This window comes from Sphaerodactylus townsendi, linkage group LG12 (genome assembly GCF_021028975.2).
Source record: "Sphaerodactylus townsendi isolate TG3544 linkage group LG12, MPM_Stown_v2.3, whole genome shotgun sequence".
Classification (NCBI taxonomy): Eukaryota; Metazoa; Chordata; class Lepidosauria; order Squamata; family Sphaerodactylidae; genus Sphaerodactylus; species Sphaerodactylus townsendi.
Genome location: NC_059436.1, coordinates 51,301,213 through 51,518,722, shown reverse-complemented (window position 1 = coordinate 51,518,722; position 217,510 = coordinate 51,301,213). Strand labels below are relative to the sequence as shown.

The 217,510-nt window shown below is 57.9% G+C and overlaps 3 protein-coding genes and 1 long non-coding RNA gene across 4 annotated transcripts; 2 read left to right on the top strand and 2 right to left on the bottom strand.

The window, feature by feature from the left end:
- Positions 1 to 5,698: 5,698 nt before the first annotated feature.
- On the top strand, positions 5,699 to 103,876 carry SH3GLB2 (SH3 domain containing GRB2 like, endophilin B2). The gene is made up of 17 exons (XM_048512177.1): positions 5,699 to 5,996; positions 44,870 to 45,011; positions 49,019 to 49,147; positions 61,994 to 62,127; positions 67,105 to 67,197; positions 70,367 to 70,382; positions 75,826 to 76,010; positions 76,214 to 76,334; positions 78,194 to 78,388; positions 78,865 to 79,136; positions 80,245 to 80,331; positions 88,378 to 88,447; positions 89,555 to 89,598; positions 91,056 to 91,156; positions 92,617 to 92,631; positions 96,124 to 96,391; positions 101,759 to 103,876. The coding sequence occupies exons 1-17, from the start codon at positions 5,934 to 5,936 to the stop codon at positions 101,864 to 101,866; spliced, it is 2,043 nt and encodes a 680-aa protein (XP_048368134.1). The 5' UTR covers positions 5,699 to 5,933; the 3' UTR covers positions 101,867 to 103,876.
- A 1,397-nt stretch (positions 103,877 to 105,273) lies between these two features.
- NUP188 (nucleoporin 188) lies at positions 105,274 to 179,879 on the bottom strand. The gene is made up of 31 exons (XM_048512176.1): positions 179,757 to 179,879; positions 177,715 to 177,769; positions 174,863 to 174,936; positions 173,698 to 173,782; positions 172,512 to 172,592; positions 171,586 to 171,630; positions 169,046 to 169,138; positions 168,809 to 168,928; positions 166,464 to 166,675; positions 164,484 to 164,598; positions 163,662 to 163,862; positions 162,239 to 162,328; positions 140,177 to 140,404; positions 137,054 to 137,223; positions 135,800 to 135,869; positions 135,333 to 135,400; positions 133,193 to 133,388; positions 132,418 to 132,492; positions 131,616 to 131,701; positions 129,475 to 129,620; positions 127,502 to 127,683; positions 118,837 to 119,037; positions 115,789 to 115,881; positions 115,328 to 115,486; positions 114,280 to 114,417; positions 113,508 to 113,582; positions 109,767 to 109,976; positions 109,407 to 109,538; positions 107,304 to 107,377; positions 106,819 to 106,948; positions 105,274 to 105,937 (listed from the first exon to the last, which is right to left on the bottom strand). Exons 1-31 carry the CDS (start codon positions 179,780 to 179,782, stop codon positions 105,767 to 105,769), a joined length of 3,801 nt encoding a protein of 1,266 aa, XP_048368133.1. The 5' UTR covers positions 179,783 to 179,879; the 3' UTR covers positions 105,274 to 105,766.
- A 77-nt stretch (positions 179,880 to 179,956) lies between these two features.
- Positions 179,957 to 182,748, top strand: DOLK (dolichol kinase). Its single transcript, XM_048512737.1, has 2 exons — positions 179,957 to 180,070; positions 181,034 to 182,748. Exon 2 carries the CDS (start codon positions 181,116 to 181,118, stop codon positions 182,703 to 182,705), a length of 1,590 nt encoding a protein of 529 aa, XP_048368694.1. The 5' UTR covers positions 179,957 to 180,070; positions 181,034 to 181,115; the 3' UTR covers positions 182,706 to 182,748.
- Positions 182,749 to 187,716: 4,968 nt separating this feature from the next.
- LOC125441824 lies at positions 187,717 to 190,873 on the bottom strand. The gene is made up of 2 exons (XR_007245911.1): positions 190,640 to 190,873; positions 187,717 to 187,974 (listed from the first exon to the last, which is right to left on the bottom strand). It is a non-coding gene; the product is annotated as an uncharacterized LOC125441824 (long non-coding RNA).
- Positions 190,874 to 217,510: the final 26,637 nt, after the last annotated feature.

Here is a 217,510-nt window from a genome sequence, read left to right as displayed (position 1 = left end):
AAAGGGCAACGTTCCGCTTGCTTGATGAGGGGGGAAGCACATTTCTCTTTGGTTATCAATCAGATTGTCTGTAGCTCGGGAGTCGGGAGAAGTTGTTGCTCCCAAGCAATCCTCCATCACGGAACTGGGCTCAAATCCCCACTCTGCCAAGGAAGCTTGCTGGGTGACTTTGGTCCAATTACACTCTTTGAGCCTAACCTACCTCACAGGGATGTTGTTGTAAGGCTGAAATGGAGGAGGGGAGAAGCATGTAAGCCACTTCCGGACCCCACTGTGGGGAAATGTGGAGTATAAATGAAGCACAGAAATAAAATTAGGCTCAGATCGTCCTCTAGCTGAGAAAACCTTTTCCTGTCCAACACTATTTTAACTGGTTCTGTATCACAGAGGGAAGTGACACACCTCTGAAGATGCCAACCACAGATGCAGGTGAAACGTTAGGCACAAGATCCACCAGACACCTGTGCCATAGGTTCGCCACCACTGTCCTATACCAAACCTCCAGGAATTTCCCAATCCAGCTGCTGGCACCCCTTGACTTGAGCACATATTTGCCTGCTAAAGCTCAGAACAATTTCCGAGTATCTCGAATTTAAAAAAAAACAACAATAAAGGATTTCAGGTTTTTGGAGCAGCATATGTTAACTATTTTTGTTTTTATTCATTTTAAAGCAATTTTTAAAATGCACACATCCTGCTTTTTGTCCTTTAGTCTTATTTAATATAAATCCAACTTCATAATGGATTTGAGTGGTACTTCTCAAAGGACTAGCTGCGTCTCAAACATACAGCAACATGTTCGTGACTCTCAAGCAAGCGACGTTCTGTTTCCATGTGGCTTGCTAACGTCTGTTGCTACTAACTATCTGGTTTGTAATTGCTCTACTCCACAGGTGTCAAACTCGGGGCCCTCCAGATGTTATGAACTACAGTTCCCATCATCCCCTGCCAGCATGGTGCTGGCAGGGGATGATGGGAACAGTAGTCCATAACATCTGGAGAGCCGTAAGCTTGACACCTATGCTCTACTACTCTTTGCTGGCTTGTTAGCTGCATTACCAATTCAGTTTCTATTTTTAATTGTTTACACTTTTATGGCTGCTTAGCAGCCTTGAAAGGTTTTTGTAGGAAGATGGGCTAGAGATGTGTAATCATCCGCATATAAGGGTTTGATACAATCTGATACCACCATCCAGCAGGTACTCCGTTTTATTTGTCAATTCAAAACCAGACCAGTTATGCACACACACAAGCACGAACCTATACACATGCCCTAATAGTGCAATCTTATCCAGTTTAAACTTACTGATTCCAGTAACCTGACACTGGAGTAACTTTACATAAGATACCCACCAAACCCTACAAGGGCATTCATTATAGCTAATAGTAAAACAGCTACCCTTGAAGAAGGTGGGGATTTGTATATACTTGGGCAAGCCCAGGTATACAGAAAAATATGACTTTGTAAATTAAACATCACTTCTCCCCAATCAGCCTGATGAGGACTGAGCATGCTCCAAGAGACACAGAAAGGTGAGAGCGCCCGAGGGTCAAATAAAGACAACAAAGGAGGGGCAGGAAATCTCTGCTGGAAGTCCCTGGTTTTGGGCTCAGGTGGGTGCAATTTCCGCATTGTTCTCTCTTTCTTCCTTGTGGGCCATCAGTGGGTGTTTAATTTGCTTCCAGCCTAGTTGCTTATGAAAATGTTCCAGTTATGAAAATTTGTCTTTCACATGTCATCTCAAGATCCCTCCTGTGTCTATTTCTGTTACTTCACGCTTTCGTGCTTTGCAAATAAGTTTAATAAATCATGGCAAATTTTAAAAAAATGAGTATCTGTTTCCCTGATGCTTTACAGAGTTTCACAGGGAAAAGAAGACCAAGTTCTCTGCCCCCAAGGGTCTTCCAATTTAAAACAGGCCATCGGGAATGCTACAGAAGGATGGATTAATTTAGTCAAATATTACCTGGATAGGCCATTATGAGGGTAAAGCAGGGTTGCCAATTCTGGGTTGGAAAATTACTTGAGATTTGGGGGCAGAGTCTGGGAAGGACTGACTTGAGGGGGAGGGGACTCAGCAAATATGGGATGTCACATATTTGCCAAAGCTGCCATTTTCATCAGGGGTCTTAATCGCTGTAATTTCCAGAGAACTTTAGGTGCCCCTCTCCAAAGTTGGGAACTTCAAATGAAGCATAAGAATGTATACACACCAAACATTATTTTTGAAATTGCAAAAGGTGACCTGCTAGGGCAAAGTAGCAGAAAACCATGCTAGCGACCTACAGTGTAATGATGGGATTTATATAGAGCCCCATCCCAATGGCGTACCGCCCATTGGGCAAAATGGGCAGTTGCCCAAGGTGCAGAAATTGTTAGTCATGTGGGGGAGCCTGATTTCTAAGCCCCGCCCACTCTGTACGGTGGCCCCCAAGTCATTTTAGTAATAGGTTCCCATGGTGGTGGGATTCAAACTGTGGCGTAGCGCCAATGGGGCTTGGCGGGGCATGACGGGGGTGTGGCCGGGCATTCTGGGGGCAGGGCATTCCTGGGTGGGGCTGTGGCAAGGATGCTACCGCTGCACCGGTCCTTGGGCGGGAAACGAATGCACGCAGGCGCAGGCTGCCACGCACGCCGGTGCACCTCCTGCTAGACTGCTTCAAGTTCTGCGCGCTACTGCTGAGAGGAGGGGCGTAACTAAGGCAAAAATCTCATGGCAAAATCACCAATTAGTAACCTCCTCTCGGCACACACAAATAATTAGTAACCTACTCTCGGGAACCTGTGAGAACCTGCTGGATCCCACCTCTGCTTATGCTGTAGCAACTCTACTAGTTTCTACTCCATCCAAGCCAGCACAGGAAATGACCCCAGTGTCTTAGGACAACAACAGGTTGTGGATTCCCAGGATTGTATTTGAGATGAGGGAAGGAGGAGGAAACACCTAAGAACACAAGGAAGAGCCAGCTGGATCAGACCAGAGTGCATCTAGTCCAGCACTCTGCTACTCGCAGTGGCCCACCAGGTGCCTTTGGGAGCTCATGTGCAGGATGTGAAAGCAAGGGCCTTAAGAACATAAGAACGAGCCTGCTGGATCAGACCAGAGTCCATCTAGTCCAGCACTCTGCTCCTCACAGTGGCCCACCAGGTGCCTTCGGGAGCTCACATGCAGGAGGTGAAAGCAAGGGCCTTAAGAACGTAAGAACGAGCCTGCTGGATCAGACCAGAGTCCATCTAGTCCAGCACTCTGCTCCTCACAGTGGCCCACCAGGTGCCTCGAGCTCTGAGCTCACATGCAGGGGAGGTGAAAAAAGCAAGGCCTTAAGAACGCAAGAAAGAGCCTGCTGGATCAGACCAGAGTCCATCTAGTCCACAGCACTCTGCTCCTCACAGTGGTCCCACCAGGTGCTCTCTGGGAGCTCTCACATGCAGGGAGGTGGAAAGCAAGTGGGCCTTGGGTAAGAACATAAGAACGAAGCCTGCTGGATCAGACCAGAGTCCATCTAGTCCAGCACTCTGCTCCTCAAGCAGTGGCCCACCTCAGGTGCTCTTTGGGAGCCTCAAGCATGCAGGAGGTGTAAGTAAAGCAAGGCGGGCTCTTAAGAACATAAGTAAGAATCCAGCCTGCTGGATCAGTGACCAGAGTCCATCTTAGTCCAGCACTCTGCTCCTCAAGCAGTGGGCTCCACCAGGTGCCTTCGGGAGCTCACATGCAGGAGGTGAAAGCAAGGGCCTTAAGAACGTAAGAACGAGCCTGCTGGATCAGACCAGAGTCCATCTAGTCCAGCACTCTGCTCCTCACAGTGGCCCACCAGGTGCCTTCGAGCTCTTACATGCAGTAGTGTGAAAGCAAGGGCTCTTAAGAACGTAAGAACGAAAGCCTGCTGGATCAGGACCAGAGTCCATCTAGTCCAGCACTCTGCTACTCGCAGTGGCCCACCAGGTGCCTTCGGGAGCTCACATGCAGGAGGTGGTGCAAGGGCCTTTAAGAACATCATAAGAATCCAGCCTGCTGGATCTGCACTAGAGTCCATCTAGTTCAGCACTCTTGCTCCTCTACAGTGGCCCACCAGGTGCCTCTCGAGCCTCACATGCAGGAGGTGAAGGCAAGGGCCTTAAGAACATAAGTAAACGCAGCCTGCTGTATCAGACCAGAGTCCATCTAGTCCAGCACTCTGCTCCCTCACAGTGGCTCACTCAGGTGCCTTTCTGGAGCTCACATGCAGGAGGTGAAAGCAAGGCCTTTAAGAACGCAAGAACTAGCCTGCTGGATCAGACCAGAGTCCATCTAGTCCAGCACTCTGCTCCTCGCAGTGGGCTCCACCAGGTGCCTGTCTTTGGGAGCCTACGTGCAGGATGTGAAAGCAAGGGCCTTTAAGAACATAAGAACGAAGCCTGCTGGATCAGACCAATAGAGTCCATCTAGTCCAGCACTCTGCTCCTCACAGTGGCCCACCAGGTGCCTTTGGGAGCTCACATGCAGGAGGTGAAAGCAAGGGCCTTAAGAACATAAGAACGAGCCTGCTGGATCAGACCAGAGTCCATCTAGTCCAGCACTCCCCTGCCTCCCTCACAGTGGCTCACCAGGTGCCTTCGGAGCTCACAGGCAGGAGGTGAAAGCAAGGGCCTTAATGCACGGTAAGAAAGAGCCTGCTGGATCAGACCAGAGTCCATCTAGTCCAGGGCACTCTGCTCCTCACAGTGGCTCCACCAGGTGCCTCTTCGGGAGCCTACATGCAGTGGGAGGCAGGTGAAAGCAAGGGCCTTAAGAACGTAAGAACGAGCCTGCTGGATCAGACCAGAGTCCATCTAGTCCAGCACTCTGCTCCTCGCAGTGGCCCACCAGGTGCCTTGGGGAGCTCACCTGCAGGATGTGAAAGCAAGGGCCTTAAGAACATCAGAAAGAGCCTGCTGGATCAGACCAGAGTCCATCTAGTCCAGCTCTCTGCTCCTCGCAGTGGCCCACCAGGTGCCTTTGGGAGCTCACCTGCAGGAGGTGAAAGCAAGGGCCTTAAGAACATCAGAAAGAGCCTGCTGGATCAGACCAGAGTCCATCTAGTCCAGCTCTCTGCTACTCGCAGTGGCCCACCAGGTGCCTTGGGGATCTCACGGGTAGGATGTGAAAGCAAGGGCCTTAAGAACATCAGAAAGAGCCTGCTGGATCAGACCAGAGTCCATCTAGTCCAGCTCTCTGCTCCTCGCAGTGGCCCACCAGGTGCCTTTGGGAGCTCACCCGCAGGTGGTGAAAGCAAGGGCCTTAAGAACATCAGAAAGAGCCTGCTGGATCAGACCAGAGTCCATCTAGTCCAGCTCTCTGCTCCTCGCAGTGGCCCACCAGGTGCCTTTGGGAGCTCACCTGCAGGAGGTGAAAGCAAGGGCCTTAAGAACATCAGAACGAGCCTGCTGGATCAGACCAGAGTCCATCTAGTCCAGCTCTCTGCTACTCGCAGTGGCCCACCAGGTGCCTTGGGGAGCTCACCTGCAGGAGGTGAAAGCAAGGGCCTTCTACTGCTGCTGCTCCTGAGCACCTGGTCTGCTAAGGCCTTTGCAACCTCAGATCAAGGAGGATCAAGGTTGGGAGCCAGAGATCGACTCCTCCTCCATAAGTCTGCCCACCTCCCGCCAGCAGGGGAATGAGGGTCGGGCCCGGCCGGCGTCTGGCTGCTTTGCTTTGCAGCCCTGGCGCTTTAAGAGGCCGCCGGGCGGGTGCCAGAGGGCGGGGATGGGCGCGGGCATAAGATGCGCTCCGGCCTCCCGCGACTCCCCGCCTCCCCTCCCGGCAGAGCAGGTGGGCGGAAGGGCTCCGGGGATGCGCGCGGGGAGCGGCGATGACTGATGCCCTGCTGGGTCTCTGCTAGCTCAGGCCGCCGCCGCCGCCGCTGTTGTCTCTCCTGCCGCCGCTCCCCTCCCCGGCTTCTGCTGTTGCACCATCATGGACTTCAACATGAAGAAGCTGGCGTCGGACGCGGGCGTCTTCTTCACGCGGGCCGTGCAGGTGAGAGCCCCCACCCCACCCCCCACCTGCACCGAAAAGGAGTTCCCTTTGTAGTTCTCTTTCAACCCGCCCCCCCACCAGTCTTTCTGCAGCAAGCCGGAGGGCCGGCGGCCGCTCTCCGCGTTTGCAATTGCAATTGCGTTTGCAATTTGCATTGCCACCATCGTTTACCTTTCCGCCTCGCTTGCAACCCTGCAGGCTCTTTTGCAACTGGACGGAATTTCTGCATTTCCTCCGGGCTTCGGTCTGTCGCGTTGCCCGTCGGGACCGCCGGCTTTCCCAAGCGGCGTTGCATTTCTCGCAGGAGCCCTCCTCTCCACGTATCTCTCCCCCCCCCCACCCCGCCCCATGCTTGCATTTTAATCCTGCCTTGCATTTCTCTTCTGTGCATATGTAGACGAGCACATTTTGTCTTCTCCTCTCCCCCCACCCCCACCCCCCCCACTTGCGGTGCTCAGTCTGTAGGCTGACTCTCCGCAAAGCTGCCCCTTTTACGGCTTGCCGTATGGCGTGACGGGGTTTGTGGACTCCCGTGGCCTGCGATGATGGGGAGGGGGGGCGGGGGGTGTCTTGAGCCTTGCCCGGTGGAGCTGACCGCCCAGCCCGTTAGCAGCAGCAGCAGCAGGCCTGCGGAGATGGATCAGGGCCGTGCCCACCTCTGCAAAGAGGAAGGGTCACATTGATTTTCTGATTTGCTTCTGCAGAGCCGGTTGATTTTTTTTTGGGGGGGGGGGTGAAGCAGAGAGTCTGGAAGGTGCTTAATTTTGGAGGGGAGCTCGGATGAGAATTGAAGGGCGACCCCTTTGGGGTGTGCAGTGTTAGTGGTGCTCCTTGGTGCAGAAGTAGTGCAATAGGATTTCTGGATGGCCCTTGAGCAGAGGTGGGATCCAGCAGGTTCTCACCAGTTCCCGAGAGGGGGTTGCTAATTCTTTGTGTGTGCGGAGAGGGGGTGACCAATTGGGTCTGCTTTTCCATTAGAAATTCCATTAGGTCCAAAAATCCTAAAGTCCTGATGTTTCCTATGTGGCTGGTTAGCGAAGGCAGAAAACGGGATCATTCTCCCTGTTGGGCTGTTTTAAAAACAGGTTTTAGTAATATGGTAAAGTTCCTTGTTTCAGGAAAGCATCCTTCTTTTGATTTCTAGAAACAAAATTAAGTATTTGGAAGTATGAAGTATTTGACCGGCAGTCAATTCGAGGAGAAGTCGTTGTTTCTGTTGGCAGTCGACGATAGGACTTGCTGTAATGAGTTTAAATGATGGACAGAAAGATACCAGCTGGAAATTAGGAACTTTTTTTTACAGTAAGAGTTTTTTACAGTAACAAAGAAATTATTAATGCCCCGCCCCCGGAATGCCCGGCCACGCCCCTGTCGTGCCCCGCCCAGCCCCATTGGTCCTACGCCACTGTTTGAGTCCCACCACCATGGGAACCTGTTACTAAAATTTTTGGATCCCACCACTGCCCTTGAGGCCAGAAAAATCCAGGAAAATGTAATCTCAGTTGCAACTGAAGTGAAACCCTAGTATGTGTGGTTCCTATCCCTTTATAAACTCCCCGGGGCAGAGACTTGCCTCTCTCGCTTAGCTTTGCAAAGCGCTGCATGCATTTGTGCTATGAGAATACTGTTCTTCAGAGGGCTGTTTCCTCTCTGTGCAATTGATGATCCGATAGAATTGGGCAGGTTTTCCTGCTAGAAACCCATCCGAGGGTATCTGTCAAACCCAAGACGGGACAGGGCCTTCTAGTCTGGGCAGAACGTCATTCTTCTGGTTTGTAACGAGCACGTCCTGCTTTCAGCTTGCAGAGATGTTGCTAAAAACAGTGTAGATTGTCTAATAAAAGCTGGTAAATATTGTCCAATCTATTCTAAAGCAAAGGCTTAAAGTAAGTAGGGTTCTGCTCCTGCCCTGTTTCCCCGAATATAAGACATCCCCTGAAAATAAGACGTAGTGGAGGTTTTGCTGAAGTGCGAAATATAAGGCATCCCCCCAAAGTAAGACGTAGCAAAGTTTTTGTTTGGAAGCACGCCCGACGAACAGAACACAGAAAAATAAGACATCCCCCGAAAATAAGACATAGCGCGTCTTTGGGAGCAAAAATTAATATAAGACACTGTCTTATTTTTGGGGAAACATGGTAGTAGTGAGTAAAAAACACCTGCTGCTTTCAAGCTCTATTCAGACTTGACAGTAGACTGTGGTTTGGAGGCATTTGGTAAAATTAATCTTAGTTGTGACATGTGATAGGCCGACAAATAGGAGGAATGGGTTGATTGTTACCAGATAGGGATTTCAAACTGTTTCTTAATTTGTGTTGTCTGAATCCATATAACCACAGCTTGTTTAGAATTACTTTTTTGGGCTGTCTGGCCACGTCATGAAGTATAGGGAAGACAGAGAGAGGCAAGAAGCAAGCCAATCAGGGGATACACAGAAATTGCGATTGCTGCTTGGGTCTGGTAGTTTGTTGCACGAACCACAGTTTGTTTTGATATCCCAGCCCAGCCTTACTGCATCACAGAGAAAAGCAGTCCCATTTGTTAGTGAGCTCCCAAGTTTTGCAGCTTTGTGCACTACGCTGTGAAGGACGATGGTGAAGGAGAGCGTCACGCCAAATTCCTGCCTTCAGAAGTCTGAAATAATTAAAAGGCTGAGGTGGAAAACATGTGACAAGAGACGATTGTTAACTTTACACAGTTTGGCTTGGCAAGTCAATACAGTCAAGGTTGAAAGGAACGGGTGAATGTCTTTTTTTGAAACGTCAACCTACAGTGTGCCCATATTGCCTTGTTGGTTGCAGGTGAAACTGCTGCTTGCTATTTCAGATGAACTTGCACTAAAGTGATTTAACAGTATTTCACTTTTTTGCATGGAATCCTGGGAATTATGTCCTGAAAAGAAGGCCCAAGGGATCCCTGCCTAGGCTAGCCTGGTCTTGTCAGCTAAGCAGGGTCTGTCCTGAAAAATATTTGGATGGCGGACCACTAAGAAGTCCCAGGTTCCTACACGGAGGCAGGCAGTGGCAAACCAACTCTGAACATCTCTTGCCTACAGGGTTCAGTTACTACTTGACTGCAAAGAAGGCTCATTCCGCACATGCAGAATAATGCACTTTCAAACTGCTTTCAGTGCTCTTTGAAGCTGTGCAGAAGAGCAAAATCCACTTGCAAACAGTTGTGAAAGTGGTTTGAAAACGCATTATTTTGCATGTGCGGAAGGGGCCAAAGTGGGGTTAATCCTTGGTGTGCTTTCTAAACTCTGAACATGGCATGATGGGAAATTTCAACTCAGATTGAGAGAAAAGTACCCATATGAAGCCAATATAGATTATATCTACAACCTGTGAGGCTGATGAAGCCATCGAAAAACGCGGATTAGGCGCAGTGCTTTTCCTCCTTGTGTTTAAAATAATTTGGACTTATGCCTGTGCACAATTTTGGACTTATTATTGAATACGTACAAAATACTTACCTGAGTGGATTTATATAAAATGTTGATGAATCAAGATGGACTGAATATATATTTATGTGTATATATGTTTTCTCATTGATTGAATACTTACCTTGAATACTAAATACTTACCTGAACTAATATGGATGACCCTGAATCTATTTGTTATAATTGTTAAAAAATTAGTTGAACTTACCTGTTGGATGGTGTTGATTGTATTTATAGCTAATGAAATATAAAAAAAAAAGAACAATGATATAAACTCATGTATATAGATATACGCATTTGAAAAATTAGTTATAGCCAGAGTGCAACAGTAGTTGTGGTCCTATTATTTATATTTACTGCTGCACTCCTTTTCTTACGTGAGTGCTTGCTAAACTGCCTTCCAGGATTCTTTGAGAGAAACTGCATCAATGAAACTGCCATAAAGCTGATGTATGTTGAGGAATGTTCTTTGCTTTCTTATGAAGTTATCTGCTTTGGGGTTTTTTTCCCTTGCTTTGCTGTGATCTTACCCAAGCCTGGATTGGTACCATCTTTTTGTGGCACCTTTGGACACCACAGGGTTGGGAAAGCATGCAGTGTGGTCCCACCCATATTGATATCATTTTTGTTGCCGCACCCCCCTTCCTTATTTCTTACCATTTTTCTCCCACCCCCCTTCCTTATTTCTGCTATTTCGCCCTCCCAAACCACTGGAAGGCTTGTGGGTGGGATTTCAAAGGAAACTGGAAATTGTTAGGTTAATATAGTGTGTCAGTGTTACAACAATCTATAAGTGCCCCATGTCCCCAGTTTCCATTAGCAAAATAAGTCTCTAACCCTGTTTGTTAGGAACTTAGAACATGAAAGCTATGCCTCCTCACATCTGAAATGGAAACGGCTGGAGGTTTTAGTGCCCAAATTGCAACCCAAAACCCACTTATTTATCGCAAAGTGCCAACATGGCAATTTAACCCAAATACTGAGGTTTTAGTTTAGAAAAAATGGTTGGCTCCGAGGCACACATCACTTGGGAGTAAGCTTGGTAAAGCAACTGTGCAACGCTTCAAATGGGTGAATCACGATCCTAGGAGGGTTTACTCAGAAGCAAGCCCCATTGCCAGCAACCGAGCTTACTCCCAGGTAAAGGATCGTGCCCAGGCCAACCTAGAGGGGTGTGTGTGGGGGGGTGATTTTCCACCCCCCTCCCACATGATGAACTCTGTGCGCGAGTGCCCGCAGAGAGGACTCTGAGTGCCACCTCTGGCACCCGTGCCATAGGTTCCCCACCACTGGTTTAGTAGATTGCTGTAATGCAGTGATTGGAGATTTTTTAAGAAGCTTGGAAAAACTGTCAAAGGCTTTCACAAGCGGACTCAACTGGTCGTTGTGGGCTTTCTGGGCTGTGTGGCCGTGGTCTGGTTGATCAGATGCAGGCAAAACGTTAGGAGCAAGATCTACCAGACCATGGCCACACAGCCCGGGAAGCCCACGACAACCGCATGGAAAAGCTCTTCGGTGATATGGGGGGGTGGGGGGATGACAACTTTAACCGACTGAGGCAAGGTAAATGTGTGTGGTGGGGCGACCTCTGAAGAAATAAGACACCTGCAGCACCAAGAGCTACACAGAGAACCCGTCTTTGCGGTGCAGAAGGAGCTATGCAGACCCTGAGGCAAAAAGCAACTTCTCTCGGAGGGGGTCAACCTGTACTTGGGTTTCAGGTGGCAGGTGAGGGTGTCGCCTGATTGATTATTCAAAAAAGCTCCCTGCTCATGGAAATCTACTGTGGCAGGGGAAGGATTCTAATCGCCGGCATGATCGGGGCTGCTGGAAAGTTCTGCTGACATCACAGCTGTGGCTGTGTGCTATATTGTGCATCCCTGCGTAGAGACGTGTGCTAATCTCGATTTTTTGTTTTGCCTTCAGGTTGTCACTGGGTAATGGCTACCCTGTAGGCAGAGGTGGGATCCAGCAGGTTCTCACCAGTTCCCGAGAGTGGGTTACTAATGATTTGGGTGTGCCGAGAGGGGGTTACTAATTGGGTCTGCTTTTCCGTTAGAAATTCCATTAGGTCCAAAAATCATCAAGTCCTGTTGTTTCCTATGTGGCTGGTGAGCAAAGGTAGTAAACGGGATAATTCTCCCTGTTGGGCTGTTTTAAAAACATGTTTTAGAAATATGGTAAAGTTCCTTGTTTAAGGAAAGTCTCCTTCTTTTGATTTCTAGAAACCAAATTAAGTATCTGAAAGTATTAAGTATTTGACAGGCAGTCAATTAGAGGAGAAGTAGTTGTTTCTGTTGGCAGTAGACGATAGGACTTGCTATAATGAGTTTAAATTACGGACAGAAAGATACCAGCTGGAAATTAGGAACTTTTTTTTTACAGTAAGAGTTTTTTACAGTAACAGAGAAATTATTAATGCCCCGCCCCTGGAATGCCCGGCCACGCCCCCGTCATGCCCCGCCCAGCCCCATTGGCGCTGCGCCACTGTTTGAATCCCACCACCGTGGGAACCTGTTACTAACATTTTTGGATCCCACCACTGCCTGTAGGGTCTTTAGGGCAAGAGATGTTCAGAGGTTTTCTGCCATCGCCAGCCTTTGCGCTGTGATCCTGGGCCTCCTTGGTGATCTCCCATCCAAATCCTGAATAGGGCGGGCCATGCTCAGTTTCTGAGATCTGACCAAATCAGGCTAGCCTGGGCTGTCCAGGTCAGGGCTGGTTATATTTAGGGTCTCCTACAAATCCTCAAGCTGCAGATCCATAAAAAACATAGTAGCTGATCAAAGCCAGGCTTAAATTAAAACCCCGTCATGCACAGAAACAATCGGCCCAGCTCCCTGGGCAAGAAGCTGTTTTCTAAACCTGCTGTAAAAGATTCATGAGAGAGGGTCTTCTTGGTTCTGCACCTCAAATTTGTCAGATCAGCAGCTTCCCATACAAACGTGTTGTGGCTCCCACTTGATGGAATGGCCTCTCTGACGTCAGGAAGCCTCGCACACCACTGGCGTTCTGCAAGCTATATGAAACAGGAGGGAATTTTTATAAAAGTGATTGGGCCGTAAGGTAAGAACATAAGAACGAGCCTGCTGGATCAGACCGGAGTCCATCTAGTCCAGCACTCTGCTACTCGCAGTGGCCCACCAGGTGCCTTGGGGAGCTCACCTGCAGGAGGTGAAAGCAAGGGCCTGCTGCTGCTGCTCCCGAGCACCTGCTCTGCTAATGCATTTGCAATCTCAGATCAAGGAGGATTAATAGAGGTAATGGAACTGTTCATAACGATGTTTTTATAAAGAGGCCTGTGCCACTTGGTATGGTAGGGGTTATCTTTGTTTACGTTCTCCTGCTCTTACCACTTCCTTCTCTGCTTTTTGTAGTTCTAATTTCTCTTATCGCTTGACATATCGCTGATGCTTTTTTGTATTTCTAATTGTGTGCAATCCTAGTCCCGTTGCCCTTATTAGATGTTTGATTCTGTTGGCTTGCATTGATTTATACCTGAGTTCTCCAACATGGCACCTGTGGGCACCAGGGCACCTACCAGCACCTCTCTGACACCGACCAGTGGGGTGGGGGCAAGCAGAGCTCCTTTCCAGCCGGGCCATTAGAGAGCTGATTGGCTGTGCAGGTTAAAATGATGTTGTTTTAGCAGAAGTTGCCCCTGGTGTTGGTTGTATTCTCTTTCCCACTCCTCTGCATGTATTCTTTAAAAGTATTCTTCATGTCCCTGATACTTGGGCTTTCTTAGGGAGCAGCAGTGGCATAGTGGTTAAGAGAGGGTGCATTCTAATCTGGAGGAACTGGGTTTGATTCCCTGCTCTGCCACTTGAGCTGTGAAGGGTTTATCTGGAGAATTCAGATTAGCCTGTGCACTCCCACAAACGCCAGCTGGGTGACCTGGGGCTAGTCACAGTTCTTCTGAGCTCTCAACCCCACCTACCTGACAGGGTGTTTGTTGTGAGGGGGGAAGGCAAAGGAGTTTGTAAGCCCCTTTGAGTCTCCTACAGGAGAGAAAGGGGGGATATACCCTGTTTCCCCGAAAATAAGAGTGTCTTATATTAATTTTTGCTCCCAAAGATGTGGTATGTCTTATTTTCAGGGGATGTCTTATTTTTCTGTGTTCTGTTCGTCGGGCATGCTTACAAACAAAAACTTTGCTATGTCTTAGTTTTGGGGATTCCTTATGTTTCGCACTACATCAAAACCTCTACTACGTCTTATTTTCAGGGGATGTCTTATATTCGGGAAAACAGGATAAATCCAACTCTTCTTCTTCTTCGGGGGGGGGGGGCGGGGGGAGATTTTTGTGGTGACCAGTTTGTGGTTGCGCCCACCATGTTGTATCAGAATTCCAAAGATGCCCACAGGCTCAGAAAGATTGGGTACTTCTGATTTACACTATGCAGTCTGCCTTCCATCTTCATTGGAAAGTAATAAAATATATAACAGTTGGTGCGTTCGCCTGCAGCCCCAGGACTTACTTCACTTTGAATCCCCAGTTAACTGGGATCCTGGCTGGATCTTGGTCTGGTCATACCTCTGCGCAGGGTTGTTGTAGGATAAAATGGGAAGACCTGACATGTAGTTTCACAGGTCCTGCAAGATGGTTCTATTCTGCTAAGCCTGTGGTTGAGGCCTGCAACTGTGCCCAATCTGACTTGGCGCTCCCCCCCCCCTTTGTTTTCTTGTCACTGATTCTATATTTTGATTATTAATTCATTCCCTCTCTGGTTGCTTTGTTATTTTTAGGATTGTGGTGCTGTGACCTAGCATTGTAATTGTTGATTTCAGTCTTGTAGCTATCGATGCCCATCCAGCAGGGAAGCACAGCTATAAATCAGATAAATAAAGATTTTTAAATGCAATGACTAATCAGTGGGGAGAATTCATTAATTTCTGTTGGTTGGGTCTAAGTTTAAGCGGTATAGTCCACACATGCAGGAGAATGAGGTGACAGAGCCCCGAAACTCCTTTGGACTGCAGGGCGTGGGGTTCAGTTTACATTAAAAATGAAACCCTGCAAAGAGGGAGAGGAAGACTGTATTGTCGAAGGCTTTTCTCGGCTGTTAGTGATTAACTCCACTAGGGACAAGGGGGTAATCTCTGTCCCTGGGTACAACAAATCTCGTCAAGTGGGAAATGCAAAATCGTCCCCCAGGGCCCCCTGCGCCCCCCCTTCCCCCCATGGCACCCCACTCCTACCCCTCACCCCACGGCGTCCACCCCCCCCACACACACTTACCTTCATTTCAGAGCAAGATGGGAATTGGCAGACAATCCCTAACTTGTCTCTTTTCTGCAGCCATAGCTTTTGCCCTTAACAAAAATGGCTACAGTAATAGCCAAGTAAAAAGGAACTGCACCTGGGACGCACCTGCCCTGCGTCCTTGCCACAGCCCCGTCCAGGAATGCCCCGCCCCCGGAATGCCTGGCCATGCCCCCGTCGTGCCCCACCCAGCCCCGTTGGCGCTACGCCACTGTTTGAATCCCACCACCATCGGAACCTGTTATTAAAATTTTTGGATCCCACCACTGCTTTCATGGCCAGAATGAACTGGCTGACTTGGGTTTTCCGAGCTTTGGCTGTATGCTGGTAGTTTTCCTACCAGTCCACGGCCACTCAACCTGGAAAACCCACAGAAGTCAGGAAAAGTGTCCGCAGCTTGTTCTCCTGCATTTAGAAATTCAGCCTCTCTATTAAAAAATCTCTGCAGTCAGAAAACCGGCACAGACACAGAGAGGGACTGTAAAAACCCCTTTGTCCCTGCTGCACTGGCATCTAATGGCAGGGAGTACATTCCAAAACATGGCCCTCCCCATCCACAACCTGCAGTCAAGTGGTCTGCTCTAATGCATTGGGGGGTGGGGGTTGCTGCCTCATTTGCCTGCATGTATGAACCAGACCTTGGCAGGTGGTGTCATGGGTAGAGCAAGGATACTGAAGTCCCTCCAGCACACCCTAAAGCAGTGGTGGCGAACCTATGGCACAGGTGCCAGAGGTGGCACTCAGAGCCCTCTGTGTGGGCATGCACAAACAGAGTCCCCCCCACCCCATATCTATTCGGTTTGGCTGTTAAGCCGATATAAAGCAGTGTAGGTAACCCTGTTAAGTGCCGTTAAACAGGGTTACCTACACTGCTTCCCCAAAACTAGCTCTTAGGTTTAATGCTAATAATCGAGCCCGGCAGCCCAGGTGCTTAACAGGGTTAAACCCCACTGATTTTCATGCAAAGAACTAAAGCATGATCCTTTACCTGGGAGTAAGCTCAGTTGCTGGCAATGTGGCTTGCTTCTGAGAAAACCCTCCTAGGGTCGTGATTCACCCATTGGAAGAGGTGCACGGTTGCTTCAAAGCAAAGCCAACGGCTACCACCAAGCTTACTCCTGAGTAACACACGCCTCAGAGCCAACCGTTTTTTCTAAACTAAAACCTCAGCATTCAGGTTAAATTGTCGGGTTGGCCCTTTGCAATAAATAAGTGGGGTTTGGGTTGCAGTTTGGGCACTCGGTCTCGAAAAGGTTCGCCATCACTGGTATAATGTCTCCCATGTGTTGCTGGAGCGGTGGTAGCACAAAAGGTTGGGAGGCGTCACCCCCTCGGGATCCAGGAGGGTTGCAGAAGCTTGCCATTCCAAAGGCTTTCTTTCAGGCGTAGATTGGAGGCAGCCCAGACATCAGAGGGGGGGAGAGGCATTTTTATAAATAGCAGTTTGTGTTACGACGCCCACATCACATTAGCTTGCAGAGGAATATGTCATGCTGCTTTATGCGAGGTGTAACTGTTTTGCTTCCCCTTTTAAAAAGCCCCGGAGCGCAAGTTAGTCCCTTGGGCGATTTGCTTGGGGCTCTTGCAAGAGGGGTGTGGAGATGAGCCCACACGATCAGAACGCAACCCTCTTAACGTGGCACGTGACACTGAAAGGTTTTCCTTGCAGCCACAGCCAGATGATAACTTTTTGCACGTATGTTTTCCCAAGCGGACTCTGCTCCTCCCGTGCACCAGATGGCAGCTGCTGGAAACTACGATCCCAACCATGCTGTGGCCCAAATTGGATGGGACCTGCAGTGTAGGAAGGGATAAAGATCCAGCTGCACCCCCCCACCCCCCATGCCTTTTCGCCATTCATGCAGATCCAGAGGTGGGATCCAGCAGGTTCTCACCAGTTCCCGAGAGTGGGTTACTAATTATTAGTGTGTGCCGAGAGGGGGTTACTAATTGGGTCCGCTCCGCTAGGAAATTCCATTAGGTCCAAAAATCATAAAGTCCTGTTTCCTATGTGGCTGGTTAGCGAAGGTAGAAAACGGGATCATTCTCCCTGTTGGGCTGTTTTAAAAACATGTTTTAGAAATATGGTAAAGTTCCTTGTTTAAGGAAAGTCTCCCTTCTTTGATTTCTAGAAACAAAATTAAGTATTTGAAAGTATGAAGTATTTGACAGGCAGTCAATTCGAGGAGAAGTCGTTGTTTCTGTTGGCAGTAGACGATAGGACTTGCTATGATGAGTTTAAATGATGGACAGAAAGAGACCAGCTGAAAATTAGGAACTTTTTTTTACAGTAAGAGTTTTTTACAGTAACAGAGAAATTATTAATGCCCGCCCCCAGAATGCCCGGCCACACCCCCATCGTGCCCTGCCCAGCCCCATTGGCGCTACGCCACTGTTTGAATCCCACAACCATGGGAACCTGTTACTAAATTTTTTGGATCCCACCACTGTGCAGATCCCTCTAGGCACCTATTGGCTAGTGCCAGAGACGTCTTCATGGGGAATAATTGCAATCCCCAGTCCCCATCATGAATGGGGGTTCAACAGATTACCTGCAGCTTTTAAAAGGTAGGTACATAGCAGCTGTCATGTGCCTTTTTGAAAAATAAATGTGAACTTGCCTACTTCCCACAGCAATGGCCATATGTCCCTAGAACATTTTTAATTAATGTCCTTGTTTTGCAACATCTGGGTTCTTCAAAGGCAGCCTTATTGCTGGACAGCTGGAAGGGAGAGATTCTTCTCCTGTTCTCGGAAGTCTCTAACAACTCCCATCTTCAACTTGAAAGTACATTTCAGTCAAATATGATTGAACTGGTTGATCCAGACCGCTCGCTGTGTGTGGCACTGTGTAGCATCTCCTGCAGCTACTTACCAAAGTTAATGTGAGTTCCTGGAATTGCATCTCATGAACAAGGCGGCGGGGAAAGGAAAATTGAAGCTGCTGGAGTAGGCACTTAACTGCGGCTCAGTCCAAGCTTGACTATTGCAAACAATTGTCTGGAGAGTCTGTGCCTGTACGTGTCTGTGTGCATTCGCCTTTGCTCTTCGCAGATGCAAAAACAAAGTTATTCCAGCTCGGCATGGTAGCAAAGGGTGGATTCCACCTCTAGAATCATTGCTATTCTCTCCCCCATCCCATAGTTGCATTCTCTTAATAGTTCAGAAAAACTGTACCCTCCTCATAGCTTCTAAAGCACAGTGGGAGTATTTTACTATCCTTCCAAATAAGGCTGGAGGCCAACTTTAAGAAAACCAACAAAATGTGGTTCTTGGTAAATAAATTCAGCCCAAGAGCCTCTGGGCGATTCCGCACACGAGTAAAATAGGTTCGACCCAGTTCCCTGAGAAGGGTACTAACCTAGGTCGAAGGCATTGTTGTACCCCACTGCAACCAGCTTGATCCCAGCTCGAGGGCGGATCATCCTGTGCCGCTGCTCCATTCGACATTACTGTTCCCACGGCCTTGTTCCGCCTATCCCCACACACGTTATTAAAAAAACTGCCACAGGAATGGAGGGACGAAGGTGGCGTTTTTTGATTGGCCAGCTGTACGCATGCCCGAAACACTAAGCTGTGATTGGCTGAATGGGAGACTCCTGGCACCAGAGATTCCACACTTTACTGGAATCGAGCTGAGTTTGAGCGGGGTTCCCTGAAAAAGTAGTACTGGAGTCGAAAATTTGACCGTTACCCGGGGCGAAGCTGGTACAAAACCACGCCGATCCCAGTGGTTGTGCGGAGCACTTAGGTCTAACGCAGTTTTAACTTAGGTCGAGCAACTAAAGTGCGCGAATCGGAATTCTGACAGTCATTCTGAGAAGGCTGCAGTCCAGGAGTCCACAACATGGTGCTTGTGGATAACCTCCAACATCCTCTGACATATTTTCTGGTGCCCGCTAAACGTTTTTAGGAAGTGGGTGGGGACAGGTAGGGCTTTTGGCCAGCTGGGCTACTGACTAACTATTGGAGATTTGATCGGGTGCTCCGCTTTTAAAATATTGCTTTGGGGGCAGCTGCCATCCCAAGGCAAAGATCTATGCGGTGTTACTGAAGTCAAGCGATGGCAACTGTTTTTTGGTTGGCTCCACCTCCTGAAGCAGCCATTTTGTTGTGGCGCTGTTTTGGAATTCCAAATGTGCCTGCCATGTCAAAAGGTTGGAGATGCCTGCTCTAGTCCCTGGGAATGCACAGAGAGTATCAGGAGCCGGGAAGGGGACTTCCAGGGAAGACGACGCTTTGAATGGATGAGCCGTTGGAACTCTCTGCCGCATGTTACTGAAAGGAACTGTTGCTGGCATTAGGGCAGACAAGATCTGGTCCTTGCCCATCCAACGACGTCTGGAGACCTTGAATTCGACAGGTGAACTGGGCTGGGTCTACTTTTTGACCCACCAGCTCTGATACAGCCCAGGATCAGTAATGTGTGCGTCAGCTTCCCTGTGCTTCTACCCCTCTTTGTTTAGATTTTTACTTTTTTATATATATATACTTAATTTTTATTGATTAAAATAAAACAGGAGCAGCAGTGGCGTAGGAGGTGAAGAGCTCGTGTATCTAATCTGGAGGAACCGGGTTTGATTCCCCGGCCCTTCTGTCAGCTCTGAGCTGTGGGAGGCTTATCTGGGGAATTCAGGATTAGTCTGTGCACATCTCCCACTGACACGCCAGCTGGGTGACCTTTGGGCTAGTCACAGCTTCTCGGAGTTCTTCTCCTTCAGCCTCCACCCACCTCACATGGTGTTTGTTGTGAGGGGGGAAGGGCAAGGAGATTGTCAGCCCCTTTGAGTCTCCTGCAGGAGAGAAAGGGGAGATATAAATCCAAACTCTTCTATATAGAGATATACAATCTAATTTACTACAAGATACAAATACAGGAGAATCTTGTTACTTATTTCCCCATGTATTAAAACTTATATAATATTGTATATCCAAAGAAGAAAGGGAAAGAAAGAAAAAAAGAAGAAAGAAAACAATGAATGGTGAGAACAGTGGTGGCGAATTTTACATCTCCAGATGTTATGGGATCATACTATCAGGCCCCTTCCAGCATGGCTAATTGGCTATGCTGGCAGGGGCTGATGGGAACTGTAGTCCATAACATCTGGAGTGCCAAAGGTTTGCCACCACTGGATAAACAATACCAAGGACAAAAGGTTGACTTCTCCTTCAAAAGACTGTCAACATTCTGTGAATCTATTAATGTCTCTAGCCGGTTTCCATACCCTGAACAAATTGTTCAGTCATTATTGTAATACTAAATTTCTTTGAAGTAAACTATAAATATTAACTAATCTTTTTTTTTTCTTCTTTACTTTAACTACTTCTGGGTGTTTTCCTTTATTTTTTCAACCTTTTGGGGCGCTTTTTAAATTTTTTTTTTAATCTCCTGGTTCTGCAGCAGGGATATTTAATGCTGATCCATCTTTTATGCATTTGGATACTGTTGTTCTCTTTCTATGTTCTTTTTTTCTGCTGTTATGTTTTGTAAAAAATAAAAAGCTGGGAAGGGGACCGACCGTCAGCGGTTGCTGAGTTGAGGCTCACTGTAGTGTAGAGACAAATGCTAGTTTTGTTGGCTTGATTCTCTGTGTGGGGAAAGTGTGTGGCAGTTTGTTTGGGGTGTCTCATCGAGGGCTGGGATGACGCACAGGCTGGCGATGGCTCTCCTTTGCATGAGTCAGAAAGAGGGCTTTCCTGGGACCTGAGATTTTAAAGATCGAACAGGGGACCTTCTTTGTATTGTCGAAGGCTTTCACGGCCAGATTCAACGGGTTCTGGTGGGTTTTCCAGGCTGTATGGCCCGTGATCTGGTGGATCTTGCTCCTAACGTTTTGCCTGCCTCTGTGGCTGGCATCTTCAGAGGTGTATCACAGAGGGAAGTCTGTTACACACCAGTGGCATAATGTCCACTGGGCAATGTGGGCAGCTGCCCAGGGCTCAGGAATTTTGCAGGGCATTTTCCTGCGTTTTTATTTTTTGGTGTTTTTTTTTTCACATTGTGGCCTGCAAGGGGGGGGGGGGGCACATTTTTAGAGATATCGGCACCAAAATTTCAGGGTACCATAAGGAGACTGTCCTGATGATTCCTCCCAAGTTTGGTGCTGTTTGGTTCAGCAAACGGGTTGCCCCTATTCCTTACTGTTTCCAATGGGAGCTAAAGAGGTGGGGGCTGCATCTTTGGGACGGGGTGGCAGGACTAGCAGTCACGGGTGCATGTGCACCTGGCCAACCCACGGATCGCGCTAAGCTTTCCCTGATGCTATCGCTGCTCGGGCCACCGCCAACGCCTCTGCATCTCATGCCTCCTTTGCTGGTAAGTAAAATTCCTGTTCAGCCGGCAGGAGGTACTGGCACAAGCCACCAGGGGAGGAGGACGGGGGAGCTCTGCCTCCTTCTGCCACCCATGGGGGGGGCATCAAACTCAGGTTTTGCCCAGGGCTCCAGTTTTCCTCCTTACGCCCCTGTTACACACACAGACTTCCCTCTGTGATACACCTCTGAAGATGCCAGCCACAGAGGCAGCTGAAAGGTTAGGAGCAAGATCCCCCAGACCACGGGCCATACAGCCCGGAAAACCCGCCAGAACCAATGGGACGTTCTGCTTGTAAAGCATGGGAGGGGCTTCCTTACCCCAGTACTGCTTTGGACCACCATCTCGCCATCTGATTTAGTGCTGCTATCTGTTAATTTTAACTTTTTAAATATAGTTTAATTGTTTTTACGTTATGGAACAATTATGTATTGTAAACCACCCAGAGCCCTTCGGGGGTGGGCGGTATGAGAAATCAAATAAATAAATAAATAAAGTAATGCCTACTGTCAGCATCTCTCCATTTTCCCTGCATTTGCTGCTGGAGATGCCAGACACTGAGAAGAAGAGTTTGGACTTATACCCCCGCCCTCCTGTAAGGAGACTCAAGGTGGCTTACAAGCTCCTTTCCCTTCTTCTCCCCACAACAGACACCTTGTGAGGTAGGTGGGGCTGAGAGAGTTCTGACAGAGAACTGTGACTAGCCCAAGGTCACCCAGCAGAAATGTAGGATTGGGGAAACACATCTGGTTCACCAGATAAGCCTCCGCTACTCAGGTGGAGACTGGGGAATCAAACCTGGTTCTCCAGGTTAGAATCCACCTGCTCTTAACCACTACACCACACGGAGTGGGGATTCTCTGCTTTTCAAAGCAAGTTCTCTACCACTGTGACACAGCTATGGGACATTTCCCTTTTGAATGCTTTTCCTTGCATATAGGAGAAAGTAAGCACATCAGGGAGAAAGGTGGTGGGTTGAACGTAGTCTGCTCTGCTACTTTTCTATATGCAAGGAGGTTTTTACTGTATTTTCTTACTGTTTTTTTTTTAAACTGTACACTTATACCACCGTGGAATTCTTGTGCAGGGTGAGTGGTATTCTTGCTGGGGTGTCTTGAGAGCCAGTGTTGTATAATGGTTAGAGCTGGAGGCCCTGATCTTTTTGACCCTGCAGGCACCTTTGAAAATCTAGCACAGTTTAGTGCACAGGTGTCAAACTCGCGGCCCTCCAGATGTTATGAACTACAGTTCCCATCATCCCCTGCCAGCATCACAGTGGGCACAGCCACAAAATGGCTACTGCAAGAGATGGAATCAGCGACATCGTTGCCCCAGCTTACCTTCAGTCGCACAGTGAAGATCTTGGTGCTGGGCTGGTCACGGCGGCCAAAGAAATCAATTAAAAAATTCTTCACGGTGTATCTGATAGGGGGGGCCAACCTATGGCGCTCCAGATGTTCATGGACTACAATTCCCATCAGCCCCTGCCAGGCCACCTCTGGTCATAAGCCTTGCTGGGTAAAAGCCGCACCCATTTTCTTTAAAAAAGCTGTCTGGTGCCAGAGAAGATGTTGGTGGATACCATGGCACTCGCATGCACCATGTTGGGGGCCTGTGGGTTAGAGGGTTGGACGGGGGTCGTGCCGTGGAAACTTGCTGGGTGCCCTTGGGTCAGTCACACACGCTCGGCCTAACCCGCCCCTCAGAGTTGTCTGCGTGAGGATAAAACAGGAGAGGGAAGGATGATGCAAGCCACTTTGTAGGCAAGACAGCTGGGTATAAACGAAGCAACTAGGTTTTGTGGTTATTTAAAACAAAGGTGGTTTGTATGCTGGGGACTTGCATCAGAGTCACAACTTCCTTTGGAGCAGCAGTGGCGTAGTGGTGAAGAGCAGGTGCACTGTAATCTGGAGGAACGGAGTTTGATTCCCCGCTCTGCCGCTTGAGCTGTGGAGGCTTACCTGGTGAACTAGATTAGCCTGTGCACTCCCACACACGCCAGCTGGGTGACCTTGGGCTAGTCACAGTTCTTCGGAGCTCTCTCAGCCCCACCTACCTCACAGGGTGTTTGTTGTGAGGGGGGGAAGGGAAAGGAGATTGTCAGCCCCTTTGAGTCTCCTTACAGGAGAGAAAGGGGGATAGAAATCCAACTCTTCTCCTCCTCCTCCTCCCTTCGAAACAGCGCTCCTTCTTACCTAAACGAGGTGAGTCAGGTGCTGTCTTCACAACGCGTTTGCGAGGCTGGAAACCGAGCCCATTTGCCTGTGCTCTTCTCCAGTGAGGTAACACCGGAGGAAGACTTCATTTGTCTCGGCAGAATAAAAGAGGACTCGCTTATTGTGGGAATGAGATCTCCTGGGGTTGATCTGTGAGCCATCTCTGTTACCATGGCAATCCCGATCTCTCCCTTTAAAGAGGGATTTCTCTCTGAGCACAGAAGTAGCAGCTGTCCCAGCATCCCAGGAGGATAACCGGTTTAGTTGCTTCATCGTGAGATGGGGAGGTGGTTGACCTGGACAGTTTTTCTTGCAAGACTTTTGCCTGAGGATTGCTAGTATGTTTTATGCTCTGCGAAATTTGGAATGACTTGTGATTTGTTTTAATTACGTTTTATTTTTCTAAGCCGCTCTGAACCGCAGGTGGTCCAGCAAGGGAGTACAAAAATTTTCTGAATAAATCACTAGGCAGATTTGTGCTTCTAGTTTCCCAGTGCCCAAACCTTTCTCCTTGAATCCAGATGTTGCCCAAACTCTGATACTTTAGTACCATGTTTCCCCGAAAATAAGATAGTGTCTCATATTAATTTTTGCTCCCAAAGATGCGCTATGTCGTTGTTGTTGTTGTTGTTGTTGTTGTTGTTGTTAGTAGTAGTATTTTAATTAATTTATTATTATTATTTATTATATTTATAAACCGCCCTCCCCCGGAGGGCTCAGGGCGGTGAACAGGCAAATAGATAGAGCACAAATAAAATCCATAGTATCAAGGTTTAAATAATCATTAGATATGGCTCTATATGTTAAAATCAACCCCATTAAAATGCAGCATTTTATTATTAAAATGCAGCATTTTCGGGTGATGTCTTACTTTTCAACTCCACAGCTGCATGCTCTGGTGTTCTGTTTGACGGACATGCTTCCAAACAAAAACCTTTCTCCTTGAATCCAGATGTTGCCCCAAACTCTGATACTTTAGTACCGTGTTTCCCCGAAAATAAGACAGTGTCTTATATTAATTTTTGCTCCCAAAGATGCGCTATGTCTTTGTTGTTGTTGTTGTTGTTATTATTAGTAGTATTTTAATTAATTAATTATTATTATTTATTATATTTATAAACCACCCTCCCCCGGAGGGCTCAGGGCGGTGAACAGGCAAATAGATAGAGCACAAATAAAATCCATAATATCAAGGTTTAAATAATCATTAGATATGGCTCTATATGTTAAAATCAACCCCATTAAAATGCAGCATTTTATTATTAAAATGCAGCGCCCATTAAAATGCAGCAGTTTCAGGGGATGTCTTACTTTTCCACTCCACAGCTGCATGCTCTGGTGTTCTGTTCGACGGGCATGCTTCCAAACAAAAACTTTGCTACCTCTTACTTTCGGGGCATGCCTTCTATTTCGCACTTCAGCAAAACCTCTACTACGTCTTATTTTCAGAGGATGTCTTACATTTGGGGAAACAGGGTAGCATTTTTAATAGCCAGATGAACTGTGTGGATCAAAACATCTGCAAGTGGGGAGCCGTCAAGAAGAAAACGAAAATACTTGCATTTTATTGGCCACTTTTCTCTACTTTTCAGGCGACTCAAAGTGCCTTACAAACTCCTTCCTCTACCCACAGTAGACACCTTGGGGGGTAGGTGGGCTGAGAGTAAACCTGAAGCAAAAAATTGGTTCCTCGAATAAGAGTCCACCAATCTTTGTGGAGGAGGCGGAGTCAACTTGGTTCTCCAGATTAGAGTTCCTTGGTCTTAATATCATGCTGGCTCTTACACAAGATAGTGCGAAGGCTTGGCTGGTGAGGGTCGTGGACTTCAAAATGGGAAAGGCTGTTGTGCCTCAATCCGTGGCAAACGACCACCAGATAGACTGGCAGGCTGGTCACTCGATGTGCTCTGCACATTTTCCTATTTATTTAGAAGAAGAGGAAGAAGAAGAAGAGGAAGAAGAAGAAGAGGAAGAAGAAGAGGAGTTGGGTTTATATCCCCCCTTTCTTTCCTGCCAGGAGACTCAAAGGGGCTTACAAACTCTTTCTCCTCCCTCACAACAAAACACCCTGTGAGGTAGGTGGGGCTGAGAGAGCTCAAAAGAACTGGGACTAGCCCAAGGTCACCCAGCTGGCGTGTGTTGGAGTGCCCAGGCTAATCTGAATTCCACAGCTCAAGCGGCAGAGCGGGGAATCAAACCCAGTTCCTCCAGATTAGAGTGCACCAGCTCTTAACCACTGCGCCACTGCTGCTCCTTTAGCTATTTAGCTATTTATATGAGGTTATTTCAAATCTCCACACTGCTGCAGATTTCACTGAGGTGTCTTTGACTAGTGAGGTGTGATTTCTCCATACTGGGCATGCGAAGGATGCCTATGGACCCTTCTAGGTTAGGCCTCAAATGTTGCCAAGGTGAGAGCAGGCCAGGCCAAACGGATGCACCTTTTGCGTATCGCTTTGCTCAAGAGTTCAGCCGCTGGGGGAGAAAGCTGGAGGGACATGTTTAAAGATTTCGCCTCGATGCAGATAAGGCGGCAAAATATGTGTAGGGGATCCTTTAAAAGCACTACGGAATGCATTTTCATTTTCTCAACTACACTGCTGTCATTTGGCCTTGCTTTCTTTCATCTTTGGCCCCTTCCGCACACACAAAATAATGCATTTTCAAACCGCTTTCACAACTGTTTGCAAGTGGATTTTGCCATTCTGCACAGCTTCAAAAAGAGCACTGAAAGCAGTTTGAAAGGTGCATTATTCTACGTAATAGCATAATGAGCTACTTTAGCAGACTGGTATAGCCCTTTTGTTTTCCTGTTTGCCTCAGAATGTCACACCAAAACTTAATTATATTCCGCCCCCACCCTTCAAGTAGCTCAGGATAGCACATAATGGTTTCCCTTTCTTCAACTGCGGAACAACCCTGTAATGTAGGTCAAGACTGAATTAGCCTCTCGGCAGCATGAGGTTTTGCTCCCCTGCTAACCTTCCAAAGCTGGGGGCAGCCGGTGTCTTTCCTACCCTTGTGGCGTCTGCCCTTGCTACGGAGCAGGGATCCCCAACCTTTCTGAGTCTGTGACACAGGGTACAACGCATGTAACGCTGCAGCGTTGGACAAGCAGGTGGAGCCAATTAACGGAATGCCAGGAAGCAGATTTATGCATACATCTTATATTTAAGTCTTCAATATTTCAAAAAAGGGTGCTTTTTAACATTCACAACCGATCAGAAGGGTGTGTGTGCACAAGTGTGTGTGTGTGGGGGGCATCCTGGTGCCTTCTCACAGCATGTCGGAGACCCTTGCTATATATGCGCCGGTAGCGTGGTGGAAAATCCTTGGCATATAGATGTTATGGACTACAGTTCCCATCAGCCCCATGCCAGCATGGCCATTCATTCATTCATGCTGGCATTCATGCTGGCCATTCATTCATTCATGCTGGCAGGGGCTGATGGGAATTGTAGTCCATAACATCTGGAGCGCCAAAGGTTCGCCACCACTGCTATAGAGCATGCTGCAAAAGCAGACCTTGGCTGAGTGGGGCCAAGCATCTCAAAAAGGATATCGGGCGAGAGAGAAAAGTGCAAGAGAAGGGCAACCTTGAGGATGATTGAGAAGGATTGGAGCACCTTCTTTATGAGGAGAGGGCTGCAGCGCTTGGGACTCTTTAGTTTGGAGAGGAGAGGTCTGAGGGGGGGATATGATTGAAGTCTATAAAATTATGCATGGGGTAGAAAAATGTTGACAGAGAGAAATTTTTTCTCTTCTTTCCACAATACTCGGGAACCAGGGGGGGCATCCATTGAAAATGCTGGGGGGAAGAATTAGGACTAATAAAAGGAAACTCTTCTTCACGCAACGTGTGATTGGTGTTTGGAATATGCTGCCATAGGAGGTGGTGATGGCCGCTAACCTGGATAGCTTCTGGGAAAAGCCGCGTTTGGACAGATTTATGGAGGAGAAGTCGATCTATGGCTACCAATCTTGATCCTCCTTGATCTGAGATTGCAAATGCCTTAGCAGACCAGGTGTCAGGAGTGCTCGGGAGCAGCAGCAGCAGAAGGCCCTTGCTTTCACATCCTGCCTGTGAGCTCCCAAAGGCACCTGGTGGGCCACTGCGAGTAGCAGAGAGCTGGACTAGATGGACTCTGGTCTGATCCAGCAGGCTAGTTCTTATGTCCTTATGTAGTGTTTTCACTCCTGAGTAGCTCTTGCTCCCTTCTGCAGAGACTGGTACTCGGATGACAGGGAAGGCGGAACTATTGACGTGTCGGTCAGATGGAAGGTTTTCTTCTTCGTTCCCCTTCCCCCCCCACAAGGAAATCTAACTCCTGCATGAAATATTGATGCCCTGGACTGCAGCCTCTCCCCTCCCCCTCGCCAATGTGGGCGAGAAGCTTTTGGTGAAAGGCCCCGCTGCATTATTCATCGACATGACCAGCATCGCCCAGGCTTTCCTGTACTGGAAGCGAAGGCGGATGTTTAAGTCTGGGTCAGAAAGTGATGGGAAGGGACCGGGTTTGGGTGCTGGTTCTTCTTCTAGGTGCCAGCTGGCGACAATCGGGTGTGTGATCCCCGGGAAAAGGTTGGCACCAAAATTGTGCCATAGGAGCTATTGAAGTGAAAGGAATTGAGCTAAAGGTGGAAGCTTCTGAAGGGCAGACAGCTGAATGTTTAGGGCTGTGGATCTTCTTGGCCATATACTGGATCACTTTGAGTATTAAACAGATCAGCAAATATATACAGTCAAACCAATACTAAAAAATCTGAGGCCAGCCCAGCTTAGGAAACATGGACTGTATATATAGTGTGACATTAAGGCAATAATGAACTAAGGTTGGTATACTTAAATTAGTGGTTGAGCATAAAGTCAATAGAAAATTCATACAATCGCTCATAAAGATTTATTCATACAAGCATATATATTGTGATTATGTTATAAGTAATATTCAACTGGATATAAAGGTAATAACCGAAATATACAATGAGGGTACTTAGGCAACCTAAGAAACGTAATGGGACTGTACTTAGTAACACTTAGTAATACTTTGAGTATTGCAAGCCCCGTTATAATTTGCTCATAGAGAAAGTTTGCCACGAAGGGTCTGTTCGGGACTCGGAGGCAGTCCTGGAGAAGGGAGGCTTTGTGGGTTGGGGTTGCCAAATGGTTATCCCCTCCACATGATTATTTGTGATCCCAAAGCCACCCTTCCTGGCAAGACAAAGCGGGCTTGACATTTGATTAGCATGCATTACACCCTCGGTGATGAATTGAATTGGAATATGGAGACTTCCAGGAAAACAGTAATTATGTCAATTTAGTCCTGGATCGAAAACCTAAGCAAAACCCCCGACCCTCTGGTATAAGTACAGGCTGGCGTACCTTATCTCATTATTAATTTAGTTAACCTGTTTACCTAAGTATCTGGTGCGGCTTACAGAATCAGTAAACATCTCAATAGGTTTTTATGTAAAACAGTAATGGATGAACAGCAGCCGAAGGATAAAACAGGCAAATTCAACAGATCGTTAAAAATGCCATAACAGCTTCATCAAGAGCCGTCCAAAATCTCCAGCAGAAGGCCCAGGCGAATAAATGTTGTTATTTGGAATCTATCCATGCGATTCAGTGTCTGTGGAGGTGGGCATTCTACAATTACGGAGCCACCACTGAAACGTGGTCGTTGCCTGTATGAATTCTGGCTTTGGTACATGGAAATGAGCTTTCTTGAGCCATTGTCAGAGGTGTCACGGAATGTTTATGCTCAATCCGTAGAGATACTGGCACGGATGGGGACCGTTGGTACAAAAGGATTTGGACAAGAAGAAAGTAGGCAACATGGTCAAAAACATTTATAAGAATGTATGTGAGTATTGTAAATGAGAGCCATGTCTGAGTGGAACAGAAGTGGGGCAGATAAGTTGCTCGCAGACAATAGAGATGTAAAATTTTGAAGCTGTGGCAAATGGAAATCGTGGGGGAAATGGAAATATCTGCAATATTTTCTTTCCTATCAAATCTCAACTGCTTAATTTAACAACATTAAATGCTTAGTTTATGATTTGATTAGCTCACACAATTACACTGTTCAGATTATATATGGAAACTTAAAGTATAAATATTTTTGTTATGAATAAGAAATAAGAAAAAATGGCAAGTATACCCAGTCCTGAGAAACAGATTCAAACTGTTGCATCCTATGTTACCCTAGAGCGCAGGTGTCAAACTCGCGCCCCTCCAGATGTTATGGACTACAGTTCCCATCATCCCCTGCCAGCATCATGCTGGCAGGGGATGATGGGAACTGTAGTCCATAACATCTGGAGGGGCGCGAGTTTGACACCTGTGCCCTAGAGCAAGCACCTTTAATTTTTGCCATCTGAAAGGTTAGGGGGAAAATAACAGTAAGAAAAGATGGAGCGAGCAAAAGAAAGTGTATTTTTTGAGCAGAAACTCTTACAATCTGAATGGCTCTCCATATTTTTCCAGGCCTTGACATCGGTATGTGTGATGGAACCAAGGAAACAAGTGGCACAGAGGGAAATGAATTCTTTAATAATTTTTGTAACCCCTGGTGTCCGGAAGCGAGCCCCAGCGCGGCGCCTGGACCTGTTCTGGTGCCGCGCGAGTCCGCGGCCAGAGAAGGGATGACGCGCTGCTGGGCCGATCCACCGCCTCCCTGCTCCGACACGGACGCCCGCCTCCCCTCGGACCACGGGCGATTCACCGGCACCCGGACTGACCAGCTGCAGTCGAGTACATCGCACCTACCGTAATCGCCTTCAGCTGGGCGATCCGCCGATCTGCCGCTACAAACGCGCCAGGCCGAGGGACCGTGGGGGCAGGGCTCTGAGCCCGGCCGCCTTGCCCAGTCTCAGCTGAGCCTGATCAGGGGGGACGACAGCTGGGATGAGGCAGGGAGATGAGAGGAGAAAGGGTATATAAGGAGGTGGGAAAGAAAGCTCAGGGGCGTTGTCTGAAGGAAGAGGGTGGAGGAGAGAGCTGTGTGAAGGCAGGGAAAGGGGACAGTGTAGCCCAGGAGGCCGGGACTGGGAGGGTCCTGCAGGCCAGCTGCGCGGGGGAACAAGCTGTGGGACTTCTGTTGGGTCCCGACCCTGTGAAGGTGCAACAGGGGAGGGAGAGTGGGGAGCCCAGTAGGCGGGCTAACCCTCCCTCCGTGAGGCAACGGGGCAGGGGGAAAAGGTGCAGGAAGGGTGTCAGGGTACGCCTAGAGTTGAGGCACCCTGTGGGCGAGGTTATTTAAGATCTCGGCTGGGGAGGAAAACCCCCAGGTAAAGGGAGGAGGGACGGCACACTTGCCCCAGGGGGACGGGCGGTCAGGGGAGGCGCCACACCTGGGTGCTTTGCTTTGAGTCATTCATGGGGCGGGGGGGGGGGGGTTACTAAAAAGAATCTGAAAGAATGCTGAAGGCTTTCATGACCAGAATCAACTAGCTGTTGTGGTTTTCCAGACTGGGTGGCTGTGATCTGGTAGTCGTTTAGTGGTTAAGAATGGGTGGACTCTAATCTGGAGAACCAGGTTTGATTCCCGCTCCTCTACATGAGCCTCAGACTCTTATCTGGTGAACCGGGTTTGCTTCCCTGCTCCTGCGCACGAAGTCTGCTGACCTTGGGTCAGTCACAGTTCTCTTGGAACTCTCTCAGCCCCACTTACCTCACAAGGTGTCTGTTGGGGTGAGGTAAAGGGAAGGTGATTGTCAGCCACTTTGAGTCTCCTTAAAGGAAGATGTAGGCTGGGTGACCTTGGGCTAGTCACAGTTTCTCGGAGCGCTCTCATCCCCACCCACCTTACAGGGTGTTTGTTGTGAGGGGGGAAGGGCAAGGAGTTTGTAAGCCCCTTTGAGTCTCCTGCAGGAGAGAAAGGGGGGATATAAATCCAAACTCTTCTTCTTCTTCCTTCTCCTCCTCCCGCATCCGCGGGCAAAAGATTAGGAGCAAAAATTACCAGACTGTGGCTACACAGCCCAGAAAAGCCACAACTGCCAGTCTGAAAGATCCCCTCTCCCCCCGATAAAGCTTCATGCAAAACATGCAGGAATTGCAAAAATTATTAAAGTATCAAAGAATTATTAAAGGATTTATTTCTTTCTGCACCATTTGTTTCCTTGCCTTGGTGTGGCCCCCTTCTTTCTCTCTCTGCATGAACCTGTCATGCCAGCTTAATTATTGGCCTTATGGCTGAGTAGCATTTATATTCCAGATGTTATGGATTACAATTACCAGCATTCTGCCAGCATGGCCAATTGGCCATGCTGGCAGGGGCTGATGGGAATTGTAGTCCATAACATCTGGAGTGCCAAAGGTTCGCCACCACTGGTTTAATTCATGATTTAACTTTTATTAAACTGCCTCAGGAACCAATCAAATGATATGAATCTTTTCAAAAAAGGCAACAAAGTGAGAGACGCAAACCCCCAACTCCAGTTCATTTTCAAAGTGGCGTATTAGGCCCCGGGACAGTGCAGGGTCAGTATTTGCCAAACCTGCTGGGTCGTTTCAGAGTGAGAGCTGCCAGAGCCTTCCCAGGAACAATCAAATGCTGCCAAATCCAAACAAGTGAACCATTTGGAGAAGAGGGTGCTGTTGGTCCTGCCTGAAAGATCAATGTGGAGCACATCCAGAGGTGGGATCCAGCAGGTTCTCACCCGTTCCCGAGAGTGGGTTACTAATTATTTGTGTGTGCCGAGAGGGGGTTACTCATTGGGTCTGCTTTTCCGTTAGAAATTCCATTAGGTCCCAAAATCATAAAGTCCTGTTGTTTCCTATGTGGCTGGTTAGCAAAGGTAGAAAACGGGATCATTCTCCCTGTTGGGCTGCTTTAAAAACATGTTTTAGAAATATGGTAAAGTTCCTGGTTTAAGGAAAGTCTCCTTCTTTTGATTTCTAGAAACAAAATCAAGTATTTGAAAGTATTAAGTATTTGACAGGCAGTCAATTAGAGGAGAAGTTGTCGTTTCTGTTGGCAGTAGACGATAGGACTTGCTAGAATGAGTTTAAATTATGGACAGAAAGATACCAGCTGGAAATTAGGAACTTTTTTTTAACGGTAAGAGTTTTTTACAGTAACAGAGAAATTATTAATGCCCCGCCCCCAGAATGCCCGGCCATGCCCCCGCCGTGCCCCGCCCAGCCCCATTGGCGCTACGCCACTGTTTGAATCCCACCACCATGGGAACCTGTTACTAAAATTTTTGGATCCCACCACTGAGCACATCTCATGTGGAGTCAGGTCACTGGTCCAACTGACTCAAAGCTGCTATAAGGGTGACTATCCCAGATCTCAAGGGGAGGTCACCCCCAGTGGTCATCCTTTCAGCTGCAGATGTAGAGGACTCCATCTTGGGACTTCTTGCCTTCAAACCCACTGCTCCATCTCACAGCTATGATCCATTCATTTATTTTCTGTAGATTTATTTCCTGCCCTTCACCAGAGTCCCTAGGCAGGGTATAATAATAAAAAACTCATTAAAAACACAATAATATAAAGCCATCCTAAAACCCCTTAATCAGCCATCCCTAGCCCCCACCCCCTTAAAAAGACATAACCACTTAGCCCTCGTGGAGCCCATCCCAACAAATTTCTGTGTTTGGGCTGGGGCTAAACTAGCATAGAGTTGGTAACGAAAATAAAAGGATGAGGGCCTTGTACTGTCTGTACCCTCTCCAGACGCAGCTCTCCCCAATTTCACAGGCCCACTTCTACTGGAGGCGGGGGATATCTTGATATCTTGATAGGGTGTCTTCTTCACCAATTGCAAGGAGGCAGGAACTAATTAACGAAGTAACGCCTTCTTCCTGTGAGGTCACGACTCCTTCTAGCCTCAGTATTCTTTCCTGCCTGCAAGGAGTGCATGCGTTTGTGCTTAGCTCCTTAAGGATCTAGCACGTAGGAGCCTTGTGTTGAGTTTGTGTGTGTACTTGTTTCTTGGTGTTTTGTGTCACTTCCCTCCCCCGCTTAGTGTGTGAAACGTTTAGGGAAAAGAGGAGTGATTAGGTTAGACACATTCGCGCCTAAAGCGCCAGGAGCGAGAAGCTCACTACGATCCTCGCCGCACACGCGGTTCCCGCCAAGATGTCGACCGGCTCTTTCACACCCCCCAGGGAGGGATTCGGCCGCTCCGCTGCGGAGGGGACCAGATCGAGCAGGGCAAAAACCATCGCCTTCACGGAGGCTCCAGCAGAGGACCTCCGTAAGAAGAAGAAAGCAGCCGGCAAGGACGGGACCGCGCCCGCGAGTAAGCGGCCGCGCGGACCTGCAACAGTTGGGAGCTTGGCGCCTTCCGAGGGCGCAGCCGTTAGCGGCGGCTCCGACACCGGTTCCTCCTACCCCATGCGGGATTCGGAGTCCCCGGTGCTCCCCCCCGGCCAAGAAGAACCTGAAGCCCCAGTCCAGGCAACGACCTCATCGACAAGGCAAGAGCCGGGGCCCCGGGGGGAGGGGGCGGAGTCCACAGGCCCCAGTTCTCAGCCAGCAACCGCGGCAACGGCAGTCGCGGCCTGGCACAACGCGCCGCCAGAAGAGTTCGCGCGCTTTTTGGCCGAACAAATAGACAAGGCCCTGGAGGCCAGGGAGAGGCGCGCCGCCCCGGCACAGGCAGGCCGCAGTAAAACGGCAGCCACGACCAGCCAAAGAGAGGCGGAGGGAAGGCGCCAGTACAGGAATCCCATTGAGTTCCCGGAGGAGGAGGAGAACTCCTCCGAGGACGAAGTAGGGACAGGGGAGGAAAGGTTCTCTGACGCAGAGGAAACGGCCATAGAGGCTACAGAGCAGTCCCCAAAATTCTTTAAATTAGAGGACCTCCAACTACTGATCACGAAGTCCATATCAGCTTTGGACCTGCAAGATCAGGAGGGGGCAGAAGACCCCCCAGCAGACCCTGACTCTGACATTGTTCCAGCAAAGCCCATTAAGGGCTTCCCAAAAGGCAAACTAGACTACTTCCCTCCAGACCAGGAAGGGGCAAAGTTTTTTCCGATCCCGGAATACTTTGTGGGGCGCATTAGAAGAGAATGGCTTAAACCAGCAGCACACAAAACGCTCCCACCGTCGTACAAAAAGACATACCTGGTCCCTCCCCAATTCCATACAATGTTACAGGCACCAGCCATAGACGAGCCGGTGGCAGCTCTCCACTCAGGGGACCTGGTCGTCAAGGAAGGAGAGGGAAATATTAGAGATTCGCTAGATAGAAGGTCGGAGGCAGCCCTCCGAAAGGCACATGAGTGGATGGCCGCAGCCATTAAGGCCCTCACTCCGGCCTCCACGGTCTCCAGAGCCAGCATGGCGTGGCTCAAGAGGATCCTGGAAAGGATCCCTGCTATGGACTCTGCCACCAGAGAGGGAGTGGAGCGAGTGCTCCTGGCTTCTGCCTTCATAGCGGATGCCACGCTGGATGCCATCGCTCTTATAGCCAGGGCCATGGCGTCCACCATGATCGCCAGGCGAAACGCGTGGCTCCGCCCCTGGCAAGCGGATGCTCGGTCAAAAAACGTGGTGGCGGCCTACTCCTATTTTGGAGAGGCTTTATTTGGCAAACATCTAGACCGGGTACTAGTCGAAACTAAGGACAAAAAGAAGGCAATGCCCAAATCGGTGAGACAGGAGAAAAGCAACACCAACTCCAGAACCACGTTTCGCTCCAACAGAGTGCTCCCCAGATACTCCGGAGAGTCCTCAAAACCAAGCTGGCAGCAGCAGCAACGCCAACAGAGCTCCTTTCGGAACAAAAACTTCCAAAAACAACATAACAAACAGGGAAAACCATTCAAGCCAGACTTCAAAAAACAATGACTACCTAGACCCCCCAATCGGGGGACGTCTATCCAGGTTCAAGTCAGCCTGGCAGGGCCCCCATATAGACAGGTGGGCCAGGGAGGTAGTTCAAGAAGGCTATGTGATAGAGTTCGCAAAGTTTCCAAAACCACAGTTCATACCATCTCCGTTGGCGCCACGGCCGGCCAAGGCCCTCCTAACCCTCCAGGCAGTGGATCACCTTGTAAACATCCAGGCAATAGAGCCAGTGCCACTGCAGGAGAGGTTCTTAGGCACATATTCACACTTTTTTACAGTCCCCAAACGAAATGGGGACTGCAGAGCAGTGCTGAATCTAAGGACAGTCAACAAATCAATTCGATTGCCGAGGTTCCGTATGGAAACTCTCCGAACTATATCTGCGGCCCTGCAGCACAACGAATTCTTGACCTCCCTAGACCTACGGGAAGCGTACTTGCACATCCCGATCCACCAGGCCCATCGAAAGTTCCTGAGATTTGCGGTGGGCCTGCAACACTTCCAATACAAAGCGCTCCCATTTGGACTGGCCACGGCCCCCAGAACGTTCTCAAAGATACTTCTAGGCCCGATAATTCGTCTGAGAGAGGAGGGAATCCACATCCATCCCTACTTAGACGACCTGTTAATCAGGTCCAGCTCCAGACAACAAGGCGTAATCGATGTCACCAGAGTGCAGAACACACTGCAAGCGCACGGGTTCATGGTCAACCTCGAAAAGAGCTCAATCGAACCAAAAAGAAGGATCGAGCACCTGGGAGCCATCCTGGACACGGCAAAGGACTCACTGTTCATTCCCGAAGAAAAGATCCAGAGAATCCAGCAAGCAACCTCAGCCTTGTTAACCGCCAGGCAACCGTCGCTGCTCAAGGCAGCCAGCCTCCTGGGACTTTTCATATCAGTGATGGACCTGAACCAGTGGGCCCGATTCCACGCCAGGCCACTGCAACACCTCCTGCGCAGATTTCAATGGGACATAATCCAAAAGCGGGACAAAAATATCGTCATCCCGAACTCAGTCCGCAACAGTCTCCGATGGTGGCTAATCAAGAGGAACCTACAGAAGGGCAAGCGCTACCTACACGGGGAGCGTCCCCAGGTCTTCACAGATGCCAGCCTGCAGGGATGGGGAGCCACCCTCGGCCAAAAATACGTACAGGGAAGATGGGAGGAAAAAGAGACAAAACTCGCCATCAACATACTGGAAACCAGAGCCATAGCTCTGGCCTTAAGACACTTCCAAAAGGATCTACAACGACAACACGTCATTATCAGGACCGACAACGTGACGGCCAAAATGTATGTCAACAACCAGGGGGGCTCAAGGTCCCCGAGGTTGCATCAAGAAGCGGAAAAGATCTTGTCCTGGGCAGAGGAAAACCTGCTGTCGCTGGAAGCGCAACACATCAAGGGAAAGCTAAACAACCAAGCAGACTGGTTGAGCAGACAGCAGATACAAGAAGGAGAATGGCAGCTGAACCCACGAGTATTCCGCCTGATCTGCAAAACCTTCGGAACTCCAGAAGTGGACCTCCTAGCCTCGCCGGAGAATGCCCAGACAGCCAGGTTCTTTTCGAGGTTCTTCCAGCCGACGGCGGAGGAAACAGATGCGATGACGGTGAAGTGGCCGCCGGGCCTGCTATACGCATTCCCACCATTCCCATTAATCCCACGCCTCCTGAGGAAGATCATCTTGGAGCAGGCAACAGTCATCCTGGTGGCACCAAGATGGCCACGGAGGCCATGGTTTTCCACCATCCAGGGGCTAGCCAGCGGACAGCCTCTGACACTACCAACAGCCCCAGACTTGCTAATACAAGGTCCGCTATTTCACCCCGATCCAACGTGGCTTTGCTTGACCGCGTGGCGTGTGAAAGGAAAAGACTAGTGCAAAAAGGCTACTCCGAAAGGGTCACCAACACCATCATGGGCGCACGGAAGAAATCCACTATTAACATTTACAATGCCTCGTGGAGAACCTTCGCCCGCTGGGCCGAAATCAGAGACATAGACCCGGAGAAACCGGCAATCAAAGACATCCTAGAGTTCCTACAGAAAGGATTTGATCTGGGCCTGCGAAGCGCTACGTTGAGACGGCAACTGGCAGCACTTTCCACGGTGTGCGCGCCTATCAAGGGCAACACCATTGCCAAACACCCTGACGTGAGGCGGTTCCTTAGAGGAGTGTCTCTCAAGCAACCTCCGGTAATTCACAGGTTCCCCACCTGGCGATTACATGCAGTCTTGGTCGCACTAACGAAGCCACCTTTCGAACCCATTCAATCGATACCGCTGCGCTGGGTGAGAATGAAAACTCTGTTCCTACTGGCCATCACATCAGCCAGACGCGTATCGGAACTGCAAGCTCTGTCGTCCAACAGAAAATTCTGTATTTTCCACTCAGACAGGGTGACCCTTAGACTGGACCCGACGTTCAGCCCAAAAATTCATTCGACATTTCATTTAAAACAGGAAATATCAGTCCCGTCATTTCTGCCTAACCCAAACCATCCCAAGGAGAAGCTCTGGCACACCCTGGATGTGCGGCGGGCACTCAAAGCCTTTCTGATCAGATCAGAGCCCCTTAGGAAAACGGAAGCGCTGTTCATCAATGTAAGCCCTCCCAACGTGGGCTTACCTATGTCAAAAGCAGCCATCAGCACCACGCTCAAGGCTACGATTATTGAGGCATACAAAGCTCAAGCACTACCCGTTCCGTCAGGGGTGACAGCCCATTCCATTAGGAGCGCGGCCGCCAACGCGGCCTTCCGAAATTACGCGACAGTGGAGGAGATCTGCAAAGCCGCCACCTGGTCGTCAATCTCATCGTTTGTAAGACATTACGAACTGAACTCCATGGCCGCCTCCGCAGTAGCCTTCGGAAGAAGGGTATTGGAGAATGTCATTGGGGACTGATGCTTCCCACCCTACTTTTGGGGACACTGCTCGGGGAGGTCCCTATCAAGATGTCCCCCGCCTCCAGTAGAAGGGTCCATTGAATACTTACTGTGAAGGGCCTTTCTACTGGACGGCAGGGGGATATCTTGGCCCTCCCTGGGGGGCTATCAGTCCCCAATGTTAATGCTCCAGTTTAGGTCAGGTTACCGGGGAGCAACTGTTAGTTTATTGTTGATCTGTTCGATGTTCTTGTTTGTCTTCCTGTGGTCCCTGTCATGTGACTGCTTGGCCAAAAAATGGATACTGAGGCTAGAAGGAGTCGTGACCTCACAGGAAGAAGGCGTTACTTCGTTAATTAGTTCCTGCCTCCTTGCAATTGGTGAAGAAGACACCCTATCAAGATATCAAGATATCCCCCTGCCGTCCAGTAGAAAGGCCCTTCACAGTAAGTATTCAATGGACCCTTCTCTTTCCGAGCCAAGGAGTTTTTAATCAGGAATTCACTAAAAAACATCGTGACCCACATCTGAGTCAAGTTTTGTTCTCAACTGTGGGTTTTTGTGTCACCAGGTTTCATGGGGCATATCTAACCCTTTCATATAGAGGGCTATTTACAAGCCATTTCCACCTTAACCAACCTATTGTGGAGGTAGGTCACAGAAACAATGACTAGCTCAACAGAGATCTAGCAAGGTGACACCGCTCCACAGGGTTTTGTACTTGCATTATCTACAGTAAAATCCAGCGCTGTAATAATTGCCCCTTGATCTATAGCTGTTTTCGTCCTTGTTTGGACACTCAGAACCTGAGCATATGTTATGAAAACTTGAACGAGACGCACCAATCCAAGACTGTGGCCTAGTGGTAGACCATGTGAGTGATGTGCACATTCTACAGATCATCAGTCTGCTTAAATCAGTGGTGGCAAACCTTTGGCACTCCAGGTGTTATGGACTACAATTCCCATCAGCCCCTGCCAGCATGGCCAATTGGGGCTGATGGGAATTGTAGTCCATAACATCTGGAATGCCGATTTTACCCTATGAACTTAAATCATCTCCAGAACTAGGTGCTGGGAAATACCTTTCTCTATTGAAGTCCTGGAGAGCTGGTTGGGCCAAAAGTCTGTTGCAGCAGCACCGAAATAGCCTGCTTCAAAGTCGATCAGATTATTATTTACTTATTGGCAGATGAGGAAGTGAACGATTGGATATGAGGACAGATCTTGGTTGGTTGCAGGCCCCGGTTGAAGACTGTCTTTGGGCAAGACAAGGTTTGCCTCCCATTGATTGTGAGAAGAGTATCATTTTCCAGCACGGGTCGCTGCTTGATGATGATGTGTTTAGCCCGTTTGAGCGGAGAGCCATATTTTAATGTTCTAAGCTCGTTGTAACCTGCCAAGAGCCCTTCGGGGATTGAGCGAGATAGAAATCCAAAAATAAATTAAAATTAAATTAAATTATTGGAGGTTGATCCCTGTAACCAAAATTGAGTAAACCGTATCAAACAAACTCCACAATCCCCTCTCCCATGCATGCAGCCCAACTAAGAGAAAGGTGGAGTGGAGAAAAGCCTTTGCTAGGTGCCAGAGGACTAGTTGAAGAAGAGGAGGAGGAAGAGGAGGAGGAGGAGGAGTAGTTTTGGATTATATCCCCCCTTTCTCTCCTGCAGGAGACTCAAAGGGGCTTACAATCTCCTTGCCCTTCCCCCCTCACAACAAGCACCCTGTGAGGTGGGTGGGGCTGAGAGAGCTCCGGAAAGCTGTGACTAGCCCAAGGTCACCCAGCTGGCGTGTGTGGGAGTGCCCAGGCTAATCTGGATTCCCCAGATAAGCCTCCACAGCTCAAGCGGCAGAGCTGGGAATCAAACCCGGTTCCTCCAGATCAGAGTGCACCTGCTCTTGGCCACTGCTCTTAGCCACTACGCCACTGCTGTTCTGAAGTTGAGGAGCCACTGTATAAAGGGCCCCGTCTTTAATGTATGCCCACCTCAACTCTGAAGCGGGTGGGGAGACGGGGATGGCCTCTGCGGAACATAAGACTTGCTTGGCTGTAAGTCTACTGCTGTTCATTGATGCTGATTCGCAAGAATGTTCCTTGAGGCTGGTGACCTTAGGCAATTAAATGAAGATGTTTTCAATCTAATCCGCTAAAAATTGCCCTTCGCTGCTGTTTCTTGTACAAACATTGCTAAAGACGTGCCCCGTCTCTCTTTCTCAGGAAGGAATTCCCTCTTCCAAGGCGATGCCTACCGAAAGCAATCCTCTAAAACCGTGGTGGCGAACCTTTGGCACTCCATATGTTATGGACTACAATTCCCATCAGCCCCTGCCAGCATGGTCAATTGGCCAGGCTGGCGGGGACTGATGGGAATTGTAGTCCATAACATCTGGAGGGCCGCGAGTTTGACACCTGTGCTCTAAAAATATCAGATGTGCTTTGTTCCAGAAGGGTTGTTCATAGTGCAGTTTTGATCAATTGAGCAATTAAAGCAATTACATTTAATTAAGTTGCAGTTGCTCGGGCTGGATCGGTGCAACGGGAGAGAGATCGTGCAGAGACAATGCCCTTTTGACACTCATAGATGTGTGTCCCTTGCAGGAAATGGGGATCTGTCCCAATCTATCTAACTCGATGCCACGTGAATAAACTGGTTTGGAGTAACGTATCCTTCTTTTATTTTGCTTTTCTCGGGGATGCTTGTATGTGGTGTAGTAGGCAGCCATCGGAAGAGTTGTTCCTTGAAGGAAGGGGAAAGGCTTCTAAGATGATATCATGTACAGGTTTTTTGTGTCTTGCCTGATTTTAAATGGGGAACTGCTTTGTTGATTGAGCCTCTAATCGGCTGAGCGTTGCGGCCTGATGCGGAACTGTACATCCCATTCTCTCCTGCCTTGTCCCTTTGCTTAAGTCTCAATGTGTTGTTAGCCATACACTGTGCAAGATCGTGTCGTGCCAACCTCTAGTCCTGGGCAATCATTACTTGGCAGGGCTGCCAAGAGGAGGTTTTCTATCAAAGTGGGCATCCAGCCGTGGCCTCCACACAATCCATATTTTGTGCCTTAAAGTTAAAGCCAAAACTTTCTGTATACAGATGGGTTGAGTTCGGAATAGGTACTTTGCAATCAGGGCAGACCACGAAAGTGTGGCGGCCGCAGGGCAGACGTTCACTATTTGCTAGCTGTTGATTACAACTGTAGTGTGTGGGATTGGTTAGTTTTCCATGGCATGGTGGTAGGCATTTGAGAGGGGAATCATTAAGTGGTGGTGTTTTGCTGAGATAATTGCATAAATACCTGAACACGGTCATGTTTTGACTCCCGGGCCTGCAAATCCAGGTATACAAAAGTCTAGGGCAGGGGTAGGGAACCTTTAACACTCGAAGAGCCATTTGGACCCATTTTCCACGGGAAAAGAAAACACTTGGAGCCGCAAATAATTTTTGACATTTAAAATAAAGATAACACTATATATATAGGGTTTTTTAACCTTTTACTCCGCTCATTCTGAGAAGCGCATGGATGCGCCCACCCTGCTGCTTGCAGAGGCGGGCAGAGAGATAAACCAGCGGCCGCGAGCCTTGCCGGCCGCTGAAGCGTCCACCCGCTCAGCGGGGCAGGCTGAGAGGAAGCCTGTGACCCAACCGACTGTATGGGCAGTTGATGCGCCATCTCTGCCTGCAGGGCGAGGAGCAGAAGATAAGATTGGCCAGTGGCGACTCGTCAGAGCCACAGGGCAAGGAGCAGAAAGAGCAGCATCGCGACTCTCGAGGCATGAGTTCTACCCTGGTCTAGCAGGTTCCCTACCCCTGGTCTAGGGCCCTTCACTAGGCTCCCGAATTTGTCTCTGGTACTTGGATTGTAAAAGGTGGCTAAACTCTGTTCTTGGACATGCTGGATCCCGTTTCCTTTCACACAAGGCAGCCTTATAGTGCATTGGATCTGTGGTTCATCTTGCTATTAACTACCGTATATGCTCGTGTATAAGTCGAGTTTTTCAGCGCATTTTTTGTTCTGAAAAAGCCCCCCTCGACTTATACATGAGTCAGCTGTATTTTAAAAAATATTTTAGGGTTTTTACTTTGTCAGCCACCAGGGGGCGCATTTTTAGGCTAGCGGCACCAAATTTTCAGGATATCATCAGGTGACACTCCTGATGATACCAGCGAAGTTTGGTAAAGTTTGGTTGAGGGGGTCCAAAGTTATGGATCCACAAGGCGGTGCCCCATCCCCCATTGTTTCCAATGGGAGCTAATAGTAGATGGGGCTACATTTTGAGGGTCCATAACTTTGGACCCCTTGAACCAAACTTTACTAAACCTGGGTGGTATCATCAGAATAATCTCTTGCTGATACCAGCCAGGTTTGGTGATGTTTGGTTCAGGGGGTCCAAAGTTATGGATCCCCAAAGTGCGTGCTCCCATCCCCCATTGTTTCCAATGGAAGCTAATAGTAGATGGGGCTACCCTTTTGAGGGTCCATAACTTTGGACCCCCTGAACCAAACTTCACCAAACCTGGCTGGTATCATCAGGAGGGTCTCCTAAAGATACTCTGAAATGTTGGTACTGCTAACATAAACATTCCTCCCCTGACAGGTTGTGTGAATGGCCCTTCTAAAATGACACCAGCCATGTGCAATTTTAAAAATATGTAAACTAAAAATAATGAACTATTCTTTTAAAAAGCAGGGTAGTTTTAAGTCACAGTGAACAGGCATGTTCATTACAGTTTTTATTGTAAGATCCATTGTTTAAAATACTTCCTGACAAAAAAGCTAAGGTTTTTGTACTTTTAAAATTATTGTTGATACCATATTGTTCTTGTTGACCCGCTTTTCCACTTACTGTTTGCTGTTTTTCTTTGAAATAAATATTCGAAAACATTTAACCTACCGATGCCTCAATTAATGTAATTTTATTGGCATCTATTTTTGTTTTTGAAATTTACCAGTAGCTGCTGCATTTCCCACCCTCAACTTATACGCGAGTCAGTAAGTTTTCCCAGTTTTTTGTGGTAAAATTAGATGCCTCAACTTATATGCGGGTCGACTTATACATGAGTATATACGGTACTTTAGTTGTTGGATTGACTTATACACGAGTATATACGGTACTTTAGTACTTTACTCCAGGGATTTCTGCCAAAGGAGTCTTGCTGAACACCTGCTTCCTGAGATTGTTAAAACTGCACATTCTCAGAACTTGGGACCTGCGTTCAAAGTAGATCCTGTAACATAGACCCTGTGACCGTTCCAGCCTTCCCTCCCGCCGCCTTAAATCCCCAGAGTAATTTCACAATATTTTTTAAAAGATGTGGTTTTAATAAGGGAGAAGATTTTATGTTTTATAAGGTGGGAACGTTTTATTTTTGGATTTTAACTGAAAATGTTTTCAATATTGTAAGGTACTTTGAACCACGAGGAAAGGCGAGATATAAATGTTTCAATAAATTAATAATCCTTGTGAAGTATTAATGGAGCCTCTGACAGCCAAACGTGTGTTTGATATTCTGGCACACAAGATGGTTTGAAGACCAGATTGCATTGTTTTGGAAGTTATAACTAACCACCCAATTGGCCATGCTGACAGAGGCTGATGGGAATTGTAGTTCCTGAACATCTGGAGAGCCGCAGGTTCCCTACCCCTGCTATAGTGCAATGATGGCGAACCTTTTCGAGACCGAGTGTCCAAATAGCAACCCCAAACCCGCTTATTTATCGCAAAGTGCCAACACGGCAATTTAACCTGAATACTGAGGTTTTAGTTTAGGAAAAACGGTTGGCTCCAAGGCATGCATTACTCGGGAGTAAGCTTGGTGGTAGTTGGTGGCTTGGCTTTGAAGCAACCGTGCAACTCTTCCAATGGGTGAATCACGACCCTAGGAGGGTTTACTCAGAAGCAAGCCCCATTGCCAGCAACCGAGCTTACTCCCAGATAAAGGATTGCGCTTTAGTTCTTCCCATGAAAATCAGTGGGGTTTAACAGCACTTAACAGGGTTACTTACACTGCTTCCCCCAAATTAGGTCTTAGGTTTAATGCTAATAATGGAGCCCAGCGGCCCAGGCCAGCCTAGATGTGTGTGGGGGCCCTCTGTGCGTGCCCACAGAGAGGGCTCTGAGTGCCGCCTCTGGCACCCATGTCATAGGTTTGCCACCACTGCTATAGTGGCTAGAATTCATAGCCAGCCTCCTTTTTATACACCAATGAGCAATTAATGAGCAATCAATATCCCAGGATGTGTTTAAGAACAGTGAGGTCTAGAAACATCACTCCTTGAAGAGAAGTCTCAGGATGCCAAGTCCTGTGCTTGTCAAAGACCTCGGCAGTGCCCAAAATACACTCAGGCCTGCTCCTGGAATACGTGCCTGGTCCTTCTGAACCATGGTTTTATGACCCCGTTAAAGGCCAGTCAAGTTGATTCTCAGTTTGCTTTGTTTCTATTCTGGTTGGGTTTTTTCGCTTATGCTTGATGCTGCTGCTTCGATGGCTTCGCTGCGTTTGGACATTGATTCCCGTAGATTTTACTGGATGGTGACTTGAGGGCCATGGTGGCGAACCTTTGTTATGGACTACAATTCCCATCAGCCCCTGCCAGTATGGCCAACTCCCTTGCCAGTTTAGTGTTGTTTTCCAGTTCTCTTCCTTGCCAGTTGGAAGAATCCAGTAGCATGCTGTGCCATAGGTCCCCTGTCATATAGCTCTACTGTGAATGCCTCTATGACAGTGGTGGTGAACCTGTGGCACTCCAATTGGCCCTGCTGGCAGGGGCTGATGGGAATGGTAGTCCATAACATCTGGAGTGCCAAAGGTTCGCCACCACTGCTCTAGGGCCTGTCTGGACCAAAAGGGCAGCCTATAAAATTATGGGGCAGCGGAAAGGTCAGCTGCCTGTTGGTCAATCCTGATGAGTGTTTTCGTTGTTTCTCTGCAGTTCACAGAGGAGAAGTTTGGCCAGGCTGAGAAGACCGAATTGGATGCCCACTTTGAAAACCTCCTGGCCCGGGCTGACAGCACCAAGAACTGGACGGAGAAGATTTTGCGTCAGACAGAAGTCTTGTTGCAGCCAAACCCTAGTAAGCATTTATTTGATTTTGGAACAGTTAATTAATTGCGTTTGGGAAACGCCGGGTTTAAATGCTGTCCGGGCCCTGCGGGACCTTAATGAGTTCCGCAGGGCTTGTAAGACTGAGCTATTCCTCCGGGCTTTTGGGGAGGCCGGCCGCTGATACCCCCTCCCCGCTCCCTGTTCCCCTTCTTTGAACAGCTGGGACCCTGCTGTCCCCCTCTCAGAGGAGTTTTAGCCATTGGACGCCATCTGTTTGATACTTTGAAATTTTGTATTATGATTTAAATATTATGTTTTAAATTGTATCGGTACTTATGTGCCGCCGTATTACTTGTTTTGTTGTTGTAAACTGTCCTGAGCCCTCCGGGGGAGGGTGGTCTATAAGTTTAACGATGGATGGATGGATGGATGGATGGATGGATGGATGGATGGATGGATGGATGGATGGATGGATGGATGGATGGATGGATGGATGGATGGATGGATGGATGGATGGATGGATGGATGGATGATGGATGGATGGATGGATGGATGGATGGATGGATGGATGGATGGATGGATGGATGATGGATGGATGGATGGATGATGGATGGATGGATGGATGGATGGATGGATGGATGGATGGATGGATGATGGATGGATGGATGGATGGATGGATGGGAACAAGCAGTGTAATGTTTTCCTCTGCAGCCCAGAAAGCTTGACTATTTCTGTTCTGGGGTACCCCAGATTTTGTGCTGTTCTGGGATTCCCCAGATGTGTTTATTTTAGAGAACTCTCCAAATAGCAAAAATTCTGTTTGTTTTTTTCCAATGCCAGCACTGCGCAGTGAGCAAAGGAGGCTTCCAAGCATCTGTTTCCTCCAGCGCAAACAGGAAAGAGAGAAAAGCATTTTTGTACAGACATTCCTGGCATTTTTTCCCCTCTGTAACAGTGAGGGCTTTCCTATTCATTTTGATGGTTCATGAGGACTAGTAGCCAATCAAATCAGCAGAGGCACGGCCCTGTGTTTGTTTCAGGGAGATAGGCCTAGTGGTTTTTAATATATATTCTGTGCAAGGCCTTCCAAGCTCCAGAGAGGGGAAGCCGTGGGGTCCCCGTAGGAAACCGTTGCTGCATTTGAATTTCAGTGCTGGAGCAATGAACGAAGTGGGAGGCAGGGTTGGTAGCAGTGGTGGGATCCAAACATTTTAGTAACAGGTTCCCATGGTGGTGGGATTCAAACAGTGGCGTAGCACCAATGGGGATGAGCGGGGCACGACAGGGGCATGGCCGGGCATTCGGGGGTGGGGCATTCCTGGGCGGGGCTGTGGCAAGGACGCAGCCACTGCGCCGGTCCTTGGGCGGGAAACGAATGCACGCAGGCTCAGGCTGCCGCGCACGCCGGTGCACCTCCTGCTAGACTGCACTACCGCTGAGAGGAGGGGCGTAGCTAAGGCAAAAATCACATGGCAAAATCACCAATTAGTAACCCCCTCTCGGCACACACAAATAATTAGTAACCTACTCTCGGGAACCTGTGAGAACCTGCTGGGTCCCACCTCTGGTTGGTAGTGAACAGGCCAGGGTGAGCGTCTCTGTTCCCACTTGCTGCTTCTTCCACAGTATATGTGTTTGTGCTTTTTATGCCGGAGTGGAAGCAGCTGATGTGAGTTTATCCACTGAAGGTTAACAAGTCTTTTCCTTTTCATCAAACAAAGTCCATCTTTTGAGCCTTTAAGCCCAAACAAAAAATTTAGCGACAGCAAGATTTTAATCATGAAATCTTTTCAGATGAAAGGAATAAGATGAATATATTGTCAAAACGGTACATTAAAATTGATTCCTGGGCAAAAACGTACAAGAAACATTCCAACGAAAGAAACCAAGCGACTAGCCTTCCCTGAAGAGTCATCGCACAAACATTCAGAAATAAGGGACATCATTAATCTGTCTGGTGCTCATAACAGGGGGGGGACCACACATTTAATCTAATCAATTAAAAAAGCTGTAAAATAATTCTGGACCGGCAGATGGAAGGAGTAAAAAGACAGTGATCTCAGTGGAATGATTTTCAAAAATAAGGAAGAGCAGACTTTGCAGGCTGGGGGTTAGCAGTTAGTTTTTTGCATCAGTAGCTTGATGCTCTAAAGTAAGATGTTGGAAAAGCCACGCTCGGTTCCATAACCAGACTGGAAAATGAAATTGCTGCAGTTCACTGGGGAGGGAAGGGGGGATGAAGGAAATAGCAGTCAAAGGTTTTTATGGAACAAAAGTCCTTCTTAGGGATGCTGTACAGAAAGGATAAAGTGATAGAGATGAGCAGTTGCCAGTAATCCCAAGTGCAAACCACACTAAAACAATCGTACAGGTATTTTTGATGGGGAGGAGGCTGTTCTGACCTTGAAGGCCTTAGCAGACCAGGTGCTCGGGAGCAGCAGCAGCAGAAGGCCATTGCTTTCACATCCTGCACGTGAGCTCCCAAAGGCACCTGGTGGGCCACTGCGAGTAGCAGAGTGCTGGACTAGATGGACTCTGGTCTGATCCAGCAGGCTCTTTCTGATGTTCTTAAGGCCATTGCTTTCACATCCTGCATGTGAGTTCCCAAAGGCACCTGGTGGGCCACAGCAAGTAGCAGAGTGCTGGACTACATGGACTCTGGTCTGATCCAGCAGGCTAGTTCTTATGTTAAGGGAAAACCAGCCACTCAGATGAGCCCCCAGGGGTTCTGCTCCAGCATCCAATCACCTTTGAGGAGGGCAGAGTGCGCCCCATAGTGCGTTCTCCACCCTCACCCCTGTGGCGCCCCACCCCACTACACACGCATACCTTAGTTCAGCTTGAAAGTGTAGGCTGGAAAAAGCGGCCTGTTCACTTGAGGCTGAAAACGGCCTGGTGAGAACTACACTTCACAGGAGACCTTGGGGCTCGCAAGGTTTCATGGGAAGTGTAGTTCCCACCAGGCCGTTTTCAGCCTCAAGTGAACAGGCCGCTTTTCCAGCCTCGATTTCAGGCTGAACTAAGGTAAGTGTGTGGGGGGGCGGGGAGGGGGGACGATGCAGGAAGGGGGGCAGGGGCGATTTCCCGCCTCCCCAGGTGCGTGCCTGGTGCAATGAGCACCCCGCCCCCTGGTAGCTCCGCCTCTGGAGGAGTGGAGGAATGGAGTTCTGGCTCAGGAAAAAGAGCAGACAGAGTGAAGGAGAGTGCTGCCTGGTAGCATGGCATAACAGTTTAACTCTGTCTCTGGGAGAGAAGAGAGTGCTTGATTGTTCGGCCTGTCTCTGGTGATGAGCAGACCTGGTACCATTGAGTCAGATTCTGGGGGAAGGGGCAAACTGATGTGGGTAGAATCCTGTGTGTGAGAGAGGATCCGACTGACTGCTCAATAAAAGTCTGTTTGTGCCTGAAAGCATGGTAGAAACGCCTGACTACTCTCTGAATTCGTAACGAGTTTAAATTTTTGTGCCTCCACCAGGTTTATACGTTGTCTACCCGAAGACTCGTGCTGCTCCCTTCACCACCAGGCACAGTGGCGTACCGGGTTTAAATGGCGCCCGGAGACTAAAAACCCTCTGGGTGCCCCCCCGGTGGAGCCCCACTTTATTATTATTATAGTCTGTCTCAACAAAATTGCAACAGAAAACTCTAAATTAAAAGAAAATGCCAAATACTAAGAGATAAAACTACAAAGGGTAGGAGAAATTTAAAACTTATCTTTAAAAGGTGGAGGAGCTCAACGAAGAGCAACCGCTCGGCACCAACTCCCCTGGAGCCCCACTTACTTGCGAGTAAGCCCCACGGCACTCACTATTTACTTTCCCTGCAGGCTCTGAGGCTCAGCTTCAGGGAAGCTGCTGCTCGGGCAGCCTGTCTCTATGATTTCTTAAAAGGGTAATGCTCCAAAGATTGCCCAGGCGTGGGTACGATTGCTAGCCGAGGACAACGCTTCATGCATTGGGCAAAGTGGGTGCTTGTTCTTGAAAGTGTGCTACCCTCAGTTCACGTGTTAGTGTTGAGGTCTCTCTGGTCTTCCAGGTGCCAGAGTTGAAGAGTTCCTGTACGAAAAGCTGGACCGGAAAGTGCCCTCTCGAGTGACCAACGGCGAACTCCTGGCGCAGTACATGATCGAGGCAGCCAACGACTTTGGCCCGGGGACTCCCTATGGTGAGTCACAAGCAGGCAGACTCTTGCTACATATTGCATGGTGCTTTGCAAAAAAAAAAACAGGTAATCTCTCCTCGGTATTACCTGTGGGGGGAAGGTTGTTTGGTACATTCACAGGAAATCAGGAGGGGGGTGTAGGAAGAGCAGACAGAATTTCTGTAAGTAAATAACTGGAATGTCCAGGACATTGTTGTTAAAGGCTCCCATCTTTTATCTTGCATCCGAATTGTCTTTTGGGCCAGCCTCCTCCTGCATTGTCGAGATGAAATGCAGCCGCTGTTCCTAAAAAACAGCAGATATCTTGCTGGGTTGCAGTACTGAAGACTATCTTGTAAGCTGCAAAGGGCTGACCTGAAAGACGGTGCTGCGGAATACACTGCTGAATGAAGCAGAAAGTAGCAAGGGATGGTGATCACAAATTGCATCTGAACTTGTGGCTTTGATGGGGAGATTTTTACCGATGGCCTTGTGTTTGATAACGATTTCTTCTTTTTAATTCTTACCCAATTTGGCACTCTGTTATACACTATATTTTAAGCAATTGTACGCTATCCTGAAGACCTAATTGCTCAGGCCCGTCTGCACAAACCATTTAGGGGACCGGTAAAAATGCCGGTGTGGGGGAGACGTTTGCGCTGCTGCTGCTGGAGCGGCGAATACCCCCCACACTGGCATTTTCTCAACGAGTGAGTCGTTTGCAAAACGCTGCCTTCCACCCGTGGTGTTTTCCCCGCACTGCTTTTTTCCACCTCTTACCTCCTCTCGGCTGCCATCATTCTACAGCACAGGTGTCAAACTCACGGCCCTCCAGATGTTACGGACTGCAGTTCCCATCATCCCCTGCCAGCATGATGCTGGCAGGGGGAGATGGGAACTGTAGTCCATAACATCTGGAGGGCTGCGAATTTGACACCTATGCTCTACAGAGGCCAGGAGGCATGGCTCCTGGCCTCTGTCCCCGAGGCGTTGCCATGGCTACAGGGGCGTGTCCCCTGGCCTCTGCTGAACAACGGCAGCTGAGTGGAGGTAAGAGAAGGAAGAAAGCGGCGGGCCCCATGTGAAGGTGGCCCTGCAGGCCGCTGGGGCATCGGGGCCGTTCTCAGGACAACGTGCGAACGGCCCCTGGGGGTGCACCGGCTGGAAGTGTGCCGGTGCACCTCCGCTCACAAGGCCTGTGCAGAAAGGGCCTCAGAAAGCATTTGGTATCGGGTTTTTTTAAAAAATGAGGCAAAATTGGTATGCTGAGTACCTACTGTGGAGATAGTTATTAATGTCAGGCCTGAGGGACCCAGGTTTGAATTGTCATTAAGAACATAAGAAGAAAAGAAGAAGAGTTTGGATTTATATCCCCCCTTTTTCTCCTGCAGGAGACTCAAAGGGGCTGAAAATTTCCTTGCCCTTCCCCCCTCACAACAAACACCCTGTGAGGTAGGTGGGGCTGAGAGAGCTCAGAAGAACTGTGACTAGCCCAAGGTCACCCAGCTGGCGTGTGTGGGAGTGCACAGGCTAATCTGAATTCCCCAGATAAGCCTCCACAGCTCAGAGTGGGTGGGGGGGGATGAGTGCGGGGGGGGGGGGCGATTGCAAAAGTTAGGGGTGAACAGATCCTTTTGGCCGTATTTGTCAACAATTGGAATTCCCAATCAAGAAGTTTTGCTTTTAAAGTGTTATAGGCCTCATTAGAGGTAAGCATACAAAGCAAATCCAATGAGAGGCCAATAGTTTCAACTTTTTGGTATTGCACCAGTTCATAGATTTGCTGTCTTTTGGAATAATCATAACATAGTAAGCAACCTACGGTTCAATTCCCGACATCTCCAGTTAAAAGAATCAGGCAGCAGGTGAGGTGGAAGATCTCTGTCTGAGGCTCTGGAGAGCAGCTGCCAGCCAGAGTAGACAAGATTGACACTGATGGACCCCACGGGTGGGGGCAGTGGTGGGATCCAAAAATTTTTAGTAACAGGTTCCCATGGTGGTGGGATTCAAACAGTGGCGTAGCGCCAATGGGGCTGGGCGGGGCACAACAGGGGCGTGGCCGGGCATTCCGGGGCGGGGCATTAATAATTTATCTGTTGCTGTAAAAAACTCTTACTGTAAAAAAAGTTCCTAATTTCCAGCTCGTCTCTTTCTGTCCATAATTTAAACTCATTACAGCAAGTCCTATCGTCTACGGCCAACAGAAACAACTTCTCCTCTAATTGACTGCCTGTCAAATACATAATACTTTCAAATACTTAATTTTGTTTCTAGAAATCAAAAGAAGGAGACTTTCCTTAAACCAGGAACTTTACCATATTTCTAAAACATGTTTTGAAAACAGCCCAACGGGGAGAATTATCCTGTTTTCTGCCTTCGCTAACCAGCCACATAGGAAACGACAGGACTTGATGGTTTTTGGGCCTAATGGAATTTCTAACGGAAAAGCGGACCCAATTAGTAACCCCTTCTCGGCACACACAAATAATTAGTAACCCACTCTCGGGAACTGGTGAGAACCTGCTGGATCCCACCTCTGGGTGGGGGGACTGATTTACTATAAGGCAGATTCATGTATTCTTGTTCTGTTCGGCTGCTTGTGTGGGTGGTGGCCTGATCTGAATAACAACTTCCTTCTCCCCTCCTTTTCTTGCACATGACGGAGTAGCAAGAGCTTGCCTTCCTTTTCCCAACACCTGGCAGACCTGCCCCTTTCCCAAGGCTTCTTTCTTTTTATTAATAATTTTTTTTAATTTTCCCAATGCGCAAAAGGGGGGAAACCCTAAATTACATGTACTGCTATACACCTCCCACACCCACAGTTACAGTAATACGAAATAGAAATTATGACGAAATCAAGTCTGGGAGGGCCACTCTTGTTTCCAAAACACGTGGGTTCTTTTCTCCAATAACTCCAAACCAGCTGAGCTCTCGAGGATTTTATTGTAAATTGAAAACGAAGAAATGAAATAAAACTTCGGTTACAGAGATTTCTCAGCTAAACACGTTCCTTTTGGATCCCTTTGGATCCCTTTGTCCTTATCTCGGGAGCCCATGGCGCAGAGATGGTTCTCTGGCCAAGTCATAAGAACATAAGAACCAGCCTGCTGGATCAGACCAGAGTCCATCTAGTCCAGCACTCTGCTACTCGCAGTGGCCCTCCAGGTGCCTTTGGGAGCTCACATGCAGGAGGTGAAAGCAATGGCCTGCTGCTGCTGCTGCTGCTCCTGAGCACCTGGTCTGCTAAGGCATTTGCAATCTGAGATCAAGGAGGATCAAGATTGGTAGCCATAGATCAACTTCTCCTCCATAAATCTGTCCAAGCCCTTTTTAAAGCTAGGAAGTGGAATCTCTCAGCCTTTGTCTGTCATGGTTCAGGAAAACTCTATTCCGGCCACGCGGAGGCTTTCCCGTTCTCCATCTGGAAATGAAAGCTACCCTTTTCACAGGCAGGTATGATTTTGATACAGCAACAGAACCACTTCATCACAGAAATAAAGAATACAGAAATCACAGGAAAGAATGAAACACAAATCGGACAATATCTAAACACAGCCAATTATAACTAGCTAAATTAAACGCCATCTACCCATAAAGTGACTTCCTGCTATCTCGTTGTTGAGTTCTAATCCATTTGTTCAGGCACATATTTAAAACAAAACAATTTTGTCAAATGCACTCTGTATCATTACTAATATTCTAATTCATTCTGCTGTTTTCTTTTAGATCTCAAATCCTGCAATTATTTCTCTACTACCGCATGTTTTCAGTAGATAGTCTGTAAAAGGTTTCCAGTTTCCACGGCTTCTTGATACCGATTGATGGTGTAATCCTCTCATGAGTGTGCTTATGCGTGAAATCTAATGCACCATAATTCAATTTGTGCTATCAATTCCTAGCGCCCCCCCCCCTCCGGCCCCTCCCCCTGATATGAGTTTTGCCTTTCCAACCTGCTCATTTTGGTTTCTATGCTTATCCAAGTATTGTGCCCACGTGTGGCCATCTGGTGGCTTCATATGGGGGTGGGCAGAGGAAACACACTCTGTGTGTGACAAGAGATCAAAACCGTTGTCCAAACTGAATCCTACACCTTTGGTTTGTAGAATGCCATGAAATGGTGGAGCTTCAAAGAATAGAATAGAATCTTTATTGGCCAAGTGTGATTGGACACACAAGGAATTTGTCTCCGGTGCATATGCTCTCAGTGTACATAAAAGAAAATACATTTGTCAAGAATCATAAGGTACAGCACTTAATGATTGTCATATAGGTCTAGTAAGCAATCAGGAAACAATCAATAGTAATAAAAACATAAAATGTAAAATCATAAAATAAAATGAAATGTCAGTAAAGTAAAAACAACTCTTTACACCAGTCTTAGAGTAACACGTCTCATAATGCTGCTGGGTCTAATTAGAGTGTCTCTCTGGGCTTCCTGGTTACATGGGTGGCTTGGTTTTAATGCAACACAATCCACCCCAGCTGAAGTGCGACTGTGCCCTTTCAGAAACTTGAGACAAGGGTGCTGTTTTGTAATGCATTCGGCAGCAGACTTGCGGTGCTGCGGAGTCCATTCGCTTAATGCATAGGAAACATAACCCTTCCACGGAAGAAGAGGGCCTCTCTAAACTGAGCAATATGGGATTGTGTGGCCAGCCTCAGACTGAGGTTTGTGGAATGACTCCTGCGCTGAGGGCTGTGTTGCGTTGGAACTGCTCAAGCTGAATGTAGCTTCCAAAACCGATTGCTTTTTAAAAAAGAAAACAAAGTGGATTTAGTCGTCGTGCTTATGAAGGTATTCTTAGTGCCGTGGTGGCGAACCTTTGGCACTCCAGATGTCATGGACTACAATTCCCATCAGCCCCTGCCAGCAGGGCCAATTGGCCATGCTGGAAGGGGCTGGTGGGAATTGTGGTCCATAACATCTGGAGTGCCAAAGGGTCGCTTGAAGATGCCCAACAGTTGGGAGTGGATGAGAGTTCATCTCATTTCATTGTTGCTCCCTAATTCTATTTTCATACTGTACGTAGGGGTGATTCAGCAGACTCCAGCAGAACTGTAGATAGAAGCTTCTGGAATGCCGGGTGCCAGCTACTGACCTCCTGTTAATAATGCAGCTCCTCAACCCAGCTCCCCGGTGAGTCCACGCGGGTCATGAACTGCTCGACTCGTCACTGGTCTGGGTGCCCTGCACAAAGTGGACAAAAGGGGCCCCTTGTATGATTAGACCCAGACAGCCGATGCTTCCCTCCTGCACGAAGCAGCCCGGATTAGATCATACATCACATGATGATCTCCCGACCTCCCCGCTTCCGCTACTTGTCCGAATCTCATTAACGCCCCTAGTGAAACCCTAATACAAAGGTGCAAGTGGACGAAAGACACGCAGCAAGTTGCTACAGGATCATCGATCCCGGCGGCTCTGCTACTGGCTCTCTCCACCAGATGATATCTCCGCTCGCTTCCTTTCCCTTTATATGCCGCCGGGCAATACTAGCACAGGATGTAGGGGTGAGCCCTTGAGCCCAGCCAGAACCCGTGAATGAAGCCTGGAATGCCGGTGCCAGCTAAAGCCCTTCTGGTGCCTGCAGCTCCCAACCCCAGCTCCCATTGAGTCAGGGTCATGAACCTGCCTGACTCCTTGGTCACTGGGTGCCCCAGACAAAGGGACAAGGGGCCCCTCAGGTGAGAATTGAACCCAATTGTGAGGATGCTTCCTCCTGCATGCTTGTGATTAGATCATACATCATGATGATCTCCCGACCTCCAGCTCTCCCGCTGTCCGACCCTTTTGCGCCCTAGTGAAACCCTAATAAAAGGTGCAAAGGGGCGAGCACCGCGGCAAGTTACCAGGATCACGGGATCCAGCTTCCTGCTACTAGCTCTCTCACCAAAGATGATATCTCCAGCGTCACCGTCTCTTCCTTGCAGTGGCAGTGCGACTTCACAGAAGAAGCAGCAGTTGGGCAAAATGAAATTATACATACATACATAAGCCTTTATTGGCATAGTCAGAAAAAAGTTACATGAATCGGGAACAATTGCTTGAATACATGATAGATAAAAGGCCCCACGGGGAGCACAACAAATACGTCCTACTGGGAACTCTCAACTATCTCCGCAATGAAATTGGCGATCTCTTCACAAAGACCGGGGTCCGAGTTGTTTAACAATAGAGATAACCTAGTCAGATCAGGCATCCCAGATTGGAAGAAAAAATGTAGGTTGGTATATTTAGATCTGATGTTATCAAATCTGGTGAAATTATACAAATATGCTATAATGTCGCAGAATTTAGGTCTAGTTTACGGTGCATGGGGGGAAATGGCGCCAGAGGACGACAACTCCTCTGCCCGGTGGTGTGGCTCAGTGGGGCTGTACCCCCGTGCTTAGGGTGGGGCTCAGCACCCCTGACCCATGCCCCCAAGCATGGGGGGGTTCGGCTTAGCAGCCACCCTGGAGACAGCAGGAGATGGCCTGCAGGGAGGTGAGGGTGGGGCTCGGCGGTGTGTGGGTAGGGCGCATGCCTTTTGTCTAATACAGGAGTGCACGGCGCCCCCCACATGACCAAAGGCATACACCCAGGGACATGGGTATCCCCAGAGGCGTTAGGGGGGGAAATGGCACCCAGAGACAGCTGTTCTCCGGGCGCCCCCCACTACACCTGGGGGCGAGGCTCAGGGGGAGTGGGCTCCGAGCCCCACCCCCCCAGGCCTCACCCACATGGCTCTCAGCTGACAGTCCCTTCTGCCCTCCCCTCTGGGGAGAACAGATGCAAGGCTCTGTTCTCATCTCCTTTGGGGCTTGGGGGCGGGAGGAGATAGAGCAAAGGTGACGAGGATAGAGAGATGGCAGAGGGGAGGGCAGAAGGGACTGCCGGCTGCCAGCTGAGAGGGGGGGGCGAGGCAAGGCTTGGGGGGGCAGTGTCCTCTGGCTTCCTTGGCCCCGCCCACGTCAATGATGACATTGGCGGAGCCGAGGGCACCCGAAGACAACGAGGCAGCAGGAAGCCATCTTCCTGGTCACATTGGGAGGGGGCGATTTTGCTCACCCCACATGACCACATTCGTGGCGCCAAGGGATAGAGGGTACCCCCCAGAGGTGGGATCCAGCAGGTTCTCACAGGTTCCCGAGAGTAGGTTACTAATTATTGGTGTGTGCCGAGAGGGGGTTACTCATGGGTGATTTTGCCACGTGATTTTTGCCTTAGTTACGCCCCTCCTCTCAGCAGTAGCGCACAAAACTTGAAGCAGTCTAGCAGGAGGTGCACTGGCGTGCGTGGCAGCCCTAAGCGCTCGCGCAAGCATTAGTTTCCCTGCCCGCTGAGCCGTAGCGCCCAGCAGCTAGCGCTCCCGTTGCCACCACAGCCCCGCCCAGGAATGCCCCGCCCCTGGAATGTCTGGCCACGCTCCCGTCGTGCCCCGCCCAGTCCCATTGGCGCTACACCACAGTTTGAATCCCACCACCATGGGAACCTGTTACTAAAATGTTTGGATCCCACCACTGGTCCCCCCCTCCCCAGCCCCAGGCAGATACGCCACTAGGTGACCTCATGTCCCTAGGGTGGTACTACACTTCTATTTTAGCATCTGCTTTTTTTTCGGCTACAATGGAGAACTTTAACTTCACCAACAAGAGACAGAAAACAGTGTATAGGGGAAAACAGAACAAATTGACAGAATTGAACAGATTATGGAATATCAAATCTGTTCCTAACTATTCAGCAATGCTAGACAGACGACAGAGGGAGGGGTCAAGGTGTCCTCCTGTGTTCCAGAAGGAGACTGCTTCAGTGGCTCATTCTCCTCGAAGGGCAGGAGGACATCCTTATTGGGACCTCTTGTCCTCCAAGGAGAAGAACCCTTCACGGTAAAATACTCAGTGGATCGTTCTGGATCGGGTAGGGAACCTGCGGCTCTCCAGATGTTCAGGAACTACAATTCCCATCAGCCTCTGTCAGCATGGCCAATTGGCCATGCTGGTAGGGGCTGATGGGAGTGGGCTGTTCCTGGAGATCTGGAGCCGCAGATTCCTACTCCTGGATCTGGATAACCCTTTCCTGCCTGACAACGTCTGGGTGCCGTGCCCACCTTCTCAAAATGAGTTGTAGACCACCTGCTAATGTTAACAGAGCAGGAGGTTCTATAGGTCTATCAAGGAGAGACTTTTTGATAGAGAGTTTCAACAGATGCTAGAGGGAAGCTAATAAAACCTGTTCCCTGAGTCTCTCTGGGAATACCTGTGGATAGATTAATTGTGTAGCCCGGGTACCTTTTATCTCTTCTGGTTTGAGGCCCAGTGGACGAGAGAGCAATCACCTTTAAGCTAGGTGTAATGCACTGCCTTCTTCCCTTATTTAGCCTTGGGCTACGTCACCTTGGAGATCCCACATAAAAAAAAGCGAAATGGGTTCTGTGGAAACAATTATCTCATATGCTGTTGAATTGTCCTTTTTATAGAGATAGGTAGGAAGAAGCAGTCTATAATCCCCTTCCTGCGATAGGTTCAAATTGCCTGACCTTGAATAAACAGAAGGGTTATGTATCTTTTTTAAACCATGCCACTAACTTCTGAGCTGTTGGACAGCGGTCTGGCTAAATTTTTAAATGGTGTTATTTTAACTCGTCAGAAGTTGTAAAGGCTGTTATGATCTTGCAATGTTAATGTTAAACTATTTATATGCCATTAAAGGTATTCGGAATCGAATGGAGTTGTAGACCCAATTGCAGGCCATGGACTCTGCAATTGTTGCTTGCAGACGCACCTGTGCTGTGTTAGGTGGACACCAGTTTGCTTGTTTTCTCTGCTCTCGATGCTAAACTGGTGGATTATCCAACGAGGGTCTTACAAATCTATTGCCCCAGTCCTCCCAGGCTCAGCAAGTTACTCTCTGTCTGTCCTGTAATTGTTTCATGATCAGAAGTTGCCTGGGGCACCGGTTTTGTCCTTTTGCCTGATAAAAATCCACTGCAGGTGGAAATCTGTGGAAGCAGGAGGGGATAGAAATGTGAGAGCTTCTAGCGAATTGTAGAAGGTAGGCCCCATGTCGTGGGACAAGATTATTAGAAGTAATCCTGGAAAGTGGACTAAGTTAAACGTAGCAAAAGACAAGTTATTGCTTTTGCCAGGGATGACTACTGTCTACAGAAACTAAGCAGGGTTCCAAGATACAAACAAGCTTCTCCCTCAAATGGTCATGACTGGCCTCCCACAGGTCGGGCCAGGGGCCTTTAAGCTCTGGCCCCGGCCTGGTGGAACACTCTTCCTCCAGCTGTCCAGGCCCTGCAGGACCTTTAGTGTGAGTTCCTCGCAGGGCCTGTAAAGGCTGAGTTGTTCCTTGAGACTTCTAGGAGAGGACCAACCAGCAGCTGAAGGTGCTCCCTCCCCCCCCCTCCCCGTTACAGCTCTTCAAGCATTTGGGCCCTTTCCATCTAATGGGACTACACGCATCCCTTCCCTCCTTGGGGAGTATTTTTTTAAAAAATGGGGTTTTGTTGGACGCTTCTCTGTATTCTGCTAACATAAGCTGTTTTAAAGGTTTTAGCAACTTTATTTATCACTGTATTTTTATGTTGTAATAATCACCGAGTCTCCTTAAGGGATGGAGGAGGTATAAAAATCTAAATAATAAACAAACAAAAACAAACAAACAAACAGACCTGGGGGGTTGACTTAGGGAGCAGAAGTGATGTAGTGGTGAAGAGCAGGTGTACTCTAATCTGGAGGAACCAGGTTTGATTCCCTGGCTTCTGTCAGCCCTGAGGCTATGGAGGCTTATCTGGGGATTCAGATTAGCCCTGTGCACTCCAACACTCACCAGCTGGGTGACCTTGGGCTAGTCACAGTTCTTTGGAGCTCTCTCAGCCCCACCTACCTCACAGGGTGTTTGTTGTGGGAGGAGGGGAAGGGCAAGCAGAGATTATCCAGCTTTGAGTCTCCTTGCAGGAGAAAAAGGGGGGATATAAATCCAACTCTTCTTCTTCTTTCTTCTTCAAACTATTGCTATATGCGTGGGATGGTATCTTGCCTGGCAAAGATGAATCTCGCAACTGTAATCAAATTCAGTAATGCTAATAGAAGTTGAAAGCAACAGGAAAAACGGAAGACCTGAGATGGACGCACTCAATAAAGGAAGCCATGGCTCTCCTTTTGCAAAAGAGCTGAAGCTGGCGAGAGGCTTCGATGAGCCTTAACGGACGTTTTGGAGGTTATTAATTCATAGGGTTGCCATAAATCAGAAGTGACTTAATGGCACTTAAAACGTACACGGTCAAAGTCAAAACGGTAAGTCTAAAGTTTCCAGGAATTGTTTATTTTATTTTATTTATTTATTATGCTTAATAGACCGCCCTATCCCCAAAGGACAATTACTGGGATCTATTATAACAACATCACTTTCTAGTTTAAGTAGATCCTCAACCTCCATTCCTTTTTGGTTACCACCCGCTTTTCTCTTTCCAATTTTTTGGACTGTTCGTGGATCCCCACCACATTTGGAGAAAATCAGCCTTTGGTGATTTCGAGCACCACCTGACTCCATATCAAGTGTTGTAAATTTTGGCTGCCCTCCTTGGAGATAGATGCCACTGGTACATCATTCCATGATACTTTCTTTATAAAGCAAGCATACTGAAAAGGTTTCGGAGGGTAGCTCTGTTAGTCTGCAGTGGAGCAGCTATATTTAAATCCAGGAGCACTTCAGAGACAAACAAGATTTTCGGGCTTGGCCTTTTAAGAGTCAAAACTCTGTGTCACCTTCTTTAGGTTGTTCTGCGCAATACCTCCAGACATCATTCGGTACCTCATAACTGAAGCCTATACTCCACTTCATTTGGAATTTTTCATTACACCTTCCATACCCAACTTAATAGGAGTTAACTCCTAGTGGTGGAATGTAACCTATAGCCGCAGGGTATGACAGAAGGTGGCACTCATGAATCCCTCTCTGTAGGCACGCAGTGCACCTGTAATAAAGTTTGTGTCGTGATGGGAAGAATCCCCCCCACACACACACACACATACACATCTAGGCTGGCGTGGGTCAGCCGCTGCGCACGATGTGTAGGTAACCCTGTTAAGTGCTGTTAAACCCCACTGATTTTCATGGGAAGAACTAAAGCGCAATCCTTTACATTTTATTTATATATTTATTCGATTGTGGCAAACCACCTTTACCCCCCAAGTGCTGGGCTCAGAGTGATTGCACAACAACAACAACAATACAATAAAACAAATGAATAACCCCAGTCAAAATACAAAGCCATAAAACTATAAAAACTATAAACTACAGCAGCAGTAATACTTGCAATAAATAATTGAATAATAAATAATACATGGGAATAAGCTCAGTTGCTGGCAATGGGGCTTGCTTCTGAGTAAACCCTCCTAGGGTCGTGATTCATCCATTCGAAGTGTTGCACGCGATTTGCTTCAAGGCAAAGCCACCGTTACTACCATAACTTACTGCGCTTGGAATGACCCGTTTTCTAAACTAAAACCTCAGTATTCAGGTTAAATTGCCATGTTGGCACTTTGCGATAAATAACTGGGTTTTGGGATGCAGTTTGGGCACCCGGTCTTGAAAAGATTCACCATCAGTGGGTTAACTAGATATCTTCGATGCACATTCTTGTCGTCTTGTATCTTTTCAAAGCTCAGCACATATACAGACACAGCTTTGTTACTTTGGACTGAGGTCATGGTGCTGCTAGATTTTTCTGGTGAAGAGTGCTCATAGGGTGTTAGGACCCCCCCCCCCCCGCCCCCCATGCACACATACCTGAGTTCTGCTTAGAACCAAATGTGAAAAAGAGATCCTTCAGCCATGCAGTGGTGGTGAACTTGTGGCACCCCAGATGTTCATGGACTACAATTCCCATCAGCCCCTGCCAGCATGGCCAATTGGCCATGCTGGCGAAACTGTCCATGAGCATCTGAGGTCTCCTCCCTGCTAATCATAGAGGCATTCACAGTACAGCTATATGCCAGGGGGCCTATGGCACAGCATGCTACTGGATTCTTCCAAATGGCATGGAAGAGAACTGGTAAACAACACTAAACTGGCAAGGGAGTTTGCAAGGGAGGGAAGGGGAGGGGCCCCAGCATCTGGACCTGCCCCACCCACCCTAACGGAGGGAGGGGTAGGGGAGTGAGGGGTGGCATGCAAGGGAGAGAAGGGGAGGGGGCCCGACATCTGGACATGGCCCACTCACCCTAGTGGGAATTTTTGTCAAATACAGGGGTGCTCAGCGCCCCCCCCCCCACATGATCAAAGGCATGCGCCCGAGGACATGGGTGACCCCAGAGGCGTAAGGGCAGGGGGAAATGGCACCCCTAATAGCCAATAGCAGCAGTGGCGTAGGAGGTTAAGAGCTTGTGTATGTAATCTGGAGGAACCGGGTTTGATTCCCAAGCTCTACTTACGCCCTGAGCTGTGGATGGAGGATTCTCTGGGGAATTCAGATTGGCCTGTGCACTCCCACCACCGCCATGGCTGGGTTACCTTGGGCTAGTCCACAGCTTCACCGAGACTCTCTCAGCCCACCACCCTCACTGGGTGTTTGTTGTGAGGGGAAGGGGGGGGGGGGCAAAGGGAGATTGTAAGAAAGCCTTGTGGCAGGTCTCCTGCGAGAAAGAGGGGATATAAAATCAAAACCACTTCTTCTTCTTCTTCTTCTTCCAATAGGGAGGGCTATTTTGGCCCCCTCCCTGGGAGAATTAATAAGCTTGATGTCACACAAAGGCGTGTTTGAGTTCTATAACTTTAATAGGCAGGCCTGCAGTAGGCAGATCTGTCCCGCCCTGGGTTGGGGGTGGGGCAGGGCTTCTGTTCATCTACCTGATGCTGAGACCTGATGTTGTATCTTCTAGGGAAGACCCTCATCAAAGTGGGGGAAACGGAGAGGCGCCTAGGAGGAGCCGAGCGGGATTTCATCCACTCTTCTTCCATCAACTTCCTGAGTCCTTTGCGCAATTTCCTGGAAGGAGACTGGAGAACCATTTCTGTAAGTAGAGTTACAGGAGCTCCTACATCCTTTGGTGTGGCTGGACGGGAGGTCAATCGCTGGGCAGTTTTTCACCGGGACACCTGCTGCAGTTTCTGACAAGAATGGCCAAATTAGGTGGACCTTTGCACTGATCCTGTAAGGCCGTGGTGGCGAGCCTTTGGCACTCCAGATGTTATGGACTACAATTCCCATCAGCCCCTTCCAGCATGGCCCAATTGGCCATGCTGGAAGAGGCTTTGATGAAAGTGAATCCATAACATCTGGAGATATAAGGACCGCCCACCACTACTATAAAGCGATGCGCTGATTCTCAGGCAAGAAGCATTCCAGGATTGATCAGCTAGTATCTGAGACCAAGAGAACGAACGGTCATCTGGGAGTTCCCTGGTACTAACCTCATTTTTGCCCCGAATGCTGAAAATGGTCTTGGGTGAGCTTCTATCTCTGCCTCCATTTCCATCCGCAACATTCGAATAATAATCCAGGCCGAACACACTAGGTGGCTTTAAGGATTGCAGCAAGATAACAATGCTTAGAATACCAGTAGAACTTAATAAGCAGGAAGCATTAATCAGGGTTATTTAACAGTGGTAAATTAAGATGCTGTAGTCGCGCCCTCTTGCTTTGCTGTTTAATAACACTGGTGGACTATGAGGCTTGTAAGATGCCAAGATAAACCTTTGCTTATCAACCAGCACTTGATCAAACTGTGGTTAATAACCATGCCTGAAGACAGGTGGTCCAACCAACTGGGGATTGTTGGTTGGCACCAAGCCAGGATCTCAAAGAAGTTTGTAGTTCGTTTGCACTAAGTGGGGGTGCTACACGGGCATTCACAAACATTCACGGGCATTTTTGAGTAGCAGTGCCCCCTTCCTGCTAAAAGATGGAGCGGAGGCAAGAAGCATACAAATCAGGCCTTGTTGCATGGAATATGCTGCCGCAGGAAATGGCGATGGCCACTAACCTGGATAGCTCTAAAAGGGGCTTGGGTTGATCTCTGGCTACCAATCTTGATCCTCCTTGATGCGAGATTGCAAATGCCTTAGCAGACCAGGTGCTCGGGAGCAGCAGCAGCAGCAGAAGGCCCTTGCTTTCACATCCTACATGTGAGCTCCCAAAGGCATCTGGTGGGCCACTGCGAGTAGCAGAGTGCTGGACTAGATGGACTCTGGTCTGATCCAGCAGGCTCTTTCTTATGTTCATGCGTCTGTCAAACTAAACAGAGTTTTCTGCACAGCGTAACCAATCTAGAATTTACTGATGGAACGCGTGTTGTCTTAGTAGACATATTGTAGAGAATCAAATTCACAATTCCCATCAGGCAAAGAAGCCACAAGACTTGTCGAAGGCTTTCACGGCCGGAATCACTGGGGTGCTGTGTGGTTTCCAGGCTGTATGGCCGTCTTCTAGCAGCATTCTCTCCCTGACGTTTCGCTTGCATCTGTGGCTGGCATCTTCAGAGGATCTGATGGTAGGAATGGAAAGCGAGTATATATACTGTGAGGTCAAAAGGTGAGGCCATCTGAATAGAGTAGCCTGGCACTGAGTCACAGAGAAGTTTGTAGCATGGGAGTAACAATGTAGATAGCAAGGTCAATAGGTGAATGGATCTGAATAGAAGTATCCTGGTCTTTGTTCCCTTTGATTGCTATAGTCTATAGTTGTCCTGTGTTTGTGTGGAGCTGATTAGATTTTGACCTCACAGTATATATACTCCACTTGCTTTCCATTCCTACCATCAGATCCTCTGAAGATGCCAGCCACAGATGCAGGGCTGAGAACTATCAGGAAACAATACTGCTAGAACAACAGCCATACAACCGGAAACCACATAGCTCCTGCTGGCTAAACCTAAGAACTGTTTTATTCCCAGTTCACCAACATAAACACACATATCATATAGCTATGGTATACCTTTTTATTTACAAGTGTACCTCAGACTGTGTGAACCCACTGCTGTTGGTTTACCTGAGCCATCCAGAGAAGGGCTAAATTAAACGTAGTCCAGTCTTGGGCTCATAGTTGTAATGAAACTATCTCGATTTCTGAAGAAGCCAGCCGGTTTGCCAGAACATGGGAACAAGTTCTATGGGGCCCAGTGTTCAGAAGATGGACCGTGGCTCTTGAGCTGCTGTGTGTGGCAACTGTGCACCTGGAATTAATGAAAACGCATCACAAAAGAGCTTGTTGGGATTCTCTTAGTAGGCAGGCCTGCAAAACCATGAATAGTTCCCCGGGGGAAACGGGGGATACTCTCATGTGTTTGCGATTCCCGTCCTCACACTGTCCCCTGCCTTCCCTTCCCTTGCATGCCACCCCTCCCTCCCCTCCCTCTGCTAGGGTGGGTGGGCCATGTCCAGATGCTGGCCCCCTCCCTCCCCTCCCTTGCATGCCACTCCTCACTCCCCTCCCTGAGTCTGGGTAGTGCCTCATAGCAGAAGTGGGGCACAGGGAGCCTAGTGAGGGGTGACACAGGGAAAAGAGTCCCCGCCAGGGGTGTAACGAGGCAAACTGAAGCCCTGGGCAAAACCTGAGTTGGATGCCCCCCCCCCCCCAATGGGCGGCCATCCCACCACGACCAAAAAAATCTTTTTGCACCAGGTCATTGGTGCCTGCAGGGGGTGCATTTTTAGACATATTGCCACCAAAATTTCAGCATATCACCAGGACACTGTCTTTATGCTACCCCCCAAAGTTTGGTGCAGTTGGGTTCAGTGGGGACAAAGTTATGGACCCTCAAATGTGTAGCCCCCATCTCCTATTAACTCCCATTGGAAACAATGGGGGATGGGGGCACCCCCTTTGGGAGTCCATAACTTTAAACTCCCTGAACCAAACTTGGGGGGTTGCATAAGGACAGTCTCCTGATGATACACTGAAATTATGGTGCCGCTAGCCCAGGGGTAGGGAACCTGTGGCTCGAGAGCCGCATGCGGTTCTTCTGCCCTTGCACTGCGGCTCCACGAGCTGAGCCGCCGGCCCCATCCTTGCCCGCCCTGCAGGCAGCAGGGTGGGCGCACCTACTGCCTGCGGTCGGCTGGGCCGCGCTGCGGGCTTCCCCTCTCGCCCGCCCCGTTCGAGCGGGACGGGCGCTTTCCCGGCGGCCAGCAAGGCCGAGCCACTGGCCCCATCCTTGCCCACTCTGCAGGCAGCAGGACGGACGCATCCATGCGCTTCTCAGACTGAGCGGAGTAAAAGGTTAAAAAAAACCCAATATATATAGTGTTATCTTTATTTTAAATGTCAAAAAAAAAAATTGGCCCCAAAGCTCCCAAGTGTTTTCTTTTCCGGTGGAAAAGCAGCGTCCAAATGGCGTGCAGGTGTTGGGTTCCCCTACCCTAAGCCCTAGCCTAAAAACTGCGCCCCCTGCAGGCCAAAAACGGAAAACCACAAAAAATACCCCAAAACGAACCCTGCATTTTTGGTGCCCCCCACAAGGTGATGCCCTGGGCAGCTGCCCACCTTGCCCAATGGGCATTACGCCCCTGGTTCCCGTTACTGTTGCCAAAGACTGAAAGAAATCTGACGAGCTGGCAAGCCTGCACAGGCGCAGTCAGTCCCCATCATGGAGCTGCCCTAAGCCACCCTTCTCTTCATTCTCTGCTGTTGTCCATGGTCGAAGGCTGCTGCACCCGGTCCTAATTTACTGCATAGGAGCTGGCACCACACGGGCTCCTGAAACAGATGTGATGCAGGAAGTCCTATAATCAGATCTTGGGTGTCTGCTGGTGTTGGCTCGATACTTTCAGACCGTCCTGAGGCTGTTTGTGTATCTGATCTTTTTCATTGGAGCAAGCAAGCTGTTCTTGTCTCTCTAAATCTCCCCCAATCTACTAAACAGTGTGGTGTTTGTGTAGGGAGGTGGGGGAAGATAGGCTTCTATAAAAGACTGAACACTCTTCCCCCTGGCACGGCTGCTCCAATAGAAATGGAAGCCCACCCTCTCCACATGGTCTGAGGCGGGGGGGGGGGTTGGGGGGGGAAACATGACGGTCTATCAGTCCTAGATCTTCTGCATCCCATTGGGTTTTGCCCCGAGTAACTGGGCTGTGACAGCTTCCTCTCTGCCTTTTAACGGAAGAACGTCCAATAAAGCATCCTTAATGAGTGGTCTGGTTTAGAATATTGGATCTGGTTCTACTTATTATGGAATTATCGCAACTCAGACACATGGAGCTGTTTACTGTCTGTGTGATGGGGAGTGAGAATGGCACTCTGGTGCTCTTCAGTCTGCTCCCGTTCCTTGTGGTGCCTGTGCGGCCTAGGCACGTGCGCAGCCAGATGCGTCCAAGTTCAACTGTTTAACTTCTAAATATGAGGGGGAAGGAATTTCCTTGGCGTGTGTGCATACTGGAAATGTCAAAGCCGTCGCTTTCCTCCTTCACCCCCAAGGTCAAAAGGGGGTTCAGACATCGGGCCATCTATTCAAAACCATGCAGTCTGATGACCCAGCGCTTGCCAAAGATTCTTGGCCTAGCCCAGGGGTCTGCAACCTGCGGCTCTCCAGATGTTCGTGGACTACAATTCCCATCAGCCCCTGCCAGCATGGCCAATTGGATCTGGCCATGCTGGCAGGGCTGATGGGAATTGTAGTCCATGAACATTGTAGTCCATAAACATTGAATTGTAGTCCATGAACATGGCCAATTGGCCATGCTGGCAGGGGCTGATGGGAATTGTAGTCCATGAACATCTGGAGAGCCGCAGGTTGCAGACCCCTGGCTTAGCCATTTGTGAGAGGAATGGTAGAATGCCCCCAAGGTCTCTCAGACTTCTTGCCCAGGGCCTCCTAAATCATGGACTAGACAGGAAGCTGCCAACGGGGGCTGTTTTCAATAAATGGGGACAGCTGGAGCCTGTTCCCACTCATCCATTTCTTCTGCCAAAAAAAAGTAGTTTTACTGTTGTTGTTTTCCCCTGAGGCTTAGCTGCTCTCTCGGGCTGTTGACGGGTGTCTGTGTTTTCCCTCAGAAAGAGAGACGGATCCTGCAGAACCGCCGGCTGGATCTAGATGCTTGCAAAGCCAGGTTGAAGAAAGCAAAGGCTGCCGAAGCCAAAGCAGCGGTAATTTTTATTTTTTTGCACCCATATCCCCCCCCCCTTCCTGCCACCCACCTGGCCTCGACCCACGTGCATGTGACCCTCTTCGATTATGTGTGTGCTCTGACTTTCTCCCTCTCTCTCTTGTGGACCGTAGTCTGTTCGTACTGCATGCCGGGCATCTGGTGAGCGGGCAGGATGACTGTCAGTCTGTCTGTCTCTCCCCGAGCCCCCAGCAGGGGGGAAGTGTCGTCCTTGGCAAGAGTGGGGAAATGGACCGTAGACAGAGCTAGATGCAGAGTTCTTTCAACGCAATCCTGTTGCTCTTGAGTTATTAGAACAGATGCTCCTCTTTGGGTGGGGGGGGAGACACTAAATAAGTCACTTCTCCCAGCCGGGTTTCGGGCGAAGTCGTGTCCACAGAATTAGTTCTCTCTGACGAGGTAAAATAAAAGGGTGAAATTCAACCTATGGGGAGTTCTGGCTTAATGTCAGAATCCCCAAAACACACACAAACTCTTGTTGAAGAACAGTAGTTTTAATGGTGTGGGATCTTCCCTGGCTAAAGCCAGAACTGAGAAATACCTGCGCAAAGTCCACTAGTTAAAACAACTGGCAGCCCCCCCCGCCCCCCCACAGCCTGGGAAAGCCTGGGAAAAGTGCGCCTAAAAGTAAGTGTTAGGAAGATAACATAAGATGGGCAAGCAGTGACCTTGAACACCACCTGGTACTGCTCCACATTCTATAGCAACAGTGAAAAGACAGTTAGAAATGCATTTAACCCATTCCATCCTCTCCCCACCCCCCACCCCCCCGGGGAATTGAAACAGCAGCATAAGCAATCCCCAAATACAGGCCTCCTGACATCCTGGGTGTCCCAGATCAAGCTGTTGGGAGCTGCTTCATGATGGTGTAACCCCCTTGATGGAGTGGCCAGCTGGAGATGTTTGGGTGGCTATGCTGTAGAATGCAAAAAGTAGCTCTTGTTTCCTGCAATTAAAGGGTTATCAAATGCTTCATCCTATTATCATATTTTTTTTCTCTCCCATGGGGGATGCTGCGTGGACTAGGATTGTTACTCTTTCCCCCAAACAGCTTCTTCCCACACAGCTGTATCCTAACCCCCCCCCCACCCCAATAAAGTAAGTGGGAGAAAGTAGCTGGTTCATGGTCATGACAGAGTAGGGAGTTCAAGGGTGGGGTGCAGCTGCGAGGGAGGGGGCGTGGCCCGGCAATGGGCAACCCCCACGACACTCCCAAGTGGCGTGCAGAGCTCCAGCCTCCCCACACACACCCCTCGCGACACCTCTGCTCCCTCCGTTCATCTGCGACACAATTCAGATGCTTCCAGCTCAGAGATAAAAAGACCTTATAGACCAGTGATGGCGAACCTTTTTGAGACCGAGTGCCCAAATTGCAACCCAAACCCCACTTATTTATCACAAAGTGCCAACCCAGCAATTTAACCTGAATGCTGAGGTTTTAGTTTAGAAAAAAACGTTTGGCTCCTCCTTTTTCCGTCCCACCCGCTCGAGCAGGGGCTAGCCTGCCCTAGCCTCCAGCAAGTCCCACGCGCACCGCTCTGTGCCTCTCTAGCATCTCTGCCTCCTCTGCACCCCCCCTCCCCAGTCAGCAGCCACCCGGAGCACAGGCACCAGGCCCGCTAGCTGAGTCCTCCCTGCTCACCCATGATTATACACATGTTTTACTCAGTGACCCAGGTCAGTCTAGATGTGTGTGTGGGTGTGATTTTCCACCCCCCACTGTGTGCGCGTGCCCACAGAGAGGGCTCCAAGTGCCACCTCTGGCACCCGTGCCATAGGTTCGCCATCACTGTTATAGACTCAAAATGAAGACTGGCCCTGCTTGCCGCCAAAGCTTCCAGAGTCTGTTGGAAAGAAGAAGGGCCAACTCAGTTGCTTAAAGATGAGGGCCTCTTGTGTAATTAACTGTGCCCCCTCCCCCAAGGGGAGTTGCCATCTCTTTTTCATCCATTATTGCCCTAGAAAAAAGCTTCTGAGGGTTAAAACTTTCTGAGGGTTCTGAGGAGCAGCAGTGGCGCAGTGGTTAAGAGCAGGTGTGCTCTAATCTGGAGGAACCGGGTTTGATTCCCCGCTCTGCCTCTTGAGCTGTGGAGGCTTATCTGGGGAATTCAGATTAGTCTGTGCACTCCCACACACGCCAGCTGGGTGACCTTGGGCTAGTCACAGCTTCTCGGAGCTCTCTCAGCCCCACCTACCTCACAGGGTGTTGGTTGTGAGGGGGGAAGGGCAAGGAGATTGTCAGCCCCTTTGCGTCTCCTGCAGGAGAGAAAGGGGGGATATAAATCCAAACTCTTCTTCTTCATCATCTGGAGCTCTCACACCGTTGCTTATGGGTGGCAAAATAAAGGCCCAAGTCGCGGTGGGGGAAAGGTGGTTTCAGATACTCAGCATTCCAAGTCACACTCTGCACCAGTCGCTTGATGTGGTCCTTATAAATACCATTTAAATGCCACAATGTGTGAAGAGGCCTGAAGGAGCAACAGCTTGATAAGAAAGGGGTTCGGTGACCAGAGGGCGCGGTCCCTTTTCTCTGGCCTCTTCAGGCCTTCTATGGTTGCCGCAGCACCTTACAAAACGCGTCTCGCGTGTTCAAACCATCCCCCACCAGTCTGGAATTTCCATTCCGACCATCCAGTCCTCTCAACAGTCTGGAATTTCCATTCCGACCATCCAGTCCTCTCTCAGACCAACCAAAACTAACTGGAACGGTGGGATGTGTGGGGGATGCTGATACTCTGCAGGGGCTCAGCCGGCTGTCAGTGGCACGGGAGGTGGCTGGCATCCCCTCGTGACCCCGTGGCACTGCCAGCCAGGCCCAAGTGTCGCCATAGGGCTTGGTTTGAGCCTGGCTGGCGGCAGAGCCAACCACAGAGGTGAGTGTCTTTTGCTCGGGGCGACAAAATGCCTCAAACTGGCCCCGGCCTGCGGCTCTCCCAGCCCCAGTCTCTTTCCTGCCCGTTCCAGAATTGCAGCCTCGGTTCAATGAGGATCGATGCCGGCATTGAAGGATCGGCTTTCCCCTCTTGGATTCATTTGTTGCATCCCCACCCCCACCCCCTTTCTCTCTCTAACCTTGTGATCTTTCACGGGGCTGCTGTTTTGTCCACTAACCTTTGTTTTGTTCTGTCTTTTTTGTTCGTTTTGCTCAGTGTGAGGGAGAAGTGAGTATTACCCGTGTTCTTAGTGCTGTGATTTTTTTTTAAAACCTTTGAAATGCTTGTAATGTGCTGCTTCCATTCCGAAATTTATTTTGTTTGAAAAAAACCCAACAGCTCTCTCGTTTGATCCGCAGGGCCCTTTTCCCGGCGCGTTCATGTTCACATGCAAATGGGGGAGGGGGGTCATTGCCGAAGATGGCCACAGCAGGCTGACTGCACGTCTTGGGCGTGTGGGGCTGTTTCCATCTCTCGCAAGGGGAGCGTCAGGGGCGGTGTTTGGGTGAGCGGCTGGCAAGCAGCGGGGCCGTGTGTATGGCCAGGCGGGGAGCCCGCACGACGCGTGGGCTGCCAGAATTCAGCTTCACGAATTGCAGCTTTCTTTTTGTTACAATGGCAAAGATCATACGTTTGACAAAAACGCCCAAGTGGAATCTCACAAAGACCACTGGGTAGCTTTTCTAGCGGTAAAAGGGCGGAGCCTTGATCTGGGTCTCGGGAGTCGGTGCTGGGCCTTCTCGTGCCAGCAGAAGCGGAATAAGTGGGGCAAATTACGGAGCACGTTTGCAAAGCTGGAGGCCGGTGTTTGGTTTTGTTCGACGGCAGTGTGCCCGCAGCCCTGGTCGCAAAGGATTTTCCGAGCTTCCTTTCACGGTTGAGATGGTCGATCTCCAACTCTAAGGCAGAACGATGGATTTGGGGATCAAGGCTCGGTCCTTTATGAAAGAGGAGGTGTACAATGCTGCTTACTGAAGTGCTTACAATGCTCCCCAACACCACCTGGGACTCCACCTTCCTTTTCCCCTGGTCTGTGCATTGTAGTGTTAAAAGAAACAGCCTTCACTACCTGACTCTGATCACTGCTTGCAGTTTCCAGCGCGGGAGTGTCCAGCCTCTTCTGCAGAAGAGACAAGCAACTCTCGTGCCTTTTACTGATGTGTGTTGGCGATTTGCGAGCTGCGTGCTTGAGGGCGTGTCAGCCGAGCATCGTTGCAGCCTTTCAGATAAAGGGGAGGGATGCTACTCGTGGGCATCTCAGTCAGTACTGAAGTCCCAGACAGTGGTAACGCTGGTATAAGTGTGCAACCCTAAGTTGCTAATCAAGCTGGTGACAGCATACCATGAGGTGGGGCATCTGGCAGGGCCCACTGGTGCCCACTCGTTTGCTAGCTCTCCACCACCCATCTCTCTGCCTGGCATCCCTGGATACCTGGGACTGGTGCAGGCATCAATGGCACTTGAGGGTTCCTAACCTGGGTAGCTTTAAAAGGGGCTTGGACAGATTTATGGAGGAGTCGATCTCTGGCTACCAATCTTGATCCTCCTTGATCTGAGATTGCAAAGGCCTTAGCAGACCAGGTGCTCGGGAGCAACAGCAGCAGCAGAAGGCCATTGCTTTCACATCCTGCAGGTGAGCTCCCAAAGGCACCTGGTGGGCCACTGCAAGTAGCAGAGTGCTGGACTAGATGGACTCTGGTCTGATCCAGCAGGCTTGTTCTTATGTTCTTATGTTCTTAGCTTTAAAGGGGGCTTGGACAGATTTCTGGAGGAGGAGTCGATCTCTGGCTACCAATCTTGATCCTCCTTGATCTGAGATTGCAAAGGCCTTAGCAGACCAGGTGCTCGGGAGCAACAGCAGCAGCAGAAGGCCCTTGCTTTCACATCCTGCATGTGAGCTCCCAAAGGCACCTGGTGGGCCACTGCAAGTAGCAGAGTGCTGGACTAGATGGACTCTGGTCTGATCCAGCAGGCTTGTTCTTATGTTCTTAGCTTTAAAGGGGGCTTGGACAGATTTCTGGAGGAGGAGTCGATCTCTGGCTACCAATCTTGATCCTCCTTGATCTGAGATTGCAAAGGCCTTAGCAGACCAGGTGCTCGGGAGCAGCAGCAGCAGCAGAAGGCCATTGCTTTCACGTCCTGCACGTGAGCTCCCAAAGGCACCTGGTGGGCCACTGCAAGTAGCAGAGTGCTGGACTAGATGGACTCTGGTCTGATCCAGCAGGCTCTTTCTTAAGTTCCTACTCCAGGGGAGTCTCAAGTATCAGTACAGCCTCCTGCTGGAAGAAAACTTTCTTCGCTTACCACTCAGTGCTAACTGAACTGATACCCTGAGGTTAATAAGCCCCTTTTCCATAAAACTATCTGATGTGGGGGTTTTTTTCCTTAACAGTTTTATATCTAACAGACTTGGTTGCGTATGGGTTCTGTTTAGAAGTCCAAACTGTTGGAGAATATAGATCCCAAAATCTCGGTGTTCATTTTCTTATAAAAAGTTTTTGGCTTTGGGTAAATAGGCTTCACAATATGTGAGCAAACGAGTGGTTTCCTGTAAATGGGGGTTAACCTCCCAGGTTTTGCCGGTGAAATCAACCAGGACAGTTGCTTGACTCTTTCAGTCCCCTCCCTTAAGGTTACTGTGTTGATGCAGAATTTGGGCTGCTTTGGCTCAGGATTCTGTTTTAATTGAAACTTGTTTCAGAGGGTAGCCGGGTTTGGTCGGCAGGAGAACAGCTGGATTCATGTCCAGTAGCACCTTAGAGACCAACAAGGTTTTTGGAATCTGACAATGAGAACATTGGCTCTCAAAATCTTATATCCCCAAAATATTATTTGTCTCTAAGGTGCTACAGGTTTGAATCTAGCTTTTGTGGCCTGAGGATTGCATTCTTCTTCCCGTCTTGGCCTCATTCATCTGTTTCTAATGTAGGAGCGGGTTCAACCTTTGGGGTGCATTTCCAATTGAAAATGCTGGGGGGAAGAATTAGGACTAATAAAAGGAAACACTTCTTCACGTAACGCGTGATTGGTGTTTGGAATCTGCTGCCACAGGAGGTGGTGATGGCCACTAACCTGGATAGCTTTAAAAAGGGCTTGGACAGATTTATGGAGGAGAAGTCGATTTATGGCTACCAATCTTGATCCTCCTTGATCTGAGATTGCAAATGCCTTAGCAGAGCAGGTGCTCAGGAGCAGCAGCAGCAGAAGGCCCTTGCTTTCACATCCTGCACGTGAGCTCCCAAAGGCACCTGGTGGGCCACTGCGAGTAGCAGAGTGCTGGACAAGATGGACTCTGGTCTGAGCTTGTTCTTATGTTCTTATGACTTGTTCTCTGGGCTTGTTCTTATGTTCTTATGACTATGATTCCCATCAGCTCTATTGACCATGCTGGCAGGGGCTGATGGGAATTGTAGTTCATGGACATCTGGGATGCCAGAGTTGGACACCCCTGGTTTAAGGCAGGGGCTGATGGGAATCATAGTCTATGAACATCTGGGGCGCCAGAGTTGGACCCCCCTGGTTTAATGCACCCCTGATTTAATGTGGATCAAGTTGTATGGTGGAAAATAGACCCAAGTTTCAGAGTGGGGTCAGACCTGGAAGAAGTCATGATGTGATGCAATAGATCACTATGTAGCCAGAAGTTCTTGGGGACTGGTCAGTTGCTGTCACTAATGTGTAAGAGCAAATAGCTGTATTGATTGCACTGGGGCACTAGATATATTCCAAGAAGCCTACACAAGACAGGGGCCGGGATTCTCTTGTACTTAAGGTGATGCTTTCGTAGGGCAAATGGAACACCCAGAGGGGGTAAAAGTAGACAATTGCTACCTGCCGCACTTGAAATGCCCAAGACAGAGGAATCCCCCACAGTCAACCCACCGTACCCCAAAGATTTTGCAGTGTGTCTTGCAGTATGTCTGCAGCAGTCCGCTTTGCTCGAAATAGGTCGCATTTGCAGAAATGAGGAATCCAATAAGGAATGGAAGAAAGTCAAAGAGCAGTAGGAGTTATCTTTCCACATCAGGTGCCAAAACCAATAGAAGAGGCACGCTGGGGCAGTCTGGCCCTTTAACTGACAGGCAACTCCCGTGTGGGCTTCAGCCATGCAGGGCTACTGGTGACTCGCAGTGGGCACGCATGCGCCTCCTGTCGTCATCGCTTCAGCCAGGATCTGAGCCCCCTAGCCCAGATCCCCCCCCCCCAGAAGAGCTCCCCTTAGGCTGAATCCATCCCTTTGTCCTTGCAGTTCAGTACTGCCTGTTACGATTGTCAGCGACTCTTAAACGCCCCGATCTCTCTGGGAATACCTGTGGATAGATTAATTGTAGCCCGGTACCTTTATCTCCTGGTTGAGGCCCGGTGGCGAAGAGCAATCACCTTAGCTAGGTGTAATGCCCTGCCTTCTTCCTTTAGCTTTGGACGCCACCTTGGAATCCCACATAAAGAAAGGAAATGCCCGTGTGGCATGGGTTCTGTGGAAACAGTATCTCATATGCTGTTGGATTGTCCTTTTTATGAGATAGGTAGGAAGAAACGCATAATCCCCTTCCTGCATGGAAGTGAAGCCATTACAGATAAACAGAAGGTTATAGATCTTTTAAACAGCCACAACCACGAGCTGTTGGAAGCGGTGGCTAAATTGTGTTATTTTAACTCGTCAGAAGTTGTAAAGGCTGTTATGATCTTGCAATGTTAATCTTAAACTATTTATATGCCATTAAAGGTATTCGAAATCGACTCTTAAACGTCTTGGGCAAACGAAGGCCTTTTTATAGCACCTGCTACTTGAGATCCTTTACCTGGGGAGGGCCAGAATCAAACCTGCGATTTCCCAGATGTGAAGCAAATTGGCTCCTACTGAATCGCAGGTCCTTCATTAAGGTCCCCTTTAGCCGTCTGGAGGGCCTTCAAGGAACAAGCTTGACCTTGGGGGAAGAAGGCAGGAATCAGAAACTGGGCCCCGCTGGCAGGGCTCGTGATGTCATCTTCTTTGATGAAGACTAGCAGGGCAGGGCAGGATGAAGAGAGCAGCAGTGTAGTGGTTACGAGCAGGTGTACTCGAATCTAGAGGAACCGGGTTTGATTCCCCACTCTGCCACCTGAGCTGTGGAGGCTTCTCTGGGGAATTCAGATTAGCCTGTGCACTCCAGCACACGCCAGCTGGGTGACCTTGGGCTAGTCACAGTTCTTTGGAGCTCTCTCAGCTCCACTTACCTCACAGGGTGTTTGTTGTGAGGGAGGAAGGGAAAGGAGTTTGTAAGCCCCTTTGAGTCTCCTACAGGAGAGAAAGGGGGGGGGGATATAAATCCAACTCTTCTCCTCCTTCCTTTCTTTCTTAGTGTCTGGATGGGAGATCCTCTTGGAACACCATCTAAACCACCTTGGGATCCGCGATGAAGGAAATGGATGGCCCAGGCTTGTCAGATTTTGGAAATAAGCAGGGTCGAGTGGGTAGCCCAGCGTTGCTACACGGAGGCAGGCAAACCGCCTCTGCTCCTCTCTTGCGTTGAAAACCCTACGGCCGTGGTGGTGAACCTTTGGCACTCCAGATGTTATGGACTACAATTCCCATCAGCCCCTGCCAATTGGCCACGCTGGCAGGGGCTGATGGGAATTGTAGTCCATAACATCTGGAGAGCCACAGGTTGCAGACCCCTGCCTCTTACGAACAGGTTCGTTTGCCTGCAAACCACCTGGCCAACCAAGCCGAGTCGTCTTCAGCCACACAGACCAGGAGACTTCCAACTGGGTCTGGATCCTGCTGATCCGCGCTGTCCCCACGATGTCCGGCCAGGACCAGTCCGTGTGTTCGGCACGCATGCGCAGCTTCCCGTTTTCCCCACAGCCAGTTGATGGAGTGAGCTTTCTGGGGGCTGTTTCCCAAGAACTGTGATCCCAGAACCAGTGATCGGTCATCTGGGAGCTCTTGGCCTAACAGTGCTCGGCTGAAGCCTTTCAGATCCAGACAGCTCCTTTGGGGGGATGCTCATGTCTTGCCAAGTTGTACATGTTTTGCAAGTTTCTCTCTGTTCTTTTATTTTGTTTTTTCGAAACTTCCAGCGCTCACCTAGCGCTGGGACATCTGGGAAGGGCCTCCTCTGCCTGTGTTCATGTCTGTCCACCGTGTCCTTTGTTTCTTGCTGTTCGCGTGCAGCCCAGTCCCGCGAATTCTCGCTCAGAAGTTAGTCCCTAGATTGAAAAACCTTCCCTTTTTCTCCTGCTCTTCCTCCAAGCAGTTGAGGGTGGTTGAGGGTGGTACACTCCCTCCCTGCTACCAATTCTGGTAGGTTGCACTGTGTGAGGGAGATACAAGGGGATTCCAGAAAGCTTCATCCTTATGGAGGGACTTGAACGCAGATCTTCCTCTTTAGTCTGGGCATTATACGGCCCGCGGGCCACATCCGGCCCGCTGGATGACCCTGACTGGCCCCCCTGACTTGCTGGGGAGTTTAGTGCTTGAGCTCCCATGAAGCCGGGTTGCCTTGGCTGCCGGGTTTCATGGGCTTTCAAAAGCACCTCTCAAAAGTGCCTCGTGGCCCCTTGTTGGGAGGCTGGCGCTTTAAAGCTCAAGAAGCCGGCAGCCAAGGCAACCGCTTCAGGGCTTCAAAAAGCACCAGTCGATGAAAAAGTAGGTCAAGGGGACTGCCCCCCCCCACCTGTTTGATTGTCACAGGACAACCATGGTAGGTTAAGCTCGTGATTCTTTGTTAAATAGTGTTGAAGTGCAGAACTGTTGCCACTGATTCCAAGTTGATTCAGGCACCTTGTCTGTCAATTTATCAGCCCCATTGTGCAGAATTGAGTTCAGCCTGGGCCCGGCCCCGCCAATAAGGTTCTGTTTCTTATGGCCCTATTGGAAAAAAAAATAATTGCCCACCCCTGGTCTACTGTATGAGACTCAATCCATCCCCTACCCCTTTCCAGGTTTGGGGGCGGGGGGAGGGAGATGAATTTGCTATCTTGTTCCTGGTAGCAAAGATTTGGATCCCCCTTGGCACCCAAACAGCTGTGCCTAGACGTATCCTTCTCTCTCCGCACATACAAATGTGACAGTTTGGCCGCAGAAAAGCGTTTATCACATCCTGGACGGAATCCCTTTGGCTTAGACTGCAGGGGTGGCCAACCGATGGTCCTCCAGAAGTTCATGGACTACAATTCCCATCAGCCCCTGCCAGCATGGCCAATTGGGGCTGATGGGAATTGTAGTCCATGCACATCTGGAGCACCATTGGTTGGCCACTCCTGGCTTAGAGGGTCTGGGACAAAGAGCTAGCAAGAGCTTGGGAAGCGAACCTGTCAGCTAACGCAGGTCGTACTCCAAGCTGGTCCCCAGGTGGGTTCAATTCTGTGGTCAGCCAGCTTACCTGGGATCCCGCCTCGATCCCACCTCCCAAAGCAGGCGGGCAGAATAAACTCTAGCGGCTTCCTCCAGATCAGGCCCTCAAACCTTCTGCACGCATCTCTTTGCAAACTCTATTCTCCTAGGGCTGTGGCCTGACTTTAACGTAGACTAGACCAATGTAATTACATTCTCTCCGGCCAGCCATCAGCCGTAAGACCTGGACTTCCTCACTTCAAGACGCTTCTCCTTAGAGCCTTAATATCCCCCCCCCCACCGTCCTGGTCAAGACAATGCTGTTTTCAAATATCTTAACGCGGAAAGCCCATGGCCTGAACCCAATTACACTACTTTGGTTGCATAGACCTCGTGAGGTGGGCCGCAGGCTGGGGAGGGGGGGTCCAGCGGCAGTGTTTTACAGACCAAGGGAAAACTGGTGGCCAGGAAGGACATCCCTTGTGATTCCTGCTTCATGGTTTTCCTTAAGTCCCTGACCATTAGGGCAGGAGCTACATAAAATGGTCAGCCTGGCCCTTGCTCCCAAACATGGTGGCTCCAGCGATCCCCTTGCCCCATCAGTAACCCAGTGCAGTGCTTGAAATAGGGTGGCAGGAGCTGTGCTCTGATCTCTATTCCAGGCATTCCCATGCCTTGCAGGCTGTTTTATATGGTGATCTCTTGTTCGCTTTTCTGGCTATGAGGGATACCTGGGGCCGGGATAGTAGGGAAACAGGTGCCCGTCCACCTGGCCCTTTTGTTGGTTGAGATCAGCACGAGAGGCCTGCCCCAGCAGCTTGAAATTGGATCGTCCTCCCATCGGGTCTCTCTCTCTGTCTGCATGTCTCCAGTGGCCCCCATGCAGACGGGTAGAGGGCAGAGCACTTTCCAGGGGCCAAGTAGGCCTCCCAGAATCGCCACCACCGCTGGGGAAGCTGGCAAAGAAGGCTAGCCTGTCCCTAAAGAGAGCCCAGCCGGGTAGCTCCAGATTGCACCTGTTTGACTTTCAGGTGGATGAGCAGGTAAATGCCCTCCCCGGATCGGTTCTTCTGGGCTACATCACCTGAGCAACTGCTGGGGCACAGCAAGGGAGTGGGACCTGATTCAGCAGGCTAGTGCAGAGTCTTATGGGGCTGGGGCGCCCCTTCAGAGGCAGAAGGTCCCACCGGGCTCACTGGCCCATCTTCTCATGTCGCTTTGAGTGTGTCCAACTGCCCTCACAACTGGTTGTGCTTGTGCCTCCGGGACTGGTACGGCATGCCCCACCTCCAAAATAAGTTGAAATGCTTTTGTCCGTGCCCTATGGACCGGGCTGGTGGGATGACACCTGATGCCTCTGGGCTGGTCTTTTTCTATTGGTATTCCCATGCCGGAGGGAAGGGAAAAGGAGGGGGCGGAGAAATCTGGGTTGGTAATTTGGGTGTGGGCAGGAGGAGGGATGGCATCAGTGTTGGCTTGGCAGGGGACGTGTGCAGACTCTTTTGGATGGCGGTGCTGGTTATTGCATCTAAAACCGAGCCCCAGCTAGCAGAGAGACTGCTCTGCAATTCTTCCCCAGAGAGGCACTTCCACAACGGCCCTCCTTGTGTTCGTGGGCAGAGGCAAGATTTGTTGTGGGGTTCGGGGTCCGGGACTGCTCTTCTTCCGGTACATTCTAGGAAGAGTCTTGATTCCAAACCTAGATATCTTCTCAACCAGACTCTGTAAGTCACGGAGGGGCGGGGATTTGCTACCTCCTTTTTTGTGTTAGTGAGTCAGAATGCTTTGTTGTTAGCTACGGTTTTCTTGCAGGGAAATCGTGAGTTATTCTGGGGTAAGACGTAGAGGAAAAGAGAAGAGAGGAAGAGAAGAGGCCAGTAGGAACAGGCTCTCCTGTCCTTTGCCTATTGAAAATGCCTCCATCTGTTTTTCTTGCCCTATACCAGCAGTGGGAAGTCCTTCCATGCCTGGCAGCACAGGACTCCCAACGGTAGTCCTGGAGTCCACCATGATCTGTGCATTCCAGCCCTGCACAAGTCCCAATTCCCTTAGCGCAGGCATGAGTGCCCTGGAGATAGGGTGGGGCTGAGATTTATTGGGTGCAGGCATGGAGCGCAATTCTAGAATCGGCTCCAGGCCCCAGGTTATTTTGAACTGCTCTGAATGAACCAAAAAATGCTGTCACCGGCACTAAAGTCCCATCTGGAATGCAGTGAATCTCAGCCTAGGCAGCACCATGCAGACCCGGCCCAGTCCACCATCTCCAACATGCCCACTGCCTCGCCATTCTCTCAGCCACCTTCCCAGCCCAGCTGCCCAGGAGTTCCCAGCCCTAGCCTGCCTCAGCAAGAAAATAGCAGTCCATCTGCTCCTGTCTCCCAAATGTCCCTGAACACCTAGGCCTGTCTTTCCCAAAATGTCCTGTCCTGTTGGTGCTTACCACTGCCTGTGGCAAGTGGGATTGTGGGAGGATGTTGCCCTAAGCTGAGGCTGAGGCCCTGAATTTTGCCAAAAGCTTGGTGGAGGGTTATCCTGATGCGGGGCTGTTTCCCCCAGCGGTGGACGGTGTCAGTCCACCAAGTGTCTCTGCTAATTTCTGTCTCTCTTCCTCTCAGGCTTGCTAGGACGGGAGGTGGTCCTTTGCATTAGCCAAACTCTTGGGCACTCTTGACTGTGGGTGAGGGCAAATGCCGGAACAAGCTGGCACCACTGCTGTGTCAGCCCCCCCCCCCCCCCATCAGATCCGTCAAAGGCTGCCTTCTAGTTTTGCCCTCAGTGGTCTCTGGTCCCCCAAATTGTGCATCCCAATAAATTTGTGGCTCCTGAACATTCCAGCGGCCCCCCTAATGACCCCAAGCATCAGGTCAGGGTCTGATGCAGTCCTGTGCTGGGATGGATGCTGTTAGTTAGCTAGATCCTGGCTTGGCATCCCCCTCCCCGGCAATGCTGTTTTCTCTCTTTGCAAAGCTGTAGATGCTAGTCTGGGTTTCTTTCTGCTTCTCCCTGCCTTTGCTCCAAGATGCTTGAGCACAGCCAACTAGCGGAGGACATTTCCCCCCATGCTAGAAACACCAGCACCAGAACCTTGCAGATGGAAGGGTGCCCTCCAGAGTTCTGTTACCTGCATCTCCGCAATTAGAAACTGACTCCCCACCCCCCCACGTAGCCTCACATCCCTCAAGAGGATTGAAACCAGCAGATCCTTCTGTCCTCTCCCTTTTTCTGGGGGGGGGGGGTGTGTGTGTTTATTGTTGGGAGTGCTGGATTTTACTTCCTATAAACGCTGTAAGATTATTCTCCCCACCTCTCCATATCTCGAATCCTTCATGCAGCTGCTGCCAGTCTCCTGTCCACTGTGCTGTTCCTTTGCTGCACTGGAGTCCCTGTCCCAAGCATGAGAACGGGTCCAGTGGTTGGAGCTAGAGATTGTCTTTTCCCCCCAAACTAATTCCTGATCAAAGCAGCGAGAATCCAGAACGGCCGGCTGCTTCTTGCTGAGAAGAAGAGTTAGTTGCAAGAATTTGCTGGGTCCTCACTAGGGTAGACTTAGGTGGCATCAGAGAGAGCATCAGGTGGCATCAGGAGAGCAGCAGTGGCGTAGGAGGTTAAGAGCTCGTGTCTCTAATCTGGAGGAACCGGGTTTGATTCCCCCGCTTCTGTCAGCTTCTGAGCTGTGGAGGCTTCTCTGGGGAATCTAGATTAGCCTGGGCACTCCCACACACGCCAGCTGGGTGACCTTGGGCTAGTCACAGCTTTGTGAGCTCTCTCAGCTCCCACCCACTTGCTACAGGGTGTTTTGCTGTGAGGGGGGAAGGCATGAGACAGGCCCTTTGGAGTCTCCTGCAGGAGAGAAAGGGGGGATATAAACCAAACCTCCTTCTTTCTTCATCTTCTGGGGCACACTTGTTGGCACAAAAGCCAGCTGGATTCTGCCCCTCAGCCCCCATCCCGAGAGCTAGCTGTGGACAGACTGACCTGGTTCCAAACCCTGTGAAATCTGGCTTGCAGAGATTTCAGAACATTCACCGCTCTCATAGCATAACAGCACAGGGAACCATGACCTTATTTTCCCACTAGCTCAAATCCTTAACAGTAAATCTCTTGAGTGGTTGCATCCCGCGTGCTCTCCAGATACCGTGGACTGCAATTACCGCTGGTAAGGGGTTGAGGGGGAAACTGTGGTCCATGCACATCTGAGAGTCAGCAGGTTGCAGACCCTTGCGAACTGGACAGCCCCGGGCTTTGCATTAGTGGGGGCTGACTAATCTCTAAAATCCTGCCATGTTTGTGAGAAGGCCGTCGTTTTTTGTCCCAGCCAAGGAAGTGATCTTTGTGGAAACACTTCGTAAGGCCTCTGGTCAAATTAGCTCTGTCTCTGCAGCCCGAAATTGGTTTTTACTGAGTATCATTTTTTCCACGAGACAGTTAAGCTTGGATGTGTCGACTAAAGCAGGAGTCCCCAACATCGTGCCCACAGGCATCAGGGGTCCAGAGGCACCTCCCAGCACCCAGAATGGAAGGGGCCGGGCGGTGCTTTTGCCCAGCAAAGCTTCTGATTGGCCACTGGAAATGTTATTGTCTGTGCAGATTTTTCACAATGTCGCTTTGGCAGTAACTTCCAAAAAAGCCAAATTGTGTGTAACGTATATGACGGAGGAACAAGACAGCGCGTCACACACTGAAGACGGAGGATCAACATTTTCAATAAATGTATTGATATGTTGTTGTTGTTGTTGTTGTTGTTGTTGTTGTTGTTGTTGTTGTTGTTGTCGTCCAGTTACTGAATCCTATGATTGTACATCCAATTTTTTTGAAAAACAAGTAAAATATTTTTTCAACAAGTTCATTTTTGAGATATATAATCCATATCTTCAATATCTACTAAACGAAAATAGTTCTTTTTTTCAATATCTTTAGGATGATTATATTCCATCATCTTTAGGATGATTATGTTCCGAAAGATATTGAAGAAAGGAACTATTTTCGGTCAGTAGATATTGAAGATATGGATTATATATCTCAAAAATTAAGAATATGGAACGTTCTAAAAGAGTTTGTTCCTGTGATAATGCCACGGGTTGAAAAGTCAATTTTGACCATCCCCGTTTCATGCCCCAAATACAATAAGATACGCATGAAATACATGGAATTTCCATTTTCTGTAATGTCTTATAAGTACAGAGTGTTATAAGATACCCAATTCCGAACAGCTCTGATGTGCTCTTTTGTGAAACTGTGGCAAACTTTATAATTGAAATTAGTAGTCGAACTGTATTTCTTAAACCTTGTTTGTTTTAAAATTTTGTCCCGTTTTATACGCCAATAAAGGCTCTGTGTTGCGTTGTTGTATATCTCAAAAAAACTAACTCTGTTGTTGGAAAAATATTTTACTTTGTTTTTTCAAAAAAAATTTGACGCATAAATCATTGGATCTGTAACTGGACAATTATAATAATAATAATACACATATAAATGGCATTATTGAAAATATTGATTCCTCCACTTAAAAAAGCGGACGTTGTCTTGTTCCTCCGCCATATAATGCTACACACAATTTTGTCGCTTTGGCAGTAACTGCCACTCACAGCACACGGATCTTCAGCATCCGCAGGTCAAGCTCCAGCCGCCATTTTGTGACTAGGTGAGCTCCTCTTTGTGAGCCACGTCGTGCCGCCGAATTGTGTGAAGTACCTACAGGTATAAAAGGTTGGGGACTCCTTGTTCCAGAGAAGTGGATTGTCCCCAGAATCCTCACAAGTGGGGTTACAAGCAACATTCATTCAGTAGTGTTCAAAATATTTAAGCCAAAAAGCTCAAGCTGACAACGAATAAAATCAAAGAAATATTGTATTCAGGCCAACAAAAGGGCAAGCTAGCATCAGAGGAGCCACACTCAAATGGCTGCGGTCACCTACTTTTATAGGATTAAGGCAGGTGACATCAAAATGGCAGAAAAAGAATACACCCCAAAGTACCATCGTCGTCATCAATCAATCACTCAAGAAGGGGGAGATCATCCCCTCACCCATCAGAAAAAGGACAGACATGGTGCCAGCAAGCATTACGAGGCCCAAATGAACACATAATTTAATATCTCCCAAATTCCACTCAAAAGCTAGCAGCGGCGGTCTATCATATTGTAACTACTAATAGAAAAAAGAAAAGTAAAGTGTGTGAGGCTGCATGATTCTTGTTCAGCAGCTTTATGGTTGCCAACACCCCATTATAAGGAAAAGAATAATGGTGGGGGATAGTCTATCCAATCCAAAGCCTCGACAGGCATTTATAAATTATAGAGTTAGTGTAAGTGCATTTATCTACCTGAGATTAAAATATTAAAATACATTAAAACAGCTGCTGGAACATTCACAACATTCACTTATCAATACAAAATAATCAGTCAAGTACTACTATGTAGGTACCGATTGCTTCTGCCCAAATAGTTCTCAAAAAACTTGCAACATTCTCACATAATGAGATCACAGGAACCGCTTTGAGTAGTAGCACCATGAACAGATGGTAGCCCAACATCATTTGAGCTCTCTATCAATGGATAGATGTATATAGAGCGTGAACGGTTCGTGGCATTGACATTCCAATAGTACATGTTGAACAGTCCAACAACCGCCATATTACTAAGTGCATAACTCTGTTCTCGTGAGTGGAGTGTTGCACCTCGTGCCAAGAGTCATGAAGCAAGTAGGGCAGAGCGCCAAACAGCCAGCGGCACAGCCGTTGTTTGGGGTTGTACAAAATGTACAAATAGTTGGCACAATGGTCTGATCGGACAATTCTGCTGGGTCCGTGGAGAGCAGCTTCTCTCCGCACCATTTCCAGCTTCTCTTTCACTAAAAAAACAGATTTAATTTCATTTTGAATTCTGATGGTAGACATAGTTTGAAGGATAGCCCCGGCAGGCTACTTAGTGGGATTAGTTTAAAACCCTTTAACAGGGCTATCTTGCCTAAAGTAGGTAGAAGGCTGCTGTATCGCCTTCCAGTTGGCCCCAGCCTCCTTCCAACCACTGGATTCTCTTGCCTCGCGGTAATCCTCCAGGGCAGCTCAGAAGGCCGGGACTCTTTGCACCTTCCTGAGATCTGTCTGCTGCATGAAACCACCTGTGTTGGACTATCTTGGAGAACACAGGTTCCTCTGGGAAATGTCGATACGGTTTTTCTCCTGCCTATTGGTTGTCTCCTGTTCATGTACTCATGTGTTGCATTTGTGTGTCTGTTCCATTCTGAGTCGGACCCCAGGATTACAGCGGTGACTTTACAGCCCCAGACGGAGTCTGCATATTCAGTGAGAGGGAGACGACCCAGCTGTTTCCAGGGCCAGGGAGGTCTTCTTTCTGGCAATCTAGCAGATTGGGACAAAGGGAGCATTGCTGGGAGGGAGGCAGACATTCGTGGATAATAGCTGTAGCTAGGCTTCACGGGCAGCAGGGCGAGGGAGGCTAGAGCTCGTGCACTCCCAATCTGAGAACCGGGAGTTTGATTCCCCGCCTGTCAGCCTGGAACTGTGGAGGCTGGATCTGGGGAATTCAGGATTAGCCTGTACACTCCCACACACGCCAGTTGGGTGACCTTGGCTAATACAGCTCGGAGCTTCCTCTTAGCCCCAACCTACCCCACAGGTGTTTGTTGTGAGGGGGAAGGGCGATTTGTCAGCTCCCTTTGAGTCTCCCGCAGGAGAGGCGGGGAGATAACCAAACTCTTCTCTTCTTTCCTACGAAAAGACTTAAATCTAGCCGAAATGCACGGAAAAGACTCCAAACGGGAACGAAAAAATAATGGTATCTTCAGGTCAGTAGGTTGAGCACAACCATCTCTGACACGGGTACTGCAGCGTGTTGCTGGAAAAACGTCCTCGGTGGCGCTTGGCTGCCTTGAGGCTTGAGAGAGGACAAACCCGGGCTTCTCAGGAAGGGGCCGATGTCTGGGGGAAGCAACCCACTCTGCTGCCGTCTGGGGGGGACGGCCGGCTTGTTCCTGGATGAACCTAACTGTGTTTGTGATGTGTCCCCGCAACGGCTGGCCGTTTTGTTGTGGAATGCTCTTCTTCGATGTCTTCCGACGCTGACCTCCTCCTTCTCCTGTTGCTCTGTGGGCCCTAAGCAGCTGTGGGGAGCACCAAGTGTTGCATTCTGACTCCAGTTCCTTTGTGCATCATGATAGAGAGGCAAGGTATCTAGGGAAACGTGAACAAAACAAGAGAAATTAAGGTCAGTTGTTCCTTGCAACACATTCGTGGTTGCCTTCCACTGGTGTTTGTGTTTTTTCCTGAAGGCTTTTGGTGACACTGAATAACGTGCCCTGCTTTTGCAACCAGTTGAGTGTGCATTGTACTGTACCTGTTGCATTGGTACCTGTTTCCGGTCAGACATCCCCGAAAATAGCATCTTAGGTAGAGGTTCTGCCTAAGTGCTTAAATATAAGGTATCCCCAAAGCAGACGAGTAGTGCTTGTCAAAGGTCCAACAACAGAACATGGGAATGCCTCACTGCAGCCAACACTGAAATATCTACAGACCTGACTGCCTGCAACTCTGCACATCTCCACATGCCAGATGCAGGCTGAACAGTCAGGAGAGAATGTTGTTAGAACACGGCCACAGCCTGAAACCACAGCACCCAAAAAAAAAGAACACAGAAAAATAAGACATCCTGAAAATCAGACATAGCGATCTTGGGAGCAAAATTAATATAAGACACTGTCTTATATTCGGGGAAACACGGTAGCTGTTAGCTTTCCAGTAAATGTGCTTTGGTTTATAATTTTAATTCCTCTTTTAGGCACATTTGCCCACCAATGCCGACATATCCCTCTGTGCTGCATCTGGAAAGTTTTGTATCGGGCCCCTACTAGACTCTCTTAAGGACTAAGAGCTGCAATCTGAATTTCCAGTGTCTCTTTAACATCACTATAGTGAAGGGAGAGCTGGCAACTCCATTAGTACCTCCTGCCTCGGGTGATCTCAAATCTTCCATCCACTGGGCTTATTCCCTGAGAGCTAATAATCTTCTCTAGGGTGACACTGGAGAGCTAATAATCTTACTCTAGGGCAGTGGTGGCGAACCTTTGGCACTCCAGATGTTATGGACTACAATTCCCATTCAACCATCCTAGAACTACTCAACAGGAACAATTAACTGGGAGGGATCACATGACCCTTGGATTGGGCCATGCTGGCAGGGGCTGATGGGAATTGTAGTCCATAACATCTGAGTGCCAAAAGGTCTCACACCACGCTCCAGGGGTAACACTGGTCCCCTGGAGAGCTACAATCTTCCTAGGTGACACTCACTATAGGTAAGACCACAGGACTAGAAACCCCTGGGATGGGACATGCCCCTGAGTTGACGCCACAATCCCCCCCTACATTGTGCAGCACCTCAAGGGTAAGGAGGACACCCTGATAGTTGAGATTTTGAAACTCTGTATGGACGTGCATCCACTTGGAATAATCCCCTAATGCAAAGCACTGAATCTTTAAAAGAAAAAAATCCTGACTGGCTTCTAAGATGGGAAGGTGTGTTGTTGCTGATAAATATAAATATATTTTTAACATGTATGTGTGTCTAGAAGAATCACTTACCTCCTTTCTAACCGTTGCCACATTTAAAACCTTCAAAATACTGGTTGCATTCAGACTAAATTGGCAACTTCCACTTTTCCCCACTTCCTGATGCAGATTTCCCTAAATAGATTCCCCCACCCCCTGGAGTGGCATTTCACAGGGATCGGGAGATTGCTTTGGAAGCAGGTAGGCAGGACAGGTTGTTTCTCTCCTTGGAAATGGAGTCTGGACCCAGCCCAGTGTGTGTGAACAGATTCTTGTCCTCTAGCTAGAATTGTTGCTGAAGGTGACCTGCGTAGTCACGGCCAGTCCCCACTCCCCACCCATTATTGCGTAAGATATTCTTCTGTGGTCGGAAGGCACCCAGCTAGATTACTCCAGTCCAGTGTTGTCAAATTCAGGAATTCAAAGCTTTTTTCATGCATCATTTTTCTCAGAAGCATATGCTAATGGCAGTACCATTCCTCTCCAAGAAGAAAATGCCTTAAGAACAAGCATAAAGCCTGCTTGGCAGTCCTTAACATGTGTATATGCAGTGGGGGAGTGGCAGAGACAGGTAAATTTAATCTAGAGGAACTGGTTTGATTCCCTTCCACCGGGCTTGAGCTGTGAGGCTTATCTGGGAATTCCAGATTAGCCTGGGCTCTCCAGCACATGCCAGCTGGGTGACCTTGGGCTAGTCACAGTTCTTCTGAGCTCTCTCAGCCTCACCTACCTCGCAGGGTGTTTGTTGTGAGGGAGGAAGGGAAAGGAGTTTGTCAGCCCCTTTGAGTCTCCTTGCAGGAGAGAAAGGGGGGGATATAAATCCAAACTCTTCTTCTTCTAATCCAGACTATAAATGAACCTGACAAGTGCTCAGGGCCACGCACAGTGTTTTGCCAGCAAGTTGTGAATGAGGCGGCCTGAACTGGCAAAGGTGTCCAGCGTGCCTTCAAAGCCACTCTGTTCTTTTGCCCATCTAATTCTCTCTGAACCAGCTGGCAGTGCCAGAATGAGTCTTCACTTGAGGGGGGGTCTAGGCTTGCACCCTTAATACTCTGCTAGGAGGCCTACGAATGAATAAGCCGGTCCATGTTAATTCCTTCTAGAACTCTGTATGTAGGAAATTCGGGACGCTAAGCAGAAGAGGAGATGGGGAACTAACCCACCTAACATCTTTGAGAGAACATAACCTGAGGAGAGATTCTCAAACCTTTTCTCTCCTCCCCCCTTCTAATGGATGATTCCTTCTGCCCCCCTGTGGTTGCAGTAATCGTAAGATCTTCAGGGCCTGAGTGCAGTTAGATGACAGCTTCACATTTATGCTTATGTATGGAATGTCTCCGTTCAGTCCCCCGGTAACGAAGCAGAGGGTTCAGGGCGGGACAGAGATCCTCATATCACCCCCCGCTACCACGCTGGTAGGGATGATGGGAACTGTAGTCCATAAACACCCCGAGGGTCGCTGAAGCGGACACCTGTGCGTAGGTGAAGAGAAAGACCTTTCTTGGCCCAAGACCCTACACCTCCACTGGCAGTCTGAGAAGATAGCAGTGACGTTCGTGGTCTGGTTTAATACAAGGCAGCTTCATATGTACGCTGGCAAATTTGCTCAGGGAAAGTTTCCGCAGAGTCTCCCTCTTTGGCTAAAAGCCGGGCCGGGCGCTTGGGGCCAGTGAATCAATGGTGAAGGTAGAATTTTCTCTCGAGTCCTTTTGCCTTGATGCACTGCTCATCATTCAGCTCATTCGCGACACGAATAATGCACCCTTCAAACGCTTTCAGTGCTCTTTTGAGCCAAAGCGGAATAAAATCCACTTTGCAAAACAGTTGTGGAAAGTGGTTTGAAACGATTATTTTGCGCGGAAGGGGCCACTGTTCCCCGGAAGTGTTGAATTCACGTCTTTTCATTCCAAAGGGATCTTGTTGATGCTCCGCTGTCCCGTTACAGCTCTGTTCTTCAGAGTGAAGGTAGCCACTTGGGGAAATAAAGAGTTAAAGGCAGAGGTGGGATCCAGCAGGTTCCTCGCCAGGTTCCCCGGTGAGTAGCTACTAACTTGTGTGCGCCGAGAGGGGTTACTAATTGCGATTTTGCCACGGATTTTTTTTGCCTTAGTTCCTCTCAAAGCAATAGCACACAGAACTTGAAGTAGTTTATATAGGTGCACTGGCATGCATGGCAGCCTGCTTCGTACGCATTCGCTTCACCAAGGATCCCATGCAGGCCGGGCCAACCTCCATCCACAGCTCCCGTGAAATGCTCCTGCCCCTCTAGAATGCCCCACGCCCCCCCCCCTTGGCCGTGGCCCCCTTTTCCCAGCCCCATTGGGTACCACCACAGTTTGAATCCCACCACCATGGGAACCTGTTACTAAAATGTTTGATCCCACCACTGGTTAAAGGAGCACTGCCCGCTGTTTTTGTACTGTATCCTCAAGGTCTTCCTGAACCCCACAGCATCCCTCCACCTGTCACTTTTTCTATTCTAGGAAGTGGAGCACGAGTCTGATGGCCCACGGAGTTCACAGGTGGCAGAAGTAACTCGCCCTGGAAGGGATCAGCAGTGGGCCACGTAAGAAGAGCGGGGGAGGGGGGGGTCTGGCTGCTTTTTGGCATCGGTGAAGTGATGTGGCTAGAAGTGATATGTTTGAAAAAGCAATTCCTCCAAACATGAAGTGGGACCCATAGCCTATGTTGGCTGCCAGTTGTCATGAAAGACGTATGAAAACCTTGGGGGAGCGGGGGAGGCAGAACTTGCCATTGCCCATTTAAGCAGCAAGTATGGCAGAGGTGGTCCAAGCAGGTTCTCACATATTCCCCGAGAGGGCTACTACTCATTTGTAGCCGAGGGGGGTTACCACGGGCATTTTTGCTCAGCTCTTTAAGCCTCCTATGGCTAAGGAGTCTTCGGCTGAGCAGACTGGTAGAGAGCACAATCCTCTACTCTGGTGGTCAGAGGAGAAAGTTCTTCACCATGTAGCTTTCTCTAGGCTTTCCTCTCCCTTTCTCTCTTCATATGTTATCTCTGAACCTGTAGTATTAAATAGCACAGCTTATAAAGAAGTAGCAGTAAGCAGTTGCTATTCGTAAGTGCTTTGAAGCATTGTTCCTGTTTTCATGAAGTCACACAAACCCCAAAGGCTTCTTAAAGGCCTTTTTGTGCCCATGTCTGCACACACACAAATCCTACTATTTATGGAAGGACCAGGAATCTGAGGTACTTTAGGCTCCCTGACGGCTCAAGTGTATGTCCTATTGAGTTTTTGGCGTGGTGTTTTAAATAAATGGTAGCCACCACTGTATTAGAAACCACCTCTGAATGTCTTCCTTGATGTTTGCCACAGGACACAATGGACTAGCTGTGGCTTCAGGGGAGAACCACTACTCCACGGTGTGGTGTAATGGTTAAGAGCGTTTTGGATCTCTTATCTGGAGAACCAGGTCTTCGAGCCCCCTCAGCTTCTCCACATGAGTGGTGGACTCTATCTGGTGAAGTGGGATTTGTTCTGTTCTATACATGAAGCCTGCTCTACACATGAAGCCCGCTAGTTGTAGTTCTATAAACAGGGAGTTCACTATGCTCTCCAGGATGTTCATGACTACAGCCAAGCTCCTCTGCCAGCCAGCATGGCCAGTTGGCCATGCTGGCAGGGGCTGATGGGAATTGTAGTCCACGAGCATCTGGAGAGCCGCCGGTTGCAGATCCCTGGTCTAAACTGTCTCAGCCCCACCTAACTCACTAGGGAGAGGAAGGAAAGGAGTTTGTAAGCCACTTTGAGACTCCTTACTGGAGAGAAAGGTGGGGTATAACTCCTCCTCCTCCTCCTCACCCCCCCTTGGGTGCCTGGAGCTGACTGCACCCTTCTGTGCAAACTGGCCTGGGGTGAGCATTTCAAGAAACCTCTTACAGTGGTCAAATCCCTGGCAGGGTCTCGACTCCTGGTAACTGCTGCAAGACACTGTCGTTGAGAATCTCCACTCACTGCAGCCGTACCTGATGGATTCCTCTTCTTTGTTCTCTCTTTTCAGGTCAATCACCTGCGTTGTCTCCATGAGTTTGCGGAAGCTCAGGCTACATACTATGCGCAATGCTACCAGTACATGTTGGACCTCCAGAAACAGCTGGGCAGGTAGAGAAACAGAGGGTCCTACAGCAAAGATCCCACCTGGAGAAAGACCCTCTTTGTATCTCTAGGTGCCATTCTTTGAAAGAACAGGCTTCCTTGGCTAGTGCTGGTCCCTTGTCCGCCAAGATCCCTCTTCCTCGTCGTGCAGGTTAGATCCTTCAGATCTGTTCTGTTAGTGGAGGGGCTTTCCATCAACAGAAGCAGCGCTCTTCTAGCAAAACAGATCTATGGGATCCCACCCTGTCTCCCAGAACTAGGACAGAAATAGACTTGGACTAAAAGCAGAGAAAAGTCCTCTACTGGAATAAGGACTACTTTTTTTGTAGTTCATAGGAAAAGGTTCTCCATGAGTTCCACAGATCTTGGCAGATCTTTGCCACAAGCTCCTCATTTGAACTCCACTGCCCATACTGGTAACTTGGACAAGACTGAGAGAGCGGTCCAGGTATTCTAAAGGACCCAGCTCACCCCACCTGTTAATTATTTGTATTTATATCTCACTTTTCTCCCTAGTGGGGAGTTGGGTTGCCCTCTCTGGGCTGGGAGATTTGGGAAATGGAGCCTGAGGAGAGCAGGTTTTGGGGAGGGGAAGGACTTCAGTGGAGTGTAATGGCATAGGGCCTCCTGAAATGACCGTTTGCTCCAGGCGAATCGATTTCTATTGTCCAGAGATTGATTGTAATAGCAGAAGATCTCCAGCCATGACCAGATAGTTGGCGGCCGTAATGAAGACCCAAAATAGTTGGGGTGGCCAACCTATTATTATTATTATTATTATTATTATTATTATTATTATTATTATTATTATTATTATTATTACTACTACTACTACTACTACTACTACTACTACTACTATTATTACTACTATTACTATATTAATTAATTAATTATTAATTATATTATATTATATTATTTATTTATTTATTTAATATACCGCCCCATCCCCGAAGGTCTCTGGGCGGTGTACAACATAAAACAGTATATAAAATAATCATAAATACAAATTCCGTAAATACACTTAAAAACAGCAGTTGTTTCCAAAGAGAGGCGTCTCACAAAAACTTATTTAAACTTAAACTTCAACTTAACCCTCCTAGGAAGAGGGATGGGTGGGGGGGAGATAATGGGTCCTGATGACATTGGGGACCCATGAAATAAAGGGCCCCAGATGTTCACGGACTACAATTCCCATCAGCCCCTGCCAGTTGGCCATGGTGGCAGGGCCTGATGGGAATAGTAGTCCATGAACATCTGGAGCGCCATAGGTTGACCACCCCTGGTAGAATTTCTGGTACCTTTGGGAGAGATGGAACATGGAAGCAGCCTGCCCCACATGGGCCCCTGAACCTGGCTTGTTGCTTGGGTGGCTGTCAGGGAAGGAAGCAGAGGGGGTGCTGGAAGTCTGGCTGCTGCCGAACAGCTGCTCACGTTTGCTTTGTTTGCCTTTTCTTCCATGCTTGCAGCTCCAGAGGAGAAATGTAAGTAGGATGAAGGCAGTTGTGTGGAGAAACCAGGGAACATCCTTCACTTTTCCTGTTGTTTGTCCCCCCTCTACAGTATTAAACGCGCAACACACACCAGAGTCTGAAATAGGATGGCCAGAGATTGTGTCAACTCGGGGATGGTTTGCTGGCCGTTTGCTGGGGATAATTAGGAAAGGAGTTGATAATAAAACTGCAAGGATTGTCATGCCCTTATATAAAGCCGTGGTGCGACCGCACTTGGAGTACTGCGTTCAGTTCTGGTCGCCACATCTCAAAAAGGATATCGAAGAGATAGAAAAAGTGCAGAGAAGGGCAACAAGGATGATTGAGGGACTTTAGCACCTTCCTTATGAGGAGAGGCTATTGGGACTCTTTAGTTTGGAGAGGAGATGTCTGAGGGGGGATATGATTGACGTCTATACAATTATGCATGGGGTCGAAAATGTCGACAGAGAGAAAATTTTCTCTCTTTCTCACAATACTAGAACCAGGGGGCATCCATTGAAAATGCTGGGGGAAAGAATTAGGACTAATAAAAGGAAACACTTCTTCACGCAACGTGTGATTGGTGTTTGGAATATGCTGCCACAGGAGGTGGTGATGGCCACTAACCTGGATAGCTTTGAAAAGGGCTTGGACAGATTTATGGAGGAGAAGTCGATCTCTGGCTACCAATTTTGATCCTCCTGGATCTGAGATTGCAAATGCCTTAGCAGACCAGGTGTTCGGGAGCAGCAGCCGCAGAAGGCCATTGCTTTCACTTCCTGCACGTGAGCTCCCAAAGGCACCTGGTGGGCCACTGCGAGTAGCAGAGAGCTGGACTAGATGGACTCTGGTCTGATCCAGCAGGCTAGTTCTTATGTTCTTATGTCCAAGTTTGGAGTGCTGTTTTTGCTCTTTAATGGTTTGTGGTACAAAAGGGGGCCACACAAGCATGCCCGCGATCTCCGGCCAGCTGCAGGCACTTTGCTTTACATGCCGTGTTCACTGGAATGAGACTGGCAGAAATACGTGGCGGGGTTTTTTTAAAGCCGTGTCCCCGCTACCACCCGTGGGCTCCCTGGTTGTCTCCCATTTGGCTTCCTAGAAACCGGCCAGAACGGTGTTCTTCCAGAAAACTTTTAGCGTATGGTTGGACTGAATTGATCAAGTGGGTTGCTGCCACCCTGCTGATTTCATGACTAATGTGTCTTGGTTCTGCAGTGGCATAGGAGGTTAAGAGCCCGTGTGTCTGATCTGGAGGAACCGGGTTTGATTCCCTGCTCTGCCGCCTGAGCTGTGGAGGCTTATCTGGGGAATTCAGATTAGCCTGTGCACTCCCACACATGCCAGCTGGGTGACCTTGGGCTAGTCACAGCTTCACGGAGCTCTCTCAGCCCCACCTACCTCACAGGGTGTTTGTTGTGAGGGGGGAAGGGCAAGGAGATTGTAAGTCTCTTACAGGAGAGAAAGGCGGGATATAAATCCAAACTCTTCTTCTTCTTTGATTTTTCTAGAAACAGCTGTTTTCGATTGCCAATTTCGATTGCTTTCTTTAGCTTTACAAGACATTGCTTTTGTCTTATGAGCTCCCTTGAGCGTACTTCTGTGGCCAACAAACCATGGATAAATAGTAAAAATTAGGGCAGGAACTCTTGGTAAATAGCTTTTACAGCCTCTTTTTAAGCATAAAGGTCACTAAACTTCCCTTCAGAGGGCTGACCCTGCCCGTTTTCTTCGAGTTCAGTCAGGAAAGGGTAGGATGTAAATCAACATTTAGAAATGTTGTTAAACTACTTTCATGCATATCAGTGTGAGGAGCCCAGTCAAAATTTAACATACCCTGTTTCCCCGAATGTAAGACATCCCCGGAAACTAAGGCGTAGTAGAGGTTTTGCTGAAGTGTGAAATATAAGGCATCCCCCAAAAGTAAGACGTAGCAAAGTTTTTGTTTGGAAGCATGCCCAACGAACAGAACACAGAAAAATAAGACATCCCCTGAAAATAAGACATAGCGCATCTTTGGGAGCAAAAATTAATATAAGACACTGTCTTATTTTCGGGGAAACACGGTATTCCTCTCCCCTTGAATTGTCTGAATACTATGCAGGGGTGGCCAACCTATGGTGCTCCAGATGTTCATGGACTACAATTCCCATCAGCTCCTGCCAGCATGGCCAATTGGCCACACTGGCAGGGGCTGATGGGAATTGTAGTCTGTGAACATCTGGAGTGCCAAAGGTTGGCCACCCCGGGGAGGAATTTCTTGAACAGCAGCCTCCCTCTTGTTTCTAGTCTGCTAGAGAGATCTTGTTCGATGGTTCCATTTGCAGCCATTTTTACCGTGGGTCTACTGCAAATTGGTGCAAAAGCAAATATGGAATAAGGCCTCTCTTGTGTTGCACCCACATTAGGAAATGAGAAAAATCTGATTGTTTTCTCAATACCACATGGAAACAAATAATTTCCTATGTCACCAGTTTTTCCTGGATATTGATAAAGGTTTGTTACTTTAGCTATTACATTTTAATAGCTTTTGTTCTAGACTCGTCTTCATCCCTTGCTTCTGAGGCTGCACTCAGGTCACTCTGACAAATTGTGGATTTTAAATTGTGATTCGATCAATCTGTGATTAGTTGTGGGCAGCTATATACAAGGCAGTTCAACAGTCAGGTTTGTTGGATGGCGTTAGACTGGGATTTCAAAGCAGGGATTGTTAGATGCAGTTTCTACTAATCGTGGTTTGTTGCAAGGTCTGAACTGCCAAACCGCCTCTCTGCTGGCTAAGGAAGATGACCTCCCTGATAACAGGTAGAGGTGACACGAAACAGGCAAGCCAGGGTTTATGTAGCAACTAGTGTTTGTTAACTTGTGTTATACAGACTAACTAGAAATCATTGCGATGTTTGAATGTAGCATATAAATCAGTGGTGGCGAACGGTGGCACTCAGAGCCCTCTCTGTGGGCACACGCAAACAGAGTGCCCCCAAACACATCTAGGCTAACCTGGGCCGCTGGGCTCGATTATTAGCATTAAACCTAAGACCTAGTTTTGTGGAAGCAGCGTAGGTAACCCTGTTCAGCGCTGTTAAACCCCACTGGTTTTCATGCGAAGAACTAAAGCGCACTCCTTTACCTGGGAGTAAGCTCGGATGCTGGCAATGGGGCTTGCTTCTGAGTAAACCCTCCTAGGGTCGTGATTCACCCGTTGAAAGAGTTGTATGGTTGCTTCAAAGCAAAGCCACCGACTATTACCAAGCTTACTCCTGAGTAACGCACGCCTCGGAGCCAACCGTTTTCTCTAAACTAAAACCTCAGTATTCAGGTTAAATTGCCGTGTTGGCCCTTTGCGATAAATAAGTGGGTTTTGGGTTGCAATTTGGGCACTCGGTCTCGAAAAGGTTCGCCATCACTGATATAAATGGTTTTGGAAGAAAAGACAGATGTGTGTGATCTTTTTGGAGGTTTGGGTCTTAACTCATCTTCTTCCCTCCTTCTACCCTAAAGGCTTCCTGGAACGTTTGTGGGCAACGCAGAATCCACATCGCCTCCCCCTGCCACTGCCTCCCCCACTGCCCTGGCTGCTGCCCCCGGCCCAGCAGTGCCCACCATTCCGGTGGTGCCCACTGTTGTTGGCGTGCCCAACTCTGCCCCGGCTGTCGAAGGTCTGAGCCCCAGTGATGTCAAGCCCCCTGCCAGCGGGACCCGGAAGGCCCGAGTGCTCTACGACTACCAGGCAGCCGACAGCAGCGAGCTCTCCTTGCTTGCCGATGAGGTGGGTCTCACTTTCAAAGGCACCGAGTCAGTTCCCAAAGCTGTTTCGGCAGATGCTGGTGAAGTTTGACGGTGTGAAATTTTCCCAAGTTCTCAACAGCATACCATGAGTTAAGCCTGTGGGGATATAAACATTTACTATGATCCAAGAAGACTTTCCTAGGTGAATTTTAATGGCTTGTGCTACAGGGTGACAGCTTGAAGTTGATATATTTGGAAACTAGAATAGTTAAACCACCAGAAGGGCGTCCATATTTTTTTTACTCTAGAAGCGCTAAGGCAGTGTGAGCGCTAACCATTAAGGGTTATATCAGTAGATGCCCAAGTTTCTTGAAGTAGGATCAAGTCAAATTTTCTCAAATAGGAAATGAAACTAGGATTGATACTCCTCCTGCTCCAACCAGCAACATTCCAGGAGAGGAATTCAGTACTTGGGGAATTTCTCAGTCAATTACCATCACCTAGGGCCGTGGTGGCGAACCTTTGGCACTCCAGATGTTATGGACTACAATTCCCATCAGCCCCTTCCAGCATGGCCAATTGGCCATGCTAGCAGGGACTGGTGGGAATTGTAGTCCATAACATCTGGAGTGCCAAAGGTTTGCCACCACTGACCTAGGGACACAATATCAGTTACATTTTGTTGAATACAACCATTTTTTAAATTAACCAAATTAGCTGATGGTGGAGACAAAATTGCGTCAGACCTAGCATTACTCGTATGATGGACAATAGCCTTTGTTGGAAGCTTAAATACAGTATCTGGAGAGTCAACAGGAGGATTTGATGAACTTGGAGACCGGTTTGCGTTTGAAGAAGACACTTCCTTATCTAAGTTCAGCCCATTAGGAGCCTTCATGATATTGATGAATTGTACATAAGAACATAAGAACTAGCCTGCTGGATCAGACCAGAGTCCATCTAGTCCAGCATTCTGCTACTCGCAGTGGCCCACCAGGTGCCTTTGGGAGCTCACAGGCAGGATGTGAAAGCAAGGGCCTTCTGCTGCTGCTCCCGGGCACCTGGTCTGCTAAGGCATTTGCAATCTGAGATCAAGGAGGATCAAGATTGGTAGCCATAGATTAACTTCATAAATCTGTCCAAGCCCTTTTTAAAGCTATCCAGGTTAGTGGCAATCACCACCTCCTGTGGCAGCATATTCCAAACACCAATCACACGTTGCGTGAAGAAGTGTTTCCTTTTATTAGTCCTAATTCTTCCCCTCAGCGTTTTCAATGGATGCCCCCTGGTTCTAGTATTGTGAGAAAGAGAGAAAAATTTCTCTCTGTCAACATTTTCTACCCCAGGCATAATTTCATAGACTTCAATCATATCCCCCCTCAGACGTCTCTTCTCCAAACTAAAGAGTCCCAAACGCGGCAGCCTCTCCTCATAAGGAAGGTGCTCCAATCCTTCAGTCATCCTCGTTGCCCTTGTAATCTAGTTCCTTCCAGTTTGACGGTGTGGATTTTTGCCTGGCCGGTCTGTTGCAAAAGCCTCCGTTGCTGATTTTTTCCTCCCGGGGCTTTGGGTGTCACGTTGTCCATCAGAGTGATTCTTAATGCCATATCACCTTGCTCATTCCCTCATCTGAAGGCTGGCCTGGGTGCTTGTTAAATGTGCAGCGTTAGTAGTGTCCTTTCCCTCCCCAGAAGTGCTGCAAAACACATTCTGGGTCAGGGAGTCACCTTGCCCCACCCCAGCAAACAGCCAACAAGCAGTCGGCCCAGCTCAGGAGCTGTGCTTCCTGAGTTTGAGTATTGGAGGGAGAAAATATGTGTAGCCTCTCCACATTCGGGACAAAAGTTAGTGGAACACACACCTCAGAGGTTGTGGGACAAAAGCCAGCTCTGTGCTGGGCCTGGTTCTCCACAGCTCTGTTTTTTGCCTGCTGCATTCTCAGGGAGCCCTCTGGGGCCTTAATTCCTTTTCTTTTTAGGGAGGGCGACACCAGGTGTATGACTGGCATGGAAGTGGGGGGGGGGGTGTTGCAAGGCTCTTGCTGGCTCAGTGGCCTCTCTCCCTGCAGTCTCTTTCCTCTGGGTCTGCTTTGATGCAGATCCAGACCCCACAGCTGCTGGGCTTGGAGCTGGCACCTTTTGCACCATCTTCTGTTGTTCACTCACTCACCCGCCTTACTGGCCAATGCCACTGGCAGACGCTGCCACACCCCCTCCTGCAACGGACCAGTCCTGGCATCAGGAGGCCGCCTCTTTCCCTCCCCTGGAACACGTCTGTCTGTTAGGATTTCTGCAACTTTTCCTAGAACTGGTTGGTGGGTTTTTACCTTCTCTAGTAATTCAATAAACTTGAGGAGTCATCTCTCAGTCGGCCCAGCTGCTATTTCTGCAGAGGGGAGGAACTACTCTATGTCATTCGTGAAGGCTGTCTTCATTTTTGAAGAAAAGAACGACTGCAGTTTTGGCCTGGTTGAATAGCAATAAGGCTTGTTGGTTTCCAGACTACTACATAGTAGTTGGCATGCCAAATATTGCTTCTCTCCACACCCAACTCTCAGCATTGCCTAGGTACAGGAAAAGGTCAGCATCGATTTAGTTGCCCGTTTCTCAGCTGTATCTCTAGGATAAAGTTGTCTTTGGCACCTCTGTTAATACTTGAGGCTGGTTCACACCTGCCCAGTCCTCCCTTGATTAGGCAATCGGTTTCAGTTCAAACGAAGAGAAAATCAAGTGATATTCATGAATGTCTTTCTGTCTCGCACCCTTTAGAACAGGGGTGGGCAATTATTTTTTCCATGGGGCCGGATAAGAAACAGAAAATATTGTGGAGGGCCGGGCCAAAAGGCTGAACTCAATTCTGCATAATAGGGGCTGATAAGTGACGGACAGGTGCACAGATCAACTTGGAATCAGTGGCAACAGTTCTGCATGCTGGGCACAAAGTCACACAGGCTTAACCTACCTGCGTTGTCACTGTGACAATCAAGGCAACAGTTCTGGGGAGACTTAAGTCCCTTGACCTACTTTTTTCATCGACTGGCGCTTTTGAAAGCCCCGCAGAAGCCGGTTGCCTTGGCTGCCGGCTTCTGCGGGGCTTTCAAAGGCACCTCGCTCCCCAGCAAGGCAGGGGGGCCCGTCAGGGTCATCCGGCGGGCCGGATGTGGCCCACGGGCCGTATAATGCCCAGGTCTGCTTTAGAAGGTATTCAGTTTGGAGGGGTCCAGGCTAGCAAGGTCTTCCCTTCCAAGTTTAGACTGTTCAGATTGCCCCGAGATAAGGAGGCTCGTCTTCAGCAGTGGACTCTTAACGGCTGAAGTTCCCTTTCCAAGCATCGTCTTTTGAGAAGACAGCAAAGGCCCGAGGGCTCGCTTGCGCGAATGGGCTGTTGTGAGCTGGACCTCACAATACAACTCTCGTGGCTAGTTTTCTGATTTGATTTGATTTGATTTATTGTATTTATAAACCGCCCTCCCCCGAAGGGCTCAGGGCGGCGAACAGAACAAACAAATAGAGCACAAATAAAATCAAAGTTAAATATAGCTCTATATGCTAAAATTAACCCCATTAAAATGCAGCATCCTAATACCAAAATTAACGATGGCGACCTACTAGCAATCCCCTAAAAAGAAAAAGGGGAGGAGAGGGAGGGGGGAACGGCAGGGTCCACAGATGTTATAAGAGGGGAGGGGGGGCATCAGCGGCCGGACCCCCCGAAGGCCCGGTGGAACAGATCCGTCTTGCAGGCCCTGCGAAATTCTTTAAGATCCCGCAGGGCCCGCGTAGCTGGAGGTAGAGCGTTCCACCAGGCAGGGGCCAGAGCTGTAAATGGGAGTCGGGGCTTGAACCCAGCCAGCTGTCGGGGCTTGAACCCAGCCAGCCCCCTCCCCCTCTCCTTCCCCCCCTGCATCTTCTTGCACATACCATCTGTTGCACTTTACCACCTATTATCCTCCCAGAGAGGAACCTGACCCCTCCCTTTTCTTTTACTGGGGTGATCTAAATTGAATTGGCCATAATAGGGCACCTATTATGATGCTAACCGCTGTTTTTAAGTAGCTTTTAATGGTTTTTAGTATTATATTGTTGTTATCGATTTAATTAATTGTATATGTGAATGTTGTTCACCGCCCAGAGCCCCCAGGGGATGGGGCGGTTTATAAATCGAAACAATAAATAAAAAATAAATAAAAATAAATAAAGTAGAGAAGGAACAAACTAGCACCTTTCTGAAGCAGCCCTCGGAGAATGGTCAGCAAGCGCAACGGTTTCAGTCTTCCGTGCCATTCAGTCTTCCAAGGACTCTGCAGTTTTTTTGAATGCCGCTTTTGGCCAGTTATTAAAAAGTAGCCCACGTGACTATCATTTTCATCTGAACCTGCAGTTGTGTGGTGATTTGCAAACTCAGCCCCTTGTATTATTATTATATTTATAAACCACTCTCTGTGTCAAATGGGCTCAGAACAGTGTCCAACAGTCCTCGATAAAAATCAACAACACAGAATGCCCATATGGTGGCCGGTGTCCAGAGGACCAGAGAAGAAGTCAGCTAAGTTGGAATGCCGTTGCTGCCCTCAGCCATAAGCCCGGTGGAACAGGCCTGTAAGATCTGTGATGGGTCACACGGGGCCCTGGTCTCATTAGACCAGCGATGGCGAACCTTTTCGAGACCGAGTGCCCAAACTGCAACCCAAAACCCACTTATTTATCGCAAAGTGCCAACACGGCAATTTAACCTGAATACTGAGGTTTTCGTTTAGAAAAAACGGCTGGCTCCGAGACGTGCGTTACTCAGGAGTAAGCTTGGTGGTAGTCGATGGCTTTGCTTTGAAGCATCCGTGCAACTCTTCCAATGGGTGAGTCACGACCCTAGGAGGGTTTTCTCAGAAGCAAGCCCCAATGCCAGCAACTGAGCTTACTCCCAGGTAAAGGATCATGCTTTAGTTCTTCGCATGAAAATCAGTGGGGTATAACAGCACTTAACAGGGTTACCTACACTACTTCCCCAAAACTAGGTCTTAGGTTTAATGCTAATAATCGAGGCCTGTGGCCCAGGTCAGCCTAGATGGGGGGGGGGGGGCACTCTATTTGTGTGTGCCCACAAAGAGGGCTCTGAGTGCCACCTCGGGCACCCGTGCCATAGGTTCGCCATCACTGCATTACACAGAGTGATTCATTGGGCCAGGGTTGGAGCTGAAAACACGCCAGCCCTGGTCGCGGCCAGCTGTGTATCCCAGAAATGTAGGGACCCTGGCGTATGCTGTAGGTTTTTCTTTTTCTGGCCTCCTGTTGAATTGGGGGGGTGGGGAAATAAATATGGGTGCGTTCAGACTTATCTGCAAGAGTTGCTGGGCATTTCTGTGAGTGGCTGAATCCACAATGACTTTTTTTTCCTGTTGGTTTGTTTGCAGATGATCACTGTGTACAGCCTGCCGGGGATGGATCCTGATTGGCTTGTCGGGGAGAGAGGCAATCAAAAGGGGAAGGTCCCGGTCACCTACTTAGAACTGCTTAGTTAAGCACCTTTGGGAAGGAACCTTCGAGCAAGACGTCCGCCCCTCTGTATCCTGGCACCTTTTTAAAAGCCTGACAACTTCACGCAAGACCATTGCTCTCTTCAGGGTCAGATCTCCTCCCTTTGGCTTAAGGCAAAGAGGCCACGGAGGTGGTTGGTGGGGGTGGGGGTAATATTTGGGTGTTGCCACTTTGCTTTCTCGAGCATCCCGAGACTCAACCAACCATCCACACAACTGGCTTGAGGGTTAGCAGTAACTCATGTTTGGATTCCCTCTACAATTTAAGCCCTTTGTGGTTGACAAATTAAAAGACCTCCCCTTCTCTCCCCCCCCCCCATTGCAACTGCAATGAATTTGAATAGGTGCAGCAAAGAGCGTTTTCTAGAAATCAGCTCTCCTGTCGCAGGATGTGCCTTTTCCTTCCTGGCCTTAGTTTCACTTCCTGTTCTTCACTTCCTGCTTGGTCCGCTTCCAGCCGTTTTATGCATTTCACCTGAGCTGAGAAGGAACTAAGCCAACTCTTTGATCCCCTTAAAAGTCATGAACACCTTTGTGAACAAAGCCAGGAGGAAAGAATGGAAAGCTTTAGCGTTGGTCGCGGCCCGGATCGCTTAAAGCGAAGTTGCTGCTGATCGATTGATCTGGGGAGTGTTTCAAAACTGCCGTCGCTCAACTGTTTCGTTCCCACCCACGTTGCTGAGTTTGAACCAGCCTTTCCCTGTCACCAAAAACACCTCTTCTCTTTTGAGTTTTGATGTAACTTTGCTCTGTTCCCCGCTTTCTTTGGTAAAGCGGCAATGCTAGACTTGGTGGGGTTTTTTAATACCATGGCAGGGAGCGGCTGTTTAACTTCTGGAAACCTATGAAACGTTTTTCCTCTTGCATATGGGAGGTGAACTCCATATGGGCTTTTGTACCCCATGGTTGGCTTATTCATTCATTGGGGGGTTGTGATGCTTTTTCCATTCCTTGTGAATCTTTTCAGCCCCTCCTGGGTGTCACCGTCACACACAATGCCCAAGTGCAAAGTTAAGCCATATTTCTTCTCGGGGTAGCGAGAATGGTGCAGATCAAATCCATAGACTGTTCACCAGTGCCGTCGGCTGCATGCACCACTTGGCTTGCTTGGTTTTATCCTGTTGAGTTCTTGTTCTCTTCTGAGTTTTGTGATTACCCTCATGTTACGGTTTCAAAGCACTTCTGTGTTGGATATATGCACACACACATACACGGTTGACTTTTGCCAATAATAAACACAAGCCTGCTGCCCCGTTGTGCTCCATTTCATGAGTTTGTTCTCCTGCTGTGCTCCTGTTCGCACTGAAGGCTGCTGAGGTATCTAGATGAGCTGATGCTTCTGATGGGGGCAGAGGTGGGCCTTTGGTCTGGGGATGCAGAACGTCTTGTTCTGCAAAGCTCTTTGCTCTGTCCTTGCTTCCTTCCAGGTTTCAGCGGCCTGAACCTTTTCATTCCAGTTGTGCAAGAAGCAGTTTTTTCTTCTTGCCTTCTAGCAAATTCAAGTTTCTAGATACCAGTGTCTTAGGAGCAGCTGTAGATAGACAATGTGCCACCTACCTGAGACTGTTAGCTTGAACAAAGTGGGAATTCCAGGGGGAGAACATACTCCCTTCCAGCTGCCTGCTTCTCTTGGATGCTGATGTTGAAGCAAAGTCCCTGTTGGATGCTGTTTATTACTCCTTAAATTCTCTTGGCTTCCCTATCAAAAGTACAGGCTTCAACCTCCTGTTTTCCTGAGATTATTCTCTTTTCTAATTTGCACCAAGAGGAACCAGGCAGTTGAGCAAGCAGTAGATCCGTGCCCCGATGACAATTATGCCCCGGATAGTTTTCAAACCTATCCAGTATGGTCAAGGAGCCTGTGTTTGCAAAGGTTAAACCATTTTGTTTGCTGTGAATTACTGAAACCTTTGGAGGAGAAGGAAGCCGGCAAAGAGCACCGTTCACAGCTACTGTTACTGCTACCTTGATTAATAAACTACTACCTGCAACTCACTTCCGTGGCTCCTTCCTACACTTGCTTTTTACTGCAAACGCAAAAGAGTGAGTGAAACCTGTAATCAGGAGCTCAGTGGGCGGGGGCTGTGCTTGACTGAACGGTTCACGTTGCTTGCCTGGCCCAAGAACAACTGGAACTGCTGGAGGCTGCGATGAAGCCTGATGAAGGGGGGAAAAACCAATGCCAGTCATTACTAGTAAGTGGGCTCTGGCTGCGATGAGGGTGTTGCCAGCTGCATGTGCACCGCTGGCGGGACTAGACTAGCGGTCCATTTAAAAATGACAAACCCATGAAACTTCTGAAAACCTGCAGGTTTTCCGGGAGACCAGTAAGGGAAGGCAAGCTGACCCCGTTCTACTCTTTTCTGTGTGGCAACAACCTTAATAGTGTCACGTGGTAGTTGTTGGAGTAAGCAATGCACAAAAAGAAAAGATGGCCTTGGGGAGGGGGCTTGGGCAGCAAGAGGAAAGGCCCGTTAGCTAAGCTAGAGAGGTCTTCTCTACCTCCAGATTGCTCTGCTTCCCAGAGGGTCCACGACTCTCCATCTTGCAGCTAGTGATATAGCTAGAAACCTGCCTCTTGTCTTTTCTCTTCACTACTAAGTACGTTAATTACTGAATAAAGCTTTCTCCACACTTTGATCAGCTCGTGCTGCTTTGATGCGTTAATTACTTGGCCAACAATTATGCCACTGCTTGCTCTCAAACTGAAGTTCACAATGTAGCGCTTGAACACAACAGCTGTCTGTATGTCTTGGGGGAAGCCACACCACATGCTTAGTATCTGGACTCTTGAGTAGCCCACCGTTCCCTCTAAGCTGCCGCTACACCCCACCCCTGTCTAAATATCCACTCTTGATACCGGCATTCCATAACAGAGGCAACGTTAAGTGGGAAGAGAAGCCAAAGGGATTTTCTGGTTCAACAGAGCAGACAGAAGCAGCAGTTGGCCCGTGTAAACCTGGGCAACTGAATATAGTCACATACCACTTTGTGGCTTTGCTAATTGTGTCCTCCTCACTGTATTAAAATCAGGGTTGGGTGCTACGTGGCAAGTGCGACTCCACTGTTTGTGCTTCTAGGAACCCTTTCAGAAAAGAGGCTTCGGCTGGGCTATTTCCACAGTCCATGCTTTGGTTGCTTTTCCTTTGGGGTTACTTTTAAGCCATCCTGCCTGGGAGCCAGCCACTTAATTCTTCGCAGAGGGCTCGTGGAGAACTGTAAGCATTACGTTCGAAAGCCTCGTGTACCCTTTCCTGCTCAAAGCCTTATTCCTGTTCTATCTTCTCTAAGGACTCGGCCTCTGTCCTGGAAGCAGCAGCTGAATTTTAAAAAAACAAACACATCACAGCCCTGCTTCACTTCTGGAACTCAAGAAGTTCTGGTTTCCAGCATTGCCTAGAAATGGTTTTAATCAGTATAAATAGGGAACACATCATACAAAACGTGAGACCGAGAGTGACGGCGTTTTCTTCTGCACAAGGTGAGTCGGTGCGGAAGCGAGCAGATGCTGCTCTTCAGAGAAATCTCTCGCCTGCAAATGGCACGTGCATTCTACCACCCAGCGGAGCAGTGACCGGTCCAGTTCGTAACTAAAAAAAAGTCCTTTGGCTGCGTGTCACTGTCCAGAGGCCGCGCCTGTGCACTACAGTAGTCGATGCAGAATGCAGGGAGAGAAAAACCCCACTTGCAGCCAATTTCGCCTTCCTCTTTCCCTCCCGGCTTCGTCGCCAGCTATAAAAAAATAAGGAATTTGGTTCACCGGCACAGAGGCGGAGCCGGGTTTACTCTTGACACACAGAGCAGAGGCATCTTGCAATGATGCCCTTCTGGCAAAGGCCACGCAGAATCTGCCCGACTCCAGCAGCCGTCACAAAGGAGCTCTTCTTATCTTTGCACGTGTCTGACGAAGGCCTGCACCAGTTGGAAGAGGGGCTCCTGGCCCTCCGGCCCTAGCTTGGAAGCAGATTTCCCCTGTGGAGAGGGGAGAATGCCACTGGCGGGAGACGACGGGCCCCCACGACGGAAGTAGCGGGACAGGCTGGAGAGAAGGGTGCTCTGGAAATGAGAAGCCAGCAGTGAGTTAGGTTCCTTGGTTTATCCCACCCTGACAAGTACCATTGATTTGGGGTTCAGTAGGTTTCCTACGCTAGCCTGACCTCATCAGCTAAGGAGGGGTTGGCCCTCATTCCTATTTGAATGGGAGACCATCACCTAGAAATGCTCACCGCTCCGGAGATTTACCATCGCTTAAAGACTAGATTATTCGATCAAGAATATCAATTTCTCCAGAGCAAAGCACAAAGCTCTTGCTCTCCAATATTCTTTGGGATTATCCCTCAGAAATCTAGCCCTGCTATATACCTGTTAGTTACAATTGCAGATGGGTCGTGACTAGAGCAAGGTGTGTAACTCTTCCTCGGCCAGTACATCTTCTTCAAGGTCGCTTCTCTAGTATTCCACAAAATAAGCGTTGCTGTCGATTTTGTCCTGATACAACTGATTCACTTTCTCATATTCTGCTTTACTGCTCAAAATATAACAACATCAGAACAGATTTGAGAACTGTACTACCAACAGGATTTATGCTCCTTTCTGATAAGTTAAAAATGGCTAAGCTTCTAAATAACTCTAATGTTGAAATCTCTGAAGCTGTTGCTATATTTTTACTCTGTGTACTGCAAGTTGTGCAATAATGATCTTCTTATTGTATCTGGAATTCTGCACACACACCGGTTTTTATGCCTAATAAAGGTTTTGGATTTGGATTTTTGGGAGACCATCAAGGAAGTCCAGCAGTCACTAGACAGGCAGACAATGACAGACCACCTCTCAATGCCCCTTGCCATGAAAACCTCGCAGGACTAGCTATGACTTCACTACCCCCGTCTCTTGAGCCTCCTATTTCTGGGTTTCACAAGAGGACTCTGGCTCCTCACCAGTTCAGAGCTGAGTTCTTGCTTCATCCGTTGCTTGTCGCGGGGGTGCACGGCTGGATCCTTCAAATAGCGGACCGCTTGGGAGATGAGCAGGTAAAAGCAGTTTTCCATTGTAAACATAAGCAAAGACCTGAAAAAGGAGATGCCGGCCATTTGTGAAAAAAAACTATTTTTATTTACAGCACTTTTATGAAGCTTTTCGTCCCAATCAGGATCCCTGAGGCGGCCGACATAAAATCAATTCAAAACAACATTTAACATTATAAAACAATTCCATAAAAACAACTCCAGAACCATGCTAAAAAGGTGAAGCGCCGATGCCTCAGGGAATTAGAAAAGATGCAAAAAATAAACACCTCCCAATGGACCCTCTGGGGCGGTCCAAGCGGCAGACACTCGGAGGCATCGGGTATGATGTACGCAGTCCCTGAGGCAAAGCGGCTAGAGGTGGCCGCCTTGTCCTCACAAGGGGCCCAGAGACTTACTTGAGAGTCTTGTTTCCCTCCTGCTGGGTAGCCGGTCCTGCTGGTGAAGCGAAGGGCTCCTTTTTCTTATCCAGCTTGAGAGGGAAACAAAGGAGAGTTACGTCAGCAGGACGCACAAAGTACAGGCAGGACTGGGAGCACAAAGAGAAGGATTCAGCATCCGTTTCTTTAAAACACCCAACTGACAAAGGCCGGCTTGCCTGTGTGTCAGCAGCACCTAGTGGAGACTCCCGGCCACAAAGTACCTTGGCAAGGTGAAACCGGGGCAGCAGGTGCCTCCCATTGCCACAGACAAGAATCACAACCAGAATAAGCAGGGCTTACTGGTGTCAAATAAAAGATAAAGAAGAAGAAGCTTGATCCCTGCAGGAGACTTCAGTAAGCCGACAACTTCCTTGCTCTTCATCACAATAAACACCCTGTGAGGCAGGTGGCTGAGAGGGCTCCGAGCTGGGGATTAGTCTGGTGGTCACCCAGCTGGTGCGCGCAGGTGGAGTGCCCAGGCTAATCTGAATTTCAGGTAAGCCTCCACAGCTTAGTAGTAGCAGGGAATCAAATTTCGCACCTCCAGATTAGACGAAGTTTCTATCTCTACCACTGCTGCTCCCAATTTAAGTTGATTAAATTGGTTTATTTAATCGGCAGCAGTGGCGTAGTGGTTAAGAGCAGGTGCCCGCTAATCTGGAGAACTGGGTTTGATTCCCTGCTCTGCCACTTGAGCTGTGGAGGCTTATCTGGGGGATTCAGGTTAGCCTGTGCACTCCCACACATGCCAGCTGGGTGACCTTGGGCTAGTCACAGTTCCTCAGAGCTTTCTCAACCCCACCCACCTCACAGGGTGTTTGTTGTGGGGGGGGGGGCAGGAGATTGTCAGCCCCTTTGAGTCTCCTTACAGGAGAGAAAGGGAGGATATAAATCCAAACTCTTTCTTCTTATATCGCACATCTTGTTTTGCGGTGATGATGCCCCCAAGCAAGCATCTTCCTAGAAGAAGCATTGTTTCACATGGGAAGGGGAGTGCCTCATCTAATATTGTGATGATTGGCTGCAAATTTTCTAAATGCTTATGTTAATTTTTTAAAATGTATTCACTGTTTTAATGAGGGCAGCTCAAGTAAAATGCATTTAATCAATTAAAACTGACACCTATGCCTAATAAAGGGAATGCATGCATGCATGCTGATACAATCATGAATCAATAAATACTGCAGGCCTGAAAACAAGAAGAAGAAGAAGAGGAGGAGGAGGAGGAGGAGGAGGATTAGAAGAAGAAGAAGACCCCTTACCACCAAAGGCTATGCATATGCAACGGGAACTGTGTAGACTCTATAGATCATATCTTACTTTATTGTCCACTTTACACAGGACCCAGAGTCAAATACCTGTCACCTCTGCTACTCAAAAAAGAGTATGCATCTGACTGGCAAAAGATTACCTTTCTGTTGGACAGCTCCAGTAGTGAGGCAAACGATGCAGTCACCAAATTTTCGGATTTGTACATAAAACAGCGCTTTAGGAGCAAATCCTGAACATCAGCCTTCCCTACCTGTACATTTATTTTAGCTTCCCTCTACTTGGTTAAGTGGATCTGTGTATATAATGTTGTTATGCCAATAAAGGTTCCTTGTTTGTGTGTTTAAGAAGAAGAAGAAGAAGAAGAGGAGGAGGAGGAGGAGTTTGGATTTATATCCCCCCTTTCTCTCCTGCAGGAGACTTAAAGGGGCTGACAATCTCCCTTGCCCCTTCCCCTCACAACAAACACCCTGTGAGGTGGGTGGGGCTGAGAGAGCTCCGAGAAGCTGTGACTAGCCCAAGGTCACCCAGCTGGCGTGTGTGGGAGTGCATAGGCTAATCTGAATTCCCCAGATAAGCCTCCACAGATCAGGCGGTAGAGTGGGGAATCAAACCCGGTTCCTCCAAATTAGATACATGAGCTCTTAACCTCCTACGCTTTGTGGAACAGTTGCACGGCCCTGAGAACAAGACTTGGGTTCCAAAGGTTTCACCTGCCCCTTCCCTCCCTCTGGTTTTCTGGAAAGAACTCCATCATAATGCCTGAATTCTGGAGCTACATGCTGTATGTTAATGTTCCCCTGGACTTACCTCCCCTAGCATATTGAGGGTCACATTGACAGTGGCCAAGAGGGTCCCAAAAGATGGAGCAACTTCTGAATCAAAGGCTGGAGTGGTAAAGCTCAACACAAAAAGAACGTTGTACTCGGCCAGGTCCAGCGACTGCAACACAAAGCCAGTGAACAACAGCCTTATTATGCAACTCCTACACATTTAGGAAATCTCATACGCTACTTTTTGTGGCGAGAAGCCCAGGGAAAGGTTGTCCAACAGAAACCCCCAGGAACAATGCACCAATTGACACACCACATGCACACAACACAAAGTCAACCAGAGCCTTACAGGCGATGTTTTGGACTCCTCCTCCTCCCCGTCACCTGGCTTCCTTACCTGGTCAAGGAGGATCTGGCAGATGTCGGGGGTGAAATGGCGCAACGCAGCAAGGGACTTGCTGAGGATTTTCAGGAGGCTGTACTGCACCATGCGCAGCGCCTTCTGCTCTGCAGCCTCTGTCGCCGGGCTTGGGGGCTTCGTGGAGGCCTGAGGAGCACGCTGGACCCGAGGCATGACAGCGGAGGGCAGGGACTCCCCGTTCTTGGTCTGAAAAGGAAGAGAAGTGCACAAATGAGACCAGTGTACACAGTAGAAAAGTGACCAGACAAGAAGGCCAGCCTCTGCTCAGATTCCAGACATTCCGGCTACTCTATCAAATGGAAGTCTACCCAGAATCTCTTATTTGAAAGATCAATGTCCTCTGCTTTCATCAAAGTTTTCTACGAGGCAGCTTACATCAAAATAAAAACTCTGCTTTCAGTTCAGTAGGAAGGCTAGAACCAGGGGGCATTCATTGAAAATGCTGGGGGGAAGAATTAGGACTAATAAAATGGAACACTTCTTCACGCAACGTGTGATTGGTGTTTGGAATATGCTGCCACAGGAGGTGGTGATGGCCACTAACCTGGATGGCTTTAAAAGGGGCTTGGACAGATTTATGGAGGAGAAGTCGATCTCTGGCTACCCATCTTGATCCTCCTTGATCTCAGATTGCAAATGCCTTAACAGACCAGGTGCTGGACTAGATGGACTCTGGTCTGATCCAGCAGGCTTGTTCTTATGTTCTTATGTTCTTAAGGCAGGCTGGAGTCCAACAGAGCAAGCCAGGAGGAACGTGCAACCCTTCAGGAAGAAGAGCAGCTCTCTAGGGCAAAGTGCTTCCTAGTCCCTGGACTAGATTCTGCCTCCCAGTGGCTGGAAAGGGGAGCAGCCTGCGGTTGGGGGTCAGTGAAAAAAAAACAAGTAGAGAGAACTACGATTTATTTAGAATAGCAATTCTATTCGGTCCTTTACAAAACAAGACAGTCTAGCTCAGGGGTAGGGAACCTGCGGCTCTCCAGATGTTCAGGAACTACAATTCCCATCAGCCTCTGTCAGCATGGCCAATTGGCCATGCTGGTAGGGGCTGATGGGAATTGTAGTTCCTGAACATCTGGAGAGCCGCAGGTTCCCTACCCCTGGTCTAGCTGGAGAGAATGTGTAACATACTGACACAACCCAAACGTCTTCAGCGTCTGGCAAGAGATTTTGGAAAGCTGAACTTCCAAAGCAGTTCTCCTTGGCAGGGGCTATTCTCAAGCTTGACTGAAATGCGATACAGGTGAGGCAAAAGGACTCACTCCGTGTCTCATTTAATTAAATTTTTATTCAATTTCTACCCTGCTCAGTCTCTACCTAACCGAAGGCAGCTTACAAATCATTAAAATCATTAATATAAAGTTCAACCATAACAATATAAAATACAATTGTAAGGCCAAATCCTCTTGAGGCATGAGAGTAAAAGAAATACAAAAGATTCTGAAAACAACAATTGTGCAAAAACCTGTTTTTATTGGGACTATTGGGAGACGATACCCCACATCAATACAGACTGCTTTTCATGTACCTGTCTACCGCAGCAAGGATGTTGTATGTGCAGAAATAGAGAGATAATAAAATACCAAAAAAAAAAGAAAAAAAAAAGGAAGACTGAATAGTGAAAGCATATTCAGAGGAAACATTCAGAAATGGCAAAACTGACAACATTAATAAGAGACAGTAACACAGAAAAGTTTATAGAAAACTGGAAACCTTTTACGGACTATTTATTGAAAACATATAGTAGTAGAAAAATAATTGCAGGATCTGAGAATGAATTAGAATATTAGTAATGATACAGAGTGCATTTGATCAATTGTTTAATTCAAATATATGCATGAACCTAGAATGGATTAGAATTCAACCGTGAGATAACTGTATGGGCGGGTGGTGTTTAGTTTAGTTATAATTGGTTGGGTTTAGACATTGTCAAATCTGTGTTCATTCTTTTCTATGGTTTTTGTATTCTTTATTTCTAATTTGTACTAATGTAACTGTGGAGGTGGAAGTGTATAGTGGTATATGTATTTTTGTTTCTTCCTTTTCTGTGTTGGGAAAACAAATATTTATTTTAAAATTTTATTTTAAAAAATTAATAAAATACAATTACACTATACTAACAGTGAAGGCAGCCAGAATTGAGGAATCTGGCCCGGTCCTAGATAATGGGCGGGCGGTGAGGTATGGCGGGCATTGACAGGTGTAGGGAAGCGAGGCAAGGGTAGGGAACGGGGCTTTCCCAGCTTGTCTTTAGGGGGTGGGAGAGGGCAGATAGAGGGATGGGAAGACTGGTGGCAGGCTCAGCAGGGCAGGTGGGGGCCATGTGCTGCTGCCCCACCAGTCCACCTTGTCTTTGGGGGGTGGGAGAGGCCAGGTCAGGGGTGGGTGGGTGTGTTTGCTGTGGGAGGGCTTGTTCAGGGCTGGGCGGGGGGGAGGCAGGGAGGGAGGGCTTGTTTTGGGCCGGGGTGATTGGTGGGAGGGAGGCAGGGAGCGCTTATTCGGGGCCGGGGTGTTTGCTGTGGGTGGGGTGGAGAAGCTGGGAGGGCTCTTCCGGCCCACAGATTAGCTGATTCGTGGGCCAGGGTGCTGGGAGGGGGGGTGAGGCCGGGAGGGCTTTCTGGGGGTGGAGGAGGAAGCCAGCAGTGCTTGCGCAGCCCTGGAGCAGCGATGCCAAGATGCCGCTGCTCTGGGGCAAGGATGGAATATCCCCCACCGATGCAGGAACACTGTAAGTCCTGCTCCCTTATTGGTGGAGGATTCGTCATCAGACATTCCATTCCTTAGCTTTTTATTACTGGTAAGATTATAAAACGAAATCTAACCCTATGGCGCCATTGACAGCATTCCTGCCAATCGAAGGCAGCCTGCTCCCTACACAGAGCAGCTACTTAAAGCAGGAAAAAGAAAGGTTGTAGCCTGTTTCTCGGACTTGCTAATATTGCAATGAGAATCAACGGCTACAAGTTTGCCCTTCTTGCATCCTGGAATTTTTCCCCACCTGAGAACAAGCAAGACAGACCAATACTGATCGACAGCCCCTCCAGGAGGAAGGTTTCACTGGGGCGCAGGCATCCCTCACCTGGATTCGCTCCCTGTGTTGTTTTACATCAGGGTAACCCTCATATTGAGGGGCCGCTGTCCTCCCTCTTTGGGGAAGGTTTTAAATGTGGATTTTCTGGACGCCTCTTATTTAATTATTTAACTGTTTAATTATTTAACTGTATTAACCGCTGTCTATATGGAGTTTTAGTGCGTTTTATTGATTAGTAGTAGTTTTTATCTGATACTGTATGGTTTTTATGCTGTACATCGCCCAGAGCCCTTCGGGGATGGGGTGGTATAGAAATTGAATGAATGAATGAATGAATGAATGAATGAATGAATGAATGAATGAATGAATGAATGAATGAATGAATGAATGAATGAATGAATGAATGAATGAATTCCTGTTCCCAGTGAGCTACGTGTGACTTTGCTGTGTCACCACTTTGAACTGCAGGGAAAAACTGTGCGACCACAGAAAGAAAGGGCTACTCCACAGACACAGAAAACTAGCACTTCAGGGAGAACACGAACTAGAACCTCTCCCTGACAGGCTACTGGTCTGTGTGCTGGGAACTCTTTCATGGAGGAGCATTCCATCGCATGCAGTTTGAAGTGATAAAGCCTCAAATCAGGTTTACCACCATTGTGAAAAAAAGAATCCCTCACTTTTCTTACCTGCAGATAGTGCTGCAGCATTTTTCGGCTATGCAGAAGGGAGGTGCAGGCTTGGCACAGGTAACACAAGTTCACCTGAAACATACCAGAAAGAAACTCATCACAAAGTTTCTCAGACAATGCTCAGTCTCAAAGGCCCACCTGTTAAAACAGGTAGGATGAGTTCCAAAGAAGGCAAAGCAGTTTGCCCACGAAAAGAGCTCTGCGAGTTACTCAGATGCCCTTTCCTTCACCTGCCTCCATTGCTACATGAACGAGGGCTCTCCGGAGTCACAGGTGCTGTTGCATCCACTAGCACGGGTGGGCAATTATTTTTCCCATGGGGCCGCATAAGAAACAGAAAATATTGTGGAGGGCCGGGCCATAAGGCTGAACTCAATTCTGCATAATAGGGCTGATAAGTGACAGACAGGTGCACAGATCAACTTGGAATCAGTGGCAACAGTTCTGCATACAACACTATTTGGCACAAAGAATCACAGGCTTAACCTACCTGCATAGTTGTCCACTGTGACAATCAAGCAAGTGGGGAGACTTAAGTCCCTTGACCTACTTTTTTCATCGACTGGTGCTTTTGAAAGCCCCGCAGAAGCCAGCAGCCAAGGCAGCCGGCTTTTGCGGGGCTTTCAAAGACGCCTCACTCCCAGCAAGGCAGGGGGGCCAGTCAGGGTCATCCGGCGGGCTGGATGTGGCCCGCGGGCCGTATAATGCCCAGGTCTGCACTAGCAAGATGGAGGAGCTGAGGAGAGTTGGGATGACCGAGTTTCCTTACCTGCACATCCCTCAGGAGCTGAGGCAGATGGAAATGCCATTCCTTTGTGAAGTTGGAAAGCTGAAGGATGAATCCCACAGTGTGATCTGCTTCCTCGAGGCAGGCCAAGCTCTGCACTGTCCGGACGGCATTCAGGCACTGCAAAGAGAAACAACAGAGACCCTTAGAACAAAAACTACCCACCTTCTCTCTGCCTTTCAGCAATACTAAAGTTGGGGAACTCTTTGTGGAGTACAGTCAGCATGTAGACTCATAGATATACAGAGGTACAAAGAATGTGCTTGCTTGTGGTGCACAGGAATAAATGGTCCCTGCCCCGAGGAGCTAGACAGGAAGGAGGAATTCCTCCTTCCTGGTAAGCTCCTCGGGACAGGGACAATTTATTCCTGTGCACCACAAACACATTATTTCTACCTCTACTTGTACCTCCGTCAGCCTAAGTCACTGAACTATATTCCACAAAGCAGGCCTGTACGGGTCCCCAAAATGTACACACAGAACCTCTGTGGCAAGGGGCGGGACTTTTACTGCAACTGCTCCAAAGCTTATGGAAAGACCTCCCCACTAAGCTCCAAACATGCACATGGCTTCTCAGACAGGACACCAACCTTCTTATTCCAAAAGAAGAAGAGTTTGGATTTATATCCCCCCTTTCTCTCCTGCAGGAGACTCAAAGGTGCTGACAATCTCCTTGCCCTTCCCCCCTCACAACAAACACCCTGTGAGGTGGGTGGGGCTGAGAGAGCTCCAAGAAGCTGTGACAAGCCCAGCTGGCGTGTGTGGGAGTGTACAGGCTAATCTGAATTCCCCAGATAAGCCTCCACGGCTCAGGCGGCAGAGCTGGGAATCAAACCCGGTTCCTCCAGATTAGATACACGAGCTCTTAACCTCCTACGCCACTGCTTGCAACTTCTGTGTGCGCGCTGAGGCTCAATATTGTTCTTGCCGTTCCCTAGTTTTGCATTTCTGCTTTTCGTTGTGCCTTGTCATTTGTTGAAAGCCATGGCACAAACGCTTCAAATAATCACTGAACTCTTTCCATACAAACCTGAAGGATCCTCTCTTGATGAACGCCAACAAAGTCCAAGGCATCTGTCAAGAAGTTGTACCGAAGGGTCTTGAGAAGGCGCTCCATCAGCGATATGGAGAGACGGTAGACGCCAGGCCAGGAGGGGACATCCAGAGACTTTCGGGATGAAGCCGGCACCTGCATGCAAGGGCCACACCAATGAAAATGGGAGAGTTGTCGCCAAGAACAAATTAGAAATGGGACAGGTTTCTCTAGGGACAGGTCAGCATGGATGGGCTCTAGAGCATAGGTGTCAAACTCGCAGCCCTCCAGATGTTATGGACTACAGTTCCCATCATCCCTTGCCAGCATTGTGCTGGCAGGGGATGATGGGAACTGTAGTCCATAACATCTGGAGGGCCACAAATTTGACACCTGTGCTCTAGAGGGTCCCCTTGCATCACTGCGGCAGACAAACCACACAAGGAAAGGATACCTACCTGCCCGGCCCCATTGCTGCTGAGCTGGTACACGCTCAGGAGAGGCAAACAGATGCTCTGCATGACTCCTGCCCCGGCCACAGCTGCTGCCCCCTGCAAGGAAACAAGACGGCTTCAGCAACTCATATTATTCTGTCACCCTGACAGCTCACCTTTGCAAACACCAAGAAATCTAACCGCACGGCTGCATGAGGCGCACACCACCCATCACCTGACAGCTGCCAGGAACCATTTGGGCGGCCCTCGAATTGAGCACGATCCTTAATGAGTCTCACCCCCACGTTAATAATCCTCAGAGCGTCCAGGTTCAACTTGATTCTGAGCACCAATGCTGGGGTAAGCAGCCAATCCTGTTCAGGACTGTAAGCACCCACAGAGGCCCAGCTGGCCACTTGGAAACTGACTGCCGGCCTATGTGGAGACCTTGGTCCGACCACGCAGGGTTCTTCCTGTGGTAAGATAGGTGGCCGGTGCTCTCTTCACTACAGCAGAGTGGGAGGCTAAAAAAATACTGCTCCGGTCTTAATGCTTCCTTCATGGAAGAAACAGGAACAAATGGAGGAAGCAGCAGTGGCGTAGTGGCTAAGAGCAGTGGCTAAGAGCAGGTGCACTCTGATCTGGAGGAACCGGGTTTGATTCCCAGCTCTGCCGCTTGAGTTGTGGAGGCTTATCTGGGGAATTCAGATTAGCCTGGGCATTCCCACACACGCCAGCTGGGTGACCTTGGGCTAGTCAAAGTTCTTTGGAGCTCTCTCAGCCCCACCTACCTCACAGGGTGTTTGTTGTGAGGGGGGAAGGGCAAGGAAATTGTCAGCCCCTTTGAGTCTCCTACAGGAGAGAAAGGGAGGATATAAATCCAAACTCTTCTTCTTCTACCGGAGGGGTGGCCAACCTATGGTGCTCCAGATATTCATGGACTACAATTCCCATCAGCCCCTGCCAGCTCGGCCAATTGGCCATCTGGCAGGGGCTGATGGGAATTGTAGTCCATGAACATCTGAAGCACCATAGGTTGGCCATCCCTACCTTAGTGTGTGTTAAGTTCTTGCATTAATTTGTTTCTAAGCTGGAAGGAAAAAATCAAAGTCCCTCAGCAAGAAACAATGCCATTTTCTCCCTTATAGCAAAGGTTTGGTTTACAGGAAGGGCTTAGGAAATGCTGGCTCTGGTCCATGGACTTGAATTACCAGTTCTGTTCTTTGGTTCTATAAATTTGCTGCCTGAAGCAAAAGGTGAGGGCGTGTTTCACCTCTCCACTTGGCAGCTGCCAGTTCCTCCTGAAGCAATTTACCTACTGGAGCAGCTGTGCACTTGGTCGCCATGGACCGGATTGAGGCCATAGGGTTTATCCAGCTAAAGGCACTTCCTTCCCACCCTAACTACAATTCAGTGGTAAGGAGAATCTGGTTTCTGGGAGGGGGGGGATTAACAAGAGTTCAAGTGCAAACGGGTCATAGAACTATTGTGGGCCCTCAAACCCATGGGCTGCGATACCCTTCTGCCTGATCTAGACAAGCAAACAGGAGAAGGACCAGGCTTTCAACATACTCTCCTCCATTGGTGGAGAAACATTTTGGTAGCTACAATCATACTTTGCTGTAGTTTGCCTTGAAACTCTCATTCAAAAGCCAGCTAGAAGGTATCAGCAGAGTTTAAAGCGGAGCTACTCTGGTAAGATGAGAAGGTCTATAGTCTTCTTGCACTCACTGCAGCCTCCTACCACCTTGGAAAAGAATACTCTCCACGCAAGATGTTCTTTCCGTAGGAAGGTTTTACTTTAGCAGTTGCAAGGTTACACAAGACTATGCTATACAAGACTATATGACTATACAGAACACTTCAGCAAGAACAAAGTTGCACACACACACTTTGAACTTAGCATATACAATGCTTTGCATTTTATACATCCAACAAGGATACTTTTCCCCCGCCCCGGCAACAGCCTCTCATTGGTCTAGAGCAGTGATGGTGAACCTTTTTGAGGTCGAGTGCCCAAACTGCAACCCAAAACCCACTTATTTATCACAAAGTGCCAACATGGCAATTTAACCTGAATACGGAGGTTTTAGTTTAGAAAAAACGGTTGGCTCCAAGACATGTGTAACTCGGGAGTAAGCTTGGTGGTAGTCGGTGGCTTTGCTTTGAAGCAACCATGCAACTCTTCCAACGGGTGAATCACGACCCTAGGAGGGTTTACTCAGAAGCAAACCCTATTGCCGAGCTTACTCCCAGGTAAAGGATCGCGCTTTAGTTCTTCGCATGAAAATCAGTGGGGTTTAACAGCGTTTAACAGGGTTACCTACACTCCTTCCCCAAAATTAGGTCTTAGGTTTAATGCTAATAATTGAGCCCAGTGGCCCAGGTCAGCCTAGATGTGTGTGTGTGTGGGGGGGGGGACTCTGTTTGCACGTGCCCACAGAGAGGGCTCTGAGTGCCACCTCTGGCACCCGTGCCATAGGTTCGCCACCACTGGTCTAGAGTTACAGTTGAACTCACCAATCATGTTAAAGGTCAACTGTTGCTACTTCACCCTAGACCCGTGGTGGTGAACCTTTGGCACTCCAATTGGCCATGCTGGCAGGGGCTGATGGGAATTGTAGTCCATGAACATCTGGAGTGCCAAAGGTTCACCACCACGGCCCTAGACTTACTGTCTCCGGCCTTTGTGTTGGGCAAACTTCTGCTGACTAGAGATGAACCTTTTGTGAACCTTTCTTTTTTTTCTATATCATGACAGAAGACACACATTTGTTAATTCCCGCAATCCCTAAGAAGTCTGGACCTGTCCTTTCACCACTGCCTTTTCTCACCATCCCCTATTGCAAATCCTCAAGGCAAGGACCATTTCACCATAAAGTTACACTCTAACAAGCATTAGAAAGAGGAAGAGCTGTCTCCAAAAAAAAGTACTACCAAATGCAGGAGGTTTGGGCGGGAATGGGATGTAAACAGACTAAAAATCTCTGCCCACCTAGCGCAGCACCAGCTGCTAGACAAACAGTCTGGTCAGGGCACAGCAAGGTTCTCAGGGGTTGGCATCTCTCTCACCTGCTGGGTCCTGGCCAAGGTCAACAGCAGGTGTAACGAGGCCTCTGTGAAGTGGAGGTTCTGCTTTGCCCTGAGGCTGATCTCCAGGGTCGTGAAGAGAGTCGGGAGCATCGGGATCTTCCTAGTGACCTGCAGCCAGCAATCGCCGTCCTCGTCCACTTGACAGAGCTCCTTTGCCAGGTGAAGCCCCAGCACACACACCTGTCAACACACACACACACCTGTCATGAGGATGAGTAATGAGACAGAGGGGCACCCCCAAATGTCAGGAGAGGGAAGGGGGAGGGGGGCATGGGCATTCAATAAGCCATCGTGGATATTGATTACTGATACACAAATGTACGAATAATGCCCAACATCTCCATAGTGATTTCAAAAACGTGAAGGGCTTCCCGTGCATCACCCTGGTGTAATCCTTGCTAGGTTAGCCTTATTATCACCCCATACTGCAAATGCAATGCTGAGATTATGAAGAGATTATGAAGAGATTATGAAGAGTATTATGAAGAGTATCCCGGAGGAATTTTCCGGTCTGAACTAGTTCTCTGCCTCTTGCAGGTGAACAGGTGAACAGTACACTCCCTCATAACAGTCTTTCTCAAGAGCATGTTCCCAGTCAGGCTTAACTGTTTGCTCATTCCCTGGAATGTTCTAAGATAGTGATGGCGAACCTTTTGCACTCCAGATGTTATGGACTACAATTCCCATCAGCCCCTGCCAGCATGGTTCACCACCACGGTTCTAAGAAGACAGCCCTATGACTGGTTGTGAGGGCCAGCTTTCTCCATAAGTGTAGCTAGTAAGATGAATAGTCACTCATCCCTTTTCCCTTTCCCTTCCTCTCGCTGCCAGGAAGACACTTGTATTTGAACTGCTAACTCTGAAGTAGGCATCAGTCTCTGGAACCAGCAGAGAGGAGTAGCAGCAGAAGAGACTTGGCCAGGAAGAGCAGAGTGACCTGCTGGTGTTCATTTTGGAGGGCTTTTCTCAAAGCCACAGCTTTTAAAACAGTGTTATTTTAACAGGGGTTATCTCTTTTTCTCCTTGTAAGGCTGCTGAATCTGGAAGGTGGGGCTTAACAGGGGTTAACAGAGTTCATCTCTTGTTCCTCTTTGTCCTGAGAGGTGGGGCTTTTGTCCTGAGAGGTGGGGCTTTAGTTCAGTCTCTGGAACCAGCAGAGAGGAGTAGCAGCAGAAGAGACTTGGCCAGGAAGAGCAAGTGAAGGCCTGCTGGTGTTCATTTTTGGAGGGCTTTTCTCAAAGCCACAGCTTTTAAAACAGTGTTATTTTTTTTAACAACAGGTTTATCTCTTTTTTTCTCCTTGTAAGGCCCCTAATCGGCGCTACAAGCAAGCAATTTTAATTTAATTTTTTTGTTTTTTAAATTAATAAGGACATATTTGACAGATAGTACGTGCAGATAGCTCCAGGGGGGCAGTGACTAAAAGCTTAATATTTAAATATCTAAACAAAAGCAGATATGAAGGCAGAAAGCCAGCAAGGGGATGGGGGCTTTCCAGTGTTTTGCACTGAATGTCACATGTATGATTATCTGCCACTAGGACAGAAGTCGTGGGTGTGCCCTCGCTGCAATGAAAGGCCTCCTCCTGTGCACTCAAAAGGGAACATGGTATGCGTTCTCTTTGCTTGAAGCCAAGGTGGCAAACCTGGAGAAGCTGAAAGAGGCAGAGAGGGTGACAGACGAGGCTTTCAGGGACTTAACAGGCGGATGTCCCAAGGTGACACATCTCTTCCAGATGTCAAGTGGAGGAGAATGGAAGGCCTTGGGGATGGAGGGTGCCAGTCTGGAGGTGGGGAAGATGCTCCCCCTTAGATGGGATCCCTTCCTTAACTGGTGACCGTCAGCTGAGTCCTCTACGCGAAGACTGAGGATACCCCTCGGGAGGTGGGGGGCTCCTTGTGAGTGGAGTGATTCGGGATCATTAGAAATGTAGGAGAGAGTTGGGTTTGTGAGAGGCTTGACTGACACGGGTGATGGTGACTCTTGCCTGCCTGGTGCAAAAGGTTCTGCCGGATGTCACGCTTCGTCTAGATAGGCTTTTAGACAGTGCTGGGGTGGAGGTCAGCAGTTGTGGTCCACATTGGCACCAACGACATTGGGAAATGTAGCCGGGAGGTTCTGGAAGCTAAATTTAGGCTGCTAGGAAACAGGGTTGAAGTCCAGGACCTCCAAGGTGGCATTTCTCAGAAATGCTACCCGTTCCATCCCAGCGCAAGAGGGCTGAAGCTAGGCAAAGCTGGAGATACAGGGTCTCGAAATGCGTGGGATGAGAAGGTGGTGTAAGGGGCAGAGGGTTTCAGATTTGTCAGGAACTGGGGAACTTTTGGGACAAGTGTAGGCCTGTACAAACGTGGACGCGGGCTTCATCTTTAACCAAAGCAGGAACCAGGCTGCTGGCGCTCAACATTAAAAAAGGTGGCATGAACAGCTTTTAAACTGATCACTGGGGAAAGCCGACAGGTGAGCTGAGGTGACTTCCGGGTTCGGAATTTATACAGTATCTATGGGGATGCAGACAGAGAGGGAGGCTTTTTCTAAATCAAGCGAGGTGAACATAGCAATGTGCATGTGACAAGGGATAGTGTCCTAAGCAAAAAGACTTGGAGGGTAAAGCACATAAATCCCAGGTTAAGGACAGAGACAGGGTATACAGGTGTCTCTATGCTAATAGGTAGAAGCCTTCAATCTAAAATGGGAGAGCTTAGAGTACAGAGTTTGAAGGAGGACTTTGATATAGTGGGCATTACAGAGACATGGTGGAATGAGGAGCAGAACCAGTGGGATGCTGTTATACCAGGCTACAGGCTCCTATAGGAAGGATAGGACAGGAGGCGATCATTGCGGGTGGAGTTGCCCTTTACACTCAAAGAGAGCATAGGTATCACATGTTAAAAAAAATAGACAATGCAAGTTGGGAGCTGGTTCCCCTACAGAATCACTGTGGATATCAATACCTCAGGTGTGAAGGACAGTTTAATATTAGGAATATATTATCGTCCCCCTGACCAAAGTGCACAAGAGGATTCCTGAGATGGAAAAAAAAAAAAGAAATTAGAGAGGCCAACAAAAACAAAAATGTAGTGGTAATAGGTAATTTTAACTATCCCCATATAAACTGGAAAAAATGCATGTTCAGGTCATAGTAAGGAGAGAGCATTCCTGGATATGCTAAATGACTGTGGCTTTTAGGAGCAGATGGTTGTGGAACCAACCAGGGGAGAGGTGATCCTAGATCTAATTCTATGTGGGACCCAGGACCTGGTGCAAGGAAGTCAGTGTTAAGTTGAGCCGATAGGGAACAGCCACTCACAATGCTGTCAAGATTCAGTATCTCAGCATGCGAACAAGTGGCAACTACTAATGTAGTTACATTCAAAGCTTCAGAAAGGGAAATTTCTCAAAGATGAGGGGGGATAGAGGAAGCTGAAAAGGGAAAATCAAGAGAGTCAAAACTGTCCAGTGATGCTTGGAGGTTATTTTAAAAACACAGTAATAAAAGCTCAGCTGGAATGTAAAAGTTCCTACAGGTTAGAAAAAAGGCAGCACCCAGTCCAAAAGAAAGTTTCACCATGGTCAATAACAGGAGAGGTTGAGGAAATTATCAGAAAAAAGAAAATGTCTTTTAGAAAATGGAAGTCCAGCTTGGCTGATGAAGAATATGAGAGGGAAATCACAAATGGTGGCAAAAGAGAAGCAAGTTAGCTGTAAGGGGAGGCAAAAAAAGGATTATGAGGAACGCAGGGCTGCAGAACATCAAGAACACCAGCAACAAACAGTTCTTCAAGTACATCAAAAGCAGGGAAGCCAGCAAGGGAAGCGGTAGGGCCCGCTAGATGACAAAGGAACAAAGGGTGTGCTAAAAAGATGGCAGGGAGATTGCAGAGAAGCTGAATGAATTCCTTCTTGCATCTGTCTTCACCCAAGAGGAGGTGAGGAACATTCCTGCACCTGAACCAAGCTTCTTAGGAGGGCGAATCCGGCGGAACTAGCGAGAAGATAGTGGTAGACAAGGAAGACAGTTCTGGCAGCCATTGATAAACTTAATGTTACCCAAATCCCCTGGCCCAGATTGCATTCACTCCAAGAGTTCTTTAAAGAGCTTCCAAGCTAATGAAATTGCTGGATCTTCTCTACTTTAATATGCAACTTATCCCTGGTGAAATCAGGCTCCATCCCTGAAGCACTGGAAAGAAGGCCAATGTCACACCAATCTTTTAAGAAAGGATCTAGCCCGGGGACCTCGGGAAATTACAGGCCAGTCAGTTTGACATCTGTTCCTGGCGTAAAATTAGTAGACCCATCTATCATTAAAAGATAAAATTATAAAACATGTCGAAAAGCTAGACCTGCTGAGAAAGAAGTGCAGCATGGTTTCTTTGGTGCAGAGTGCGCAAATCCTGTCTTACAAACTTACTAGAGTTCTTTTGAGGGGTGTAAACAGGCATGTGGACAGGGGTGAACCGGTGGACATTGTCTACTTGGATTTCCAAAAGGCTTTTGACAAAGTTCCTCACCAGAGACTGTTGAGAAAACTCAGCAATGAAGGAATAAGAGGGGAAGTCCTCCTATGGATTAAAACTGGTTGAGAAACAGGAAACAAAGAGTGGGTGTAAATGGGAAGTTCTCACAATGGAGAGATGTCGGGAGTGGTGTCCCCGAAGGATCCGTTTTGGGACCAGTGCTCTTTAACCTATTCATAAATGACCTGGAAGTAGGGGTGGGTAGCGTGGTGGCCAAGTTTGCAGATGATACCAAATTATGTAGGGTGGTGAGAACCACAAAGGATTGCGAAGAGCTCCAAGCGGACCTTGATAAATTAGGTGAGTGGGCTCAGAAATGGCAAATGCAGTTCAATGTAGCAAAATGTAAAGTGATGCACATAGGGGCAAAAAATCCAAACTTCACATACACGCTACAGGGGTCAGTGCTATCAGTCACAGACCAGGAAAGGGATTTAGGTGTCTTAGTTGATAGTTCCATGGGAATGTCAACTCAATGCATGGCAGCTGTGAAAAAGGCAAACTCTATGCTGGGGATCATTAGAAAAGGAATTGATCATAAAACTGCAAAGATTGTCATGCCCTTATATAAAGCAGTGGTGCGACCGCACTTGGGAGTACTGTCCAGTTCTGGTAGCCGCATCTCAAAAAGGATATTGAGGAGATAGAAAAAGTGCAGAGAAGGGCAACAAGGATGATTGAGGGACTGGAGCACCTTCCCTATGAGGAGAGGCTGCAGCGTTTGGGACTCTTTAGTTTGGAGAGGAGGCGGCTGAGGGGGGATATGATTGAAGTCTATAAAATTATGCCTGGGGTAGAAAATGTTGACAGAGAGAAATTTTTCTCTCTTTCTCACAATACTAGAACCAGGGGGCATTCATTGAAAATGCTGGGGGGAAGAATTAGGACTAATAAAAGGAAACTCTTCTTCACGCAACGTGTGATTGGTGTTTGGAATATGCTGCCACAGGAGGTGGTGATGGCCACTAACCTGGATAGCTTTAAAAGGAGCTTGGACAGATTTATGGAGGAGAAGTTGATTTATGGCTACCAATCTTGATCCTCTTTGATCTGAGATTGCAAATGCCTTAACAGACCAGGTGATCTGGAGCAACAGCCGCAGAAGGCCATTGCGTTCACATCCTACATGTGAGCTCCCAAAGGCACCTGGTGGGCCACTGCGAGTAGCAGAGAGCTGGACTAGATGGACTTTGGTCTGATCCAGCTGGCTTAATCTTATGTTCTTAAAGCCATTGCTTTCACCTCCTGCAGGTGAGCTCCCAAAGGCACCTGGTGGGCCACTGCGAGGAGAAGAGCTGGACTAGATGGACTTTGGTCTGATCCAGCTGGCTTGTTCTTATGTTCTTATGTTCTTATTAAGCTCTGGAAACTTTACACCTCAAGAACCAGCCACACTATATTAGGACTTCAATAGCCAGCAAGTTAGCTTTGCTATTTTTTTATGCATCCTGTCATCACTGTACCATAAGCCTTATTCTAATCTTTTTCTAATCTTTCCCTAACAAGGCTCTTTTTAGCTTTTCATTATGTAAGTTTGGTTATGTTACCACATAAGGCAGTGATTGCCAAAGTGGGCATCACCGCCCCCTGGTGGGTGCTGCAGCAATCCAGGGGGGCGGTGATGGCCACAGGTAGAAACATTAATACATATATCTTTCTGTTAAATTGCTATTAAAATTTTTAAAAAAATTTCCAGGGGGCGCTAAGTAATATTTTTTCTGGAAAGGGGGCGGTAGGCCAAATAAGTTTGGGAACCACTGACATAAGGGCTGGCTATCCATGACAGAGACTGAACTAAGGCCATTTGGTAAATTCCTGCAGATTTAAACCAGAGATTTCCGGGCTCAGCCTTTTAGCCATTACACTATACTTTTTTGTTTTTATCATACCAACTCAGCTCACATTTTTGTGGTCCTCCACCTCATCTTGAAGAGCCTTCTTTTTTATACTATTGTTGTAATTTATTTGATTTATAAATTACTATCCCCATAAAACAGGCTTAGAGTGGTGAACAATATATTAACAATTAAAGTCAACAACCTAAAGTACCCATATGATTAATAGGTAGGGGTGGAGGACCAACCCCAGAGTAGTCTATCCTCCCAACTTCATCAGATAGTAAAAGGGGAAGCGTACCCAGGCTGGTTGTTGTGGGTTTTCCGGGCTGTGTAGCCGTGGTCTGGTAGATCTTGTTCCTAACGTTTCACCTGCATCTGTGGCCGGCTAGCCACAGATACAGGCGAAACGTTAGGAACAAGATCTACCAGACCACGGCTACACAGCCCGGAAAACCCACAACAACCAGTTGAATCCAGCCGTGAAAGCCTTCAACTGTACCCAGGCTGTTAGGCAGGTATGGGACCAATTTCTTTCCAGAAGAAAAAGAAACTCCTGGACTTTCCTGGGGCTCACTGAGAACCCTGCTGAAGCGGCTCCAAAACCTTTGCCCTTCTATGGAACTATTCATTCAGACCTGTCATTACAGCATAAAGACAAATGGTGTGAAATCTCACTCCATCCCTACTTGGGCTGGGCCACCTGGGTAAAGAGCTCTCCAGGGATTCTCTTTCAGCCACCTCTTTATTTGCAACGATTGCTTCAGGAGAAAGGGGAGGCTGAGCCCTACACTCAAATTCCATGTGGGCATCCCAGTGCTAACATCACAACAACCTGATAAGACAGTGTTACCTATTTCAGTGATATAAAAAAAAGTCTATGATAGAACAGGGCAGAATTTAAGACAGGATGAAACTCTGAAACCAAGAGTAACCTCACAGTATGTCGACTCGAGTGGGTCACAGGTCTTTGCAACCAGCACCCCCATTTTGGGCAGCTCTCCTTTTTCAGGACAGATGGTGGAAGGCAGCAATGTCAGGATCGCTGCTCCTGGGAAGAGGAAGGCTGATACTGCACTTGTCCCCAGGTCCCCAGCAACTAAGCCCAAGTATTTGGAACTAAACCCCTCGTCTTCCCTGCTTTCATCTCCTTCCCTTCCTCTGTTTGGTGCCAATGGTCAATTGTGCTCTGGAGCAGCAGTGGCGTAGGAGGTTAAGAGCTCGTGTATCTAATCTGGAGGAACCGGGTTTGATTCCCAGCTCTGCCGCCTGAGCTGTGGAGGCTTATCTGGGGAATTCAGATTAGCCTGTACACTCCCACACACACCAGCTGGGTGACCTTGGGTTAGATCACAGCTTCTCGGAGCTCTCTCAGCCCCACCTACCTCACAGAGTGTTTGTTGTGAGGGGGGAAGGGCAAGGAGATTGTCAGCCCCTTTGAGTCTCCTGCAGGAGAAAAAGGGGGGATATAAATCCAAACTCTTCTTCTTCTTCTTCTCTCTGTGGGGCAGGGGCCTATCTTCCCAAACTTGCTTCTTTGTTCCCATTCAGCAAATTAACTGGACCAAAAGGTACTTTGCCTCACTCATTCTGTTGTACACGCAAAGTACTTCCCTTGCTGCGACCAGAGAGAACGGCTCAGACATGCTGTTCGCTGAGGAACCATCTGTCAACTGAGAAGGGGGGAGGGGGATCCTCACATAGGCCGTGGCCATCTCCATGAAGAAAAAGGGGGAGTCTGAATATTTTAAGCAGGGAGGGACCGAGGCTCAGTAGCAGAGCCTGTGCTCTGCAGGCAGAAAACCCCAGGTTTGACAGCTGGTGTCTCCAGTTCGAGACCTGTGACCCTGGACTGTGGGTGCCAGTCAGAACAGACGACATGAGCTAGATGAGCCAACATTCCAGCTTGGTGTAACAAAGAAGAAGAAGAAGAAGAAGAAGAGAAGAGTTTGCATCTATATCCCCCCTTTCTCTCCTGTAGGAGACTCAAAGGGGCTCACAATCTCCTTGCCCTTCCCCCCTCACAACAAACACCCTGTGAGGTGGGTGGGGCTGAGAGAGCTCCGAGAAGCTGTGACTAGCCCAAGGTCACCCAGCTGGCGTGTGTGGGAGTGCCCAGGCTAATCTGAATTCCCCAGAGAAGCTCCACAGCTCAGGCGGCAGAGCTGGGAATCAAACCCGGTTCCTCCAGATTAGATACACGAGCTCCTAACCTCCTACGCCACTGCTGCTCTTAGCAGCTTCCATTCGTGATCCCCTTTTCCTTTGATGGAATCTGAAGTCACTTGCCCCATCTCGCTGGTCCTTCTGTTTATGCCGGGCGGCATCGTCCGTCTCCATGCTGTCCTTATCATCCACTGAGTCTCCAAGGGTCAGGCAGTGCCGGGTCTGGTCAAAGAGAGCGATGACTTCCTCTTGGAGGGTCTCGCACACGCTCAACACCAACTGGGAATACTGGGGGATATCACTCACTGCAACGCACAGGGGAAAACACACACAGACACACAGGTAACGGTTTCATCTGGAACAGGGAGAATCAACAGCAAAACAGCAGCCCAAGCAGGACAAAGATCGTACCAGAAAAACAAACATAAAACCAGTCAGCATCTGTTGACCTCGACTATGGTAACAAAATCCTCAAGAACCAGAGACAAATTTTAATCAGCTTAACCAACACACAAGAAGAATCATGTGATAGCTGAAAGATTAACGATTTTATTGCAGCTAGATTAGAGTCCAGCAGCGTTTTAAGAGACCAACAAGAGCTTTGACTCTCAAGAGCTTATATTCTAAACATCCTGTTGATTTCTGAGATGCTCCTAGACTCAAATCTAGCTGCTCTACTGCAGGGAATACAGTTGCCCTGAATGTGGTGGGGACCATAGGACAGTGGTGGTGAACCTTTGGCATGCCAGATATTATGGACTACAATTCCCATCAGCCCCTGCCAGCATAGCCAATTGGGGCTGATGGGAATTGTAGTCCATAACATCTGGAGTGCCAAAGGTTCGTCACCACGGCCATAGGGGGAAGTGACCATGTCCACCTAGAATTCCTTCTGATGCGGAAGACCAAAAAACTGGGGAGCTGTGTGGTTTCTGGGCTGTATGGCCATGTTCTAGTAACATTTTCTTCAGACGTTTCACCTGCATCTTGTCTGGCATCTTCAGAGGATCTGATGGTAGTAAAGCAAGTGGAACATATATACCTGTGGAATGTCCAGAGTGGGAGAAAGAACCAGGATCCCACCCAACACATGCAAATCAAGCTTGCTAATTGCACCCTTTACACTCGTTAAACAGGCAAATGGTTCTTTCTCCCACCCTGGACATTCCAATGGTATATATACTCCACTTGCTTTCCTTTCCAACTATCAGATCCTCTGAAGATGCCAGCCACAGATGCAGGCGAAACGCCAGGAGGAAACGCTACTAGAACATGGCCATACAGCCCGGAAACCACACAACACCTCAGTGACTCAGCCCGTGAAAGCCTTCAACAATACAAGACCAAGAAAGTTTGCAGCCACACTTGTCTGTTAGATATTGGTAGGGTAGATACTGGAACAGATTTTAAAGGGAATGGTCTGCAAGTATCTGAAGGCCAACTGGGTGATCTGGGGACGTCAGCACGGATTTGCCCCCACCAGGTCCTGCCAGATCAACCTCATTTCCTTCTTTAATCGAGTGACTCGCCTACTAGATCGAGCAAATGCTGTTGATGTTGTTTATCTGGATTTCAGCAAAGCCTTTGACAAGGTTTCCCATGATATCCCGATGAGTACACTGGATGACTGTGGACTGGGACATGTCCTCTAGATCTCTCAATTAAAGCAGACTCAAGTGCAAATGAAATCTCTTTTATTGATCATCGGTGGAGATGTACGCTGGTCAAGGTTCACTGTCTGTTCTGAATTCAGGTGGGAAGGTCCCAGCAAACGTTAGGGAAGCCCCTCCCCCCAGGCCCAATTAGCCAGCAACAGTTTCTAACAAGCCGGTGCAGCCGTCCCCGCCCAAGATAACCACTCTCTCCCAAGTGCCAGCATGCCAGACAAAGCAACAGAGATAGGAAAGCAAAAGTAGCAGACTGAGAACGGTCAGAGCGACCGACCGCAGATGCCACGTCCCCCGCTCCCCCTGGAGATTCATAGCAAGACCAAACACTCAGGTCTTGACAACTGGACTCTGGGATAGTCAAGTGGATAGGGACATAGCAACAGCGCAGGGCTCCTTTGCCACTCAGGTTCTGAAATTGGTAAATACCTTTCACCTCCTGCATCTGCAGGACCGTGATGAGAGCAGAGAACACTCTGGCTTTCGTCCTCTCCATTAGCTGCTGATCCGCGTGCAGCACTCCATCCAGGATCTGTGTCAAGGAGTTTATGATTTCATCCACAGAGCCCAACTCTCTGACGACAAGATGACAGGGGAAAGAAGAAAGAAAGAACAGTAAGGCAGAGAAGCTTCCCTCCGTTAAACTACACACATCTTGGCTGCGAACTCAATCTGGTGCCAAGCTCAGATAAACGACAAGTGGAGTACAGTGAAAACGGAAACCGCAAGTGACTTAGCCTGTTTGGGATTGTGTTTAACAGAGTTCTCCGCTTGTGTATCCTGGGATTGAGTCAAGGCGAGGGCAATAATAATGCCCATACAGTATTCCGCTGAGGAAGGCAGTAACTGAAAATGTGGGTATTCACTGTGGGTATTCACTTTACTGCTTCATTTCACTTACTTAGTCCAAAGAGCCACTGCGAGAGAGACTGTACACACACAGAGCGTCTTTGCACTTGGAAGTGTTTTCCAGGGGCTTTACTAGACACTGAATCAGGGCAGTGTTTGGAACTGTGGATGGGGCTTAGTTCACCTACCTCGGACAACACATGCAATTTTCCATGACTGGACTATTCATATTATTAAGATGTGTACATTAGCGCTGCCATGGATATGTTTATTTAGTGTCATACCCTGCTTCCCCGAAAATAATACATCCCCTGAAAATAAGATGTAGTAGAGGTTTTGCTGAAGTGCTAAATATAAAGCATCCCCCGAAAGTAAGATGTAGCAAAGTTTTTATTTGGAAGCGTGCCCGTCGAACAGAACACCAGAAAAATAAGACATCCCCTAAAAATAAGACATAGCACATCTTTGGGAGCAAAAATTAATATAAGACACTGTCTTATTTTCGGGGAAACAGGGGTAGGAATAAAGGAGCAGCATCTTGTCTATACGTTGTTTGTTATTTCTCTGCGGCGCTTTATTCTGTATTAAACTGCACAACTTGTGGGGTTTTTAAGCGGCCAGGAGTACGGTGATTGATTCTTGTTTCTGCCGAGCTCAGACAGTCTGCAGCTCAAGAGCAAATGAGTTCTCGGATCAGAAGCAAAGCTTGACATTGGTCAAAGCACAGAAGCTGTTCTAGAAGGTTTGGCACCTTCTCTCAACACAAACGCTTGTACAAATAGTTTGTAACAATGGAGCAGTCACACTGAATATTGAACTTGTGACCACGGTTGACCACCACCAAAGATCTCTGCCCATTCATGCCAGACAAAAGGGCTCTCCCGCTCTCCCACTGAGAACTTGGTGCCGACTCTTCTTCCAGAAGTCCCTTCCCACTTTTCTTTGTGGCCAGTTCTGATTGTGAAGAGACAGTTCCTCAGTCGGCACCAAAACAAAGAGTTCTCCTGCCCACCTGAATATCCTTTGCTGGAACTAGCTGAGAGGCTCCTCTGCAGCAAATAATCGTCCTCTATGCTGCTGGGATGTCCTGAAGGGACATGGTGAGACCTGCCCTTGCAAGGACAAGATGAAGCCGTGTAACTTCATCCACCACATGTTGGACTGTCTTTGTTTTAGAATGCTCCGCTGGGCCCTGTATGTGGTGGATGAAGTTACAATTCTACTTAGAGGGGTCTGCAACCTGCGGCTCTCCAGATGTTCATGGACCACAATTCCCATCAGCCCCTGCCAGCATGGCCAATTGTGTGTGGGGGGTGGGGGAAGGAGAGGAAGAATGATAAGACAAGACTACAAAGGATAATCTTACCCATCACTATTAACAGCCCTATGAATAGCTGGAATCTTGAGACAGTCCCTCCCACTTTCTGAAAGTATGCCGTGATGAACAGAAGCGCCAGAAGTTATGAGAGAAGCAATATTTGGATGTCCGCTCTTGTTACCTCCCCCTGCTCATTAAGGGGCAGAGAGTTCCAGCAATGACAACAGCCCTGCAGTCCGCCAAGGGGGTGGGAAGCAACACTGCAGACAGGGCCACTGTAGCGACTCTGAAGCTGCCAGCAGGACACAGTGCTTGGCTTGACGTCACTGCTGCAGCCCCAACCTCCTTGCACCTCTCCCTGCACCTCTCCCTTTCTTATGAAGACCTCCCAGGAGAGACCTACCTCTTCCACTGCCTGAGCAGGATCAACAGCAGGGTGCACAGCATGGATCCCAGCTGGAGGCAGCACACGGAGGTGGGGACCAGCAACTGTGGAGAGACCTTCCGTTAATAAACAGCCCCGGCATCACCAAGCAGGCGCCAACAAGAGCAGTTGGCTAGAACCGTGGCAGACCGAGCCTGGCAGCTGCTTTAAGAAGAAGAGTTTGGATTTATATCCCCCCTTTCTCTCCTGCAGGAGACTCAAAGGGGCTGACAATCTCCTTGCCCTTCCCCCCTCACAACAAACACCCTGTGAGGTGGGTGGGGCTGAGAGAGCTCCGAGAAGCTGTGACTAGCCCAAGGTCACCCAGCTGGCGTGTGTGGGAGTGCCCAGGCTAATCTGAATTCCCCAGAGAAGCCTCCACAGCTCAGGCGGCAGAGCTGGGAATCAAACCCGGTTCCTCCAGATTAGATACACCAGCTCTTAACCTCCTACGCCACTGCTGCTCCTCTCTGCTACAGCCTCTCAGAACCTCTCTGCTACAGCCTCTCAGAACAGAGAGTTCCAAGTCCAGACAAGTCTGAGCATCTTTTTTAGTATTGTTGTTGGAGCCATCCTATTCCACATCTGTAAGACGAGCAGCCGGGCAAACTATAACCCAGGAGGAGCAGACATTGTTACCAGACTTCCCAAACTTAGGCGACCAAGAAAAAGTTTATCCTATTTTGTAGGAGACCTAGAGCACCCCGGTGCAAGTCATTGCACAGCTGTCTGCCTCTCTGACGTTCCTGGAAGACCGCAAGGTTCAAGAGTAGGCACTCACCAAAGCCTTGGTTCCGCTCAGCACATCCAGAAACAGCTGCTGGACATCAGAGTCACTCAAGTGCATTATGTCGGCCTGAGGAGACCAAAAATTGAGAAAGAAAACCACTTTTTCACTCAGTCATCCATGTAGAAATAGTTCAGACCCAAAGTGTGCAGGGATGTCTAACAAGAGCACTGGAGAATCTGGTCTTACACTGAAGGAGCTGATGGATATTTTCCCCCAAAACCCCACAGAGTTTTCACAAAGTTTGCCTGTTGTCCTCATGCTTAAAAGGGAGAAGTGTTGATCGTTTTTATTAAAGAACTAGAATCAAAACTGGAAGATTTACTAGTAAGCAGAAGATTGATTCCTTCCTTCCTTCCTTCCTTCCTTCCTTCCTTCCTTCCTTCCTTCCTTCCTTCCTTCCTTCCTTCCTTCCTTCCTTCCTTCCTTCCTTCCTCCCTCCCTCCCTCCCTCCCTCCCTCCCTCCCTTGAAAAGTATCTTCACCCATCTCCCAGTCTTTTAATCCTGCTATCTCCTGTACCATTTCCCCCTCTTATAGCTGGAGTCAAGTGTAACAATTCACAAGTTCGCTGAAGAACAAACCAGTTGTACTGCACATTCACAAAACAGACTGACCCGTGTACTCAGATACAGCAATGGTTACTGGGTTTAGCTACGTCTGCTAAAATATAGCTTCACCCCCAAATAAATTGTTTAAGCCATGAAGGGCTTTAATTGTCTTCCACTTCCTTCACCTTTTCAGGACAGTGAGAAATGAAGAGTCCTTACATGGCTGGTGGAAATTATCAGCATCATCCGCCAGGCCGAGATCAGCATCTGGTATTCAGCCATGGAGGCACAGCCGCTGCCCTCTGTCTCCGCCACATGGAATGCCAGGGCCTTCACGTAGCCCGACCAGTAAGCAAAGCGCTTCTCTGTGGCAAACTTCTTCAGGGTGTCTTTCAGAGACTGGTCCAGAGAACCCCTGGAAGGTAGGGAGATACATCTCTTTTCCATTGTGTGTGCCCTTCGAGGCAGTCAAGGTATGTTTTATATAGACACACAGCTGGATGACTCCCAGTTGTATAAGCTCCAAGAACACAGCACACTGCTCTTGGTCCATCTGTGCGGCTCCACGGAGCAAGAGGCCGACTTGCAGAGCTGCTCAGAGTGTCCATGCTGGCTGAGTGGAAAATAATTCCCATGCAGACCTTTCAGTTTAAAAACCCATTCTCAGCCCCTAACAGCATCCCCTGATCTCACTCTCTCTCTCAGACTTGGAAACTTTTTTCCCCATTAAGGTCTTTCACTTTTTTAATGAAACATTTTAAAAAGATTTTTAAACATAAAACAATAAATATAATATAGTAACTATAACAGCAAAATATAATCACAAACTCCCTATAATGCTACCCCACCCGTCGCCACCAACGAGAAAACAAAGTTTGAGCTGCACCCATTCAGGCTGCAAAGAGGAGAATAAGAAAAGGAAAACAGAAAAAGGGGCAGTGAGAACGTATCCCTTCCCTCCCCCCCCCCTTCACTAGGGTGGGTGGGCCATGTCTAGATGTCAGCCCACTCCCCTCCCTTGCATGCCACCCCTTACTCCCTCCCTCCCCTTCCCTTGCATGCCACCCCTCCCTCCCCTCTTGCATGCCACCCCCTCTGCCCTTCCTCTTTGCTGCTGCAAAGTCCCTTGGGCTTATGGCCTTTGCTATCACACACACATTCTCACTGCCGCTTTTTGTTATTCTCACTGCCCCTGGGGGAGGGGGGGTGTCAGAGGCAGTAACAGGGATCCAGTTAAACAAGGGGAAGGCAAGGCAACATTGCTCAAAGAGAGACAGGAAATCTTGCCAGATGGGAGTGAAGGTGTCCGTATCATCTTGTCTGCTATATGCTATTCTCTCCCTTGTACACAGATCTGGAGTATCATTGATCCAATCACCCGCAGAGGGAGGAATATTTCTTTATTTTTACATTTATACCCTGCCCACACTCCCAAAGGACTCAGGGCGGGAGATTTCCCATGCTGCACAATAACTGGCTTGGCAACCAACAACCTTGGAAACTTTAAGAACTTATCTGCATGCAGAACACAATATTTGCTGTGTTTTTCTCTTTTCTTGCTATAGTGTAGAGCAGTGGCAGGCAGAACAGGCTGTGAATCAGGAGACCCTAATTCAATCTTGCCTCTGTCACAAAGTCATGCAGTAACCTTAAGCAAACCACTCTCTCAGCACTCTCCTCGCAACACTGGCCTACCTTACAGGACTGTCGTAAGGTTTATGAGATATTGTGTGTTAAATACTTCAGCCACTGAAAGCAGATGCCAGTGGTGGCGAACCTATGGCATGGGTGCCAGAGGTGGCACTCAGAACCCTCTCTGTGGGCATGCGCAAACAGAGTGCCCCCTCACACACACATCTAGGCTGGCCTGGGCCACTAGGCTCAATTATTAGCATTAAACCTAAGACCTAGTTTTAGGGAAACAGTGTAGGTAATCCTGTTAAGCATAGTTAAACCCCACTGATTTTCATGGGAAGAACTAAAGCGCAATCCTTTACCTGGGAGTAAGCTCGGTTGCTGGCAATGGGGCTTGCTTCTGAGTAAACCCTCCTAGGGTCGTGATTCACCCATTGGAAGAGTTGCACAGTTGCTTCAAAGCAAAGCCACCGACTACCTCCAAGCTTACTCCCGAATAACACAAGCCTCGGAGCCAACCATTTTTTCTAAACTAAAACCTCAGTATTCAGGCTAAATTGCTGTGTTGGCACTTTGCGATAAATAAGTGGGTTTTGGGTTGCAATTTGGGCCCTCGGTCTCGAAAAGGTTCGCCATCACTGGCATATGCCAATGAACTGCCTTCAGTTCCACAGTACATACTTAACTTCTAGATTGAAAAGAAAGCACCACAAATAATACTTACTTGACCACATAGTAGATCTCCAGACAAATTATTTTCATGATCAATGCACAAGTATCCAAGACACTGAGCTAGAGAGAGAGGGCATAACAATTAAACTTCGTTTGGGGATGGGTCATATCTGGCATCTCCAACCCCAGTCATGCTCAAATTAAGCTTAGAAATGAAGGGCTCAGCAATATTTATGCCATCTTATCAAGCGGTCGGTGGCACACAGGAATCTACAGGTCACAACACAAGATCCTTGAAAAAGCTACCCTAAACTCCCAACCATACAGGGAGGGTGGAAGAATACTTGCAATAAATCCTAAACAACAGAAAACAAAGACGATGCTATCTTTACAGAGGACTGGCAACCTCAGTGCTCCAAATGGAGATAGCTTATTTAGAAAGCAAATGGTGAATCATTTCTTCTCGGCAGTAGGAAAAGAACATCTACAGACAGCTTTGCTTTCTGGGGCGCTTCTTACCTCAGAGGTTTCAGAAGGAGGGGGAAGGGTTCCAAAGAGCGGGTTGGTTAGGTTCTCCCAAAACTTTGGCCTGCAAGTGCAATACACAAACATTTGCGTGAGCTGTTTTCTCTCAGGAGGTCCAGTTCTTGGAGTAAAGAAGGTGGGAATCTGGATGGTCCTGATCCCGTTCTGCCCCAGGACTGGGGAGAAAGAAGATACCTCCACCAGGACCTTCCTAATCAAACTACACAGTCCTGGGGGATCCTTGTTCTCTGAGCCAAGCCAGGAACTGGGAGCAGTGCCCCTTCCCCCACCTTTTGGAGCACAAATTTGTTTCCTAAAATTTGTTTCCTAAAATTTCAGTTCTGGTCGCCACATCTCAAAAAGGATATTGAAGAGATAGAAAAAGTGCAGAGAAGGGCAACAAGGATGATTGAGGGACTGGAGCACCTTCCTTATGAGGAGAGGCTGCAGCGTTTGGGACTCTTTAGTTTGGAGAGGAGACATCTGAGGGGGGATATGATTGAAGTCTATAAAATTATGCATGGGGTAGAAAATGTTGACAGAGAGAAATTTTTCTCTCTTTCTCACAATACTAGAACCAGGGGGCATTCATTGAAAATGCTGGGGGGAAGAATTAGGACTAATAAAAGGAAACTCTTCTTCACGCAACGTGTGATTGGTGTTTGGAATATGCTGCCACAGGAGGTGGTGATGGCCACTAACCTGGATAGCTTTAAAAAGGGCTTGGACAGATTTATGGAGGAGAAGTCAATTTATGGCTGCCAATCTTGATCCTCCTTGATTTGAGATTGCAAATGCCTTAGCAGACCAGGTGCTCAGGAGCAGCAGCAGCAGAAGGCCCTTGCTTTCACATCCTGCACGTGAGCTCCCAAAGGCACCTGGTGGGCCACTGCCAGTAGCAGAGAGCTGGACTAGATGGACTCTGGTCTGATCCAGCTGGCTTGTTCTTATGTTCTTATGTTCTTAATCTTGCTTCTAAAGTCTTAATGGAAGCAGCCAAGCTCTTCCAAAGGAGAACATTCTCAAAAGCACTTATTCCATTGTGACAGTTCACTATCAGAGATGAGTGACTGAGCATTCCACCCCCACACACCCCCTTTTCAGAATCTGTGTCAAGACAGAGGCAGACCACCACATGCCTTGTGCAAAGAAACAGCAGGCAGAATGAAGCTTCAAAAGGTTAGAAGGGGGGAAAGTTCTCCCTCCCCCTGCCAAGGACAACAAGAGACAGGAAAATCAAGCACTCACTTGGTCCGCAGGACTAACATGGCGCTATCACGACGATCCTGCCACAGGGCATGGAGGAAGGCGATTGCTGCTCGGTGCAGAAGTGGGGGGCACCAATACCATTCCTGCTGTTTGGAGTCTATCAGCTCTAAGACCACATGAAGGCAGCTCCACTCCCCTAAGCTGAATTCCTAAAGCAGAAGGGGGTGGAAATTGAAGCAACAAACTTTAGGTTGAAAAATGCGAGGCGACGGCAGGGTTTCAAAATCCTAACCAAATGGCAATGGGCCCATAAAGCCATGTCCTTCTGAACATCAAATACAGGCAGGAAAAGCAAAGACAACCTTCCAGGTATCAGGTTTTGCCCTGCTAAATGAGAAAGGGGTGGCTTTAAGAGGCTTGGAGTTCCCAGCTCTTCTGAAATCCAGGCTTGCAAAAATTTTGCACCCCTAGCAGGTATGCCCGGAATTCCGCCTTCTGTACAGGAAGAGCCACCAGAAACAATAGAGAAAAAGATTGTTTTGTGGCATGGTTTTTGTACATTCTGCATACTTGCTTACGCACATAGTGTATTTTACACGCACCACCACAAGAACTGCAAGAAGAAGAAAAATTAACAACTTGCAACCAAAATGACAGAATGAAGCAGAATGAGGGTAGGGAGCCGCCCAGGAACACCTTTTGCCAGCTTTAGCCTTTCCTGGGCAAAAAGACATTGCTTCCGTGGCATGTGCCCTGTAACATCTAGGCTAGATCACAGCAATTCAGCCTACGTGGAGTTGCCCGAGAAGAGTGTCCATAAGCTACAATTGGTGCAGAATGCCACAGCCGAAATGCTGGCTCGAGTGGGCCATAGGACGATATCACTGCAGTCTTGTTCCACCTACCCTGGCTCCCAATTTGCTTCTAAGACAAGTTCAAGGAACTGGCATTGACCGTTAAAGCCCTAAATCAGTGGTGGCGAACCTTTGGCACTCCAGATGTTGTGGACTACAATTCCCATCAGCCCCTTCCAGCATGGCCAATTGGCCATGCTGGAAGGGGCTGTTGGGAATTGTAGTTCATAACATCTGGAGTGCCAAAGGTTCGCCACCACGGCCCTATATCATGGCTTGGGAATCAGCATGCCTGAAGAACCACTGACTCGCACACTAACCTTCCTGACCATTATGATCATCTTCAGAGATTCTCTTTCAGGAGTGCCCATGCAAGAAGTATTAATGGTAAGACATTCCTGGGCAGTTTTGATTCACTCCTCTATGCACAGGAGTTAGTTCCTGCACCAGAGGAAGATGTTTACTTCTCTCTGTCAGAACTAGCCTGAGATCTTGTGTGCCAGAACTGCCCTTCCCTCTGTGAGGCATACAGAATAGATGTAACAGGAGCTTCCCTATAAGGACTGGAGGGAACGGCTGGCCTGATTGGCTTCCAGGTCAACCAATCAACCAACCAACGCTCCAGCTAGGAGGCCAGCAGAACAGACATCTGCAGGGCAAAAAGTCTGAAGGAAGTCCTGTGGTTCTGAAGCAAGCTGGACCAGGATTTGAAGCTTTCGGGGCCCCTCCCACTGGAAAGGGCCAACCGTGAAGTCACTCACGTAGCCCTGCCTTGAATGCTAGCCTGATCTCATCAGATCTCAAAAGCTAAGCAAGGTCAACCCTGGCTAGAACTTGGATGGGAAACCCCCAAGGAATACCAGGGTGATGATGCAGAAGCAGGCAAAGGAAGAAGAAGAAGAGAAGAGTTTGGATTTATATCCCCCATTTCTTTCCTGCAGGAGACTCAAAGGGGCTTACAATCTCATTGCCCTCCCCCCTCACAACAAACACCCTGTGAGGTAGGTGGGGCTGAGAGAGCTCCGAGAAGCTGTGACTAGCCCAAGGTCGCCCAGCTGGCTTGTGTGGGAGTGTTCAGGCTAATCTGAATTCCCCAGGAAAACCACCTTTGAACGTCTCTTATCCTGAAAACACTGGCAGGGTCACCATACGTCAGCTGTCGTTTAATAACAAAAAAACCCCCAAACAAAACCTTGCGAGCAAGTGGGCTGACCCATTTCTATACAACCACCACCAATGAAGGAAAAAACCAGAGCCCTTAGGCTGCAAAAAATAAACATTAAAGCTGCCTTTTTCGCTCAAAATATGCAGAGATGGAAAGTACCGTCAAGGCGCAGCTGACTTGTGGCATCCATACAGAACTTCAACGGCAAGAGACATTCACGGCTGGTTTGTCACTGCTTGTTTGATGGTCCCCCATGCTCGGGACCGCCTGGGCCACCCAGTCCAGCGCAAACACCATTTATTGTTGAAATATCTACAATACTCTAGATTTGATGACTCAATAAACTAGAACAGTGATGGCAAACCTATGGCACGGGTGCCAGAGGTGGCACTCAGAGCCCTCTCTGTGGGCACGCGCACACAGAGTTCGTCATGTGGGGGGTGGAAAATCACTCCCCCCCACACACAAACATCTAGGCTGGCCTGGGCCACTGAGCACAATGTGCGGGCACCGCAGTGAGCAGGGAGGACTCGGCTGGTGGGCCTGGTGCTTGGTGCCTGTGCTCTGGGTGGCTGTTGCCTGAAGGGGGGGAGGGCGCAGAGGAGGCAGAGATGCTAGAGAGGCACAGAGTGGTGTGTGCGGGACTCGCTGCAGGCTAGAGCAGGCTGGCCCCTGCTCGAGTGGGTGGGACGGAGGAAGAGGGAGCCAACCAGTTTTTTCTAAACTAAAACCTCAGCATTCAGGTTAAATTGCCGGGTTGGCACTTTGCGATAAATAAGTGGGGTCTGGGTTGCAATTTGGGCACTCGGTCTCAAATAGGTTCGCCATCACTGAACTAGAATGAAGCTGTTACTTCAAAGGCTTTTTGTGGATATCTGTTTATGAAACTGGTTGAGTTAAGTGGCTTATCAGTCATTTTGCACCAGCAGGAGATTTTTCTCCCCCCAAAATCAGGAGATCCCAGGTCTTAAGACAGTTTGTTAACCAAAATAATTTTTTCATCCTTTCCCAACTTCATAGCTAAGCATTCGTTTTATTCATGTTCTTTATAATGCATTAGCACTATTGTTATTATCAATAAATATTACCATTATATAAATAGCATTTTTTAAAAAAACAGGATGGATCCACATGGGAGTTTACCTTTGACCCCTCACCCCCATCTGTCACCTCTAAATTGAGGAACAGCTCAATGAGCCCAGGCTGTGTTTCTACAGCAACCGTGAGAAACTCCAGGATCATGACTTTAATGCGCATGTCCTCGATTTTGCTCTGGAGACGCGTCAGGAAGGCATCGCGAATGGCAGCAGCATCGCTGCCGAGGCAGGCGTAGACAGACATCGGAGCAACCTGGGGAAGAAGAAACAGAGTCTGTCCCGACCATTTATGATCATACCCAGAGGTGGGATCCAGCAGGTTCTCACAGGTTCCCGAGAGTAGGTTACTAATTATGTGTGTGTGCCGAGAGGGGGTTACTAATGGGTGATTTTGCCACCTGATTTTTGCCTGAGTTACGCCCCTCCTCTCAGCAGTAGCGCGCAGAACTGGAAGCAGTCTAGCAGGAGGTGCACCGGCGTGCGTGGCAGCCTGCGCCTGCGTGCATTCGTTTCCCGCCCAAGGACCGGCGCAGCGGCTGCGTCCTTGCCACAGCCCCGCCCAGGAATGCCCCGCCCCCAGAATGCCCGGCCACACCCCCGTTGTGCCCCACCCAGCCCCATTGGCGCTACGCCACAGTTTGAATCCCACCACCATGGGAACCTGTTGCTAAAATTTTTGGATCCCACCACTGATCATACCACTTTCTAGAGATATTTTTCCTTTTCAACTGAACATGCTGAGCACCAGTGCCACCACTTGAGAGCATATTTGATTCGAGAGGGAGCTGTTCAGCAGCTCTTAATGGTTAATTGGCACATCTTGATCTCCTCCATCCCGAAGGTTCGGGACAACAGCAAAGTTTTTAAAAAATGCCATATATAAAATAAACTGAGATTTGACTGATCCGAAACAAGAAACCCAACAAACTCTTCCCTAGTTAGAGAATAACCAGTTTTGCCAAAACTGCAATAAACAATCTTGCAATGCTTCTGAAAGATGGTTCGATTTTGGCAGGTCTTTGGCTAATCCAGGGGTCGGGAACCCGCGGCTCGCGAGCCGCATGCGGCTCTTCCGCCGCTGTTCTGCGGCTCCATCAGCCGAGCCGTGGGGCCCCTCTTCACCCGCCCTGCGAGGAGCAGGGCGGGCGCATCTTTCCCCCGGCGGCCGGCCCGGCCGAGCCGCGAACATGCTCTTCTCCCGCCCTGCGAAGTGCCCGTCAAGAACTTCAGTAGCGAACTGCGCGTAGGTCAACCTTCACCGGGTATATAAAGAATTAGAGTCGCGGCAGCGCTGGAAGCGGAGGGGGAATCTTGGCGAAAGGTCTTTTTTTCAGTTATTAGTCGCGAGCTTCACGAGGCCTCGCCAGCGCCACCGCGCCATTTCCCTACCTCTGGCGGCTCACCCGAGCAGCGCGGCTACGCCTGCACTGTCGGCGGTCAAAGCCGCCATCGCCGGCGCTGGGGGAGAACCGTTTACCCAGCTGGCCAGGCGGGCACGGGCGGTGATTTCTGGCAGCGCGCCCCTGCTATGAGGCGGCTACCTTGCAGGCCGTTTTGGAGAGCGCGGGGAGCCCGTCCCTTGCAGCTCCCCCCACGCAGACCGGCCTGCCGTGAGGGCTTGGAGAGCTGGTGCTCTTGTCACGTTAAAGAGGCGCTCCTTCTGGGGGGGGGGTGGGGGGGGGGGGGGGTGGGGGGGGGGGGGGGTGGGGGGGGGGGGGGGTGGGGGGGGGGGGGGGTGGGGGGGGGGGGGGGTGGGGGGGGGGGGGGGTGGGGGGGGGGGGGGGTGGGGGGGGGGGGGGGTGGGGGGGGGGGGGGGTGGGGGGGGGGGGGGGTGGGGGGGGGGGGGGGTGGGGGGGGGGGGGGGTGGGGGGGGGGGGGGGTGGGGGGGGGGGGGGGTGGGGGGGGGGGGGGGTGGGGGGGGGGGGGGGTGGGGGGGGGGGGGGGTGGGGGGGGGGGGGGGTGGGGGGGGGGGGGGGTGGGGGGGGGGGGGGGTGGGGGGGGGGGGGGGTGGGGGGGGGGGGGGGTGGGGGGGGGGGGGGGTGGGGGGGGGGGGGGGTGGGGGGGGGGGGGGGTGGGGGGGGGGGGGGGTGGGGGGGGGGGGGGGTGGGGGGGGGGGGGGGTGGGGGGGGGGGGGGGTGGGGGGGGGGGGGGGTGGGGGGGGGGGGGGGTGGGGGGGGGGGGGGGTGGGGGGGGGGGGGGGTGGGGGGGGGGGGGGGTGGGGGGGGGGGGGGGTGGGGGGGGGGGGGGGTGGGGGGGGGGGGGGGTGGGGGGGGGGGGGGGTGGGGGGGGGGGGGGGTGGGGGGGGGGGGGGGTGGGGGGGGGGGGGGGTGGGGGGGGGGGGGGGTGGGGGGGGGGGGGGGTGGGGGGGGGGGGGGGTGGGGGGGGGGGGGGGTGGGGGGGGGGGGGGGTGGGGGGGGGGGGGGGTGGGGGGGGGGGGGGGTGGGGGGGGGGGGGGGTGGGGGGGGGGGGGGGTGGGGGGGGGGGGGGGTGGGGGGGGGGGGGGGTGGGGGGGGGGGGGGGTGGGGGGGGGGGGGGGTGGGGGGGGGGGGGGGTGGGGGGGGGGGGGGGTGGGGGGGGGGGGGGGTGGGGGGGGGGGGGGGTGGGGGGGGGGGGGGGTGGGGGGGGGGGGGGGTGGGGGGGGGGGGGGGTGGGGGGGGGGGGGGGTGGGGGGGGGGGGGGGTGGGGGGGGGGGGGGGTGGGGGGGGGGGGGGGTGGGGGGGGGGGGGGGTGGGGGGGGGGGGGGGTGGGGGGGGGGGGGGGTGGGGGGGGGGGGGGGTGGGGGGGGGGGGGGGTGGGGGGGGGGGGGGGTGGGGGGGGGGGGGGGTGGGGGGGGGGGGGGGTGGGGGGGGGGGGGGGTGGGGGGGGGGGGGGGTGGGGGGGGGGGGGGGTGGGGGGGGGGGGGGGTGGGGGGGGGGGGGGGTGGGGGGGGGGGGGGGTGGGGGGGGGGGGGGGTGGGGGGGGGGGGGGGTGGGGGGGGGGGGGGGTGGGGGGGGGGGGGGGTGGGGGGGGGGGGGGGTGGGGGGGGGGGGGGGTGGGGGGGGGGGGGGGTGGGGGGGGGGGGGGGTGGGGGGGGGGGGGGGTGGGGGGGGGGGGGGGTGGGGGGGGGGGGGGGTGGGGGGGGGGGGGGGTGGGGGGGGGGGGGGGTGGGGGGGGGGGGGGGTGGGGGGGGGGGGGGGTGGGGGGGGGGGGGGGTGGGGGGGGGGGGGGGTGGGGGGGGGGGGGGGTGGGGGGGGGGGGGGGTGGGGGGGGGGGGGGGTGGGGGGGGGGGGGGGTGGGGGGGGGGGGGGGTGGGGGGGGGGGGGGGTGGGGGGGGGGGGGGGTGGGGGGGGGGGGGGGTGGGGGGGGGGGGGGGTGGGGGGGGGGGGGGGTGGGGGGGGGGGGGGGTGGGGGGGGGGGGGGGTGGGGGGGGGGGGGGGTGGGGGGGGGGGGGGGTGGGGGGGGGGGGGGGTGGGGGGGGGGGGGGGTGGGGGGGGGGGGGGGTGGGGGGGGGGGGGGGTGGGGGGGGGGGGGGGTGGGGGGGGGGGGGGGTGGGGGGGGGGGGGGGTGGGGGGGGGGGGGGGTGGGGGGGGGGGGGGGTGGGGGGGGGGGGGGGTGGGGGGGGGGGGGGGTGGGGGGGGGGGGGGGTGGGGGGGGGGGGGGGTGGGGGGGGGGGGGGGTGGGGGGGGGGGGGGGTGGGGGGGGGGGGGGGTGGGGGGGGGGGGGGGTGGGGGGGGGGGGGGGTGGGGGGGGGGGGGGGTGGGGGGGGGGGGGGGTGGGGGGGGGGGGGGGTGGGGGGGGGGGGGGGTGGGGGGGGGGGGGGGTGGGGGGGGGGGGGGGTGGGGGGGGGGGGGGGTGGGGGGGGGGGGGGGTGGGGGGGGGGGGGGGTGGGGGGGGGGGGGGGTGGGGGGGGGGGGGGGTGGGGGGGGGGGGGGGTGGGGGGGGGGGGGGGTGGGGGGGGGGGGGGGTGGGGGGGGGGGGGGGTGGGGGGGGGGGGGGGTGGGGGGGGGGGGGGGTGGGGGGGGGGGGGGGTGGGGGGGGGGGGGGGTGGGGGGGGGGGGGGGTGGGGGGGGGGGGGGGTGGGGGGGGGGGGGGGTGGGGGGGGGGGGGGGTGGGGGGGGGGGGGGGTGGGGGGGGGGGGGGGTGGGGGGGGGGGGGGGTGGGGGGGGGGGGGGGTGGGGGGGGGGGGGGGTGGGGGGGGGGGGGGGTGGGGGGGGGGGGGGGTGGGGGGGGGGGGGGGTGGGGGGGGGGGGGGGTGGGGGGGGGGGGGGGTGGGGGGGGGGGGGGGTGGGGGGGGGGGGGGGTGGGGGGGGGGGGGGGTGGGGGGGGGGGGGGGTGGGGGGGGGGGGGGGTGGGGGGGGGGGGGGGTGGGGGGGGGGGGGGGTGGGGGGGGGGGGGGGTGGGGGGGGGGGGGGGTGGGGGGGGGGGGGGGTGGGGGGGGGGGGGGGTGGGGGGGGGGGGGGGTGGGGGGGGGGGGGGGTGGGGGGGGGGGGGGGTGGGGGGGGGGGGGGGTGGGGGGGGGGGGGGGTGGGGGGGGGGGGGGGTGGGGGGGGGGGGGGGTGGGGGGGGGGGGGGGTGGGGGGGGGGGGGGGTGGGGGGGGGGGGGGGTGGGGGGGGGGGGGGGTGGGGGGGGGGGGGGGTGGGGGGGGGGGGGGGTGGGGGGGGGGGGGGGTGGGGGGGGGGGGGGGTGGGGGGGGGGGGGGGTGGGGGGGGGGGGGGGTGGGGGGGGGGGGGGGTGGGGGGGGGGGGGGGTGGGGGGGGGGGGGGGTGGGGGGGGGGGGGGGTGGGGGGGGGGGGGGGTGGGGGGGGGGGGGGGTGGGGGGGGGGGGGGGTGGGGGGGGGGGGGGGTGGGGGGGGGGGGGGGTGGGGGGGGGGGGGGGTGGGGGGGGGGGGGGGTGGGGGGGGGGGGGGGTGGGGGGGGGGGGGGGTGGGGGGGGGGGGGGGTGGGGGGGGGGGGGGGTGGGGGGGGGGGGGGGTGGGGGGGGGGGGGGGTGGGGGGGGGGGGGGGTGGGGGGGGGGGGGGGTGGGGGGGGGGGGGGGTGGGGGGGGGGGGGGGTGGGGGGGGGGGGGGGTGGGGGGGGGGGGGGGTGGGGGGGGGGGGGGGTGGGGGGGGGGGGGGGTGGGGGGGGGGGGGGGTGGGGGGGGGGGGGGGTGGGGGGGGGGGGGGGTGGGGGGGGGGGGGGGTGGGGGGGGGGGGGGGTGGGGGGGGGGGGGGGTGGGGGGGGGGGGGGGTGGGGGGGGGGGGGGGTGGGGGGGGGGGGGGGTGGGGGGGGGGGGGGGTGGGGGGGGGGGGGGGTGGGGGGGGGGGGGGGTGGGGGGGGGGGGGGGTGGGGGGGGGGGGGGGTGGGGGGGGGGGGGGGTGGGGGGGGGGGGGGGTGGGGGGGGGGGGGGGTGGGGGGGGGGGGGGGTGGGGGGGGGGGGGGGTGGGGGGGGGGGGGGGTGGGGGGGGGGGGGGGTGGGGGGGGGGGGGGGTGGGGGGGGGGGGGGGTGGGGGGGGGGGGGGGTGGGGGGGGGGGGGGGTGGGGGGGGGGGGGGGTGGGGGGGGGGGGGGGTGGGGGGGGGGGGGGGTGGGGGGGGGGGGGGGTGGGGGGGGGGGGGGGTGGGGGGGGGGGGGGGTGGGGGGGGGGGGGGGTGGGGGGGGGGGGGGGTGGGGGGGGGGGGGGGTGGGGGGGGGGGGGGGTGGGGGGGGGGGGGGGTGGGGGGGGGGGGGGGTGGGGGGGGGGGGGGGTGGGGGGGGGGGGGGGTGGGGGGGGGGGGGGGTGGGGGGGGGGGGGGGTGGGGGGGGGGGGGGGTGGGGGGGGGGGGGGGTGGGGGGGGGGGGGGGTGGGGGGGGGGGGGGGTGGGGGGGGGGGGGGGTGGGGGGGGGGGGGGGTGGGGGGGGGGGGGGGTGGGGGGGGGGGGGGGTGGGGGGGGGGGGGGGTGGGGGGGGGGGGGGGTGGGGGGGGGGGGGGGTGGGGGGGGGGGGGGGTGGGGGGGGGGGGGGGTGGGGGGGGGGGGGGGTGGGGGGGGGGGGGGGTGGGGGGGGGGGGGGGTGGGGGGGGGGGGGGGTGGGGGGGGGGGGGGGTGGGGGGGGGGGGGGGTGGGGGGGGGGGGGGGTGGGGGGGGGGGGGGGTGGGGGGGGGGGGGGGTGGGGGGGGGGGGGGGTGGGGGGGGGGGGGGGTGGGGGGGGGGGGGGGTGGGGGGGGGGGGGGGTGGGGGGGGGGGGGGGTGGGGGGGGGGGGGGGTGGGGGGGGGGGGGGGTGGGGGGGGGGGGGGGTGGGGGGGGGGGGGGGTGGGGGGGGGGGGGGGTGGGGGGGGGGGGGGGTGGGGGGGGGGGGGGGTGGGGGGGGGGGGGGGTGGGGGGGGGGGGGGGTGGGGGGGGGGGGGGGTGGGGGGGGGGGGGGGTGGGGGGGGGGGGGGGTGGGGGGGGGGGGGGGTGGGGGGGGGGGGGGGTGGGGGGGGGGGGGGGTGGGGGGGGGGGGGGGTGGGGGGGGGGGGGGGTGGGGGGGGGGGGGGGTGGGGGGGGGGGGGGGTGGGGGGGGGGGGGGGTGGGGGGGGGGGGGGGTGGGGGGGGGGGGGGGTGGGGGGGGGGGGGGGTGGGGGGGGGGGGGGGTGGGGGGGGGGGGGGGTGGGGGGGGGGGGGGGTGGGGGGGGGGGGGGGTGGGGGGGGGGGGGGGTGGGGGGGGGGGGGGGTGGGGGGGGGGGGGGGTGGGGGGGGGGGGGGGTGGGGGGGGGGGGGGGTGGGGGGGGGGGGGGGTGGGGGGGGGGGGGGGTGGGGGGGGGGGGGGGTGGGGGGGGGGGGGGGTGGGGGGGGGGGGGGGTGGGGGGGGGGGGGGGTGGGGGGGGGGGGGGGTGGGGGGGGGGGGGGGTGGGGGGGGGGGGGGGTGGGGGGGGGGGGGGGTGGGGGGGGGGGGGGGTGGGGGGGGGGGGGGGTGGGGGGGGGGGGGGGTGGGGGGGGGGGGGGGTGGGGGGGGGGGGGGGTGGGGGGGGGGGGGGGTGGGGGGGGGGGGGGGTGGGGGGGGGGGGGGGTGGGGGGGGGGGGGGGTGGGGGGGGGGGGGGGTGGGGGGGGGGGGGGGTGGGGGGGGGGGGGGGTGGGGGGGGGGGGGGGTGGGGGGGGGGGGGGGTGGGGGGGGGGGGGGGTGGGGGGGGGGGGGGGTGGGGGGGGGGGGGGGTGGGGGGGGGGGGGGGTGGGGGGGGGGGGGGGTGGGGGGGGGGGGGGGTGGGGGGGGGGGGGGGTGGGGGGGGGGGGGGGTGGGGGGGGGGGGGGGTGGGGGGGGGGGGGGGTGGGGGGGGGGGGGGGTGGGGGGGGGGGGGGGTGGGGGGGGGGGGGGGTGGGGGGGGGGGGGGGTGGGGGGGGGGGGGGGTGGGGGGGGGGGGGGGTGGGGGGGGGGGGGGGTGGGGGGGGGGGGGGGTGGGGGGGGGGGGGGGTGGGGGGGGGGGGGGGTGGGGGGGGGGGGGGGTGGGGGGGGGGGGGGGTGGGGGGGGGGGGGGGTGGGGGGGGGGGGGGGTGGGGGGGGGGGGGGGTGGGGGGGGGGGGGGGTGGGGGGGGGGGGGGGTGGGGGGGGGGGGGGGTGGGGGGGGGGGGGGGTGGGGGGGGGGGGGGGTGGGGGGGGGGGGGGGTGGGGGGGGGGGGGGGTGGGGGGGGGGGGGGGTGGGGGGGGGGGGGGGTGGGGGGGGGGGGGGGTGGGGGGGGGGGGGGGTGGGGGGGGGGGGGGGTGGGGGGGGGGGGGGGTGGGGGGGGGGGGGGGTGGGGGGGGGGGGGGGTGGGGGGGGGGGGGGGTGGGGGGGGGGGGGGGTGGGGGGGGGGGGGGGTGGGGGGGGGGGGGGGTGGGGGGGGGGGGGGGTGGGGGGGGGGGGGGGTGGGGGGGGGGGGGGGTGGGGGGGGGGGGGGGTGGGGGGGGGGGGGGGTGGGGGGGGGGGGGGGTGGGGGGGGGGGGGGGTGGGGGGGGGGGGGGGTGGGGGGGGGGGGGGGTGGGGGGGGGGGGGGGTGGGGGGGGGGGGGGGTGGGGGGGGGGGGGGGTGGGGGGGGGGGGGGGTGGGGGGGGGGGGGGGTGGGGGGGGGGGGGGGTGGGGGGGGGGGGGGGTGGGGGGGGGGGGGGGTGGGGGGGGGGGGGGGTGGGGGGGGGGGGGGGTGGGGGGGGGGGGGGGTGGGGGGGGGGGGGGGTGGGGGGGGGGGGGGGTGGGGGGGGGGGGGGGTGGGGGGGGGGGGGGGTGGGGGGGGGGGGGGGTGGGGGGGGGGGGGGGTGGGGGGGGGGGGGGGTGGGGGGGGGGGGGGGTGGGGGGGGGGGGGGGTGGGGGGGGGGGGGGGTGGGGGGGGGGGGGGGTGGGGGGGGGGGGGGGTGGGGGGGGGGGGGGGTGGGGGGGGGGGGGGGTGGGGGGGGGGGGGGGTGGGGGGGGGGGGGGGTGGGGGGGGGGGGGGGTGGGGGGGGGGGGGGGTGGGGGGGGGGGGGGGTGGGGGGGGGGGGGGGTGGGGGGGGGGGGGGGTGGGGGGGGGGGGGGGTGGGGGGGGGGGGGGGTGGGGGGGGGGGGGGGTGGGGGGGGGGGGGGGTGGGGGGGGGGGGGGGTGGGGGGGGGGGGGGGTGGGGGGGGGGGGGGGTGGGGGGGGGGGGGGGTGGGGGGGGGGGGGGGTGGGGGGGGGGGGGGGTGGGGGGGGGGGGGGGTGGGGGGGGGGGGGGGTGGGGGGGGGGGGGGGTGGGGGGGGGGGGGGGTGGGGGGGGGGGGGGGTGGGGGGGGGGGGGGGTGGGGGGGGGGGGGGGTGGGGGGGGGGGGGGGTGGGGGGGGGGGGGGGTGGGGGGGGGGGGGGGTGGGGGGGGGGGGGGGTGGGGGGGGGGGGGGGTGGGGGGGGGGGGGGGTGGGGGGGGGGGGGGGTGGGGGGGGGGGGGGGTGGGGGGGGGGGGGGGTGGGGGGGGGGGGGGGTGGGGGGGGGGGGGGGTGGGGGGGGGGGGGGGTGGGGGGGGGGGGGGGTGGGGGGGGGGGGGGGTGGGGGGGGGGGGGGGTGGGGGGGGGGGGGGGTGGGGGGGGGGGGGGGTGGGGGGGGGGGGGGGTGGGGGGGGGGGGGGGTGGGGGGGGGGGGGGGTGGGGGGGGGGGGGGGTGGGGGGGGGGGGGGGTGGGGGGGGGGGGGGGTGGGGGGGGGGGGGGGTGGGGGGGGGGGGGGGTGGGGGGGGGGGGGGGTGGGGGGGGGGGGGGGTGGGGGGGGGGGGGGGTGGGGGGGGGGGGGGGTGGGGGGGGGGGGGGGTGGGGGGGGGGGGGGGTGGGGGGGGGGGGGGGTGGGGGGGGGGGGGGGTGGGGGGGGGGGGGGGTGGGGGGGGGGGGGGGTGGGGGGGGGGGGGGGTGGGGGGGGGGGGGGGTGGGGGGGGGGGGGGGTGGGGGGGGGGGGGGGTGGGGGGGGGGGGGGGTGGGGGGGGGGGGGGGTGGGGGGGGGGGGGGGTGGGGGGGGGGGGGGGTGGGGGGGGGGGGGGGTGGGGGGGGGGGGGGGTGGGGGGGGGGGGGGGTGGGGGGGGGGGGGGGTGGGGGGGGGGGGGGGTGGGGGGGGGGGGGGGTGGGGGGGGGGGGGGGTGGGGGGGGGGGGGGGTGGGGGGGGGGGGGGGTGGGGGGGGGGGGGGGTGGGGGGGGGGGGGGGTGGGGGGGGGGGGGGGTGGGGGGGGGGGGGGGTGGGGGGGGGGGGGGGTGGGGGGGGGGGGGGGTGGGGGGGGGGGGGGGTGGGGGGGGGGGGGGGTGGGGGGGGGGGGGGGTGGGGGGGGGGGGGGGTGGGGGGGGGGGGGGGTGGGGGGGGGGGGGGGTGGGGGGGGGGGGGGGTGGGGGGGGGGGGGGGTGGGGGGGGGGGGGGGTGGGGGGGGGGGGGGGTGGGGGGGGGGGGGGGTGGGGGGGGGGGGGGGTGGGGGGGGGGGGGGGTGGGGGGGGGGGGGGGTGGGGGGGGGGGGGGGTGGGGGGGGGGGGGGGTGGGGGGGGGGGGGGGTGGGGGGGGGGGGGGGTGGGGGGGGGGGGGGGTGGGGGGGGGGGGGGGTGGGGGGGGGGGGGGGTGGGGGGGGGGGGGGGTGGGGGGGGGGGGGGGTGGGGGGGGGGGGGGGTGGGGGGGGGGGGGGGTGGGGGGGGGGGGGGGTGGGGGGGGGGGGGGGTGGGGGGGGGGGGGGGTGGGGGGGGGGGGGGGTGGGGGGGGGGGGGGGTGGGGGGGGGGGGGGGTGGGGGGGGGGGGGGGTGGGGGGGGGGGGGGGTGGGGGGGGGGGGGGGTGGGGGGGGGGGGGGGTGGGGGGGGGGGGGGGTGGGGGGGGGGGGGGGTGGGGGGGGGGGGGGGTGGGGGGGGGGGGGGGTGGGGGGGGGGGGGGGTGGGGGGGGGGGGGGGTGGGGGGGGGGGGGGGTGGGGGGGGGGGGGGGTGGGGGGGGGGGGGGGTGGGGGGGGGGGGGGGTGGGGGGGGGGGGGGGTGGGGGGGGGGGGGGGTGGGGGGGGGGGGGGGTGGGGGGGGGGGGGGGTGGGGGGGGGGGGGGGTGGGGGGGGGGGGGGGTGGGGGGGGGGGGGGGTGGGGGGGGGGGGGGGTGGGGGGGGGGGGGGGTGGGGGGGGGGGGGGGTGGGGGGGGGGGGGGGTGGGGGGGGGGGGGGGTGGGGGGGGGGGGGGGTGGGGGGGGGGGGGGGTGGGGGGGGGGGGGGGTGGGGGGGGGGGGGGGTGGGGGGGGGGGGGGGTGGGGGGGGGGGGGGGTGGGGGGGGGGGGGGGTGGGGGGGGGGGGGGGTGGGGGGGGGGGGGGGTGGGGGGGGGGGGGGGTGGGGGGGGGGGGGGGTGGGGGGGGGGGGGGGTGGGGGGGGGGGGGGGTGGGGGGGGGGGGGGGTGGGGGGGGGGGGGGGTGGGGGGGGGGGGGGGTGGGGGGGGGGGGGGGTGGGGGGGGGGGGGGGTGGGGGGGGGGGGGGGTGGGGGGGGGGGGGGGTGGGGGGGGGGGGGGGTGGGGGGGGGGGGGGGTGGGGGGGGGGGGGGGTGGGGGGGGGGGGGGGTGGGGGGGGGGGGGGGTGGGGGGGGGGGGGGGTGGGGGGGGGGGGGGGTGGGGGGGGGGGGGGGTGGGGGGGGGGGGGGGTGGGGGGGGGGGGGGGTGGGGGGGGGGGGGGGTGGGGGGGGGGGGGGGTGGGGGGGGGGGGGGGTGGGGGGGGGGGGGGGTGGGGGGGGGGGGGGGTGGGGGGGGGGGGGGGTGGGGGGGGGGGGGGGTGGGGGGGGGGGGGGGTGGGGGGGGGGGGGGGTGGGGGGGGGGGGGGGTGGGGGGGGGGGGGGGTGGGGGGGGGGGGGGGTGGGGGGGGGGGGGGGTGGGGGGGGGGGGGGGTGGGGGGGGGGGGGGGTGGGGGGGGGGGGGGGTGGGGGGGGGGGGGGGTGGGGGGGGGGGGGGGTGGGGGGGGGGGGGGGTGGGGGGGGGGGGGGGTGGGGGGGGGGGGGGGTGGGGGGGGGGGGGGGTGGGGGGGGGGGGGGGTGGGGGGGGGGGGGGGTGGGGGGGGGGGGGGGTGGGGGGGGGGGGGGGTGGGGGGGGGGGGGGGTGGGGGGGGGGGGGGGTGGGGGGGGGGGGGGGTGGGGGGGGGGGGGGGTGGGGGGGGGGGGGGGTGGGGGGGGGGGGGGGTGGGGGGGGGGGGGGGTGGGGGGGGGGGGGGGTGGGGGGGGGGGGGGGTGGGGGGGGGGGGGGGTGGGGGGGGGGGGGGGTGGGGGGGGGGGGGGGTGGGGGGGGGGGGGGGTGGGGGGGGGGGGGGGTGGGGGGGGGGGGGGGTGGGGGGGGGGGGGGGTGGGGGGGGGGGGGGGTGGGGGGGGGGGGGGGTGGGGGGGGGGGGGGGTGGGGGGGGGGGGGGGTGGGGGGGGGGGGGGGTGGGGGGGGGGGGGGGTGGGGGGGGGGGGGGGTGGGGGGGGGGGGGGGTGGGGGGGGGGGGGGGTGGGGGGGGGGGGGGGTGGGGGGGGGGGGGGGTGGGGGGGGGGGGGGGTGGGGGGGGGGGGGGGTGGGGGGGGGGGGGGGTGGGGGGGGGGGGGGGTGGGGGGGGGGGGGGGTGGGGGGGGGGGGGGGTGGGGGGGGGGGGGGGTGGGGGGGGGGGGGGGTGGGGGGGGGGGGGGGTGGGGGGGGGGGGGGGTGGGGGGGGGGGGGGGTGGGGGGGGGGGGGGGTGGGGGGGGGGGGGGGTGGGGGGGGGGGGGGGTGGGGGGGGGGGGGGGTGGGGGGGGGGGGGGGTGGGGGGGGGGGGGGGTGGGGGGGGGGGGGGGTGGGGGGGGGGGGGGGTGGGGGGGGGGGGGGGTGGGGGGGGGGGGGGGTGGGGGGGGGGGGGGGTGGGGGGGGGGGGGGGTGGGGGGGGGGGGGGGTGGGGGGGGGGGGGGGTGGGGGGGGGGGGGGGTGGGGGGGGGGGGGGGTGGGGGGGGGGGGGGGTGGGGGGGGGGGGGGGTGGGGGGGGGGGGGGGTGGGGGGGGGGGGGGGTGGGGGGGGGGGGGGGTGGGGGGGGGGGGGGGTGGGGGGGGGGGGGGGTGGGGGGGGGGGGGGGTGGGGGGGGGGGGGGGTGGGGGGGGGGGGGGGTGGGGGGGGGGGGGGGTGGGGGGGGGGGGGGGTGGGGGGGGGGGGGGGTGGGGGGGGGGGGGGGTGGGGGGGGGGGGGGGTGGGGGGGGGGGGGGGTGGGGGGGGGGGGGGGTGGGGGGGGGGGGGGGTGGGGGGGGGGGGGGGTGGGGGGGGGGGGGGGTGGGGGGGGGGGGGGGTGGGGGGGGGGGGGGGTGGGGGGGGGGGGGGGTGGGGGGGGGGGGGGGTGGGGGGGGGGGGGGGTGGGGGGGGGGGGGGGTGGGGGGGGGGGGGGGTGGGGGGGGGGGGGGGTGGGGGGGGGGGGGGGTGGGGGGGGGGGGGGGTGGGGGGGGGGGGGGGTGGGGGGGGGGGGGGGTGGGGGGGGGGGGGGGTGGGGGGGGGGGGGGGTGGGGGGGGGGGGGGGTGGGGGGGGGGGGGGGTGGGGGGGGGGGGGGGTGGGGGGGGGGGGGGGTGGGGGGGGGGGGGGGTGGGGGGGGGGGGGGGTGGGGGGGGGGGGGGGTGGGGGGGGGGGGGGGTGGGGGGGGGGGGGGGTGGGGGGGGGGGGGGGTGGGGGGGGGGGGGGGTGGGGGGGGGGGGGGGTGGGGGGGGGGGGGGGTGGGGGGGGGGGGGGGTGGGGGGGGGGGGGGGTGGGGGGGGGGGGGGGTGGGGGGGGGGGGGGGTGGGGGGGGGGGGGGGTGGGGGGGGGGGGGGGTGGGGGGGGGGGGGGGTGGGGGGGGGGGGGGGTGGGGGGGGGGGGGGGTGGGGGGGGGGGGGGGTGGGGGGGGGGGGGGGTGGGGGGGGGGGGGGGTGGGGGGGGGGGGGGGTGGGGGGGGGGGGGGGTGGGGGGGGGGGGGGGTGGGGGGGGGGGGGGGTGGGGGGGGGGGGGGGTGGGGGGGGGGGGGGGTGGGGGGGGGGGGGGGTGGGGGGGGGGGGGGGTGGGGGGGGGGGGGGGTGGGGGGGGGGGGGGGTGGGGGGGGGGGGGGGTGGGGGGGGGGGGGGGTGGGGGGGGGGGGGGGTGGGGGGGGGGGGGGGTGGGGGGGGGGGGGGGTGGGGGGGGGGGGGGGTGGGGGGGGGGGGGGGTGGGGGGGGGGGGGGGTGGGGGGGGGGGGGGGTGGGGGGGGGGGGGGGTGGGGGGGGGGGGGGGTGGGGGGGGGGGGGGGTGGGGGGGGGGGGGGGTGGGGGGGGGGGGGGGTGGGGGGGGGGGGGGGTGGGGGGGGGGGGGGGTGGGGGGGGGGGGGGGTGGGGGGGGGGGGGGGTGGGGGGGGGGGGGGGTGGGGGGGGGGGGGGGTGGGGGGGGGGGGGGGTGGGGGGGGGGGGGGGTGGGGGGGGGGGGGGGTGGGGGGGGGGGGGGGTGGGGGGGGGGGGGGGTGGGGGGGGGGGGGGGTGGGGGGGGGGGGGGGTGGGGGGGGGGGGGGGTGGGGGGGGGGGGGGGTGGGGGGGGGGGGGGGTGGGGGGGGGGGGGGGTGGGGGGGGGGGGGGGTGGGGGGGGGGGGGGGTGGGGGGGGGGGGGGGTGGGGGGGGGGGGGGGTGGGGGGGGGGGGGGGTGGGGGGGGGGGGGGGTGGGGGGGGGGGGGGGTGGGGGGGGGGGGGGGTGGGGGGGGGGGGGGGTGGGGGGGGGGGGGGGTGGGGGGGGGGGGGGGTGGGGGGGGGGGGGGGTGGGGGGGGGGGGGGGTGGGGGGGGGGGGGGGTGGGGGGGGGGGGGGGTGGGGGGGGGGGGGGGTGGGGGGGGGGGGGGGTGGGGGGGGGGGGGGGTGGGGGGGGGGGGGGGTGGGGGGGGGGGGGGGTGGGGGGGGGGGGGGGTGGGGGGGGGGGGGGGTGGGGGGGGGGGGGGGTGGGGGGGGGGGGGGGTGGGGGGGGGGGGGGGTGGGGGGGGGGGGGGGTGGGGGGGGGGGGGGGTGGGGGGGGGGGGGGGTGGGGGGGGGGGGGGGTGGGGGGGGGGGGGGGTGGGGGGGGGGGGGGGTGGGGGGGGGGGGGGGTGGGGGGGGGGGGGGGTGGGGGGGGGGGGGGGTGGGGGGGGGGGGGGGTGGGGGGGGGGGGGGGTGGGGGGGGGGGGGGGTGGGGGGGGGGGGGGGTGGGGGGGGGGGGGGGTGGGGGGGGGGGGGGGTGGGGGGGGGGGGGGGTGGGGGGGGGGGGGGGTGGGGGGGGGGGGGGGTGGGGGGGGGGGGGGGTGGGGGGGGGGGGGGGTGGGGGGGGGGGGGGGTGGGGGGGGGGGGGGGTGGGGGGGGGGGGGGGTGGGGGGGGGGGGGGGTGGGGGGGGGGGGGGGTGGGGGGGGGGGGGGGTGGGGGGGGGGGGGGGTGGGGGGGGGGGGGGGTGGGGGGGGGGGGGGGTGGGGGGGGGGGGGGGTGGGGGGGGGGGGGGGTGGGGGGGGGGGGGGGTGGGGGGGGGGGGGGGTGGGGGGGGGGGGGGGTGGGGGGGGGGGGGGGTGGGGGGGGGGGGGGGTGGGGGGGGGGGGGGGTGGGGGGGGGGGGGGGTGGGGGGGGGGGGGGGTGGGGGGGGGGGGGGGTGGGGGGGGGGGGGGGTGGGGGGGGGGGGGGGTGGGGGGGGGGGGGGGTGGGGGGGGGGGGGGGTGGGGGGGGGGGGGGGTGGGGGGGGGGGGGGGTGGGGGGGGGGGGGGGTGGGGGGGGGGGGGGGTGGGGGGGGGGGGGGGTGGGGGGGGGGGGGGGTGGGGGGGGGGGGGGGTGGGGGGGGGGGGGGGTGGGGGGGGGGGGGGGTGGGGGGGGGGGGGGGTGGGGGGGGGGGGGGGTGGGGGGGGGGGGGGGTGGGGGGGGGGGGGGGTGGGGGGGGGGGGGGGTGGGGGGGGGGGGGGGTGGGGGGGGGGGGGGGTGGGGGGGGGGGGGGGTGGGGGGGGGGGGGGGTGGGGGGGGGGGGGGGTGGGGGGGGGGGGGGGTGGGGGGGGGGGGGGGTGGGGGGGGGGGGGGGTGGGGGGGGGGGGGGGTGGGGGGGGGGGGGGGTGGGGGGGGGGGGGGGTGGGGGGGGGGGGGGGTGGGGGGGGGGGGGGGTGGGGGGGGGGGGGGGTGGGGGGGGGGGGGGGTGGGGGGGGGGGGGGGTGGGGGGGGGGGGGGGTGGGGGGGGGGGGGGGTGGGGGGGGGGGGGGGTGGGGGGGGGGGGGGGTGGGGGGGGGGGGGGGTGGGGGGGGGGGGGGGTGGGGGGGGGGGGGGGTGGGGGGGGGGGGGGGTGGGGGGGGGGGGGGGTGGGGGGGGGGGGGGGTGGGGGGGGGGGGGGGTGGGGGGGGGGGGGGGTGGGGGGGGGGGGGGGTGGGGGGGGGGGGGGGTGGGGGGGGGGGGGGGTGGGGGGGGGGGGGGGTGGGGGGGGGGGGGGGTGGGGGGGGGGGGGGGTGGGGGGGGGGGGGGGTGGGGGGGGGGGGGGGTGGGGGGGGGGGGGGGTGGGGGGGGGGGGGGGTGGGGGGGGGGGGGGGTGGGGGGGGGGGGGGGTGGGGGGGGGGGGGGGTGGGGGGGGGGGGGGGTGGGGGGGGGGGGGGGTGGGGGGGGGGGGGGGTGGGGGGGGGGGGGGGTGGGGGGGGGGGGGGGTGGGGGGGGGGGGGGGTGGGGGGGGGGGGGGGTGGGGGGGGGGGGGGGTGGGGGGGGGGGGGGGTGGGGGGGGGGGGGGGTGGGGGGGGGGGGGGGTGGGGGGGGGGGGGGGTGGGGGGGGGGGGGGGTGGGGGGGGGGGGGGGTGGGGGGGGGGGGGGGTGGGGGGGGGGGGGGGTGGGGGGGGGGGGGGGTGGGGGGGGGGGGGGGTGGGGGGGGGGGGGGGTGGGGGGGGGGGGGGGTGGGGGGGGGGGGGGGTGGGGGGGGGGGGGGGTGGGGGGGGGGGGGGGTGGGGGGGGGGGGGGGTGGGGGGGGGGGGGGGTGGGGGGGGGGGGGGGTGGGGGGGGGGGGGGGTGGGGGGGGGGGGGGGTGGGGGGGGGGGGGGGTGGGGGGGGGGGGGGGTGGGGGGGGGGGGGGGTGGGGGGGGGGGGGGGTGGGGGGGGGGGGGGGTGGGGGGGGGGGGGGGTGGGGGGGGGGGGGGGTGGGGGGGGGGGGGGGTGGGGGGGGGGGGGGGTGGGGGGGGGGGGGGGTGGGGGGGGGGGGGGGTGGGGGGGGGGGGGGGTGGGGGGGGGGGGGGGTGGGGGGGGGGGGGGGTGGGGGGGGGGGGGGGTGGGGGGGGGGGGGGGTGGGGGGGGGGGGGGGTGGGGGGGGGGGGGGGTGGGGGGGGGGGGGGGTGGGGGGGGGGGGGGGTGGGGGGGGGGGGGGGTGGGGGGGGGGGGGGGTGGGGGGGGGGGGGGGTGGGGGGGGGGGGGGGTGGGGGGGGGGGGGGGTGGGGGGGGGGGGGGGTGGGGGGGGGGGGGGGTGGGGGGGGGGGGGGGTGGGGGGGGGGGGGGGTGGGGGGGGGGGGGGGTGGGGGGGGGGGGGGGTGGGGGGGGGGGGGGGTGGGGGGGGGGGGGGGTGGGGGGGGGGGGGGGTGGGGGGGGGGGGGGGTGGGGGGGGGGGGGGGTGGGGGGGGGGGGGGGTGGGGGGGGGGGGGGGTGGGGGGGGGGGGGGGTGGGGGGGGGGGGGGGTGGGGGGGGGGGGGGGTGGGGGGGGGGGGGGGTGGGGGGGGGGGGGGGTGGGGGGGGGGGGGGGTGGGGGGGGGGGGGGGTGGGGGGGGGGGGGGGTGGGGGGGGGGGGGGGTGGGGGGGGGGGGGGGTGGGGGGGGGGGGGGGTGGGGGGGGGGGGGGGTGGGGGGGGGGGGGGGTGGGGGGGGGGGGGGGTGGGGGGGGGGGGGGGTGGGGGGGGGGGGGGGTGGGGGGGGGGGGGGGTGGGGGGGGGGGGGGGTGGGGGGGGGGGGGGGTGGGGGGGGGGGGGGGTGGGGGGGGGGGGGGGTGGGGGGGGGGGGGGGTGGGGGGGGGGGGGGGTGGGGGGGGGGGGGGGTGGGGGGGGGGGGGGGTGGGGGGGGGGGGGGGTGGGGGGGGGGGGGGGTGGGGGGGGGGGGGGGTGGGGGGGGGGGGGGGTGGGGGGGGGGGGGGGTGGGGGGGGGGGGGGGTGGGGGGGGGGGGGGGTGGGGGGGGGGGGGGGTGGGGGGGGGGGGGGGTGGGGGGGGGGGGGGGTGGGGGGGGGGGGGGGTGGGGGGGGGGGGGGGTGGGGGGGGGGGGGGGTGGGGGGGGGGGGGGGTGGGGGGGGGGGGGGGTGGGGGGGGGGGGGGGTGGGGGGGGGGGGGGGTGGGGGGGGGGGGGGGTGGGGGGGGGGGGGGGTGGGGGGGGGGGGGGGTGGGGGGGGGGGGGGGTGGGGGGGGGGGGGGGTGGGGGGGGGGGGGGGTGGGGGGGGGGGGGGGTGGGGGGGGGGGGGGGTGGGGGGGGGGGGGGGTGGGGGGGGGGGGGGGTGGGGGGGGGGGGGGGTGGGGGGGGGGGGGGGTGGGGGGGGGGGGGGGTGGGGGGGGGGGGGGGTGGGGGGGGGGGGGGGTGGGGGGGGGGGGGGGTGGGGGGGGGGGGGGGTGGGGGGGGGGGGGGGTGGGGGGGGGGGGGGGTGGGGGGGGGGGGGGGTGGGGGGGGGGGGGGGTGGGGGGGGGGGGGGGTGGGGGGGGGGGGGGGTGGGGGGGGGGGGGGGTGGGGGGGGGGGGGGGTGGGGGGGGGGGGGGGTGGGGGGGGGGGGGGGTGGGGGGGGGGGGGGGTGGGGGGGGGGGGGGGTGGGGGGGGGGGGGGGTGGGGGGGGGGGGGGGTGGGGGGGGGGGGGGGTGGGGGGGGGGGGGGGTGGGGGGGGGGGGGGGTGGGGGGGGGGGGGGGTGGGGGGGGGGGGGGGTGGGGGGGGGGGGGGGTGGGGGGGGGGGGGGGTGGGGGGGGGGGGGGGTGGGGGGGGGGGGGGGTGGGGGGGGGGGGGGGTGGGGGGGGGGGGGGGTGGGGGGGGGGGGGGGTGGGGGGGGGGGGGGGTGGGGGGGGGGGGGGGTGGGGGGGGGGGGGGGTGGGGGGGGGGGGGGGTGGGGGGGGGGGGGGGTGGGGGGGGGGGGGGGTGGGGGGGGGGGGGGGTGGGGGGGGGGGGGGGTGGGGGGGGGGGGGGGTGGGGGGGGGGGGGGGTGGGGGGGGGGGGGGGTGGGGGGGGGGGGGGGTGGGGGGGGGGGGGGGTGGGGGGGGGGGGGGGTGGGGGGGGGGGGGGGTGGGGGGGGGGGGGGGTGGGGGGGGGGGGGGGTGGGGGGGGGGGGGGGTGGGGGGGGGGGGGGGTGGGGGGGGGGGGGGGTGGGGGGGGGGGGGGGTGGGGGGGGGGGGGGGTGGGGGGGGGGGGGGGTGGGGGGGGGGGGGGGTGGGGGGGGGGGGGGGTGGGGGGGGGGGGGGGTGGGGGGGGGGGGGGGTGGGGGGGGGGGGGGGTGGGGGGGGGGGGGGGTGGGGGGGGGGGGGGGTGGGGGGGGGGGGGGGTGGGGGGGGGGGGGGGTGGGGGGGGGGGGGGGTGGGGGGGGGGGGGGGTGGGGGGGGGGGGGGGTGGGGGGGGGGGGGGGTGGGGGGGGGGGGGGGTGGGGGGGGGGGGGGGTGGGGGGGGGGGGGGGTGGGGGGGGGGGGGGGTGGGGGGGGGGGGGGGTGGGGGGGGGGGGGGGTGGGGGGGGGGGGGGGTGGGGGGGGGGGGGGGTGGGGGGGGGGGGGGGTGGGGGGGGGGGGGGGTGGGGGGGGGGGGGGGTGGGGGGGGGGGGGGGTGGGGGGGGGGGGGGGTGGGGGGGGGGGGGGGTGGGGGGGGGGGGGGGTGGGGGGGGGGGGGGGTGGGGGGGGGGGGGGGTGGGGGGGGGGGGGGGTGGGGGGGGGGGGGGGTGGGGGGGGGGGGGGGTGGGGGGGGGGGGGGGTGGGGGGGGGGGGGGGTGGGGGGGGGGGGGGGTGGGGGGGGGGGGGGGTGGGGGGGGGGGGGGGTGGGGGGGGGGGGGGGTGGGGGGGGGGGGGGGTGGGGGGGGGGGGGGGTGGGGGGGGGGGGGGGTGGGGGGGGGGGGGGGTGGGGGGGGGGGGGGGTGGGGGGGGGGGGGGGTGGGGGGGGGGGGGGGTGGGGGGGGGGGGGGGTGGGGGGGGGGGGGGGTGGGGGGGGGGGGGGGTGGGGGGGGGGGGGGGTGGGGGGGGGGGGGGGTGGGGGGGGGGGGGGGTGGGGGGGGGGGGGGGTGGGGGGGGGGGGGGGTGGGGGGGGGGGGGGGTGGGGGGGGGGGGGGGTGGGGGGGGGGGGGGGTGGGGGGGGGGGGGGGTGGGGGGGGGGGGGGGTGGGGGGGGGGGGGGGTGGGGGGGGGGGGGGGTGGGGGGGGGGGGGGGTGGGGGGGGGGGGGGGTGGGGGGGGGGGGGGGTGGGGGGGGGGGGGGGTGGGGGGGGGGGGGGGTGGGGGGGGGGGGGGGTGGGGGGGGGGGGGGGTGGGGGGGGGGGGGGGTGGGGGGGGGGGGGGGTGGGGGGGGGGGGGGGTGGGGGGGGGGGGGGGTGGGGGGGGGGGGGGGTGGGGGGGGGGGGGGGTGGGGGGGGGGGGGGGTGGGGGGGGGGGGGGGTGGGGGGGGGGGGGGGTGGGGGGGGGGGGGGGTGGGGGGGGGGGGGGGTGGGGGGGGGGGGGGGTGGGGGGGGGGGGGGGTGGGGGGGGGGGGGGGTGGGGGGGGGGGGGGGTGGGGGGGGGGGGGGGTGGGGGGGGGGGGGGGTGGGGGGGGGGGGGGGTGGGGGGGGGGGGGGGTGGGGGGGGGGGGGGGTGGGGGGGGGGGGGGGTGGGGGGGGGGGGGGGTGGGGGGGGGGGGGGGTGGGGGGGGGGGGGGGTGGGGGGGGGGGGGGGTGGGGGGGGGGGGGGGTGGGGGGGGGGGGGGGTGGGGGGGGGGGGGGGTGGGGGGGGGGGGGGGTGGGGGGGGGGGGGGGTGGGGGGGGGGGGGGGTGGGGGGGGGGGGGGGTGGGGGGGGGGGGGGGTGGGGGGGGGGGGGGGTGGGGGGGGGGGGGGGTGGGGGGGGGGGGGGGTGGGGGGGGGGGGGGGTGGGGGGGGGGGGGGGTGGGGGGGGGGGGGGGTGGGGGGGGGGGGGGGTGGGGGGGGGGGGGGGTGGGGGGGGGGGGGGGTGGGGGGGGGGGGGGGTGGGGGGGGGGGGGGGTGGGGGGGGGGGGGGGTGGGGGGGGGGGGGGGTGGGGGGGGGGGGGGGTGGGGGGGGGGGGGGGTGGGGGGGGGGGGGGGTGGGGGGGGGGGGGGGTGGGGGGGGGGGGGGGTGGGGGGGGGGGGGGGTGGGGGGGGGGGGGGGTGGGGGGGGGGGGGGGTGGGGGGGGGGGGGGGTGGGGGGGGGGGGGGGTGGGGGGGGGGGGGGGTGGGGGGGGGGGGGGGTGGGGGGGGGGGGGGGTGGGGGGGGGGGGGGGTGGGGGGGGGGGGGGGTGGGGGGGGGGGGGGGTGGGGGGGGGGGGGGGTGGGGGGGGGGGGGGGTGGGGGGGGGGGGGGGTGGGGGGGGGGGGGGGTGGGGGGGGGGGGGGGTGGGGGGGGGGGGGGGTGGGGGGGGGGGGGGGTGGGGGGGGGGGGGGGTGGGGGGGGGGGGGGGTGGGGGGGGGGGGGGGTGGGGGGGGGGGGGGGTGGGGGGGGGGGGGGGTGGGGGGGGGGGGGGGTGGGGGGGGGGGGGGGTGGGGGGGGGGGGGGGTGGGGGGGGGGGGGGGTGGGGGGGGGGGGGGGTGGGGGGGGGGGGGGGTGGGGGGGGGGGGGGGTGGGGGGGGGGGGGGGTGGGGGGGGGGGGGGGTGGGGGGGGGGGGGGGTGGGGGGGGGGGGGGGTGGGGGGGGGGGGGGGTGGGGGGGGGGGGGGGTGGGGGGGGGGGGGGGTGGGGGGGGGGGGGGGTGGGGGGGGGGGGGGGTGGGGGGGGGGGGGGGTGGGGGGGGGGGGGGGTGGGGGGGGGGGGGGGTGGGGGGGGGGGGGGGTGGGGGGGGGGGGGGGTGGGGGGGGGGGGGGGTGGGGGGGGGGGGGGGTGGGGGGGGGGGGGGGTGGGGGGGGGGGGGGGTGGGGGGGGGGGGGGGTGGGGGGGGGGGGGGGTGGGGGGGGGGGGGGGTGGGGGGGGGGGGGGGTGGGGGGGGGGGGGGGTGGGGGGGGGGGGGGGTGGGGGGGGGGGGGGGTGGGGGGGGGGGGGGGTGGGGGGGGGGGGGGGTGGGGGGGGGGGGGGGTGGGGGGGGGGGGGGGTGGGGGGGGGGGGGGGTGGGGGGGGGGGGGGGTGGGGGGGGGGGGGGGTGGGGGGGGGGGGGGGTGGGGGGGGGGGGGGGTGGGGGGGGGGGGGGGTGGGGGGGGGGGGGGGTGGGGGGGGGGGGGGGTGGGGGCTCCTGAAACGCTCCCAAATTTCCCAAAGATTGTTGTTACTCCCAGAATTTGCACTAGGGCATGTCTGAATGCACACCCCTAATTTCCACCTTCACGAAACGAGATTCCAGCATTCGGTGGGGAAACCACGGCAGTTAAAATGGTTTCAACCTATTTCTATACTCCCAAGTTTCAATTTCTAATTCCATTTTATTCACATAGAGCAGGGGTGGCCAACCTATGGCACTCCAGATGTTCATGGCCATGCTGGCAGGGGTTGATGGGAATTGTAGTCCATGAACATCTGGAGTGCCATAAGTTGGCCACCCCTGACATAGAGCCTTCAAGATATCTTTAGTCTACTATGCAGGGCATATCTTTTTGCCTAGAAAATGAACTTGTTCCAGGCTAGCAAGAGGAAAGGTAAGCAAAATAGTAAGACTCAGACCAGCCTTATGATACTTACCTGCTGGTTGCCTAGCGTGTGAAGTTCCAGTGATGTCAAGACAAAGGAAAGGAGGCCATAAATGCACATGCATGCTGTGCTGGCAGTACACTGCAGAAGCAAAGAAAGGGCCTATCAGAATGAGACAGCCTTGTTCAAAAACCACACAAGTGAAGTTCCACACCAAATGTTTCCATCAGCACCATCGCACATTCTAATGCAACAAGTTGATACCACAAGTGTACAAGAAGGACATTCAGCTTTTACAAAACCATCAACGAATGTACATAAATGTATTCAAATGTGGGTATATTTAAACAAGGGGTTAGGAAAAGATTGTACATATGTGAAGGATGGAAATGTCCCTCATGCTTATGCTCAACTCACTATCCATTGGGTGGCTTCCCCCCCCCCCCACCCCAGGACTAAGGCGATGTCATCAAACCAGATGGGCCAACGTTAAACAGATGCTTTAATAAATACATAATCTTTTTAAGAGTGTAAACAGTCAGCCAAAACAGGAGTTTCATGAGAAATGGAAGTTACATTTCATGTATTGTGCTGATATGTCTCTTGTAAACTAGAAAAGTAACTCAAATACATGGGATATAGTGTTTAATACCAATAGATTTTAATGTTGATCTAGCATAATTCAGGGTACCCTATTATGTATGAATTAGTCAGCATATTTAATAATTAGTAGGGTTTTTAAAGAAAGTTAAACTTAAGAGCAATATTAGTTTGATGGATAATTGATAAGAAAGGCTTTCTAAAATTTAGGCTCCTTCTGCACATGCAGAATAATGCACTTTCAAACTGCTTGCAATGCTCTTTGAAGCTGTGCGGAATAGCAAAATCCACTTGCAAACAGTTGTGAAAGTGGTTTGAAAACGCATTATTCTGCATGTGCGGAAGGGGCCTTAGACTGTAACAAATATCAAGATTTATTTTTATGTAATTGTAATTTTTGGCTATTTTTATCCATAAAGGTCTATTGCTATATTTCTATTATATTCTGTTATTCTTTTTAATATAATCAATTTTAAAAAGGGTGGGAGTCAGACATTTAGGGTCTGCTATTTTATTCTGGTTTCAGTGGTCTTGTAACTATATTGTAAGCCATGTGGACCACAAGGAAAGGCAAGGTACAAATGTTTTAATAAATGTAATTAATTCATACAGCCAGGAAGTGGCAGCAGAATCATAAGCAATTGTTTAATCTGGATTTCAAGTCTGAAGCCTAATGATACAAACTAATCTGTTCTTCATATATAATCAGTTCTTTGTCACTTGACCAATGACAGAATACACACACTGACCTATATAATTAAATGGCTTTAGGCCTTATTACTAAGAAAATAGGTGGCCAGCTGGCCAGCAGCACGGCCTTCAGGCAGGAAGTTCACATAGCTACACTCCTAAACCCAGACAGAGAGAGACTCACGTTCTTTCCTCCACTGCTTAGTGACCGAAGCAGCTTGGTAAGGTACTGGAATACATTCAGCTGGATAGCAGCACTTCCCATTCGCCTAATCACACCAGTTGACTCTTCAGGGCTCACTGTATGGCGGAGCAAAGCCCAGGCCAGGAGGACAGGAGCATGATGGGAGATATCCCCAAGAGTTAGCAGCAGACAGTCCATTTCCTGTTCAAAAGAGACAGTAATTATGAACAGGCAAAAATATCGTGCACGTAAGAAATAAGTCAAACAGACATGCTTAAATTTTGCATAGAGATAAGACTGTTGACATCCTCCTCATCTCTCAGAAACAAGAACTCTCCTTTCTCTGGGACCAACTTTTAAACACAGCAGTACAGAAATACCTTTTCAAATGCTCACAATGATTCCTTGGGTTCACAGAAAAATACACTAGTAAAGTACAAAATTGGGACTTATATATTCAGAGGGCGGGAAAGGGAATAGAAATGCCCGAGCCAGGCAACTAAAAGGGCCTGATATATTTGAAAGAAAAGCTGTAAGGGAGAAAGAGTCTGTATAGTCCTATCTCTGCAGAACTGGAACTCGGGGGAATCCCCTCTGGAATGGGCCTGCTCTTTCATTCTCTGTGCAACTTGGAGAACTTTATGAGCCACAAAGATGAGCACTCGTAGGATGCCTTTATATGCCCCCAATTCAGCTTGCAGTTCAGTCTTAGCAAACACTGTCATCCGTATTTTCTCACATAACATTTCATTGAGTTTTCACAAACAAGTTTCTACAAACAATTGCATTAACTAACTAACACAGGATGGGTTGTAGGTTTACCTGGCGGACCTGTCCACTACTAGCAAATTTATGCTCTTCTGTCCTGTCATCCAATACACGCTCATGCAGAGAGTCAATTTCCATGCCTTCCACGAGAATTAGGGCACTGAAGTAGCTGTGGGAAGATGGCAGAGAGAGAAAGAGAGAAAAATTATAATCAGGAATAGATGCAATGAGGAAGAAAAAAACATTCATGTTTTTTCAAAAAAACTGCAACTATACACAAATCCAAGGAAAGCTAAAGACGTTTCAGAATCTCACGCATCAGCAAATAAGAGCTGGCTGAACAGTCACAAACAGCAACATTAACTGCATGCCGGAGGGAACCTTTATTTCTACCTATTCTTCTTTGTTTCCATCTATTCCTCAATACCCAGTGCTTCAAGGAGACGCTGGCCACAGAACAAAAAGCGGCATCTTATATTACAAACTTACGAGAAAATATATTCCATTAAGAAAGGGGTCACTAAATGCAGCTTTGAATGCAGACAGCTACAAGTTAAGATTCCTGGCATTTCCAGTTTAAAAGATAGGTGGGAAGGCTGGGAGTCTACCTTGAATTCTTCAGAAATGCTGCCAATTAAGCAGATAAAACTGAGCCAGATGAACACACCTGCCAGCTGAAATTGTCATCAAAGATCTTTCTGCCTCTACATTTGTGTTCCTGTAAATGGGGCCCTTTCTGTGTTTGCACCCTAATTACAGAACACGATCCCTAAACACACATACCTTGCGCACCTGTTTTTATTTAGAAGCCAAGTGAATTTGCTTAGGGAGGACAGCTTGTCCCACTCTCCACAACTTTCAGTAGTTAGCTTAAGGGGGAAAAAATTCGAACAACTTTTCCAGCCATTTTTAAATTGCTCTGTGAAATTTAAACTGCTTTTTTATTGATTCATTCCTGGATCTTTAATATTTATTTATTTATATTTTAGATTTATTAGCCGCCCTCCCCCAGAGGGCTCAGGGTGGCGTACAACAATAAGTGCATAATAACAATTAATATAACATTAAAACCAACAACAAACAACATTCTAATAAAACGAGCATCTCAAACATTTTTAAAACTCAGATGGCAATAAAAACCCTCCCTTCCCCTTCCCCCCCACCCCAGCCCACCAAGGCCAAGGTGATGGAATCATGGTCAGCCCAGCTGGCCACTGTTTGTGGATTGTGGCTACTGTTTCTGTTAATTGGCTTGTGGCTACAGTTTGTGGCTTGTGGCTACTGTTTCTGTTCATTGTAATTTTTGTTATTTTATTATCTTAGATTTTACAAACTAGTATTAGCTACCCAGAGGATGAAGTCTGTAGTGAAACAGGAGGATACAAGTGGATCAAATATCTGACTCAGCAAGAAGCAACTTCCTGCTGATCACAGCTTCCCAGCATATCGGTATATGTCAAAATAGATGCACATACAACTTTCACACATGATTATATACTTCATTTTCCCCTCCAACTGCTTAAATAAAAGTCATGTTATAAAGCAGCTCCTGGAAACGAATTAACTTCATTGCAACAGGAAACCATCTATTCCAGTGATGGCGAACCTTTTCGAGACCGAGTGCCCAAATTGCAACCCAAAACCCACTTATTTATTGCAAAGTGCCAACACGGCAATTTAACCTGAATACTGAGGTTTTAGTTTAGAAAAACCGGTTGGCTCCGAGGCATGCGTTACTCAGGAGTAAGCTTGGTGAAGCAACTGTGCAACACTTCAAATGGGTGAATCACAACCCTAGGAAGGTTAATCAGAAGCAAGCCCCATTGCCAGCAACCGAGCTTACTCCCAGGTAAAGGATCGTGCCCAGGCTAACCTAGATGTGTGTGTGTGTGGGGGGGGTGATTTTCCGTCCCCCCACATGATGAATGAACTCTGTGCACGTGTGCCCACAGAAAGGGCTCTGAGTGCCACCTCTGGCACCCGTGCCATAGGTTCGCCATCACTGATCTATTCCATCAGATGTAGCATACTCACCCAATACGATCTACAAGGGGATCCATGCTCTTGTCAATCAGATGCCTATTGGTCTGCCTGGAACCAAACCCCTGGTCTTTGAACAGCTTGGCAAAAGTCAGCAGTTCCTCTGATGCCATTTCAAAATAGGCATAATAAAGGAAGATGACTTCCAGCAGCATGGATTGCTCACGGAGGCACTGCACAAACCAGTGGGAAACTTGCCGCTCTGTCTGTGTAAGAAGCAAAGGTTGTATTATGTTATATGTATTTATGCGGAGGATCTGTGACTCAGTGGCAGAGCACATGCTTTGCATGTAGAGGTAACAGGTTCAATCCCCAGCATCGACAGTTAACAGGATCTTAGGCAGCAGATACCTGGAGAGTCGTCTCTGCCCAAGATCTGAAGAACTACTGCCAGGGAGAATATTTATTTACCTACATTCTTCATTTATACCCTGCCTATCCCCCACACTGGGGACACAAAATGGCTACCAGCATTCTCTGATCCTCCATTCTGTCCCCACAATAGCCCTGGGAGGTAAATTAGTTGAGTGTGTGAGACTGGTTTAAGGTCATCCAGCAAGCTTTCATGGCAGACTGGAGATTCAGACCCAGGTTCCCTAGTTCCTAACTCAGTGATGGCGAACCTTTTCGAGATCAAGTGCCCAAATTGCAATCCAAAACCCACTTATTTATCGCAAAGTGCAAACACGGCAATGTAACCTGAATACTGAGGTTTTAGTTTAGAAAAAAACGGTTGGCTCCGAGGCATGTGTTACTCAGGAGTAAGCTTGGTGGTAGTGGTGAATCACGACCCTAGGAGGGTTTACTCAGAAGCAAGCCCCATTGCCAGCAACCAAGCTTACTCCCGGGTAAAGGGTTGTGCTTTAGTTCTTCGCATGAAAATCAGTGGGATTTAACAGTGCTTAACAAGGTTACCTATACTGCTTCCCCAAAACTAGGTCTTAGGTTTAGTGCTAATAATCAAGCCCAGTGGCCCAGGCCAGCCTAGATGGGGCGTGCCATAGGTTCGCCATCACTGTCCTAACTCAATACTCCAACCATATCCAGTGCCATAGGTTCGCCATCACTGTCCTAACTCAATACTCCAACCACTGCACAACTTTACATCTAGATATACTAGCGAGAGTTGCCAAATCCAGTTTCAGAAGTCCCTAGAGATTTGAGGGTGGTACTTCGGAAAGGCAGAGTTTAGGGAAAGTAAGGAGCTCAGGGGAGATGTTAGGGTTAGATGTGATGCCACAGAGCCTGACCTCCAGAGTTACCATTTCCTAAGGGATCGCTGTACTCTAAAGAAAGCGCCAGATCCACCAGGAAGTTGGCAACACTAAACAGCAGTCTAATTCAGTATAAGGTAACTTCACATGAATTGGTCACATATGCAGACAGGTACAAATACCTCAAAGTACAAACAGAAGGGGAAAAATTAAGTTCCTCCCCAGCAAAGGCCAAAGAGGTCACACAAGAGATGCATCGTGCTCCTATGCAGAACACAAAGGAATACAGAATCCTTCCTATAAAACAAATAATATAAGTTCCAGTCATCATGGATGTCACTCAAAGCAAACTAATACCACCAAAGATAGACTTCAAGTCCTGCTGTTTACATCCCTCTAAAAAGGGTCAGTGTCCTCCTCTTTGTAATTTTCAGTCCAGCCTTCCTCCACGGGACTCAGGATGGCATACAAATATATAAACATACCGTATATATATTACTGTAAGCCACTTTGGGAGGCAATTTCCAGCTGAAGAGTGCACAAAACACAGACTTGATCACCACTGGACAGAGAAATAAATGACCCTGTTGAAGTTTTGAAAGGCAGTGTGGTATAGTGGTTAAGGGTCATGGATCTAATCTGGAGAACCGGGTTTTGATTTCCCATTCCTCCTCACCGACAGTGGACTCTAATCTGGTGAACCGAGTTCAATTCCCCACTCTTCTTCATGAAGGCTGCTGGGTGACCCTGGGCCTGTCCCAGTTCTCTCAGAACTCCCTCAGTCCCACTACCTCACAAGATGCCTATTGCAGGAAGGAGAAGGGAGGGAGTTTGTAAGCTGCTTTGAGACTCCTTAAAGGTACCAAAAAGTGGGGTATAAAAACCAACACTACTACTTAACTCTACTACTTAAGATAGGCAACTAATGTTGCATGATGCTAAGTATTTCAGAAGATGTCAAAACTATGTCACCAGGTGCACCTTTATTTGGAACCTGAAGTCCTACGATAATAGCAGTAGCTAATTCCAGACGGAGAATACACAGTGAATTTGGATTCAGACACAGCTATCCTGCCAGATTTGACTGCTTAAGGTACACTGCACCAAGATATTAAAGGAACATACCATTAGACTCCCATGTGTTTCCCATGTCGGTGCTTCTGCTTTATACAGCTCTTCAAATTGTTTACGATAATTAGGAACCAGTTCCTTATCTAGCTTTTCCACGCACTGGGAATACTGGGCCTTTCAAGAAAAAAGAAGCAAAATCATGATTTCTCTCTTAAATACACAGGACACCAATGAATGCCTGATGCGTACAATAGAATTTGATGATATCAGAAGGCAGAGCACCACGCTTACCATATAAGGATGTCTCTCATCTTGGAAATAAGTGAGGAGGTGCAGGACACAGCGAAGAATACAGATCCTTTCCTCATAGTAATAGTCAGCAAGCTGTGAAAAAGCACCACCTTCTGTATTACTGACAGCCAAGCCTGCATTTTAATTCTTCACAAGCCTATCCCATAAAGCCTCTTGGCATATCCAGTGACCAACCTGCAAGTCTGTTCTTTCACTCACTCACTCACACACACACATGCACAAATCCTTTCACAGAACTGCTTGTTTCTCCAGGACAACTTCATCTCAAAACACCAGAAGCCAGCCTCTGGTTCTCAATACATTCAAACATCCCAATGAAAGTACAGTCAGCTATGGCTTGTCATCTAAATTGTCAAGCCTTAATTTTGAAAGCAGACAGGAAAAATAGCAGTTTGTACCCTCCCCCTACCTCCCACAACCCTGGCTTGGCTTGATAGGAGCAGAAGTGGCGTAGTGGTTAAGAGCAGGTGTACTCTAATCTGGAGGAATTAGGCCGCCTGGACGGCGGCGAACGGCGAGGTCGGGCGACGGCGCCGACCTGAAGATCGCTGGACCGTCCGCATGGACGGTCCTGAAGCAGTTGGGCAGTCGGGCCGAGTCACCAGTCGACTCACTCCAGCCTGCTCATGCGTCGCCGAAGACGCTTCTCATTCCGCGCGCCTGAAGCAGGCGCCACAGGGCCAGGGCGGGTATTCCCAGGCCTCGGGCGACGCCGGGAGGCCTGGGGAGAAGTGAGTGCCGAAGAGGCGCATGAAGCCGCTGCCGCTCGGCCGGGTAGCGGCGCTTTACGTCGGGCGCTTTCAAAAGAGCTTGGAAGCCGCCTGGGGAAACGCCTTCATGCCGGCCGGCGCGCGAGGGCTGGCGCTGCTGCGCTGTAGCTGGGCGCTCTCAGAATGGCGGGCCTGGAGACGGTGTTTTACCGCCTCCAGGTCAGCCATGAATTGCCCGCGGCAGAAACGCCCAGGGCGTTTCCGCCGCGGCCGAGCTTGGCGGTGCAGCCGACCTGAACTTCAGGACACGTCATGGGCGGTCGCGAAAACAACTGGGCAGCGGCAGCGGGCGCCGGCGTAGCCGATGACTGTCCGGGCCTCCGGTAGCCCGAGGCCTGGGAACTGGCCCCTGCGGCATGACGGCGCGGGGCCAGCGTGAAGCACCGGCGGCAGCGCCGAAAACCTGAAAAGAGTACGAGGTGGGGAGGCGGCATGGAAACCCGCTACCGTTCGGCTCGGCAGCGGCTTCGTACGGCGTTTCCCCAAAAGGCGCTGGGAAGCTCTGGAAGCGCCACCTTCATGCGGCTTGGGCGGCGGCTGCGTTGCAGCTGTACTTGTCGCGAATGGCGACCTGGAAGCCCGATGTTTTTGCGTCTCTCCAGGCATCACATGTGAATACCGATGCAGAAGCTTGTGGAGTTTGATTCCCCGCTCTGGTGATTGAGCTATGGAGGCTTATCTGGGGAATTCAGATTAGCCTGTGCACTCCAACACACGCCAGCTGGGCGACCTTAGGCTAGTCACAGTTCTTCTGAACTCCCTCAGCCCCACCTATCTCGCAGGGTGTTTGTTGTGAGAGTGGAAGGGAAAGGAGTTTGTAAGCCCCTTTGAGTCTCCCTGCAGGAGAGAAAGGAGGGATGTAAATCCTATCTATTCTGAAACGGTTATGGTTACTGCTCTCCCATTAAAGGTTGCTGCACTCACAGAGATGAGCGAGACTATGAAGATTAGAGGATGGTAAATAAAAGCAAGACAGGCCACTCGGCAGCCCTGCTTCCCCAAAGTAGAAGCTCAAGCCACAGTTTGGGTTGTTCACAAAGACTAGTGCAAGCCACAGTCAGGCACGCTATCTGAACTAAACCTCCCTCTCCAGCATCCTCCCTCCCATCTCGTTCATTCTCACACACCAGGGCAAGATAAAAACTGTGCAGTTTCTCATTTTATTTCAGTGTGGGACCATCATTTCCTTGAAGGCGAATTCTACTTCATTCAGCCTAAATTTCCATCTCAGTAACTAACTCCCTCCTTCACCCCAAACCATTATCCTCTTTCAGGTGGAAAGAGATCAGTCTTCATAGTGTCAAAGAGATCAGTCTTCTAAAATAAATAAATAAGAGTCAATCTGTAAATTATGCTTCTAAAGTGCATCTTTCAGAAAATAGTGCATCTTTCAGTTCCCACTTCTTTGGTGCATAAGGTCACGGACCCTACTTTAACCCTCTTCTATGTTGCAAAAGGTTTTCCAGTATCCATTCACTGGTTGCTGGACAAGTTGCAGACAAAGATTGCATGTTCAGGATGCATGCCCAGGGTGGCGGCGAACCTATGGAACTCCAGATGTTCATGGACTACAATTCCAATCAGCCAATTGGTCATGCTGGCAGGGGCTGATGGGAATTGCAGTCCATGAACATCTGGAGTGCCATAGGTTCGTCACCACTGGATACATCTTCAATGAATCACAGTCTTATACACAGAACAATGACACACAGAAACATTAACAAAGGGCTGCCTAGTCAAGTTACTGACCTTCAAAATGAGAGCCTGACTCTGCCTTTCATCTTGCAGAACAGTCTGCAAATAAGAAGCAATTGCTTTAAGACATAAGTAATATGCAACAGAAACCCACTCACATGGGAAGTGCCAAGAGGCACCACAAGTTCACTTTTTCAATGCAAGTTTCAAGTAATAACACAAAGAATTTGCATTAAAAAAAAGGCTCACCTATAATGCATCAATCACAACATCCAGGAACAGGGTGTTATAATTATATATTCATTAATACGAAACTCCAGCAATATACACCACTGTGCTTTCAAAGACAAAATTAACTGAATACTTTCGCTGTCCAGCTTGAAGCTTCGCTTGAAACAATTATGTGATGTGACTTTCTATGAGAACATTCATCTGATGTAACCATAATCCTTTGAAGTCTTTATTCGACGGATTTTATCCTGAGGACCAACCAGCTCTGTGTTTTTTGGTTGTTGTTGGATAACACAATTGTGCAATTGAAATTGCATTCAATTATTCAAATTATTTTGTCATTGAAAGAACAGTGCTGCATATTGATGGAGTTCCATATTTAGGAATATACAATCAAAATACCCTGTTCCTGGATGCTGTGATCGATGCATTATAGGTAACCCTATATTTAGTGCAAATTCTTTGTGTGCTACTGGTTCACTAACACCCTCCCGCCCCGATTATTTTACCACGGTGGTTTCAAGTAACATACAGAGTACCGAATCAACTGCAAAGTTAAATAGTCTAACAGGCTTTTACTCCAGTACCTTCCCCTTTAATTCTGTCCTTCACTTACGGTTTATGGGAATGCCTTGTAATTCAAATACTTAGTTTAGAAAATAGAGACATAAAGCCCTAAGATTACAGCAACAGCAGCTAATCGAACTGCTGGAAAAAAGAGATGCTGCATCAAGTTGCTTGCTACGGACCTTCAATGAGTCTCTGGTCCCTCTGTAATCCTCTTGAAGGTAACACTGTAACAGCTGCACACTTTGCTCTTCATCTAAAGCCTAGAACAATATACAGATTCGATTAAGTTACACACAAAGCGCCAAAACCACTCAGCTATCCCATCCATATAAACACAGTGGGTTGCATTATAGCAGTCGGAACACTAGTCCAACAAGCTCAGTGCCATCTAGTCTGACTGGCAGGTAGAATTCCAAGGGGCTCAGGAAGAATCAGCTCTTCTCCAACACTTGCACTGCAACAGCCTTTAACTGGCAGTACTACCCTATTTCCCCGAATATAAGACATCCCCTGAAAATAAGCCGTAGCAGAGGTTTTGCCGAAGTGCAAAATATAAGGCATCCCCCGAAAGTAAGACGTAACAAAGTTTTTGTTTGGAAGCATGCCCGGTGAACAGAACACAGAAAAATAAGACATCCCCTGAAAATAAGACATAATGCATCTTTGGGAGCAAAAATAAATATAAGACACTGTCTTATTTTCGGGGAAACACGGTAGGGACCATGAGCATGCAAAGTCCACGTTTTACTACTGAACCACAACCCCCTCCTTAGGACTCTTTCCTTGGGGAAGAAAACAGCAAATCGAACTTGTCCCCATTACACTCTCAATTTCTCTCGTCATCAAAGAGACAGTTATGCTGGTTTATCGTACTAGTTCTCGAATCAAAAACCAAAAGCCTACTTCCATCCCAACAGCAAAAGAAAAACTGGCCAGCTTTATGAAGTATCTGTTGAAATTATACTCAAACTAACTGCTTATACCTCATTGCCTTGTATCCCTATATATACAGTCCTTGTTTTTTAGGCTTGGCTGGCCTCATATCTTTCAGTATTGGTCTGACTGTATATATTTGCTGATCTGTTTAATACAGCTTTAAAGAGCACCAGCTTCCCTTACAACTGTACCCAGCCTCTCATCTAGGACTGCCATTGCCAGGTGGGGATATTTTCTCTATAGTAAAAACAACAGCGATTAGGAGGCTCCCTACAGGGTCACATAATGCCTCTCTCCCAGCCCCAGCTTTTTGCTCCTGTTGCTTCACTGGACGGGTGCTGGACTAGTAGGGGCAGAAGTCGCTGACCCTTCCTTCTGTCCACAGATAAGTGTTAAGGCATGAAACAACCCCACAGGATCTCTACTCACCAAAAACTTGCTGACTCGGAGGCCCAACTCCTTCAGTGGAGCAACCACGTTTTTATTAGCTTTTACTTTTTCTGCTGAACTTGCACTAAGGATTGAAAAAGCAGCATTAAAAAAAAAAGACAGATTGTAATTAATCATGGTGAAATCAAACCAAGACTGTAATGGAGCATCATTTAAATTATGGTTTTTTTCAGTGCAATTTGGTGACTTCCCCTTCTCAAGTTATTGCAGAGACTAAAAGCTGAAAGAAAGGACAGAGTTTCAGCTGTTTAAGTACCACAGACACCAAACAAGTGGCTCAAGCATTTAGGGTTCTGCAACCTGCGGCTCTCCAGATGTTCATGGACTACAATTCCCATCAGCCCCTGCCAGCATGGCCAATTGTAGTCCATGAACATCAGGAGAGCTGCAGGTTGCAAACCCATGACTTAGAAAGAGCTCTCCACCTATTTAAACAATTCACAAATAGTCTCATGGGCTACAAATGCTCTTAGACATTAAATATAAGCAAATAAGCTGGTTAATTCAGCAGACTGCTTTCAATGGTGGCAAGCCAAATGCCTCAGAAAGCCCACAAGAACGCAACAGCCCATTTCCCCCTTGCATCCTCCCCCCGAAACTGCTATACTGTCCCTGACGCTTCCATTTAACTATCAAGGTTACAGCCATTGATAGACGTGTTTTTCACAAATCAATCCACTATCTAGCCATGTTGCCAACATCACATTTTACCACCATAAGCTGAAGCTGCGTCACACTGAATCAAACCAGTGGTCCATTTCACGGCTTCCCGTCTTTAACCAAAGTTGCTATGAGATGGAGCCCAGCTCACTCTGCCAGCAAAGCATACGACCTCTCCCAAACTCCCCCAGGCTAAAGCAACAGCTGGATTCAGAGCCAATGGTGATAGAGCACGAGAGATTGGGATAAGAATGCCCACAGCAGCTGCAACCGTATTGATAATCCAGTGAACGGAATGCAATTTAATCATGTAATGAATGAAATACAAGCTCAAACTCTCCCTAGTCTCAGAAAGCCAAAAGAATGTGCACTGAAGCCCATGTTTCCATCATCTAAGGCACTATAGCAGCCCTCCAGATTTCCTGGCTCCTCTGCCTCATAGCACTGGTGAGGGGCCCCATTCTCCATCAGACAACTGCAGTACCTGGGAGGCTTGTAGTAGGAAAGCCCTTCGAGCAGTCTCTGCCAATGTTTATTCAACTCCTCTGCAATCTGAGCCTAGAACAGAAAAAAACAGGGCTTACTATACAAAAAACTGAGCACGGCAAGTAGTTTCAGGCAAGGAGCTGGGAAACCCCGGTTCAAATCTCCACACTGCCACAAAGCTGTTTCAGACACGTTGGGCTGTCACTGTCTCTCAGCCTAAGCTACTTCACAGAAGAGAGAACCACATATGCCACCCTGGGCTCCTTGGAGGAAAGAGAAAATAAGTTTACTAGGAATACATATTTGTTTATGCCACTACCATATATACATGCTAAGCAAGAGGGGAAGGTACACACCAAAGTGAAAATGAAGAAAACTTGTACCAACAGGCTACAATAATGACTTCAAAAAATTAGTTCTCCCACTGGAATAGCAATTTACTTTTAAGTAACCAAAATAATTTTATAATTTTACAAACAGTAACCAAATGTTTTGGAAAAATTGTTTACATTCTCCCATTGGAGTAATATATATAAACATAAGTTAGAACGGCACGGCAATGTAATCTACATATAAATATAACAGCTAGCCAGATTCTAGATCAGTGGTGGCGAACCTATGGTACGGGTGCCAGAGGTGGCACTCAGAGCCCTCTCTGTGGGCACGTGCGCAGACCCCCCCCCTACATCTAGGCTGGCCTGGGCCACTGGACTTGATGTGCGTGCACCTCAGCGAGCAGGGAGGACTCGGCTGGCAGGCCCGGTGCCTGTGCTCCAGATGGCTGCTGCCCGGGGGGCGGGCGGGGGGCGGCAGAGGTGGTAGAGATACTAGAGAGATGCAGAGCAGCGCATGTGGGACTTGCTGAAGGCTATAGCAGGCTGGCCCCTGCTCGAGGGGGTTATTCAGGTTAAATTGCCATGTTGGCACTTTGCAATAAATAAATGGGCTTTGGGTTGCAATTTGGGCACTTGGTCTTGAAAAGGTTCACCATCACTGTTCTAGATAATTAACCAACTGGCCTTGTTAAACTTCACGGCTGTTAAAGGCAGGTCAGAGTTTTTCAAAATACAATAATGGTTACAATCAGGGAGGACAACGCTCTGCAATTGGTTTGTTCTTATGCCTCTCGAAATGTCCTTTTGGTTACTGTTTGTAAAATTATAAAATTATTTTGGTTACTTAAAAGTAAATTGCTACTCCAGTGGGAGAACTAAGTTTTTGAAGTCATTATTGTAGCCTGTTGGTACAAGTTTTCTTCATTTTCACTACCATATATGCAGTAGGAAACAAAGAGAAGGCAAGAAGCCTCACCTATCGTTTATAAGAAATTGAACTCCTCTGGTTACAGGAAAGAAAGAGGCATGCCATCTGTCCACCAGCTGGGTCCTCCCACCTACCCTTGAGACCAGGCCAGCAGGAGAACAGGGGGAGGGGGTGGGGGTGGAAATAACATTGCATGGTACATCAATAGAAAATCCAGTGAAAACTGGATGTGATGTCAGGGTAGCAAATGACACTATGGAAACTCTATGGTTCCTAAAGCTTCAGTTGACATCACAGCTGCATTTCCACCCAGATATGGCATTGATGCCTCATGGGATATCAGATTCCCTGTCCCCAAAACTCCTAGAGGTGCTTTGTGCCTAATAAAGATCAAGTGAAGGAATTGAGGCAAGTGGCCAAATGCACTGTGCTTCCAACAAAACCACAGATGTTTCTCTAGAGCACACTGCTCTACCCTAGGCCACTAAGTCTGCCCATTCCACGGAACGGAACTAAGGCAGTGGTGGCAAACCTATGGCATGGATGCCAGAGGTAGCACTCAGAGCCCTCTCTGTGGGCACGCGCAATCAGAGTGCGCCTCCCCCACAAACATCTAGACTGGCCACAGCCACTGGGTTCGATTATTAGAATTAAACCTAAGACCTAGGCCCCTTCTGCACACACAAAATAATGCGTTTTCAAACCACTTTCACAACTGTTTGCAAGTGGATTTTGCCATTCCGCACAGCTTCAAAGAGCACTGAAAGCAGTTTGAAAGTGTATTATTCTGCATGTGCGGAATGAGCCTGTTTTGGGGAAGCAGTGTAGGTAACCCTGTCAAGCGCTGTTAAATCCCACTGATTTTCATGCGAAGAACTAAAGTGTGATCCTTTACCTGGGAGTAAGCTCAGTTGCTGGCAATGGGGCTTGCTTCTGAGTAAACCCTCCTAGGGTCATGAGTCACCCGTTGGAAGAGTTGCACAATTGCTTCAAAGCAAAGCCACCGACTACCACCAAGCTTACTCCCAAGTAATGCACGCTTCGGAGCCAACCGTTTTTTCTAAACTAAACCTCAGTATTCAGGTTAAATTGCCGTGTTGGCACTGGGCGATAAATAAGTGGGTTTTGGGTTGCAGTTTGGGCACTCGGTCTTGAAAAGGTTCGCCATCACTGAACTAAGGAGTAAACACATGCAAGCACCCCTTGCCTAATAGAAAGCTGCAGCATCTAAAGAAGAAAAACAAAACAGGCATGGAAAGAACAACAGGTAAAATCCCACTACAGACAGACAGACAGACAGACAGACAGACAGACAGACAGACAGACAGACAGACAGACAGAAAGAAAGAAAGAAAGAAAGAAAGAAAGAAAGAAAGAAAGAAAGAAAGAAAGAAAGAAAGAAAGAAAGAAAGAAAGAAAGAAAGAAAGAAAGAAAGAAAGAAAGAAAGAAAGAAAGAAAGAAAGAAAGAAAGAAAGAAAGAAAGAAAGAAAGAAAGAAAGAAAGAAAGAGGCTAAGCAGCAAAACAAAACTCACAAGAATGAAAGCATAAATCTTAAAAGCCATGCCTAAGCCCTTGCTCTACTTACTGGTTCTCTCAAAGCCGATCTGCCCAGCAGAATGGTCCATAATTCCCTGCTGCTCCTAAGAACAAAGCCAAATCCAACAGGTTAGAACAGTGGTGGCGAACCTATGGCACGGGTGCCAGAGGTGGCACTCAGAGCCCTCTCTGTGGGCACGTGCAAACAGAGTCCCCCCCCCCCACACACACACACATCTAGGCTGACCTGGGCCACTGGGCTCAATTATTAGCATTAAACCTAAGACCTAATTTTGGGGAAGGAGTGTAGGTAACCCTGTTAAACGCTGTTAAACCCCACTGATTTTCATGCGAAGAACTAAAGCGCGATCCTTTACCTGGGAGTAAGCTCGGCAATAGGGTTTGCTTCTGAGTAAACCCTCCTAGGGTCGTGATTCACCCGTTGGAAGAGTTGCATGGTTGCTTCAAAGCAAAGCCACCGACTACCACCAAGCTTACTCCCGAGTTACACATGTCTTGGAGCCAACCGTTTTTTCTAAACTAAAACCTCCGTATTCAGGTTAAATTGCCATGTTGGCACTTTGTGATAAATAAGTGGGTTTTGGGTTGCAGTTTGGGCACTCGACCTCAAAAAGGTTCACCATCACTGGGTTAGAATCTTAGGGTCAGTATGAGACGAAAATTTCTGGAAATGGGGAACCCATTGGAAAAAAAAAACTTTTCCGCAGATTTTTGCAGGAAAATAGGAAATTCTGTAGAAAATTAAGATATTTGCAATTCTTAAATTTACAGCATCATCCAAGGTTGGGGGGAGGGGGGGCATGGCCACAATAATGGATCACCTAACAGAGAAAACCCAGGGGCCAGGTCTTGCAAAATTGAAATTATACTCCATCACAATTGGAGCATTAACAATAATTGTCCTTCTTGTGGTGTTTGATTAGTATAACTAAAAATGCTGTGGTTCCAGTTGTGAATGGCTCACAAGTTGCTCTCATCCTGGTACTATTTGTATTTCATCAGCTTTTGGCCCTATCATTTCCTTTAACCCACCTATGCATATATATATGTGCAACCGAAGTTCAATGGTAGAACATAAGTTTAAAATGTCCCAGGCTCAATTCTTAGTCATTTTCCCTTTTCAATGTAGATGCTGGGAAACATTTTTTTAAATCTGGGGCTTTGTCAGACTACTAGACAATAGTACATGAGCCACTGGTCAGTTTCAGCAAAAGGCAGCTTCATAAATTATTGTGTATGACTGTGTGAAATACACATGTCTGCCAATAGAGGATAATACTGCAATGTAACCCCTGCATCTTATTTCCTACAGGAAGGCAATATTAACTTCATAGCTGCCAACAGCAGCAAGTCACAACTGGCGGTCCTGCCCCAAAGAGATGACACCAAAAAGGATCAGCTTTTGGGGGTAGAATGAGGTAACAGTACTTCGTTGTATATTGTCAAAGACTCTCTCAGCTGGAATCAACTGGTTGTGGTGGGTTTGTGGCCGTGGTCTGGTGGATCTTGTTCCTAACGTTTCGCCTGCATCTTCAGAGGTGTATCACAGAGGGAAGTCTGTTACACACTGTGTCCAGTGAGGTATCTGAAGAAGGGAGCTTGAACTGTCAAATGCTTCCACCCTGAAAATCTTGTTGGTCTCAATTCGAATCTTTTATACTGTGCGTAAATATCTTCCTCCGATTTTTTCTGTTCACAGCAGTAATACCACAACAGAACAGGTGGAAGCATCATAATGATAATGCCAGTATGTATATTACAGGAAACAGATCCACACCTAGGTGACCCTGCCATTCTCTCTCAGTCGCACCTACCTCACAAGGTTGTTGTGAGGAAAAGGCGGGAGGAAAACCACGTGTCCCGCTCTGAGTTCCTTGGACACTTAAAAAGTGACAGAGAGGCTGAGGCTAACCCTTCATGCCTCTGTCCCCTTTTCAGAGAAGCCTTCAAGGGAATCACCGACCTCCTCACCCTCCTCCGCCCGCCAAGGTATTTGGGGGGCTGCTCTTCGCCCCCCTCCCCATGCCGGTCGGCCGAAAACGCGCGCGCGCGCGCGCGCCTTCCTCCTACCTCGCGCACAGCCCGCTGTCCGCCATCTTGCTTTCCCCTGTCACGTGATCCCCTTCCCGGCTCCCCGCCCTCCTCGATTCAACGTGAACTCTCAGAGGAGGGGCGCGAGCGCCAGGGTCACGTGACCCCCAGCCGCGCGCGGCGCCCTCCTTTCGACCGTTGCTGGGAGGAGGGCGGGAAAGGAAAAGAGAGGGGGAGGAGCTCTCGCGCGCTTGTGAACACGTGATGCCGTGTTGTCGCGGGTCACCAAGATGGCGGCGCCCAGTTGAATTGAGGGATCCTGGAAGCCTGTAGGCTGAGTGTCCTCGAAGGAGGTTGGTGGTGAAATCTGTTTGGGTCTGATTTTTCTCTTTTGAGGAAAAGGCTGTTGGTTTCTGAAGGATGGGGTAAGGAGAGCCCTGTGGCGGGCACAGACGTGTGGTAACAGGGAAGCTCCCTTCGTCAGATGCTCGAGGTGACACCCTTATCATCAGGGCTATATGTGAATACAGCAGGGAGGGAAAACAATAAACGAGGATGGGTTAAGAGGGCGTGAGGTTGTCGCCTCTAACGCTTTAATGCGAACCTCAAGCAGTGGTGAGATCCAAAATTTTTAGTAACAGGTTCCCTCGCCAGCCCCCCCTCAGCAAAGGGGGCAGAGGCGTACTTAGCCAAACCTGAGCCCTGAGCAAAACCTGAGTTGGATGCCCCCCCCCCCCCCATGGGCAGCCACCCCACCAGGCTCCATGTTGCAGCATTTCTGCTGTTGAAGAAGGCTCTGTTCAAGCACCTGGACATCTGCTGCCAGTTTGAATAGCCATTTATCCATTTCTGTTTATGAAGCAGCTTCATTTATGATTAAACCCGGGACTGTACAAAGCATGTCTTCTATTGCTCCCAATGGCCATACTCAATTGTCTGTATATAAAAATCTGAACATATTACATTTATGTAGTCTCCACTTAGTAAGCCCAAAGGAGAGAGAATGGTTAAGGCACCCTTAGAAGTGTTTAACAACAGAACTAGCAACCTGACTAGCCCAATCACATCAAAGTTTGTGTGGTAAACAGGGTCTTCCACAGTTTGTACTTAGATGGGAGACCACCGAGGAAGATTGGGGTAGCTATGCCAAGGCAGGCAATTGCTAACTACCTCTGTCCATCTCTTGCTTTGAAACTCCCATTGTTAACTATAGCACTGATATGCTTTTCAAGCAAAGCTAACACTTTCATAGTTCAGGCAAGGAGCTATGATATAGCATGCTTTTTAATGGCTTTGTTTTGTTTTTTCACTTCTAGGAATGGTGTGAAGATGCAAGAGAAGCTCTGACTGGTGAGCAAAAGACTGGTTTCTAAAGTTTTGTGCTGGAACAAACATTACATGATGCCTCCATCTGGCACCATGTTGAACAAACCGGTTCTCATGGAATCTCTAATTGTGTTCACAATTGTGCTCAGTGTGCACAGTGCTGTCTGGGACCAGTTTTCCTGGTGTGCCATCGCTCTTGCAATCCAAGCTTTTTACATCCAGTTCAAATGGGATCATCTCCTTCAGCTAGGTAGCGCCGTCTTCCAGTTCCGAACAACTGCAAACAGTGGTCTCTTACCAGCTTGCATGGCCATTCCGTTATTGGGAATTGTGATGAAAGAACGATGCAGTATGGCTGGCATTGTGTACTTTGAACGTTTTGGGATTGTTGTGGCTTGCACGGGAATGGTGATTGCTCTTTTCCTTTCTGTGATCGCAATCGGCATTACCAAACCCGTGCCAACAAATACCTGCATCCTTTCTGGTACTGCTGGCAGTTTAATTATATATACCATGAAGCAATCTTTGTCTGTGTCCGAAGTGATTGAAGTTCTGGAAGTGCTGCTGATCTTCGTCTACCTCAGCATGATATTGCTGTACCTGTTGCCCCGGTGTTTCACCCCTGGCGAGGCACTGCTTATCCTTACAGGTATCAGTTTTGTCCTCAACCAACTCATTAAACGATCTCTGAATGTGATTGAAGGCAGAGGGGATCCTGTAGACTTCTTCCTTCTGGTGGTGGTGGTTGGAATAGTTCTCTTGGGGATATTCTTCACAGCTCTGTTTTTCTTCATGGATTCTGGGACCTGGATCTCCTCCATGTTCTTCCATATGATGACAGCGGTGCTGGGGCTGGGAGTGGTCATGCCGTGGCTGTACCGGCTGATCCGAACAAATCCCTTGTTTTGGCTCTTCCAGTTCCTGTCTCAAACACAGGCAAGAGTTTACCTCCTTGCCTACTGGATTCTGCTGGCGATGTTCGCATGCACCATAGTCCTCTACCAAAACGCAAAGCGATCTGGTTCCAAGAAGCACCAAGCATCGACAGTAACCAGGAAGTATTTCCACTTCATTGTGGCAGCTACTTATTTTCCAGGGCTAATCCATGACCGCCAGCTCCTGTATGTGGCCGCTGTGGTCTGTCTGGCAGTCTTGATTCTTCTAGAGTACATTCGATACTTTAGGATCAAACCTTTTGGCCAGATGCTTCGAAATCTACTTTCTCTGTTTTTGGATGAACGCGACAGTGGGCCTTTGATCTTGAGCCACATCTACCTTCTCCTTGGAATGTCCCTCCCTGTTTGGCTATTCCCAAGACCATGTGCCCCCAAAGGAACTTTGGCCAGGGCAGGAGCATTGGCACCCTACTCCGGAATACTAGCCGTGGGAGTCGGGGATGCGGTAGCTTCTATTTTGGGTAGTACCGTAGGGGAAATCAAATGGCCAGGAACCAAGAAAACTTTTGAAGGAACAATGACTGCCATCTTTGCCCAGATCATTACAGTTGCCCTAATCCTGATCTTTGATAGCCTGGTGGATCTCAATGCCAGCTACTCTTGGATTTTGGTCTCTATTAGCTTGGTTTCACTTTTGGAAGCTTATACCACACAAGTGGACAATTTACTCTTGCCCCTCTACCTCCAGATACTGTTGATGGCTTAGAACCCTTTGGTGTGAAATAAAATTTCCCTTTGTTAGACAGTGACACTAACAGGGTATGTTCATTCCTGCATTTCGATGCTTCAGTAAGGTCAGCATGATCCAAAAGGTTGACATTGCTGTGACGTGAATAATTATGTCAAAAGAAACGGCTCCTTGAGCAAGCGAACACTGAGAATCCTAATGCAAAATGCTGCAATTTTTGCCAGTTGTCTTTTTAAAATTCCACTCTGAGATGACTCCAGCAGCATTATTGCTTCAGCAAAGTAAGAAGAGGTTGCCTGCCTGAATTAGCAGCAGTCTGCAGCACCAACCTCGAGTTATTCCATTCGTCCCTGTTCCCCTACATGCATGTATTATGGGGACCATTGAAGAGTAAACCAAGAAAGACAACATTTCTCAACCAGCAAATTGCATGTATCAATTCACACAGCAAAGGAACTTCTTTTGTTTCTCTTTTTGACAGACAGCATGTGACCATAAGGCAAGGGGAGGTGAGGTGCCCTGTATGGTATCAGAATTTAGGGCAAAGGTCAGACCTGGGAGGATGTCAGGGCAGATGCCCTGAAGCATTGAATTGCTTCAAGGGTTTTTTGTTTTTTACTTAAGGAGGGCTTGCCCTGGATAATTTCACAGTGGGTTGAACTATTTTCTTTTCCTTTTCGCATTGGGTAAAATTTCATCTGGAGCCTCATCATTCTCTTTATCCAACCAAGATTCTTCATTCTTTGTATTGTTGAAAGCTTTCATGTTGAGTGTGGCTGTAGTCTGGTAGTTTTTGCTCCTAATGTTTCGCCCGCAGTGGGAAACCACAACAGTCACCTTCTCTCTTTCTTGTTGACTTACCTCACTTTTTCAAGCTATCCTTGAGACCCTATAATATTTTCCAGGTTGCTGCTATTACAACCACTTCTTGATTGCTTAAGTTCAGCATGTGGTTGGAGGAGCATCAGTAGGAAGGAGAGAGAGGCAGCCTCGTCTGGGTTCCAGGCCATGTGTTGAATCAGCTTCCAGTCTTGCATTGCATCAGCAAGATCCAGTGTGGTATAGAGGTTAAAAGCGGCTGACTCTAATCTGGAGAGCTGGGTTTGATTCCCTCTCCTCCACATAAGCAGCGGACTCTTATCTGGTGAACTGGCTTCGTTTCCCTGCTCCTACATTCTTGCTGAGTGACCTTGGGCTAGTGACAGTTTTCTCAGAACTCCCTTACCCCATCTACTTGACAAGGTGTCTGTTGTGAGTTTGTAAGCCCCTTTGAGTCACCTTACAGGAGAGAAAGGGGGGATATAAATCCAAACCTTCTCCTTCCCTAAACTCACTGGGGGCTCCATGCCATTATAAAGAAGCTAGCTACCCAATAATTTATGTCTACGTTCAGATATCATAATAAGTCTCCTCTATCTGTGACAGGCACAATCACAGCTTGTTCACCAAGCTCACGCTCCTTCCCTTGTCCCCTGGCACATGAAATGCAATTCAGTACTTCCTGGTTAGATGCAACTCCCCTTTGCCACAACATCCAAATCCAGGCTCTTCCTTGAACTGGAGTTGGTTTAATCTTCCCAAACCAGAAAGCTGAACTGGAATTAGACTGTAGGTTAAAACCCCAGTTTGTGGGGAATGAACAATCCTTGCCTGCATTTGCATAGCAAATTGAATTGCATGTGAACCTGTGAGCATGTGAACATGTGAACCTGACCAGTGATACCTGACACAGCCAGGTGTCAACACAGTGTTGTTACCTGACACAGCCAGATGTTTATCATGGCATCTGCATGCTGTCTGTGGGTTTGGACATAACAAATGAGGTTGTGAACTTGGTTAATCATAGGATTTGCACATTCCCTTCCTCCTTCCCTGCATCAAATCAGATCCTTAGCAAGCTGAGGGGCTTTTTTTTCTCAATAACTTAGAATTTAACCATTTAATGCTGATGAAGAACTGCATTCATTTGAAAATAAAAATCCACTTTTTAAGTCACTGATATCATGATGAGTGGGAGTTAGTTGACAACCTCCATCCTTGGTCTCAGTGAGTTGTGTACGGAAAGGAGAGGGGGACATTTAATTTGTGCCTGTGTTTCACAACAGCTGAACAGCAGCCTTTCTGTCTAGTGGGCATTTTCTACCAACTAGCAGTGGAGCAGAATGTATTGTCGAAGGCTTTCACGGCCGGAATCACTGGGGTGCTGTGTGGTTTCCGGGCTGTATGGCCGTGTTCTAGCAGCATTCTCTCCTTAGGAAACCACACAGCCCGGAAACCACACAGCATCCTAGTGGAGCAGAATCATAGTTAAATCTAGGTGTAAAATGTGCTCTTAATTTGTAACTAGAGATTCAGATATGTTAAGACAGCCAGAAGAGCCCGACCTGTCAGAATATTAGCAAGAAGAACCAATATGGCAACATCAGCAGTGGCGTAGTGGTTAAGAGCAGGTGTACCCTAATCTGGAGGAACCGGGTTTGATTCCCCGCTCTGCCGCCTGAGCTGCGGAGGCTTATGTGGGGAATTCAGATTAGCCTGTACACTCCCACACACGCCAGCTGGGTGACCTTGGGCTAGTCACAGCTTCTCGGAGCTCTCTCAGCCCCACCTACCTCACAGGGTGTTTGTTGTGAGGGGGGAAGGGCAAGGAGATTGTAAGCCCCTTTGAGTCTCCTTGCGGGAGAGAAAGGGAGGATATAAATCCAACTATTCTTCATCATGGGTTTCCATACCATTTTTTCTTGCCAGGCTACCTATGCATGACTCCCCCTAGACCTCAGTGAGTTCCAGAAGACTTTGACCCCTTCCGCACATGCAAAATAATGCATTTTCAAACCACTTTCACAACTGTATGCAAGTGGATTTTGCTATTCCACACAGCATCAAAGAGCACTGAAAGCAGTTTGAAAGTGCATTATTCTGCATGTGCGGAATGAGCCTCTGAGAGGTATTTTAAAGCAGGGATAGGCCAAGGTTGCATGGTCTTCCTTTTTATTTAAAAAAAATGAAATTCGCAGTCCTAGCGTGTTTTAACTTTACAAGGCAAAAAAGCACATTCGGGATACTTGAGCTGCCGAGGCACAAATAATTTCTGCGAAGGGATCCATTTGCTTAATGGTTTTAAGTAATGTCTTTAGAGATCAGGCCCAACCTTCGAGCTTTTTTTTGTGGTGGAAGAGACGCTTTGCTCACAAAGTATCTGGCATCTCCAGCCTTAGGGCTGGTAAAGAGCTTTTCTGCCCAAGATCCTGGAGTAGACAGTGAGGGAGGTGGTTCTAGATTCTGTAAGAGGCAACTTCACGTTCCCACAAGATTAGTGGTAACATTCCCAGTTCTTTCTGAAAGGTGCAGGTTCGGTCCCTAGTGACTCCGATTAAAGCATAGGTGTCAAACTCGCGGCCCTCCAAATGTTATGGACTACAGTTCCCATCATCCCCTGCCAGCATGGGAACTGTAGCCCATAACATCTGGAGGGCCGTGAGTTTGACACCTGTGGATTAAAGGATCTGCAGGTGGGGGAACCCTCCCCACATCCAGCTAGCTACAACTTTCTCTTGGACTTTGTGTTAGAATAGAGACCCTGAGCGCTGTCAGAAGTCTTTAGCGTGGTGCATGCTATGTGGTGCCCACTGGCCCCTTTCCTGGTGCCTATCACGTCTTTTCAGAAAGTGGGCGGTGCTCTTGCCCAGCATAGCTTCTGATAGGCTTCTCTGGAGGTATGATTGGCTGTGCAGATGAAAACAATGTGGCTTCAGTTCTCTTTCGTAGCATGTCTTTAAAATTATCCCTCTTCTCGGCACTTGAACTTCCTCTGGGTGTGTCTGTGACTATGGGGTTGTGCCCATTACCCTCTGTCAGAATTCCAAAGATGCCCAGAGGCTTAAAAAAGGCTGGAGATCCAAGAGCTAGATGGACCAGCGACTCTACCTAAAGCAATTTTGCCCTGATCTGGATAGCCCAGGATAGCCTGATGTCGTCAGATCCCAGAAGCTAAGCAGGGTTCAACCCTGCTTAGTATTTGGATGGGAGACCACCAAGGAAGACTCTGAAGAGGCAGGCAATGGCAAGCCATTTCTGAATAACCCTTGCCTTAAAACCCCCCCTGGGGTTACCATAAGTCAGCTGCAACCTGATGACACTTTCCTCCACCAAATCAATTTCAGGAGGAAGCAGGATGGTTGGCACCTGTTGGACAGCAAATTGAACTAGCAAGGAAAGACTCCGAGCAGGTCTGCGTGAAAGAGAGAAATAAAAACACAAACTGCTGAACTTTCTATAACCTGAAGTCATTTGCATGATTTCCCCCCCTTATGTTGTATAATCTGAAGCATTTTAAAAGATTGGATTAAACTTCTGTAAACCAGAGGCAAGAAGATATGAGGGAATGAAAATACCCGTCCACCAACCGCTATCTGGTTGGAGCTATACATGAAGCAGAATTGGGGAGCAAAATGGCGGTGGTAGAATGAACTGGTCTGTTTCACGCTGCAGGTTGAGAAGACAATCTTTTTTACTACTTTCCCACGTAAGAACTCCACCCAAAGAAATTGAATAATTTGGCCAGCAGTATTGATATATTCATAGTAAATAAAAGGCCCCCGGGGAGCACAACAAGTACATTCTACTGAGAACTCTCAACTATCTCCGCAATGAAATTGGCGATCTCTTCACAAAGACCAGGGTCTGAGTTGTTTAGCAATAGAGATAGCCTAGCACCCAAAGAAATGTAATAAGCTGCCTGTGATAGTTTTCTATTTAAAGGGTAGGGTTTTTAATGTAAGGGACCATTCAAACTGCTGTGTATGTGTAGACGTCATTCAGCAAATACTCCTGCCACTGGATACCACTCCACTCATGCTGTCTTTGCACTTATGAGGCCCAGAACTTTGCTTTCCTTTTGCAAAATGTGACACCTGAGATTCTTCAGATACATTCTACTTCCACTGCCACTGATCTGTGACTTTTCTAATTTCTGAGTTGAATGCCCAATGGCTCATTAGACATAAATTGCACAGACGTTACCAGCAAATCAGTATTCATATTTATTGTGCCCTGTCAACGTACTTGAGGAATTTGGCAGAACTGTATTACATGCTGATGTCAGGCTCAATGGGAATTGTCTTCCTGCTTTAACTGCCCCCAATCAGAAATAAAACATTGCCAGAAATTGAGATTCCAGTAACAGATTCAGAGGGAAACATTGGTCAGTGGTTACCTCAAAAGCATCAGCTGTTAGTTCTCGTGGGTGTAGAGAGATGGGAAAGGCAACTCAGGGGTTGGCAGAAGCCTACAAAATAAAAAAAGAATGTCTGTTGAGACATGGTGTGCTCAGAAACTAAGCTATAACTTGTGAAACGATCAAATGAGTTGAGGGAAGCCGTAATTGGAGAGGCCAGGAATTCCCGAGAGAAAAGTGATGCTCTGCTTAGCATTCCTTGGTGCTCTGAAGAAATAATTCACAGTTTGCAGTTCTATCCCAACTTTATTCTATTTTGACGTTCAAGGTTATGGGGAGGAGGCAGAGGTGGGATCCAGCAGGTTCTCACAGGTTCCTGAGAGTAGGTTACTAATTATTTGTGTGTGCCAAGAGTGGGTGACTAATTGGTGATTTTGCCACGTGATTTTTGCCTTCGTTACGCCCCTCCTCTCAGCAGTAGCACGCAGAACTTGAAGCAGTCTAGCAGGAGGTGCACCGGCGTGCGTGGCAGCCTGCGCCTGCGTGCATTCGTTTCCCACCCAAGGACCGGCGCAGCGGCTGCATCCTTGCCACAGCCCCTCCCAGGAATGCCACGCCCCCGGAATGCCCAGCCACGCCCCCGTCGTGCCCCGCCCAAAGAGCCCCATTGGCGCTACGCCAGTTTGAATCCCACCACCATGGGAACCTGTTACTAAAATTTTTGGATCCCACCACTGGGAGGAGGTCCTGATTTGCTTGGACTCAGCAAGATGGCTGCTTCACATTCCTCCCTGATGTGGTCCCATGCACTATATTAGCTTTTAGCTGCCATCTACATCCCTTCCTCACTCAGGGCTTTCTGAGCCACAAGAGGCTGTTTTCAAGCGCCTTCCTTTTGCCACCACATTGAGTGCCTTCTCTTTGCTCCAAGTGCTGCTATCTGCAATTCGTTTCCTTCTGAACACGAGTCTCCAAAACTAGTTGCCAGCGGCAACCTGCTCACCCTGGCAGCTGCCCTCATCTTAGCAGCTGATCATACATTTCCAGTTTTCTTAGGAGACACCAAAGCCCAGGATTCAAAGCCAAAGATATCCAAATAAGTTGATTCCAGTGGAAAGTCCACCAAAAGAATTTTTTAAAACAAATAGAACCTAAAAGGGTTTTTTCCCAGTAATTAAAATGTCAGACTGTCAGGCTGATTAAAGCCTTCATGCTTTCAGAAGCCCAACTGTCTTTCTCTCCATGCACAGGGCAAAGGCAGCTTGGACTCTAGAAGCCAACTCTTTCCCTCTCCGATGTGGGAAACTCCAGAAGATGGCAGCATTGGTCTCCTGCATCATACAAGAGGTTGCCATGTTTGGGTAGGGCAAGATCTCAGAAAAGTATAATGCCAAACGGTCCATAAGAACAAGCCAGCTGGATCAGACCAGAGTCCATCTAGTCCAGCTCTCTGCTACTCGCAGTGGCCCACCAGGTGCCTTTGGGAACTCACATGCAGGATGTGGAAGCAAGGGCCTTCTGCGGCTGTTGCTCCCGATCACCTGGACTGTTAAGGCATTTGCAATCTCAGATCAAAGAGGATCAAGATTGATCAAGAGGATCAAGATTGATCCATCCTCCAAAGCAGTCAGTTTCTCCAATTTCTATTGGCTGGAGATCAGTTGTGTTAGGTTGGGAACCCTACATGCATGGCAGCGTGCTTTAGTGAAGAGTAAATAGAGGTGGGACCGGACCAAGCCTTCTTCTTGGCTTCTGTCTTTCTCCAGAGATCGGCATTGACCTTTCCCTAAGCCAGGGGTAGGGAACCTGCGTCTCTCCAGATGTTCAGGAACTACAATTCCCATCAGCCTCTGTCAGCATGGCCAATTGGCCATGCTGGTAGGGGCTGATGGGAATTGTAGTTCCTGAACATCTGGAGAGCCGCAGGTTCCCTACCCCTGCCCTAAGCTCTCTCAATTCAGGGAAATGAGAGCATGTTGGCGATCAGCAATAACAGCTGCCTACTAAGCAGAGCCTGGATTTGGGGCCCTCTGTGTTGCAGCTTGCGGTTGTCTTTTAGCTCTCTGACTTCTCTTGTGAGGAAAGTGGTCTGGGGCTCTTAAACTTCACAGTGAATAGGTTAATCTGAGCCTGTGCCACTTTGGACGACAAGGCAGAGACAGTGTCCCTGCATCCAGAACAGTGTCCCTGCATCCCAAAAAAATGACCTCTGGTAGGGTGGGCTAGGCTGGAATTCCTTCCTGTAACATGGTGCTTTTTTATGCAGAGGGGTTGTTTTTCGACACGGAGGCTCATTCAGTCATGCAAGCTCTTACCTGCTGTCTCTCACTTCCAAGTTTTTTACCATGTGGGGAGAACCGTGGCAAAAGAATGGGCTTTTATACCCTGATCTAGGTTGTCTGAAAGATGCCATTTTATACATGGGCTTCTAGATCTCTACAGCAAACTTAGCCTGTAGACCAGACCCACGTTGTTCCTGTCTCCTTTTCCCTTGAGTAGCCTTTTTGACATCCTGTTGATGTAAATAAAGTTATGGGAAGTCTGTTCCTGGCTAATCAATTTACCATCTCAGAGGTAGGGCCTACCTTCATAAAGTTCTCCCAGCCCATGAGCTGAAATTGTTCCCATCCATTATAATTAAATTCTTCCCTGCCTGTGGACAATTCAGGAGTACATACGTCGCTCCCCCCACCCAATGGTTAGGCTGGGAGAGAGAGCAACTGATCCATCCAGGGAGCTGGGGAATTGAACACCACCTTCTCCATGACGCTCTCACCAGTTGTCTGCGCTCCAGACAGTGTCCTTGGCCTCCATCACGTGGAAGGTGTAGACGTTGCGAGACGTCTCCGAGTGATTTGCTTCACTTTTATGGACCACCTCACCGTGGATCAGAATGAGGCCACCTGTGGGCAATAAAGGGCATGCAGCGTCCTTCTGAGAAAAGTATGTGGCTATGATCTTCTAGAGCTCAGAAATAGTGACAGCAGCCCCTATTGGGGTGGGGGCAACTCTGGGTTGAGAAATTCCTGGGTATTGGGGAATAGAGCCTAGGGAGGGGGACCTCAGCTGGATATAAGGCCATAGACTCAGTCCTGCCCCAAATCAGCCGTTTTCTCTCAAGGAACTGGTCTTTGTAGTCTGGAGATCAGATGTAATTCTGAGAGACATCCAAGCTGCACAAGGGGACTGGCAACCCTACAAGGCCGTCCATCCACCACCACCACGGTTATTTACTTGCTGCTGGGGGGTGGGGGGGGGGGGGGGTGGGGGGGGGGGGGGGTGGGGGGGGGGGGGGGTGGGGGGGGGGGGGGGTGGGGGGGGGGGGGGGTGGGGGGGGGGGGGGGTGGGGGGGGGGGGGGGTGGGGGGGGGGGGGGGTGGGGGGGGGGGGGGGTGGGGGGGGGGGGGGGTGGGGGGGGGGGGGGGTGGGGGGGGGGGGGGGTGGGGGGGGGGGGGGGTGGGGGGGGGGGGGGGTGGGGGGGGGGGGGGGTGGGGGGGGGGGGGGGTGGGGGGGGGGGGGGGTGGGGGGGGGGGGGGGTGGGGGGGGGGGGGGGTGGGGGGGGGGGGGGGTGGGGGGGGGGGGGGGTGGGGGGGGGGGGGGGTGGGGGGGGGGGGGGGTGGGGGGGGGGGGGGGTGGGGGGGGGGGGGGGTGGGGGGGGGGGGGGGTGGGGGGGGGGGGGGGTGGGGGGGGGGGGGGGTGGGGGGGGGGGGGGGTGGGGGGGGGGGGGGGTGGGGGGGGGGGGGGGTGGGGGGGGGGGGGGGTGGGGGGGGGGGGGGGTGGGGGGGGGGGGGGGTGGGGGGGGGGGGGGGTGGGGGGGGGGGGGGGTGGGGGGGGGGGGGGGTGGGGGGGGGGGGGGGTGGGGGGGGGGGGGGGTGGGGGGGGGGGGGGGTGGGGGGGGGGGGGGGTGGGGGGGGGGGGGGGTGGGGGGGGGGGGGGGTGGGGGGGGGGGGGGGTGGGGGGGGGGGGGGGTGGGGGGGGGGGGGGGTGGGGGGGGGGGGGGGTGGGGGGGGGGGGGGGTGGGGGGGGGGGGGGGTGGGGGGGGGGGGGGGTGGGGGGGGGGGGGGGTGGGGGGGGGGGGGGGTGGGGGGGGGGGGGGGTGGGGGGGGGGGGGGGTGGGGGGGGGGGGGGGTGGGGGGGGGGGGGGGTGGGGGGGGGGGGGGGTGGGGGGGGGGGGGGGTGGGGGGGGGGGGGGGTGGGGGGGGGGGGGGGTGGGGGGGGGGGGGGGTGGGGGGGGGGGGGGGTGGGGGGGGGGGGGGGTGGGGGGGGGGGGGGGTGGGGGGGGGGGGGGGTGGGGGGGGGGGGGGGTGGGGGGGGGGGGGGGTGGGGGGGGGGGGGGGTGGGGGGGGGGGGGGGTGGGGGGGGGGGGGGGTGGGGGGGGGGGGGGGTGGGGGGGGGGGGGGGTGGGGGGGGGGGGGGGTGGGGGGGGGGGGGGGTGGGGGGGGGGGGGGGTGGGGGGGGGGGGGGGTGGGGGGGGGGGGGGGTGGGGGGGGGGGGGGGTGGGGGGGGGGGGGGGTGGGGGGGGGGGGGGGTGGGGGGGGGGGGGGGTGGGGGGGGGGGGGGGTGGGGGGGGGGGGGGGTGGGGGGGGGGGGGGGTGGGGGGGGGGGGGGGTGGGGGGGGGGGGGGGTGGGGGGGGGGGGGGGTGGGGGGGGGGGGGGGTGGGGGGGGGGGGGGGTGGGGGGGGGGGGGGGTGGGGGGGGGGGGGGGTGGGGGGGGGGGGGGGTGGGGGGGGGGGGGGGTGGGGGGGGGGGGGGGTGGGGGGGGGGGGGGGTGGGGGGGGGGGGGGGTGGGGGGGGGGGGGGGTGGGGGGGGGGGGGGGTGGGGGGGGGGGGGGGTGGGGGGGGGGGGGGGTGGGGGGGGGGGGGGGTGGGGGGGGGGGGGGGTGGGGGGGGGGGGGGGTGGGGGGGGGGGGGGGTGGGGGGGGGGGGGGGTGGGGGGGGGGGGGGGTGGGGGGGGGGGGGGGTGGGGGGGGGGGGGGGTGGGGGGGGGGGGGGGTGGGGGGGGGGGGGGGTGGGGGGGGGGGGGGGTGGGGGGGGGGGGGGGTGGGGGGGGGGGGGGGTGGGGGGGGGGGGGGGTGGGGGGGGGGGGGGGTGGGGGGGGGGGGGGGTGGGGGGGGGGGGGGGTGGGGGGGGGGGGGGGTGGGGGGGGGGGGGGGTGGGGGGGGGGGGGGGTGGGGGGGGGGGGGGGTGGGGGGGGGGGGGGGTGGGGGGGGGGGGGGGTGGGGGGGGGGGGGGGTGGGGGGGGGGGGGGGTGGGGGGGGGGGGGGGTGGGGGGGGGGGGGGGTGGGGGGGGGGGGGGGTGGGGGGGGGGGGGGGTGGGGGGGGGGGGGGGTGGGGGGGGGGGGGGGTGGGGGGGGGGGGGGGTGGGGGGGGGGGGGGGTGGGGGGGGGGGGGGGTGGGGGGGGGGGGGGGTGGGGGGGGGGGGGGGTGGGGGGGGGGGGGGGTGGGGGGGGGGGGGGGTGGGGGGGGGGGGGGGTGGGGGGGGGGGGGGGTGGGGGGGGGGGGGGGTGGGGGGGGGGGGGGGTGGGGGGGGGGGGGGGTGGGGGGGGGGGGGGGTGGGGGGGGGGGGGGGTGGGGGGGGGGGGGGGTGGGGGGGGGGGGGGGTGGGGGGGGGGGGGGGTGGGGGGGGGGGGGGGTGGGGGGGGGGGGGGGTGGGGGGGGGGGGGGGTGGGGGGGGGGGGGGGTGGGGGGGGGGGGGGGTGGGGGGGGGGGGGGGTGGGGGGGGGGGGGGGTGGGGGGGGGGGGGGGTGGGGGGGGGGGGGGGTGGGGGGGGGGGGGGGTGGGGGGGGGGGGGGGTGGGGGGGGGGGGGGGTGGGGGGGGGGGGGGGTGGGGGGGGGGGGGGGTGGGGGGGGGGGGGGGTGGGGGGGGGGGGGGGTGGGGGGGGGGGGGGGTGGGGGGGGGGGGGGGTGGGGGGGGGGGGGGGTGGGGGGGGGGGGGGGTGGGGGGGGGGGGGGGTGGGGGGGGGGGGGGGTGGGGGGGGGGGGGGGTGGGGGGGGGGGGGGGTGGGGGGGGGGGGGGGTGGGGGGGGGGGGGGGTGGGGGGGGGGGGGGGTGGGGGGGGGGGGGGGTGGGGGGGGGGGGGGGTGGGGGGGGGGGGGGGTGGGGGGGGGGGGGGGTGGGGGGGGGGGGGGGTGGGGGGGGGGGGGGGTGGGGGGGGGGGGGGGTGGGGGGGGGGGGGGGTGGGGGGGGGGGGGGGTGGGGGGGGGGGGGGGTGGGGGGGGGGGGGGGTGGGGGGGGGGGGGGGTGGGGGGGGGGGGGGGTGGGGGGGGGGGGGGGTGGGGGGGGGGGGGGGTGGGGGGGGGGGGGGGTGGGGGGGGGGGGGGGTGGGGGGGGGGGGGGGTGGGGGGGGGGGGGGGTGGGGGGGGGGGGGGGTGGGGGGGGGGGGGGGTGGGGGGGGGGGGGGGTGGGGGGGGGGGGGGGTGGGGGGGGGGGGGGGTGGGGGGGGGGGGGGGTGGGGGGGGGGGGGGGTGGGGGGGGGGGGGGGTGGGGGGGGGGGGGGGTGGGGGGGGGGGGGGGTGGGGGGGGGGGGGGGTGGGGGGGGGGGGGGGTGGGGGGGGGGGGGGGTGGGGGGGGGGGGGGGTGGGGGGGGGGGGGGGTGGGGGGGGGGGGGGGTGGGGGGGGGGGGGGGTGGGGGGGGGGGGGGGTGGGGGGGGGGGGGGGTGGGGGGGGGGGGGGGTGGGGGGGGGGGGGGGTGGGGGGGGGGGGGGGTGGGGGGGGGGGGGGGTGGGGGGGGGGGGGGGTGGGGGGGGGGGGGGGTGGGGGGGGGGGGGGGTGGGGGGGGGGGGGGGTGGGGGGGGGGGGGGGTGGGGGGGGGGGGGGGTGGGGGGGGGGGGGGGTGGGGGGGGGGGGGGGTGGGGGGGGGGGGGGGTGGGGGGGGGGGGGGGTGGGGGGGGGGGGGGGTGGGGGGGGGGGGGGGTGGGGGGGGGGGGGGGTGGGGGGGGGGGGGGGTGGGGGGGGGGGGGGGTGGGGGGGGGGGGGGGTGGGGGGGGGGGGGGGTGGGGGGGGGGGGGGGTGGGGGGGGGGGGGGGTGGGGGGGGGGGGGGGTGGGGGGGGGGGGGGGTGGGGGGGGGGGGGGGTGGGGGGGGGGGGGGGTGGGGGGGGGGGGGGGTGGGGGGGGGGGGGGGTGGGGGGGGGGGGGGGTGGGGGGGGGGGGGGGTGGGGGGGGGGGGGGGTGGGGGGGGGGGGGGGTGGGGGGGGGGGGGGGTGGGGGGGGGGGGGGGTGGGGGGGGGGGGGGGTGGGGGGGGGGGGGGGTGGGGGGGGGGGGGGGTGGGGGGGGGGGGGGGTGGGGGGGGGGGGGGGTGGGGGGGGGGGGGGGTGGGGGGGGGGGGGGGTGGGGGGGGGGGGGGGTGGGGGGGGGGGGGGGTGGGGGGGGGGGGGGGTGGGGGGGGGGGGGGGTGGGGGGGGGGGGGGGTGGGGGGGGGGGGGGGTGGGGGGGGGGGGGGGTGGGGGGGGGGGGGGGTGGGGGGGGGGGGGGGTGGGGGGGGGGGGGGGTGGGGGGGGGGGGGGGTGGGGGGGGGGGGGGGTGGGGGGGGGGGGGGGTGGGGGGGGGGGGGGGTGGGGGGGGGGGGGGGTGGGGGGGGGGGGGGGTGGGGGGGGGGGGGGGTGGGGGGGGGGGGGGGTGGGGGGGGGGGGGGGTGGGGGGGGGGGGGGGTGGGGGGGGGGGGGGGTGGGGGGGGGGGGGGGTGGGGGGGGGGGGGGGTGGGGGGGGGGGGGGGTGGGGGGGGGGGGGGGTGGGGGGGGGGGGGGGTGGGGGGGGGGGGGGGTGGGGGGGGGGGGGGGTGGGGGGGGGGGGGGGTGGGGGGGGGGGGGGGTGGGGGGGGGGGGGGGTGGGGGGGGGGGGGGGTGGGGGGGGGGGGGGGTGGGGGGGGGGGGGGGTGGGGGGGGGGGGGGGTGGGGGGGGGGGGGGGTGGGGGGGGGGGGGGGTGGGGGGGGGGGGGGGTGGGGGGGGGGGGGGGTGGGGGGGGGGGGGGGTGGGGGGGGGGGGGGGTGGGGGGGGGGGGGGGTGGGGGGGGGGGGGGGTGGGGGGGGGGGGGGGTGGGGGGGGGGGGGGGTGGGGGGGGGGGGGGGTGGGGGGGGGGGGGGGTGGGGGGGGGGGGGGGTGGGGGGGGGGGGGGGTGGGGGGGGGGGGGGGTGGGGGGGGGGGGGGGTGGGGGGGGGGGGGGGTGGGGGGGGGGGGGGGTGGGGGGGGGGGGGGGTGGGGGGGGGGGGGGGTGGGGGGGGGGGGGGGTGGGGGGGGGGGGGGGTGGGGGGGGGGGGGGGTGGGGGGGGGGGGGGGTGGGGGGGGGGGGGGGTGGGGGGGGGGGGGGGTGGGGGGGGGGGGGGGTGGGGGGGGGGGGGGGTGGGGGGGGGGGGGGGTGGGGGGGGGGGGGGGTGGGGGGGGGGGGGGGTGGGGGGGGGGGGGGGTGGGGGGGGGGGGGGGTGGGGGGGGGGGGGGGTGGGGGGGGGGGGGGGTGGGGGGGGGGGGGGGTGGGGGGGGGGGGGGGTGGGGGGGGGGGGGGGTGGGGGGGGGGGGGGGTGGGGGGGGGGGGGGGTGGGGGGGGGGGGGGGTGGGGGGGGGGGGGGGTGGGGGGGGGGGGGGGTGGGGGGGGGGGGGGGTGGGGGGGGGGGGGGGTGGGGGGGGGGGGGGGTGGGGGGGGGGGGGGGTGGGGGGGGGGGGGGGTGGGGGGGGGGGGGGGTGGGGGGGGGGGGGGGTGGGGGGGGGGGGGGGTGGGGGGGGGGGGGGGTGGGGGGGGGGGGGGGTGGGGGGGGGGGGGGGTGGGGGGGGGGGGGGGTGGGGGGGGGGGGGGGTGGGGGGGGGGGGGGGTGGGGGGGGGGGGGGGTGGGGGGGGGGGGGGGTGGGGGGGGGGGGGGGTGGGGGGGGGGGGGGGTGGGGGGGGGGGGGGGTGGGGGGGGGGGGGGGTGGGGGGGGGGGGGGGTGGGGGGGGGGGGGGGTGGGGGGGGGGGGGGGTGGGGGGGGGGGGGGGTGGGGGGGGGGGGGGGTGGGGGGGGGGGGGGGTGGGGGGGGGGGGGGGTGGGGGGGGGGGGGGGTGGGGGGGGGGGGGGGTGGGGGGGGGGGGGGGTGGGGGGGGGGGGGGGTGGGGGGGGGGGGGGGTGGGGGGGGGGGGGGGTGGGGGGGGGGGGGGGTGGGGGGGGGGGGGGGTGGGGGGGGGGGGGGGTGGGGGGGGGGGGGGGTGGGGGGGGGGGGGGGTGGGGGGGGGGGGGGGTGGGGGGGGGGGGGGGTGGGGGGGGGGGGGGGTGGGGGGGGGGGGGGGTGGGGGGGGGGGGGGGTGGGGGGGGGGGGGGGTGGGGGGGGGGGGGGGTGGGGGGGGGGGGGGGTGGGGGGGGGGGGGGGTGGGGGGGGGGGGGGGTGGGGGGGGGGGGGGGTGGGGGGGGGGGGGGGTGGGGGGGGGGGGGGGTGGGGGGGGGGGGGGGTGGGGGGGGGGGGGGGTGGGGGGGGGGGGGGGTGGGGGGGGGGGGGGGTGGGGGGGGGGGGGGGTGGGGGGGGGGGGGGGTGGGGGGGGGGGGGGGTGGGGGGGGGGGGGGGTGGGGGGGGGGGGGGGTGGGGGGGGGGGGGGGTGGGGGGGGGGGGGGGTGGGGGGGGGGGGGGGTGGGGGGGGGGGGGGGTGGGGGGGGGGGGGGGTGGGGGGGGGGGGGGGTGGGGGGGGGGGGGGGTGGGGGGGGGGGGGGGTGGGGGGGGGGGGGGGTGGGGGGGGGGGGGGGTGGGGGGGGGGGGGGGTGGGGGGGGGGGGGGGTGGGGGGGGGGGGGGGTGGGGGGGGGGGGGGGTGGGGGGGGGGGGGGGTGGGGGGGGGGGGGGGTGGGGGGGGGGGGGGGTGGGGGGGGGGGGGGGTGGGGGGGGGGGGGGGTGGGGGGGGGGGGGGGTGGGGGGGGGGGGGGGTGGGGGGGGGGGGGGGTGGGGGGGGGGGGGGGTGGGGGGGGGGGGGGGTGGGGGGGGGGGGGGGTGGGGGGGGGGGGGGGTGGGGGGGGGGGGGGGTGGGGGGGGGGGGGGGTGGGGGGGGGGGGGGGTGGGGGGGGGGGGGGGTGGGGGGGGGGGGGGGTGGGGGGGGGGGGGGGTGGGGGGGGGGGGGGGTGGGGGGGGGGGGGGGTGGGGGGGGGGGGGGGTGGGGGGGGGGGGGGGTGGGGGGGGGGGGGGGTGGGGGGGGGGGGGGGTGGGGGGGGGGGGGGGTGGGGGGGGGGGGGGGTGGGGGGGGGGGGGGGTGGGGGGGGGGGGGGGTGGGGGGGGGGGGGGGTGGGGGGGGGGGGGGGTGGGGGGGGGGGGGGGTGGGGGGGGGGGGGGGTGGGGGGGGGGGGGGGTGGGGGGGGGGGGGGGTGGGGGGGGGGGGGGGTGGGGGGGGGGGGGGGTGGGGGGGGGGGGGGGTGGGGGGGGGGGGGGGTGGGGGGGGGGGGGGGTGGGGGGGGGGGGGGGTGGGGGGGGGGGGGGGTGGGGGGGGGGGGGGGTGGGGGGGGGGGGGGGTGGGGGGGGGGGGGGGTGGGGGGGGGGGGGGGTGGGGGGGGGGGGGGGTGGGGGGGGGGGGGGGTGGGGGGGGGGGGGGGTGGGGGGGGGGGGGGGTGGGGGGGGGGGGGGGTGGGGGGGGGGGGGGGTGGGGGGGGGGGGGGGTGGGGGGGGGGGGGGGTGGGGGGGGGGGGGGGTGGGGGGGGGGGGGGGTGGGGGGGGGGGGGGGTGGGGGGGGGGGGGGGTGGGGGGGGGGGGGGGTGGGGGGGGGGGGGGGTGGGGGGGGGGGGGGGTGGGGGGGGGGGGGGGTGGGGGGGGGGGGGGGTGGGGGGGGGGGGGGGTGGGGGGGGGGGGGGGTGGGGGGGGGGGGGGGTGGGGGGGGGGGGGGGTGGGGGGGGGGGGGGGTGGGGGGGGGGGGGGGTGGGGGGGGGGGGGGGTGGGGGGGGGGGGGGGTGGGGGGGGGGGGGGGTGGGGGGGGGGGGGGGTGGGGGGGGGGGGGGGTGGGGGGGGGGGGGGGTGGGGGGGGGGGGGGGTGGGGGGGGGGGGGGGTGGGGGGGGGGGGGGGTGGGGGGGGGGGGGGGTGGGGGGGGGGGGGGGTGGGGGGGGGGGGGGGTGGGGGGGGGGGGGGGTGGGGGGGGGGGGGGGTGGGGGGGGGGGGGGGTGGGGGGGGGGGGGGGTGGGGGGGGGGGGGGGTGGGGGGGGGGGGGGGTGGGGGGGGGGGGGGGTGGGGGGGGGGGGGGGTGGGGGGGGGGGGGGGTGGGGGGGGGGGGGGGTGGGGGGGGGGGGGGGTGGGGGGGGGGGGGGGTGGGGGGGGGGGGGGGTGGGGGGGGGGGGGGGTGGGGGGGGGGGGGGGTGGGGGGGGGGGGGGGTGGGGGGGGGGGGGGGTGGGGGGGGGGGGGGGTGGGGGGGGGGGGGGGTGGGGGGGGGGGGGGGTGGGGGGGGGGGGGGGTGGGGGGGGGGGGGGGTGGGGGGGGGGGGGGGTGGGGGGGGGGGGGGGTGGGGGGGGGGGGGGGTGGGGGGGGGGGGGGGTGGGGGGGGGGGGGGGTGGGGGGGGGGGGGGGTGGGGGGGGGGGGGGGTGGGGGGGGGGGGGGGTGGGGGGGGGGGGGGGTGGGGGGGGGGGGGGGTGGGGGGGGGGGGGGGTGGGGGGGGGGGGGGGTGGGGGGGGGGGGGGGTGGGGGGGGGGGGGGGTGGGGGGGGGGGGGGGTGGGGGGGGGGGGGGGTGGGGGGGGGGGGGGGTGGGGGGGGGGGGGGGTGGGGGGGGGGGGGGGTGGGGGGGGGGGGGGGTGGGGGGGGGGGGGGGTGGGGGGGGGGGGGGGTGGGGGGGGGGGGGGGTGGGGGGGGGGGGGGGTGGGGGGGGGGGGGGGTGGGGGGGGGGGGGGGTGGGGGGGGGGGGGGGTGGGGGGGGGGGGGGGTGGGGGGGGGGGGGGGTGGGGGGGGGGGGGGGTGGGGGGGGGGGGGGGTGGGGGGGGGGGGGGGTGGGGGGGGGGGGGGGTGGGGGGGGGGGGGGGTGGGGGGGGGGGGGGGTGGGGGGGGGGGGGGGTGGGGGGGGGGGGGGGTGGGGGGGGGGGGGGGTGGGGGGGGGGGGGGGTGGGGGGGGGGGGGGGTGGGGGGGGGGGGGGGTGGGGGGGGGGGGGGGTGGGGGGGGGGGGGGGTGGGGGGGGGGGGGGGTGGGGGGGGGGGGGGGTGGGGGGGGGGGGGGGTGGGGGGGGGGGGGGGTGGGGGGGGGGGGGGGTGGGGGGGGGGGGGGGTGGGGGGGGGGGGGGGTGGGGGGGGGGGGGGGTGGGGGGGGGGGGGGGTGGGGGGGGGGGGGGGTGGGGGGGGGGGGGGGTGGGGGGGGGGGGGGGTGGGGGGGGGGGGGGGTGGGGGGGGGGGGGGGTGGGGGGGGGGGGGGGTGGGGGGGGGGGGGGGTGGGGGGGGGGGGGGGTGGGGGGGGGGGGGGGTGGGGGGGGGGGGGGGTGGGGGGGGGGGGGGGTGGGGGGGGGGGGGGGTGGGGGGGGGGGGGGGTGGGGGGGGGGGGGGGTGGGGGGGGGGGGGGGTGGGGGGGGGGGGGGGTGGGGGGGGGGGGGGGTGGGGGGGGGGGGGGGTGGGGGGGGGGGGGGGTGGGGGGGGGGGGGGGTGGGGGGGGGGGGGGGTGGGGGGGGGGGGGGGTGGGGGGGGGGGGGGGTGGGGGGGGGGGGGGGTGGGGGGGGGGGGGGGTGGGGGGGGGGGGGGGTGGGGGGGGGGGGGGGTGGGGGGGGGGGGGGGTGGGGGGGGGGGGGGGTGGGGGGGGGGGGGGGTGGGGGGGGGGGGGGGTGGGGGGGGGGGGGGGTGGGGGGGGGGGGGGGTGGGGGGGGGGGGGGGTGGGGGGGGGGGGGGGTGGGGGGGGGGGGGGGTGGGGGGGGGGGGGGGTGGGGGGGGGGGGGGGTGGGGGGGGGGGGGGGTGGGGGGGGGGGGGGGTGGGGGGGGGGGGGGGTGGGGGGGGGGGGGGGTGGGGGGGGGGGGGGGTGGGGGGGGGGGGGGGTGGGGGGGGGGGGGGGTGGGGGGGGGGGGGGGTGGGGGGGGGGGGGGGTGGGGGGGGGGGGGGGTGGGGGGGGGGGGGGGTGGGGGGGGGGGGGGGTGGGGGGGGGGGGGGGTGGGGGGGGGGGGGGGTGGGGGGGGGGGGGGGTGGGGGGGGGGGGGGGTGGGGGGGGGGGGGGGTGGGGGGGGGGGGGGGTGGGGGGGGGGGGGGGTGGGGGGGGGGGGGGGTGGGGGGGGGGGGGGGTGGGGGGGGGGGGGGGTGGGGGGGGGGGGGGGTGGGGGGGGGGGGGGGTGGGGGGGGGGGGGGGTGGGGGGGGGGGGGGGTGGGGGGGGGGGGGGGTGGGGGGGGGGGGGGGTGGGGGGGGGGGGGGGTGGGGGGGGGGGGGGGTGGGGGGGGGGGGGGGTGGGGGGGGGGGGGGGTGGGGGGGGGGGGGGGTGGGGGGGGGGGGGGGTGGGGGGGGGGGGGGGTGGGGGGGGGGGGGGGTGGGGGGGGGGGGGGGTGGGGGGGGGGGGGGGTGGGGGGGGGGGGGGGTGGGGGGGGGGGGGGGTGGGGGGGGGGGGGGGTGGGGGGGGGGGGGGGTGGGGGGGGGGGGGGGTGGGGGGGGGGGGGGGTGGGGGGGGGGGGGGGTGGGGGGGGGGGGGGGTGGGGGGGGGGGGGGGTGGGGGGGGGGGGGGGTGGGGGGGGGGGGGGGTGGGGGGGGGGGGGGGTGGGGGGGGGGGGGGGTGGGGGGGGGGGGGGGTGGGGGGGGGGGGGGGTGGGGGGGGGGGGGGGTGGGGGGGGGGGGGGGTGGGGGGGGGGGGGGGTGGGGGGGGGGGGGGGTGGGGGGGGGGGGGGGTGGGGGGGGGGGGGGGTGGGGGGGGGGGGGGGTGGGGGGGGGGGGGGGTGGGGGGGGGGGGGGGTGGGGGGGGGGGGGGGTGGGGGGGGGGGGGGGTGGGGGGGGGGGGGGGTGGGGGGGGGGGGGGGTGGGGGGGGGGGGGGGTGGGGGGGGGGGGGGGTGGGGGGGGGGGGGGGTGGGGGGGGGGGGGGGTGGGGGGGGGGGGGGGTGGGGGGGGGGGGGGGTGGGGGGGGGGGGGGGTGGGGGGGGGGGGGGGTGGGGGGGGGGGGGGGTGGGGGGGGGGGGGGGTGGGGGGGGGGGGGGGTGGGGGGGGGGGGGGGTGGGGGGGGGGGGGGGTGGGGGGGGGGGGGGGTGGGGGGGGGGGGGGGTGGGGGGGGGGGGGGGTGGGGGGGGGGGGGGGTGGGGGGGGGGGGGGGTGGGGGGGGGGGGGGGTGGGGGGGGGGGGGGGTGGGGGGGGGGGGGGGTGGGGGGGGGGGGGGGTGGGGGGGGGGGGGGGTGGGGGGGGGGGGGGGTGGGGGGGGGGGGGGGTGGGGGGGGGGGGGGGTGGGGGGGGGGGGGGGTGGGGGGGGGGGGGGGTGGGGGGGGGGGGGGGTGGGGGGGGGGGGGGGTGGGGGGGGGGGGGGGTGGGGGGGGGGGGGGGTGGGGGGGGGGGGGGGTGGGGGGGGGGGGGGGTGGGGGGGGGGGGGGGTGGGGGGGGGGGGGGGTGGGGGGGGGGGGGGGTGGGGGGGGGGGGGGGTGGGGGGGGGGGGGGGTGGGGGGGGGGGGGGGTGGGGGGGGGGGGGGGTGGGGGGGGGGGGGGGTGGGGGGGGGGGGGGGTGGGGGGGGGGGGGGGTGGGGGGGGGGGGGGGTGGGGGGGGGGGGGGGTGGGGGGGGGGGGGGGTGGGGGGGGGGGGGGGTGGGGGGGGGGGGGGGTGGGGGGGGGGGGGGGTGGGGGGGGGGGGGGGTGGGGGGGGGGGGGGGTGGGGGGGGGGGGGGGTGGGGGGGGGGGGGGGTGGGGGGGGGGGGGGGTGGGGGGGGGGGGGGGTGGGGGGGGGGGGGGGTGGGGGGGGGGGGGGGTGGGGGGGGGGGGGGGTGGGGGGGGGGGGGGGTGGGGGGGGGGGGGGGTGGGGGGGGGGGGGGGTGGGGGGGGGGGGGGGTGGGGGGGGGGGGGGGTGGGGGGGGGGGGGGGTGGGGGGGGGGGGGGGTGGGGGGGGGGGGGGGTGGGGGGGGGGGGGGGTGGGGGGGGGGGGGGGTGGGGGGGGGGGGGGGTGGGGGGGGGGGGGGGTGGGGGGGGGGGGGGGTGGGGGGGGGGGGGGGTGGGGGGGGGGGGGGGTGGGGGGGGGGGGGGGTGGGGGGGGGGGGGGGTGGGGGGGGGGGGGGGTGGGGGGGGGGGGGGGTGGGGGGGGGGGGGGGTGGGGGGGGGGGGGGGTGGGGGGGGGGGGGGGTGGGGGGGGGGGGGGGTGGGGGGGGGGGGGGGTGGGGGGGGGGGGGGGTGGGGGGGGGGGGGGGTGGGGGGGGGGGGGGGTGGGGGGGGGGGGGGGTGGGGGGGGGGGGGGGTGGGGGGGGGGGGGGGTGGGGGGGGGGGGGGGTGGGGGGGGGGGGGGGTGGGGGGGGGGGGGGGTGGGGGGGGGGGGGGGTGGGGGGGGGGGGGGGTGGGGGGGGGGGGGGGTGGGGGGGGGGGGGGGTGGGGGGGGGGGGGGGTGGGGGGGGGGGGGGGTGGGGGGGGGGGGGGGTGGGGGGGGGGGGGGGTGGGGGGGGGGGGGGGTGGGGGGGGGGGGGGGTGGGGGGGGGGGGGGGTGGGGGGGGGGGGGGGTGGGGGGGGGGGGGGGTGGGGGGGGGGGGGGGTGGGGGGGGGGGGGGGTGGGGGGGGGGGGGGGTGGGGGGGGGGGGGGGTGGGGGGGGGGGGGGGTGGGGGGGGGGGGGGGTGGGGGGGGGGGGGGGTGGGGGGGGGGGGGGGTGGGGGGGGGGGGGGGTGGGGGGGGGGGGGGGTGGGGGGGGGGGGGGGTGGGGGGGGGGGGGGGTGGGGGGGGGGGGGGGTGGGGGGGGGGGGGGGTGGGGGGGGGGGGGGGTGGGGGGGGGGGGGGGTGGGGGGGGGGGGGGGTGGGGGGGGGGGGGGGTGGGGGGGGGGGGGGGTGGGGGGGGGGGGGGGTGGGGGGGGGGGGGGGTGGGGGGGGGGGGGGGTGGGGGGGGGGGGGGGTGGGGGGGGGGGGGGGTGGGGGGGGGGGGGGGTGGGGGGGGGGGGGGGTGGGGGGGGGGGGGGGTGGGGGGGGGGGGGGGTGGGGGGGGGGGGGGGTGGGGGGGGGGGGGGGTGGGGGGGGGGGGGGGTGGGGGGGGGGGGGGGTGGGGGGGGGGGGGGGTGGGGGGGGGGGGGGGTGGGGGGGGGGGGGGGTGGGGGGGGGGGGGGGTGGGGGGGGGGGGGGGTGGGGGGGGGGGGGGGTGGGGGGGGGGGGGGGTGGGGGGGGGGGGGGGTGGGGGGGGGGGGGGGTGGGGGGGGGGGGGGGTGGGGGGGGGGGGGGGTGGGGGGGGGGGGGGGTGGGGGGGGGGGGGGGTGGGGGGGGGGGGGGGTGGGGGGGGGGGGGGGTGGGGGGGGGGGGGGGTGGGGGGGGGGGGGGGTGGGGGGGGGGGGGGGTGGGGGGGGGGGGGGGTGGGGGGGGGGGGGGGTGGGGGGGGGGGGGGGTGGGGGGGGGGGGGGGTGGGGGGGGGGGGGGGTGGGGGGGGGGGGGGGTGGGGGGGGGGGGGGGTGGGGGGGGGGGGGGGTGGGGGGGGGGGGGGGTGGGGGGGGGGGGGGGTGGGGGGGGGGGGGGGTGGGGGGGGGGGGGGGTGGGGGGGGGGGGGGGTGGGGGGGGGGGGGGGTGGGGGGGGGGGGGGGTGGGGGGGGGGGGGGGTGGGGGGGGGGGGGGGTGGGGGGGGGGGGGGGTGGGGGGGGGGGGGGGTGGGGGGGGGGGGGGGTGGGGGGGGGGGGGGGTGGGGGGGGGGGGGGGTGGGGGGGGGGGGGGGTGGGGGGGGGGGGGGGTGGGGGGGGGGGGGGGTGGGGGGGGGGGGGGGTGGGGGGGGGGGGGGGTGGGGGGGGGGGGGGGTGGGGGGGGGGGGGGGTGGGGGGGGGGGGGGGTGGGGGGGGGGGGGGGTGGGGGGGGGGGGGGGTGGGGGGGGGGGGGGGTGGGGGGGGGGGGGGGTGGGGGGGGGGGGGGGTGGGGGGGGGGGGGGGTGGGGGGGGGGGGGGGTGGGGGGGGGGGGGGGTGGGGGGGGGGGGGGGTGGGGGGGGGGGGGGGTGGGGGGGGGGGGGGGTGGGGGGGGGGGGGGGTGGGGGGGGGGGGGGGTGGGGGGGGGGGGGGGTGGGGGGGGGGGGGGGTGGGGGGGGGGGGGGGTGGGGGGGGGGGGGGGTGGGGGGGGGGGGGGGTGGGGGGGGGGGGGGGTGGGGGGGGGGGGGGGTGGGGGGGGGGGGGGGTGGGGGGGGGGGGGGGTGGGGGGGGGGGGGGGTGGGGGGGGGGGGGGGTGGGGGGGGGGGGGGGTGGGGGGGGGGGGGGGTGGGGGGGGGGGGGGGTGGGGGGGGGGGGGGGTGGGGGGGGGGGGGGGTGGGGGGGGGGGGGGGTGGGGGGGGGGGGGGGTGGGGGGGGGGGGGGGTGGGGGGGGGGGGGGGTGGGGGGGGGGGGGGGTGGGGGGGGGGGGGGGTGGGGGGGGGGGGGGGTGGGGGGGGGGGGGGGTGGGGGGGGGGGGGGGTGGGGGGGGGGGGGGGTGGGGGGGGGGGGGGGTGGGGGGGGGGGGGGGTGGGGGGGGGGGGGGGTGGGGGGGGGGGGGGGTGGGGGGGGGGGGGGGTGGGGGGGGGGGGGGGTGGGGGGGGGGGGGGGTGGGGGGGGGGGGGGGTGGGGGGGGGGGGGGGTGGGGGGGGGGGGGGGTGGGGGGGGGGGGGGGTGGGGGGGGGGGGGGGTGGGGGGGGGGGGGGGTGGGGGGGGGGGGGGGTGGGGGGGGGGGGGGGTGGGGGGGGGGGGGGGTGGGGGGGGGGGGGGGTGGGGGGGGGGGGGGGTGGGGGGGGGGGGGGGTGGGGGGGGGGGGGGGTGGGGGGGGGGGGGGGTGGGGGGGGGGGGGGGTGGGGGGGGGGGGGGGTGGGGGGGGGGGGGGGTGGGGGGGGGGGGGGGTGGGGGGGGGGGGGGGTGGGGGGGGGGGGGGGTGGGGGGGGGGGGGGGTGGGGGGGGGGGGGGGTGGGGGGGGGGGGGGGTGGGGGGGGGGGGGGGTGGGGGGGGGGGGGGGTGGGGGGGGGGGGGGGTGGGGGGGGGGGGGGGTGGGGGGGGGGGGGGGTGGGGGGGGGGGGGGGTGGGGGGGGGGGGGGGTGGGGGGGGGGGGGGGTGGGGGGGGGGGGGGGTGGGGGGGGGGGGGGGTGGGGGGGGGGGGGGGTGGGGGGGGGGGGGGGTGGGGGGGGGGGGGGGTGGGGGGGGGGGGGGGTGGGGGGGGGGGGGGGTGGGGGGGGGGGGGGGTGGGGGGGGGGGGGGGTGGGGGGGGGGGGGGGTGGGGGGGGGGGGGGGTGGGGGGGGGGGGGGGTGGGGGGGGGGGGGGGTGGGGGGGGGGGGGGGTGGGGGGGGGGGGGGGTGGGGGGGGGGGGGGGTGGGGGGGGGGGGGGGTGGGGGGGGGGGGGGGTGGGGGGGGGGGGGGGTGGGGGGGGGGGGGGGTGGGGGGGGGGGGGGGTGGGGGGGGGGGGGGGTGGGGGGGGGGGGGGGTGGGGGGGGGGGGGGGTGGGGGGGGGGGGGGGTGGGGGGGGGGGGGGGTGGGGGGGGGGGGGGGTGGGGGGGGGGGGGGGTGGGGGGGGGGGGGGGTGGGGGGGGGGGGGGGTGGGGGGGGGGGGGGGTGGGGGGGGGGGGGGGTGGGGGGGGGGGGGGGTGGGGGGGGGGGGGGGTGGGGGGGGGGGGGGGTGGGGGGGGGGGGGGGTGGGGGGGGGGGGGGGTGGGGGGGGGGGGGGGTGGGGGGGGGGGGGGGTGGGGGGGGGGGGGGGTGGGGGGGGGGGGGGGTGGGGGGGGGGGGGGGTGGGGGGGGGGGGGGGTGGGGGGGGGGGGGGGTGGGGGGGGGGGGGGGTGGGGGGGGGGGGGGGTGGGGGGGGGGGGGGGTGGGGGGGGGGGGGGGTGGGGGGGGGGGGGGGTGGGGGGGGGGGGGGGTGGGGGGGGGGGGGGGTGGGGGGGGGGGGGGGTGGGGGGGGGGGGGGGTGGGGGGGGGGGGGGGTGGGGGGGGGGGGGGGTGGGGGGGGGGGGGGGTGGGGGGGGGGGGGGGTGGGGGGGGGGGGGGGTGGGGGGGGGGGGGGGTGGGGGGGGGGGGGGGTGGGGGGGGGGGGGGGTGGGGGGGGGGGGGGGTGGGGGGGGGGGGGGGTGGGGGGGGGGGGGGGTGGGGGGGGGGGGGGGTGGGGGGGGGGGGGGGTGGGGGGGGGGGGGGGTGGGGGGGGGGGGGGGTGGGGGGGGGGGGGGGTGGGGGGGGGGGGGGGTGGGGGGGGGGGGGGGTGGGGGGGGGGGGGGGTGGGGGGGGGGGGGGGTGGGGGGGGGGGGGGGTGGGGGGGGGGGGGGGTGGGGGGGGGGGGGGGTGGGGGGGGGGGGGGGTGGGGGGGGGGGGGGGTGGGGGGGGGGGGGGGTGGGGGGGGGGGGGGGTGGGGGGGGGGGGGGGTGGGGGGGGGGGGGGGTGGGGGGGGGGGGGGGTGGGGGGGGGGGGGGGTGGGGGGGGGGGGGGGTGGGGGGGGGGGGGGGTGGGGGGGGGGGGGGGTGGGGGGGGGGGGGGGTGGGGGGGGGGGGGGGTGGGGGGGGGGGGGGGTGGGGGGGGGGGGGGGTGGGGGGGGGGGGGGGTGGGGGGGGGGGGGGGTGGGGGGGGGGGGGGGTGGGGGGGGGGGGGGGTGGGGGGGGGGGGGGGTGGGGGGGGGGGGGGGTGGGGGGGGGGGGGGGTGGGGGGGGGGGGGGGTGGGGGGGGGGGGGGGTGGGGGGGGGGGGGGGTGGGGGGGGGGGGGGGTGGGGGGGGGGGGGGGTGGGGGGGGGGGGGGGTGGGGGGGGGGGGGGGTGGGGGGGGGGGGGGGTGGGGGGGGGGGGGGGTGGGGGGGGGGGGGGGTGGGGGGGGGGGGGGGTGGGGGGGGGGGGGGGTGGGGGGGGGGGGGGGTGGGGGGGGGGGGGGGTGGGGGGGGGGGGGGGTGGGGGGGGGGGGGGGTGGGGGGGGGGGGGGGTGGGGGGGGGGGGGGGTGGGGGGGGGGGGGGGTGGGGGGGGGGGGGGGTGGGGGGGGGGGGGGGTGGGGGGGGGGGGGGGTGGGGGGGGGGGGGGGTGGGGGGGGGGGGGGGTGGGGGGGGGGGGGGGTGGGGGGGGGGGGGGGTGGGGGGGGGGGGGGGTGGGGGGGGGGGGGGGTGGGGGGGGGGGGGGGTGGGGGGGGGGGGGGGTGGGGGGGGGGGGGGGTGGGGGGGGGGGGGGGTGGGGGGGGGGGGGGGTGGGGGGGGGGGGGGGTGGGGGGGGGGGGGGGTGGGGGGGGGGGGGGGTGGGGGGGGGGGGGGGTGGGGGGGGGGGGGGGTGGGGGGGGGGGGGGGTGGGGGGGGGGGGGGGTGGGGGGGGGGGGGGGTGGGGGGGGGGGGGGGTGGGGGGGGGGGGGGGTGGGGGGGGGGGGGGGTGGGGGGGGGGGGGGGTGGGGGGGGGGGGGGGTGGGGGGGGGGGGGGGTGGGGGGGGGGGGGGGTGGGGGGGGGGGGGGGTGGGGGGGGGGGGGGGTGGGGGGGGGGGGGGGTGGGGGGGGGGGGGGGTGGGGGGGGGGGGGGGTGGGGGGGGGGGGGGGTGGGGGGGGGGGGGGGTGGGGGGGGGGGGGGGTGGGGGGGGGGGGGGGTGGGGGGGGGGGGGGGTGGGGGGGGGGGGGGGTGGGGGGGGGGGGGGGTGGGGGGGGGGGGGGGTGGGGGGGGGGGGGGGTGGGGGGGGGGGGGGGTGGGGGGGGGGGGGGGTGGGGGGGGGGGGGGGTGGGGGGGGGGGGGGGTGGGGGGGGGGGGGGGTGGGGGGGGGGGGGGGTGGGGGGGGGGGGGGGTGGGGGGGGGGGGGGGTGGGGGGGGGGGGGGGTGGGGGGGGGGGGGGGTGGGGGGGGGGGGGGGTGGGGGGGGGGGGGGGTGGGGGGGGGGGGGGGTGGGGGGGGGGGGGGGTGGGGGGGGGGGGGGGTGGGGGGGGGGGGGGGTGGGGGGGGGGGGGGGTGGGGGGGGGGGGGGGTGGGGGGGGGGGGGGGTGGGGGGGGGGGGGGGTGGGGGGGGGGGGGGGTGGGGGGGGGGGGGGGTGGGGGGGGGGGGGGGTGGGGGGGGGGGGGGGTGGGGGGGGGGGGGGGTGGGGGGGGGGGGGGGTGGGGGGGGGGGGGGGTGGGGGGGGGGGGGGGTGGGGGGGGGGGGGGGTGGGGGGGGGGGGGGGTGGGGGGGGGGGGGGGTGGGGGGGGGGGGGGGTGGGGGGGGGGGGGGGTGGGGGGGGGGGGGGGTGGGGGGGGGGGGGGGTGGGGGGGGGGGGGGGTGGGGGGGGGGGGGGGTGGGGGGGGGGGGGGGTGGGGGGGGGGGGGGGTGGGGGGGGGGGGGGGTGGGGGGGGGGGGGGGTGGGGGGGGGGGGGGGTGGGGGGGGGGGGGGGTGGGGGGGGGGGGGGGTGGGGGGGGGGGGGGGTGGGGGGGGGGGGGGGTGGGGGGGGGGGGGGGTGGGGGGGGGGGGGGGTGGGGGGGGGGGGGGGTGGGGGGGGGGGGGGGTGGGGGGGGGGGGGGGTGGGGGGGGGGGGGGGTGGGGGGGGGGGGGGGTGGGGGGGGGGGGGGGTGGGGGGGGGGGGGGGTGGGGGGGGGGGGGGGTGGGGGGGGGGGGGGGTGGGGGGGGGGGGGGGTGGGGGGGGGGGGGGGTGGGGGGGGGGGGGGGTGGGGGGGGGGGGGGGTGGGGGGGGGGGGGGGTGGGGGGGGGGGGGGGTGGGGGGGGGGGGGGGTGGGGGGGGGGGGGGGTGGGGGGGGGGGGGGGTGGGGGGGGGGGGGGGTGGGGGGGGGGGGGGGTGGGGGGGGGGGGGGGTGGGGGGGGGGGGGGGTGGGGGGGGGGGGGGGTGGGGGGGGGGGGGGGTGGGGGGGGGGGGGGGTGGGGGGGGGGGGGGGTGGGGGGGGGGGGGGGTGGGGGGGGGGGGGGGTGGGGGGGGGGGGGGGTGGGGGGGGGGGGGGGTGGGGGGGGGGGGGGGTGGGGGGGGGGGGGGGTGGGGGGGGGGGGGGGTGGGGGGGGGGGGGGGTGGGGGGGGGGGGGGGTGGGGGGGGGGGGGGGTGGGGGGGGGGGGGGGTGGGGGGGGGGGGGGGTGGGGGGGGGGGGGGGTGGGGGGGGGGGGGGGTGGGGGGGGGGGGGGGTGGGGGGGGGGGGGGGTGGGGGGGGGGGGGGGTGGGGGGGGGGGGGGGTGGGGGGGGGGGGGGGTGGGGGGGGGGGGGGGTGGGGGGGGGGGGGGGTGGGGGGGGGGGGGGGTGGGGGGGGGGGGGGGTGGGGGGGGGGGGGGGTGGGGGGGGGGGGGGGTGGGGGGGGGGGGGGGTGGGGGGGGGGGGGGGTGGGGGGGGGGGGGGGTGGGGGGGGGGGGGGGTGGGGGGGGGGGGGGGTGGGGGGGGGGGGGGGTGGGGGGGGGGGGGGGTGGGGGGGGGGGGGGGTGGGGGGGGGGGGGGGTGGGGGGGGGGGGGGGTGGGGGGGGGGGGGGGTGGGGGGGGGGGGGGGTGGGGGGGGGGGGGGGTGGGGGGGGGGGGGGGTGGGGGGGGGGGGGGGTGGGGGGGGGGGGGGGTGGGGGGGGGGGGGGGTGGGGGGGGGGGGGGGTGGGGGGGGGGGGGGGTGGGGGGGGGGGGGGGTGGGGGGGGGGGGGGGTGGGGGGGGGGGGGGGTGGGGGGGGGGGGGGGTGGGGGGGGGGGGGGGTGGGGGGGGGGGGGGGTGGGGGGGGGGGGGGGTGGGGGGGGGGGGGGGTGGGGGGGGGGGGGGGTGGGGGGGGGGGGGGGTGGGGGGGGGGGGGGGTGGGGGGGGGGGGGGGTGGGGGGGGGGGGGGGTGGGGGGGGGGGGGGGTGGGGGGGGGGGGGGGTGGGGGGGGGGGGGGGTGGGGGGGGGGGGGGGTGGGGGGGGGGGGGGGTGGGGGGGGGGGGGGGTGGGGGGGGGGGGGGGTGGGGGGGGGGGGGGGTGGGGGGGGGGGGGGGTGGGGGGGGGGGGGGGTGGGGGGGGGGGGGGGTGGGGGGGGGGGGGGGTGGGGGGGGGGGGGGGTGGGGGGGGGGGGGGGTGGGGGGGGGGGGGGGTGGGGGGGGGGGGGGGTGGGGGGGGGGGGGGGTGGGGGGGGGGGGGGGTGGGGGGGGGGGGGGGTGGGGGGGGGGGGGGGTGGGGGGGGGGGGGGGTGGGGGGGGGGGGGGGTGGGGGGGGGGGGGGGTGGGGGGGGGGGGGGGTGGGGGGGGGGGGGGGTGGGGGGGGGGGGGGGTGGGGGGGGGGGGGGGTGGGGGGGGGGGGGGGTGGGGGGGGGGGGGGGTGGGGGGGGGGGGGGGTGGGGGGGGGGGGGGGTGGGGGGGGGGGGGGGTGGGGGGGGGGGGGGGTGGGGGGGGGGGGGGGTGGGGGGGGGGGGGGGTGGGGGGGGGGGGGGGTGGGGGGGGGGGGGGGTGGGGGGGGGGGGGGGTGGGGGGGGGGGGGGGTGGGGGGGGGGGGGGGTGGGGGGGGGGGGGGGTGGGGGGGGGGGGGGGTGGGGGGGGGGGGGGGTGGGGGGGGGGGGGGGTGGGGGGGGGGGGGGGTGGGGGGGGGGGGGGGTGGGGGGGGGGGGGGGTGGGGGGGGGGGGGGGTGGGGGGGGGGGGGGGTGGGGGGGGGGGGGGGTGGGGGGGGGGGGGGGTGGGGGGGGGGGGGGGTGGGGGGGGGGGGGGGTGGGGGGGGGGGGGGGTGGGGGGGGGGGGGGGTGGGGGGGGGGGGGGGTGGGGGGGGGGGGGGGTGGGGGGGGGGGGGGGTGGGGGGGGGGGGGGGTGGGGGGGGGGGGGGGTGGGGGGGGGGGGGGGTGGGGGGGGGGGGGGGTGGGGGGGGGGGGGGGTGGGGGGGGGGGGGGGTGGGGGGGGGGGGGGGTGGGGGGGGGGGGGGGTGGGGGGGGGGGGGGGTGGGGGGGGGGGGGGGTGGGGGGGGGGGGGGGTGGGGGGGGGGGGGGGTGGGGGGGGGGGGGGGTGGGGGGGGGGGGGGGTGGGGGGGGGGGGGGGTGGGGGGGGGGGGGGGTGGGGGGGGGGGGGGGTGGGGGGGGGGGGGGGTGGGGGGGGGGGGGGGTGGGGGGGGGGGGGGGTGGGGGGGGGGGGGGGTGGGGGGGGGGGGGGGTGGGGGGGGGGGGGGGTGGGGGGGGGGGGGGGTGGGGGGGGGGGGGGGTGGGGGGGGGGGGGGGTGGGGGGGGGGGGGGGTGGGGGGGGGGGGGGGTGGGGGGGGGGGGGGGTGGGGGGGGGGGGGGGTGGGGGGGGGGGGGGGTGGGGGGGGGGGGGGGTGGGGGGGGGGGGGGGTGGGGGGGGGGGGGGGTGGGGGGGGGGGGGGGTGGGGGGGGGGGGGGGTGGGGGGGGGGGGGGGTGGGGGGGGGGGGGGGTGGGGGGGGGGGGGGGTGGGGGGGGGGGGGGGTGGGGGGGGGGGGGGGTGGGGGGGGGGGGGGGTGGGGGGGGGGGGGGGTGGGGGGGGGGGGGGGTGGGGGGGGGGGGGGGTGGGGGGGGGGGGGGGTGGGGGGGGGGGGGGGTGGGGGGGGGGGGGGGTGGGGGGGGGGGGGGGTGGGGGGGGGGGGGGGTGGGGGGGGGGGGGGGTGGGGGGGGGGGGGGGTGGGGGGGGGGGGGGGTGGGGGGGGGGGGGGGTGGGGGGGGGGGGGGGTGGGGGGGGGGGGGGGTGGGGGGGGGGGGGGGTGGGGGGGGGGGGGGGTGGGGGGGGGGGGGGGTGGGGGGGGGGGGGGGTGGGGGGGGGGGGGGGTGGGGGGGGGGGGGGGTGGGGGGGGGGGGGGGTGGGGGGGGGGGGGGGTGGGGGGGGGGGGGGGTGGGGGGGGGGGGGGGTGGGGGGGGGGGGGGGTGGGGGGGGGGGGGGGTGGGGGGGGGGGGGGGTGGGGGGGGGGGGGGGTGGGGGGGGGGGGGGGTGGGGGGGGGGGGGGGTGGGGGGGGGGGGGGGTGGGGGGGGGGGGGGGTGGGGGGGGGGGGGGGTGGGGGGGGGGGGGGGTGGGGGGGGGGGGGGGTGGGGGGGGGGGGGGGTGGGGGGGGGGGGGGGTGGGGGGGGGGGGGGGTGGGGGGGGGGGGGGGTGGGGGGGGGGGGGGGTGGGGGGGGGGGGGGGTGGGGGGGGGGGGGGGTGGGGGGGGGGGGGGGTGGGGGGGGGGGGGGGTGGGGGGGGGGGGGGGTGGGGGGGGGGGGGGGTGGGGGGGGGGGGGGGTGGGGGGGGGGGGGGGTGGGGGGGGGGGGGGGTGGGGGGGGGGGGGGGTGGGGGGGGGGGGGGGTGGGGGGGGGGGGGGGTGGGGGGGGGGGGGGGTGGGGGGGGGGGGGGGTGGGGGGGGGGGGGGGTGGGGGGGGGGGGGGGTGGGGGGGGGGGGGGGTGGGGGGGGGGGGGGGTGGGGGGGGGGGGGGGTGGGGGGGGGGGGGGGTGGGGGGGGGGGGGGGTGGGGGGGGGGGGGGGTGGGGGGGGGGGGGGGTGGGGGGGGGGGGGGGTGGGGGGGGGGGGGGGTGGGGGGGGGGGGGGGTGGGGGGGGGGGGGGGTGGGGGGGGGGGGGGGTGGGGGGGGGGGGGGGTGGGGGGGGGGGGGGGTGGGGGGGGGGGGGGGTGGGGGGGGGGGGGGGTGGGGGGGGGGGGGGGTGGGGGGGGGGGGGGGTGGGGGGGGGGGGGGGTGGGGGGGGGGGGGGGTGGGGGGGGGGGGGGGTGGGGGGGGGGGGGGGTGGGGGGGGGGGGGGGTGGGGGGGGGGGGGGGTGGGGGGGGGGGGGGGTGGGGGGGGGGGGGGGTGGGGGGGGGGGGGGGTGGGGGGGGGGGGGGGTGGGGGGGGGGGGGGGTGGGGGGGGGGGGGGGTGGGGGGGGGGGGGGGTGGGGGGGGGGGGGGGTGGGGGGGGGGGGGGGTGGGGGGGGGGGGGGGTGGGGGGGGGGGGGGGTGGGGGGGGGGGGGGGTGGGGGGGGGGGGGGGTGGGGGGGGGGGGGGGTGGGGGGGGGGGGGGGTGGGGGGGGGGGGGGGTGGGGGGGGGGGGGGGTGGGGGGGGGGGGGGGTGGGGGGGGGGGGGGGTGGGGGGGGGGGGGGGTGGGGGGGGGGGGGGGTGGGGGGGGGGGGGGGTGGGGGGGGGGGGGGGTGGGGGGGGGGGGGGGTGGGGGGGGGGGGGGGTGGGGGGGGGGGGGGGTGGGGGGGGGGGGGGGTGGGGGGGGGGGGGGGTGGGGGGGGGGGGGGGTGGGGGGGGGGGGGGGTGGGGGGGGGGGGGGGTGGGGGGGGGGGGGGGTGGGGGGGGGGGGGGGTGGGGGGGGGGGGGGGTGGGGGGGGGGGGGGGTGGGGGGGGGGGGGGGTGGGGGGGGGGGGGGGTGGGGGGGGGGGGGGGTGGGGGGGGGGGGGGGTGGGGGGGGGGGGGGGTGGGGGGGGGGGGGGGTGGGGGGGGGGGGGGGTGGGGGGGGGGGGGGGTGGGGGGGGGGGGGGGTGGGGGGGGGGGGGGGTGGGGGGGGGGGGGGGTGGGGGGGGGGGGGGGTGGGGGGGGGGGGGGGTGGGGGGGGGGGGGGGTGGGGGGGGGGGGGGGTGGGGGGGGGGGGGGGTGGGGGGGGGGGGGGGTGGGGGGGGGGGGGGGTGGGGGGGGGGGGGGGTGGGGGGGGGGGGGGGTGGGGGGGGGGGGGGGTGGGGGGGGGGGGGGGTGGGGGGGGGGGGGGGTGGGGGGGGGGGGGGGTGGGGGGGGGGGGGGGTGGGGGGGGGGGGGGGTGGGGGGGGGGGGGGGTGGGGGGGGGGGGGGGTGGGGGGGGGGGGGGGTGGGGGGGGGGGGGGGTGGGGGGGGGGGGGGGTGGGGGGGGGGGGGGGTGGGGGGGGGGGGGGGTGGGGGGGGGGGGGGGTGGGGGGGGGGGGGGGTGGGGGGGGGGGGGGGTGGGGGGGGGGGGGGGTGGGGGGGGGGGGGGGTGGGGGGGGGGGGGGGTGGGGGGGGGGGGGGGTGGGGGGGGGGGGGGGTGGGGGGGGGGGGGGGTGGGGGGGGGGGGGGGTGGGGGGGGGGGGGGGTGGGGGGGGGGGGGGGTGGGGGGGGGGGGGGGTGGGGGGGGGGGGGGGTGGGGGGGGGGGGGGGTGGGGGGGGGGGGGGGTGGGGGGGGGGGGGGGTGGGGGGGGGGGGGGGTGGGGGGGGGGGGGGGTGGGGGGGGGGGGGGGTGGGGGGGGGGGGGGGTGGGGGGGGGGGGGGGTGGGGGGGGGGGGGGGTGGGGGGGGGGGGGGGTGGGGGGGGGGGGGGGTGGGGGGGGGGGGGGGTGGGGGGGGGGGGGGGTGGGGGGGGGGGGGGGTGGGGGGGGGGGGGGGTGGGGGGGGGGGGGGGTGGGGGGGGGGGGGGGTGGGGGGGGGGGGGGGTGGGGGGGGGGGGGGGTGGGGGGGGGGGGGGGTGGGGGGGGGGGGGGGTGGGGGGGGGGGGGGGTGGGGGGGGGGGGGGGTGGGGGGGGGGGGGGGTGGGGGGGGGGGGGGGTGGGGGGGGGGGGGGGTGGGGGGGGGGGGGGGTGGGGGGGGGGGGGGGTGGGGGGGGGGGGGGGTGGGGGGGGGGGGGGGTGGGGGGGGGGGGGGGTGGGGGGGGGGGGGGGTGGGGGGGGGGGGGGGTGGGGGGGGGGGGGGGTGGGGGGGGGGGGGGGTGGGGGGGGGGGGGGGTGGGGGGGGGGGGGGGTGGGGGGGGGGGGGGGTGGGGGGGGGGGGGGGTGGGGGGGGGGGGGGGTGGGGGGGGGGGGGGGTGGGGGGGGGGGGGGGTGGGGGGGGGGGGGGGTGGGGGGGGGGGGGGGTGGGGGGGGGGGGGGGTGGGGGGGGGGGGGGGTGGGGGGGGGGGGGGGTGGGGGGGGGGGGGGGTGGGGGGGGGGGGGGGTGGGGGGGGGGGGGGGTGGGGGGGGGGGGGGGTGGGGGGGGGGGGGGGTGGGGGGGGGGGGGGGTGGGGGGGGGGGGGGGTGGGGGGGGGGGGGGGTGGGGGGGGGGGGGGGTGGGGGGGGGGGGGGGTGGGGGGGGGGGGGGGTGGGGGGGGGGGGGGGTGGGGGGGGGGGGGGGTGGGGGGGGGGGGGGGTGGGGGGGGGGGGGGGTGGGGGGGGGGGGGGGTGGGGGGGGGGGGGGGTGGGGGGGGGGGGGGGTGGGGGGGGGGGGGGGTGGGGGGGGGGGGGGGTGGGGGGGGGGGGGGGTGGGGGGGGGGGGGGGTGGGGGGGGGGGGGGGTGGGGGGGGGGGGGGGTGGGGGGGGGGGGGGGTGGGGGGGGGGGGGGGTGGGGGGGGGGGGGGGTGGGGGGGGGGGGGGGTGGGGGGGGGGGGGGGTGGGGGGGGGGGGGGGTGGGGGGGGGGGGGGGTGGGGGGGGGGGGGGGTGGGGGGGGGGGGGGGTGGGGGGGGGGGGGGGTGGGGGGGGGGGGGGGTGGGGGGGGGGGGGGGTGGGGGGGGGGGGGGGTGGGGGGGGGGGGGGGTGGGGGGGGGGGGGGGTGGGGGGGGGGGGGGGTGGGGGGGGGGGGGGGTGGGGGGGGGGGGGGGTGGGGGGGGGGGGGGGTGGGGGGGGGGGGGGGTGGGGGGGGGGGGGGGTGGGGGGGGGGGGGGGTGGGGGGGGGGGGGGGTGGGGGGGGGGGGGGGTGGGGGGGGGGGGGGGTGGGGGGGGGGGGGGGTGGGGGGGGGGGGGGGTGGGGGGGGGGGGGGGTGGGGGGGGGGGGGGGTGGGGGGGGGGGGGGGTGGGGGGGGGGGGGGGTGGGGGGGGGGGGGGGTGGGGGGGGGGGGGGGTGGGGGGGGGGGGGGGTGGGGGGGGGGGGGGGTGGGGGGGGGGGGGGGTGGGGGGGGGGGGGGGTGGGGGGGGGGGGGGGTGGGGGGGGGGGGGGGTGGGGGGGGGGGGGGGTGGGGGGGGGGGGGGGTGGGGGGGGGGGGGGGTGGGGGGGGGGGGGGGTGGGGGGGGGGGGGGGTGGGGGGGGGGGGGGGTGGGGGGGGGGGGGGGTGGGGGGGGGGGGGGGTGGGGGGGGGGGGGGGTGGGGGGGGGGGGGGGTGGGGGGGGGGGGGGGTGGGGGGGGGGGGGGGTGGGGGGGGGGGGGGGTGGGGGGGGGGGGGGGTGGGGGGGGGGGGGGGTGGGGGGGGGGGGGGGTGGGGGGGGGGGGGGGTGGGGGGGGGGGGGGGTGGGGGGGGGGGGGGGTGGGGGGGGGGGGGGGTGGGGGGGGGGGGGGGTGGGGGGGGGGGGGGGTGGGGGGGGGGGGGGGTGGGGGGGGGGGGGGGTGGGGGGGGGGGGGGGTGGGGGGGGGGGGGGGTGGGGGGGGGGGGGGGTGGGGGGGGGGGGGGGTGGGGGGGGGGGGGGGTGGGGGGGGGGGGGGGTGGGGGGGGGGGGGGGTGGGGGGGGGGGGGGGTGGGGGGGGGGGGGGGTGGGGGGGGGGGGGGGTGGGGGGGGGGGGGGGTGGGGGGGGGGGGGGGTGGGGGGGGGGGGGGGTGGGGGGGGGGGGGGGTGGGGGGGGGGGGGGGTGGGGGGGGGGGGGGGTGGGGGGGGGGGGGGGTGGGGGGGGGGGGGGGTGGGGGGGGGGGGGGGTGGGGGGGGGGGGGGGTGGGGGGGGGGGGGGGTGGGGGGGGGGGGGGGTGGGGGGGGGGGGGGGTGGGGGGGGGGGGGGGTGGGGGGGGGGGGGGGTGGGGGGGGGGGGGGGTGGGGGGGGGGGGGGGTGGGGGGGGGGGGGGGTGGGGGGGGGGGGGGGTGGGGGGGGGGGGGGGTGGGGGGGGGGGGGGGTGGGGGGGGGGGGGGGTGGGGGGGGGGGGGGGTGGGGGGGGGGGGGGGTGGGGGGGGGGGGGGGTGGGGGGGGGGGGGG

Bases quoted from the DNA above. Each gene is read 5' to 3' on its own strand.
- DOLK (XM_048512737.1), top strand. From the start codon at position 181,116: ATGATGCCTCCATCTGGCACCATGTTGAACAAACCGGTTCTCATGGAA.
- SH3GLB2 (XM_048512177.1), top strand. From the start codon at position 5,934: ATGGACTTCAACATGAAGAAGCTGGCGTCGGACGCGGGCGTCTTCTTC. The intron at 62,128-67,104 runs GTAAGTAGAGTT...GTTTTCCCTCAG, and splicing joins GAGACTGGAGAACCATTTCT to AAAGAGAGACGGATCCTGCA. The intron at 96,392-101,758 runs GTGGGTCTCACT...GTTTGTTTGCAG, and splicing joins TCTCCTTGCTTGCCGATGAG to ATGATCACTGTGTACAGCCT.
- NUP188 (XM_048512176.1), bottom strand. From the start codon at position 179,782: ATGGCGGACAGCGGGCTGTGCGCGAG. The intron at 168,929-169,045 runs GTAAGCGTGGTG...TTTTCTTGAAAG, and splicing joins ATGAGAGACATCCTTATATG to GCCCAGTATTCCCAGTGCGT. The intron at 135,870-137,053 runs GTGAGTGCTTGA...TTGCACTTGCAG, and splicing joins ATGTTAGTCCTGCGGACCAA to GCCAAAGTTTTGGGAGAACC.